The sequence below is a fragment of the Dermacentor silvarum genome, chromosome 11, assembly GCF_013339745.2.
Source record: "Dermacentor silvarum isolate Dsil-2018 chromosome 11, BIME_Dsil_1.4, whole genome shotgun sequence".
In the NCBI taxonomy this organism is placed as follows: domain Eukaryota; kingdom Metazoa; phylum Arthropoda; class Arachnida; order Ixodida; family Ixodidae; genus Dermacentor; species Dermacentor silvarum.
The window spans coordinates 92,014,633-92,258,425 of record NC_051164.1 but is presented as its reverse complement, the minus strand read 5'-3'; the positions used below and the strand labels follow the sequence as shown (position 1 = coordinate 92,258,425).

General features: G+C 46.7%; 4 protein-coding genes and 1 pseudogene across 7 annotated transcripts in view; 1 reads left to right on the top strand and 4 right to left on the bottom strand.

Annotated features, from left to right (window-relative positions):
- Nucleotides 1–318: 318 nt before the first annotated feature.
- Nucleotides 319–78,705, bottom strand: LOC119433164 (uncharacterized; annotated as a pseudogene).
- On the top strand, nt 39,434–43,579 carry LOC125941656 (transcriptional regulatory protein AlgP-like). Its single transcript, XM_049659437.1, has 2 exons — nt 39,434–41,135; nt 42,927–43,579. The coding sequence occupies exons 1-2, from the start codon at nt 40,171–40,173 to the stop codon at nt 43,027–43,029; spliced, it is 1,068 nt and encodes a 355-aa protein (XP_049515394.1). The 5' UTR covers nt 39,434–40,170; the 3' UTR covers nt 43,030–43,579.
- A 12,139-nt stretch (nt 78,706–90,844) lies between the features above and the next one.
- LOC119433495 (uncharacterized) lies at nt 90,845–160,332 on the bottom strand. The gene is made up of 16 exons (XM_049659436.1): nt 160,191–160,332; nt 142,189–142,289; nt 138,018–138,288; nt 136,387–136,662; nt 127,462–127,758; nt 124,788–125,036; nt 107,274–108,162; nt 106,211–106,372; nt 103,966–104,140; nt 103,086–103,234; nt 100,883–101,028; nt 100,715–100,808; nt 98,138–98,285; nt 97,165–97,465; nt 95,057–95,190; nt 90,845–94,523 (listed from the first exon to the last, which is right to left on the bottom strand). Exons 1-16 carry the CDS (start codon nt 160,258–160,260, stop codon nt 94,323–94,325), a joined length of 3,663 nt encoding a protein of 1,220 aa, XP_049515393.1. The 5' UTR covers nt 160,261–160,332; the 3' UTR covers nt 90,845–94,322.
- A 29,957-nt stretch (nt 160,333–190,289) lies between these two features.
- Nucleotides 190,290–200,310, bottom strand: LOC119432738 (uncharacterized). Its single transcript, XM_037699895.2, has 4 exons — nt 200,030–200,310; nt 195,282–195,454; nt 193,402–193,775; nt 190,290–192,594 (listed from the first exon to the last, which is right to left on the bottom strand). The coding sequence occupies exons 1-4, from the start codon at nt 200,308–200,310 to the stop codon at nt 190,666–190,668; spliced, it is 2,757 nt and encodes a 918-aa protein (XP_037555823.2). The 3' UTR covers nt 190,290–190,665.
- A 3,524-nt stretch (nt 200,311–203,834) lies between these two features.
- LOC119433494 (uncharacterized) overlaps nt 203,835–243,793 on the bottom strand; it is a 236,057-nt gene continuing 196,098 nt past the window's right edge. For 3 of the 4 annotated variants that reach the window (XM_049659433.1, XM_049659434.1, XM_037700730.2), the window contains 14 exons: nt 236,623–236,872; nt 235,120–235,410; nt 233,523–233,652; nt 230,643–230,830; nt 229,799–229,953; nt 225,466–225,705; nt 224,122–224,344; nt 220,300–220,668; nt 219,500–219,667; nt 218,164–218,349; nt 216,987–217,077; nt 214,900–214,972; nt 211,636–211,815; nt 203,835–210,335 (listed from right to left, as the gene is read on the bottom strand). In XM_049659433.1, coding sequence (XP_049515390.1) covers nt 208,869–210,335; nt 211,636–211,815; nt 214,900–214,972; nt 216,987–217,077; nt 218,164–218,349; nt 219,500–219,667; nt 220,300–220,668; nt 224,122–224,344; nt 225,466–225,705; nt 229,799–229,953; nt 230,643–230,830; nt 233,523–233,652; nt 235,120–235,410; nt 236,623–236,740 — 3,879 coding nt within the window. In that variant the 5' untranslated portion in view covers nt 236,741–236,872 and the 3' untranslated portion in view covers nt 203,835–208,868. Of the gene's footprint in view, nt 210,336–211,635; nt 211,816–214,899; nt 214,973–216,986; nt 217,078–218,163; nt 218,350–219,499; nt 219,668–220,299; nt 220,669–224,121; nt 224,345–225,465; nt 225,706–229,798; nt 229,954–230,642; nt 230,831–233,522; nt 233,653–235,119; nt 235,411–236,622; nt 236,873–243,575 lie in introns of all 4 variants that reach the window. The other variant, XM_049659435.1, reaches the window with a different exon arrangement.

Genomic DNA, 243,793 nt, shown 5'->3' with positions numbered 1-243,793 from the left:
CTACATCCCAAAGAAACAACAATAAAAATAAACAATAAAGTGAAGAATTCTCGATGCCTTTTCTCGACAACACTTTGCCAGAATATCGAAGAATTCGTCAACTACCCGTGGCTCCCAGAACGGTTAAACTGCTTGCAGCGCCAGATTTACCTCTATTAATCTTAGTAGGAACTTGCTTTATGCCTCAATCGGCATTGCGCAACATACGACAAGCTCACTCTTGGCATCGTCGGCGTAGGCGCTACGGAATTTCAAGCGGACCTCGCGGTTTAGTGCATTGCGATGGAATGACCCGTCAGCTCAAGCGCCCCTACCCGGTCACGCGTTCTTTACAGCACGCGCGAATGCATCGGCGTCGCAGTCCCTTTGCTTCGCCAGCACTTCCCACGACGTGTAACCCCCGCTGCGGAGCGTCGGTCTCGCGCTCATCGATTCTTTGGCTGGTCCAGAGTACTCGGCACTCAAGAGGTCGGCAGCCTCCTCCGCGCACTGACCCCACTCTGCGGCTGGTTCGTCGCGGTCACCGACACTACTACCACTCCCTTCAAGCGGCGCCAGCGCGGCGGCGTCGCAGCAACCCTCGGTAATGGACGATGACACTGCGACCGCTGGCCGTTTGGCAAGGGTTCTGGACTCTTCCCTCGCACTAGAGTCCGCACAGTCACGTGACGCCGCTGGGGCACCAACTTTGCAGTAAGCTGGCGCAGGCGCGTCACTCTTCACTTGCGGCGAGTCGCCGTGGTGTGACGCCCTCGACGGCTCTTGCGTCGCCTTCACGTAGGGCGGCACGCAGTGAACTCCCGGTAAGACGTCGCTGACGCCCCCTAGGGACGCGTCAATGTTCAGAATGGTGTAAGGGCCCAAGTGGTCTCGGCCTTCTGAAAGTTCGTTTTCAAGGACGCACGCGTCGAAGCCGACGTGAGTGTAGGGCTGTTCAGGCTGACTCTGACCAGCGGCGTTGTCTTTAAGGCACGGTACACTGGTACACTCCGCTTTTGCGAAAGCCTTCGGTGGGCTCTCGTGCGGCTTGCTCATCGACAGCAATGACGGAAGCGGGGTGTACCCAGAAGCCGTGTTTTCCGGTTTCTGTGGTGGTCCTTGACTAGAAGAGACAACGTGAAACGGATGTGCTGACGTGCACCCCAATTTGGCGTAAGGCTGCATGCGCCCTTCGTCACCGTCCTCGATGTCATTCTCGCCGACCTGGACGTAAGGGGATGCCGGAGCCGGACCTGGCACTTCCATAGGCACATCCCAGTCCGGGGGCTTTAAGGGCTCCGGTTCGTTTTCGTCGCCAGGGCTCGGTTTGCCGAGAAAGGCTGCGAATTTGCTGTAGCCGTTTTTCTCTGCTACTGAGGGTGCGGCGGCTCCAGACGGTGCACCGAATCCACTCAGGAACATCGAAGACAGCCTGGAGTAGTTACTCGACAAGGAAAGCGTTGGCACGTCCTCAGGGGCGTCCTGAAACGTGGAGAACTTGGAGTAGGCACCCTTTGAGTCTGGCCGTGGATCGTTCTGGGTGGTGGACACAAGGGAATAACCGGCTTCCGGCTGGCTCGTAGAGAAACTCTTATCAGGTACAGATCTTGTCTCAGCAGCGTCGGCTTCGTTGGCATCGCAGTGGTACAATTCGCCGATAAGACGGTCAAGTTCTGGACACTGCGGGCTGTCTTCGACTTTTTGGGCCTCACTTCGTACAATCTGGGTAAAAGAGAGAGAGAGAGAGAGAGAGAGAGAGAGGGAAATTGAGATAAATATGAAGTGAGATAAATATAAAGATAGGGGTAATTGGAGATCGCAGGGAGAGGCCTTCGTCCTGCAGTGGACATAAAATATAGGCTCATGATGATGATGATGATGATAAAGTGTTCTGTCACGTCTGTGATGCTAAGCCTCTCAGTAGCAACAACGTCACTAATGCAATGAGTAATGGGACAAAAGATAAGCGCAAGTAATCCGCCGGTTGTGGCCAAAAGTACATTTTTATGTGGGTATTCTCCAAACTGATTAGGTCAACACGGTTTTTGCTTAACGACATTGGGAGTGCTCTTCCGGGATTACACATCGGAATCGGTATAACGTAAGGATTCCTTTTGCTCTATTCTATTCATTTCTTACGTTCCGCCGCTCGGACCACTGACGAAGCGCGAAATTGAATAGCATCCAAATAGAATCGTTACATTATAAGGGGTACGTACTGACGTCATAGAGGCCGTCATCATCAGCCTATTTTTATGTCCATTGCAGGACGAAGGCCACTCTGCGATCTCCAATTACCCCTGTCTTGCGCTAGCTGATTCCAATTTCCAATTTCCACTTGCAAATTTCGTAATTTCATCATCCCACCTAGTTTTCTGCCGTTCTCGACTGCGCTTCCCTTCTCTTGGCACCCATTCTGTAACTCTAATGGTCCACCGGTTACCTGCCCTACGCATTACATGGCCTGCCCAGCTCTATTCTTCCTCTTAATGTCAACTAGAATATCGGCTATACCCGTTTGCTCTCTGATCCACACCGCTCCCATCCTGTCTCTTAACGTTAGGCCTAGCATTTTTCATTCCATCGCTTTTTGCGCGGTCCTTAACTGGTTCTCGAGATTCTTTGCTATCCTCCAAATTTCTGCCCCATATGTTAGCACCGGTAAAATGCAGTGATTGTATACTTTTCAACGACAGTGGTAAGCTCCCAGTCAGAATTTGGTAATGTCTGCCGTATGCACTCCAACCCAATTTTATTCTTCTATAAATTTCCTTCTCATGATCAGGGTCCCTTGTGAGTAATTGACCTAGATAAACGTACTCATGTACAGACTCAAGAGGCTGACTGGCGATCCTGAATTCTTGTTCCCTTGCCAAGCTATTGAACATTGCCTTCTGTATATTAATCTTCAGCCGTCATATTTTTGTACAACCAACACGGTGAAAAGCTGCCCTTTATCTCGATCCACTTTTCTCCAGCAGCACCGTCGAACAGGACAGTATGGCGTGCGCGACGTCACGTCATTACTTGCTATACCAGCCCTGGTCGCTGTGCTGTGCGCCCATTAGTGTCACGGTCTAGAAATGGAGGCGTGGGTATTTTTTGCCAAGTGGGGTAATGCATAATTACACCGGAACGCTCGTTCTGCGGTATGACCAACAGTAAACAACAGTGCACGACAGTTCTGTACGTACTTTTACATTATAAGCTCTGTTATTTCACTGCGGATTTATTTCTGTCAGCATGGACTGACTGCGTATTTTGCTCAAAGTCATTGTCTTGGATAAAGACGCCTCCTTTTATTATTATATTTTTCGAGTCTGCTATGTGCATGCTGCGATCCTCTGATAACTTTCGACCATCAGTACTTGCTTAGGCGCGTGCTGTACACGGAGTGATCCAAAACTAGCATCAAAAGTAAAAATTCAGGAGTAAGAAATATATGAAGAGTAGAGCACGATGTCGTTTTCTCGGATATGAACAGAGAGGCACGGAATCTTCTAATTATCGAGAAATCTTACAGACACGATAGCTAGATTTGGCATTCAGACATGGCACTTCAGTAGTGCCACTAGCGCTACAGCGCCGCCTCTCTGCGAAATATTCAACTGAAATTTTCCGACGTAAAAAAAAAAAAACTGTCTTTCTGTGCATTGCGGTGAAATCCACATCGTACTTTTGTCAATATTTGTTTGTTTTTCTTCTTTTTATTTTTTTTTTTATTTTACCTTTCGTAACACCGTACAGTATAGTGCTCTTTTGGGGGGCAGCAGTGGCAATAGTGCTTGGGCTCATATATTGTGAACTTCCGCTCTGCTTTCGCTGCTATATCAACAGAAGACATCGTCTTTGTGCCAAAAACCGAGTACAACCGACCCAGGATAATGAGCAGAGTAAATTCTATCACATGTAAGTCGAACTTACTTAATGGGGGCGTACGGCGTTTCATATCAGTGAACATCTTAAATACTTTTCAGCAGCGGCCGTGTGCCACGCACGACACATGATAAATGGTTCCGAGAGATCTATTTTTAACATCCTATCTCTCTATATAAATTAAGAAAAAAAAAGTGAAAGTTGTGCAAAGCTTCCACACCCACCTGTGGCAATCCATAGGGAGAATCTTGCTTCCTAACACATATTCTCGTAGGTTCGAGCGGACACTTTCGCTTTTCTTGATAGGTTCCTGCGAGAAGACGATTTGGGGGACTCGTGAAAAATGCGCCAAATTGATACAAAATGCGCCAAATGCGCCAAAATGTTACAACCATATCTGACCTTACCTTCGCGAAGTCTGCAGGGATGAGCACTTTGATGGAGGTGTTCTTGTACATCGAGATGTAGTCCGATATACTGCAAGGAAATAGCAAGTTTGCTTTGCCGATTTGCACTCTGCCGGCCTCCTGCGGACTGAAGCGACCGTAACTTTCGTGCCTTACCGTTTCCAGGAGAGAACGGCGACAACGGCCACCACCACCAGGACGACGTACAACACGATGAACGAAGTGCCGATGAAGGACGATGCTGCATAAAAAAAGTAAGCGCAGAAGATAAGGAAACGGTGAGTCTCGGTTACGGCACTGTATACAGGCACTAAATATTCGAGACTCGCCGTGGTGGCGTGTAGTGGCTACGACGTTACGCTACTAAGCCCGAGGTCGCGGGATCGAATCCCGGCCGGGGCGGCCGCATTTTGATGGGGGTGAAATGAAAGAACGCCCGTGTACCGTGCATTGGGTGCGCGTTAAAGCAACCCAGGTGGTCAAAAATTAACCCCGAGTCCCTCACTGCGGCGTGCCTCGTAATCAAATCGTGGTGTTGGCACGTGAAACCCCAGAATTGTTTTAATATCTGAGAGCATTGCAAACGCCAGAGCTGTTTAGACCTCTAAGAACATAACGGAACAATGTTACAGTTTTAGATTGTCCGTAAATATATTACAGTTCATGGTATGCCAATAAAGGTTGGAGGCAGGTACTGACGATCATAATCATGGTCACTAATAACGTCGACCTTGACTCGAGTGGTGACAAATAGACACCTACAGCGTGAGGCAATAAGATTTTACTACATCTATTGCAATATAGCATTCTACCTATCTCTAGCTTGTCAAGTTACATAACACTCCTGGCGACACCGGTCCATCTCTACTTTTCCCTATTTTTTTTTTTCTATCAAAATTCCAGTCGTCTCTTGCGGACCTCCACCGCTTTAACTCTCCTATGAGCTTTCAACTCCAGCGCTTCTGGAAGGTGGACGTTTTCCTCCAGTTCTAGCTATGTCGTCAGACGTATACCAGGGCGGCAGCAACAGCTACGATAGCGCCATCTTGTGGAGATTCGTTCAACAACACGCTAGATGCGTTTTTTGCGTTGCGTTGTTGTTGTAGCATGCAGAGGGGCAAACTTACGTAGGATCTCCTCAGGGAGTCATCTGAATGATGCTTACGTAAGCATTTCGTAGTAGCGAGGTGGTTTTGCGTGCTCACACCGAACACTGCTGGTAGTCCTAGCACACACTGCTCAGCGGCTGCGGTCGTCTTGGCGCCATTACGGTAAATGCGACGGCGCCATTACGGCGACACGAACTGCCGCGGAAGGCGGCGCAACGTGTACCGATGAGGCAAGCAAACTACTGCAGGTGGCGGCGCCAGGGTGCGCTGATGACGTTCCGATCCGAAGCCAGGGCTGCTCCACAGTTCTGGCTTTTACTAAAGGTGGGCCTAGTGCGCGCCCGATTGCCCACGTCACGTGGTCACAGAGAGACGCTCGTGCCGCTGCTCGCGCGTCCGGCGTCGTCTTCTTTCACAGCTGGCGAACTTGAAAGCGATCGTCTTACGCGGAGGACGGACACTTTTTCTCGTCGGGTAACCATAGAATTACTTACGCGTTTAAAAGAGCTACAACTCTTACGCTAGTGATTGTTGCTGCCGATGCCCCTGCAGCAGCAGATTGGTAGAACGAGGTCGTTGCGGTTGTGGTTCTGTACGTGTCCTCAGAGGTCGGGCGGCACGCGCGTCGGCTTTCAGCGCTCGCTGCCCCGATATTGGAGGGCTATGTTCAGTGTGGTAGCGGTAGTTAATATCGGAGCGAGAAAAGATGGCCCCACTTACGCTGTAGCGCATAAACGCGTCTTCGGCATCTTTTAAACTGTAACCCGTGTACGGACAAGCTAAAGAACTTTACTTTAGACTAAAAGAGGACATGCAATTCAGAAAGTACTACAAAAAACAACGAAGAACTTGTGAGTCGAAGTATGAAATGAGGTATTAAGAATGCTAAAATTACTATTAGGGCTAGCAAAAGCGAAATAAAAATAGTCAAGTCACACAAGCACCAATAAGAACATGCACATTTTTTTTTAAATTAGGCAGACGAAAGAGCCATGCACCGTTTATAACATTTATTTGTAATACCTGTACGCTGGTAGAGGCTGTTCCCCCACAAAAATTGATTTTTTTGTCTATACATATTCTACAGATATGCTAGAGACGATAATCTATTAAAAGCGCAATATGTACGCCCGAGCATGCCTGCATTATAAAAATGATGTATGTAGTCTATGAACAGCTTATAAACTACTATTGTGCCTTCCTGTGGAATTTCGATTTTGTCTATGTGTAATATGCAGAGATGTTAGAGAAAACTGCTCATAAACTGGATTGTCTACGGACCGACTTGTAGCTTATATGAAGTTGAGTTATTATAAAAAGGTGAAGGATATAGAACTAATATAACTAAAAGTGCCACGCACGTGCTGTCTTTTTTTTTTTCTACAACCTTTGGTTATACAGTCGAACCCGGATATATCGCATCTGAAGGGGATCACAATAAAGTTCGATATATGGATATTTCGAGGTATAAAATAAAATGTTTATACAGAAATTTTCAAGGGGATTTTACTGCTGTTCATTATACACAGTGATTCGTTATATTGGGGTTCGATATATCCGGGTTCGACTGTATTCCTTCGCCCCGCATCTTAATTGTAGCTAAGCCACTGGCAATACATACATTTTGCTTGAGTCTTGAAGATAAGAGGGCGATGATGAACCATTGATCCATCTTCAAGCATTGTCTTCACACTGGCTTGATACGTGGTGGCTGGCTTGAGATCAGACAGGCGCACCGTCTTTTCGGGGCCCACGGCGTGATCGAAACACTCCGTCGGATCAGCGTCTGCGAAAATAATAATGAACGCAACGCGGTTTTATCCTTAAAACCCAACTGCAACAAAACTTTACTGCAGCTATAGTGTTCGCATGGCGTGGGCTGTCCACACAGCAACATGCAGTGCAGCTGGCGACTGCTCCGCCCTACACAAGCAATGTAAGACTGCTCACAGTGCGATACTAAATTTGAAATACAGAAAACACGAGGAAAGCTTGTTTCTTTTGCCTCGTACCTTTCACCAGAAACGAAAGACTTCGGTGCCAGTTCCAGGGACGGCGTTACGTAATACAAGTGATTTGTCCTGAATTAGCCCATATCTCCAACTTCGTCAAAAAAAAAAAAAAAAAAAACATTGGTTTTAGCATGTTGGTCGGGTTCATACCCGAGTGCTATAAAACGGCGCTCCGCCTTTTATAGTATGTATGGTTATAGTATAGTTGTATAATAGTTGTAGTATAGTCATAGTATGTACGTTGCGCCGGGTAGTGCGGTTGAACTCTGATCGACAAAGTAGCGCAGGTGCGCCCACCTCCGTTCTGCATAATCAAACACGACATCACGGCACAAGACCTGTACATATGTTGCCTCATAGGTATACCTGAAGTACACATACTTCTTGACATAATGATAATATTATTTATTTATTTATTTATTTATTTATTTATTTATTTATTTATTTATTTATTTATTTATTTATTTATTCAAAATACCCCCAAAGGCCCTCATTATGAGGGTATTATGAGGGTATGTAGTGTAATGTTCTTGATGTAATCTAATGTAATTTGTATTCGTCTTCTTTTTCCCAGACAAAATCTCCTCGCACCGCCCAAAGTTTCCCGGAGTAGTATTTGATTGAGTGTGAAAATTTCATGCCAAAGTAGCGGTATTTCCTTTTGTTTTCGTTACAACAAAGAAACAGAAACAATGAAGCGCCGCATTGTAGACTTGACGACGGCTCCGCGAGGAGTTTTGGGGGGCCGATCGCTAAGATGTCGGGCCTCAATAAACGTACCCGTGCCATTGTGTCGGCTCGCGTCAGTTGCTGCTTCCCAGGACGTCTCGTTTCGTTGTGGCTCGTCCGGACCTTGGGTGGCACACACACGTACGACTCGGCCGGCGACAAGGCCGGAGCACTTTGTGAGGAAAGCAAACTGCACCGTCGTGTCCGTGATTTCATCGTAGTGCACGGCGTCTTGGCCTTCGAATAGGTTCTGGTACTCTGAAACACGCAAATAGATCACCTTGAACTGAAAAAGAAAATTCACGAAGAAAAAGATTCCCTCCATTAGCGAACGCATTCTAAACGGAAGTCACAGTAGCGGTGAAGTGTCTGACAGTGGTGTAGTGATGAGTTCGACGGAACGCGGTTTTAATAGGATAATATAATCATCAGTAGAACAGGTCACTGAACAATACAAAAAAAAAAGAAAGCCAGAAGTCATTTATGTATACAAAGCAAGTAATTGACGTTTTCTCGTTATATTTATATATATATTATTTGACGTTACTGGCATTAGATAGAAAAACATAAAACTTTGACAGTGTAAGTTAACCAGCAATATTTTGCAGCAGGTGGATTTCAACTATATTGACTTCGTTACAAGCACTGCGTAATGTACTGAGGAAAACGCAAAAATGACACTGTCATTGACTGAAAAGACCAAGACAATGAATTCACCAGAGCTAACATTAGTTAGTTTCGCCGCTGGTAAGAGCAAAGGGGGGAGGGGGGTCAGGCGGGCTGCGGGTTTTCGACGAAAAGAGCTCAGGTGTTTGGAAAACACTGCAGCGAATCAGTAATCGTGTTAGGATTTGTATACACGGATTCACGGAAGCAGCTGGGGACCCTAAGGCATGCATTGCGGATACTGGAAGTTTCTAAATTAATGCCAATCCACCTACCTAGCTGATCTGCTGATCTTGAAGGGCATTTGTTTACCCCGCGCCAGTTAATGAGAAGGTGTGCTGCACTGACAACCATTCCATTTTGACTATCAAAATATCTGCCAAGCGAAACAGGGTGGCATACCAAACCTTGTTGACACGCTCTTTCTTGTTACGTTTTCCCGGTTCTTACGCTGTGAAACGCCGATCCTGCTTAGTGCCCATAGGGTCATCTCTATTAGCTTCCCAGTTGTTACTTTAAAAAACTGATCCAGGCGCCCCACTGACGCGGCATCATCCGTCGGAGGCATCTTTGTGGATCGCCGCATGTTGCCGATGAACACAATCACTTCGCGTGTCTTGAATAGTGTGTATCATAGCTCCAGTTTAGTGAATTCTCAATGCTTTCTTGGCTTTATATGCAAGTTCAAAAAACATGAGAGCAGTTTTTTGCCTCATCTGTAGTACTGCCGCAATCGTTATCGCATGTTGCGTTTTTCCTGATAGTGCGTTCTTTTCTTGCGGTCTCCTAAGGAACGTTCCAAAGGTGTTCTTTTACACTACAGCCATTTTCTGTGCTAGCCGTATGTTTCGTTTCACCAGAACGCGTATAGCGTCTCCGTGGCACGTGCTTGCTGGGTGCAAGATGGGCCGTTTTAGACGTGCATCAAGAACGACCAATCAAGCAAATTGCAAGCACAATTGCATCTCGAGTTTTAATGGATTCGATTGTCTCACCTTTACTGCGAGGAACAACGCAGTCGATCCACACCAAGGGCGAAACGGCCTGCGCCGACCGAGTAGCGACGCCGTACCTGCACATCCCCGCGAATGCGCAGCCGACCGCAGTCATGGCGTCCCCGGCCGACGTCACTGTCGCCCAGGACACGTCCCCGGCGCAGGACTCCATGTCCTTGCTGTCCTGGCGGCACCAGAACAACGTGTAGTGGTGCACTTGGTCGGGCCTCCTCCTCTTCTCCCACTTGGCGAGCGAGAAGCGAGACCGCGAGTCTGTGTCTTCGCTGATGTAGGCGTGTTGCACCGGTGGCAGGACTGTGGGCAATGAGAAACATATAGAATCGCAACATTTTCCGTGCAGTATAAGCACGGCCGTATTAAATATCCTCAAAATCACCATCACCGTCATCAGCCTATTTAATGTGCACTGCAAAACGAAGGCCTCTTCCGGAGGTCTCCAGTTAGCCCTAGAGGTCTCTAGTTAGCCCTGTCTTGCGCCAGCTGACGCAATTTTATGCCTGCATATTTCCCGATTTCATCACGCTGCCTACTTCTCTGACGTCTTCGACTGCACTTCCCATCTGTTGGCACCAATTCTGTAACTCTAATAAAGCACCGGTTACTTCTGTCCCACGCATTACATGTTCTGCCCAACCCCATTTCATTCTCTTAGTCTCAACTAGAATATCGGCAACCCCCGTTTGCACTCTATATCAACACCACTGTCCTCTCGTCTCGTAACGTAACTCATAATTTTTCGTTAGATCGATCGTTGCGTGGTCTTTAGCTAAAATAGGCTCGGCTTTAGCTGAGACTGTACTCCTGGTCTTCCCTGATTACAAGACAGGAATCTATTAGCTGTAACCATAAAAAAATGAAACAGTGAATTACACCCGGGGCAATCCCTAAGCGTCATCCGAAACTGCGACGCTCACTCTATAATGCGCATGACGCGGTTTCTCTGACCTCCTGAGTTGTCATTATTTCTTCAATATTGTCAAAGGGGTCACACACAGGTAGAAAGGATAAGAGAATGTATTTACAAAATACTACAAGGCTGTCGAAACCGTATGTCGTCTTGTTTTGTCTCGTCTTCTTCGCGCTCCCAGGTACTGCTGCAATGTCGGTGCGTTCATACGCAAGCGCCTCTTAATATATTCATGATAACATTGCCAAAAGAAAACGATACTGGTGACTTTCCGATATTTAGCTCGCCGTATAAGCGGACAGATTGAAGGGGTCGTGTTCTATTTTCGCAAATTTCACTACTCGAACACATGTACTGTACTGTCAAGCCCCGTTTTAACGAACAGGCTAATGAGTAAAAAATTGTTTAGTTTCGATTGAGCGGTAAGCGCGGGAGAAATGTGGTAGCGTTACGTCGCACTGTTCGGGAGCTCACTCCTCGACACCACACCTCCTGCCTTTTCGAGGAGCGAAGTGCAACTAACGGTTGTCGTGCGGACGACAACCGTCAGTTGCACAACCGTGACCGACTGGCGTCTCACATTTCAAGCACATACACTTTTTTTTTTACTTTGACACTCCTAATGCTAATGCATCGAAACTCGCCTTAACGTAACAAACCTGTGTGACGCGTTCGTTATATACGGCTTTATCTCGAAAAACGAAACTATAGGCGTAGTAAGAAGTACTTTTTCGCCAGTGCCTCGAACTGTTTCTCAGCGCCACTGAGCCAAAATGGCGTTCTCGATGCGCGACAATGTGTAGACCTGCCCCGGGCCACGTCAGACAAGCGTCTTCGTAGCTTTGACAGTGAACTCCCCGAGTATTCAATGTCCAGTTCGTTATGAAAGAGTTATTTTACGTGAATATGGGTCAGTAAGTTCGATATATACGAGAATAGTTCGCTTTATCTGGGTTCGACTGCGTATATGTTACTGCTACTCTGTATCCCCGTTGTTTGCATTCGCTTCACGCGACCCCGCAGTGTACGGTGGTGTCGGTGGTCACTTACGCAGGTCGGCGCTGGGCACGAGCACGCGGACGCTCGTGTACGAGCGGCCCAGCTCGTTCTCCGAGTGCAGGTGGAAAGTGTAGCTCTCCACGCGGCTCAGGTTGAACAGGTCCGCGTAGGAGCGCTCGCCGGAAACCCTGTGCGTGCCGCACTCGCCGCTGCTGCTGCACCAGTGCAGCACGTAGCTCATGTGGTCGCCGTTCCACAGAAACTTGGGAACTCGCTGCACGCGGTGATGAGAAGACGGAGAGAAAGATGCGAGGGGAAAGTCGGCGTGCGTATGAAAGTACAGTCAAACCCGGATATATCGAATCTGAAGGGGATCGCAAGAAAGTTCGATATATACGTAATTCGATGTATAAAATACAAATTTTATCCAAAAATGTTCAAGGGGATTTTACCGCTATTCGTTATACACAATAATTCGTTATATGTGAGCTCGATACATCCGGGTTCGACTGTATTGCTATTGCTATTATTTGTTTAAGCACACTGTAAGCCTTTTTCCTGATCATGCAGGGGAGATAGAGAGTAGACTTTATTAAAGAAGGGGAAACGTTATTGGAGAGAAGCCCTCAGCCCAGGGCCCCCAATAGTGGCGCTTGCGACGTCCATTGGCCGGTGGCCCAGCTTGCGCCAGACTCACTGAGTACAAGTAATAGTCTTGGGAACAACACGAGTATGTATGTACATACATACATGCATGTATAAGAGCGAAAAAAAAGAAAGGGAAAACATAGGGCCAAATAGTTACAATGTTAAGAAGAGCATTCAACAAGGAAGTCAGCGCACACATCGCAACACGCGACGTATACACCTTGTCAGGCAAGCTATAAACAACATATTAAAGAAAAAACAGATGCATCATTATTTGCAGCATATCATGGGACAAGTGGAAGAACATAACTTTTCTGGGAACAACCGTAATTTTCGCTTAACGCTTGTGACGAACTCATCTGTGGTGTTAGCACTTACAACATCGCTTGGCATTCTATTCTACAACACGACAGTTGATTGAGAAAATGGGAGGTAATATATTCGCCCACCTATACTTATTGGGTAAGCCTCCGTTTATAACCTTCGCGTTCATATAAATGTTGCGGGAGCTAGCCGGAGCGTGAAACTGGCTCCTCGTATACATAGCCAACCGACAATAGCACGAAGGAAAACCTATACGGCTATCTCATAAAGAAAGCTTCGCATCAGAAAAAAAAAAAAAACATTCATTTTGGTCCGGCGATCCAACTCGGGACCAACGCCTTTCCGGGGCGGTCACTCTACGATCTCAGCTAACCAGGAGCCTAGTAGATCGCAGAGCGACGCCGGATGGATCGGCAACTCGAAGCAGGGAAACTGAACATGGCAAGTTAGTTCTGCGGAAATATGCAAAGTGGATCAATCTTTTTATGCGAAAAGCTGGCAGATTTCAAATAAAGCTAAGCGTGGAAGTGTACAGATTGGCAACTCTGCAAGGGAAGCTTATATCGAAGCTTATATTGCAGCGTACGTTTAAAGAAGTAACAGTCTCGTGATTATTGTTTTTGCACGGACAAGCTAGCTTTCAGATGGGATGATACGTGTATTTAGCCATGTGTGTTGCAGTTCTCATCTTGTGAATATTCGGTATCGGTATCTTGCTCAACCAGTGAATATGGACCGACATGATGAAACAAATCAATCCCACCGATTCTACCGTGTTGATATCATCCTCCGCCTTGCCTTAGGGAAGGCTGATTCTGGTGTAAGTAGGCGCGTCGGTGGCCAAACCAATGACGAATCACGAAAGGAAGTACAATTTTAATACAAGTATTGAAGGACCCTGGTAACATTCTTCAAACAATGATCCGATAGATCGGGATAGCCTCTCTCTCTTACTACAACAGTTTAGTGTGTACTTGGATTAAGATAACAGCCGCTATGAACTAGGCAGGAAGAGGCGTTACCTGATAGTAAAGTCGAACTTTCCGGCGGTCAGTTGAGGTCCTGGATGATGAAGCTGTTGTCAGTCACTTTAGGCAACACTGTTGGTCCTGAGCAGTAAATGCGCATTATTCTTAGTAATTATGTCTGTATCTAGCAATCATATTTCTCCGGCACGAAAGAAAACCGAGTTGCAGGGTTTATGTATTTACGTTTTGTAATGTCCTAATAGACTTCCCTTCGTTAACACAGCTGAAATAATTGTGACAACTTTTCTTGGCTATGAAACGAAAGCTACGATACAGGAGCTTCTGCACATGTATTCATACGCGATGTAGTCCGTGCAGCTTTGGCACCGCTTTCGGCGTCGATGTTTATGTGCAGGCAGACACAGTTAACTTGGCGTGAATATCTGAAGCTAATCGATGTTTACGGACTTCTCATATCTATCAAGTTCTGAACAGCGAGCAGCGGGCAGCCTGCGTCAAAGCCCGAAGCGGCCGTATAACCTCGACATCGGCGAGAACGGGCAACTGCATTTTCAGCTTGAAACGGCCTCTACAAAAATTGAATACTTCAGAAAATAACGAGCGAGCAGAGGTTACTAACGTTTCAGTAAACTTTTTTGTTATTGCCTCCTAGATTAAGACTTAAAATTAAGATAATCTGCCGAAGGCATCATTCAGTCAGCACATAAGATACAGGGCTAGGGTTAGAAATTAGAACAAAATTATAATTAAATATGGTTAAGAATGAGATGCGGGATCCTTTCTTAAGTCCTGTACCTGCAGGGTGAATTTAAATTACAGTTAAAAAATGGTGCACCATTTAGTAACTAGGTACCGCTAAATGTCCTTAGCTTCCAGACCATTCTCAATTCGAGCTTTTATGCCGCCTAGTGTGCCGTCTGCACTTATTAGCTAACAGGACTTACGTGTTTTGCCGGTCTTGCAGTAGCGACTGTGGCTGAAAGGGCTCCATACTTTGTCCCTAGCCTTGGCGAACTTCACCCTCACTGAGAAGTCATATTGGGTGTTCGGTATGAGATCCTCGACAGAGGCGACGTGCCTGTTGCGAACCTGTCGGAAAGAAAAGTTGGCCAGACGTCTGTGCGGCGCATCGTACGTTCTTGAAGCATTTACCTGAGTATTTACACGATTTTCCCGACTATAGTCATTTCTCGAGCGTCAAAAGTAGGTTTTATTCCTTTACAAACCCTATAAAAAATACTGGCGGGCATCACAGCGGCATGAATAACTTACTCTAAAGTCTACAATACTTGTTCCTACGAATCAGTTTCTCTGTCAGTATCTATAGAAGGTGGTGGATGCATAATGACGTCATACGCTGGCTCGAGGTGCTGTTCCGGACATCGACAAATTTTGCCATGTTGCCAAATCCTGCAATGACGGCGTTTTGAGCCAATCAGAGAGGCCGTAGCAGACTCCTGAGGCAATGATAGCTGAACATTTTGTGATATTTGAAAATATGGCAATAGTTAAAAATACGTCGTATTTTCACGATGTCCAGAATACCATCTTCACTCCCTTCCTGCAATCGCTATACGCCTACCACACGCGAGTGAGGCTAGAAGAAACGAGCGCAGTGTATAATTTTTTCTTCTTTTTAGTATTCGCTAGAATTTGCCTGAAGGCACAAAGAAGAAAAGAAAGTTAAATAAAAGCTTCTAACTCTGCATCGTGAAAGAACTGCATCAGTGTATTTGCGTACTTGTTGTCCATCACCCAAGGTTCACAGTTTTCAGGCAGGTCTGGTTTCAGTTCAGCCTCTCTTAATTTCTTCATGCTGATCGCCCGCGTTACAGGCCACATTCAAAGCTGTGCACCTGTTTATGTATTTAGTTATTACTTATTTTTGAGCATCTCGAGTCACAAGGCCAAAAGTGGACTTCTCGAGGCATCCTCGTCGTCGAAAAAGAGAGAGGAAGCGGATAAACGAAAGGCAGAGGGTTTAACGAGGACTGAACCCGGTTGGATACCCTGTACTGAGGAAAGGGAAAAGGGGGGGGGGGAGAGAATAAATGAAGAAAAGAAAGTCCACTGTGGATATCGCTGACATAGTAACAGTTCGCTGCTTTATCTCACATATGGACCCTCAGTCCGGATTACATACATTCACTCACTCCGGTAGCATTCACAAATCGCAGCAGCACTCTCCCGCATCGCGTGTGTGTACTCTGAAGTCTGTGCCTCAAAGCTGACCACATACCATCCTGTTTTTGCCAGAGGAATCGACGAGCACTCTGCGTTTCCTGAACAGGCAATCTCTATCATTATTCTTAGAAAAAATTGCTCCGAATGAAATCAGGGATGTGAGACTAAACACGAGAAGAAACGTTCTGCCACTGATGTTATCAGCGGGCGCGCCCTGAGCACACTGCGCAATATAACGCAGCTGGGCAACATCAAAGCCCGGTGTCGTCATACCTGAAGACGGCATCAGCACCGCCGGCGTAACCTATGATGTTGACATAAATATACAATACGCGGACCTCTCTACGCTTATAGGCCTGCTAATGAAGGTGTTGACATCGTGCACATTGGGCGTCTCAGTAATACGCGCTAGAGCACTGCACGGGCTCGGGCATACCCGAAAGCCCGGGCCCGGCCCGGCCGGGTAGGGCAGTTCTTTCACGGACTCGGGCCGGGCTCGGGCACGGCATGTGCTTTGTTACCCGGGACCGGGCCGGGCTCGGGTTTTTTGACGCGGGCCCGGGCCGGGCTCGGACTTTCTGGTGGTGTGCATGCAACGTGCGTCGAGTTATCCTCGCGCGTCTCAACTCTGAAAAACATGTTTTTTTTTTCGGTCTCGGGCCGGGTTCGGACCGGTTTCGAGCCGGGTTCGAGCCGGGCTTGGGCCGGGCTCGGGCCTAAGGTAAAGGGTGGTGGGCCGGGCCGGGCGGGTAACGCAGATTATTTCCGGGCCCGGGCCTGGCCCTGGTCTCGCCATAAATCTCTTGGTCGGGCTCGGGCGGGCAGCCCAACGTAAAAACGGGCCCGGGCTGAAAAAATCGGCCCGTGCAGTGCTCTAATACGCGCAGTGCCAAAGTTACATTTAAGGGTGACTGCATCCCCGCATATGTCAATGCCGGCCACTTCCGGCACACAGTTCGCTCATTTATTCCAAAACCACTTCAGTACCACAAGTGCCTAGAACTTGGACACGGGAAGGCCGTCTGTACTGGCTCAGTGGTGTGTGTGGCCGGTGTGCGGAGAAGCACACAAATGAGACTTAACCGTGCAACCATCTTTAAGTGCGCAAGCTGGCGGGGTTCTCACGACGCCACTTCCAAAAGAGTCCACAAATTAAGAATAAGTCCGCTATTCGCAAAGAAATGGGCAGAGAAAATTCGACGTACAGAGAAGCCACTGAAACTGTCCAGCGTCGCCACAGACGGTGTTCCAGATAGAGTACGGCGGTAGTGAGGACGTCGTATACGTACGCAGTACTTTCTACCCCTCCAGCGCCGCACGCATGTGAAGTTGAGAGCACATCGCAGACAGAAGCTAGCAAGGCTAACTATTCAGAAGAATGGTCTGCTCTCTCAAACTCGCAGATTGTCAAGGAGCCCCAGAGTGCTTGCCCCTACTCTGACATGAACTACACCTGCTGATGAGATACCATTTGCAGATCGACAAGTCGTATCCGTGCTGTGGTCATTACTTTACGTCATCCGTGTACTCTTAGCAACAGGCACACTACGTCTGCTCAAAGTGCGATGTATGTAGCAGATTCACTGAGTACAGTGTTGGCATCTCTTGAGTAGAAAATTTCTCCTCAAGCTACCGCTCAGTTTGTGCAGAGAAAATCCAAAAGTGGCCTCACCGATTGCCAGCACAGAAAGAAGATCGTGCGCTTCCCTCGGAGAACTGCCTGGTCGAACGAATATAAACATTTCCGCTCGCTTGACTTCGCGAATGTGTTGCGCTCTCCCTGATATTCTTGTACTTTCTCTTTCTCTTCATCTGTCATCCTCTCCTTTCCCCCTCCCCCAGCGCAGGGTAGCAAACCAGACATTGCGATATGGTTAGCCTCCCTTATTCTTCTTTATTTATTTATGAGCAACATCATCTTACCTAACATCATTGCTACACTACGTCAACAAATGTTTATCTGTGTCATCGCGTCACGATAATGGAGATTTTCAGTTTGTTCGCACACTTCTTTCCGTTTGCGGGTTACCGGAGGCGCGTAAACGTGAGCGGCAGGGTTGATGGCGTCACCTGGTGGCGCAGAGCTCAACCAAACAAAGACAGAGCTTTTATTGCAGGAACCAAGTGTATCCTGCTTCGTTGTTGGCGTAAATTTTCGGCAGTGGTGTAACCGTGAACACAATGCATTTTAAATTATTTTTTATAAGAACACTGATATGGAGCACAAAAACATGTTTATAAGGCATTGTGGTTAGACGAATCGTCAAAATGTGTCCCTACCAGCGTCCGTTAACCCGGTATTCCACACTCTAAGAACAGTTGCATGCACCCTTTGGGGTGCATTTTTGCCACACAACAATAATCGTCATCTGTCTTGCTTGCGTTTAATATATTGAAAACTCTGCACTTGCTACTTTCCTGTGTGTCACGCTGATAACGCTCTTGTCGTTCGTGACCGAGAAGTGCCGGGCGCACAGCGTTCAAGAAAGGAAAGCCACGCAAGTCAGATGACGATTATCGTTCTGTGGCAAAATTACGCCCCAAAGGGTGCAACTGTTTTTAGAGTGCACAAACGCCATTGCGTATACCGAAATACCGAACGCGCAAAGGCGCATTGCCGGTGATGCCAGGACCGGCTTTTCGAGACCAACTTTGGTAACAAACTAAGGTACGAGTGTTCCTTAACTTTCATAACCTTGCTAAGTGTCAAACGTGCGAGACGCGCGTGAGGCAGTCGTCGAAAATGTGCGTCAGTGCTGTATAAAGGGTATCCACAGTGACAAGGACTCGACAAAACTAGCCTAATGTCTAGAACTGGGTTGTCCTCCTGGTTGAAGTCCGCCGACTGCTGACGCTCTGACACTTGTACGTTAAGACACGCAACTCCAAAATACAAAATCGATAAAGACGAAGGAGAGAAGCGAAATTCCTCGGCTGCGGTATCTCTTCAGCTTACCGATTTCAAGATGTCCTCGCCGTTGTCCTGTTTTACGCGCACTTCATAGACGACGTCGGGAAACGTCGATATACGAGGCAAACCCGTCCAGTTCACACTGGCATTGAACGCCATGGCATTGCAATGGACGACTTTCGGAGGTTCAAGCACCACTGAAAAAAAAAAAAGCGCGCTTTTATTGACGCCACGCAGTCGTATACATCCGTCCTTGGGACACATTTTACAAAAAGTTTCTAGCCATGTTTTACTAAATGCCGGGTTGGTAGCAGCTTTAGTGTTAAAAATTCAAGGGTTTTAAGAAAATTCAAGGCCCCGATAAAGCAGTTTCAAGAATAAACGCACTGTGATGCCCGACAGTTGCAAAACAGACCACTGACTTAAAGGAACAAGCACCATTGTTTTTATAGCACACGGAATTAAAAAAAAGAGAGAAAAAAGGGAAAAGAAGTGATGCTAGTTTCTTAAGTCTTTAGCAAATAAACCGTCACAAGCCACCACAAGAAAGATGACTTTCTAGTCAAGACGCTAATCTGACTGGATTGGATTACATAATCCTTGTGGCCAATTACACACAAATAAAATACACTAAGCTTAGCTGAAAGCAAAATTCAAGGGTTTCAAGGATTTGGGGATTTCCAATCCTGAATATGGCATTCTCACAGTCTAGGGATTTTCGAGGATCGCTACAAACCCTGTAAAAGTCTACATAGCATCATAGACAGTGTATCCTCCTCCGTCCAAGCGTCTACTTTTGTGGACATTGGCTTTTATCCTTTATTTAGCACTAGCCCAGTAAACTTAAGCTAAACTATTCTGGTGTAACATGAAGCTGTAGATGCAAGCTCCACTATATGTCATGCTTTTAGTTATATCTTGGCACCTGTTTTCGTAAGAATTGATACTTTTTGTGTAACTCATACCGCTGCACTATCATATTGAAACGTAAGTGTTTAGCACATTTCAAATGCAACCCCAGATGACGCGGCAATCCAGGATAAACTACTTAGAAGGAACAGTGAAGACTATACGAACCGCCATGTGGTGTTATACCTGTTGCAAGTTTGTTTAGGCACGTAAATTATATTTTATTTGAACAAACTCCAGAAATTGACTCTTTGTCTACATGCATGGTAGTGCTGTCGTAAGCATGTAGCCGTGTCATCTGATCAAGCAAGAGCGTTTCTTTCTTTTTTTTTTTTCGCGCTCGCGAGAAATTGGCTGACAATGAAAACACACGGGTGGACCTTACTCGCGTGTGTACGACATATCTCACAAAAACGAAACTCAGCGATGAACGCTTGACTGTGTAAATGTGCAAGGTGTAAACTGTAAACTTCTCTCTTCCTTCTCCTCTTTCAATCCCTTCCCCCCCTTCCCCAGTGCAGGGTAGCCTACCGGGCTCAGCCTGGTTAACCTCTATGCCTTTCCCTTATGACTTTTCTCTCTCTCTCTCACACACCTCATTACAACGGTTACTAGATAAGCAAACAAAAGTAAACGACATTCTAAAGCAAAAGTTGACAGTCACTTAAGCATACATTAAAGAGCATGAAGGCGAAAGCCTGTGCGCTCACGAGAGATTCATTAAATTACTTGACATTCTCATTCGAATGCGTTGTTACTTCCCTATTACTTTTCTTCTCCCACCAAAGGTCGTGGGTTCGAGTGCCTGAATTAACTCAATCTTAATCAACTTTGCTTTAACACCACACGTCGTGGGTTCAACCCCCAATTTTTGTGCCACTGAATTTTGGTGCCATTGAATTTTCCGGACCTTCATTTTTCGACCCATGAGCCATCTAGGGCTGTCGCCTCAATAAGACCCACCATTGGCGAAGTGGTCCACAACGTATTCCCATTGCTTAGCGCCAAACATGTTGCTTCCTGAGACCTCGAAACGGAGGACCTCCTCTTCGATCCGGTAGATGAGCCTTCCCGATGTCTTCAGCTGACAGGTTAAATTCCGTGGCTCGATGCCCACCGATTTGTTGCACTCGATACGACTGAACACTGTTCTCGGCCTGTTGGTAGTAAACCAGAAAAAAAAGTAATAAAAAACTTTTTCACGGTTTATTCGTGCAGTGGCCCGTGTTCTTATTTTATCAGACCAGAAAAAATGATTGCATGCTTGGCGTTGCTTTATTTTCGTTCAAGTTTATCAGAAAGATTACACGTTTTGATCCGCGCCGTTTTTATTTTGTGGCGACCTTGCTGCCATGATTAGGCCAGGAAGAAAATTGTCGCGGAAGTAACGTGATCGTTATCTACCAGAACGCGATGGCAGTTTAGCGTTCACCAATTTGAGATCCTAAATCAAAATTATGCTTTATACGGTCGGTAGAGTTCCCAGCGTTCTCTCTTAATTTCGACAAACTTTATTCGAATCAGTCTAGCGATTGCCTAATGAGGACATTTCTGTGTTTCAAGTGTAAGTTCAATGTGAGTTGCAACACGAGAGTCCATTTGTGTGTGTGTGTGTGTGTGTGTGTGTGTGTGTGTGTGTGTGTGTGTGTGTGTGTGTGTGTGTGTGTGTGTGTGTGTGTGTGTGTGTGTGTGTGTGTGTGTGTGTGTGTGTGTGTGTGTAGGCACTGCCATGCTGCCATACAGTGCCCGTATGGCAGCAAGGCAGCGCCTACACAGAAAGATTGCTGAACATCGTTCCGATTACTGATAGCACCCTGCTTACTAGAACAATGGCACTTGTGATTTTTATTATTGAAAGAAATGATGGGTGTATGCCTTGTTGCACCTCATATCGGGCGCGATAGTACACCGAATTAATTGTCATTACTGCTCGTTAAGTGTGGACCATGCTTTACAACATGGCTCTTTTAAGGGCTGCGCTTCTATAAACAAATACAAAAAAGAAAGGAGATTCCCACCTTCCAATTAAAAATTGCATAAAATGCGAACCACTTCGTAAGCACTAAACGCGGCGGGACGTGCCTTTCTAACTTCTTAGCGTACAGCAGGAAAGAATGTTTACCCAACTCGCAGGCTGACGGTGTACCGCGTCTCGACCCGGTTGTCTGGAGTCTCCCAGGCACACTGGAATGTTTCAAAGTTGTCTCCCGAGCACTCAGGATCAGGAGGCATCTGCGGCAAGTCTGCAATGTCAAGAACAATTGAATACTTGCTTGCCATATATATATATATATATATATATATATATATATATATATATATAGAGAGAGAGAGAGAGAGAGAAATATGAGAAGCACAACTGCACGGTTGTTTTAGGTTTACTTACCCAACAGTTTCGGTCGGCGGACCGACCAAAACTGTTGGGTAAATAAACCTAAGATAACCGCGAAGTTGTGTTTCTCATCTTTCTAAATACGCTTGGTCCATTGTAAAATCAAGCTACTATATATATATATATATATATATATATTAATAAAGGTTCTCTCTCTCTCTCCTTCGGTCTCACTTAGTACACCAACAAGGTGCGACACCTGCAAGGCCGCTGGCAAGCTCCTCATCATATTAGCGTTCTGAGACGCCTTCAGCGCAGCGATAGACCCTTCTATCGATTTCAGTGCTGCACCTTAAGGTGAAGCTTATATATATATATATATATATATATATATATCATCAGCCTATATTTATGTCCACTGCAGGACGAAGGCCTCTCCCTGCGATCTCCAATTACCCCTATTTTGCGCTAGCGTATTCCAACTTGCGCCTGCGAATTTCCTAACCTCATCGTCCCACCTGACTTTCTGCCGTCCTCGACTGCGCTTCCCTTCTCTTGGTATCCATTCTGTAACCCTAATGGTCCACCGGTTATCCATCCTACGCATTACATGGCCTGCCCAGCTCCATTTCTTCCGCTTAATATCAACTAGAATATCGTCTACCCCCGTTTCTTCTCTGATCCACACCGCTCTCTTCCTGTCTCTTAACGTTACTCCTAAGATTTTTCGTTCCATCGCTCTTTGTGTGGTCCTTAACTTGTTCTCGAGCTTCTTTGTTGACCTCCAAGTTTCTGCCCCATATGTTAGCACCGGTAGAATGCAATGATTGTACACTTTTCTTTTCAACGACAGTGGTAAGCTCCCAGTCAGGATTTGGCAATGCCTGCCGTATGCACTCCAACCTAATTTTATTCTTCTGTAAATTTCTTTCTCATGTTCAGGGTCCCCTGTGAGTAATTGACCTAGATAAACATATTCCTTTACAGACTCTAGAGGCTGACTGGCGATCCTGAATTCTTGTTCCCTTGCCAGGCTATTGAACATTATCTTTGTCTTCTGCATATTCATCTTCAACCCAATTCTTGCACTTTCTCGACGAAGGTCCTCAATCATTTGTTGTAATTCCTCTCCATTGTTGCTCAATAGGACAATGTCATCTGCAAACCGAAGGTTGCTGACATATTCGCCGTCGATCCTCACTCCTAATCCTTCCCAGTCTAAGAGCTTGAATACTTCTTCTAAGCATGCAGTGAATAGCATAGGAGAGATTGTGTCTCCTTGCCTGACCCCTTTCTTGATAGGTATCTTTCTACTTTTCTTGTGGAGAACCAAGGTAGCTGTGGGATCCTTGTAGATATTTGCTAAGATATTCACGTATGCCTCCTCTACTCCTTGATTACGCAATGCCTCTATGACTGCTGGTATCAGCAGATATATACTTAGATGGGATCTTCGAAGGTGAAACTTCATGTGAAAGGAACATTGACGATGAGTGCAAAGTTAGGCCCATCGCAGTGGCTCAGGGGCTGTGCGCTTTGCCGCTGGGCCCGTGCCACCAGGCCCGTGCCAACCCCCCAATATTTCTGTGTATCACGATACCTGGCATAAAACTACGCGCGACAACAGCCGCGTGACCCCCCCCCCCCTTCTCTCTCTCTCTCTCTGCTCCCCCACGCCCTTGTCCCCCCACACCATGGAATAAAGTAGGAGAGGCCATGACGTCACGTTTTTGACACCGGAAGGGCAGCCATCTTGGTGTGTCATTTCCCTTTGCCTCTCCAATCAGCATGCCGGAGCCAATGGGCGAGAGCTTTGAACTTGCGCTGTGATGAGCTGCCGGAAGTGTGCGCTGCTGACGCGCGTCAGAAGAAAAAAAAAAAATCACCAGCCATTCCCTTGTCGAGAAAATGGCGATAAGCGAAGCTTGTCGTGTGTGTACCTGACCTTCGTGGTGATTTTCTTTCTTCCTCTTTCTCTTTCTTCTTTTCTCTTTCGTTCTTTCTCTCTGTCTTTTTTGTCCCTGGTATGTGCCATTGAGCTTGGACCCTTTCTGCACTATCGCCAGTATCGGCCCACTTTTCAACGCGACACCGCCGCCGCCGCCGCTGCCACCACCACCACCGCCGACACTTGTGAGCCTATAAAGCTTCGCTTAAAAGCTACGAAACATTTGTAACAGCTTTAGTGAAGCAGACGCGCTTCTGTGTTTTTGCGTGGCACGTTGAAGACGACGACGAAGACCGGCGCCGTGATTACGTGTTGCTGACTGACACTCGCCCTCACAGACCCCCATAACACTACATTATAGTTCGCACACCACACTTCAAAACACGGTTTGTCTCGCGAACTGAACGTGCTTCGACAAAGATCCACACTGATCTCACTTTTCGGATGCTCAGAGCAGCAGCGAAAGCTTCACGAGCCCGGTTGCTATGGCAACGAGGATGTTTGGCACACCAGTCCCAGAACTCATTCGCGAGAAACACCACGTGACTTCCGCCACACACTCTTAAAACTCATCCCGACTGGCTGCTCATCCACACTCGGCTGCTGTTGTTGCCGATTTCACTTCTTGCCTCTTGATCTGCACGCCTATTCGGGGATCTAACCAATGGGACAAACCCGTTATGGGGGATTTTTCTCTTTGGCCAAGGATGTTCACGTGCGCATTTGCAGATGCGCAGTGATCAAAGTTTTCCGTTCGGACACGTATGCAGTGCTACTTGCCCACTTGCATACAGCCAGGGGCCCAACTTGTCTGTTGGGGCACATACCTATTGGCCCAAGCTATTGGGTCACTTTCGCGTACTGAGCTCATGTACTAAGCTTAGGGTGGGCGCTAAAGAAACCCGATTATTAAAGGTAAACCGCAGCCCCTCGTAATTGGTGTGCGTCATATCTCAAGTTCCTTTGCGGCGTGGAACCCAGTCAGTAAATCAGTCATACACACTTGTGCTCCCAACGTACAGTTGTCGTAACTGCCGCTTCCATTGTGCTCCCGTTAACGGTCACTGACCCTCATTCAAGCCGCCGTCGATCGCCTAACATATCTCGAAAAAAAAAATTGTGCGCACTGATGGGCATTGTTACAAGCAGTACTCAGCGCACACGCATAACAGCCAGCGACACATGACGATCAGGTGAGGGGAGACGTCGACTGTAGAGTAAACAGAGCAACAAAAGGCGCTTTCTCTTGAAAAGATAGGTTTCATTCGATACGGATTACCGAGAAAGCGCTTTAAAAAGCTTGAGCCTTCGATCAATATCGGGCGTTCGTTCAATTGCGCTGGTTGTTTCCAATCGCCGAATGCGTAATCTTATCAAAGGGCGGATGATTCCTGGAACGCCAACAAGCATTGTGCCTCACGGTTGATTGTGCCACAATGCCTTCCTTCTCAAGCCCAAAGCAGCGAGGCCATTCGGAAAAATGCGAAGTGGCCACTTTGGCCAACTAAGCTGCACAATTTGTGATTACGTTGAAGTCTCGGAGAACTGTGTGTCGTGTTTCCTATATATCAACTGCAGCAGCTACTCTCAACTGCACATTTATTAAAATTTACAAGCTTCGTAGCAGCTGGTGTGGGGCAAAATTCAAGGGTCGTCAAGAGCCTTCAAGGCGCAGACAAAGCATATTCAAGGAATAAAGCATCATTGTACCCGACAATTCGGAAGCGAAACACTGCCTTAAACAACGACCAGACTTTTTCTTTATTATTGCACACAGAGCGCAACAAATTGTGCTCGCTGAGCCTCTTTCACATAAACCATCACCAGCCACCATCAGCAAAATGGCTACCTACCTCGAAGATGCTAATCGGATTGGATCGGATTAAATCGGATTGCATAATCGGAGTATCAGTCGTTGCGATTCTCTCACTCCAGTAATAGGGGGTATCGAGTTTATCATGTCTTATGTATGTTAATAATGCCTGCGAATTCTTCTAATAGGACTTTAGTGTCGACAATGGTGTGTGGCAACATGTTTTAGGCAGCACGTTTCGATTCGGCGCGAAGGAATAACGTCAGCATTAATCATCTTACTCGTGGGCATTCCTGTAGTTTCTTGGTTGGAGCTATTTTTGGAGTTTGTGGAGTTTCAGGATGAACTGATTTGGCATATACTGTGCGGTTGGAGTCGCTGGTGCTAAGGTTTCCAAGGTTATATTTTTCGTCTTTGTGAGTTTATGTGTGGTATAAGTGTCGTACAGCATTGGTTGTCATGGGAATCATTGGAAGCGAAAGTGTTGGAAATCTTCATTAGATGGCAATCGATTACCTTTCGTATGAAGATTATCTTATCGAACTGCCTCGAAATGGCGTCAGTGATGAGCTTCGCAGAAGCGTTAACACATCACACGTTGTATCGGGGTAGCCGTATCTATATTCTAATTTCTTTATTCTCACTCTGTGAAATATATTTCGCTTCAGTATAAAGAGAAAAGGCGTAGCCGACATATGTTGTGCCTTAACGGGATCCTGAACGACCTTGGGGCTTGGCGAAAAAACGCAGTCCGCGGATAGCATACGCTGCTGTGAAGATAATATATTAGCCAAATTTTGATAGTCGTGAGCGCCGCGTGGAGCTTACAAGAGGATCGCGAAGTCACATTTTTCTCAAACTCTGATTTCAAACGAGGCATTCTCCTCAACCGCTTCGAAGCTGCCGGCGGCTTGCATATGTCGTCATGTGCAAGATTCCCATAGACGGCTGCCATTGGCCGACAGCTGCCATCAAACAACCAAGAAGGGTGTTTGGATCGGTCCGCTTCTTTCTAGTGTGTAAATATGATGCAATAAATATGATGCAATGGGGATGTTTGCCTAGCAGCACTCGATCTAGAGTTTCAACGGTAGACCGAAACAAGTCAAAGGGAGCTATGGCGAAGCGGGCGAGCAAGCGTCACCTTGTCTTCTTCTTCCTTCACCAGCACCGTGGGCCACTGCCTTCAGTACAATATATATATATATATATATATATATATATATATATATATATATATATATATATATAGGGTGTTTCAGCGAACACTTTCAAAAATTCCTAAAGGTTGCCTGTGGCAGATAGCACAATTCTAGTTAATGAGCTGGTCTACTTGAAGAGGCGGACATTACTTGCAGAAGAAATTTAAATGAATAATCGAATAATTAACAAAAGTTCACTAATTAAGTTTTTAACTAATTACCTGATGGCCCATATTGCAATTTACAGATTGTAGCCGTGGAGTTCGCAAGGCGGATACACTTGGAACGAATTCTCGGGATGACACCAGTTTCGAGATATCAATTCCCGAACTTTGCGGAGAAATGCATTGGCGTTCCAGGTAGTATCTTAAGAAAACGTCGCTTTATGCTTGAAGCGCAAAATTAACTGGAACGAAGGTGGCCGAACACGCCATCCATAACAGAATTGCCGAGTATATCGAGACCAACGACCTTTTCCCTCACAACATGATAGGTTTCAGGCCAGGCCTCTCCACCCAGGACGCCATGAAGCTTATCAAGATCCAAATCCTGGAACGCTGCACTCGGTACACGAGAGCCATCCTTGGTTTGGACCTGGAGAAGGCCTTTGATAACATCCGTCACGAGTTCGTTCTCCACGCCATCTCCAAACTCGACCTGGGCTCGTCCTTCCATGCCTTCGTCAAGTCTTTCTTGATGAAACGATGCGCCGTCCTCAAGGCTGGAGATTTGGAATCAGAGAAAATGGAGCTGAGTGGAAGAGGCACCACCCAGGGGTCAGTCATCTCACCGCTCCTCTTCAACATCGCAATGGTCGACCTCTCGAGATACCTAAGCAAGATCCAGGGCATCGGTCACACGATCTACGCGGACGACATCACTGTCTGGTGCGCGGGAGGCAGTGACGGACAAGTCGAAGCCGCTCTCCAGGAAGCTGTCGACACTACAGAGCGCTTTCTAACGGACACGGAACTCCGGTGCTCCCCAAAGAAATCGGAACTCCTTCTCTACAGCCCCACTAGAAAGGGCCGCAAGCCACAGAACTGGAAACCCCCCACCGAAATCGACATTAATCTCTACATCAAGTGCGGAGATCCGATTCCCAAAGTCGCGTCCATTAGAATCTTGGGAATGACACTCGAAGGGGCGGGCACAAATAGCATCACCGTTCACAAACAAGCAAAGAAGACGGATAGCGTCATCGGTCTAATCAAACGGGTAGCTAACTGAAGGAGAGGCCTGAGTGAAGAGAATCTGATAAGGCTAGTCCACGCTTTCTTGTTATGCCATTTCACGTACGTAGCGGCCATGCACGTCTGGAAGAGGGCCGAGCGAGACAAGCTGAATGCCATGATAAGGAGGGGGATCAAGAGCGCGCTCGGACTACCAAACTACACACGCACCGACCGACTTCTGCAGTTGGGCATTCATAATACACTGGAAGAAATTGCAGAAGCACAAGAAAGGGCACAGATTCTCAGACTCTCCGGCACCACGGCGGGCAGACGACTCCCGGCTAAAGTCAAAGACTCCTACCAGGGCCTTCCGAAAGAGCAGAAAGACCACATCATCGTATCCCGCGCCCCGCGCAATATGCATCCCCAGCGCAACGTGGAAAGAAGGAAGGCCAGGGCCGTGGCGCTCCTACGCCGGGCGACAGAACTACCTGGCGGCAGCTGCTTCGTTGATGCGGCTCAATATGGCAACAGCAAAAATTTCGCAGTAGTGTCCATCAACCACAAAGCACGTCGTCATGTGCGGCCGAGCAAGTGGCCATTGCCTTGGCCCTCCTGGACGAGAAACATGCCAACATTTTCAGCGACTCCAGGGCAGCCATCCGCGCCTTCAGCGTTGGAGCCGTGTGTAAAGAAGCCTGTCGCATCCTCGACGGCAAAAGCATTGCCACCCACACTCTCACGTGGTTCCCCGCTCACATGGGATCCATCATGGGAGGCCCCACAAACCTCAACGAGTTGGCCCACTCCAAGGCGCGAGGTCTCGCTTTCCGCGACCATGGAGAACTCCCCGGCCGGCCAGGAGTGGTGGAGAACAGAGATCAACCGACAACATACAATGAAATTACGCAGCACTTTCATCTCGGCAGGAGAGACTTTCCCCTTCCTCACAAGAAGTTAAATAGAGCGCAGGCATGGATTCCCAGATTATTGCAAACAGGCTCTTATCCCAGCCCGGCTTTATTACACAAGCTTTATACCGACACTTATGCCAGTAGTTCTTGCAGGCACTGCAATGACTTCGCTAGCTTAGACCATATGCTCTGGCGTTGCCCCTCATTACGAGGCACGGAACAAATACATGAGGACAAGTGGCTCTCCGCTATCAAGAGCCCCGATGCCGGGGCGCAACTATGGGCTGTCCAGAGGGCCCACGATGCGGCGGTCGGGCATGGCCTGACTGTCCCAACGTGGGAGCGGCCCGCTGCGCGCTGAGTCGCGTACCTCAGGACGTTCATTAATGTTTTACATCCATCCATCCTGCTTATCGGTGTCGTAGCCGTTGGGTCTCGCTAATTTCGCTTAGTTTTGAACACACAGCTAGCCTTGATCCACATTTTGATTGTTTGATTTTTGTTGATGAAAATTTTGATTGTTGTGTTCAACGTCCCAGAACCGCACAGTGCGAACACCTTACGTGAAGCGCCCCGGAACAATTTCGACCACCCGGGGTTCTTTGACGTTTACTGAAAACGTGGTGCACCAGCGTATTGGCGTACCGCCCACACCAGGATGCGGCTGGCGCGACCGGGAAACGAATCACCACCTTTTTCTCGGAGCCGGCGCGACGCCGTATCCGCTGAGCCGCCGCGGCGTATAATGCCACCACGGATCGCTTTGCTGTCGTACTACTTCCAAATACGGTTACCGCGTCGCCTCGCATAAAACGAGAATGGCAGCTGCAAACTTGACAGCAGGGCAACTTTAATAGCCATTAACACTCATCCCGGTTCTCATTTTGTATTTACGTCTACGGCGCTGGAGGTGCCGTCTGTGACACAAGCCGCGAGGTGCCGTCAAGCACGCCATAAAACTGTATGCGTCGGACGATCCTGGCAAGCTGCCCTGTCGTTTCCTCGACCATAGTGATTGTGGAATATCTCTCTCACGACTCGCTCACAGGTGTGCACGGGATCGAGAGCTTACCTCGAAACCGGCGGCACCTTATCGCCGATACCTTGGCATTCAGGCGGGACGCCGCAAAGCGAAGGCCGATGTCACGGCATTTGTATCGATTTCCATGCGGGTAATGCGTGTCCATCACGCCACTGGCTTGACGAGGACGGCTCTCGCATCGAAGGGCACCGCTATCTTCTTTTTAAGCGAAGCTTTATAAGCTCACAAGTGTCGGTGGTGGTGGTGTCACACTGAAAAGTGGGCCGATCCTGGTAATAGTGCAGAAAGGGTACAAGCTCATTACCACATACCAGGGACAAAAAAGAGAGAAAGAGAGAGAAACAGTGAGAGAGAGCGAGAAAAAGAAAGAGAGAGAGAAAGAAAATCACCACGAAAGTCAGATACACACACGACAAGCTTCGCTTACCCCCATTTACTCGACAGAGGAAGGGCTGGTGATTTTTTCTTTTCTTTTTATGTTACCGACTCGTGACGTACGTATGCTTCCCGCGTGTGGTGATGCCACGATTACGAGCACGTCCAAGAAACTCAACACCTTGTTGCGTTCTGAGCAGCTGTCCTCCGCTATCCCAGCTCCATTGCGCACCGAAAGTTGCCACAGACTCACGTTGCGCGTATATAGGATCTAATTCAGATACTCCGGACTCTGTGCATGGAGATGACTAACAATGTTTTCCAACTGTACAGCCCTGAACGTGATGGGAAGGACGACGTTAGTGAGCATGACAGTAAAGCGAGCATACTCAGTCGGAGTCACGAAAGTATTTTAATGAAACAGCAGAAGAACGTTCAACTCAGCACTACAACGAGAAAATATCCGCGCTTAAAGCTTAAGATTTTCCAGAAGGCGATGTCTCGGTGCCCTAACTGACCGTCAATAGACACATTACAGACTTACAGTGTCTCCTTACTCGTTTGTCATTTTGTGTATTTTCAATATATAACTTGCAGTGTCCTGAAAGCGCGTTCGGTAAACCCTAAATGGTTTAACATTGTCCACAGTGGGCTTCGGGTGAGGAACTTCAGGAATTAGTGTCATCCGAATCTCGCATCAACCGTAATCTTATTACCGATATTGTACGGCAGAGACGTTTTAGGCACTAAAGCCCCAATATGGCTATTGGGGAAGCCGTAGTTGATGGCTGGATTCGGATTGAATCTGACCACCTGGAGTTCCGTGACGTGCACCCAAAGGTCGCTACATGGGCGTTCTTCCACTTCCACCTGAATTCTTCCGCTGCTACTGCAGCGTGGAGTCGAACCAGCGAACTTGTGCAAAGAAGGAGATCGCCACAACCATCGAGCCAGAAAGGTATACTCAATCTACAGACTATCTGTAAAGCGCCTGTGGGCATTGGCTGTAATTTTACCTCGTCTGACATTCTCTCATCCTTCGAAACCTTTACTCCGTCACACGGCGGCGAGTTGGTTCTTACAGTGGCCAACCTCGCTGCTTTTCCCTCTATTTTTTTTCTTCCCCTACGCCTTAGACACACTGACCCCCCTTCTTTCTTCTAATGTTTCCCTCTTGCCCGCGTGTAAGGTAGCCAACCGGGCTTGACCATGATTAACCTCCCTGCCTTTGTTTCACTCGTTCTCTCTCTCTCTCTTTATTGACTAATATATGTACAGTTTCTCTAAGCAATATGCTCAGCGATCTATGAACCACAGCCCACGAAAAAAAAAAAAAAGATTTGTGTAGACTTCATATAGCCAAAAGGACAAGTAGAGAACAAGATTCAATAATAATTCAGGTTGTATTTCTCTTTCAGCGATATATCTGTTCATATAGAGTTTTGGCCGAAATTCCTTTACATTTGCAAGCCGTATTGTTGTCAGAGTGAATTGTACGTACATTTCACACTTCCACCTTTTTATTATCTCTCGTTGTTATTCCATTGTACTTTTTTGACATAATGATTGATATAATAGCGTAGAAACGTGGGCTGGTTGCTGTAGAATAGTACATATTTCGAAAAAGCAGCGCTCGTCTTCCGAAATCTGAACCATGCCTGCTGCTTGCTTTTTGACATGCTACGCTGCCTGCGTCGTTAAGCTTCTGAACATACGTTGGTTGAGGAATCTTGTACTTACCCACACTATAGAACCTGTTAACTGTGGGTAAATGTAGTATGTACTACGTATGAATATGTCTATAAACCGAAGTGAAAGTGAACACTCACAGCCGACAACGAGGCCAGTGGCGTTGTACACCGACTCGCAAGCGTCTCCCCTGACAAGGCAGTAGTAAGTCCCCGCGTCGGTGTCCGTCACGTGAGGCCTCGTCCAGGTGACGCTCGTGGCGTTGTTCAGCCGCGTCTCCGATTTAGGGACCGGGTTATCGCGCGAACGCACGATTCCCATCTGGAAATTCTGATCCGAAGGCCACCTGATGAGCGTGCACGTCATCTCGAATTCTGACCCATTCTTGAGCGTCACGTCCCGCGAAGAAACTGCGAACAGAAAGGTAAACAGGCAAATATTTGAGTGGTCGTTGATGGCAAAGAAAGTTCTCAGAAGGCCACCTGATCATGGCCGTTAAGTTTTGCGGACGAAAAACAGTGTCCCACGCCGACCTTAGATGTCTAAGCAGGCCACCTCGCCCAACCAGTTTTCTACGGGAACCAACTCCGTGCATTGCAGTGTTGGCCACCAGGGCTCGTGTCAGCGACTCGGTAACGAGCGCCGATTGTGCGTTCTGGGAAGGGACGGTGGCTCGCCCATTGTGCACTGCTAATTTATCCAGCGAGTTTCCATTCAGTCGGCGTCACGCGTAGGGTGATTACAGGCGGACAATGGGGGGAGGAGGGGGGGGGGGAGGGCTTAATCTTCTGGTTGTCTATTCTTGTTGGTTGACGGCACTCGTACCTTTCGCTACACTGCACGCAATTGTTGAGACGAAGCGTGGCCTCCGAGATCGCAACGACGCGCCGATGCAATCTCTGAGGTCACGGATGGAGTTTAGGCAACTGCGGGGCACGTGATCGTTCAGGTAGCATGAGAATGGTGGATAGTGCATGGATCTGTCTAATATTCGTGCCCCTTGCGGCTTTAGACATTCTTGTGGCTTTGCTCATTTGCGTCTTTGTAAAATTCGAAGCCATTGTATTTTTATAAATGCATGGCGGCAATAAGATGTGTTCCAAGAAACAGAAAGCGTGGTGCGCTCATATCGTTGGCCACAGTGTTCTCAATTACCTGAGCAGTGTTGTTCAGGTTGCTCGCCTCGGATCCAACTTAAGTAACAGACCAGCATCCCGTGCTTCTTCATCGATTAGTTCAGTGTTTCGGTTATTAAATATTTTTTAGCCTTTTTTCGAAACTTTTAGCCTTTTTAACTTTTTTCGAAACACGCAAGCAGCTAGCATGTGGAATCGTAGGCTTCCTAACTTTTTATTTGATAATAGACGAGCAACGAGCACCAAACATAGGTTCTTCTGAATTCCCCAAGTGTTAAACAGTGAACGTGGACTTTTAAGCAGGTCTGCATGGACGGATAAACCGTGCAAACAGTTCCGTATAACGAAGACAACGAAAAAGGCGTCAAAAAGGATGCTTGGAACGAAAAAGACGCCCCAAGTTAGCGTAGAGCTATAATGTGTAATTATGGCGATAAGGCCAAATTTATACCCAGATTCAGGTTTAATTCGGCCTTATCGGAGATAGGCTGAATCAAACCCGCGGTAGTGAAGTCTAAAAATTCCGATCCCGAAGGTAGTCTAGTCTAAGCAACCACATTGTGCACTGCCCCGGACGGCCTTGTCTTTCTTCGGTGTCAACCGCTCTTGAGTCGCCTTTCCATTGGTTCATGGAGAGCTTGCGCGCAATGTGACCAGCAACGGTCATTACTAAACATGATCCTGCTCGAAGACCCCCAGCCAAGGGACACAATGATAGCATGCACCCTCAGGAACTTGAAAGCACTTCTCGAAGCGATCGAGTTATTCTTTAGCTGATAACAAACTCTTTTGCTTAAGAAAGCTTCACGTTGTTTCTAAAGAACACTTCTTACTGCCTCGGCGAGTGACACTCACGTCAGAACTTAGTCCACTGCGTATTAGGAATGGACCCGAAAAAAAAAAATAAACGACAAGTTTAGCTTCGGGTATAGGCAGTTGACAGCAAGGCGAATAGAAATGCTAGAATCGCCCAGAAAGGGCGCTGCTATAATTGTGGCTACGTCGGTGCGATGATAAGCTAGCGCTGACAGAGAGACATTGCGTAACGTTTCGCTGGCCGCCTTATCTATATGAAGCTGCTGGCTCCCAGCCTTTTATTGCGCAAAGAAAACTTCGTGCCTGGGGCGCTATCCCCCCTCACGAGTTCTCCTATTTCATTCATAAACAACGCGCCGTTATGGAACGTAAAAGTGCGCCCCGAATTAGCTTACCTTGGGGCTGTTGTTTAAATGGACACTGAAGGAAAATTTCAAGCCGAAGTTAGATCGACCGATTATTCGTCTAGTATTACACAGTTGCCTGCTCTGTGCCAATATATGTCTTTGTTGCGTAGAAAAATTGCCACCAAAGGTCCCCGGTGCTGCTCTTGAACTTGAATTGCCCGCGTCAAAACGGATGAGTTGACGTAATCTTCGCGTGAGGTTTGTCTGTCTCTCTGCCGCTTTTTGCGAATCAGCCAGTGCTGAAGTCCCCAGTCACCATATAGTCCAAAATAGGTGGCGCCACTCCAATGTATTATTTCTATAAATTTTCCCGCTTGCAAAATCTCTGTTCTCGCTACGAATTAAGATATCGTTAATACGAAAGCTCAATGTTTCAATATAGCTCGACTGAACAGGAAACATTAGCTTGGGGTAGATTTAGCTATATATGCGCACGGGAATGCGGAAATAATTTTTTTTGGCAACCACTGCACCGGATTTCATTAGCTTTGTTGCATTTAAAAAAAAAGGAAAGTTAAAAATCTAGTGACTGCAGCAGCGGATGTTTGATTTACGCCATCAATATTTTTATATAAAGTTTGTTAAAGATCCCATACTTTCAGAAAACCGACACTATCACTTCACAACTGGGTTACTCAGTAATGAAAAATGATATCAAAATACTGTAAAGTACACTTAATAATGCACCTGAAGCGAACAAAATTTATCTATTCTAGATCGCTATGAAATATGCTATTATTATGTGAGTGGGACTTTTGCAAAACCCTCATAAACATTGCAACGAATTCACGTAAGCGGTAAATAATATACCAAATTTGTCCATTTTAGGTGTCGTTTACGGAACTGCGGTGTCTGTTTTTCATTCAGAGTTACGGATATTTAAACTTCGTGTTTCTGTCGTTCACACCAATTTTCGACCACTTTCTAAAAAGTTACCACAAGCCTCAAATAAAAAATTACGCTTCCTACAGTCACTACAATTTAACTTTCTCTCTTGAATGCCACAAATTTCGTTCACATCAGTTCAGGGGTTGTCTCATTAAAGCATTTCTACGTTTTAAGTGTATTTAATAAGTTGCATCGAAGTAGGCTTCGAGTTTAAGCTACCTCTTAATATTTTCCTCAAGTGTCCCTTTAAGAAGTGAAAAAAAAAAAGCCACACCGCTTGCAGGATTCTTGTGCACAATATTTATTTATTTATTTATTTATTTATTTATTTATTTATTTATTTATTTATTTATTTATTTATTTATTTATTTATTTATTTATTTATTTATTTATTTATTTATTTATTTATTTATTTTAACGTCCCAAAACTGAGAGGGGCTTGAGGAACACCGTAGTGAAGGGCACGTCGGCCACTATCGGACTACATAAGTTCCTTTGATAAAAACAAAAACATGGAGGACGCTTAAGCTTCGCCTTTAAGGGTAGGATGCGATGGCATTAAAGATCCCTGACTGCTTCTTACGCTTCCCGGCAACTGCAGCTTATGTAACCGTAATGTTTACCGGAATACGGTGGCGGCGAACGCTATGCACGAATGCGAGCTTTCTAGTAGAAACGCGGCTCTTGCGTGGGCCGATCCCAAAGGTAGTGCACATCCGCGCCAAAAATCGCATCATTTTCAGGTTTCTGCTATTGTTTCGCGCATTTAATATTTCAATCTGAGAAGAGCGAGAGAGCAAGGAGAGGAAAGGCAGGGAGGTCAACCAGACGAGCGTCCGTTTGCTACCCTGCACTAGGGGTAAGAGAAAGGGAATAGAAAAAGGAAGAGAGAGAGAGAGAGAGTACTGAGTACACGTGGGACGATGTACAGGGACACTATAAGCGGTCTCTTAAACCGGCGCACTTCAAGTAGTGTACGGGTGCCCGAATCGCTTTTTGTGCCAGTGACGGGTGTAGTCACGGTCAGAGTATCTGTGACTCAGAGAACGGTCTCGAGTCCAGTTGATTTAAAGTTGTCCTGAGAGAGAGGCGTTGTACGTCGTAGCGAGGACAGGTACACAGTAGGTGCTCGATGGTTTCCTCGCACCTACAGGAGTCGCACATCGAGCTCTCGGCCATTCACATTCGATATGAGTAAGCATTCGTGAACGCCACTCCCAGCCACAGGCGGCACAGCAAGGTTGCTTCGCCGCGGGAAAGGCTAGATGGCAGTTGTAGCCGTAGCAAGGGGTCCAATGATACAATCGGCAATTGAAGGCGCTTGAACTCCAGAAAGCTTGTGAGTTTTTGCGTGCAAGCAGACGAAGTTCCCTGGAAGTGTCCATCCTCGACAAAGGTATTGGATGTGTCTGGGTGTCGTCGTGGGCAGACCGGGCAGCCCTGTCAGCAAAGTAGAAGATTTACCATAAAACGTATGCGCTGTTGTTTATTTGTTTTATGACATTTGTTTTTGGGCTGTCATTCTCAAAGTTAACGTTAACCTTAAGAGACAGGAAGAGAGCGGTGTGGATCAGAGAGCAAACGGGGATAGGCAATATCTTAATTGACATCAAGAGAACAGAAATGGAGCTGGGCAGGCCATGTAATGCGTAGGATGGATAACCGGTGGACCATTAGAACCAAGAATGGATACCAAGAGAAGGGAAGCGCAGTCGAGGACGGCAGAAAACTAGGTGGGGTGATGAAGTTCGGTATGAAGTTCGGAAATTTGCAGGCGCAAGTTGGAATCAGCTAGCGCAAGACAGGGGTAATTGAAGATCGCCGCCGCCGCCGCCGCCGCGCCGCCGCTGCTGCTGCTGCTGCTGCTGCTGCTGCTGCTGCTGATGATGATGATGATTCTCAAAATTGCGAGGAATAGCTTTGTCAAGAATGTAAATGTAAGACAAGGTATGAGCAACTTTAGAGATAGAATGGTGTGGGAATATAACCCGCGTATATCTCATGTCATATATGGCATACACATTTTCTCTAATGGACGACGCCGCGGACACCAACACCGGATTTTCTGCGACACAGGGCTCTTAACGCTGTCGCGTTAAATTTGTTACCTGGTGGAAAAATTGGCGTTGCGAGCTATTGGCAGACTTTGCCTCTATACATAGCAAGTAAAAAAAAAAAAAGAAAAGAAGAACTCTACATCGACAATAGAAGGCGCTTATTGCGGCATACAACGCCCGTTAGGAAAACTCGCATAGAGGGTGCCGCCGGATTTCCTCCTAGGTATAGTAATGTAAGAAAGTCTACACTGACGGGAGGCGTTCGTCGCGAAAGAAAGTACACGTGGCGACACTTCAGGCCCACCGTTTGCGAGGGCACCCAGGTTTCGTCATCGTCCTCGACGACAGCGGCGACGGACACTTTGGTCCTTGATGTCATTTCGATAGCAGGGATAAAAAAAAAACGCTACAAAGCTGGCGAGCCGACGATATCAAAATTTCTCGTGAGCGTTATTCCCACAGTGGCGTAAGGGACGTGTTTATCTCACGGCACTTCAAGAGAAGGAGAGAGGAAGGGGAATGGTAGAAAAAGCTTTTTCTCGGGAGCTTCTATCCAAATACATGGGAAAGCAGAACGCGACAGACTTCTCTGCCGAGCTCCAGCAAAAAATCGGTCCCTTGTGCGTGCGCCACGCAGTCATCCTCACGAAAATCGCGAGATGTCGATAATTTGCCGTTTTATGCCTGCGTAATGGTTAGGAAGGTAGGCATGATGATGTTAGAAGGTAGAAATAGGTAGGATGACGGAGGTTAGGTTAGGTTAAGAGGTAGGATTATGGATGCATTTGTTGCAATGAGGGCATTTAGGTATCATTTGTTTTATCACTCAGTAATTCTGTTTAAAAAAAAAAAACTGGCAGCCTGGACATTTACCATAAGGGTGGTAAACGTATAGTAGTGCTTCGGAGTGTCTCTTGCGTTCTAACTCAATCGGCGTCTACTGGCGACGACGTTCCTTGCGCGTTCCTGACGCTTTTTCGCAGCCGATTCCCGCCAACGTTCCCCGCTATCTGGCGCCGCGAAGGCTCACCTTTGGGCAGTGCCAAATGGCAAGGGCAGTGCCTTGTTATATGAGGCTCGAGCCGGTAGCCTAAGGACAAAAACATACCGGAGCAAATATTCGTTATTAGATGAGGCATGTGTACGCTGCAGCAAACATCCGGAGACCACTCAGCACATCCTAATGGAATGCGAAGGGATTCACCCAGTGAGATGGCAAGGGGATGGGCGTCTAATTCTTATCCGGATTCTTATCTAATGGCAGCCATTAAATCGTCATCGATCATCATCATTTGCACGTGTGTACAGGCGCATGCGCGCGATGAAAACGCAGCACTGACGACGCAGTTTCGCCACATACGCAATCACCGTGGCGTCGGATGTGCCTATGACACCTGGTAGCCCCCAGGATGCTGTTTACGCATGCGCAGCAGCAAAAGCCCTGCGTGCTTGCTGTCTCTGTCTTTCCTTAACCCGTCGAGCGAAACTGTAATTATAAAAGACTGCGCACACTTATGGACTTGTATTTGTAAATGTGCAACGAAGTCGCTGCTGCTTCTTAGAATGAACGTTTAACTTGCGTGTTATGACCAATTGCTCTGAAAGAGGCATCAACTGATTTTCTTTCTTTTTCGCTGCCCTTTCTACCAGTGTAGGACAACAAACCAGGTGCAATGCGCATGTGGTCAACAAGCAGCTAAATCTAAGTACACGAGCGTGTATGTGAATTTAGGTTCCACTTAAAAGTAGCCTTCGTGTCCTGGAATCGAACCTGCGACCTCGTGCTCAACAGCACAACGCCACAAACGCTGCGGGTTGAAGTTAGAAGAGCATTGTCGACATGATATTTTCACCTTCTCTCTCTCTCTCTCTCTTTCTCTCTGCGTTAAATAAAGAGGTTCAAACCCTCTAACACCTCCACCCCCCCCCTCCCCCCCCCTGAAAAACAAAAGCATGCTGGAAATCACTAGAACGCCCTATATAAAAGGCGATATCGAAAACGTGGCGGCCCTGGCGTGTTTCCTGCCCCAGCACTCGCTTCTGGCGCATGCAGCCAGCAAAAGCATAGCCTTTGAGATCTGTTTCTGCGACTCAATCAGAGCCGTCGGTAAGCCGTGGATTTGGGCACCATCGACTCGTATTTACTATTTGCAACTTTCACGGCCTATGGGTGGGGCAGCTGTACATCTATCATAGACGCGTGCGTCTAGCACAGCTGTGCATTTGTCATAGCTGTAGATATATCAAATATGCACTACAGGACTAGGTATGTCTGCTGCCAATAAAGTCGCAGTTTCGCCCGAAAGGGCGAAGTATCGATAGCGATAGCAAATAAGTAGACTAGCTATACGAAGTAAGAAGGATATTAGTTTTTATCGGCCGTATAAATTTGTAAACATTCGCTTACTAACTAAATTATGAAGCAAATGTCAAGCGCGCACTAGCAAACATGAACACATCTCACTCTATGACCGCGGGAACTCGCTGTCAAAACGCTGGAGATCATCAGATCATCAACATCATCAAGATCACTTAGTAGCAGCAAAACCGCTAATGCATCAGCTGTGTTGATGCTGACTGGTGTTTTCGATCTCTCGCTAGCTCGGCCGCGTGCGCGCGTGCCCACGCCCTGATCTGCACGGGGCTCCAGCTACCAGCCAGCCAGCCTTCGCTTCGCCCGTCTCGACGAACCACTATCGTCCAACGCAGTCATGAGCGACGAGCCAGCAAAGACCGATTCGAAGGTGTCCCACGCCGTTGAGGAAACCAAGAGCGTCAACCGTGCCACAACGGAACCGTCAAGCGAGCATGGCGCCACAGAACCTAGCGCCGAGCGTACCGCGAAGACAGCGTCCAGGGTATCGCACGGCGACGAGACGACGACCGGCGCAGGGCATCACGCGGTGGAGGCGGACGCCGAGATAAGTGCCGAGCGCGCTGCCAAGAAGTCGAGCGCCGAGCTCACGGGGTCCGAGACCCGCCCCAAGCACGCCGGAAGAAAGCCGAGCGCCGACGGCTCGGGCTCGAAGATGGGCGCCACGCGCGCCCGCAAGAAGTTGAGCGCCGGGAGTGCTGCATCGGAAATGAGAGACAAGCGCGCTGGCGGGAAGCCGAGCGCCGAGCGCCCTGGAACGGAACCGTCCGCCGAGCGTGCCGCAACCGAGACCACCGCCAGGCCAGCTGCGGAGGAGCCCAAAGCCGAGACCGCGGCACCTAGGCGCGAGTCCAAGGCGGGCGAGAGCCCCAACGTCGGCGCCGGGGCCGCGCCGCAGCTGCCTGCATCGTCCGACGGCGACGTTCCCGGGCGCAGAGGCAAGTTCATCGAGGTCGCCGCGTTCGCGACCGTGGTCGCCATCGTCATCATGATCGGCATCGCCATGTTCAACTCCGCGCATGGCCGCGTTCTCAAGGGAGCACGACAGCGCGCCGACGACGACCCACTGCAGACGGCCATTTACCGGCGCGGCCGCTCGTGGCACGGGTACGGACCGCAGCTCCTGGTTTGCACGCTCGGGGAACGTCGCCGTCTCGGTTCGCCGGAGTCGCTGCCGCCGGACGGCCTGTGCGACCTGGTCCTGTACGCGCACGTCCGGTCACTCGGCGCCGACTTCGACGACGGGGCGTCGGCTAACCTCCGAGCTCTGTGGACCCGCGCGAGCACGGCCGTCAAAACAAGGTTCGCCATTTTTGCCGGCTTCGCGCGTGCTGCCAAGAGTCTCCGCATCTCATGCAGACGCATATGTTGGTTTTACGCCCGATAGCTGCAGTATAAGCTTCGTAATCACACCTGGTTTAAGATACCAAGGGAACACTTCACGCTATGAGGGCTCCACGCGTAGGGGTTTAAGCGAGCCAGTGCATACCGCGTCCGCGATTGCACCCATGTGCGCTTGCGACTAGCAGCCGTTTGAAACGAACGAGAATTCGTAGGTTTAGCATGTTTAGACTCTAGTTGACGTTCGGACAGGTTGGTTGCATTCAGTTTGCACCACGTCGCGTTCAGCTCAATTCGACTAAGGTCACTTCCTCAATATGTAGATAACAGTAATTAAATTAATTTGCCGGGGGTAGTCTTCGTCTATGGGCCTGTCATCGGGTAAACTTCTTTTAATGCTTAGTTCTAGTTTTCAACCTAACTGCTTGGACAATTTCTTACTGTATAGGCACATCATGACATATCTCATTTGAACAATTTGTTTACATTCTTGCAATTTCGCTCACCAGGAACGTTTGTCCTCCGTAGTGGTTTCACGTTTACTAATGTGCAATCGCTCCATTCGTCGCTCCTCTAGAAGATTCGCATTGGTTCCTTTTATTGCAGGGCCATTTAATGTATATAGGTGTCTTTTGTAACAGCCCTCATTAATATACTGCCCTTGTTAGGCGTGTTCATAAATATTTAGATTGCAAAGAGACGAAAATACATTAAGGTGACCTTTGGCAGAAAGATATGCGTTCCATTCGCTTTCGTTGCGCAGATTCGGTTACTCATTCTCCGATTCCCTGTTGCCAGTCGACGAACAACAGCTAGGGGCGTTTGTCCGAAAGGCGGTCGACGACAAGAGGATCAGAGTCTTCGGCATGATCGACGCTAGCTGGCACGGGGACGCCAGAAACGTCTCGTACACAACGTTCGCAGCAGCGCTAAACGCGACGACGAGGCATCTGCCCAAGGACAAACGGGTGGCGCTGGTGTTCGGATTCCGCGTCCGTCCCAACACGAGCGCGCACGGCGTCGAGTTCTGGGAATCGCACGCCGCCATACTGGACCACGTCCACGTGCTCATCTACCAAGCGCACGTTGAACTGCCGCCGCAGAACGACAGCGCGAAAGGAGAGTGCGCGGTCAGATTCCCGTCGCCGAGGTTCGAGCAGGCGAAGGAGAGCGACCAGACGATGCAGGTGAATTGGTTGAGGTCGTATAAGCGTGGCAGTTCATATCGGAGCTCTTTCAGTCCCATACTCCGAGATCGGACATGCATCGCCTGATCTCGGAGGCAATGGTTAATGCATACCAGTTGTCAAATGTCACGTTTAGAATATGGGCACAGTGACTGGCGAAAACCATCGCCAGAGGGCGAGGGGTCGCGCCACCTAGAGACAACAAACTAAGTGCAAAGCGCCGCCAGTCCAAGCATCAAATCACGAAAAAATAAAGAGTAGTATTATTACTTCGCAGTAAGGGGCACCGGTTAAGCAGCATTGTAAACCAGCAATTTCTGACGTCATTGCCATTCAAACCATATTTAACGGTGGAGAGGCACCTGTGCATAAGAAGAACTTTCATCTTATCGCTCGTTGGTGGCGCGTCAATCAGGCAAGTTGTGCGCAGACTCTTGTAGTCGAGATGAAACAAATGTAAAGCGATATCCAAGCCAGAAAACCGCATTAGGAAATGAGACGTCAGTACTAATAACGTCCGTGTCGAGTCTCGACTTAAACTTTGGCGGAATGCTCGTCGCCGCAGGACGGCGTGGCGGCAATCGACACGGCGCTGCACTTCCGGCAGCACAATCTCACCACCGACATCTGCGTCTCGATCACGCTCAGCGGCCACCGGTTCTCAATGACAGACGCCGCCTCCGAGGGCAAGGAGCTGGACGCCACCTGCGTGAGCGCTTGGGCCGTCGAGTACGGCGACGTCTGTGCCATGGGCACGAGCAGCGTCGTCAGTGACGGCTACAACGTCACGCCCAGCGACGTCGCCGAACCGACTGTAAAGTTCGCCGGCGAAGGCGTGCTGGTCAATCGCAAGGAGGCCAAGTTGTTGGACGCGTTCGACGACGTCGGGACCCTGGCCGAGAAGCTGCGCACGGCCAAGCTGGCGCTGTCGCTGTCTGCGCAACCGCACTGGTCCTTCTGCCTGGCCGCCTTCAACGTGGAGCACGAGGACAGCGAGGGGGCGTGCGGGAACAACTTCGAGAGGCTAACCGTCGCCAGAAGCTTTCTGCACGGCGAGCTCCGGTGGCACGATGACTGACCGCCGTCTCTTCTCCCCCGACGGATATTATTAAAAACGACATTCGAAAACGTATTTTGCCTCGGAATGTGAGAGAGGCACGTCATTTTATCCGATTTGTATAGGAAATATTTGCACAGTGGTTTGTAATAACGGAAGACAATGAAGAAGAAATAAATATATTGATTTCTCTAAGATGTTGATGTCAACTGTCAACTACTGGACCGTAACAGCATCCAAGCTTCTGTAGCGTTCGGATTTTTCGTCGTTCCGTGGAATTTGCTTGAAACTTGTTGACGCCCACTGCTGCCACGAAGAACGGGCACCTGAACGCCGGCCAGTGACGAACAGAACGGAATGTAAAAGCTCGATTGTAGAATTTGATGGCACACTGTCTTACGTCAGAAGAGAGGGAAAATAGGAAAAAAGGTCGTCGTTTCGCCCGAAAGGCGAAGGCTACCTACGAAGTAAAAATAGTTTTATCGGCCGTGCAAATTTGTAAACATTCGCTTACCAACTAAAATAACAAGCATGGTGTCACGCGCGCACAAGAAAACATAACACATCTCGCTCGATGACTGCGCGCCCTCGCTGTCAAAACGCTGGAGTGAGAAAGCGCGGCGACAGCGAGCGAATTGATATTCGTACTGCGTCTCGCTTCAACGCGAACTAAGCGGTGAGAGCAGCGCGCGCGAAGCTATCAGCACACCGCGCACTCTGTCCCCATCGTAAGTAGCCCTCAAGACAGGGCCCAGGCGGCCGCGCCGTACGCAGCCGACACATCACGCGCGCGCCTCGACGGAGCAGAGCAGGCAAAAGGGTGCACCTGGTGCAGCCCTAGCGCACCAGGTGTGTGAGTGGAGAGGGTATCGCCGCGACGCCACATCACTCTCGCTCTCGGAAGCCTGTGTTATCCGCGCGTTCCTCATCGGCGCAAGCTCTCGCCTGCGTTCTAACTGCGGCTCGGTAAGGACAAATCAAAACGCGCCAAGCTTTGACTAAAGCGGTGACGTCAAAATGACCGCGGCTTACTCGGAAGCGTCCCCATAAGATTCTATGGCAGTCGAGCAAGCTAGCATGACGTCACGGTTCGAAGTGCACTGGCCTTGTGCTTTCTAAGAGGCGTTGACCAAGGCTTGGTCAACGCATTGAGACGCTTGGTCACCAAGCGTCTCAATGCGCTCGCTTGCGGGCCCGCGAGGAGTCCATATGGACATATGATGAAACCCTTCAACGATATTGTAAGAGACGCTCAGGCGGAGCAATTGCCGGCCTTGATCGCCAGGCTAAACCCGCCTGTTGCTACAATTCACCACCACCACCACCACCATAACTCGAAGGACCGCTCAACGGCGTTCAATTGGACATTAATGGATTGGCGGAGTTCAATTGGACATTGAGCCTTCACAACTCATAAGTGCTTAGATTTTTGTCCTCATTCGATCTTTGAGAACTCATTTAAAGCGAGTTGGGTCGTTCGCTATCGCGCCGGATATATTTGCGGATATATATTCAAAGATTATATGAAAGTACCCACGACATGGCATATATAACCCTTCTGTAATGACCAATCATGGGCGTCTCTGTTTAGCGTTAAAAATATAGTAACTTAATAGTAGTATAAAAATATAGTAACATATAGTAATAATGTCGGCTCACGTGTATCTTATAAGCGCACCAATTTAGCCATCCAGTATGTGCCAAAGGGGGTGTGCCCGTTCTTGGCCAATCCTTCAGAATTATTTGTCCCGCTATGACACAACAGTTACAGAAACCCTGAATGCTGCTTCATACGTGTTGCGCTTTTCTGTGCACAAACTTGTCATCACAATGATTTCCTCTACAAGCGTCATATATCACCGTCGTCCTTGTGACGTCACTCCTTATACGTCTTAAACGGTGCACACGCCTGACTTGGTGCTTGCATTTCGACATAGCCTGTGGCCGACGTAATGCATACACATAAAATTTGCATGACAATGAAGTTTTGATCTTTGTCACGTACATTTTAACATCTGCGTTCGATCCGCTTACATTTTTTTTTTCTTTTTCTCGACGATTTAGTATGCAAACTAATATCTGTTTTCTCGGAGTATCCCAGACTTTGCGACATTGGTAACGCGTCGATAGACGAGTCGGCGGCACTTTTTCCTGTGCCTGAAAACGCAGCAGTCGCCCGGTGTTACGAATACACCAGCTTCTGTTTTGATACACAGGAGGTTCACGCGTCATTATATTACGATGCCCTTGGCCCTGGCCTCCGAGATTGCCACCAGCGCAGCCCTTGGCTGCCACGACCGAGTGCAGCCGGAAGAAATGCGCGCAGCGCTAACGTTTATTTTGTCATGAGCAAAGGTCTCGTAACAAAGTATTGCTAAAGGTGCCAGCAAATTTCGCTCTCTGTCATGGCGTCACGGTTGACGTCCGGGCCAGCATTTCGAGGCGAACTTTAGTGTGAAATGAAAATAGAAGTATTTCTCAACCTTCATACTTGCTAAGGCTGTTCTTTCTTTATTGATACATTTAGATGCGAGGAGCAAGTGGTAGAGTTTCTACAACTTCAAAAAAAACTATATATATATATATATATATATATAGAGAGAGAGAGAGAGAACAGCCTTCTAAAGCGGTAAAAAATACCCGTTAACTATCAGAGGCGAAAACGTGCATGTTTAGTGTGTCACACTATATGTGTGTGCGAATAATCGAGATTTCAAATTCGAATCCGATAGTTCTTGATGTTCCTGAATACGTGATTCATTGCAAAGGCCGCAATTAACTGAACCACTTTGAACTTTGCGTAGACATAACCCGTAACGTGTCCCTCATTTCCACCAAATATAAACTTGGTGTAAAGTTCCCACGTGACACTGGAATGGCTTGCATTAGAATAAAATGCGACTCGTAGACTTGACCTTCGGTATTTCCGAATACTAAATTATTACTTTTTAGGCTATCGCACGCTTTACGATTACCAAAGCCCACAACAAGCAAGCATCCATTCAACTACAGGTGTTTAGTTGCATATCAAAGTCCTTGCTGATAAGTCAACTGAAACAGAAACGGTTTGTGTAAGTTTTAGGTGTTTCACACTATTTTCACTATTTCACATATTGGAAGCAGCAATTATACAAAAATTATGACGTGCTTCGAAGTAACATTAGCTCCGTTCATTACAGCTATGTTATATATCATTATCATCATCATCAGCCTATATTTATGTCCACTGCAGGACGAAGGCCTCTCCCTGCGATCTCCAATTACCCCTGTCTTGCGCTAGCTGACTCCAACTTGCGCCTGCAGATTTCCTAACTTCATCACCCCACCTAGTTTGCTGCCGTCCTCGACTGCACTTCCCTTCTCTTGGTATCCATTCTGTAACTCTAATGGTCCACCGGTTATCCATCCTACGCATTACATGGCCTGCCCAGCTCCATTTTTTCCTCTTCATGACAACTGGAATATCCGCTATCCCCGTTTGCTCTCTGATCTCCGCCGCTCTCTTCCTGTCTCTTAACGTTAGGCCTAACATTTTCGTTCCATCGCTCTTTGTGCGGTCCTTAACTTGTTCTCAAGATTCTTTGTCAACCTCCAGGTTTCTGCCCAATATGTTAGCACCGGTAGAATACAATGATATTATATACATACCACCGCAAAAGCCACGATCTTATTACGAGGCATGCCATAATGGAGCACTCCTGATTAATTTTGACACCCGGGGGTTATTTAAGTGTACCTAAACCTAAGTGCAGGAGCGCTTTTGCATATTCAGCAGCGCAACGCCATTTCCCACTAATCTACCGCCGCGGGTCAAAGCAATATACAAAATTAGGGAGTACGCTTCGGCATATCAGCTGCTGTGTTATCGTCTCACTCTTGGGACCATGCACTGAAGCGTAGCGTTATTCAATTGACAAGGTAGAAGGAAGTTCAGTGAGCGTTCTGATATGAGGCGTGCAGGTTTGCCGATAAACGTGTTCTCTCGCTGAAGACGCTTTATCTCTGCCCCAAGATATAAGAATAACAGTGAATCCATATTAGTTGGTGGCGTTGTAGCTGTGTCGCAAGAGACAGTTCGTCACCAGATGCAACTCAAAGTACGGGATGCATCAGGTGCTAAGGCTCCGCCACTTGAATCGTATTCGAGGTTTTTCGTGTTGCAAGTACACATCGACGCCAATGATACAGGGGTACGAGTAGCGAATTCTGAAACCGAATCAGATGCCAATCGAAAACTGATGGCAAGGAATCGAATGCGACTCCAATCATGCGAAAATGCTTTGTCATTGTAATGCGATTTCCGTTCGCCTCGCGAGATCCTTATTTAATCCTTCTACAATGTATCTAAAGATAAGGCAGCGGGCGACAACATAATTGACAACATCGCCAGTTATATCGAAATAAATAATGACGCAGAATCAAATAACGAACAGAAATATGATGCTACCGAATCTAATAATTTGCTAGAAGCTTTTATTTATTTTTTCAAAGGTACCTGTGAAGGCCCTCGGAGAGGGTTTTACATGGGGGTTGGTATTATATACAACACAGGAGTATTACAATACTTAGTAAACATTTTATGGTGAAATCGTAACACTAATGCAAACAGTGTGGATTAATCTTTAAAAATACTAAAGTACAATAAAAATTGGGACGCTTAAGCTTCGCCTTTAAGAGTGGAACGCGATAGCATTATCGGGCCCCGTTCGCATCGCATTTTTCTTTCAATGGGCTTCACTGCAGCACAGAACGTGGGAAAGCCAGCTTACAAAGACCAAGCTTACACCAATCCCCTCAAAGTCGGCTTCACTTTTAAAGAGAAATGCATTGCTGGGAAGACGTTTTTCCAGGGGCAATATAAGTCGTCTCATATTAAAATGTGAAGGCCCTAGCACCTTCTTTATTATTTTATTAATTGTTTGCTATTGCCCCGAGGCGCGCGCGTGTCCAAAACGCATTAGGCAGGCGAAGTCCCAATTTGGCCTGCCGTAGGGAGCCTACATGCAAGCGCTGCGCTTGCATGTAGGCTCCCTAGCCTGCCGCGGATGCGAGCGTCATCTGGATATGGCTTTCGCAAGTACCATCCCTCAGCGCGCCGATGTAGGTATGGTAGAAACACTGTAACGCTGTCGCGTTAAAACGTTTCCGATAGCTTAAAAAATGGGCTCCAATTCACGCTGTGAAGGTGGTTGGCCAGCGATGCTGTGGGATCACCTGATCCGATAGACCATTGTGACGTAGCCATGAACTGGGTCCTGCCGAGCATGAAGACGATGCCGTTGTGCAGACTGACGTGGCTGTTCGTTTCGTCGCTCATCGTATTCGCGCTGCTCTTCAGCGTCCTAACTGTGCGTGGCTTGCTTTGGGCAGGAACCGCTGCTTCCTGCCTAGCGCCTGAGCACGACGCCATTGTGCATGTTGACGTCGCTGTTACCGTCGCCGCTCATCGTGTTCACGCTGCTCTTCGGGAGTCCTAACTATGCGTGGCCTTTCCATAGCGCTATTACAACACAAATGAAATCAGTTCCTAGGCGGCTTGTTTTATATATGAAACTGTAGCGACGTCACACCCTGCTTCGTACGCGCGTATGCTACAGTTGCCGCTTCCCGGCAACTGCAGCTTATGCAACCATAACCTTGACCGGGAAACGCTTGCGGCTAACGTTATGCGCGAAAGCGAGCTTTCTGGGTCGTTATGCGCTATGTGGTAGACTGTTCTTTGTTGATTGAGCGGTGAGGGGGTGGGTATTTCAAGCGCGCCTTTGGCGATAGTATTGTAGGATCTCGCCGTAAGTGATCATGCGGTCCCTCGCCTGCGACTCGTGCAAGTTATCTGATGCGGGCACGAGGAACTTGGACTCGAGGGCTGATTGCCGCTCTCCGCCAAAAATGGCGTGAGAGTCCGGTGCACGAATTCTAGGGCGGTGCTGTGAGCGGCTAGTTGCCAGCGAGACCGGAGTGGCCAGGGGTCAAGATCAGCTGTACTGTGCGGTGCTGGTCGGTAGGGGTATGTTTAAGGATGCGAAGTGCTGGATGAGAAATGAAACCCTTGAGAAAATTGCGCACTGCTGTCTTCAAATCACTGATTGTCGAGTCTTCGAATCACTGCGTTATTTAAGACAAGTTGTGGCTGTGCAGTGTGTGACCTAGAATGTATTAGAGGGACGTTGACACTGTGTATGACTATGTAACGCCTTCGCAGACTGTGTCGCAGACAGACAGACAAAGAACTTTTATTCATGTCCTGAGGAACTGCGTTGGGACGCCCCCTCTCAGGGGGAGTCCGTAGCAGTCGCGGGCCGCTCCCACGCAGGGACCGAAAGACCGTGGCCCTCCGCCCTCTCGCAGGCCCTCTGGACAGCGCCCACAGAAACCGTTCTGTATACTGTGTTTTTTTTTTCTTTTTCTCTCATCTGTCACGCCCCTTTCCCCCTTCCCAGGTGCAGGGTAGCCAACCGTAGATATCCTCTAGTTAACCTCCCAGTCTTTCCTTTGCCTTTCGCTCTTTCTCTATCTCGTTATCGAATATATCGGGCAGCAAGGTATGCCCGAGAGTGCTTTCGGTAACTATTGGTAAATATATACAGCAGAAAGAACGTTGTTGTTTCTTTAATTTTTTTTATCTCTCATTGTTTCGCATTGAATAGCTGATATCCACGGAGGGCGTCACCTTGATTTTCATATCCATTTCCGACGTGCGACAGCTGACGTTTGAATCGCCATCGTTTCAGTTTTGGTCCCGCGTCACGGGATCTTCTTCTAAATTGGGTCGCAACGTTCGCTCGAATTTTATCAGCGACCTAGAAGCCGCGTTTTGACCGTGGTATGCTTACCTTCATCTGAGTATTATCTATGGAATGTTTCAGCACGTGGGGGCTTCGCAAGAAGTGCTTAAACATAGACTAAAGAGGAAATAGTTTCAACTGCATTAGTGCCTTGGTGAGCCAGAAAATTTGTTTGTTACGCAAGAACGAGACGGGTGACCACGCTGCGCTAAGGTTCCCGCACCAGGTCGCCGTGACGTCATGTATTTCTAATGACATATGCATGGCTCTATTTGTTCCATTGGTAAAGATCGACTGCATTATATTGTAAAAGAGTCATACACTGAATTTTGTAACTTTCAGGAACTTTTACTGGGCCAAAACCCCTGCGAAACACGAAAACATGCTTTGAAATTTCTGACGTCACACTGTTGTACCAGAGCTGGGATTTAGGCGCAAAATTGAAAAAAAAGGGCAAAGGTTGACTCTAATTTTCTCTTCTCATAATGAACCTATCACCACGAAACTAACGAAATTATAGTTTTGAACGAAAGCTTTTGAAAGTGTACATGTTAAATAGCTTGGAAAGTCCAAGTACTGGAACGTATATACTTCCTCTAAGGTACACTTTGTCACTGCTTATATTATTTTTATACACACTGACTCCGTCTCGCAATTAGTGACAGCCCTTATCACTGCAATTAATGCACATCAACCGCCGAGGTCGCGTTCCATTCGCTCAATGATTTATCGCTGTGCACTGTTCGTGGCCGGCGACGAGTTCTTTGCCAGCATTTCCAACATCGCCGTACTAAATCAATTTTACGAACGCTCGCCTTTGGCACTAATTGCCGAACAACGTCGACAAATGCGCATAGCCGAACAGGTGACGCCCATATATAGGCTACCTTGCCTCTGCTGTCGACACCGAGGCCCTATTTGTCAGTTCCAAACGAGCGCAGGTCAGGCCGAGTGTGCTTCACAAGGCCAATAGCCAACCGATAAAAATTCCGAGCACTTCCACTACTGTGAAGATGGAAGCCAGCGAAGCTGTGACTGATACCTAATGTGACATCGGATTACATGACGCATATATCTATGCATGACGCGTATTTCATATATGTTGCATTATTTTTCAGGTCGCGAGTACGAGAAGTGAGAGAGAGGTTTCTCGAGCTTTCGTATAGCGTTGCCTGCTATGTATGAAACGCAGTATAAGTAACCCGTTATCTGGAAATATTGCGCGCCGAAAGAACGTGGCCCGTGTGCTCCAGGTTCCAGAGAGTGTTCCACCCAGTTGGGTACAGGCTTTTGCATGGGAACTCGGCGCCAGCCAAGCGACCGCGACATAGTCAACACCTAAGAATACATCTCACAAGCTCAGAGAAATGCCAACATCAATGAAAGAACACGCACGCACGCACACGCCGCACTGTGACTGACCGCACTGTATAAATGTCGAGCTTGCTGCTGACACCTGAACGGCGGTCAGCAGTTGGGGGAGGGAGTAGGGGAGTAAAAAGACGGAGAGAGATGATAGCAGAGAGGATAGACTAATAGAAGGGAGCGGTTTGTATACATACATCAGAATGACTGGTTAAAGAACGGGCGTCAAGCTTGAATTATCTGCTTTCCTAACTTTCATCTTTCCGTGTGACCTTTTGTTTACCTCTTGTTCAGAGAAAGAGAGCGCGTATATTTATCCCGTCACGGGAGCCTACAAGCTTGCGTGCTTGTATGAGGCGCAAGCGAAGCTGTCAGCTAAAAATAAACGACCGTGCCTTGCATGCGTAATTCGCGGGAGCAAAAACACGCTTTCGTTGCCTTCATGTGACCGCTTTCCACGCTCCGCAACGAATGCGATGTAATCGTTCTCGCCAGACGGCGTACACCTGTTTCCGGCGGTATCGCGACTGCTAAGTTATACAGCGATTGTATGTGTTGGTTCGGCCATGGTCTAAGCAGCAATGCCACAGAACGAACAATGTTTTTGTATCCCGTCCTCGGCTGCTTTGATAGGGTGACGGCGTTTGACCTCGCAAATGGGCTCCGTATTAATTTAGGCCGCCCGGGGTTGTTCAGAGCGCACGCAAAGACATGTTATGCGAACGTTTCGCATTCGTCCCACCTGAAGGCGGCCGTAGCCGCATCCAGAATCGAACCGATGACCTAGCGTTCAGCAGCAGAACGCCGCGTCCCAGAGCCACCGCTTCGGGGTGCTACCATCATCATCATCGTTAGCATCATCATCATCATCATAATCGTCGTCGCCGCCGCTGTTATTTGTGTGACAGGCATCATCGTCGTCGTCATCATCATCATCATCAGCCTATTTTTATGTCCCACTGCAAGACGAAAGCATCTCCCAGCGATCTCCAATTACCCTTGTTCTGCGCTAGCTGACTGCAACTTGCGCCTGCAAAGTTCCTAATTTCGCGGCCCGCAGTCTTGCCCCTATAAAAACGGGGTGAAGATTTTTCCGGACCACAATAAATTTTACTACCTACCTACGTACCCCACCGAGTTTTCTGTCGTCCTCGACTGCGCTTCCCTTCGCTTGGCACCCATTCCACCGTTTATCTGCCATACGCAACATGTAACAGTAATCATATATAAATACCATACGGAGACAACGACACGCGGGCTATAGCAAATGTCTCCTCAAGAGAACACCACGCCCACCCATTTGAAGACGAGGGAACACAAAAATCGCAAAAAAAATAGACAGTTTCGCCCTAAAGGCGACGCACTGGCGGCGATAGCTGCACTTGAACACCTCCGACGTTGTTGTAAGTATACGCGGGTGCTAGTATACGTGGACGCGACATATACGCGGGTGGGCCAAAATTTCATCATCATCATCATCAGCCTATCTTTACCAAATTTTTTGCCAAAATTTACGGCACAGTTAGAACTAAGCTAGAACACGCCGTGTGCCAAGGGCCTGCGATGGCATCGGACAGGCGGCTGTGCGCCGCCCGTAAACAGCGACGCCACTGAAATTACGTCACGTTCAGATTGTGAGCACTGATATTGTCTCTTGCTTTTTAGTACGAACAGATTTAAGATAAAAGGCGCATGCGATGTGAAGGAAATGTTCCGGGACCTTTGTTTGCGCACTGCAAGTCAAAAAAAAAAAACACACATCAGGAATAATTCATTCAAGAACGCAAGACTAGTTTTGGCAACGTTGTCGCTTGCATAGTGTAGCATCTGGCCTTGCATATGCGGCATAAACATTTAGAGCATACATAAACTAAAACATATACGAAACATCACAGTGACATATTGGAGCGCCCACCAACGCCGCAGCGCGGAGCGCTATGGTCGGTGCTGTAAAGAAAGAGAAAAATAAAGAAGCGCAGCGCGTGCTCGGGGCGCAAGTTCGGCACGCGCAGTGTCGTTCCAAAAGCCAGCCATGCTGGTCGTCGCAGCCCCGTCGCTCGGCTCGCCGCCTTCGCCCTTCTGATCAGGGACGACGGCACGGCTCGTACAGCCGCCGTCACGTCCCTTCTACAATATAATTGGCCGTATAATTGTTATCGCAATAATAAGAGAAAGCGAAAAGGAAAAAGGCGATGAAAAAGAAAGGAAAATAGGAGGAAAGCATATCACAACCTCTCTCAGGTCAGCAACAACACCACGTACACAGCTCAAGCCCCACAGACGAGAGTCTATTAATAAAGTCCCGTGGTTCAGAAGAATTCTGTACTGCAGCTTTTTGAAGCCTCGTGTCGAGTTGAATGTCGACCTTTCGGAATTAAGGAATCATTGAGCGCCGTTCGAGAAAGGTCAAGTCGTTGTAAACTGCTCAGCAGCGCAGAGCGACAGCTGTTGGAAAGCTCGGCATTCCATGTCGGCTAGTGTTTGACCTTCTCGCTGCGGTGACCACAAGCCGGGCACGAAGGGCACGGCGCCGTCCTCGACGATGAAGCTGATGTGCTGCGTTTTGCGTACGCTACAAAATATCGTTTCCCAAATGCGCATGCTGAGATTGTCATCAAGAGTTCCGCAGGTTACGTACGCATTATGATTAGAAAGTATTACCTTGGCCGTTAACTTCTTGCCGCTGGAGGGATATTACCGCGGGTTACCGAAGCTGTATATGGCAGTAGCATAAAACCCTTAAGTCTTAGAAAAGTAGCGACAACTGCCGGCAGCGTCTCGTAGTTTGTGCCAAGAGAAATGTCTCTAAATTGAGTGCGCCTGATGCGCACGTTACATTAAGCGACCGATGTGATATTAAGCGGGAAATTTGTTTGTTCGGCGTCTCTTGCAAAGACGTTCGCTCCTTGCTGTCGCTTTCTCGATCTTTGCGTGAACAATCGGGGTTGGCCCGCCAGGTGCCGATCTATGTACCTTTGCGGTTGAGGAAGCCATATATGGGCGTTAGCTGATTGGTTGCGAATGCGTGGCTTGCTCCTGACCCACACCAGGGGACGCGGCGCGCTGAAGTTGTAGTCCATAATTGCCTTGGCGTATACATGAACGAACGAACGCTGAAGTTATAGTCCATAATTACCTCGGCGTATACATAAACGAAGGAAAGACTTACTCAAGCAACAACCGAGATAATCTGAAAATAAAGGGGAACGGAATGCAGCAGTAATGAAACATAGAGCACTTAGGGCCGCAATAAATAGGAGTAGATGCGCGGAATCTAGAACGTATCAATAGTACCAGCGCTAACGTTCGCAAATATCATTCTGTGCTTAAAATCCGATATCTTGTCGCGATTGGAAGTGAAACAAATTTCGGCAGGTTGGTTGGCTTTGGGAGCCCACGGGAAGACCACAAATCAAGCAGCGCAGAGTGACATGGGTTATTGAGCCTCTTTTGAAGTCACAGAATCGCACAGCGAAACTAGTTTTGAAGAAAGGCGCATGAACATGGCTGAAAATAAATGGGTGGCTGAAGGTGCACAAGTATCTGTACCTCAAAAGCATGGACACAGAAAGGAGGAAGATGTCAAGAAAGTTGGCAACCAAGTACAGGATAATTGAAAGTGTAGAGAGACAACCAGGAGTAATCAGAAAGAAAGGGAGAGAAATGGAGACCGTGAATTGGATGCAAAGAATGGAAACAAAAAAGACCATGGAGATTTACAGGAATGAGAAGAAATTAGAAGGGGAAATCTGTACGATAACACAAAGGCATTGCCTTGCTATTTGATGCTCGAGTTTGTTGCCAAAGGACAAAAACATACCGGAGCGAATACTCGCAACAAGATGAAGCATGTACATGCTGCAGCGAAAATCCGGTGACCACTCAGCACATCCTAATGGAATGCGAAGGTATTCACCCTGTGAGACCCGTAGGGTAACGTACACCTTCCAGACGTGGTTGGATTTAAAATGGACGGAAGCATCAACCGGTCAGCAGTCAAGATAAGCAAGATACGTTAAGAATATTGGTGAAAAAAAAAAGCAGGGAAGAGATTGATACGACCGGATCTGTTACGTGTATAGGTAGCGGTACAAGGTAGGTAGGTGATTTTTGAGGAAGAGAAAAAAAATGTCGAGGAGAGGTATACAAAAATCCTATAATGAAAAGCGTACTTGAATTACTCAAGCAGGCGAGGTCACTATTTGTCGCCGCCCTGGTTCAAAGGGGATGCCAATAAATCGTCGTCATCATCATCACCACCACCAATCGAGTAGCTCGGCGGCGAAGCCCTTCGGTGCTTTTCGAAGATCCAGGGAGCTTTCTATTGACAAATTTGGTTGCGGCACCCTGTGACATTTTCTCTAACTATAATTCGTTTGGAACGTTTTTCTACTGCGTGAGTGTTTTCGCCGAAGGAGAATCATAAAAGAACTGCATATTAACAGTTATGTCGCTACCAACACATCACACCAGGAGTTAAGTATATCATAGGTCACCATATGTAGTTTTAGCCGTGTTTGCTCTGTGGCTAAAGCGCGTGTCGCAAGCTGTCGCTACCGGCTTTGATTGCTGCCGCCTCTCCGGATAACAAGCTGGTCCACAAACGATAATACCACCGTGGGTAATACATCTACGAACAAACCCTCTATTGCGGGCTTTGCGTGGCTAGCTAGCGTAACAACATCGCGGCTCCACGACTGCCGCTTCGATCCGAATTCAGCCTTTTTACTTGCTCTTCGTAACATGGATGATAAAATCAGTTCTCGCTTAACTTGATATTTATTACAAGACAGTGTTGGCGACGTTTTGTCGTAAAGTCAGCTGTATGAGACTGTCAGGTCTAAAGAAGATGCCGCCGTTGCCACGAAAATGTTTTGATTTCTGTATACCGGATGTTGCCTCGTCACTTGATGTTAGCCCTCCGTTCGCCGTACGGAACACCTGTATAGAACGCTCGCCGAGGACAAGCGTACACCGTGACGGTGGCCGTCTTGCATGCGTCTACGTAAACAGCCCAAACGATTTACTAAAGCTGTCCAGTAACGACAAATGTGACGATGTAGGCTTGTTGTGACATCTTGATTGACTGAAGGCTGCTGACCGCAGGGAAACAGCAATAGGGACCTTGTGTGACGGGTTAACGCACGGCCAAACAGTGGTGTAGAGTACGACAGTACGGAGTACGACACCTTGATGACACGTTCATCCGGGTGCAGCGCGTTTGAGGTATCGAGGTATAAGCGCTCGTTCGTCGTGTAAATTGCAAGAGCTTGCGCGACCTCAAGAAGGCGGCTCGGCAGAAGGAGACGATATCTTTGCGGTGTGAGTGGGACTCCCGAGAGCAGAAAGGAGATGACGACGTGCGGACCTATATCGCTGCTGCGAGGCGAACCTGGCTTGTTTGTCGCCGGCTCTCCTTTGCCAAGTCCTCGGTGTTCACGTTATACGCAACAAGCATTCGTGGGGAAGCAGGACACCTCGCGACTGCGCCTTGAACGTCAACGCTTGTTTACCGTGTGCCTCGATCGCAGTAGGTACGTTTAAAGGAACCCGACAAAGTCTAGTCCCGTCGGCTTGTCGGGTCGAAATCCGGTCGTCAGCTTCACGTAAACGTAGCGAGTCGGGCCGAGCGAGCGCCGAGGCGAGATCGATTAACCCGAATGCAAAAGGCAGGTGGACTCGCCCATCACGCTTGGCAAGATGCGTGTAAACCTGGTCGGGTCGGGCTGCGTCAGCTCGATTTCTGACTCGACCCGTTCGGGTCGACTTCACGTAAACGAAGCTAGTGTCCCTCCCGTACAATATCCCATTTTTTTTTCTGGCGTGTATGAAGGAGACGCAATGAGAGAATTCGCAGGCGTAAGTTGGGGTGAGCTGGCGCATGAGAGCGGCAACCGGATATCGCTGAGAGACGCCTTCGTCTTGCAGTGTGCAGCTGCAACTGAAAAAGATCGCGCACGAGTGACCGATCACCCGATCAGATAAATTGCGGCACGCAACTGCTGTTGTTCCCCAGCACGCCGAAAGCGAGGGTGCCAGACACACCCCCTCTTTGAAACATGAATCATGTGGCACTTTAGATGCCAGTGTGCACGGGAACAAGAGCGCCGCGTACCACAATTTCCTTGCTCCGGTCATCGGTCACTTGTGCTAATACTTTTCCGTTCCAGCTGTACATACATACGTAGGCTGAGTATGTGATGAAGCTCCTAAACATTTATTTATACAACCTACAGGTATTTGTAGCACGTACGCACGCACACGCACACACACACGCACTCTCTCTCTCTCTAACAGAAAAAAAAAATACGGCAGAGCCCATTTCCCGAGGAGCGTCGACAGTAATGCGATTAATATTCAAGCAATGTAGCGAGACACTGCATTGCTGCAATCACGTTCGTGGTCACGTTTATTTAACATGCGTAGTCATTCTGAGACTTCCATTGCTTCGGCTCGCAAAGACAGAGTTAAAGCAAAATAGACAACACAGCGTACGGCTTTGACGCATTTGTTGTCCTTGTGCGCAAAGAGCGGATTTAGTCGTCATCCCTACGAGCAAGGGAAAAGTCACAAAATCACTAAGAAGTATGACTCATCGCTCGAAAAATAACAACGCATCAACCTTTCGCGGCGACACTTGACACGTAGATCTCTATAGCGCTACCGCCCGCCAGCGCGCTGGGATCGCGCCGACTGTAAACTGAAAGTTAGAGGCAAATATGCAGCGCGCATCTGCGCAGTTCTCTCAGATGTTGCCCCAGCAGACGGTCTCAAGTGACGCTTAATTCTGGCGTCAGCGATCCTTGTCGCGAAAACGAGAATTCGCACTTGAGGACTCATCCGTTGTTCCGCCGATCTTGCCTGACGTTCTCTATTGCGACGGAACCTTTGGTTAGTTATAGTTATGACGCGTAGAACGTATGTTACAATTAGTCATGATTGATGACGCTCAACCTGAACACGATCTGCACCGTTCCGCTGCGTCTTCGTGTTTGACTGTGCAACGCTTGGAAAACATTCGTTCGTATTTCTACGAGGATAGCGCTTTGCCCTGTTTCAGATATACGTAGCCTATCACCTCTGTTTGTAATTCTAAGCTCTGGTGATATATTGCCACCAGGTCACGAGGTGTGGCGAGCGCGAGCCAGCATTCAGGCAAGGAAAGAAGTTGTTTTGGGTCGGCCATCTTCTTGGCTAGTGCTCGTCTCTGCCGGTGGAGTACTTCTTGCTATGAAGGCCTTCTGTAGCACGTGGCAATATGCTAGCCTGTTGTGTCGAGAAGTAGCGCGTTGTGACTGAAAGTGAGCAGTCACGAGGAACGTAAGAAATAACAGATCCAAGTTCGACAGACGCAACCGACTCTACGCGATGGAGAGGTTCCGTGCAGTACGAAATAACGAAAGCATGAGATGGGTACTGCGCAATCGAAATGTACGCGATGTAATCTCTTTCGTAAGCAACCCCATTTACCACCTATATGCAAGAATATTTGTAAGAAAGAAGCAGGTCTCTGACCATATATAATCAAAACGAAATGACGTTTCGAGATCCGTACGGATCCCTTGTTCACAATTGAACGAATGATTAGCGATTTTTAGATTTTCAGTTAACTTTACGGATTACCGCATTGTTTAAGGATTACCGCGAAATTTATGGATTACCGGGTTACCGGAGCCGTTGACGGCAGTAGCAAAGCTGGTAGTGACATTTTGTGCCGTTTTGTCCAACTACAGTTCGTTTGAAACATTTTGGTGTCGCGCCACTGTTGCCGAAAAAAAAAATCACAGCATATCCACGAGGTGAATGATGATGATAGGGCGAAGCTCCGGAGGGATCCGAGCGAAAGAGAAAGCGCGCCAAGAGCGAGCACCTTTTGTTATAACACCCCCTAGCGATAACCCGTCGCACTGCATTGTAGCACGCCGCCGCCGCCTTCCGCGCTCTCCGCTCCGCAGCCTTGTCTTCCATCCGGCGACTCTGAGCGAAAGAGAAAGCGCGCCAAGAGCGAGCACCTTTTATTATAACACCCCTAGCGGTAACCCGTCGCACTACATTGTAGGTTTTCTCATCAACTATACGAAAAACTAGCGCCATCTAGTGACATTATATACACTTATATATAGAAAGATCGACACTTACGCCATCTAGTGAACACTTCATAAAACTACAGGTGGCTACATACTACATCGGAGGAAGGACAGACCCACGCCCTAAGGAGCTTCGCCCCTAAAAAGGATAAACCAACAGATATATTGCAAGTTAACCATTATGTCCCTACCAACGGCTTTACACCAGCAGTCAAGTAGAATACTTAAATCACTACAGTATTAGTTCGGCGTGCTGTCTAGTTATACACTGCGTCACCAGATGCCGCGACCAGCGTTGTTGTTGCCGTACACGTCTCCGGGAAACCGTTATACGTGATCTTCAAATCTACACTCCAGTGGTATGGCGCACTCTGAATAAAAAAAATGAGGATCTTAAAGGCTACGCTTTTGCTCACTGCATGCGGCGGAAGTGATTGAGGGAGACGGAAACACGTCATAGACGTCTGGTTTTGGACACCACCTATTTCGCAAACGGCATTACGTTTACGGACATACTAAAGTTATCTATCAGAAAGCTTTAGCTTGTCCGTAAACTTCTTATCCTTTGCGTATTGCCGGGTTGCCGGAGACGTATATGGCAGCAACAACGCCGTTAGCGACATCTGGTGACGAGGAATCTAACGAAAGTTCACGCAAAGGTAATACCCTGCAGTGCCACACATGTCCTATTAAGCCGCTCCTGCAAAGCGTTACAAGCACTAAATGACTGTTCTCTGTAGTCTGATCTCAAACTATGAGGAACGTGATGTATACTTGTCTTTTTTTTTAACTGCAAGTGACTTGACCTGTGTTTTGTTGCAAGCTGCTAAATGCCTGAAATATTTCACGTCGCCTATCGTAATCCTTCATTTCTTTAACAATTGAACTTTGCGCAGATTACCGGCGACGCATTGTACTAGATTTCCAACAATAGATTCCATGAAAAATCAATCAATGAGCAAGTTAAGTCCTACCTGCCCTGTATGTTCGAAGTTAAGTGTGTGAGCACTATTTCCCGCAGCTTGGAAGGCGTCATAGATAAGCGAGACAACAATTGTCTCAAAACAGCCTGACCAGCACACATCCCACGCCTCAGGGGTCTCGAGACCTTAATGAGAGATAAAGGAATGAAATGTTGCATTTCTGCAGTACTGCACAAGGTCTCGCTCATCGCTATCGTTATACCTAATACCTTGGAATGAATGAAAATGCATGCAGGCCAAAAGAAAACAGAAAGAAGAAATAACCAAAAACTGCCATCTTCTCAGAAGCAACAGGACGTCCCCGTTTTTCTATCTCGCCCCCGCATATCGCGGCCGGGGTTCAGCGACCGGTGCCACACGGCGGAGAGCGTCACGCGCAAGCGATAGGCCCTCCGAGACGCCGCACGTCAACAAGGGTTACCGCCCGACTGTCAAACCGTGCACAGCCTTATCGACTCGGTTGTTTGGCGATTACCGCGAAGGACCATGCTGAGCTGAGCGCCGCAGCTCTACACAAGCCTCCCGCGTGCGAGAGCACTCGGTAAGAAAGCGGCTTCACCGACAAGCAGCCTCGTCTGCAGACTCGTCTGCAGACATGTGTGCCCGCGTCATTGGACCGGAGAGACCAAAGTCGTAGGCGAAGCCTGATTTACTCCCTCAAAGCGCTCCTTCATTCGAGAGTTCAGTCAACAACGTATCTTGTGACCAAAGTGGTCAAGGCCCGCTCTAGGCTCACTGATTCACTTGCAAAAAGAGAGAGAGAGAAACAAGAGAGAGGGGGAGGGGGAGGGGCGAAGAAGCAGTGAACTCGAAAACTGAGTTAGTGCAGCGAAAATGGGCAGGACGTAAAGGAAAACACAGGCCACGTAGACTGCACCCGTATATTCGTCGTTTGTGTTCCTTTGTGTCCTGTCCATTTCCTTTGCAAGAAACTCAGTTTTCAAGAACAGTATGGTACCGTGCACGAATTCTTTCGGAAGCATTGAAAGCGATAGCAAGCTTTAGTTAGCGTTACGCCCGAACTCTTCGGACGGTGTTCTAACAATTCGCGGAGGCGGTATTGCAGCACGCGAGACAACTGCTTGTGCGTAGCAGGAACAGCGCCCTGGACGGTATACCAGGCATCTCAGGACGCTGCGCCTCCATGAGGAGCGCCGGCAGCGGTGTTACCGGTGTCGCACCTCCATGGTGGACGAGATGAAACCGACGGGAAACCGTCGGCATAGCCTATACCAAGCGGTGCGTGACACGTGATGGAGAAACAGTCGACAATTTTTGTCAAGGACAGAGCTATATGGCAAATACCTTTTAAACCTGCTGGAATTCCGCTGATCACCATTTCATGTAAACCACGTGAACATACGAATCGAGGAGAAGCGCGCCACACACCACATTCGGGAACAGAGTGACACGATACTCAGTGACTCCGCCACGTGACCCCGTCACGTGGCGGAGTCTGCCTTTGGGATCGGCCCAGTTCTGATTTTGATTACATCACCACCGAGATTAGTCGTTTGATATCACATTGTCATAATATTACAGTATGAGTAATAAAACATAATAGTAGTACATAATATTACAGTTCAACAATTAGCATTACATTGCAGTAGTCTCTTTCTTCGTTTTCTTTACTGTCTTGGATGGCAATTAAGCTGCCGTACTTTGATGTTGATGAGCCACAAAATACTCAGATGATGTCCTTCACCTTCGATCACTAGAGCTGGGCAGCCGCCGACGGTAGATGAGGATGCAAGCTCTGTGTCAGTTTTGGCAGTCGGTAGCATTTCTTGTCTTTGACAAGAAATGCTACCGAGGAGCTAGAATCTGGTCGCCCATGGTGGCCGATGACAACGTCGGCTGGCAAAGCTTTCATTACAGTAGGATGTTCTCCATCGCGGTGACATATGTGACTGAGCTGACATTGATACCATTGAGACATTGCACGAAATGTAACAGACGTCTCAGGACTGTCACATCTCGCAAAAAAATAGCAACGGGTGGGAGCTCTCGCAAACGACTCAAGTACTCCTGCACAATGCGACGCTTGTCGCCAAAGCGAGAAGTGAAGATGTCAATGGCGTTGGCGTGGCATTATCGAAGCCGCTGGCGCGCCGCTCAAAAGGTTTCGAGTGTAGTGAAATGTTGCGCCCTTTGTCGGACTTCCAATGACAAGTATTGCCGCCTTAAATGGTTCCCGGAAACCAGGCCACTGAGAATCCCCCCCCCCCCCCCCCCCGAATGTCCATAACTCTAGTGCCTAGGAGCTCGATCGATCTGTGCACATGGGGTTCGACACGGGGCTGAGTAGGATGCGTCGTTATATTCCGCAGTTACGAGGGAAGGCCGGTTCTGTCGGAGCGTGTGCATCTTCGGACTCCATCCCTGTTTCAAATTTGGCGCCAAGTCATCATCGGGTATGGTGGTTTCTAGCTCGTCGTTGAACTATAAGTGCGCGATGCTTTCTTGTTTTCCGTCGATCAGGCAGGAAATCGCTCTCACGTCCACAGATTTCTATGCTGACTTTGCGTTACCCGCCGTGGTGGGCGCTGTGGCTTTGGCCTTGTGCTGCTTTTAAGCGCGAGGGCGCGCGATCAAATCGCGGCCGCGGCGTCCGCATTTCGATGGGGCCGATATGCAATAATACCAGTGTATACCGTGCATTGGGTGCACGTTAAAGAATCACAGGTGTTCAAAATTAACCCGGAGCCATTCTCTATGGTTTGCCTCATAATCATATCGTGGTTTTAGCCACGTGAAACCCCAGAATCAAATTTAATTTTTTGACTATGCGCTTCATTGATCAGCCGTGTGTTCGCCACACGACGCGACGTTCGCTTTTCTATCAGCCGGCGCATCTTCGTCTTCCGGACTCGTATTAGCAGAGGCTGAGCTCATCTTCACGTACAATCGCCTGATTCTTTAACGGTAACGGGCGAGCGTCGAATGGCCGGCCGGTGAACGCCTTCTAACAGCGCGAAGCGAGGTAATCAGCAAGAGTAAGAGAGACCAGCAAGAGATCAACAAGTTCCTGCTGCCCTGGTCGCCTTTCGCCGTTAGAAGGCGCTCACCTGCCGGCTATTCGATGCTCGCGCGGTACTGTTAAAGAATCGGGCGATTGTACGTACGTCTGAAGCTTACAGTGTCGTCTTTCGGCATCGCTGTCTTGGCGGGCATTCGGCAACGTCCTCCGCTGTCCTTCCGATGTGCCTTCTTCCCGGCGAATGATCCTCGTAAGTTTCGGCCCCATAGTTCGTGGAACAAAATGTCGTTGCGTCGGGACATGAAGTATACTTACATCGTTTAAGCAGGTTGAGCAGTTCATGTTAGAAAAACAGTCCACGGTGGGCTTTGTGTCTTTCCTGTTGTTGTTGTTGTTGTTGTTGTTGACCTGAGTGGTGGCGCATACCCACAGTTTTTGTTTTTTTATGCATCGAACATGTGACTTATACCAACTAAAGTGGCACCAGCCAAAATTTGCGTGAACTATTCCAAGTTACAATCGAAATTAATTTTCAGGACTCCTATATAAGCGCTGTGGAAATGCGAAATCATCTGTTGAATTGACAGGAACAATACTGCAAGAATCACAAGTCAATAGTTGAAAAGTGCAATAAAGTTGAGAAACGGAATACAAATTGAACAGGGCGTTCGGTTGGACTCAATAAGGTATTCCTGGATCGCGGAGCGAACATCTCTGTGGTGGAATCCCACAGTCGAGACCCCAAACGAAAGAGTCCAGACCAAGTCTTCAAAGAGATAGTTCAGAGGTTCGTTTTCTTGCAACAAGATAGATGTGTTCTGTCTTGTATCTGCTGCGACTGAGCACGTGTATGATTACTCATCATACTTCTTCACTCTGACTTTTAGAACGAGAAGATATATTGAATGACGTAGGCTCAAGACGGACGTACGAAGAAAAAAATAAAGTAATATGTAAATAAGGTCGGATGGCGCTAACGCATTCTTCACGCGAAAGTTCCAAGTAAGCGCGCTGCACGTCTCAACAAACACATATCTCGCAGCAAGTAACAAGAGCAATTTCGAGTAGGCGCTTTGTACGTCACTGTTGGCCTCTTGACCTTTTTTTTTTTTCGTTTTGCACTTCCAATTGCCGATATCTGCAGCAGCCAAGCCCTTTGCCAAACATTTCTCAGAATATTCTGGAAGATTTTGCCAATGCGCCAGCTGCACGCTAAAATTCAGTAGATGGCAGCAGTCTCCCCACAAAAAGAGCAACTCAGCTTAGCTGTGTCACGCCGTAACCCTAGCCGCACGTGAGACCGTATTGTGCTTGCCAGTGCTACCCGGCTAGGCCTATACTAGCTAAGAGCAGTTTAATTTTGCGACCGGGCACAGGATAAGTCTTCTGAACATGCGAGTAACACGAAGCAGTGACGCGTTAGCGGACGGAATATAGTGCGCAGTACGCCTTAGAGCGCGAACACAGCATTTCGTGCTGTGTTTGTTGGAAGTAACATTCGCAGGTGCAAGCGAACAATCTCCTTTCGAGAAGTAAAAGTGTGAGTCATATTCGTTTGTGAAAGTTGCGCCTGATTGACGGCGGTGAAGTTAAGAGGCTCGCCTTTTTCTTCCTCCTTATCTTTCCTGTCCGGACTTAGGCGTTGGTCTCTAATAAAGCAACCCTTTAGCTTCTTGCTGCTGGTTTCGTCCAGCTTTTCTCAAATTTATATACGTACGGCCCCGTTAATAAGCTTCCCGCTATCCTTGAAGAAAACAAGCGGACGTCAGCGCCATCCAGTATAGACATGAGAAGAAGCCGAGCGCTAGACGAAGATGAATAATGAACACGAAGCAGACGCGCTCATTCATTGTCTTTACATGACTAAGAAGAAAATTTCCTTAAACACCGCCTCCACAGCTGGAAAGGCGACGTGCTAGAAGGCGAAGAAAGCGCGGACGCCACTTCAACCCAGTATGCACAGATGTTCAGCAGGTATTGGCCAATCTTGGCGGCTGTGTGTGGCTGAGATATGGAAGACTGGACAGCCAATTTATTGGCCGTAAGCTCAAATCCTCGTAGTACAGTGAGCATTTTTCTTTACCTGTTATCTTTTCACACACAAAAAAAATTGCGATTCCGGTGACGACACGACCGGGACAATAAACACCAACACGACAGGACCAACGTCAACACGACACGACATCAACACGACCAGGGCAATGAACCTATAACAGCTATTGTAAAAACCGAGTAAATATTATTCGGATTACAGTTGTATATCTACTTTCTCTTCTCCGGTTAATCTCTGCGTGATCAGATCGCACTACCAGGGCTGATACCTCTGAAGCGGTCACGTGCGCTTGCTCCCTTCTCATTCTCACCGAATTCACCTCTGCTTTTGGTCGCCTCTGTAAAACGCTTCGAAAATGGCCGGTGTAATTTCAGTTTCCACGGGTAACCTAGTGGTTGGAGCGAGCGTTTTTTTTTTTTTTTTTTTTTTTTTTTTTTTGTAACGTGTTTCAGAGCCCTGTCCTGCAGGACTTAACACATACGACTTGGTCCGACTTATAATCAAACCGTTCGTACGTTTTTTCTTTCTTTCTTTATTATTATTATTATTATTATTATTATTATTATTATTATTATTATTATTATTATTATTATTATTATTATTATTATTATTATTATTATTATTATTATTATTATTATTATTATTATTATTATTATTATTATTATTATTATTATTATTATTATTTGCACAACACACCGGGTCTCTCACTTGTGAACGGCAATGAACAATGGGATGACATTTAGAGGTCGCAGTCGCGCTCCGGTTCGTTTGTTTCAGGTAGACCGCGGCTGACGGCTTCGCCCGTGTTGCAAGATATGTCTGTTTTTCGCGGGGACAATAGAAGGACGCGTTTTCGAAAGAAACACGGGAAAAAGTCTCGAGTCCGAAAGGCTGCGAGAAATGTAATCAGTATTGAAGTGCGTGCGCCGTCTCTCAGCTGTCTTTCCGCCTCTGAACGCGTACTTTAAAGGGACACTAAAGAAAAAAAAACATTTTCTTCTCTATCGGTAAACTAATCTTCTACAGTATCAACAACACTACTCTTACCACGATAGGACGCCTGGTAAGCCCGAAAAAGCACAATAACAAAAGACGGGCGGCGACACCTCCGTGAAGTTCCCGCGCCAGCTCGCCCTGACGTCACAGATTTTGATAGCGTCTTGAAGCCCCTAGTTAATTCATTAGCGGTAAAGATATACACTAAATTGTGTTCTAAAGGAGCCAATAAATTGAACATGGCGAGTTTCGGGAACTTTTGCCGGGCCAACGCGGCCTAAATACGAAAAAAATATACATTGAAATTCGTGACGTCACAGTGACGTACCGGCAGTTGGGTATTCGGCGCGAAATTCAAGAAACTGAAACTCTGACCTTAATTCTCTCTTTTAATAATCAACCTATTATTTCGAAATTAACGGCAACAGAGTTTTAAAGAACGCTTTATACGTCTCCTGATTTAGTGTTTGTGTCCCTTTAGTGTTGTACCTGTCTTCTTGTCGTCCTCGTCTCCTTTGCGCTGTTTTTTTTTTTTCCTTTAGGTATGTCCCTTTAAGTAAATAAAGGGAAATGTAGAAGGTGAGTTCTCTCATCGAGGCATATAGTATATACACTGAGTCACCGTTGTTCATTGCTAAGAGCGGCAAGACGATTATGGCGCGCAGAGAAGTGCGCATCACCCGCCCGCTGCGCACAAAGCTTAACTTGAAGCGTCACGCTTCTCAGCATTCTTGGAAATCGCGCAGGCGGCAATGAAACGTTCAATGGTCATTCGTTTTATGTTTTTTTAACTAAAGTTCATTTGAGAAATTAGATTGTAGGTTTAACGTCACGAAAACGAATATTCAGTTAGAAGGGTCGCCGTAGTGTGACGCTCCGAATTAACCCCACAGAGGCCAGCGTATCATTTTGATACGCTCATTTCGAAACCCTTAGTGGCTTGGTGCCACTAGGGCATCGTCCTAGATGTCTGGTCATCTGGTCGAATCTGGCGTAGGACAGTTAAATGTACTTATTCATTTATATAAATATATCCGGAGCATCATGGTGACCAGTGGCCCCAGGGCAACATACATACGCAGTAGCGCATATCGGCCCACATGTTTAGACTGTACTATCTTCGGGATCGGCCCACGAAAAAAAAAAGGCTAGAAATGTACCGGATACGGACAAGTGGGGTTACCTCTCTAAGAAACACAGTGTTTTGAATAGTGCTTGTTTTATAGTTATGAACACGTCTGGTCGCGGACGTTGTATACTTGTACGCGTTATAGGAAACAGTAACCGATCACCATTACAATTACTTCTTTTGAAAAATGTAATTGATTACGGTTGCTAATTACAGCCCCACGAAAGTAAATGATCAAGTACTCAAAAAGGTAACTGGCTACTTTAACGCTAGTTTCCTTCCCAATTTTATTGACATTGTACTAATACATTGAACGGAATCAGCTGGCCTGGCTCTTTCAATGCGTCCTCTGGAGCCCTTCACACGTTATCTTCATTGGGAATTGCTACTCAAAATTTTATTCGGTAATCTTCCTTCTTTTTTCTTTCTTTTTTATATAAAGACATCTGCACATTATCTGTCTAGTGCAGCGCTTCATCGTTGAAGGGGCTAAGGGAAGGCACTCCCGACAGGGCCAGTGAAAAAAACTTTAAAATTGTCCGTAGTTGATTGCCTGGCATCAACTTACGAAGCGGTCATTGCTATCGAGCCATCAAAGCGCCGTTTCGATTTCTCGGTCAACATCTGATGGACTTCCTCTCGACGCCCTTCACTCGTTAGCCACTTAGACTTAAACGACTGATTGTAATGAACGCCCGCAAACGTTCACGCTACTTGAAAAGGGGGCCAAATATGTAATGCGGCTTAATACAATGCTGCATATTACACAGCCCTAGAAATCCTGTTATTGTGTTTATGATCACAAAAATGTGTATATACGTCACGTAACATCAAACATATAGATACGCTTGAGTTTAACAGCCAAAACCTTCTGTCCATATCAGAGACTGCGCTAAGCGATGGATAATTGAGCAGCACCTCTTAGCGCCTATACATGAAGGCCGCTTCTAAGCGCTTCAAGGAGCGATGATAGAAACTAAGGTAAATGCTCAGCGGTCGGACTTCCTCGAGAAGTGTGCAAATCTGCAAGCCTGCCACGTCCAGGTGATTCACGCGTAGCTGGGGGCTGCTGGTTGTGAGAACGAGGTAACCAATCTACTTCTGCCGCGCGATATAGCTAAACATGCGGATGAGTGTACCCTCCTGTGCAAGAGTAGTCGAATGCGATGTTCCCTTCAGGATGACGTACGACCATATTATAGAGTTCGCGCACGATATAGCTAAAAATGCGGGAGGCTGTACATGTTTTTATGCCTTTGGACTCTGTAGTTCCGGCCAAATTTAAGTGCGCAAACCTGCGTCGCCTGTCAGAGCTTCTTTCATCAAAAATTTAACTGGTTACATGATATTTGTTACCGAAAAAAAATGAAATTGGATTACAGCGAGCGTTACCGAGTAAAGAAAGTAATCTTGCAAAAATTACTAGAAAACGTAATTGATTACAAGTAATTAATTACGTGTAATTCGTTACGTAAAAGTCTGTTACCCAGATAGCTCAAAGCGGACTCCTAGATAGCTTGGCGGGAGGTCATTTTCGGTCATTTCGCCGCCACTAAAGACGTATTCAGCATGATGTACCCGATGGCTGGATAAGGACTGTGTATAGACAGGCTTCAAAACGTGACGTCACGAAGATATGCTGACACTGCCGTCAACATGCCGGCAAAAAAGGCAAAAAAAAAAAATGTAATGACGAGATATGCCCGTTTTGTCGGTGTACAATGTACTATATTAGTGCCTGTATATTTAGGGTTTCTGCCTGCCACGTATTTGATTGGCAGCAATACTGTTAGCACTATAATCACTATGCAACCCCACCGCTGTGGCTTTGTGGTTACGACGTTCCCCTGCTGAACATGAGCTCTCGGGTTCGATGCCCGTTCCTGACGGTCAAATTTCTAAGTACAGGCGTAACATTAAAGCTCCTGCGCCTTCGTCACGCTGCCAACACCATCGTGTGCCGCTAACACTTCTCCCTTTCTCTCTCTCTCTATATCGGCACAGACGCTTCAGCGGCTCACTTTGTTCCCGGAAGTGCAACTAGATTTATCAACTTCTCGCTCTACACGAATCTTCACTTCTGGAACAATGCGCACTGCGTCTTTGCCGACGCAGCGGGCGGTCTCGACGGCCTGCCCGTGTCGAAGATCACACAAGGCGTATTCGTGCAGCTGCGTTTGCGCAGCGGCCTACGTATCGCGTCTGTTATTACAGTCGCGCTCGGTCGTGTACAGATGCGACTCGAAGCACTATAATACCGGTGCTGCGATCGCACGGCTGCGTGGTTTGCATATGCCACACGAGATCTATTGGCAGCATGCAAACGACGCGCGGAGAGTTGCTGTAGAAGTCAGGCGTAGATTAGATTAGATAGATAGATAGATAGATAGATAGATAGATAGATAGATAGATAGATAGATAGATAGATAGATAGATAGATAGATAGATAGATAGATAGATAGATAGAAAGTAATATAGAAAACTGAGTCCGGGGACCTTAGCAGACGCTATTAAAATCCGTTATGTTACGGCAAGTCGGCGCAGCAAATGTCAAGCAGGTGTATAATAACACGTATTTCGTTCTTGCGTCTTTTCTGGTTTACTAAACTTCCTCTCACACTAATGCTCGAACTTGTGGTATTCTGGAAACGTAGGTTACTGATGGAGCAGAACTTACTCCCTACACATTCTTTAGTGTCCCTTTAACGCAGTAAAATGAAAGATGCAAGATAGGCTTTTGTGTGCTCAAAGAATGACGTCACGAAGTTTGTGGGACATAACGGCGGCGCATCCGGTAATACAGTTTGGGAGCGCGACCAATTGACCCACTTGCCTAACAAATTTTTATTATTTTTTCTTCCTACTGACGGGACTCAACGTCATATCGGAAGGCCGTGCATGCGTTACTGAGATTCAGATAGGTTGATTCAGATAGGTACTGAGATTCAGATAGGTTGATTCTGGAAATTCTGTTCTGTTGTGTGTGTGTGTGTGTGTGTGTGTGTGTGTGTGTGTGTGTGTGTGTGTGTGTGTGTGTGTGTGTGTGTGTGTGTGTGTGTGTGTGTGTGTGTGTGTGTGTGTGTGTGTGTGTGTGTGTGTCCAACGAAGGAACCCCAGGTGGTGCTGGGCCGGTCACTTCAATACAGGAAGTCTCCGCCCGACCAGCTCCGTAAAAGCATCCCTGAGGTTTCAAGAAACATATTAACTGCAATTAAGCTATAACTCGCACCTATGTATAAAAGCAAGCGCATTCAGGGAATAAATAGCGCCATGTCGTGGTCTTTTCGGCCAGCTGATCAATTCGTACTTAGCATCTGAGTCACCTGCCAGCGAATGGGGCAACGCCTGCTGCACTTGACAAGTATGATAATTTGAGGCGCTCAAACTTTCGTCTGCGAGGCGATATAACGCAGATATAATGACACCGGGAGCATATGATATCGCCAAGAACGCTGCTATGAGCGTGAGCCAGTCGTTCATTTCAATGCACTGAGAAAACAAATCGCTAAAAAATGTGGTCCTTGCGATATGAGTGTGAAAAGCAAGGTATCTTTGGAAAACACAGCTCCAGGCGCAGAGAAATGAAAAAGAAATGAGAAAGAGAAAGCACGGAGAGGAAAGGCAGGGAGGAATGAATCGTACAAGATACATATATACGATACGCAGAGTGTTTCGCTTAACTTAGGCCAAACATTAAAGATATGAAAATGCTGCGTAGCTGGACAAAACCAAGGTAATGTCGTTTGCCGTCGCTTGGAGATACTCAGGTTATTTTTTGCATTATAGTTAGACGAAAAGTGCGAATGAGAAAATTGTAGAGCAACGTGAAAAACTCCCGATATACCTTTCTGTTCCTCAATAACTGCTACATAAAAGTGTTTTTCCGAGCGCGAAAGATACCCGCGAATTACGCGCAAGGTGCCTCGAGCGGCCGGTCACGCGGCAATTTCGAATGTATTCGCGGGCTTTTTTAACGCTCTGAAAAACACTTTTATGTAGCACGTATTGGGCAGCGGAAAGCATTATCTTGATTCTTTCATGTTGCTCTAGAATTTTCTCATTGACACTTTTCCTCTAATTATAATAATTGAGAAGTTGATTAATAACCTAAGACTAATTATATAATTAGGCGGAATGCAAACAAAAAACAATCTGAGTATCTCAAAGCGACGGCAAACAACATTACCTTAGTTTTTTCCAGCCACGTAGCCATTTGCATATTTTTAATGTTTGGCCCAAGTTAAGTGAAACGCCCAGCCTATGGCCCCAGATGCACGGGAAACAATTCTAACGTGAGCATACCTTCATTATCACGCGCTGTTACTGTCTTTGTATTGGATGGCAAATGACGTTTCCTTGGAAATTGTATGGATTACCGTTGTTGGGCCAGAAATTCGCGGCAGCGGACTGTGTCCCCGCCCCGCCACAATATGCCGCCGTCGATTGCGACAACCCGTTCTGTCTTGACTCTCTGGCGCGGAGAAATGTTTCGCTCAGACGTATGTCAACGCGTCGCAGCATGGGCTTAAGATACTGCAGGCCGTCCAGAAACGAACACCCCGCCTATCTTAAGTGGAGCACCGACACGACATTTTCGGCTTTTCATTTTCTTGCCGAGGAGATGGCGGAAGGGCGTTATTGCGCGCTGCCGCGCTCAGTTCGACTTGGCAAGTGTCCCCGACGCTTTGACTGAACGTTTGCCACGCAATTCCAACCTGGCTAAATCTAGCCCGAGCATGTCGCGCGGCTCACTCGCAGGTTTAACGCGCTTATTTTTCGTTTGTGACTGCACGCCGAAGCGAAACGCGAACGCGGGAAAACAATCTAGACGGGCCTCGACTTAACTGTGATGTAAAAGCGCGCGTAACGGGGACCGTGTCAAAGACCTCTCCACTGCCAATGTTGACTCACGTGTAAAAGCACGCATGATGGGGACCGTATCAAAGATCTGTGTGTTGTGTGTTCTTTCTTCACCTGAAGACATAAAGAGACTGTTGCGAGAATTTCCTGTATCCCTTGAAAAAGGTCGCACCACACACACACACACGCACAAGCACACACGCACGCGCGCGTAATAGACACATTACCATCATTAGCTGACGTGCGTGTTTTTGACGCTGATACAATTTTCACCGCGCTGAGTTCACCCGTTGCAATTTAAATTAATTAAGCGTAAGGCAAGTTCTTTGTTCCTGTTCGCGATTCAGCCCACCGTGATAGTACAGATATACGGGCACATAAAATGGCTAACGCCCTAATTTTTATAGCTGTTAGGGTGGTGCCAATCGGGCGAACGTAGTCATTCACCTTAACGTAATTCGTTAATTAATGTTTTCGCTACAGCTAATTCGGCCGGGAAATTCGTACTTTCAACGTCATAGCTTGCACAGTGCAGTGTACCTTTACTGCTATTGCGCCTGGAGTCTGCCCCAGCGCCGAGCCGTGCAAATACTGCCGCCAGCAGGCGCGTGCTGCTAGTGGTGGTGGCCTATATAGCAGGCGGGGCTATAGACCGTTTTACGGAAGCGTTTAGGTGCCGCCATCTTGGGCTGTTAGCGCTGCTGTTTTCTGTCTTTAACAACAAAATGTACGTTCCTACCGTCGATCCGCAAGCATTGAAACAGTCGTATAAGCAGTTGTATGTTATTTCAACAAGCCCGAGAGGTGGTTCAGGGCCCCTTTAAACGTTGCCCGTGTAGGACCTTAGTGTAGGACGTTAAGTTTGACGCCATTCTTTTTGAAGTTGCTGCTGTACACACGCTTTCCTTAATTACATTAAACGCAGTGAGGAATATAGCTTCAATGGATGCAACAAGCTTGTTTGGCAATGGTAATGTCATAAAAAATGGTATTGCAGAGACTGGGACAACATAATGTCACTAAAACTGTAAGTTATGCAATGAGGGTGTTCGCCTAGCAGCACTTCATCTAGCTTTGCAACGGTAGGACTAAACAAGTCAGTGGGAACTATGGCGAGGCGGGCGAGCAATCGCTGCTTGTCTTCTTCTTCTACTTGGACAGTGCCTTCAGTACAGTTTAATGTAGAAATATTTCCAGATCACTAATTGCTTCATAAATGTGTTTAGTGCTGTGCAGACGTGTAGCCGGCCAACCGTGGGAGCGTGAGTACGCATTCAACGGCCGAATAAGTTGTGAGCACGCCCTACGCCGCGTACGTGACATTGAGTTTTAATGTCATTAGGTATGTCCACGTCTGGCAGTGCGCGAATGACATTAAACTTTAGGGCACTGAGCAGTTCGTGTCGTTCTAAAAGCCAAGCTTTCCTTTTTTGTACCCGTGTGGCACGGGTTGACACATCTTACAGAAGGACGACATTAGCGAGTGTAATGAGTTCTGATGAGCGTACGTACAGTACGTATTTCACTATTATCTCGAAGTACACGTCTCTTCGTGCGCATGGAGCGTTGACGGGTCGCAATTTGTGCCAGAAACCCGAGAGTATGTATAGCACTCGTATACTGTGGGGGAGGGGGGGGGGGAGGGTTAGACTGTGCAGCATAGTTTTTTTTTTTTTTTTTAAGCAAGTGGTGGGAGATAGCGTAATCTGTAGTCATTGAGCTGAATTATTCGAAGCGGCGGACATTACTCACACGATAAATCGAAACGCATAATCGACTAAGAAAGAACGCTGATCAACTTCCTTATTATATTAGAGCACATATTGCAATTTAGGAATTTTATCCGGTGAGTATGCAAAGCATATCCCTCTTGGAACGCATTCTAGTGATCACAGGGGTTTCGAGATGTGCGCCGTGAAACATGTGGTAAAAAATGCGCTGCTGTTCCATTTACTTCATTAACAAACCGCCATTTTATGCGTTAAAGCACAAAATTAACTGGGACTCCCATGTATTTCGTCGCAGAGTTTGGGAATGAATATCTCGAAACTGGTGGCGTCCTGAAAACTCGTAATAATAAAGTTCTAGGGCTGGAAACTTCTTGCCTCAATTTATTTCCCATTTGTCGTAATCTTCGTAAAAATATCCACGACACTAATACTATATCCGCACCGTGCAGTTAACATAACTTTTCACTTTCTTTTAAACGCAACAAATCTGCAACAAATTCAAGTCCTTCGGTGGTAGCCGAATAAATGAATTTCTGCGTTCGATAAATGTTTTAGCGAGAAGGGTATGAGCTATCACCACGACATCGATCCAGTGTCACCCATCAAACCGTACAACAAAAAATTCACGGCGCCAATCAATAACACTTTCTATCTTATCGTCATTGCGACAGCCACTCTTTTCTCAGTCACACCGTGCTTACACAACGATAGCGAAGGAATATCGTAAAGTCAAGTGCAGATTATCGCAATGGAATCGCTCGACGAGATGACGCCAAGTGCATTGTGCAAGTTAAGGTGTCACCTATCTTTCCATAGGCTAGCATCATGGCGTGCGGTGCGGTTCAGCGCCGATTCTCACTGACTGCGCAAGTTCGGACGCCTCTATTCATGTGACAATGTATTAGGTTCGTTGATTTATTCGAATTGAATAATTCATTCCGTGGTTAACGACATTAGCGTCCTCTAGCCCCACAGAGCCCAACGTATGCATTTATTACTGTATAGCATAGAGAATTAAAATACCTGAGGTACACTCAATTTTCACAACAGCAACGCGTGTACAACAAAACATAACAAAATGAAGATGAATTGAGCGCGGACTGTGGCCTTTCTTTCTCGTAATTACGTATTAACTAAGGTTATTAGCTTAATTATTACACATTTGGGTGACAATCAAATTAATTCTGGGGTTTTACGTGCCGAAACCATGACGTGATTATGAGGCACGCCGTACCGGAGTGTACTCGGCAATAATTTTGACCACCTTTGGTTCTTTACGAGCGTGTACGAGCGAACTTTTGCATTTCGTCCCCATCGAAATGCGGCCGATGCGGCCGGGATTCGATCTCGCGACCTCGGGCTTAGCAGAGCAATGTCAAAGCCACTGCGCCACCATGGCAGGTAGTTAGTTAACATAATCTACATTAATGATAGGAATTGTCTACGTCGCCGGCAGGCTAGGCTGCCGGCAAAATAGGCGCGACCCTGAAAAAACGGAAAGGAAAAAAAAAAAAAAAGCACGACCGACCCGTTAGGCACGTAACTTTCCTCGCAGCCTATTGTGCCGACTGTCGCCATAATAGACACTTCCTTAATTTGTAAGCTAATCAGTGATTATTGTAATCGTTCTTATACACGTAAATGCTCAGTAATGGCAAACTGATGCTAGGAAACTAACCCGCACTATTGATCCGTTCTTTCGTAATTAGCTTAGGTTGCAACACTCCTCACAGTCACTCAAACGGGTCTGGCTTCGAAGGATACCCGGCATTTGTCATCAAGCGGTCATATTACTTTAGTCGCACCGTAACCAAGACCGAAGATGGCATACTCATCTTACGACGCAGATATATATGTCTGACATACCAGCGCTCGTTCGCCTAGCCGTTAATGACAATATCATAAGCATCCGCCGTGGCGTATAAGTGGCTTTGGCATTGCGCTGCTAAGCCCGAGGACGCGGGGTCGAATCCCGGGCGCGGCGACCTCATTTCGATGAAAGCCAAATGCAAGAACGCCCGTGTACTGTGTATTGGGTGCATGTTAAGAGGCCCCCTGGTTGTCAAAATTAATCCGGATTCCCCCCTCTACGGCGTGCCTCATAATCAGATCGTGGTTTTGGCACATAAAACCCCAGATTGATTTTTTTTTGACGAAATCTAAACTTTAAATGCAATCCTGGCTACAGGTAAGTAATCATAATTAAGTCTGGGTTGTGACAGACGCTGTAGTGTACGGCTCTAGATTCGGATTGACCACTTGGAGCCCTTAAACCCGTGCCTAAACCAAATTAGACTTTCTCGCTTTTTTTCCCTCCATTTCTTTGTTTTATATAGCAAGTTTTCGTGGACGAGAAAAGTGGCTACCACCGGCGGCAAGTTGCATTTTTTTTCGGACGCTTTCATTTCCCTATAACTTACAATTTGCACACTTCGATTGAAACTACAAATAACTTCTTTTACGCTTTTTCTTGGCTACATTATCTATTGGCTTCATATCAGTTCGCGTGGGGAATGCCGGGCTTCGAAACCGCTATTTTCTGACCGCAGTTTCAAGCAAGCACGGCGTGCTATACATGACTTGATACCGTACGCACGTTTCTTTTTTTTTTTCTTTTTTTTTTGCCTCGCCAGGGAGTCGACCCCGCGACCTTATGCTCAGCAGCGGAATGTCAGAACAAGGGACGGTACCTGCCGCGGTAGCTCAGTGGGAATCTTCTATTTTGTTGTAGCGCAAGCTGAACTGTCGACAGGGACAACAGAAAGGCACATTTGACGTTGCGCTGACGAGCTCGAGGTCGCGATATTGACCAGGTGGTCAAAATTAGTTAGGAGCCCTCCACTACGGCGTGACTCATGATCAGCTCGTGGTTTTGGCACGTACGAAAACCCTCTTTTTTTAAATACTTTTTTCCCAAGTTCTTTTTATTATAGTTCTTTCTTTCACTCTTTTATATTTTATTATTATTATTTTTTTGCTAGGGACGATATAATGTAAGGATTCTTCTAGTTCCAGTCTTTTTGATTTCTTATCCGCGGCTCGCGGCCTGCCGGTCACGGTGATAACGCGCTCTCTGACAACTGACGAAGAGCGATAAGGAGTAGCATTGCAACAGAATCGTTACATCAAAGAGACCCAGTAACAGACCCAGAGCGCTGCAGCGTGTATAACTAACCAAGGGATTCCGCGTGCGCACGTGTGTATACAAGAGAGCGTGAGAGACGCGCTCACCTCCGTCGACGTCGCAGGGCGGCAGGCCAGTCGGCAATCCGTCGTCGGTGGTCGTTGGCACGGTCCCCGGAGCAACGACCAGCGAGACCGGCTCGAGCAGCACCAGTAGCTCCAGCAGGGCCGGAAACGCAGCAATGTGCCATGTGCGCCGGCCAGCGGAACGCCCGCACAGACGTCGACCGCTGCACGCCATCACCCACTCACTCGGCACAGACGCACACACACTACAGTAGTCGGCGTTGCTTCGCGTAATAATCCACGCTCATGGCTTTTACCCGGCGCTCCAACTGTGTTTCCCACGCACGGCTCTGCAAGCGTGCATCACCGAAACCGACCGCTCGCCGCAAAACTACTTCCCGGTTTGCACCTGCGCATCCAGGCGCAGCAAGGCGCGCGCCGCGATCGGCGACTCTCCTTAACGCCGCAGATTTTTCTTTAGTTTTTAAGTCCCTGGTGTCGAAGTCCACAGGTGCACCAGAGATGGAACGGTGACGACGACAGCATTCGCTCGCGCGGCGCCGACGAACGCACGCCGCGCGCGGCTGGTGGTGGTAGCTTTACTAGTGGTAGTATAGTAGTAGTAGTAGCAGCAGTGTACACACGATGTGCCGGCTTCGGAGGTCCTTCGTGCCACACGTCGCCGCTTCGTCTGCTGGCCCGTCCACTAACCTCGCCGTTAAAGAATGAACCAAAAAAAGGAAAAAAGAGAAAGGAGATAGCAAATGACGATTGGAGGCGTTGCGCCGCCCTCCCGGCTCTCTCGACGTCGAGAGATAATCTGGCCGTGCAGAGAGGGTTGCCCCTCTTGCCGACGAAGCTAAACGCACCGCGCGCCGCTTCGCGCACTTGGCGATTTGCCGCCTTGTCGCGGGTCGTCGTGAGCGCTGCAGGCTACGCTCGGCGCTATTATCTACGGCGGCGGGGCCGAGCAGCCGCAGGTCGCAGCCGCGTCCTCAGCTGCAGCCAGCGTACGTAGAGTCTGTACGCGACGCTGCACCCCGTCGCGTCATCTCAGGCGGCGTGGAACGACGTTCTCTTTCTCTCTCTCTCCCCCGCTCGCAGGAGAAGCTGCTGCTGCTACTGCTCTCGATGTTTCTGCGTCGGGCGCCGGGGAAAATGTCTCAACGGCGCGCGAACGAGTGATACATCGCTTGCTCCGTTTCATACACAGCAGGCAGCGCTGTACGAAGGCTGTAGAGATACTTCTCTCGCTGTTCGCATTCGCCACCGGAGAGTAGTGCGTCGTGTTTGAAAGACATAGACAGGCGCCATGCGATTCGATGCAACGCTAAGTCGCATACATTCACGTCTCAAAATGCGATGTATTCATTTTCGTGAAAGGCGTTGCATCTCCAAACCGGTTTAGCACCAAACGAGTGCAGTGACATGCTTCTGCGACCAGCGGCCAAAAGTGCACCGCGTTCCTTTCGCGACCAAAACATATAGTACCTCGCCTCAACGAATCTGCGCAAATAGTACACGATTTGACGTATAGCCTTATGTCCAGGAGTGGTGGTTGTATAATAGAGGTCACCGAAGTGACATAAATGTCCCGGTCACACCCACGGCGCGTCTGCGCGTCTATCGAGTTATCAGAGAGAGTGATATCGTTCACGCCAGTCGACTCAAGCCGTATTCCTCTTATTTCTGGGGTTTTACGTGCCAAAACCAGTTCCGATTAACCACTAGGCTATAGAGCCCACGCCTGCGGAGCATGCATTTATGCGAACCATAGGATTGCGTTCGAGCGTCGTCGTCTTCGTCCACAGCTGGCGCGTTCGTATGCTCGTGCTCTGCGAGGTGAAGAGGTTTTGCGCGCTATGGGAGCGAGAGAGAGACGCATTCACGGAGCGGGTCTCCTGGAACGCGATGCCGGCATTGGAACGCGGTGTCCGTGTTGCAAGCTGGGCTATGCAACGCGCAGTGACGGCCGTAAGTCCGAGACGCGCGAAAAGAAGTTATCATCATCATGAGTAATAAGATGAAAAGTTCGCGCGTACTTCCGGAAAATGCTTGGCTACGATCGCCCAGCTTCGCTGTTTCAAGCGTTGCGCGACCTCGTGCTCAGCAGCGCAACGCCTTAGGTAACTGAGCCACCGCGGCGTGTACAACTCGGCCACTGATACTGCGTCCTGACCAGACCCGCGTCAGCGAGCTTGCCCAGGGCTCGTGCCGCGAGACTTGAAAACCAAAGTACCTTATCGGAAAGTACAGACGAGACGAAGAGAAGGTGAAAGTTGTTCCGCGCCATAATGGCTACGTTTACGTCTACGCCTCTTATTCTCTCTTGGAAATATCCGTAAAAAGCACGTTTTTTTTTTTTTGTGTAAGAATATGAATTAGTCCGTAGAAAGCGTAACGGGATATATAACAACTGCATCGCAAAACGCGCTGAGTGAGGCTTATGTGACCGTGCTATACTTGCAACGCTGCCTGCAGTATCATGATACTGGTACAATATACTGAGCGCACAAGTATTTGAGGTACAGGTATGAGGAGCTGGAAGATCAACTGTATCCGATACTTGTCATTTCTATCTTACGATATTTTGATCCAACAGTTAATTCCTCATTATTGCTCCGCTATAGCGCCGCTGCAAGTTTGCAGGTGTTCACTTGTAAAATTTCTCCTCTCCCTCCAGCAGTTCCTTTCAAATTTCCTCTATTAACAAGTAACTTTTTTTTTCGACAATATAAACAGGCGTTATATTGCCATTCTGCGAGAGTCTATGGGGCCTGCCGGACTTTGCATGAGATCAACGCAGGTCCTCTGCGCAATCAGAGATTTTTTCCTCGCGTTTTTGGCCTTCTTTATAGGGTCCAATCGTAAAAAGGGTCCGCGTCCTATTTTACGGCGTACTCGTTTGCACATGTTGGCAATTGTCCCGCACAACGCTTCAGTGCATGATCTGCATATTAAGCAATGAATAAGTTGCGCGCGTTCTGCGGACGTATGTAAAATTTTTGATAAACAATACATCGCGCCATGCACTTTTGCTTTTTATGCGTCAGTAAAGGACAGTGAATGTATCGTAGGGCATCAAGCTATACTTAAAGCCGTGCAAACACTAGAAAGTTGAAAGAGCGAACTTGGTAATATGTACGTACCACCATCCCATTTTAAATGTGGTGTTCATACTTTGATTGTCGTCATCGTGAAAATGGCGTAATACGTTTGTACCAGTGTTCAAAATTCGCGTAAATATAGCTTGTGTTGAAGCAACATGCGCATCTGATCATGGTCTTGCAAAACGCGGATCTTGATTTGACTTTGCAGCCGTCAGACGAAGGAGCGGTAGATCAATCAATCAATCAATCAATCAATCAACTTTATTTCCTTTGGGTAGGAGGAGTACGGGACTAAAAGCTTGAGCAGCTTGACGAGGTCCCGACCATCTTGATGTAACGGCCGATAATGTTCCATTTAAAGAAAGCATCCGACTGTCATAAGCCGTGCTCGGCTCTTCGGTAAAAACTTTAAAAATTTATACTCGTAAATGGTGCGGGAGTATCGGCGATCTCCTGCATTTGACAACAAACTCATTTTTCGGATTCTAATGAGAGGGCATTGGGAAAACATGGAAAAATGTTGGCAATCTTTGAAAAACGTCGTCTCACGATGAAGAAGACGCTCAAATGTACACGGAGTTTGCCCGTAAATATTACGTTCGCGGACCTATGAACAGTGGCAGAGAAAACGGTGTTGAACCGAGGAAGGGGGTACAACGTAGTGGATAAGGGTGACGGAGAGGAAACGTGTTGTGGAACTACAGTAATACCCCGTCAACTCGAAGTAGTAAAAACTGGAAAAAATTTTGAGATAAGCGGAGTTTCGAGATAGCCGAATTCACGAAAGAAATTTTGGAGGACGCTTAAGCTTCGCCTTAAAGAATGGAACGCGATAGCATTCAAAGATCCCTGACAGTTTGCCAGGCTTCCCGGCGACTGCAGATTTCTCCTCGGCGCGGCGTTGCTCCATACGCTGGCTTACGCTGCCGAGGCGGCGAGCGCCATCTAGATCGCATTTTGGCAAGGTACACCGACCGGGGCGGGCCGCTGTATTAATGGTAGAAATGCAGGAAAGTGAGCTTGTATTTGAGTTTCCGCGTAACAGAATTATATTTTCTCGTATACTAAAATGACAGTCCGACGCTATCATACCTGTAGGTTGTGGTTAAGTCGTACTTGACGATTTTTATGACGAATTTCACTATGAGATATTTAATTATTTCACCAGCGCCTCTGCGCCACGCCGAGAGCCTGTGTGGTCGGGGTGGTTCGGGATGATTATTTTGGCCGCAGGCGCCGCACGCCGAGACCGACGCCGGATTTTCTGCGACACGGGGCCCTTAACGCTGTCGCGTTAATATAAGCATGACCACCGCGCAAAGCCAGCATGACGCCTTTCCAAGATGGCGCCGGTAACCGCCGACTTTGACAGAAGCTCAATGTACCAGGAGCGGTACTTTTAGTAGATCATTTTCGCGATATTATGTGCGATCCGGCAACCGACACGTCGGTCGTATATAGGCAACGGCGAACCTCGCACATATAAGCGCAAACGCAGATGCATGTTGACACGGTGTTCGAAACGGAGTTACGCTAAAAATCTCGCGAACGTGCTTGGTTCCCCGGAGTTATTAGATAGTCTTAATGAATTAATCAACTTCTCAAGTACTTTAATTAGATGAAAATTGTCAATGAGGAAATTGTAGAGCAACATCAGAAACTGCCGGTGCAGCTTTCTGTTGCTCAAAACGTGCTACATAAAAGTGTTTTTCCGAGCGTCAAAGAAACCCGCGAATACACGCAAAATTGCCGCGTGACTGGCCGCTCGAGGCACTTTTGCGTGTATTCGCGACCCAGGTGGGTCGAAATGAATACGGTGTCCTCCACTACGGCGTCCCGTATAATGAAATGTGCCACTTTCCAGATCTTAAACTATAATTTTTTTTTTTATAGGCGATGTCTTCGTTGGCGAAATTCCGCCACTTGCCCGTATCACCGACTGGGGCATATATCTCGGCCCCTGATACTGCGTCCTGACCATACCCTGACCAGGTATGTAGCCTCTGTTTCTAGCCTTATTCGTGGGCCGATCTAGTGCAGTCTAAAAATGGGACAAAAGTGATGATGATTGCTAACGATGATGATGATGAACCTTATAATTTATTCTGGGGGCCACGCTTAGGATGAAATGATAAGGATTTTGAAGATGATAACGATACGGTGATGGTGGTGATGATGACGATGATGCTACATCGACGACGACGACGATGCTGCTGATGATGATGATTGGGACAATGATGATGACAAAAGTTGAAAGGCGATTCAGCTTCTATATTCGACGTCAATCGAACGCTGTCACTCTAGCGCGGCTCTCGCAATACAATGTACGGTTCTTACATCCCATTCTCGCGTCCAATTTGCTGAGGAACACGTTGTCATTCAACGACTTCAATTAGACGTTGCCTTAAATTTTTTTGTTTAATCTTTAGCAGACGCTCATGAGCTACGTGTCCGTGTGGCCCTCGCCGTCAGGCATGCATGAAGCAAGCGTCCTTATCAAGCCGCGATCTTGCTAGTTTCCTGCTCACCCGACGGTGAAGCTTTATTCATCGTCACAACCCTTGAGAAACTTCTAACGCCCTTTTTTATTTAGAAACACCCTGTCTACGGCCACCTACTCTGGGCATGCCAAAGCAGTCACCCAAGAACGCCAAGAACTATTGCGCGACTCCAAATGATTGTCGGGGGATTGTAAACCAGGAAAAAGGTTACGCTATATGAAAGGGCGTGCTAGTAGAGCTACGATAGTTAAAGGAGCACGCGCTTGCCCCTATATAAGTAGGGGGGGGGGGGGGGGGGGTAGGAGGGCAGATATTTCACACGCGTGGCGTCATACGTATTTCTCAATCACTCGTTCTACGTTTCGCTCTGGGCTTTCTTTCGTATTCAATCACAATTTCGTATTCAATCCGCACATTAGGCCCCTTGGGCTCACCGTGATGTACTTTCCATTTTCCGGCAGCGCTCCAGTACAAGCGCACTTCGTAGGCACCGAGCCAATTGAGACGTGATATTCCGTGTACCGAGCCATAAAAGGGACAACGATTGTTTTGGACGTAGGAAACTACGACAGGCTTTAAAGCTGGGAACGTTTAAAGTGTCGCCGAATGATCCCATTTACGCGAACTACCTAACTAGACCCGTTGCTTCCAGGGGAGGGGGGAGAGGGACAGGTCACCAGTTAAATGGCGAAGTCTTTGCTAACAATGTTGCGGTGTATGAGAGTTACGCCGGCGTATTTATAAACGCTGCGGCAAATGGTCCAGAGTAGTACGCGAACAAGACTCAAACCCAGTCGACCTTCGTCGTCTTCTCTTTGCGTCATGGCGCAGACCACACGGTGCCAATGCACATTCAGATAAAACTGGACAGCCACATTTGATGCAACCGATTTCTATCGTGAGGGCTGAATGTAAAGGCTACAGGCGTTATCTGGGCGGGACAGTGCGACGGAGTCCCCGAAGATCAGGCGTTTTAACCAACGACAATAATTGAAACCTCTCTGTATTTACCGCATCAACAGAACAACTTATGCATGTCGCGCTTCACCGAGCGTCGGTGGAATAGAATGATAGAATGAAGTGAGCCCCAGGGCCTTCGCTTGGGCTTGGCGCTTGTGACGAGCTGCACGAAACTCCTGCATTATCTAAGAAGGAGTGTCTTGAAGCCAGGCTTGCTATTGTGTGGGCCCTATAAACCCACACGTTTGCCTTTTTCCCCATGACCATACAATGTCATCAAAATGCATTTAAAGCCTCTTTCTTCCAAACTCCACAGGCCCTTCTGTCATTACGAGCTGTGAACAAATAGTTTTTGGGCTGTAGCCCAATTAAAAAAAAAACAAAAAAAAAACATTCAAGTTATAGCTGTACCGTAGTGTGGCCGGTGCTTTGTTCTATGCATTTCACTTGCACAGCTATGCCCACTACGTTCAGAGTATTTACTGCGTTTTGAAAAGACTTGCTCGAAATGCTCACAAGGTGTTCTGTACAACACGGGTGACACTTCTGAATTAAAAAAACAAATATACAGATCCAACGCAACATGTTGAAATCTACCAACGTGGAGCGAAGCTTTAGTAAAGGGTAAATCAAATGCTTTACAACTAACGGCGGTGCTCAAAATGTTCTTTGCTTTCATCTTATGCAACGTGTAATCTCGCGTAATTTTTGTTTGTCCTCCACAAAGGTCGCAAATGTGTTATCACGAATTTTTTTACCTTTATGCACTACGCCGCTATCGGGCTATGCCCGAACGCAAACTCGAAGTCAGGCGTATGACTTGTACGCAGCGATCTCAGGAGGACGTAGGCGATGTGTGTTATATCACTTGTCGAAGGGTAGCAAACCGGAAACTCGCCTCTGGCCAACCTCCCTGCCTTTCCTCTTTCTCTCTCGCTTGACGAGGGTCGATGGACGAATACTGATGACAGGAGTGTGCACACCAAAGTACGACGCGCATCAAGCAACATTTAAGGATTCTTTACCTCTTGTGTCACAGTGAGAGATACCCATTCTGGAGGATTGGCCACGAACGGGCACAGGCACACAGTGGCACTTACAGATTGGTGGAATCAAAGAAAATTAAGTAAATGAAATAATTCGTAATATATAATGCACTTTTACATTAACAGGTCAGTGTACTTTAGAGATGCACGTTAGCCAACAATGTGTGTTCTGGTTTTGTGTGAGAATTTATTGTTTTGTTAGGCAGATCAGATATGCGCTTACTTGCACCACTTTGCGGGTCAGCATACAAGGGCGGTACAAGAGAGTTCGCTGTAACTTTCATTCGACGCTCACGCGACCTTGGTATACATATCCACGTACGTATCCGCCGGAGATACTGGCCGACCAAGCAGCTAGTAGCCACGCAAAACCACGAGAGGGTGGCCAAGGAAAGCTTAGTTCTAGCAATGGACATTCCGTCGCTCGCGCCGCTGTCCCCGGAACATTGTTTGCGCACTCCTGGTCGACGCAGTAGGCTGTGTTTACCATCGTCGTTAAAGCGGTGTCATTCTAGAACTCGTGGTCGAAGATGTCTTGAACAAATCGGTAGGATTATCTGTACCAATCGGGTGTATGGTGCACTTGAACACGTGAGCAGCGCAATAGATATCCGTCGTTCCTCGGCAAAAGCCTGGCTGCCCAATTTTCTCGACTTCTTCACGAACCGTGCTCCCGTAAGAACGTTCTCAACTCTTTTTCTTCTTCTGCCAGTGATGTTCCTCCATGCTAGAAACGCGAGCGCCACACATAACGCTTATCGTGTCTCATCGCGTCTTCGCCATTCGCCTGGTGAGTCATTTCGAAAGACTTTCTTGTGTCATATCTGTGCTCTTAGCCTTCCGTCTGTACTAAAGGGGCAAAAGTACACATGAACAAGCGAAGGTGGCGCATAAACTTTTCTAACGCGGTTTTCAGTGTTCGCAGCCTGATGCCAGGTTTCACGATTTAAAATGACCGTTGCGTTGTATCCCCACTCACATCTGAAACCTATGCTGCCTTTTGCCCGCGTCCTAATACAGTATACCAGAAAAAAATTGGCTGAGGCTTAACTCTTGTAAACCTAGTTATCACGAGCGAAACGTCTGTTTGGCTTTGTTTTGCAAAGACTACGCGCACAGTGTTTCATTATTGCACGCTTCCGCGCTTGGTAAGCTTCTCTATAACGTGCTAATCTGGCCTCCCTTTGCTCCGGTGTTTCAGCAGCCAACTGTGCCTTTGCTTGAGATTTTGCAGCCTGCGGTCTAGCTATATCTACTGGATGATTGGATTCAGCCTGTCGCTTGCGTTGAAGCGCATGCACAGGCGGCCCAGCTGGCGCGCCATCCATGGCGAGACTGAGCGACCAAGCGCCGGCGAAACAGCCGTTAAACATTCGCCTAGTCACGTGGTACCGCGGCGGCGATGCTCCGAGCGAGCGCAGCTGCGACGCCTCTCCGCAGCTGATAACGTGGCGTGACGTCACACCTGCCACACTTGCGCTCCGACGGCTCGCTCTCCGGCGGCTCAAGGTCATTGCGACGCGATGGATGACCTTACGAGACATGGCGTAGTAGAGCTTTCGCTCCAATAATTTCTGCACGTCTGGTAGAACTTCTCCACTTCGTATATGACGTCGAGTATTCCGATAACGCGATGCCGATCAGATTCTGAGAAAAGCAAGTTCAGAGAATGTAGTGTATATATATATATATATATATATATATATATATATTATGTGACGGGACATGCCTTAGATGATATTGTTCGGCATTATTTGTGTTCTTTAAGGCCTGTGTATTCCGTGCGTTCTTCGAAAGGCTTGATCCGTGATGCGTGTTTCTAAATAAATATTCCAGGAATCTCGCCGACCGTCTTCACGTACGAAAACATGTGCGTAAAAAGAAATCCACGCACTAGCATTTCTTTTTCGGAAGTCAGCTTCTCTTTGACGTCATATGTTTGTCGAGTTCGCTCACATTGGGGTAAGAATAGGTTAGCCTTTCGGTAATTGATATAGAAATAGTTCAAAGACCACGAGTCCGGGAACCAAGAGGGCGCATGGAACTCGTCGACGTCAAAGGGCGTTATAATCGTTCTTTCGACCATTCTGACGCTTGCTAAAATTAATAGCTCAAAAGAAGTTAAACAAAGATGCCTTCTTTCTACTGCTTTATTCGAAGGCAGTGTCCCCGAATGCGCAGCGGGTAGAACTGCACATGCGTGCACGTCGCTCCTTAACTACCAACGCATCTGAAAAGAAGCTCTATGGACTTTAGAACATGGCCTGGTCTTGCAGGGCGTCTTCGAGGAGGAAAAAAAAAAAACACTTTTCGCTGAGCGCTAGAAAAATGTGTCTGATTCATCCTAGTTGCCTTCTTTCCCTCCCCCTTTCTTTATGTTGGGCCCATGGTAACAAGAAGGCACGGTCATTCCAACTTTGTCGAAGGGCCCGTGATCTGCGCGACACAATGTCTGACAAAAGCTGATATGCCCTTGCCACATAGATTACAACCATACGCAAGAGAACATGAAATAAAGCCGCGTTAAGCTTAGGATAAATTCATCGTTATGAATGCATGGTAGAAATTTACAAGTTAAACTGAAAATGGTAATGAAGTCGGCAGGGGAAACAACTTACTGCAAGCGGCTCTCACATCTGCCGCATTATGCGCGCGTTGTTCTCGCCAAGCTAAACGTCGCGGCTCTCCTAAACACTTCCAGGGCTTATCGTGTAAACAAACATCCAAGAATGCGGGCTTAATTGGTACAGCACTGCATACGCAACGCGGAAGTTGTGGGTTCAACTCCTACCATGGGCAAGTTATCTTTACACCCACTTTAATTTCTGTTAGGTGATTACTTATACATTTTGATTAAACGTAACAATAGAATTTTTTGCGCGCTTTGTCTGGCTTTCAGTGCCCTCGCTTTGGTTCAGGGTCCCGGGGCAGTACTTTGGCGGCTACAATAACCAGAAATAAAAGGCCTAGCGAAACACGAAACGTCATTTAATGAATAAACTATCAATTCAGACGACTCGGAACAGCGTCAGGCCAATGGTTCAGACACAGGCAGCTATCCCGTACCTTATCCGCCATGGTGGCTCAGCGGCTATGGTGTTGCGCTGCTAAGCACGAGGTCGCGGGATCGAATCCCGGTCGCCGCCGTCGCATTTCTATGGGGGCTATATGCAAAAATGCCCGTGTCCCGAGCATTGGGGGCACGTTAAAGATAACCAGGTGGTCAAAATTAATCAAGAGTCCCTACCTATACGACGTGCCTCCCAATCATATCGCGGTTTTGGCACGTAAAGCCCCAGAATTAAATTTATAGCATTCGTCGGTCCTTTCACTCCGCGAAGATGGATGATAAGTGAAGCTTATCACAACAAGTGGAGGGTATACGTACCCGTTCACAGTGCTGAACGCAGGCAGTTTTTACTTGATTAAATATTTCTTACACGTACCTCAAACTTTAAATTCACCAAGGTCTTCTCCACTAGTAGCGTAATGTTCATTCAACACTTCCAAGGCATTGTGTCGCTGTTCGTCGGAGCGGATCACACAGATGAGGGACAAGTTGTCGAACCAAAAACGCATGCGTTCGATGTTTCGAGTTTGCTCGCCGGCGTGGTTAGCAGCATCCGCCCGCCACTGCCGCTTACGATTCTTCAAAATGCAATTGCTTCAAAATTAAATCTGTCCGTCACGTAAGACAATGAATGGCTCATACCCCCTTAAGCAATGGTTCATACCCCCGTAAACGCGGCCTCCCCATTACGGCGACAGAAGTCGTTGGCGCCTTCGGTAGAAGTCGTCGGCACGTGCTGTCCATGACATGTTGACGTGCAATCGCCCATCCCGACAAGCTTCGCTGTCTGTTTTCGTCATATAATCTTAACCAACGCCTCCTAGAAAGCACAAGCAAGGCCTGTGCACTTCGATACATGACGTCATCCTACCTTGCCCAACTGCCACAGAATCTGATGTGGATGCTCCCGCGCAAGCCGCTGTGATTTTGACGTCACCGCTGCCGGCACGCCGCGCTTGACAGTCTTGGAAGCATCGTGTGATGATGCAAGGCTTGAAACGCCGGGCTTGAAGCATCGTGTGAACATAGCAAAAGTGGAATATGAAATGCAGATACTGTAGTTATAACATGGACCCCATTCCATTCTCACCCGCAACTTGCCCAGGAAGACTTTGTCTTTCATCGACTTGAACTGGGGGTTGAATTGTTTTTTTAACTTTATTCGTTTGTGAACACTTCGCTGAAAACTTTAACCGCCGCGGCCTATTTAGAAGGATTGCCAGGATGTAAGAGACATATAGCACTGATGTTGGTTCTCTTTTAGTATACAAGCTTTTATATAGTTTTGTGTATACACATGTCGTATACATCGCGTTCTTGTATATATATATATATATATATATATATATATATATATATATATATATATATTGTTAATTCTTGTGCCAGCAGTCAAACCCGAATCTGATGAACCTGGATAAAGCGAATTCTTATTATCTATGTGGAGCACGCGAAGTTTACTGACCGATACGTACTCGTGTAAAATAACACCCTCGCAAGGAACTGGACACTGGCTGTATAGAACTCGGGGCGTCCGAGACCTCCTCCAAGTGGACTGGAGGAGGTCTAACTGCACTAACATGATACGGGTGTGTCGGATAAAGTGCAATAGCGTACTTGATCTGTGTCAGTAACACCAATCAAGTACGTTATCGCACAGAAGTTGCTTATCTCACTACATTATTTCATAGTCACTCATCCTACTATCTGTAATTTGTTGTGATTTATCCCCTCCCCTTTACCCGAGTGATTAGTAGATTAGTGATTCGTATTCGTGGGTCTAATTTGAAATTATTCTTTCATTAGCCATTGGCAAGTGACTTCGTCTTTGAAACGTAGCCGATTGTTGCGAGTTCGAAATTTACCTGGTGACAGCATTTCAGCTTCATTCGTCTGTTTTAACGAGGACAATCGCAGTTGGGACAGCGTCACAGCTTGCTACTCATACCTGCGTCAAGATTCTAACTTTTGCAGCATCACGCATGAATCACGCCGACAATTAGTCTGTGCTGAAGTCTTCGGCAATCGTGCTTCGATTTATCTAGGAGGCCTTGAGGTGCCTTTTTTAAAGCTTGAATTCTGCCAAATGTTTGCATAATGAGTACGCGGATCAGAAGCGTGGTTGTCGATTGTTTGTTTGCGCTCGTGGTGGTGGGGACTCGAATCGACTGCTGAGACTCGATGAGCCGAAACTCTTGTTGCATCTTCAGCGAGCTGTTTCCACAATGTTGAACTTTCAGTGTTTAGTTACCTTTTGTAATGTTGGCCGCACGCCGACGACCATACTTGAGCAATCGAGCTTATATTTATCTCGGAGGCTTCAAGAACAAGCATTCTTATAAGTTTGCAATCTGCTAAAAGTTTGCACAGTGATTCAGGGAACGACAAGTGCCTTTGTCGAATGTGGGTAGAGAACTATAGGCTGCATGCTCGACAAGCTTAATTTCTCCTTACGGTTTCAGCTTTTTGCCAAGCATGGACCTTTCACTGTTTATTACCCTAGGTAAAATCCCTCGAGGCCCACAAACGTGCCCGCCTATACACAGAAATATGGTGACGAAGAAGATGCTCAGAGACTAAGATCTTATCCACGGCATTTATTCGGTTACATCAACAAAATGTCACAGCGCTTGCGTAAAAGTGAAGACTCAAGACGGGCTGAGCTTTAACTACGCGCACAGCAAGGCAAAACGTTTGATGTTCGTATATATTATCTTCGATTAAAACATTGCACTGGCCGCTACAAAATGAAGCATGCTGTAGCACATAATCTAGGACACACTCTGGGCAATTTCCGGTTGCAATTACGAGCGATAGCGTGATAAAGCAAAACACGTGAAAAAGCGCTAGCCCTTGCAGTGCAACGTTGATAACGGACATCATTCACCGCTAACCTGGTCACGTGGTTATGGGAAGGTAATAAGTGAGATATTTCGATACCGAGATTTATGGCCTGTCACCGGTGAGTATTCTAGCCCTTATCTAGTGTACAACGAAATTCGGTCGAGAAACGCCAAATAACGTCTGGTCTGTTATAGCGATTCTATTTCAATGCTATTCTTTTACGTCCTTAGTAGTTCAACAGTGGTATGAGCTGCGCTCTGCTTACGTTATCTCCGTGATTGGCCGCTCATGAACGGTAGATGCTGAGAAAGGCATCGAATCGCGTTACGGCATCCCTACGTTATACCGATCCTGGTTACTCCCACCGATCTACATCACAGGTTTGTAAATATAGGGATGAATGCGCGTAAATTAATGATGAGCGACCAACCGCGCGTTCCTCCTAATTACATACTGTCCAGAGCCAACTGCTTCAAGCTCTTCATGGGGCGTGCGCAGTGCTTCTTTCCGTTGTCACCTCTATTAAAATTGTCATCAGTTCGCCTTGAAGCGCGCTGATAAAGTGCCTTCAGAGGTCGCCGCGGTGTGAGTGCATCGCTCGCATAAGGTATTTACAGAACAGAAGTAAGCCAAGGCGCATAAGTTGCTTCGTCAGTTTCTTTGAAAATCCAGCTCGATAGAAATTGATTTGACAATACGCAGGGAAAATATCAATGCACGTATTGAGAGACGGCACTAATTGTGTTTAAGACATCGGTGAAAAACAAATCGAAATGCTGTCGCCGTACTCAGTTTTGCTTCGCATGGCACATTGTGCTCTTCGCGTTTCCAACGGGCAAGACGTATTCACAAGAGTGTGACATTCCAGGCCATCTCAAGAGGTCACGAAGCAGACGGACTCAATTAAGGATGTCAAAATATGCAGAAGGCCATAATTATTTTAAGAAAAAAAATACCTGATGTATAAAAACAGCGACTTGTTAGAAGCCAGCCAACGCCCGGCTCTTAGTACGCAGAACTGGGAAACATATTGCCAGCGGTGAGAAAAAGAGAGAGAGAGAGAGAACCGGCTGAGAGTGCGGAAAACGTCTTGAAGACGACAAACATAACTATCTTGAGATGTCTCGAAAATGGGAGTTGTTGGACTCCACAATTTCTGTCGCATATGGAAATATTTCGCATGTAGGCTACGCACCAGCTTTATCTCTCCCCCTCTTAACGCAACTTAGATAGCAAGCTAAACTGAATAAATGTCAAGGACGGAATAAACGCACGTGCTATTTGAACGAGCTATCTTATCGCGTGTAGAAACAACGCACGCATGCATAATCAGAGGCTGTGTCGTCCGAACGTTATGTCTGCCCCTCACGCCCGCATTCCCATCTCGTTCTATTTATCCAGTCACGAGACGCTTTCACGAGTGCCCACACGTTGTCGAGATCCTTCTGCGCCGCAAGTTTAACATAAGAAGTGAGACAGCCAGGATAATATCAACAACCAGCGCTCAAACTTCGCGCGTCGACAGCAGCGCCGTAACACACAGCCTAGCAAGTGGAGGAAATATTTTTCAGTAGCCCATGGGGGGAAGGGGGGGGGGGGGGGGGGTCTTGTGGCAGGTGTGGCCATCTTCCAACCTGATTGGGCGCCAGCGTGCTTGAGCGTAGGAGCGCGTGCGCTCCTTCGCACACGTGTGTTATCGCGCAAAATAGAGCTTCAGAAATAGAGTTTGATATGTCCCGAAAATGGGAGATGTTGGACTCAACACTTCAGTCGCATATGCGTCATGCGCAATACCCTGGCCCCTAGATATTGCGTACGCTAGCCGGTTGCGTCCCCTAAACTAAAACTCTCTAATGTGGTGCCATTTTTGTTGCATCCGTACCGGAGGGTGTAAGCCTATTTCAGTGTACGCAACTGCTGTAACGCCTCCGTACCAGCGCTGGCTCCCCATAGACGTGGTACCGAAGCGCTGCCGTCAATTCCTTTCCTCTGGTAACTGTCACTAGCATAGCAAATGGAAGACGAGTGGAAGTACAGCTTCGGACACTAAGCGCGCTTATACGGCTTGGCAAAAAATAGAAGAAGTCGCCAGAGTCCCACCTACATGCCAAGCCACCGGGACGCTTCTTTTAACGGAAGAGAAAGATTGAGTACGTGTGTGTCGTGGGGGCATTCGTTATCCCTTGTTGTATGACAGATTTCAGTGCATTTGTGTTCCAATTCCAGTGGTTGTCACTCGCACATATTTTTGCAGCGGTTGTTTGTGCTCGGTATCTTAGCCAAGCAACAGACAGTTCAAAAGAGAACATGAACACTACAGAAATCAAGCAAACTTAAGTTTTGCACGCGAATTGAATAGCCAGAAGGCAGCTGTGCACAGTCTTATCCGAGGTGCGATAATACAGTCATGTGACATTGACGGCGCCTTACTACACAAAAGCTTCACCGCTGGCTTCACTTGCACGTTTAACTTATACTTCTATAACACATTTTTCCCGAAGCAGACAAACACAAGGGAATAAAACTATCGTCGGGAACAATATGTGTTTATCTCCTCTCTTCCCGCACACTGCGATATCTGTGGAAAGACGACAGTGGCTTAACCGCCGATAGCCACGAGAGAGTTCAATAGACTTTCACAGGAGTGGTTTGGAATGCAATGATATAAGGTATATCTTCACGGCACAGTTATTCACTTACGAAAAATCAGGAATATTCAAATAATGGGATGACGGATCTACTTTGATAATGGAGCACTGATAAAATGCTTCGGAGTATTTCTTTAGTGTGATTCGATCAATAAACGTAATTTTATTTTGTATTGCTAGCGTCTGAACAAAACAGAGCAAAAACAAAGTGCGTGATTTTTATGCAACACCGTGTGAAGCAAGCTGAACTTGTGCAGAGAGAACCGTGTCACAGTCTTCCATCTGTGATAGTTTTTTTTAGCCTGTTGTATATATACTTATATTACTTTGTACAAAATAAGCACGTCAGTTAACAATAAAAGCAAGGGCGACTGAAATTCCCTTAATATACATACACTTCGTTACTTTTTTCTGTGATATTTTGCGCGCTGCAGAGGAAACCAGTTCTCCGAGAACACAATCCCGCATTGTTCGTTTTCGACTTCGTTCCTTCGTCGCTCGGTTGGGTCGGATTAAGCTGTCAAGCTCACGCAGCTCGTTCACACCGGTCAAATGCCGTCGACGCCTATCAGTCAAAGTCGCCCTTCAGTTTGCCGACGTGCGACACGGTCAGGCTTCGCAGAGACCGGGACCTCTCGAACAGCGAAGGGTCCGTGTAAATCGGTTCGCTCGGGTCTTCGAACTTGGAGACCGGAGGAGCCGGCTGGAACTGGGACACGTACATGCTGCACGGACTGGGCGAAGTCAGTCCGGCCTGGGCCTCCTTCACCTTTGGGCGGAAAGGAAGAAAAACAACAAAATACGTCTTGTGGGTGTCATACCAACATGATTTTACAAAATTTGCGGTGATTGCGCAGGCAATCGAAAATGACACGTGACGTCTCGCTTCACGGCACACCCTTATAGGCCGATGCCTTTAGCAGGCGTGCAGTCAGCGTCACTTTCTCCTGTTAGCTTTGTGATATACATTTTTTTTTCTTAGTAAGGACGGAATCAACGTGGCAAGAGGCAAGATGGATGAAACGGTAGTACTTACTGGCGGGGCTCTATTCTTCTGTAGTCACAGCCATACGATGTTACAGATAATAAAGCCAAAGAAAGCAGTAAGGGGGAGGTTAATTGTTATGTTCTATTTAAAATGCTTGCTCTTGCGCAGCAGCAACCCACCACACGTTGATCAACTCGGTGTCGCGGGGCAAGATGCTCAACAGGCCATGTCAGTGCTCATTCAAGCATAACTGTGAATCTCACGCCCAAGGCCAAAGGGTCTTATTCGGGAGGACTGGCAGAGGGAGCATTTACCTGTAGCTTGACCCTTCGGACGTAGAACGTGGCTCCCATGGCAACCCCCACGAGCGCGCAGATGAGGATGGCGAGTACCACCACCAGGGCGTAGTAGCCGGACTGGGCGACGCACACTGTCGGCTTCTTGTAGACTATCGAGAGAATGGTAAAAAAAAAAAAATCACAGCATATCCACGGGGTGAATGATGATGAGTGGGCGAAGCTCCGGAGGGAATCATCGGATCTCCCGCTTAAGGGGACGCTAGCACAAACGCGTTAGAAACGTGCAGTACTCTCTAGTAAGGGGGAGCGGCCACAGCGTCTTACGCAGCCATTTACACATGCCGGAACGTGCACCGCGTTTGCCGACGCCATCACATGACTGCTGAGAGAGTATACCCCCCGTATTCATAAACGCTCCTCGACTTGAACTTGACTTGCCACCGCTTTGGGCAGCGCGTTCGAAACGCGTTGAAGGTAAGGCGGAGAGGCCACAGCGTCTTACACCAGCTTCTTACACGGGCCGTAACGCGCTAGCACAAACGCGTTAGAAATGCGCTAGAAACGCGGCCTTTCGTTAATGTTGGGTATTTATTGCCATCGTGGTGCGTGTGTCCATGTCCGCTTCGTGGCGTAGTGGGCTAACGCCGCGCGCTCGGAAGCGAGGGGTCCCTGGTTCGATTCCGCGCTACGGACACAACTTCGGAATTTTTTTCTCATTTTTCTCAGACTGGTTACACACTACTGGTTACACACTACTACTACGACGACGGGGACGGAACGGGTGCCGCTATAAGGAGCTTCGCCCCTAAAAAAAAATCAAGGTATAGAAAGGCACGGAGCTGGATCGTCGATAATCTTGTTTTTCAAGTCGTCGGACTATTCGCCCTCGCGCTGCCAACAGCTCAGGTGGTTAACTCGGCGTAGGCAGACCAACTCAAAACTGTGTCGCCTGCGAATTGGCTTGAGGTTGCTATTTGGGCCTGTTGTGTGCCATTAGAACCCGTAACGTTGCGCGTGAAAGACACGGACAAAAGCAAGGAACGAAGATACACACACAGCGCAATGTGTATGTTTTATGGGGGCGGACTTCTCGCTGAGGCAAACAGTGCGTAACAAATAGAGGCCGTCTCAAAAAAAAAAAGAAAAAGAAAGGAGAACAACACAGAAGCAGTGTACGGCGGTTTTTCTCGGATAGAATACTTCGCAGTTGACGAACTTCTCGTGGTCCGACGCATCGAACCCTGGACCTTCACCTTTCCTATGCGATCGTTCTACCGCAGCCTGAGTTAACCAGGAGCCCAGCAGATTGCAGGGCGAGGTCGACTTAATGGCCCCTTCCTCCGAAATTTTATCTTTCCGTGCCCATGTCCTACGGCGCTGAGTAATGCTGTTTTATTTTTGTTCTTGAAATCTATTGAGATGAATGCGAAAAACCGCATGAACGTAGATTTAGAACCCCAGGTGGTCAAAATTAATCTGGAGGCACGCCACTACGGCGTACCTCAACCTCTTAACCAGATCGTGGTATTCACACGTGAAGCTCAGAATGTGATTTTTTAAAACAAAGTGTTCTTTTAATTGACGTTACTTCGAAATCCGCGACGTCACACTGACGTAACGGCGCTGTGGTTTCGGCGCGAAATAAAAAAATATATGTTTCAGAAGTGCTCTGTTGAGGGCTATAGTTGTTTAATACAGAACAAGTAACGTAAACTGCGAAAAAAAAAAACAAAAACAAATACAAACAAGAAAGGGTGGAAAGGAAAATAGGACCCAACGCAAAAAAGAAAAAAAAAAAAACTGCGCTCACATCCTGTCTTCTTGCCCCCCCCCCCCCCCCCCCCCTTTTTTTTTTCTTGTATATTACGCAGTATGCGTTACTTGTCATTAAAAAAAATAATACATGGTCCTTCATTTTCTCTTCGAATGTCACCGCGGAATTACTGAAAGTAGAGTGTTGAAGATTATTTTATCGGTATAAACTGATTTAGTGCTTCAAAAGCGAGTTAGAGATTAAAGGACCGCTTGAGAGTGTCCCTTCAACTAAGCACGATGGCGGCACTCTAGCTCCTTACGTAAAATTACGTAAATTACGTAAATGGCACATATCGCCTAAGACTTACGTGCGGACGGGCCGTCGTGCGGAATGTCGGCACGCGAGAGATACACGTGCAGCAGCTCGTGCACCTCCTCGGCTTCCTCTTCGCTCGAGTTTGTGGCCTTGGTGGCGTTCTTCGCGGGCTTCGGCGACTGGCCTACGCCGTCAGTCGCGACTGCTGCCGCCGCCGCCGCCTTGGTGGTGTTGCTCATCTTCATCGTGGGCAGAGCGACGGCAGCCGGCGCACTGGGCTGTTGGGGCACGGCACGCTTCCGGCGGCCCCACGAAGGGAACGTGCCGGGCCGGCCACGGTCGCTGCAAATCACCTGGCGAAGGTACGATATGCGTTGTCTTTAATTCACCGTTCCGTGGCCTTACAGGCGAAAAAAAAAAAAAAACCTGCTATTAGGCAGTTTTACATTTCGCGTTCGCATATAGTTATGGTGAGCAAACCACCGGGCTTACAGAACAACGCAGAAAATATGTACGAAAGAACCCCAAATGAGCACAAAAGAACGCAAGCCACTCCTTTTGGGTACTCAAAGGTTCCTTTGAGTACCCAAACCCATTTGCATACGCAAAATCTAAAACTCCCTGTTGGGCGGCATCGCAGCACGAAATAATGGGATAATTTCAAGACAGAGAACTTGTACAGAGCCATAAAAGTGAAAATCTCATGCAGATAATTCAACCTTGTTCGCTAATTCCTGCCGCCACCCCCCCCCCCCCCTTCCGATCCCCTGCCCAAAGAATATAAATCAACATCTCCCGATGACATCAGACCTTCTCAGTTTCGCCATCTTGTCTGATGTGATTGGCTCACAGGGTCGCTATGCCGTCTCTGATTGGCCCAAGCGTCGACACATAGTGGATTTCGACAACATGGCGGAATCGGGCAGTGTCTGGAATTTCCTGCTTGTGCAATGAGTAGATTTCTTGTGTATTTCGGCACCACGCGCGGCCAAGCATAACAAATAAGGGAATCGTGAAAATCTTACCGGCTCGCAAGGGCCGCGACATGTCCGCACTGTCGCCTGGAAGACGAGCAGGTTTGAGTCCGGTATCTTGAAGGCGTAGAACTCGGCCTCCAGCGCACCGTCTGGAGCCTTGTGAAGCTCGGGAAACACGTACAAGTCGACGGGGCAACTGCGAGAAAGCCAGCCGTTGCAACCAATGAAGACATACACTCACGTATGCCATAGAACGTCCCTCCTTTCGACACCCCACCTCGACTGAAGAAAGTAGACGGCAGCGCCGCCATTCGACAGAAGTGGTCACTGCGCTTCATTTGCACCACATTGCAATGCTTAAGAACAGTAGCGTCTCATTCAGCCGAGGGGCGGCGCTGTACTCAGCTGGGTGGATTGGAACATGTTTTATTAGATTGCGAAAATATATGCCCAGCTGTCGGTTTAGGCTCCTCTGGCCTCCTTAAAGCCCTTGCTTTCTGGGATAGCAGGGGGAAAGTAAACATATCTGCAGTAGAGATTAGTAAAAGGCAATCGATTTTTAGGTTTGCCTAAAGGTTTTAGGTTTTAGGAGGTTTGGTAGCAGAAAAGTAGGGAGACCACAAACAACGGAGGCGTACAAAAACAATGTTCCCGATAGTGGTTCAGAAAGTTTGATGCTGAGAATATTTCTCAGTGTGTGTGTTTCTTTTTTGTTTGTTTTGTTTTTAAAATATAGGTAGTACATTAGGCACAATAATAAATAGAGCTTGGTGGCGCGACCCACCGCCCCGCTTCAAAGGGGAGGATCATAGCATCCATCCATCCATCCATCCATCCATCCATCCATCCATCCATCCATCCATCCATCCATCCGTCCGTCCGTCCGTCCGTCCGTCCGTGGAGTGAAGTGGAGGAAGAGCTTCAAGTCCAGGATGTTTTGAGAGTACAGGGGGTATAGAGACGCGAGTGTATACTGTATGCTACGCGCCATTGAACAAAGTGAGCAACAAAAGCGATGCTGCCTTTGAAGCGAACTTGCTATACTTTACGAAGTGGTGAACTCGGACGCAGTGGAAAGCTTTTAAAAGCGGATAGCTTTCTCTGGCTCTTGCGCCCGCTTTCTTGGCCGGCAGCCGGACTTTTTGAGCCTATGCAAAGGGAAGAGTTATCGGGCAACCAAATTGCACGCGCCTTCTTTGAGAAGCACGTGCTCTCGTGCGAGATTTTTGCGGCATCTCAAGATTAACACGCCATGGTCGGTAGTGGCTGTGTGTCGCGTGTCTTCGCCGCCTCGGCTGGCGATTGCAGGGAGCGTTCGTCGCCCCAATTCCGCAGCACTTCTATTTCCGAGATGCGCCGTTTTGTCGATTTGCCGGCTCACCGCAGCTTCGCCTACGGACCGACTGCCACAGTGCGTGGGATCTGCGTGATTTTCAAGCGAATGGTCGGAGGAGTATCTGACCTCCGCGGAGTAAACGAGAGGAGAACAAAGCGCAGGTGCGCGGCCGTTGCCGGGTCATCGACGTCACGCTGACGTCATTTCGTTGTCGTCATGCCGGCGTCGTCGCGCTGTCATCATCTCTGTCGTCGTGACGCCAATATCGTCATGTCGTCGGGGTTGTCGTTGTCTCGCTGTCATGATGCCGTCCCACTGTCATGACATCTCTGCGATAAATTGGGCCAGCATCGCAATAACACCGGTAATCGATGTCATCTACACCTCCGAAGTAAGGCCAGTTTGTCCATTTTATTTCTGCGGTCCGCACAAATGTTCGCTTACTTTGACAATCGTCGTCTGTATCGTTACTGCAACAATTTTCTTCCTTTCTCTCTCTCTCTCTTCCTCTCTTTCTTTCTCTTTCTCTTTCTTTCTTTCTTTACATCGGCAGCATTCCGTACATGGAGAACACTCTACGCAAAACGCTCGGAAATTTTCATCGGCAAAATGGTTGTTCATTGAGTTCCCGGTGCAATATTTCTCTACGCGTTATCAAGAGTGTCAAACGCACGGCGTTTCCGACTTTACCCTCCTTAAATTGCCAGATCCACAAAAATGTTTGCCACTATTATTTTGACTAATTTTCTTTCAAACGTTTTGCAACTTGGTTTGATGTCACTACGAAATAAAGGAAAAGATAAATCTACAAAACAACAAAAAAGGCCAATCACGTCATAATTTCTCCCTTGCCAGTTCAATGACTAAAGACGTTGGGTTCTGTTGCTTATTGGTTTAACTCCCGAAGTCCCCTTCGTGAAAAATGTATAAAATTTTCTTTTCTTTTTCTTACTTGGCCTATTGCCTGTATGTCATGTTCTCATTCAAAAAATAATTGTATGGATTGAATCTTTCATTTAATGCAAACATTGCGTAAGAAAACGGCCGGTAATATTTTAAAGTAAATATTAATATACAATAATATTCTCTACACTTATGACACGAGCACAAGGACTGGTACTTTGGCAATATCGATGCAAACTGTTAGGACGAGTCCAGCTCGGGCCTGCGAGATTAGGTAACACAGTGAATCGCTGAGCCAAGCACGCAAATCATTGCTGTCATATATTAGCGTCGATGAAGAGCAAAGAAATGTGCAGTTGAGACTACCACACCACCCATGTACGTACCCTCTGGAATCGATGAGATGAACCTGTCTTCCGGAGTAGGGGTCCTTGGCAATCACGTTGGCGGCAAAGATGTCGCTGTAGAAATCGAATTGGTCTGCGAAGATAGCGTGAGAGAGCGCGTTTTAAACTCACAGTACGTCGGTCGCGTGCCTCTTGAGCTGCACTTACACTTTCCCCTTGCCTCTAGCCTGAATGTCAGCAAGTCCCCTACGGCGATGGTGGTTGTTGGAGTGCCACGGTACAGGATGCGCAGCTGGACGTTCGAGGTCAGGATGTTCTGGGCCGGTAGATGCTCTATCTGCGTCGGGTACCGACTGCGGCCGATTTGACAGAAAACGAGGTATTATGATAGTTATTAGGTTTTCGAACATAAAGCGATCACAGAGAAGAGAAAGAAAAGAACTGCCTGGCAACTGCCATCAGAAAGGGTACAACGCCTGATTGCTGTAATTCAAAGAAGGTCCGTATAACACGAATAGTGAACGAACAATAGGAGAGAAAGTGAAGATAATGAGGTGGACAGTGGTTGAAGACGAGCAGAGAGAGAAAAAAAGGAGGGAGGGGAGAGAACGTGCTCGTGCAACGGTGCTTTTGCGCCACTAGTTCACTTTAACCTACTTTTATGGACGTCGTACTTTCTTGCTAATGCTAGGTATAGTATTCGTGGTTGATAACTGTACAAGATGACGCGTTAAACCTCCCGACCGCGCTAGCAATTTCGTGTAACGCCTTGGAAATTCCGCTATCAATCACTTTTCGCGCACATACCGTTTTGACAAAGAACGTGCGGTGTGCAGCTAGCAGTGCCTTCTTGCCGAGAGTTAATTTAACGTGGCGTAATTGACGTGGAACGCTATACTGGTAGGTAGCATTTAGTTTGGATAAGCTTAGAAAATGTCATGACCGCGTGCGCGCGGGCACTTTCATGCGCCGTGAAAATTCCGCAATGTGATCACGCCGTTAGCGCCAATGAAAAAATAAATTCATGAATCATTCCACTGTGTGAAGGTGGATGACCATGCGAAGCTGTTTAGCGCACCACACAGATGCGACACAGAATTCTGAACAAAGGTATTGAACAGATTCGCGAAGTTTCGAAAAATTCGCCATTGTGAAGGCGTAAACGTTGCGCTTTTTACCGCGAAGCTGTCTATGGCTAGACCATGGCGTCAACGCGGGAAAACTGTCATAATCAGCAATGGTTCGAGCGTCGTCGTCATCTTCCACAGCTGGCTCGTTGGTGCCCCTCGCGCAACCGCGCGAACGCGTTCGTGCCATTGCTCACGCGTTCGTCATCGTCGTCGTCGTCTTCCTCAGCTGACTCCGTTGCCGCTCATCATTCCAGCGTAAAGTTTCATTTCCCTTCTTCTGTCATCGTAATGGGGAGGCCGCGTTTACGGGGCTATGAGCCATTGCTTAAGGGGGTACGAGCCATTCATTGTGTTACGTGAACAGATTTAATAACATGCAGAGGCGATACGCGAATGTGTGTGCGTACCTGTCGTCACGATGAACACCGATCAGGACAATAAATCTGTTCTATACCTTTGCACAAAACTCTGTGTCGCATCTGTGTGGTGCGCTAAACAGCTTCGCGTGGTCATCCACCTTCACACAGTGGAATGAATGATTCATGAATTTATTTCTTTTTCTGCGAAATTGTAACTGCAAAAATTGTCCTTTTGCTAGTGGTTCTAAGTTCTTCTCAGTCAAAAATGCATTAGGCCTCACAGTAACGTGGCGTAATTAGCACAAGTTGCTATACAAGAGGACCGCTGAATCTTCATTGGGGCAAACGCCACTGCTGCTGATTTTTTTTTTTTTCTGCGAGATTTGTTTTCGGGACACAAACCGCGAAGGCGCCCGCGCAAGTTTTTGAGGCAATGTATTTCTTAGCGAGTCAACCCCTCTTTTCGTATCAGGTATGTGTGTTTCTAGCCACCTTCGTGGGCTGATGCCCAAGATGGTGCAGTCTAAAATGCGGGCCGATCCCGAAGACCGTGTAGCCTACAGCCGCTCCGCCGATATCGGCATTCTAAAAATGTGGACATGTACCGCAGATACTGCAGTCAAACATTTTTCACATTCCGATCCTACTCCATCCTACGCCATCCTACTCCCCTCAAGCGACGGGTGACGCGATGTTGTGTAGTGTGCAGCGACTCCAACCAATTATCACCCCTAACTCGCTCATGAAATCATTGTCTTTGATCGACGTGAACTAGACGTTGAAGTACCTCTCAACTTGTTCTGCTTAGTCGTCTGGTAATCAAGCACTAAGTTGTGACTTTAACGAGTTCCGTGTGCTTTGAACAATACCTATACGCCCGTAATCTCAGAAGCACTTTCTCACGAAGAACACGGCACTTACCCGTCCGTCCTTGTGTCCAGGTAGTTAGAAGTCACAACCGCTTCGCCAGGTCCCGAGAAGTAGCACGTGAGATTGTATTTCTTGTCCCTGCTTGTCTGCACGTAGTCGTTGAACTGGACCACGACGATGTTAGTCATCACGTCGCCATACTGCAAAAATATGATAAATGGCGATGTAAAGGAAATGATGTCGTTTAGCTGACCGAACGTGAACTGGATAAATACAAAGAAACACGCCGCTCTACTTTCGGCAGTTGCGATCAATTGGTATAGAGGCATTGGGTCTTGACAGACTTGCCAGAAATGAGGTGTGTTCTAAGTCTTAGTTTTACAATGTTCACTTCTATAGTGATGCAAAAATGGAGCGCCCGAATCCCGCCAGTATCCGACGGAAAATTGAGTACACTCTGGTTGGTTGTTTCAACCGGTTTAGGTTTGATGTTTACGGTCTGCCAAAGAGAAAATGAGTAGCCAGCATCACACGTGATGCCAAATTCTCCTGCACACATGGCGTAACATCTTACTGTTCAGCGCGAGCAAACACCGGACCAAACTACAGAACTTCCCTGCTAGAAATGCTTCCGACCCGTTCCGTTGGACGATTACCTTTTAAGTTGTGTCGTTTGTTCATTATAAATATATATCTTAAATGGAAAATGAGGCATCAACACAATCGTAGCAATTGCAACGAAGGAAACCCATACGGGTTCCTCGAAAACCGTATTATCTATACATTGGCTAATGTAGGCTACATTCGAACCGGATATCCCAAGACGCAGTTCAATAGCTGACGCTGCCCCCGTTTCCTTATATGACACGCGCAGCAGTGGTGGAAGATGCACAATTATACCACGTTTATTAACAGTAATCTTGCAGCTTACCTGCTGGGTGCCGCATCGGGGAAACCCATTGGCCCGGCTTATCCTGAGCACGTTGACGCTTCCTCCGTTCCCGTCGTAGAAGCACGAGTCGTAGAAGCCGTACGTGTAGATCCGGCCGTAGAAGCCGTCCACGGTTCTCAGAGTAAACTCCATCCCATCCGGCGTGCACGTCTGGCTTACTGCGATTCGGAATGGTGGTGGTAACAACTTTATTAAAATTCTGCTCGCGCAAGGTCTGCCAGGCCCGAGTCCTAGGATGGCCCCTCTCGAGGAGCGACCCTTTCGGCCCAGGCGACAAGGGCTTGCTGTCGTCTTTCATCTGGCGTTCTAAGCTGCTCCTCCCACATCTGTTGTGATGGAGCTGGCAGGAGCGATTTGGAAGGGGGTAAACCCCCGCACCCCCAAAGAATGTGATTTTGGGTAGCCAATGTTTGAATTGTGCAGTTTTGACATATTGGGTTCCATTGCCCGTTGGTAATTATGGCCAGCCAATGTGGGCTGGGGAACGAACTAGTTTGGATTCGACGCAGGATCGAGGCTTGTGCTCGCGTGAGGCTTGCGTTTGGAGGCGGATAGATTCGCCTGTTCTCCATGTAGTAGTTTGTTATTTCGTGGTATGCCGTCGGTGCCTCATCCAGAGGATCCGATCGTCTGAGGGGCACACCTCCCGGTTGATTAGACCTCGGGCTACCTAGTGCGCCTCCTCATTCCCTTGATTCCCCAAATGGGCAGCGACCCATACGAGCTCAATAGCCTTTTCGCTTGTGAAGTCCCGCAAGACTCGCGCCGCGCAGACGCTTATGCTGCCTCTCGAAAAATTAGCGATTGTCCTTTTGGAGTCGCATATGATGGTTTGATTCGTCTCTAAGAGTCCCTTGCGTATAGAACAAGATAGGTCGGATACACCACAAAGTGGTAAAACATTCACTGCTCAAACCTATAGCTTAGAAATATCATCGCAAAAGGTCAGTTCATCTGAGGTGCTATTCTTGGGCGATCATTTTCGGAGGTCCTTTCACTTCCGCGAGACTAGCGCCAGGCGCGTCGGCGTCTCTGAGCGACAGCGTTCCTGGCACGCTGTGTCTTAGCACAGTTGGCACAGTGCAAGGGCGCTGTGGCTCACAGACGCCGAACGCGTCCGGCGCTAGTCTCGTGAAATCTCGTAAAGTGATTGCCCAAGAATACCGCCCTGCCGTGGTGGACACCTCAATACAAACCAACATCTTCTGTGTGTGTCCATCTCTTCCCCTCGTCTTCTGACCTCCACCCGCCCCACTTCCCACCACCACCACTTCCTGATCGGGGGTGGTCGACCGCAGCTTCACAGCTTCAGGATGAGCAATGCCTGGCGAATCACATCGACGAGCCACAGGGTATAGAGCCAAGGAGTAAACGTAATGTTCCCCTGTAGACTTATAGCTCTCCAAACAATGTTAACAGCAGATCTTCGTACATATGACCCTGAGCATCACCAAAAATTCTGGAGCACAAAATAGCGTACTTATACGTTCTCTCTACATCTCGCTTAAAACCGTATTGCACTCAAAGGCGTTGGTTTAGGGGCTGTGATTTTGAGAAAGACTTTTGGAAAGCCGATGACAGTATAACTATTACAGAGTTATATGTACACTGTTCAACTAAAACAAAATTTGCATAGATGCGCTAGCCAGTTAGACTCGCTTAATTGATGCGAAAGCGTCAAATGGCCCATTGAGCGAAAAAGCCGGCGTCTGTCGTCTGTAAAGCAAAACGGCAGGAAAATTCCCATTGCCAGCGACGCCACGTCACAAGCGCGCCTCGACGAAGCAAAGCAGCCGAAAGGCACCACCTGTCATCAATGGACCGCTCAGCGGTGTTCAATTGGACATTCGCATTCACAACTCATAAGAAGCACTTAACTTAGGTGTCATCAGCATTTTCTTTGCCTGACCTCACGTGATTTCGCGTGTTTGAAACAACTGTTATCTCTCCGTACAGATCGAGCTTTGTGTCACAGGTTTCAGGATGAAGCCTGAGCATCTAGGCATATTTTTTAGGGCATCCCGATGTCACTGTTCAGCCGAAGGTAATATTTTAGCCTTGAAACAACTAGCTTTTATTCTGTAATTAGCTTAGCATTTACATTAGTCGACCAATTTCATTAATCTGCTGAGCGGACTGCAACTAGTTCAGCTCCCTTTCGGAGGTGAACAGCAGGTGTACTGCTTTTTTTGTGGATCGACTATTGAGACTTATATGGAGACACTTGCCGTCCAAGCAGTCGCCTCCCGCACCACCAGGGCCGTGTCCGAGGTCGTCGCGTTCGTAGTAGTCAAACTGCGTGCTCTGGTCGAAGTGGGACGGGTTGCTGAGTTGCAGCTGTCGGGAGTCGTAGTCGCTGAGCTCACAGTTGTCCGGGAAGAATGCCCTGAAACATGTACAGCGACGCAGTGCGAAGGAGGAATGTAGTGCAGGTATACAGGCAGAGCAGTGTTTCCTAGCGTCAAATATATCGAAAGTCCCTGCTTAGTTTCGGCGCTGTGAAGTAACCGTCGTGGGTCACCATGGCTCAACTTATGAGGAGAGGAGCAGGGGCCCAACAAGTTCCTTCCAACTATTTTCGTGTTCTCGCCCATAGTGGTTCCTCTGCTTTTTAGATGCTAGGAAATCCCAATTCGTTTGCCAACACCGAGGCCAAACCGTCAAATGGTTCACGTAACTCACAAGATGTAGCCCTCGCTTATCTTAAAAGCTTGAGTCCAAAAGCGCTTTGATTGAATAAAATTCAATGCGTTTTGACGGTTTTGTTGCGGAGCAAAAGCGAAGTTCTGCACACCGTAATCCTCGGTTCATCCTGTCGGCCCAAACATCTACAACTTTGGTCGCTTCCTAAACAGTTGCACTTTATTAAATGTGTGCTAATCCTAGGGCCATCTGTTTTCGCCCATAGGGGGAGTTGCTTTCACGGAGACGTTATATTTCCTGTCATGTATCGGCTTTTACACCGAATTGAAAAACGCATATCGTCATCATAACCAGCCCACTTCGAGACATTCTTAGAGAGACGTGCACTACCCAAGTCCAAAGGGACTGCTTGCAACTCCCTCAACCTGCTTGCCTTTCATTTATCTTTCTATTTGTCCCTTTTTGCAGGAGAGGTTGCTTGCCGAACATTTCATTTCATTTTTGAAACCAGTGAATTATGTTGTCGATTATTATTGGGTACAAGAAGAGAAAACGTGTTCCATCGTGCTGCACGAAAGCTCTCAAAATGAAGTTAAAGATGGAACAGGCAAGTACTTCCATTGAAGATGAGTCCTGGTCCTTACCTGAAGTTGAAGGACTTGCAGTGAATGTCCTGAGCTTCGGAGCAGGCCTGCTCGCACTCTTCGAGCCGCTCGGTGCGGACCACCCGCCTCACGTAGAAGCTCTTGAGCCTCGTCCCGTAGCCGACGCGCCGGAACACGGCCGACGAGAACTTACACTTCTCCGCCAAGCCAGGCGGAAGCGGCGGCGCGAACGGTGGCGGCGGCGGGCCTACCGCTCCCCCCACGGGAGGGAGCGGTTGGTGGGGCACGTGGGGAGGCGGGGGAGGCGGCGGGTGGGCGGGAAACGTCCCTGCACCTCCGTGGATCGGCGGCACCACGCCACCCGCTGCCGCGGGAGCTCCGCCGGGAGCTCCACCATAGGGACTGGCGCCGTAGCCGCCGCTCCCGTAACCGCCTCCCGAAAACCCTCCGGCGACGGAAGTGCCGCCGTAACCACCGCTGCCGCTGCTCCAAGACCCGCTTCCGTAGCCGCCGTAGCTACCCGTGGAGTAGACTCCGGAACCGTAGCCTCCCGAGGACGCCCCGTAGCCACCACTCGACGAACCGATCGAGGAACCGCGGCCCGGGAGTGGGTGATAGCTGGTCGGAGGCCAGCGGCCGTGGGGATAGCTGGGCGGGTCGTAGCCGCCGCCACCAGCTCCGGGTACGCCGGGCGACGGGTAGCCCCGGTGGGTACCGTGTATGCCGTGCCAGCCGTGGTGGTAGCCGCCCGGGCCGCCGGAGCCTACGTGGCCACCGAAGCCAGGAGACGGCGGCGGAGGACCGTAGCCGCCGCCTCCTGTGCCGAAACCAGGAACGGCGCCTCCCGCTACACCAACGCCGCCGGCCGCGCCCCCTCCGCTGAGTCCAGGTCCGTAGCCGTGGCCTCCGGCGTGGCCGGCGCTCCGGTCTGCTGGCGAAATGAACGCAACACACGAATGAACGCGTTGAAGGAGCTAATCGCAAGATTAGTAGCGCCCAGGAGGCGTTATACCTCATCGCGTCCAACGCAGGATGCTGGTGGTGTGTACAATCACTTCAAATTATTGTGGTACATCACCATATTCCGAGAACAAAGGATGAGCTGGCGACTCCTATCCTGAAGATAACTGCCTGTACATGTGTGACTCCAATTCGGAGAGTGCTCTGGAGTTCCGCGACGGAGGAAGCTCACTACTATTCGGCCGCAAGCAGAGTGAATGTTCACCGTGGTGATTACGAAAACAATGCTCGAAAAATGCAGTAAAATCCTCCACACGTGCTTTCGAGCACTTGTTATTGCTGTTAGAGTGTATCTTGCTGCACAAGCCACGTTTAGACGAGTAATCTAGTCGTTCGCCTTATCTCTAAACTCTGCCTTAATTATAATCTGGATATCGGTATTTTACACTTTTGAAGTTTAACTGTGGAACGGTGGATCAAGAAACAAACGCGGTATCTACGAGTTCGCAGCAACGTACTTTTCTGACGGTGCCTCGCTTTAAGTTTGGGGAAGAGCACAGTATTCAGTTCCCTGAAACGTTCAGTGCGACTATAGGGGAAACGAGGCTTAATGGCGTTCATGATTTTAGTATAACGCCAGAAGGTCTTCTTCGGGGGTGAGTAGGCAGTATTTACTAAATTGGGATAGTGACCAAAAGGCAGCGCAAATACAAAAAACAACGCAACGCAAACCAGTGCGTGTGCGTGGGCTCTTTCCTGGTATGTCCCATTTTGCGCCAGGGCTTTAACGTTATCAACCAGAATAAGCCGTGTATTTCATCACTATGCAGTAGCGCCAACCGAAAGCATGGATTTACCTATAGCAGTTCGCACATCGTTTTAAAAACATCTAAAGAGTATCGTTAGGTTAGGATGTATCAGCAAGTTACGCTACTGCATGCAATATCAAAATGGCAACCGCCAGCGGATGCGTCTTAAGCAGGAAAAGACGCAATAACCCAAAACGTGTGGCGTCGCTGCCTCAAGGTTCCCGTACAAGCTCGCCATCGCTGTACAAATTTAGATGATGATGATATGTGGTATTTAATGGCACAAGGGCGAGGTCTGGCCATAGAGCGCCATACAAGGTATTCTCACGAATTTCGAGGGCGTTTGCTCGTGTCTCTAGGCTATTTAATTGTTTAAAGGTAGAGGAGTGTTAAATTGCATTCTGAACGAATTAATGACGCAAACTTAGAAGCTTCGAGAACATGTTGCGCGCCAGAACGGTGCGAATACGAGAAAATAGTTCGCAATCTGTGACGTCATACTTACGCACCGGCGCGCCACGTTTCGGCGAGTTGTTTTATAGGAAATGGTCATTCATGGTCTCTATGCGAAAAATCAATCTTTTCCCATTAAGATACTAAAAACTGATAGTTGAAAAAAATATTATGACAGTCTGAAATGCTTTCCTATATTGCTCTTATGTGTCCTTTGAAGCCTGTGCTCCAATTATTTGCTTGTCGAAAAATCTGCAGCGATGGTTCAGTGGCGGTAGAGTTCAGCTGCTAAGCACGTGCGATGTCCTGGGTTCGATTACTGGTCGTAATTATTCCGAGACCCGACGCGGTAGCTTAGTGGCTACGAGGTTGCCCGGCTGAGCTAATCGTTGTGGATTCTACCTCGGTCGCAGTGGCCGCATTTCAATGGGCGTTAAAGAAAATAAAAATAAAAAAACCGCTCATGTATTTAGAGTTAGGTGCACGTTAAAGAACCCTAGCCGGTCAGAATTAACTACTACGTACGGCTTCCTCGCAGTCCGTGCGTGGCCTTGATACGTCCAACTCCATAATTTTGACTTGACGAGATTTTGGTTCTCGAGAACGTATGACGTAACAGCTTACAATAAACTTGCATCTGTCGTCCGTGGCCGTAAGCGACTCCGCGTCAACGCTCCCAGGGCTAGATGCAGCGTACATGCCCACATATGCAAGAAAGTGAACGGTGAGATCGATAGCCGTCACCGTAGCTCAATAGCTCAATTGTCGGAGTATCGCACGCGTAATGCGGAGGATGTGGGTTCCTATCCCACCCGCGGCAAATTATATCTTCGTGCACTGTCATTTTCCTTTAATCTAGCATTTCTACACCTGAATTAAAGAATCACAGTTAATTTTCTTATGTTTCCCCTGACTTCATTGTTTGTTGATTTCGTGTGGCCGCAACTAAAGAAAAAATGATCGAGAAAAGAAAGAGACAAAGCTACAAAGAATTCTGCACACGGTAATTCAGAATCAGAAGGGAGAGAGAGGGGGGGAAACATGATTAATGAAAGGCAGGGAGGTTAACCAGGACTGAGCCCGGTTGGCTACCCCACACTGGGGGAAGGGAATCAGAAGTGTTTGCTAACGATACCGCACGCTATATTAAACAAGTGTGCTATACTCGTGGACATCTTTCAGCGCCAATAAATGGAACAACACCAGTACCGGAGAATTCGGCGCATGTGTCACTGGGCCACGCAGTCCGGCAGCTTTTGACAGCGCTCTCTTTCTTCGATTTCTCAAGGAAGCTATTGTGAGTCAACGTAGCTTTCTATACGCGACGGTTTCGCATTTGCCGAATAGCTCGAGAGGAAAGCGAAAACGTGAAGTTCGAACTACAGAAAGAGTGGTGTATATTTTTACTTCTTTTTTTTTCATATACAGGTACTGTAGTAAATATGGTGTTTGTGTTTTGTATTCCTCAGCGTAAAGAAACACCGGTACTTGATTGAGAGTGTGGATGTAGTAGAATTGGGAAGGTCATGCATTGCGTAGGCCAGATAACCGGTGGTCTATCAGAGTCACAGAATGGGTGCCAACTCGCTGTTGAGGACGGCAGAGAACTATAGGTAGTGTAATGAAATTAGAAAAATTTGCAGGCATGACTTGGAATGGTCTGGCGCCAGGTAGGGGGCTGATTTGAGATCGCTGGGGTAGTTCCTTCGTCCTGCAGCGGATATAAATAGGCCGATAATGATGACGAAAATCTATAAATACTCAAGGATTTCTTTATTTCGCCCCTGCCGAAATGTGAGAGGTTTCGCGAATCGAACCGGCAGCCTCGAGCTCGGCAGTGCAGGGCGCCAAGGCCATCTCAGCCGTGCACCAATGCCGATTGTCTTTTTTTCTTTTTTTGACAGAGCGCGCATCATCATTACCACACCCGTCCGCGACAACGGATTTCACGGCGTTTCAAACATCAAATTCAAGCGCAACAGCGCATCTCTGTCGGCTCCGTGGTGACCCATCTCGTAGCTATACCATAAACAACACCTTGAGTGTTGCAAATTGTAACACGTCCGGCGCGATTCCTGGAGATCTTGCGCAGTTTGCGGTGAGCCTCGTAATTTTGTGCATAGTTCGAGAATAAACCTTCTGCTCCCTTTGCCGACAGATTACAATAGAAAATTCCGCGATGGGCTCGTTGCGGCGGCGCTGCGTTCTCGCACCACGAGCCCTGAGAAGCGTGGCCTGAGTATATGCACCTATGCCGAAATCCCGCCGAAATTGCTGCGCACGTGGAAAGGGCGCAGTTGAGATGGAAATGCCGTAATCGCTTGCGACAATGCACGGTAAGTAAGAAGAGAAAGATCAAACGTGCGGCAAACGGCAAGTTGCAGGTGGCTGCTGACGCAGTAGAAGGTTTCGCCAGCGGAAGAACGCAAGAACGAAATATGTGTGGATGTATTACCAGCTGTACTGAAAGCCACATGTGCAAACGGCACTTGTATAGCTCCTTTTCGCGTTTTTTTTTTTTTTTATTGCGAAGCATGTCTTGGCGAACATTTGCCACTTTGACATTATCTATCTATCTATCTATCTATCTATCTATCTATCTATCTATCTATCTATCTATCTATCTATCTATCTATCTATCTATCTAGCCGTCTACGTCTTGGTGCTCTCATGGTCGTTTCGTTAACTCGGTAGGTATCAAAATTGGCATAGCATGACAAGAGTGTACGATGAAAATAAATGATAGGTCATAACATGAATATCATGACATGTGTGTCATTTAGGTCATGAAACTACCGCCTACGTTTTGATGCTCTCATGGTCGTTTCGTTGGTGGGTACCAAAATTGGCATAGCATGACAAGAGTGTCTGATGAACATAAATGATAGGTCATGACATAAATGTCATGACATGTGTATCATGTAGGTCATGAAACTACCGCCTACGTTTTTATGCTGTCATGGTCGTTTCGTTGGTGGGTACCAAAATTGGCATAGCATGACAAGAGTGTCTGATGAACATAAATGATAGGTCATGACATAAATGTCATGACATCTGTTTCATGTAGGTCATCAAACAGCCGCCTACGTCTTGGTGCTCTCATGGTCGTTCAGTTAACTTGGTAGGCTCCCCTCACACTGCTTCGCATAACATCGATTCCCACAGGGCGTGGGATCTGCCGGCTTTTTTTTTCTTTTCTTTTTACAGTGAAGCTGTATATGGCTAGGGTTCCATCTATATTTCGTGTTTGTGCGTCAACAATAACAAGGTGATCGTGGCCTGATCATAGAGATAGTGCGGCGGAGGTGAAACAGGCTTCAAGCATTCCGCCCCTAATAATAGTTATAATAATAATAAGTGAAACAAATAAATCGAGATGTATTGTTTCAAGTCGATGGGTACAATGCAATCGTTTGTGAATAGCACATGCATGGGCTCACGACCAGGAAGCACTGCCATATACGGAGAGGACAAAAATTGGAGGACGCTTAAGCTTCGCCTTTAAGAGAGGAACGCGATAGCATTCAAAGATCCCTGAATGCTTGTGAGGCTTTCCTGGAACTGCAGCTTTCTTTTTTTCCACGTTCGCCTCTGCGCGCCGCAGGTGGTATGGTAGAAATGCTGGAAAAGGGGTTTGTGCTTGAGTTTCCTCGTTACAGAACTATGTTTTCTTGTACAATCAAATTACAATCCGACGCTATCGCGTCTGTAGGTTGTGGTTAAGTCGTACTTTACGATTTTTCTGACGAATTTTTTTTAGAAATTCAATTAGTTCATTAACGCCTCTGCGCCTCGCGGAGGGCCTGTTTCATCGGAGAGCCAAAAATTGGAGGACGCTTAATTGCTTCGGAGCAACACTTCTAGCCACCATAGCTTCGGCTTTAAGAGTGGAACGCGATATCGTTATCGGGACCCGTTCGCATCGCATTTTTCTTTACGAGTAGGCTTCACTGCAACCCGCAACGTGGGAAAGCCAGCTTACAAAGACCAAGCTTACAACAAGGAGGTTTAAAATAATATTTTTATTTAAAACCTCCTTGGCTTACACCGATCCCCTTAAAGTCGGCTTCACTTTTAAACACCAATGCATTGCTGGGAAGAAATTTTTACAGCAGCAGTATAAGCCGTCCTATATCAAAAATTTGGGAGGACGCTTAAGCTTCGCTTTTAAAAGTGGAACGCGATAGCACTCAAAGATCCCTGACTGCTTCTCACGCTTCCCGACAACTGCAGCTTAAGCAACCGTAATGGTTACCGGGAAACACTGGCGCTATGCACGCTATGAACGCTATGCACGAAGGCGAGCTTTCTGGTAGAAACGCGGCCTCTTGCGTGGGGCGCGTCACAGCCACGCCAAAAAAAGTTGCATAATTTTTAGGTTTCCGTTTTTGTTTCGTACTTTTTATATTTCAGTCTGAGAAGATTTAACATAAAGGGCATGCGCTGTGGGTATTTTGTTTCATCACATTTGTTTGTGGATTGTCATTCTCAAAATTCCGAGGAATAGCTTTGCCAAGAATGCAAAACAAGGTATGAGCAAAACTAATTATAAAATTGTGTGGCATGCCTAAATATATTTGGAGGGCCTGCGTGGTTGGGGATGATTAACAGCGCTTACTTTTAGGCTTCCCACGCTGCCGTGGAGGCGAGCGCCATCTGGATGTGTCTTTCGCAAGTGACCTACCCGAGCGCACCGCTGTTAATATCGTAGAAATGCTGCAAAGGGGGTTTGTGTTTCAGTTTCCTCGTAACGGAATTATGTTTTCTCGTACATTCAAATTACAATACAACGCTGTCATGTCTGTAGGTTGTAGTTAAGTCATACTTTACGATTTTTCTGACTAATTTTACTTTGAGAAATTCAATTTTGTTCGCTAACGCATCTGCGCCACGTGGAGGGGGCCTGTGTGGTTGGGGTGCTTCGGGCTGATGTGGTTCGGCATGATTATTTCCGCCAGACGCCGCTGCTTAACGCCGAAGCCGACGCCGACGCCGGATTTTCTGCGACACGGGGCCCTTAACTTTATCGCGTTAAAACTCTCTATTAGCGTTCCTGTGGAGCTGTTGCGTACCGCATGGCGGCGGCGCATACGCACTGGCCTCAGCGGAACGGAAAGTAAGCGTCAAACTAAAAATGTGTCTTTCTGAGGGCGCTGGCAAATGTCGACAGCAGACTTTCTAACACTGTGACAGGCCGACACATTCTACAAACCCTTTCTATCACTCCGGCACCCGTCACCAAGACTAAATACACCATTCCACATCACATACACTAGAACCTCTACATCCCTCCACTTCCTAAAAAAAAAAAAAAAACATGCACCCTGTGCACCACAAACAGCGCAGAAGGCAGCGAGCAAAGGCTCTCCAAAAACAATTCTCCTCCTCAAAAGATGTGCTCGATGTTGATGCCGCCGATTATGGGAACAGGAATCAGTATGCAATATCAGTCAACTCTGACGGCCAGGTTGCTGCCGCCGCCTCCATTCCTGGCTCTTCCTCGGAGGAGGCAGAGGAGGCAGCCATAGCCCTGGCCCTCACAATCCTAAAGTCATCGGTTATCGTTAGCTACTCAAAAACAGCCATACATAACTTCGGAGCAGGCAGGGTCTCTTAGCCAACCCTTTCCTTACTTTTGACCCCTCCTCTGCATCAAACTGTAGCAATAATCTGTACTCCTGCGCATGCGGGCCTTGCCTGAAACGAGGCTGCTCATGCCAGTGCCCGAGGATTTACGGTCCGGGCGCGAGCATCAGATGTGTCGGACCTCGCTACGGAGGAGGCACCGTTTACAGCGCGGGATAGGCTTATTAGCTACCGCGACATCTGCACACACTACCGATTAGAGCGTTTGACCTTTCCGCCGCTCATGCGCAAATCCCCGCGCAGCTGTGAAGTTCTGTGGCGACAGCTGCAGACTCGCAGCTTTACCTCCCCTTACCTCCTCCACCGCATTCATCCCTCCATTTACCTTTCTCCCTCTTGTAAATTCTGCGTCTCTCCCAGAGCAGACTTAACCCGCGTCATGTGGCACCCCCCCCCCCTTCCCTGTTTACTCAAACAATTCATATCTAGTGAGGAGCAGTGGGAGGCTGCCTTGCGCAGCTCGAGGCCCTACCTTCAGGAGGCCATCCTGAAGTGGGCTGAGATAGTAGAGGAGGCCTACTTCAAGAAGTTCCTCCCCCCTCCCCTCTATCCCATTGCCCCCTTTCCTTGCAAGAGGGATAAATAAAGTTTTTCATCAATTCATTCGACGGTTTTCCCATTGGCCTCAACTCGTGCACCGTCGAGGTGCGTAGGGGCCTTAGAGGTGCGTAGGGGCCTTAGAGGCGCGTAGGGGCCTTAAAGGTGTGTCGGGAGCCTATATGCAACGCTGTTTGAATGTAGGCTCCCTAGAAGTACGACGCCTGCAACGCCGCTCGTGGCGCTCCTCATCCGCGCCAGCGTTCTGAGACGCCTTCATCGCCAAGCTAAACCAATTGGCTAAACCTAAACTGCCAGCATTTTTTTTTTATGCCGGCTTAGTACATTTCTGTATTTGTAGTATGTGTGCGCGTATTTATGGGGAAATGTGTACCTTTAATTTCTCAACTGTGTATTTGGATATCCGGCTCTAGTGTAGCCTATACCTTCGCATTTGTCAGCGAAGCAACAACAAAAGCGCACAGAGGAACAGCTCTGCAGGCCTTTGTCATCTCTTTCCGAGAATGCCATGACGACGGCGACGACGACAGACGTCGACAGGCGGCGAGCGGTTTGTTTACGGAAGAGGCGCGCGATTGTTGCACTTGTCTGGCAGAAAACATTTTGCAAGCGGCTGGCATTGGCGATTCCGACAATCGTGCGGCGCGTCGAAGATCGAAAATAACGTGGGAGGCATAGAGAATACCGGCTTTAAGAATACGGGAAAGATCGAGGGCCTCCCTTTAAAGGCAGGCTAGAGAGAAACGTTAAACCAGCTAAGAGTGATAAAACTTACACTCATGAAGACTGGTAAATTGATGGAGACAAAGGGAATGATAAGCTTCGCCGTAAGAGGTTCATTACTAAAAGATCAAGTTCTCTTTTCTTCATTTTTTTTCTTTTTTGTTTTCCTGGTTCTCTCTGATTTGTATACATACGTGTTTGTAAATGGATGTCTTTCATATTTCTTTTTCTTTTTTTTTTTCGAGTGTGCGCTCACTGTCTTCTGTTGCCTTAGATGGGTTTATAAGTCGGTCAAGTTGCCTGCGAGCAATGTATGCCTAGAACCCCACCACAGAATTATTTTGAACTCTGTGGGAAATAAAGTCAATCATTCATTCAAAGCCCAGCGCCGTTACGTCAGAATGACATTACGAGTTTTAAATATAAATTTTTCCTTCGTTTTTGAAATAAAGTTTCTTGTCTAAATAAGTGCGCGAGTGGCTGGCTACGGTAAAGGAGGCGTGACGTGTAAACCAAAACAAGACAGCGAAAAAGAAAAACTTCCACACACAGGGGGTCACAAACCTTATATACCAAGCATCGAAGCGCAAAAAAAAAGAAAAAAAAAATAGTGCGTATTTTAAACATACACACGGCATATTAAATGTGATTGAATTAGGCAACTTGGGGCATATTCCCGGCGCCATACATTTACGTCTTCGACCTTCGACGAGTTAACGGCTATTGGGTATAAAGATATGCAGATGGGACACCGATAAAAAAATCCACATCAAGGCAAAGCACTTGGAAGCGCGCCGCGAGTAACACTTTATGAACGCAAGCGTAGCTGAGTCTCAGCTCGTGTGACACAATATGGCGGCGCCAGCGGGGTTGTCTCCACCCTGGACGGCGGCGCTGGGCATCGAGGCACCCTATTACGGAAGAGGCGCGCGATTGTTGCACTTGTCTGGCAGAAAACATTTTGCAAGCGGCTGGCATTGGCGATTCCGACAATCGTGCGGCGCGTCGAAGATCGAAAATAACGTGGGAGGCATAGAGAATACCAGCTTTATGAATACGGGAAAGATCAAGGGCCTCCCTTTAAAGGCAGGCTAGAGAGAAACGTTAAACCAGCTAAGAGTGATAAAACTTACACTCATGAAGACTGGTAAATTGATGGAGACGAAGGGAATGATAAGCTTCGCCGTAATAGGTTCATTACTAAAAGATCAAGCTCTCTTTTCTTCATTTTTTTTTCTTTTTTGTTTCGCTGGTTCTCTCTGATTTGTATACATACGTGTTTGTAAACGGATGTCTTTCTTTTTTCTTTTTCTTTTTTTTTTTTCGAGTGTGCGCTCACTGTCTTCTGTTGCCTTAGATGGGTTTATAAGTCGGTCAAGTTGCCTGCGAGCAATGTATGCCTAGAACCCCACCACATAATTATTTTGAACTCTGTGGTAAATAAAGTCAATCATGTCAATCATGTCAATTAGTCAATCAAATAAAGTCAATCAAGCCCAGCGCCGTTACGTCAGAATGACATTACGAGTTTTAAATATAAATTTTTCCTTCGTTTTTGGGTTGATGTGCCGCAGTAAAAGTTGTCGAGACAGCGAGAATTTGGCTCATTTAGAATTCAGCGTACTTCATACTTACTACTATAAATTACTTTCTCTCTTCTTGGCATAATAAAAAGGAAAAATTGACATCTTAGGGCACGAATGCGGCGCCGGCTACTGCTTGTATCATGAAAAGATATTTTTTTTTATATACATAAGGTTGCTAAACTCTTTGGTATTCTTGTGAAAATATAACTAGACGCGAAAGGACGCGGTATACTTCAAAGCGGCACCGCTACCCGTTTTTTGTTCTCGCGTCTTTTCAGGCTTATCAACCCAACCCTCACGGTAAATGTGCTTTCTCTTTATTTCACTTCCTTTCTTTCTTCGTTTTGTGTGTGTTGTGTGTGCGTGCGTGTATAAGGGTAACCTACCAATAAGGATAAACTTTAGTTTTCCCTTTGGTGCCTCTTCAACGCGCCCTGAGTGCCTCACGTTCTTAAAGGACGTGCTTAAATTTGGTGGAGTTTGTTCAAGCTTGCAGTATTCGTAATCGCGCACTTTAACCTCCACTCAAATCTAGTAGATACAGCCGAGTTCTTTTTTAAGTGGAAAGATACTTAGAAAGCTTTCGTGGCAGATAGCCCAGTTCTGTTGCGTCCGCTTGAAGAGGCGGACGTTACTTGAACAATCAACAGCTGTGTGGTGTTAGCTTATTAACAAAACTTTGGACTATGGGCAATCATGCATTGTCAGTTAGGACGATATTTGCACCACGACCACTTACTGGCTTGAAAGGACAGCTTTCACTGCAGTAACAATATATATATATATATATATATATATATATATATATATATATATATATATAATATTATATGTGTGTGTGTTTGAAATACTCTGGACGATTTTATGCGGTGACTGGCTTTCTATGCTGATGTGTCGTCCTTTTCTTTTTTTTTTTTTTTGCTTTCTTTCACTTTTGCGTGTTTGCTCGCGTTAAAAGTGACCTTTTTATTATCATTTTATGTATCCGTTTATTTTTAAAGCAATTTATTTTTATTGCATAGAAGTGGCATAGAGCAGCCGGAGGCGTAGTGTTGAAACTTTCTACATTTGGACCGCATTTAACTCTACCTACCTAAACATCACTAACAACTTTAGGACCTCTAATACCAATTGCAGAATTGAAGCTCAGCATTAACGAAGTCGTATCTATTAGCCGAAATCCTGTGGTTATAGCCTCAGTTTCGAAAAATATCTCTTCAAAAATCTGGCAAAATGCAGTGATGTTACATTTAACGCTCGAGCGCAATGTATAGAACAGTCAAATCGCAAACCTGAGGGAGCCAATTTGCCACACCTGCGAAGTAGCTCGAGAGAAATCACAAGCACAATCGAACCCTGTGAAACGGCTTTAAACGGCCAAAAAGTCAACAGATCTGCAAAGATCAATTTTCCCTTTATTTGTCCGTCTTATTTTGACATGAATATATAACGACGCAACCTTTTGTACAACCCCGCGAAAATATATTGCTGCACATGGCGAAACACTTGGAATGATTCATAGTCTCAAGACGTTTCCCGACGTCACCGAGTGTAGCTAGACTGCTAAAACATATAGCGTGAAAGGTCGGCGTAATTTCTTTTGACATTAGGCTAGTAATGTACCCGTATATCTCCTATCATCGTTTCCCGAACTACCTGCCAATGGCCGATCTGTCAGCCTGCAATCAGGCCCGAGACTCACTCGCCTTGTGGATTGTAATTTTTGCTAGTTAGATATACGTTCACATTACTAACCATAAACATTAAAGCCAGCATGTGTATACGTCGGTTCACGTATTTTTTTTTTTAATGCCAAAGAATCACAGTTGGAATTTTTCTGTTGCTGTCTCTAAACCTGTCTAACGTTTGCGCCGCCGGGCACTTACATGTCGTGCTGTGATTGTACGCATATTGATTTTGAAATTAGAACGCACCTTCGAGTCAACGTCGAAGCCATGTTTGGTAACTATAGCCAGCGCAAGTCAATATAGCGAATTTGAGATATAATGTTGCATTATTCGCTTCATGGGACCTGTAACAGATACGATATACATTCAGCCATTGTTTGTAAATGGCTTTGTTCTTCATTGGAATGGGTGGCACGCCTGTGTGCAAATCTTGTGGAAACGAAGACTATTAAACGCCTTTGTGCATTTGTCCTCGGTACGAAGTTCAATGTGAACTTCTCCGGACAGCATTTATCCAGTTGTACTCAAGATCGTTTTCGGAAGCGAGGATCTTTGAACCGTAGCCGTGTGCATCTTGCAGCATAGTACGCTTACGTATTGCCCTTTTTTGCGAAATACCGCGTTACAAGCAACGTGGAGGGTAGTTGGTCGCGCCATCTTTCGAGTCTTTGTCAAACCACAACGCATTAGACGCATTTTTGTCTTGCATGAGTGCTCTTGCCAAAGAAAGATTTAAAATAATGCAGAAGATCTAACGTGTTAGAATCTATATATAGCGACGTTTTGCGTGGGTGCATAGAGAATTGGGGAAACATGAGTACACGCACGCACACACGCCCGCACACACAGCCCACCACATGCGCACACACGCCCGCACACACATGCGCACACACAACACACACACACACACAATAGCGCGGGCGCACAGAAATTATACCAGGCCCTTTTTTTTTTTTTTGTTAAGCAGAGTTCCCGAGTACTAACGAGTACGACGAATGCCTTGAACGCATCATGGTTTCAGAGGCCGCATACGTACGTAACGCAATTCAAATCCATTCTATCGGCAAGAAGCGTTTACTTCCTCATTGCCGTGCAGCCGTGGATGCGCGAAGGCGAGCTTTCTGGTTCTTTTTTTTTCTCAGCAACATTTAACTCTGACAGTGCGGTATTTTTTTTCGCTAATATTTATTGATCTCCTCTGTCTCTCGGTAAGACGTTGATCTCGCGACAGGTTCGCAATTTTTTTCACGGGCGTACGACTGTATCTAATCAGGCAACAATTGAAAAGTGTCCCCACTTCTCTTCGCGATTGTCGCGTCCATGTAACGGCCACCCACCGCGACGCAGTGATACGGCAGTGTCCGCCCGTCGTGTCGCTTTTCGCCACCGACTGAATATCGCGCGTGTGTGGCATGCGTCTCTACGCCGCAAGCACGGCGTGCAAGATGCAAAGCTGCATGTACTTGCTGCGAGAACTGGTGCGGCTCTGATCGAGCATACTGTGCCGGAAACGTTGTGTTACACGTCCCTCCTAGTAAAAGAAGAAAAATGACACAAAAGTACCTGCCACATGTAATAGATTGCTAACGGCGTGTTTACGCAAGCAGGTGACTGCAGTATAGTTATAGTCATTGCTATAAATGATTTTTCCTGCTTTGGTTCCACACAGAGGCACAATATCTCCGCCATCATCAACAGTGCCCTTGGTGTCTGTGCTTAACGGCGCTCTGGCATACACTACACTAATACGTCTGCGCTATCTTTCGATTGACAACTTTCTTGTGGAAAGTTGCGGTCGGGGTCAAGCGAGAAGACACTTCGGACGCGCTTTCACCGTCCACCGCATCTCCCGCAGGCGTGGCGTGCCCACGTCAACGATCAACCTGGATGTTGCCACCAGTGAGAATAAGTGAAAGCCGCCGGCTCAGTGAAGGCCCCTACAGATGACAGGAGTCAGAACCGTTGAGAACCCAGGTTCTGTGAGAAGCCAGAGCGGGAGCCGCAGAAGCGTGGAGGCAGCGGTCAGGGTGGCACGGAAAGACAGACGTGCACAGTTTGATAACAGCCGTCGAGCTCTGCGGCGCAAACCACAGGCTCACTGGATGGTATTTCAAGCGCTTTGTGGTGGTGAAGTCATGCACCAAAGCTTACGAAAAAAAAAAAAAAGGCAGAAAAGAAACAAGCTGCCAGGTTCGTGCTTGCGCAAAGTCCAGGAATTGAAAATAGCGTAAAAGGTATGCGCCGGAATCAGAAATGCGCAGATGGGGGTTGCAGTGCGTTGCAGTGAAGTGCTCAAGCGGCAGCAGAGCGGTGAGTTCGCACTGATGCTTAGAAATGTAGCTAAGCAGTTTGTACGTATGGGCGAGGACAATTGGTTGCATAGCTTGTGAAAGCTCGTGTCGCGCGTAGGAACCGGGAACAACAAATAAGTAGAACATGAAAGCGAACGTGTTTCTTCACTATTTGCTATCCCCCGTCGGCTGTGCTTAATGCAATTAAGCTTTCGCAGATTGCAAAAAGTCTCACATGGTTTACCTGTACAATCTCACGAATTGACGTTCTCTGACACTACTCTCGAAGTGCAATTTTTTAATTTCTTTTTATTGCGTTAGTTTGCCGTACAACATCAAACCAGGTGCACATGATTGAGAATTCCATAAAGTCTAAGATTAACTGATCGTAGCCTCATTAGCGAAGAATAACTTGAACCGGCAGTTTGCGATAACCCTATTTGCCATTCATTCTGTGTAGTGGCTTGAGAGGTAATTACTTTTAAACGTAGCGATTCAGTGAGAAATGCGCTTCGCAATAAATTCGCCAAATTTTTTTGTAAGTCTATGAACATCATGTACGGGAGCATCTCTAAAAAGCTTTTACGCCTCGATTATGCGCCTAAATAAAAACCTACGGTGCATAAGCTTAGGTAAATTACACGTTCACTGCGCTTATTTTGCTGGTAAGATCCTTTTCTTTAAGGGTCGCAGCCAAGATAGTTTATACAATAAGATTACGACACGAAAATTTTGCGCTACTGTGGTGACTGAGCCTGCATGATTTTCGAAGGCTTCCTGGCTGTTCAATCAAAACTTTCATGCAGCCGATTCCATTATATCTTACATTTGCTATATGGAAACGGTAAGTCACCCAGACTCTAAATGATACCATTCAACGCTTTTCAGAGACACCAAGATGAAAACAAAAGTTTTGGAATATCCGAACATTTTATCCAGGGTGGATAAACTCATGTCAGAACACGTGGACTTAGCGACGCACGTAGTTCCGAGATATAGCTCATGATAAGGGGGAAATTTTCATCTAACTTTCTCGGCCGGAATCCATGACTCTGCGAGCGCTTCTTCAATCTGCTTTCCTGTAGCTTATATGCACCGTAAACTACCAACCACGGTGGAATTTCTTCCCTCACAAGAGTTCTACTGTCTTTCTCCGTATTCCTTGCCTTCTACACATTTTTTTTTTCTTTTTAGATGTGCAAGTGGATACCATAGATAGTTTTGCAAGTGTAAACCACGTTCGCAAGAAACCAGTACGGGTTTCACCAGTAAGCCTTTACAGAAATAATTACAATCGACAAACAGCAGAGATAGCGCCCGTCTTTGTTTCCAGCTACTATTTTCGGCACTGCGCTAAAGCATCGCAATCCTAATGCATCTAGTTGCAAACATTCGCTAAGGATATATGCGTACGCTGCTTGCGTCACGAAAGACTGCATAAACTGTGCGTGTACTATCGTTTATTTACTTAGCGTCTATAATGGAGCTGTCTATTGTGATCAATATCATGCAGCGTAATAAGAAAGCGGTATATACTCGTATATAGAGAGAATGCTGTTTAATATATTGCAGACAATTGCTGGTGTATATGTGGCCTACACGCTACTCTGCTTAGGGAAGAAGATTGGGGACAGAAAGACCCCAGGAGGAGGAGGGCGATAAGGCGCTAAATATGCTGGACAGGGAACGCGAATTACGCACTCACGCTGTTCAGAGTCACATTCTTTTTAGTGCGGTTCAAATGTTTCGTAATTCAAATAACCAACCCACACAATCACAGTGCTCAATGCTTCTTGTTTACACTGCGAGCTAACCGTATACCTGTGCTTAATGGCCCAGATCTTTGTCTTACCACTGACTTCAGATCAGTATTATTTCGTCACACAATGACCATGAACTTTCAAGATAGTATACAGCAATCCTTTCTATCTTTTTTTCTAGGCTTTTCTAACCGAGCCGTCTTCATACCATGACACCTTTTTTCCGCCACAAACATTCGATGCATGCATAAGTCCTGATGCAGCATAACGTTTCTGCAGTAGTATTTAATTTTTCCGTTCCAGTTTCATTTCGTCGTGCTAAGCTTGAAGATCTAGAAAAAGCTGTATCGGCTGCGCGTAATCGGCTCGGCATTACTAACCGGCGGTTTGTTTTCAACTTTAACGGCCTTTTTTTTATGTTGTAAACAGCAGGAGAATGCATTAAAGCACAAATACACAATCAGTCATTGACGTATGCCATAGCAGTATTCGCCGTTCCTTTGAACTACTGCTGCGTGACTGATACGAAACCTTATATAGATGCGAATCTGTATTACATTGCGACCTTTATCGTTTTTGGAACACCATAAGATAGACCTTTATGCGCAGTTATTTTTTCTTTCCAGCCCTTTCCCGACTTTAGACGAACTGCGCCTTGTGTGTGCATGTTACTAATCTGGACACTTGTTTTCATTTCTCTTCTGTATCTCTAGTTTCCTTTGTGTAAAGTAGCAAACTGAGCAGTCTAGTTATTCTCCGTGCTATTCCCCTCCACCCTCTCTCTCTCTCTCTTCAAACGACAATAAAAAAAGTCTACTCCACTCTGATGCATTGCATTATGTGTGAGACATTATGCGTATTATTTACGCATGTATGTGTAACCTGTATATCTGTATATCTCTAACCACGTATATATTTCTGTCGTTTACAGTTTACAAGCTACACAATTTCGGAATAGCGGGCTCTTCAGTAGTCAAAACTTCCCACCCTGTCGCGCAGTTAACGAACGACACCAACATACACGAGGTCACTACAGCGCCAAACCATCCAGTGAGCCTGCGGCCGTGCGTCGTACTTACACCACTTGAACTCGTAAAAGTCGTAGTGGTCGTCGTCGATCAGGTTCGGCCTGGGCTGGCCGTCGTAGGAGCTGAAGCGGCACATTTGGTAGCGCGACGAGTACTCGACCGAGCGACAGTCCCTGGAGTAGCGCCGCATGCACTCGTCCAGGCACTCGTGGAACGAGTACGCCTTCACCTCCACCTGGTGCGAGCCGTCCAGCCGCTTGCGCCGGTAGCACTCGAACGTGGCGTTGTTGAGCAGCACGTCTACGCAAGAAGAGCCCACAGTTGGCGCGCGCATTCGCTAACACACACGCACTCACGTTGGAGACACGCTCCGAAGGCGCAAGGGTAGCGAAGGCAAGGCTGCTTCCCAGCGAAGGGGTCATGGCGTGGAATCGAAAGATGCCAGTGGAAGAAATGACGCAGCGAAGAATGCGAAATGCGAGAGTGCAGCGAAGTGAAATAGAAGCCGCTGTAAAGTTTGCAAGCAAATTAAAGCAATGCGCCTGCGCAGGAGTCCGCTTTTCTTTGAGTCAAACCGCAGTAAGGACAGAACAAGCTGCGAGTCGTCCCGGAGTGTGCGCTGGTAGCACTCGAACGTGGTGCAGCTGAGAGCCACGTCTAAGCAGGGAAAGCCGAGATGCTGCGCGCACTCCGTAACCATCACGAAGCACTGCGCTACATGTCGCAACATGTACCGAGGGCACAAATGTAGCAAAAAGGCTGGACTGGATGGACATCTCCGTTCCTTCCGTAAGACTGCCTTTCAGAGAAGGTCATTCACAGAGAAGGTAATGATGTGAAACAAAAATAACTACTGCGTGGGTAGAGACTTGAAATGCGCAGCTGCTTGCTGTTTAAGCAACGCCCCCACAGGGAAGCACCTGCTTCTTCAAGGGCAAACGTCAGTGAAGGATGGAAGGCAGATGTATCCGACGCACCAGCGAAGCTGTCTTTCAGAGTAGGCTCTATTAGAAGAACGCCACATGAAATGGAAATTTGAAGAATTCTAAAGCCGTCAAACGAGTGCAGAAGAGTGAAATACGTAGAGCTGAAAAGCTGTAGAAGCAACGCGCTCAGCAAGGCGTTTGCTTATGTGGAAGACAGCGGTGCAGCGCCAGGAAGCAAAGCCATCTTCGATCTCGTATAGTTTTTTAACCTCCACTGCTCACAATCGAAAGACTGGAGCGGGAAATTACGAAGTCACTCCCTGTATTCCCTGTGTTTTATTGACCCCGTTGTTCACACCGGAATCAATCATCGCTCAGGTCTCTCTCCAGTTCATCTCCACCCTTTTCTTGCCGCAGCAGTATTTGAGAAACAAACGGAGTGGTACACATAGTTTCGGTTCTTACGACAGTCTTATTGAAGCACTGACGTAATTTTTGTTATTATCATCACCATCACATCCATGTGCACTTCTGCACAAAGGCCGGCCACAGCGGCCACCATTTGATGGGGGCTAAATGCGACAAACGCCCTTGTCCCGTGCATTGGGGTCACGTTAAAGACCCCCTGGTGGCCAAAATTAATCCGCAGTCCCCCACTATATACGGCGTGCCTCATAATCAAATCGTGGTTTTGGCGCGTAAAATTCCAGAATTCAATTCACCACAAAGGCCTCTCACAGCGATCTTCAGCAACACATATCTTGCGCCAGCTGACTCCGTCACATTCACGCCGATGTCGTAATCTCATCGCACCAACTAACGCTCTGCCACTCTGAAGTGCGCCTTTTTCCCCTTTGGCACCCGTTCTGTTATTCTAATCAATTAACGAATATCTGCTTTACGTATTATGTGAGCTGCACAACTCCATTTCGTTCTCGTAGTCTTAACTAGTATATCAGCGACCCACGTTTCGTCACTTATTCAAACTACCATCTTCCTGTTCGCTTCACGCTAAGCCTATCATTATCGCCTTCCATCGCTCATGCTTGCGTGTTTCCTCGCTTCCTCTCAAGTTTCTTCCTTATCCTCGAAATTTTGGTCTCATTGGTGCACTCCCTTTGTCGCGCTGTATTCGATGCAAAGACAATCAATGGCAGAGCATTTCTTGCATTTTGCCAGTCAAGCTTTGACGGATGGTCTAAAGGCTGTCGTCAAATTCCCGCATGAACGTGCTCTGGATTTGAGATATGTAGAGGCTTTGCTGTTCGTGAACCTTAACCACCCCCTTCGTCCCTTATAACCAACATTTTTCTCTTTTTCTACATTTACTTTACTGAGGCTTACCTCTCAGTTTGAACGCGGTGAGGAAAAAGGTGAGTGCGTGTGCGCGAGCACAGCGCTTGTATTGTTTCGATATCGCCTTCGTCTTCCTCGACACCACGCTGTTAGTTTTAACCTCAAACCAGCGCAAACTTGCCCACTTCTCTATCTCTCAGGTTTCCCACCATAATCTATCTATCTATCTATCTATCCATCTATCTATCTATCTATCTATCTATCTATCCATCTATCTATCTATTTGTATATCCCTCTATCTATTTGTCTATCTATCTGTATATCTATAGCCTGTCTGTCTTCTGTCTGTCTGTTCCTTCCTTCCTTCCTTCCCTCCTTCCTTCCCTCTCTCCCTCCCTCCATCCCGTGGGGGTCAATGCGGAATCTTTGATTAGCTCTGCGCAATAGTTTCGCGACGGCAGTTAAGACAGGGGCTGCCGCTCCGAGAGCGGGTCTCGGCTTACCGCGCTCGGAGCTCCCGCACAGCACCCGGTAGAGGTCGCCCGTGCTGCTCTTGAGCGGCTTGTGGCCCTCGCTGCCTTCGCCGTAGCCCAGCGGGTCCTCGTCGTAGAGCGTGCACGTGCGCGCCTTGTCGTCGAACAGGAACGAGCGGCAGAAGTAGCCCCGCTCCGACAGGCTGCGCGTGCAGTAGTTTGAGCACTCCTGCAGGTCACGCGTGGAGACCACCTCGCGCTCGAAGGCCCCGTCCAGCTCCTTGCCGGCCTCCAGGATGAACGCCGTCGTGGTGCACAGCTGAGAGCCTGTGCGACAACATGGTATCGGTCCGCCATCTCGTACTCTACGCAACTGAACAGCACATTGCAAGATGGCCCCCTTTAGTCACGAATTACAATAGACTATCAATAAATGTACCAAATTTGCGTAACTTTATTCCAAAGCACCGTGGACTGCATAAAAAGCAAGCCAAGGTGGTAGATTAGTGCTTTGTGCATTCTCTAGTGAGTTATCGCAGTTACAGAGTCATTAAACATTTACTTATTGTGCCGTCTGTCAGGCTGCGTGTTTATATATATATATATATATATATATATATATATATATATATAAAGAAATAAACTCCGGGCTCACGGCCATGTAGAAGTTAATTATTGTCTGCAAGCAGTACCAGACAAGAAAAACTGCTTTTTTTTTGTCATTTCTGATAGAACGCGGCATGTCAAACGTCCAGTTAAATATTGCAGTATTTTAAGCGAGTGGTTGTCTAGAGATACGCTGCACTCTGAAGTGAAATAGAGCCACATTAAGTAAGCTGACTGTCCGTGGTTTTTTTCCTTGCTACCATTAGGCAGAAATAGCAAAAATAGTTGCGTACTCAAATGTGTGCACCTTTATCGAAGGCGATATACCTCTAAAAACGTTCAGAGCCCTTCCACTATGTGACGATGGAAGATCAGCGAAGCTGTTGGTTTTGTTTAACTACATATTAATTTTTTTTTAATTTGGTGGTTATGTTAAATGGTTGAAAAGACACATCACATAACTTCGTTGCTTACTTTTGTCTTGTTTTTTTTTTATTTCCATTTACTTGGTCACCATATTGATCATTGCCTTATGGTCGCTGTGGTAAACTGCAATTGGTTGCACGTCGATTCTAGACACATTTTTGATAAATGTGAGATCAGTGCACCATCTGTTGCGTGCTGTTTTTGGCACATCCAATTCATTGCAATACTTTAAGCCTAAACGTTCCAACATGAACGACGAGTTCCACCTTCCGTCGGGTCTGCTGATGTCAACGTTAAAGTCCCCCACGACGACGATGGATGTGTTGTAGAGAGACACCCAACTGAATGCGTCAGTGAGAAAGACTTTGATCTCTCTCTTTGAAGTTGCGGGAGGGATGTATACCGCAGCAACTACTGCTGCGCCATCTTCTAGCCTAGCGGCACAAACGTGCGCACAATCCGAGACGGTGGCATCATTTACGACTGGCACATCGTACGGAGTGGCACTCATCCACTTCGTCTTTGCACAGATGGCGACTCCACCCGCCCGGGACTCGACGCTCTTGTTGCGTGTCAATCTCGTGTGTCCATTCACAGACAAGGTAGTTAAAGGGCGCGTTACAGGTCCCCGACCCCACAGGGGTATGTGCCATTGAGCTTGGACCCTTTCTGCACAATCACCAGGATCGGCCCACATGATGATTTGTTTTTGTCAACATCTCGGACACATTTTTTTTTCCAGATCCTAGCTATAGACAGCTTCGTTGTAAAACCACAGAAAAAGCAGAACATTTTTAGTTCTTTTAAAATTTGTTTGAACAGGAACGACTAATAATCATCCATTGACATTTCTTTCATGTCATCCGGAAAATACGATTTTCCTCGTCTTAAACGAAATTGTCACAATGTAAAGTGAAATTGCTGTGAACATGCGGTATGACTAACGTTACGTGTGCAAATGAGTAGAATCAGCGGAAAAAAAAACGAAGAAAGAAAGAAAATCCGCAAGCCGGAGCTAATTTCAAGACAGGAAAGTTCAGTGTCCACCTGAACGTAGCACAAAGAGCTCTGCAAAATGTTGCATTGTCTCACGCTCCATCAACGGCTAATATCTTGGTCAACCTGCGCCGTACCGGAAAGGCGAGGGTTCAGTGCTTGAGCCCACGCGGACGGGCGGAATTTCTCTCGGAGTTCTCATTTTATTGTGTAACTCGTGATGTGAGTACAGTGCCGTCTACTGCTGTGTAGAGCGCGCCGAGCGGCCGGCTTTGCTCTGCAGGGCGACACCTTGGCGCAGTTGCTGGGTCCGAGCATAGTGTGCCCAGGAGCATGCGCGGCCTAATAGACATGTATAACTGCTTCTGACGAGTGCCGACGTTGAAAAGCGCCTTTGTTTACCCAAATCTGCACTCAGTCTGAGGGCACTTGCGGCACGGAAACTGCCCTACAATGAAGCGTATGGGCTGATAACACGCGCCGGCCTTCAGCAATAAATGAAGCGCGTTCGCGCACTGTTCGAGATAACAAAGGCGCTCACGAACATCACTTCTGGTTAAATGCAACACGCGCAAGTTTGCATGTTTATTCGGCCGCGCATGCTCCAGGGCACGCTATTTCGGACCCAGCAATCGCCGCCAGGTGCCGCCCGCGGAGGAAAGACGGCCGTTCGCCCGCACTACACAGCAGTGGACGGCACTGTACGTATAGACTACCTTCTCACCTTGTGCAAATTCTGCCGTACGTTGTTATCGAAGACAATTAGGCTCGTTTAAACATTCAGTTCACCGACTAGAGCCGTCCTCAAACTTGCTACAAGTTTACGCGGCAGATCCTTCGAACTGCACCTCATTCTTGGACTTCGAAGCAACGCTGCTACTGCTTTGAGTGCAACAAAATCACTGTTAGTCTCCCTATGGGACACTGGGCTGAACCACGTCGTTTAATTGCCTGTTACCTTGCGCGCACCGTTTGTGTGTGTGTACGATGTAATAATGCGTGTCATTTTATACGTGACCCTTATAGGCACCGTGCATTGCAGTTTGAGCGCGATCTATGCGCCACTACAAGTGAAGCTTTGGGACGGCCAGTGTCAAAAGCAGCAAAACTGGAGAGACGCTATATACATTCGCCGTGATACTTTCGATCGCTTATCACGAAAGAAGACTGTCCGAGTTGTGAAAATATCAAAGTGTGCATGCTCTGCATATGATAGCACGCGTTCGCAATCGATATGAGCAGCGGGAACAATTGTGAGCTTGATATCGTCAAGCACAGGGCATACCTCTCAAATGAGCGACGATAAGGAAGCCGTTGTCGTTCGGAATGGCGTATTATTTTCATTCGCCTCTCTAGCGGCCGGCGTTGGCAATACTGGGGCGAAACATGAAATGTCGTAGCGCCATCTGAACAGTGAATGGTGCCCATGGACAGGCAAACATCACCCATTCAAGGACGTCTCACTCTTTAGAGTTGCGGAGTAGAAGCCGCTAGTCGTCATAGCGGAGGCCAGATGCAGAGATGTTTACTACTCTCCTCAACTGTGTTCAGCATCATTGACGGTGACAGAAGTACTTGTACCATGGCCACATGCCTCACAAGCCCATCAAGCGATACGTGCTGCAGTTCCCGAAGTCGACAGACCTCAGTGAGCGACTGTAGCTTCAATCAGCTACTCCGGACAAAGCAACACCCTCATTGTTTTATTCGTTTTCTTGTTTAGAGCGATAGCTCTACTACTCCAGGTACAAATCCAGAAAACGCCTGGTTCCGTAAATCTGACCTTCCAACTCAGCCAAGGTCAGAGTTGGACTTAGCCTGCCTAATGCGTTTTGGACACGCGCACGCCTCGGGGCAACAGCAAACATTTAATAAAATAATGAAAATAGGTCCTATGGGCCTTCATATTTTGATATAAGACAGCTTATATTGCCCCTGGAAAAATGTCTTCCCAGCAATGAATTTGTGTTTAAAAGTGAAGCCGACTTCAAGGGGATCGGTGTAAGCTTGGTCTTTGTAAGCTGGCTTTCCTAAATGTGTTGTTGTAGTGAAGCCTACTCATAAAGAAAAATGCGATGCGAACGGGAATGCTATCGCGTTTCAGTTTTATAGGCGAAGCTTAAGCGTCCTCATTTTTATTGCGATAGCAATTATATGGTCACTCCAGGCGCATTTCTGCCGTCGCCGTGAGGTTCCGTATAAAGTCCACGGGCGATAACATCGTCGCCGCGCGCCGCATGCTATATGTGCGAGTGAATGCGTGCGAGGGTGAGCCGGCGATCGCGGCTCACCGCGCACGCAAGAGCGAGAAACGGGAAGGAAGCGCGCCGTCTTGCAGTAGCGCACAACGCTCCAGAAGGAGGGTAGGCAGGTGGGGGGGGAGGGGGGTTACTCGGCGCGGGAGGGGGGGGGGGGGGTTACTCCACTACAGCGTTTTGACAGCTCGTTTCCGCGGCCATCGAGTGAGACACGTTAATGTTTGCTTGTGCGCGCGTGACACCATGCTTGTTAATTCAGTTAGTGTGCCTATGTTTACAAGCTTATACGGCTGATAAAACTACTATCCTAACTTGGTATAGATGTCCACTAGTTTTCTATCGCAATCGAAGCTTCGCCTTTCGGGCGAAACTGCGACTGTTTTTTTCCCCCTGGAATGCGCTCATTTCGGTTCGTCTGAAAACTCCACGTACGTCAAGAAAAAATCCAGCAGCTTCTCCCAATTCGAAGGTGACAGACGGCGCACACATGTCATCGCTGCAGTTGTTGATCCAGACGGCGCAGAACAGCGTGCTGAAATGGCAGCTGCTGCACTGCTCCGGTCGACATTTACGTTGGTGAGGAAAAGAGCGTGCACGGTATCCCCACGCTGCTCCATATAGCATGCGGAAACTATCGTTTGTTCCCGGTCGACGCGATGGCTGGAAGACACCTGTATGCGAGTCGCTTGTAAGGCGGTACAAATAATAATGCTCCGGAAATCGCAGGCGCCTGTGCACATTTTGCGGACTTGGCACCCGACACAATGATTCAGAAGCGCCCTTCACTGACATTTTAGAGCTCAACCGCGATATGCATCATCGAAGACCTTTTTTGATATCAAGGGCGTGCAACGTCAATCATGCTTCTCCCAGTGGTCTAGAAATGGAAGCGATGTGCTGATTTGATAGCCAGTGAGATAGATAGATAGATAGATAGATAGATAGATAGATAGATAGATAGATAGATAGATAGATAGATAGATAGATAGATAGATAGATAGATAGATAGATAGATAATTGTTGATTGATGTTAATTAAAACTGATTCATTCTTTTATTTATAAAAGCTTATTTGTCCGAGCCATCGGCGCTCATACCGCGTCGTCATGGCATGCTTTGGGTGTATTTCTCTTAATGTGCCATATGATATAGTATGATATAGTATAACCGGCGCCTTCACACGCAGCCTTGCAGCGGACAAAGCACACAGCCCGATGCGCAACCTTTCACGCCATCTGCCATTTTGCCTTGTTATTTCGCCGCGGAGAATGACGTCCTCTAAGCGATGGCAGTGTTTGTATTTGAGGACTAGTCTGCTTCTGACTTTAGTTTTATCTTTCTTTAATCCCCCCCCCCCCCCCTATTACTCCTGTGAAAGGCGGTGTCATTTAAAGCACTTCTCGTGGATATTGCGCCTTTTGCACGGAGGAACAGCCGGAGAGATAAGTTAGAAATGAAAACAATTCGTGGCGTCCTGACCGATGGTTGTTTATCTACAGAAACAGATGTATCGGCTTGCGTTCGACGGCGTTTGTAGCAAACTTCAACCGTTCTAGCAATACGTTTCCTCTTTTTACTCCTTTCCATTTTCTTCCTTTCCGCAAACGTTTGATGTACATAGTTATTCCCCTAAATGGCAATCACCTTTAGACCACGTCTAACTGCAGCTTTTCCACCGTCCCCCTTTTTCAACGCTGTAGAACTTTAGATGAAATGAACGTTCATTCGTTATTGAATTTCTAGTCTAGATTATACTCGACAAAGGTCTATCATGCAACTTCAGTCAGTCTGCAACCTGAAATGCTCTTCCAATTCGCCACTCTAGTGATGTTCCTACGCAAACATCCGATGAGTGGAATCACCTTGCTGTGCGTACTACTAACATTTGTAATATGCACATTTAAATATATATATATATATATATATATATATATATATATATATTATAAGGTGGCTATATGCTGAAGCCATTTAGCTGTATTCTGCCTGGTACTGCCTATTTTTGGTTATTTTTGCACAAACTCTAACACCTCCCCTCTCAAATGTCTTTTGGCCCTGAGGATATAGTAAACTGCTGGCTCACCGAAATGTTTTGCCAATGATTCCGTCAATATATATTAAATATTTAGAGTGCAAGTGGCTGCGGAAGCAATGTCAGTAGGCGCAGGTGGGTCGAAATGAGTCAGAGAGAGAGAGAGAGAAATACTTTATTCGTTAGAGTGGGGAGCTAGTTGATCGGCTCCTCAGGAAGGCCAGTCAGAGGCTACCAACCACAAGCGACCTGATGCAAATATACGCGATTGTACCCTTGCGAGAGAGGAAAATTCTGACATGTTCTTGCACTCCAGTGTTCCCTCTTTCAGCGGACCCCTCTGTACGTGCGTGTACAAGTCTGTGCGCGCGTGCGTGCCGAATGTGATCATTTCGGTGCTAGAGTCCCTGCTATCTATACAGTGCAGGGTACAGAGAACTCCGGGGCTGCGATCGTTTGACTTCCAAGGGAACGACGAGTTGTTACGCGGATTTTTTCTGATGCTCGTGCTTATGGCTTCAGACGTTCTTATGGCACTAGTTAGCACGCGTTATATTTCTAGACGTCCATCGCATTTGTCTAAATGCATGAAGCCACTGAAGTTTCTGCGCACACGCCTGATGCAATTATGACCGTTGCAATTATAACGCAATAATATGTAGAAAATGATTTATTTTGCAAGGTGGCAAAGTAGTTTGAAGTGAGAAGGACGAAGCGTAGGCAAATCTGTGTACTATGCCCATCATTTTCATGCTGGTTGAACCGCCGTATACTTACAGCTGCCGTAGAAACCAGTACTAGAGTTCCCTCTAGTAACTTTAGTTGAAAACTCCATGGCGCCAACGTGGCCTTCGAGATTCCGCGCGGAGCTTTTGATAATAAAATCTGCGCGCGTGATCTCGGACGCCGTGCCGCCAGCCAACCCGGAATTAGCTTACGGCAGGGCCTCTCGAGGGCAGCACATGTGCTTTATAATCAGTTCTTCCAACGCCGGAAAAACTACGGTGAGGAAATAGGTAATTTTATCCAAGTCTAAGAAAAAATGCACTAAGAAAGTGCTGCTGCGACACCACAACAATATATACGTGGAACTGCTACCGTGAAGGCGTTTTGATTTCAGTAACCGCAAATTATTATCGCATGGCTATGCGAAGTATGACTTACGACCGTACTGCAGCGCAGTGAACGCATCGCGCCAAGCAAACTACAGGCTGTGGATGACCTCGGCTGGTTAACGAACCACTGATATGGAACCACTATTAACACTGTGCTGTAATTAAAACTGCGTTGGATTTCTATGTACTTTGAAGAAAAGTTTGATCTGCAATCGGTGAAACAAACGTACGCTGCAACTCCGAACTAAGTGGTAATGCAGATCTCGGGCAGAAGCGGACAGATACACACCTACAGCCAAGCACGAGAAGGCGGTCTTGGCGCTGAGCAGCTTACTGTGCGCGTGTATGCTAAAATTTACCGGGGACGGCCCATAGACAGATAAACCATGACAGAGTCTCAGTGGTTACGTGTTTTGGCGAGTTCTATTGCGATAGCAATTATATAGAGACTTCAGGCGCATTTCTGTCCTCGCCTTTGTCGTCACCGTGAGGTGCCATATAAAGTCCAAGGGCGATAAAATTGTCCCTGCACGCCTTATGCTGTATGTGCGAGTGAAAGCGTGCCAGGGTGAGCAGGTGATTGCGGCTCAACCTCGCGCACGCAAGGGAGGAAAGCGGGAAGGAAGCGCACCGTCTTCCGTCGCGCGCAACGCTCTGGGAGGAGGGGAGGGAGGGGGGCGTTCTACTCCGAGCGGCCCGGACCGCTGTATATTGAAAGTCATCTGTGACGGGGACCCAGTCCGCCGTGTGCTGTGTTTTCGCGGCTTAGTTCGCGTTGGTGCGAAACGCAGCACGAAGGTCAATTCGCTCGGTCCTGCTGCCTGCCGCGCTTCCTCACTCCAGCGTTTTGACAGCGAGTTTCCGCGGTCACCAAGTGAGTGTGCTCATGTTTGCTTGCGCGCGCATGACACCATGCTTGTTAATTTAGTTATTATGCCTATGTTTACAAGTTTATACGGCCGATAAATCTACTAACCTTACTTCGTATAGCTGTCCACTAATTTGCTGTCGCAATCGATGCTTAGCCTTTCGGGAGAACTTGCGACTTTTTTGCATCGAAGAAAGAAAATATGGTCGCTATCTGCGCGCTTTACTGCAAATTACGCGTAAGCGTGGTGGTACTATACGCAAGTACAAGAAAAAAGTATTCCTTACCTTTTACATTGGTGTCGTCAAGTGGCGCACGGCTTTGACGCTATTACATTATTGAATAAAGGTCGGGCGCCCATCCTCCGGGCAATTCCAAAAAAGAAAGGTTCCGTGTTAATCTTGTTTTGCGCGAAGATATAAGTATAGATTTCTTGAAATGTTCCTCTGTGAATATGGGCTTCGAGCAAGGTTGTGTTCTTAGCCGAACAACTTGCACTGCGACATTGTTTCAGCTTGAGTCCAGTACAGCGCGATCCACAATCAGATCGTGGTTTTGGCACTTAGGACCCCAGAATTTTTTTTAAATTTTACTTTTGTCGTCGCTCCAACGTCACCTGAAAGCGTACACAACGAGCAGGAAAGCGCGCACTCACTCGGCAAGCAGAGGTTTTCCATGTACTCGGCATTGGAGTCCGGCTTGAAGCCCTTGGGGTTCATGTACCGGGTCTCCGGGCTAAGCCGGCACTGCTGCCCCGCGCGGTCGTAGGTGGCCGACCGGCACACCAGGCTCGCTTCGGAGAGGCACTTGTCCTCGCATTCGGTGCGGTTCGTCGCATACACCTCCTTGTCGCCGACGCCATCCATCCGGTAGCCGGGGCTCCGGTCGAACACGTACAGCCGGCTAGAGCACTCGGTGATCACTTTGCTGGCTGCGGGAAGCGCATTCGAACCAGGGTTTCTTTTGAAAGAACAATGGCGTATCCGGGACAAATACTACACCATTCACCCCTTCAATCATTGAGTCTTTCATTCATTATCATCAGAAGCAGCAGCATCTTTATGTCCACTGCAGTACGGAGGCCTGTCTATTTCTCTCATCTATCGCATCCATTTCGCCCTCCCCTGGTACAGGGATGCCAACTGGCGATAATCTCTGGTTTACCTCGCTATTTTTCCTTTGCCTTTCTGTATCTCTCTCTCTCTCTCTCCCAGCGATCTCTAATCACCCCTGTCTTGCGCCAGCTGACCCCATTCTTACGCCTACAAATTTCCTAATTTTATCGCAACACCTAATCCTCTCCAACACCTAATTGTATCACAACACCTATTCCTAAAATGAAAATTTCACGAAAGTGGTTGTTCGCGGCCGAGAAATACAGTGGACCGCGAGCTGGAAACCCACTAGAATTAGCAAAATAGTGGAACACGCCGAGGGACAATTAAAATATTGAAGAACTATCGGCAATACCGGTAAATATTAGTTACATGCTAATTAATTGACTACTTTACTAAGTTACTAATTAATTGACTTCGCAAAACGAAAGAAATACCACAGACTATATAGGCCACGCGATTCTCAACACAGCTGATTTGGTTTGTGCCTCCTAGCACACTCCGTCGTTTTTAAGACATCGGTTAGTTTTAGCTGGGACACCCTGTATGTATATATATCGTGAAGATACGCTGTGTACGTTCTGTAAGCGCGATTTACATGTGTCAATAGGAATCGTTTTATATGTTACGTACTGTTCAAAAACTCTTGTAAGGTGTCTTATGTTTATGTTACATTACTTGAACTTTCTTCGTGTTTTTCTTTCTTTTTTTCTTTGCATGCTTTCTTCAAAAAGGCTGACTGCGCTGTCCTGAGCTCTTGTTTTCTAATTTGACGTTTTACGTTGGATTCATATCTAGCCTTTAGCTAAGGATGCTGCTTTTTTCTTTTCTTTTTGTATTTAAATTGGGTATACCCAGACAGCAATACATTGATTGATTGATTGATTGATTGATTGATTGATTGATTTGTGGTATTTAGTGGCGCAAAGGCCAGGTATGGCCAAAGAGTGCCATCCAAGTGGTCATGCGGTTTCAATGACTTTTGAACGAGACGGATAGATGAATTGCAATTAGGTAGACGTTACTTGGCTGTAAAGGGGTCTAAAAATCAATCGCCGTAAATTGCGTAAAATAGATGCGTATTAAAATAATTAGCATGCGAGTGTTACGCCCACTCATGTTAATACAGTGCATTCAATCCGATAACGAAAGCAGTTGTGATGGCGCTCACAGGAGAGGCAGACTTCGTTGAAGTGCCAGGCGTTGTTCTGGCGCACGAGCGTCTCTCCTCCGTCGGGCGACGCCCTGTCGTAGTAGAGGTAGCACACGGACTCCTCGAACTCCACGGGAGCCGAGCCGGCGGACTGCGCCGGAGTCGGTGGTCTCCGGCGTCCGGGCATGAAGTCGAACGACAGGCACTGAGCCACGGCCGTCGTCCGGTCTTCTTGGCAGCGACGGACGCACTCCTCCAACACCTTGATTGGCTGCTCGGCGCGGGTGATCTGCGCGAAAGGACCGATGGCCGAGGTCGTCCGGTTCACTCGGTACAAGCAGTTAGTGAGCTTGGAATTCGGTAAAATCGTAAGATAAAAATTGAAAATATTCTCGATATTTGGGATCGAACATTAACCTCGTGACTACGAGACAAGGGCTTTAATATATATGTATACTGCACCAGTTTCGAGATATTAATTTTCAATGTGTCCGGCGAAATTCAGTGGCGTTCCAGTTACTTCGTTTACGAAAACGCTGTTTTATGCATTGAATCACAAAAGTAACTGGAACACCAATGCATTTCGTCGGACACGTTGAAACATTAATATCTCGAGACTGGTGCAGTCCAGATAATTCATTCCATGTCAGGGAGCCTACATGCAACGCTATTTTCCTACTCACCGGCTATAATTTGTAGATTTAAATGTGTGCTGTAAAATAATTAAATAAAATGTTAGAGTATTTACGTTGGTTATTTATTAGGTATTTTGATTTCTCGTATAAGTAATGGCCGCCTCATCGAGTAATTTAGATCGAGCATTAGAACTGTGCTATCGGGCACAGGCGATATTTTTTAATTTGGTGCAATTTAAAAAAACGCTCTGTATATATGGTACTCACAATGATGACTATAAAAAGAGTCTTGTCATATAGTTTTTTTTTTTAATATACATTATATGATGTTTACGAGATGTTGACGTCTTTGATTGGAGTCGGGTACTCCTTTTTACTTAGAAATAGATCTACTGAAGGCCACAGGAATTAAAAACTCGCATGAAAAACACGCTCAAATCAAAGTCAACTCATAGAAATACGGAAAACACACTTAAAGTCAAGGTACATAAATAAGTGAAGCGCGCTCCGTCTTAAAGTCAAGTAACGAAATTACACTTCAGACAGCTCGCAAGAAGTGTCACACAAAAAACACTGAAACGCATATTTCAGTCACATAAGTACACAACCGCCGGAGCACATAAATAAGCATGGACTAAAGTTCTCCCCGTTCAGAAAGTGGTTATTAACTTGGCACACTAAACGTAGCATCCGAAAAAATCCCTTTCGTGATTGAAATTAAACCCGAAAAATCTGGAGGACGCTTAAGCTTCGCCTTTAAGAGTGGAACGCGATAGCATTCAAAGATCCCTGGCTGCTCATCAGGCTTTTTTTTTTTTATCGTCTACTAAAATTACAGACCGACGCTGTCACGTCTGTAAGCCGCACTTTACGATTTTTCTGGCGGATTTTACTTCGAGAAATTCAATTTTTGTACACCAACGCCATGCGCCACGCGAAGGGCCTGCCCGGTCGGGGTGGTTCGGGATGATGTAGTTCGGCATGATTATTTCCGCCAACGACGCCAGCGCTTACGCCGACGCTGGATTTTCTGCGACACGGGGCCCTTAACGCTGTCCCGTTAAAACACAGAGACGTTTCGGGAGGTTTCTTGATCACACTGATCATGAATATATCCTAAACGTTTCCGCGTGCGTGTGAGTAGTCGCTATATACAAGACGCGGTCGACCTGACCTATAGTTGCACGGAGAAAGGTAACGCTAGCTCTTTCAGCTTCCCACCCTTACGTCTCAAGAAAATGACAGTTACTTTCATTATGAAATATCAGAAAGGCAACGCTCTCGAACGCTACGCATTCGCCACCGCAGCCGCCAATGCGAATTGGCCATTACTCGTTTCCTCTAAACATTCATCTTGCTATGTGAAAACACCGCCGAGAATGACCGCAGCAGTTGGATCGATGGAAGCAATTACTTCTGTTCAGAACGTCGACACGGGACCAAGGCTGCTGCCCCTGTGCCTTGTACGGCCAACTTCGGGTGTTCGTGCAATCAGAGTGGTAATCTGGGCTAATCATGTTTTTTGACAAACTGTCAGATTCAGGACTCTAGAACGTGAAAGGCTACATTTCTGGCGCAAGCAATTTCGTGCCAACGTAATTAAGCGCACTCTTTTTCATTCTTTCTTTTTCCTTGAGCGTGAACTGTCAACGTAAAACCAACGTCAGGGTGAAATTATTCCTTTCTTTCCTTCTTTCTTTCCTCCTTTTATTATTTTTTTTTATTTCAGACATTACCCGCAGCTCCTTTGTTGGCATTATTGCGGGGGGCACAAACATTCATAAAATAAATCCGCAGTCTTGCGGCCAACCAAATCTGGTGGCAACAAATTCCATGCGGAAATCGTTTTGGGGAAAAATGAATTTTTGAACAGATCGGTCCTGGGGGTGTATGGCCGAACTTCAAATTTGTGATCCAAACGGGAGGACTGATAATGCGCCGGTCGTAGATAATCTGAAGCATTGATTCCCGTTTGCTTGTTATAAATTGAATAAAAAAACTTAAGTCTAAGATTACGTCTTCGCTCTTTTAAAGATTGCCACTTAAGGTCTCTTTTCATGTCTCTAGAACTTTCGTACCGATCACACTTCCCCAGAACAAATCTGGCTGCAGTAGACTGAATACGTTCAAGTGCACCAATATGTACCTTGTGAAACGGGTCCCACACAGGACAGGCATATTCCAGTATAGGTCTCACATAGGCATGGTATGCGGTCTGTTTAACTTCTTTAGTCACATGTTTAAGGTGTCGTTGTAGAAAGCCAAGGGCTTTTCCTGCCCTGCTAACAACAGAAGGGCAGGAAAAGCCCTTTCTCTTTAAGCATTGCATCACAAACAGACATCATCAAACGGAAAAGCAATATATTACGTATACTGCGTGGAGAAGTGTTGATTGACTGTCGAGTGACGGCGTGGGGGAGCAACTTTTAAATGAATACGGCAATGGACAGCAATAATTCACCTAGCTGACCATAATTTTTCTCTTCCTCTCCAAATAACTGAACACTGTAAGATTCTTTGGTTGCTTACAAGAACATATTTCGTGCTTGATCCATGCAAAATAGTTTATGAGCTTGCAATATGACCACTCTGTTTGCAAGCGAAAAAAATAACAAAAGACGAAAAAATAAATGAAATAGGCAGCATGTTTAGATTCCGCTAATTATTGTATTTCCCAGTTCGTTTTGTTTATATAGCATCTTGAATACGTTTAAACGCAATGATATATACACCACTGAAACCGCAGTGCAAAAGTTTCACTTTTTTTTTATGTCTGAGTGCGTTCCGTGCAGATTATACGGAATAGGGAGATGTGCAAAATTCTGCAAGTGCGCTTCTCCACACGTCTCGTTTGACCAACAGAAGATGGCGGAAGTCGCCCTATAGAAGCGGAAATGAAGCAGGATAGTACGAGCCGGTACCACCATCCTTGCCATCATCCCTTCCTTGCGGCATCCTCGCTATTGCCAAGCCTACACTCGGCTCAACAGGACCGCGAGCAGGAGGAAGTTGGCCATCTTTTTGTAAGGCAACCGGACAGTGTGGAAAAGCCTACTTCCAGTATTTCCCACATGCGCACAAGAGACCGAATTCCCAAGGCTTCTCTTTCGTGCTTGTTCTTTGCCATTGCCCGCGGTCGCCTTCGCTATAGTTACGTCCAGCGTCAGGATTGGTTGAAATTTTCTCTGACGAGCACCTCTAAGCGTTAAAGCTTCTTGTGAATACGGGGCGAGATTCATGAATCCCCCATGAGTGTGGTACGGAGACCATATCGCGTTGTTGGAGTGCGTGCAGAAAGTTTCACTGGGGGAAATGTGACGCTGTAATATCTTCAACGCAATTGAGAGCTTTAGGTTAGGGGACGCAAGCGTTGGGGGGACGCAAATCGCCGGGCGTATACAAAAGAACCAAGACCGAACACAAAAGAGCCACAAATGGCCCACAGTGGAGTTTGTGGCCCCCAACACTTGGCTGCGGCTTGCGTCCCCTAACCTAAAACTCTCTAATATTGTTCACGCCTTCCAGCAGCGCTGTGTTCGAGGGTTAGTACTCACCAGTTCGACGCGTTGCCGTCCGCCGCCGAAGCCGGCGCTGAGCTTGTAGTCGGAGATTTTTTCGTAGACTAGCTTCCCGACCCCATTGTTGCAACTTTGAGCTAGGCGTGGAAACAAAAAAACAAAAAATACAGGCGAGTGTTGGGCACTTAACTACGTGCTGTGACCATAATAAAACAGTAAGCATAACCAAATTGAGCGTCATTAATTCATTCGTTGTTTACTTACTCAGCAAAATATTATGTACAGCGTTGGGGATCCATGAGGACAATAGAAGTGACAGGACAGCGCCGTGTGTGTCCTGTTACTTTTTTTGTCCGTGTATTGTTGTCCACAACGCGTTACTTCTACTGCTCGTAATGTATTACCAGCAATCCCCGATTGCTGCGTTAATGAAGTTTAGTTAATTATTTCATACTGTCCGCCCTACTAGGGCTTTTAAAGAAAATGAAATGTTGTACATTTCCCCTAGTGCAGGGTAGCAAACCGGACGTGCGTCCGGTTAACCTCCCTTCCTCTCCTCTCTTTCTCTCTCTGTACAACATAATACTTTCCTACTGAGCAAAAATCACTCATTAAGAGCAAGTATGACTATAGGAAAGAAAAAAAATATTTTTTATATGAAAAACACACATACACACAGAGAGAAGGAAATAGAGAAGGAGCAGGCTAGCAACTTCAACCGAGAGGGGCACAAAGCCTGCCTACTCTTTAGGAAGGAGGATATAGAAAAGGAAGTTCAAGATAAGAAGACGGGAAGTAAAAAAGAAAGAAACAGTAAGATGGCAGCTCACAAAGACGAAAGTTAAGCAAGGCACAGAGTGAGCAAGTAGGAACCGAACATGTGCGCAGGAACAGAAAGACAGAAAATAATGACGCACAAAAAACACACCCATAACACGGACATAGAATAAATAAAAGAAAGTGTGTAACTAAGAAGGTGAAGGTGACATTACAAAAAGGGGGGAGGGGGGAGGAGGAGGCTTAGGTGTTAGGACGCCGGAAAAAATTTTTTTTAAATTTCGATGACATCATCTTATGAGAAATAGGTGCAGGTTGGGAGCAAGCAAAATTAAGAATGTTGTTGCAAAATCTCTCAAAGTCCTGGCTGCGCTGCCCTGCAAAGCGCTGTTATTTCTCGTTTAGCGTTCTGTACTCCTGTTGTCTTTCATTTCCCCTTATATCATATCCTCCGCCAACGTAGTTAATAGGCTACGCAGGTTTGGCTGCTGAGGAAGAGATCGAGCGTTGCATTCCCGGCCGCGGCCACCGCATTCCAGTGGAAGCTGGATGCAAAAGAACACTCTAAAGGAGCTTTGTGTGTGGACTCCAAATGACTCCACGTGATCAATAGTATTCCAGGGAGCCCCCGACTGCGACGTGTCATAGCCGCTGTAGCTTTGTTTAGATGAACTCCAAGCGATAGGGTCCAGTCATAAGTAGGGCTGATCGAGACATGCCACGGTGTCAAAATAATCAGGAGTCCCCACTACGGCGCGCCTCATATACATGTCGTGTTCTTGGCATCCATCTCGTTCATGGTGTTATTCTTTCTTTCTCTCTTTCTTTCTTTCGTTCGTTTGTTTCGTCACATTACGTAAAGAAGGCAGGAAGAACGACGATTGAAATGTGGTTCTGGCGCAGCAAAATTAAATGGAAAGAAGAAGGGAGAGAAAGAGCGCCAACTTGCAACTGAATTTATGACATAGAAACACCCATATTTTATTGACCCTTTTCGCGGCGCTCCCGTGGGCGCTGCCATGTTTGATCACGTGGTGACGCGTCCATTGCTTGCCTCTGCCGCCTCCGTTGCCTCCGCGTTTACAATGCAAGCGCGTGACGCCGGCGCGGCGCAGCAAACCTCTGTTTCGACGCGTATCGTAGACGGTGACTGCGTGCACGACACGAAGCTTTGGCCACAGCTTTAGAGAACATGTAAGTGCTTTCAAAGCTCATTACGCCTTGCCCAAACAGCGCGAGCAGTGTATACATACGGTACTTGTACTACAAGCAGGGCTAGAAATGTATTCCAAGCTGTCCAAACTTTCCGCTTATGAATTAAATCGGGACCAGTGTGCTATTCGTTATTTATTTGGCAAACATTTTTAAACAGCGGCTTGTCATATTTCTGACTCAGTAAACTTCCTCGGTGCGGCCACTATCTGATTGCTTATTTTCAGCGTAATCACTCGCGGGTATGCTCTGCTGCGATAAATCTGCTCTTGCTGCGCACAAAGCTTGGAATGTAAATGTTCTGTGCTTTGTGGTAGCTCGTAGCAAAGACGTATTATCGCTAGTCCCTCGCTTACTCTGCGGACTGTCACGAAACATTCAGCTTCCAACATATTCGTGTCTTGTCGGTGTAGTCGCCGTCACTCATGCTTCGGCACATTGATTCAAGTGTGCGCCTATTCACTCACACGTTGGCGATAGGGTGAGCGTAAGTTTTCGTGCGGGTAAGTGCGGATGTGTGTAGATAACGTACGGGAAACTTACTATACCAGTAAGTGACACTACTTTATTTTGTAACGCGCGGTACTCACTCCCAAGTGCCGACATTCCGGAGTTGAAGTCTATTCTTTGGAGGGTAGCTATACAGCGCAGGTGAATTAATTATATTTTTTTTATCCTTGAAGAAAGCCGTGCATCGCGAAGGGCGGCAACACGGGCAGTCCTTAAGTAGCAGCAGCGACACAGGTTGATTCCATTCATTAATAATATGTGAATCACTATTTTTGCAGCGAACTAGCGCGCACACGTCTTCCCTTTATCGTTACACATTTTGCAGTATGAATTGGGCACAGTACATTAGCGCACAACCAGTTGCATTTTCGACAGCTTATCGCACAGTAGGAGGGCAGACGCACTAATGGTTTCGTATTCGTGCGCATTCGCTGAGGCAACGTATGGCGCGCCGCCGAATGCGCCATCTCGTTCCTCTAGAGCAAACTGCCCCGCGAAAAGGGTCAATACAATCAGGGTTGACATGCGCACGACCATCAAGTGCACTACACGTGTGACTAAATAAATAAATAAATAAATAAATAAATAAATAAATAAATAAATAAATAAATAAATAAATAAATAAATAAATAAATAAATCAGTGTTATCTCCGTGCAAACCAACCAGACATGCCATCAAGACCAAAAAATACAATTCACCATAGTGAATCTAAAAATTGGTACTCGCAACCATCAAGTACCCACTTGGTGGTTGTGCGCATGTCAGTCCTGTTCATATAAAATATGGCTGTTTTTACGTAATAAATTCAGTTGCAAGTTGGCGCTCGTTCTGTCCCTTCTTTCCACTTCGTTTTGCTGCGCCAGAACCACATTTCAAGCACGAATCAACTAGCCTAACGTGCCATTCTGCTAAAGGAGGAGGATGTTTTTGTCGCGACACGGTGATTGTTTTCGTAATTTATTTACTTTCCTGGCCAGCTGGCCATTTCGCCACACACTTTCCCCATGCCTCCCAGAGCGCTATTTTGCGCCGACGACAGGTTGAAAGCCGCTCCACGCCTCCCCCTGCACGGCCCCTTCAATCCCACTCGACTGCGCACGTTCTTTCGCTGCCGCCGGCAATTGTCATGGAAAGCAGAATGTTTCCCGCCGACACGATCATTCAACTCAGGGTCAACTAACGGCCGATGGGACGACCAGATAGTCCGTCGTACTTTTGCACACAGTATTAACTGCGCTGCTGGCCAGGCAATGTTGTCTGCTGCTGCATGTCAGTCTTCCTCTCTGTCTATTCCTTTTGTTATTCTTTTGTTTTTTTCTAAGTGTTTTTTAACATGTAAATCACGTTTCCGTGCAATCGCTTAGATAGAGAGGAGATGAAAGAATTCCTCGTTTTGGAGAGGCACCCTTGTTTCTGGTTCAAGGTAACCGAGGTACGCCAGGCTGGGTTAGGAGGCGAGGCAACACTTTCTGTTGTCACCTGTTGCCACACTGGCTATGCGACGTTGATTTGTTTTTGACAATCTCTCATTGTTAACTCCGCGAAGACGTACAGACGGTCCTGCAGGCTTTCTTCTCGTTTCCGGGAACTCACGTTCCACTGTGATATTCCGTGCTTGTGAACTCAGCATCCGTGAACAAAGAAAAAAAAAAGGGAAAAAAGCGTGATCCTTTTCACTGTCAGCGCTTAGAAGAATTCTGCTGGTAATAATTAGTTCAGCCTGTTTGCAAACGTATCCCCTTTCACTGAATACCCAAACACTCGGTTAATTTCCTTCCCTTCCTTTGTATTTAGTTATTTGGTATTTGTCTTTCTTAAATAAACAACCAATTACTGTTACGAAGAAACACTCCTGCACGCCAATCTGGTGCCGCCATCTTGTGACGCTTAGGTCAACTAGACTACACAACTATAGTTTCGACCATGTTTAACCATCTGCTGGTGCAAAGGTGTTGGCCAGCAACGTTCATCGCATATTGGATTTATAGATTTTTTTTCTTTCTACGAGAACAGTGACGGAACAGCGAAAAAAAAATTGACGCGTTGCGTTTCAACAAAGCGTCACACGACAGCGTTTAACATTGCTGGTGCTGCGTTGACGCGACCAGTGTTGCGTAAAGCATGTGTGTGTGTGTGTGTGTGTGTGTGTGTGTGTGTGTGTGTGTGTGTGTGTGTGTGTGTGTGTGTGTGTGTGTGTGTGTGTGTGTGTGTGTGTGTGTGTGTGTGTGTGTGTGTGTGTGAATGACATGACTCGACCATGGTACCTCCATCTCCTTTGCAAAGGGATTGATTGCAAGGAGGAATGTCGCTTCTTTGTAAAAAAATTCACCGACGCCATAGCCAGTTGTTTTCAATGTTTGTGGTAAATAGCGAAAGGCATCGAAGCAGTAAGCTTAATTCATCCGAAACTGTGCAATATAAGCTTCGCACTAATTACTTCACTTCATCAAAAAGTAACGTTTACCGAACGGCGTGAAAGCTCTGTCTCCGCACTGCGCGAGATTGCGCAACTAGGGTTGTGCTCCCTGCCTTCCTGCACTATTTCGCGTTCCTTGCTTAGAATGTCGCGCTGACGGCATCTGCGAATGACCGTGTGGTTCCGTGTCCTCAAGGCTCCAACCAATCGCAGCACATCCCTCCCTCCTTCTCATCTTGCGTAGTTTCCTACTTGCTAGCACACCGCGTGCTCTCAGTTTATGCTTGCTCTCGCTATTGTCAAGTATAGCGTTGAACACTTCTCGATGTTGTTACGCGCTCTTGTCTAACGTTGTGTCGTTGTGGTTACATCTTGGCTTGCGCCAATCGCCTTCAACCATACCAGCAGTGCGCGAAGAGCCGGGCATCTTTTGTAGACGTGAACACGTCCCAGACGCGAGCCTGAATTAGCCAGGAACACCTCATTGTCGAGTCTTGCGGAGCTGTTGTAGCGACGCCTAGCGAACTAAACGTGAACGAAGGAAACGCAGCACAAGGTTGAGTGGACGTGGCGCGTACTCAAGAATGGCTACTCCTCAGCTCCCAAGTAGAAACCAATTTCTCTGGCCACGCCTGTCTCATTGTCATAGACAAAAAGAGAGAGAGAGAGAGAAACCTCTTGGCATAGGAAGCGAATTTCACGGGTTATAAAACCTCTAAAGTTTAAGTCTACTAAGCATTTAGTTTGTTGCTAAACCCCATGGGGTTGGGTATATCATCCCGAAGCAACATTTGAGCTATGAGAGTGACAGACCCGGTAGAGTGGGGTCTAGGACTAATCTTGACCGCCCGGGATTATTCAGTATCTTCCTTAACGATCTTTTCCATCGGTATCTTCAGATCCGCTCCAGCAGTGGCTCAAATGTCGTGTAAGGCAGCAACTAGCATTTGTTATACGAGTCTATGCCGATTCTGATATGTATAATAACGGCTGGTCATCACCGTTAGAGCACATGCACTTGTACTCAAGGTACAGCCGAATGCTCTCTTACTCTACATTGAAGCACTGCTGGACCGCTCACCAATGACCAGTCGAAGAAGCCGTAAATTTGACTATACTGACGTACTTGCGTTCTGCCCTCATCGGCCGCCGCCGACAGTGAGTCGAACCAGCGACCTGACACTATGCACTGTAAAACGACCGCCATTTACTCAGTGGCATTGACACCTCTCCTATATAGAGCACTGCCTTCCGGCACGGACAGCACAATTCGAAATGCAGCTCTCGGGACTCAATTTGTCAGTAATTACGCGCTAACCTGTGACTGTCAGTAGTAGTTCGCGGGTGCGCACTGCCAACTCTGAGGTGGCGGCGGCAGGCCGCGCCTGGTCCCGCGCGGTGGTACGGGGTAGCGCGTATAACGGTTAACCGTGCACGCTTAATTGCCCCCTCCGCGCTTCCGGGCTGAGGACGCGCCCGCTGCCGGTCGCTTCCTGAATAGAGCGTCCCGCCGCTCCGGACGTCCGGCCAGCGGAGTCACCTCCCTCCCTCCCCCTTTCTCCACAAGCCACACAGCGTTCGCAGTACCCCCCCCCCCCCCCCTCCTTTCACGTCGCTCTCTGTGGACACTGGCTGCGGCATTTCGTAAGTGCATTGGTGCCTGCAACGCGCCGAGTTCTTTTTTCTATGCGAACGAGCACTGGCGTGCGAGCGGTGTGTGTGTACGTGTGTGTGCGCCCAGTGTAGCGTCTTTTCAGTCCTTTCGGCCCCGACTGCAGCCAGCGGTATCTTTTTTAAACCCGTCGTTTTTTTTGTCTGTTTATTCGATCGCGGGAGCGGAAATAAAGAAAATGCCCTTTTTTGTCATCGCCCGGTCCGCGGGCGACCCCCCGCTTTGAAGCGCACCTCTTTCGACACTTTTTATCTTTTTGAGTGCGGCTGCGCGTGTGTGGAATGTCTGAAAATTTTGTCCCTGCCGTTGAATGACGTGGAGGGTCGAGAAGAAAAAAAGATAACAGCACAGTGGCGCTGCACAGCCTCGCTGGCTTCCGCCGTTGCTAGAAACAGCAGCAACTCCATGCGGGGCACGGTCGTTGAGCTGCATGCGCACGCGTAAGCTTTCTCCGGCAGCTTTGAAGGGAAACAGGGGCTGCGATACGGCGCTGGGAGTACGAGTGCCCGACCAACACCCATGGCACACATCGTTTCCCCACCCTTCTCCCATGTTCGTGCGCTGCCAAGTCGCTTCTGGTTTCTCAGATTTATACAGGTCTTAATGAGGCTATGCGCGTGTCCGTGGGTATAATGTGCCGTTTGTGTGCTCGTCGCCTGTGTACATCATATTTCTTGCAATCGGATGCCAATCGAATAGCCAGTGTCACTTACATCTGTTGCGGCGGATGTGGCGCATTTGTGTTTTTTAACGCTGGCGTCACGTAGTACGTGAACTTTTACGAGCAGAGAGCTGTCCAATAAACCTTGGTATGCTTGCTACCTGAAGGCATCAAACCTGCCGGAGTCAACACCCTGGCTATGTAATGAAGGAGAAGAGAGAGAGAGCAAAAAAAAAATGTGGTTGATCCCTCTTATATAGGAATCGGTATAGAACACGAAAGTGAAACGTGTCTTCACAGAAGTAGTGTAATGTTTATTGCACATTGATATATAATGTCTATTGGTGTTTTGTGGCTAAAGCGCCCTTAGGCGTTGATGCACCCACGCTGACGCCTGGTGGCACGTCTCCTCCATCACGACTACCAACGTCGATGACCATGAGCAACCGTCGTGCATATGGAAGCTGCACTACGCTGCACACGCTAGCACAACGCGAAAGACGAAGCACGTAACTGACACACTAATACAACGCGCAAGACAAAGCACGTAACTGAATCGTCACCGAGTCAAATCAGCGCGTACAGCGCGTCGTAATTGCAGCCTCCGCGATCAACTTCAGAAACATTTTCAGAGCTAATTGCGGAGACCACGCTCCGCTGTGCTCCCAACGCTACCAACGCCACCTAGGTGGCGTTGGTAGTGCTTCTTGATGCCAGCGTCCCTTCGAATGCTGGCATCGAGGCGTCGTAGTGCTGAGACCACCGAAGCGTTCACTGTCGGTGCGCGTTAGTGTCATAATGCAGTACTTCTCTTTTCTGCTCGTAGGCGGCGGCACCGCCCCGAGCAAGAGCGCGGGTACACGGAGGAGTGTTAGATATATAAGGCGCGTCTGTGTAGCTCTCTGCAAATGCGTTTGTGGCGCAATGGGTTAAACGCTCGGCGATCTATCGTCGCGGACGGAGAGGTCGTGGGTTCGATTTCCAAATTTTGCATGTTTGTGGAACTTTTTCTTCTGGTTTCTTTCTTTGTATTATGTTCGTGTATGTTCGTGTGACGTATTTCCGTGACGGAAATACGTCAGTGAAGTCTTGGTGGACCCCGGCATAAAACACCTTCGTGTTAAAAAAGAAAGAAACAGAGGGCGGGGGAGGCAGTGGGCGAAATCTATCCACCTATCGTCTGTCTGTCTGATCTAATCAAGTGTAATCTGTGCTGAGCTTAGCCCTAATAACGCACATGTGGTTCCGTGATTTGTTTTGTCTATGAGGTGCAGTATGTTAGAGTAAGTTACATTTTAAGCCTGAAATGCTACATCGGCACCAATGCATGCGGTTTCAGAGGCGAAATGCATAATCCAAGGAAAATGATGGTTAATTCAGTGATAATCTAAGGGAAAATGAAGAGGATACTAATTAGTATCTGTAATATCCGACGCAAGTCATGAGGTTGTTGAGTGGGCAGTTGTGAACGCACGCGGTACTAGGACCATGCGCCAGTGTAGTACATATGACATCATCAGTGATGAGGATCGTGTATCCGCTTGCCAATATTTTAAAGCAAGCTTTCTTCGCATCTTCCTTTGAATTTCCCACTGCTGCTAATGTGGTCGTCACGCCTGTCGTCGTCAGACCATTGTCATCACTGCAGGCTGGTTGCAGTCTCCACGATTGGCCGGTACCGGACATAGGGGAAAAAAAAAACACCGGAACCAGTGCGAATTAAGGCTGCTTGCGGTGGTAGGTAATGCACGTAAGCGTGGACGGGAGCTCCAACACCAACACGCCGTCGTTGCAATGCTGTCGTCGCCATTTCATAGCCTTCATGTCATTATGATCACACCTTCGTTGTCATGTCATCGTTATGCTTCAGTCGCTTTCACTCGGTCACTTACTGCGTTGCCATGTCGCTGCCATCGTGCCGCCATCTTCGAGCCGTCATCGTCTTTCTATTGTCGTGATTCCTTCGTCGTCGTCCGTGGCTTGTGCATGATCGAGCGCAACGACATTCTGTTGAGGGAGGTAGTTCCCAGTAAAAATGTCCAACTGGGTCTTGTGGTCTCTACTTGCAAATAGTCGCTAAGCAGGAACAGTGGTCTTCGCAAACACCAATGAAAGCTTCGCTTAAACCGACTCCCACAGCGCGTGGGATAAGCAATTTTTTTTCTTTTCCTGTTCATGAACAAGATGCATATCCTAGTTCCAGCAGATATTGTTCTTTAGGAGACGATTTGTGCAGAGGAGGCATTCGTATGCAAGTTTTTTACAAAAGTGCAACGACGGGTGAAATCCAGAGAAAACGTTTGTTTGGGAGAAAGATTCGGACTCCATGTGTATACAACAGTGGTCGAACAGTGTCAGTCTGGAAGCAACGTTACAAAAAGGAGGCTTGTCTTAGTCAAGGCGTTGTAGAAGACAAGGCGTCTCGGTCTTGTCGATAAAGGCCCCTGTAAGACGACAACACCTTCAAAACCAGCGGCAATGCTTTGACAAGATGACCTTTTTCTTTTCTTTTCTTTATTTTCTTGTCAGGGCACCGACGAAGGTGAGACGTGGTTGTTCTGTCGATAAAGGCTCCTGCAATACGAAGACGTCGTCTAAGCATGGAAGCAACGTCTCGACAGAAGGACTCAATGCCAGGGTACATTTGTTTTATTGATAAAAGCTCCTACAAGACGAAGACACCTTCGAAGCATGTAGGTAACGTTTATACAGGAGGACCTCTCTTCACTGGGCTCCTGACAAAGACAAGGCGTCTTTGTTTTCTCGATAAAGGCTACTATAAGACGAAAACGCATCCGAAGTCTGGAGGTAACGTTTCCGCAAGAGGACTTATCTTCGCCAGGGCCCTGTAGAAGGAGGGGGGGGACAATGCATCTTCGTATAGTCTTTGTCAACACCCTGAAGACGACAAGTCTCGTAAAACAGTGCTCCAGGCCGACGATTCATTTCGCCTATGAGAAACACGGAGAACGTGCTTGCGATAGGTAATATATTCATAGCTTAGTCCTGTACCCGCGCCTAGCAATCACATACGACGTGGTTTGTGGCAAACTAGTTTTCAGTGGTCGAGAAAATGGGCACAAAGCCCTTCAACCATGTGGACCAAAACAGTGTTCACGGGGCTTCTAACATATTCGACTAACAGCGACCCTCCATGTGCCCTCGTCTATATCACGCGGGCTCCATAAATGATTTCCTCGTAAAAAATATAATGAGAGATAAATGTGATTTGATTTTATAGCGCTTTTGTTGCTGATTTCATACAATGTGACTTATTTGCAATGCTATTGTGGCTTGATTTACTTATTTTCATGTAATAGGGAAGTATTAAAACGAAGCTTTCCTTCGACTTTACCGCTGCTGCTGCTGCTGCTGGCTGTTGTTTTGCCGAACAGGTCTTGCTGAATGCGTGGATAATACTGAAAGTAATTTCGTCGTCGTACCCTTGACATCCCTGCTGGCTATAGTCTTGCACGAATGGCCGGTATTGGACACATTGCAAACAAACACCGGATATGGTGCGAATAACGGCGGCGGCCCACGGTGGCAGGTGAGGCACGTAAGCGCGGACGTGAGCTTCAAGTCCAACACGCCGTTGTTGTCCTGCCGACGTGCACCATTCCATCGTTGCAATTTTATCTCCTTTATCTCATTGTCCTTCGTTTTCTTCTCATCATCATCCTTCTCCTTTGACTCTGCAGTACGGTCCGTGCACGTCTCCGTACCCCCACCCTCTCGCTCTGTCTCCCTTCCTTCTCTCCCCTTCTCCCTTCCCCCAGCGTAGCGTAGCCAACCGTACTCCTGACTGGTTAACATCCCTGCCTTCCTTATATCATCCTGCTGCCGTTTTCACTCTGTCGCTGTCACTGCTTTGTCACATCCTTGTCATCACGCCGCCACCTTCGAGTCACCACCGTCATACCGTCATCGACGTTCTGTCGTCCTCTTTCTCTTGTCATCATGCCATTTACGTCATCGCGACGTGATAACAGAGTGGCCGTCACGGTCGTTCCGTCGTCGTTATTTTGTCGTAGCGATTCAACTGTCGTCATATCGTTGTCGTCAGGCAATGGTCGTCATTCCAGCTCCGTCATTTCCTTCGTCACATATTTGTTGTCATGCGGCGTCGTCGTCACATCATCGGCTTCACTCCAGCATCGACATCACGACAGCATCGACAGCATACATATATTTGGTCATCATATTTTCTCTTCCGCTTCACCACAAAGAATGAATCGTTAAATGGTTAAAATACTATAACACGTCTCGAGACGATACAGAACGTCGCGGCAAAAAAAAAAAAAAAAAAAAACGAAAAAAAAAAAACGCTGTTTCCGCAAACGTGCTCCTTGGACAGTCAATCTAAAACAAAAACCACAAAAAAAAGGAAATGAAACGAAATTGGCACGTCCTAAATTTCTTTTTACTTTGTGCGCAAGTCCATAAAGCACCGACAATATAATTGAAAGTGTCAGTAATGAGAAAAATGCAACCAATGATGGGGTTTAGGCTGTCGACAGCAGGTTTTAGCCTAGTAGACAAACCGGATGATCTGGACGACAAAGCTGATTTGATTTTAATCATTGGCTGCCGAAATAAATCCGTGAAACGGTACAATCCTGACATGTTGGCTCCCTCCTAAATACATCTATAATGCATATTACACCACCCGTTATGTTTTAAAGATGCGAGAAATACTGTAATACGAAGATCTGAATTTTGAGAGCGTACGATATCTTTAGGAGTTACATCATAAGAAAGGTGTACTGGGTTGATTTTTCTGTGTAACAGATCATTGCAAGTGCATACCGTTATCTTGACAGTGCAGTATACAGTGGAGACGAAAAAAGATCCAAAAGAACTTGTAAAGATAACAAAGAAGACCGGTTGCTTTAGCTTCCACACGATACTACGAATCTGAGCAGTTTGTCCCGAAAAGCTTAATTTATCGACCCTTCATTCTCCAAGGCTGTTTACGGCTCTCATTGAACATAATATAGAAATCGGGCGAGGGAAACTTCGTGTGGCGTTGTTAAATAAAGTGTTTCATATCGGTCAATGCAAAAGAAAATCTATTGTATCTATCCTTATTTTCTTCTTATTACCTTTCTGCCTTCCGCTTTCCCCAGTGTAGTGTAGGAAACCGGGTATTCCGTTCTGGTTAACCTCCCGGCCTTTCTCCTTTCATCTCTCTCTCCTCCTCCTCTCTCTGTTCACGCTTAAAAGTTTTCATGGCGTGAATGCAGCAAAAACACTGAAGTGCTGAAAGAAGTGTTTAGCAAAAAGCGGTAACCCCTCCGCCCCCTTAAAGAACACTACTGTTGGTGTAACACGCCCGGATGGATTTAAGGGGTCCCTGCGACACTTTTTGAACACTGTAAAAGACAACGTTAGAGATCTGTAGGCCCCTCAGTAACGAATTATGATTTAGTGTTCTTAAGGCCTGCAAATCTAAACATTTTTTTTTTCCTGGAAATACGATGCAAACTTTGAAGAAAAATGTTTAGACCTGTACCATGAATATTTCCTTCACTTCAGTCCAGCCTTCATCATTACAAAAGTAATTCATTATTAAAGTTAACCTTTTATAGGCGATGCGCTATATCATGAAAAGAACTGAAACCGTTGTTACGACTAGATGCACCGGTTATTAGTGGGTTGAGGACTTTCTGATGCAAGAAAGAGCACGTGTTAAGTTCAGTGATACAGAGCAACTCGTCACAATTCTTGTCAAACTTAACGGTACACCTCCTAAATTACCTTTGTTTTCCAGTACTCTCTGTACTAAAGTGACCTATGACGTTGTTTATTGTTAGCAGTGGGCTACGTTTAGTTTCAGCGCCACGTTCAAGATTTTTTAAATGTCATCACTAGTCCGACCATTCATACGTACGTTGCGTCTCGATATGAAGACACCGTGACTGAAACGGGTAGATAATGCTGCTGTGAATTTGTGAGCCAAATTTTATTGCCTTGCATGTAGCACGGGGCCACGATATCGCATCGCTCACCCACGATCGCTCTCTCTCTCTCACTCTCTCTCCTGCTGCTTTCTAGGCCCCTGTGACGTCATAGGCCTAGCCTATGACATCATAGACCCGTGCGACATCTTATGGACGCAAGCCATTAGGCGATCGTTCATGATCATGAGTACTCCTGAGCGAAAGCTTGCTTATTATTTATTTATTTATTTATTTATTTATTTATTTATTTATTTATTTATTTATTTATTTATTTATTTCTGCTCTCAGGCACTCATAAGACGCCCACCTTGAAGGGTTGCCAAAAATGCACCACGGACAGAAGAAAAAGTAAAAAAAAAGCAACAATAAGCAAGGCATTGCTATCGACGCCACCCCAGCCGAATGGAAACGTTGTTCTGAGGGATAATGCGGGAAAGTACGCGTTGCGCTTTTTATTAAAAATTATGGGGTTTTGCGAGCCAATACCACGATCTGACTATATGAGGCACGCCGTAGTTGGGGACTCCGGAATATGCGCTTTTTCAATCTCGGTTTTTATTGAGGCCTTATTAAAAAAAAACTATTTCGGGAATCTAGTCACGTAACACATAGCGCTCATTCCAGTGTGCAGGTCTGAAAGAAAATTTAAAGAAATGTTTCAGGGTACTTTTAACCAAAACCTGAACAATTGAGGCCCGCCTGACATGACAAACATTTGCTGCAATGCATTGAATATTTGGTTATTGCTATTCAATATTCGGCGTCAGCTCTTAGCATCTCAAGTATAGTACTAGTAGTAAATTAAGAACGAGTCGCGTATTGAAACGAAGTGAACAGCAAGATAGTAAATGTTCTGAGACACGAGCAACCAATATTTCACTAAGGCTAGTTTTTGTAGACTAAATAAACACTTGAGCAAGTCAAGCTTTTAAATAAATCAATCAATAAATAAAAAGAACATGGCGCAACCGAAGAACGCGAAACTAAGAGCACATTTCACCAACTGGTATGGTACGCTTTTTATTGGTCATTTGTTGTGAGGATGTGTTCTTTGTCATTTATGCTTCTTTGACCGTTAGCCTGAAGCGCTTCTTTAAGCACTTGGTGCCTCGTCTGAAGTGCCAAAAAGCTACAATATTAAACATGATTTATTCGTTGATGTCTGGGATAAAGGGAAACGTATTATTATGACTGGAGAGGGAAAGCCTAGCTAAAGGTCTTGCATGCTACTATGGGTGCAATATATGAAGAGGTATATAAAGGAAATTGAGTGAGAGAAAATTACGACAGCAGAGACCACAGACACGCAGCGCGCGATACGCACTAGAGGAATAATTTACGAAGTCTTATTGAGGCCTGTATCACGCAGCAATGCTAGAATCCCCCGCTGTTTTGCATATCTGCTACTGTCCTATAAAGTGCGATGTCGTTTAGATATCCCTAACACAACCCTAACACAACTTTTTACAGCGAAGCCGTATACCTCTACCAGCCAAGGAAGTTTTCGTGTCGTTGGCGTAAGCAAAAAACGCCAGGCCGAAAATTGAATACGAACAGCATATCTCGTTTGAAATCAGGCATACAGTATACAGCTCATCACTCGTTCTCAAAAGAAAAACCACAAAACAAGCATCAAAACCACATGATGGATGATAAGGCGCGTGTGTGGGAACAGCCTCCGATGCGTTCCGGTAAAGATTAGGTTTTAAAAAAATTTAATTGTGGGGTTTTACGTGCCAAAACCAGTTCTGATTATGAGGCACGCCGTAGTGGGGGACTCCGGAAATTTGGACCACCTGGGGTTCTTTAACGTGCACCTAAATCTAAGTACACGGGTGTTTTCGCATTTCACCCCCATCGAAATGCGGCCGCCGTGGCCGGGATTTGATCCCGCGACCTCGTGCTCAGCAGCCCAACACCATAGCCACTGAGCAACCACGGCGGGTTAAAAGATTAGGTTTGCAGCTGCTTCGAAAGGAGTTGACGTCATTCAAAACCCTCGTTTGAAGTGCAAACCGTATAATGTATGCTGATGACGTCTGCGAATAATGGGAAACACGTTCCTTCTCCCGTGTCTGTTTCCCGGTAAAGATTACGGTTGCGTAAGCTACTCCGAGTGGAAAAGTATCCAACAGCCTAGAAATCATGTAGTGACGTCACCACGGTCTAGCAACTCATTCAGTGCATTCCAGGCTACCATGGGTAGACCACGCAAAGTAATGACACCAGAAGAACAGCGTGAATATAATGTCGTTGTGAAGTAATAAAGGGTGTGGTAAAGTACATTTCACTTGCCTCTGGTTTCACTCTTTGTAGAGCCACGTGTGTTATTTCAAGTAGCGTCACAGTGGGTAATCGTTGTGGGTGTCGTTTACGGCTTCGCTGTCCAACCACCTCCACAGCGTGGATTGGAGCCACAGTTGTGTTTTTTTTTTAACTGGGACAAGCAGCCTCCGTAATTGATTACTGTCATGAAACCTTAGATATTACAGACTGATAATCTCGGGATGACCGGATAGCAGGCTTCTTTGACTATGGCAAGTGTCATTGCACTATCTGCATGAACCTGTTCCTGTAACAGCGGACGCCAAATTGCCCAAGCCTAATTGAGATGGCACAAAAGATAGGAACACGTTATACGTCTAGATAGCAAAAAAAGTCCGTTTTTCAATGAGCAGCGTGTGACCGCGACCAAACTTAGGTGCCGATTTGGATTTTTATATTTTCATATATATTTCTTTTATTGCATGATTTTCTCGTCGCGAAGCGCCTCTAAGTTCCAGTTCTGAGATCATTTCAGTTCAATTCTGGCGTCTTTCAATTTTATTACTATTACTCATTATATCTCGATTTCTGAAAAAAAAAAGAAAGAAAGAAACCTTCCGTTGTGGCGTAGTGGCTATTGGCGTTGCTCTGCTAATCCCGAGGGCGCGGGATCGAATCCCGGCCACGGCGGACGCATTTCGATGAGGGCGAAATACAAGAAGGCCTCTGTACCGTGCATTGGGTGCACGTTAAAAAACCACAGGTGGTCAAAATTAATCTGCAGTCCACCAATAAAGCGTGCCTCATAGTCATATCGTGGTTTTGACCGCTAAAACCCCAGAATTATTTTTTCTTTAAAAAAACATTCTTAAGCGCAGCCAGTACAAAATTTACTGTCACTCGTGAAACAGATTGCTCCAAGGAAGGCATTGCTATACTATGTGGCATCGTCATAAATGAAGCAATGCGAAAGGGTCGCATGAAGATGGTGACCTGAAGGGTCCGACAATGAGCGAACAGGAGAAAAGCGTCAGTCTAGACAGAGACAGAAAGGGAAGGAAAGACAAGGAGGTTAGCCAGCTTAAGTACCGGCTGGCTATCCTGTGCTGGGGAAGGGGGTAAAGGGAATGTAAGGTGATAGAAGCAACAAATAAAAAATTAAGTGAGAAAAATTCGCACAATAACGCGACCCTTCAAACATTCAAAGTCGGTCGCACAATTCACAAGCCAATAAGAACTTCAGCAAAGCCCTCAAGACCTTGAGTGCCGCAACCCGCCTGGACCAGTGTCCTAGAACTTTTTCCTCGGTGAAGGGGCGACCGCCCAGTTCTTCGAGCGCAGTCGCGCGCACTTTTCTTGCTCCATCGAAACGGGGACAGTCACAGAGGAGGTGCCAACGTTTCGACGAGGGGTCTCGTCTTCCTCAGGGCGAAGGTGTCAGGGCGAAGTCTTCAATGCAAGGAAGTGCGGGCGTAGAACTGACTTAGCCCGGACGAAGACAAGTCCACTTGTCGAAACGTTGGCTCCATGCTGAGCTTCCCTCGTTTGCTCGCTGTCGATTTATCTTCATAGATTGTCTTGTACCCGATTAAACGATTTCCTGTGGATTTACGCTTGTAAATAGTTTTTTTTTCCCGGCAACACTTATGTTCGCCGATGTTATGACCTAGCAATGGCACCTGATTGTTTTTATTCCACCTCCTTTGGTTAACTGAGAGGATGCTCCTCTGATTCATGCGCATCTGGAACAAAAGGTCAATTAAGGAAAAAAAGCGTCAATTAGTGACGCTTTTTTTTTTGTAGAACATTAACTCCTAGCATGGTTCACTTACCGCTCTAACCGAAAAGATCTATACGAACCCATGTCATATTCCGAGAGCGGTCGTTAATGCTCAGTTTAACCACCTGCACGTAGCAGGACCTGTCCACCCAACACTCTCGACTCATTCAACCTCACGTTACATTGTGACGTTGACGAACAGGCTGACTGGGTGCTAGCGTAAATTTAGTTAATTATTTAGCTAAACTCAGTCGTTATTCCGGCTATTGTAGTGGCGTGTTACGCCAACTGCAGTTGCGAATATTTCCCTTGACACCGTATCCAAGCACTGCGTTCTTCTCTTTGTACTGAGCTTCAGCCTTACCGTTTCTTACGAGCAACTTGTAAAACATTTCGAGAGCGTAATTGTAAACAAAAGCTTTAGGAAACCGTGTTTGAGCCTTCTCGTTTGTAACAATGGCCATAGAATTCTCACCGAAATAGATTTTTGCCGCTTTTGTAACGTGTATAAAATACCTTGGCTTATTGCCAGCGAACGAACGTTATCTTACTACAGTACGTCGGCGGCAATTTTGGTTTACGAAGAGCTGAACCAATAATACGGACTCTCCCAGAGCGTTAGCGGCAAATTTGTTGCCTAGAATACATCCGAACCAGGGTTACTGATTACGTGGCCTTACCGGGAGTTGTAGGGCACCAGGGCGCAATGAACGTTGACGGTATCGACAGTAAGCCGCTCATGAAAGGAGGAAGCGAAGAGAAAACTGCCTGCCGCACTCACCTTCGGTCAAAATCCTTAGCGCCGCGAGAAAGGAGACCAGGGGCACCATGGTGGACCAGCTATAGACCATCTTGGGCCGAAGCACCGTCTACGAGCAAAAAGCGTCCGTCATCCCCGGCACCGGGCTGTTCACATCAGCCCGCCACAGGGCACACCAACAACGGCACAGTCATTGAGTAAGTCAGTCAGTCGGCGGGTTACACAGCAAGGGAACGTGCTCAGCGACCATCAGCAATCATGCACCGTCCTTACTTGGCCCGCCGTAGGAAGACGACCGCGCGCGCGCGCGCAGTGGCTCACTCGCGGCAGAGTCGCGACTTCCGGCGTGGCCATTGGCCCGTTGCGCAAAGCGCGCTCTCTGACGTCACGGGACGCTGCCCGCTGGGCCAATGGCGGCCCGCTCGGCGGCGGCCGGCGGCATTCAAATGTGGGACTTCCGGTGGCCAGGTCGCACCGCTCTTCCCGGATCTTTCCGGGAAGCTTCGATGGACCGACTGTCCCTGCGGCCACGGTTCAGCGGCTGACGGCTCTTTTCATGTGGTGGCACGCCTTTTGTGGCGTGCGCACGCCAATCTACTGTTCGATATATTGTTCCACTGCGAACACACCCAGTCGCTGAGTTTCAACTTTTGTGTACTCCGTTTCTTCTCTCTCTCTTTCTTTTTTTTATCTCTATCCTATATTATTTTCATTTTGTTACAGAACTTATCACGCGCTGAAGCATGGCTGTGCAGCACTCGTTCTTTCTGAATCCGTGTGACTACCGTGGGCTACGTGTCACGTCATCTCTCTGTGGCAGCGTTCAATAGCAGTACAATCAAGCCATACACGTTTCGAACCGACCCCAATTACTATGAGTTGCATTTTTATGCGTTTGAATTGGAACGAGCGAGGTAGTGACGCTGGTGCTCGTACATTAAAATAAATGATGTAACTTAAGAGAGCAGCGTCATTGCTTGATACAACCAGCAGGGATGATGGTAATGGAGTTCCTAGAAAACATATCGGTACGTACGCGTCCCGAAACTTGTCCCACTCCGCTCAAACCCAGCTGAGTTCGAAAGCTGAACCATTTCCTCTGGGAAATTCGCAAATCCAGAATAGTGGTTTGCGAATTTTACCTGCCATAGTGGAGCAACACATACAGAAGACACTCACTTTGACTCCAACGTTTCTGCTGTTATGGAATTTCTATTTCGCTTTCATATTTGTTGAACGTTGTAATTATTGTAGCTGTTCATAGTTCTAGAGAAGTTAAATATTATGCCGAAAATGAATGCAGTTTAAGTAACAGTCATAAGCGTCTTGAACGGAAAACTATATCGAGTGCAAGAAGAAACAAGAGCACCTCCACCAACAGTTTCCACATAGAACGATCATCCAAAGCCTGTAAAGAGGGCAACGGTCATCCAGGGATACATCCATGCATAACAATTAAGTGTGGCAGCTGCTGTTTTTCACAGTAGCTGCAATTACGTATTAAAAGAAAAAAGTTCAAAGTAATACTTAATAACTGTTTGCTTAAGTCATTAGAACGCGATTACAAGCACTGATAAAGCTCCAGCATCTACGAGAAAACAAACGGCAGTACACTGAACTCCCAATGCGTTTCAAAACGTTTCAAATTTCATTCATGCACGATGTTTGGTGAGTTCTTATATATTTCTTCATCGTTTTGTATGCCCTTAATGGCATCACTACAGAGATCACTCTTCGTACCTGACCACAGTGATCCTTGAGGAAACCTATTCAAGGCCAACTGAAGTGAAATATTGGAACGCATAAAAAGCCTAGCTTAAGATACTTCAGATATAGAGGACCTTCCGTGCAAAATGTAGCGTCTGAAATACGATCAGAAGTGTCACGAAAAACAAACAGCAACAGACGTTTCTGGTACTGAAACGAAAAAAAAAAAAAAAACACTGCCATTATCGCACACCGGAAGTGACGTATGACCTAGAACGCGCAGCTCCTCGGCATGGCTTTCAAGATATGCCGGTGCCTGCGGCTGCCATCGGCGCGCTGAAAGAATCTCGAAGGTGGCGTGCAGGGACTTGCGTCATAGCGACAACCACCAGGTGCACGCGTTGCCTGCTTAGGTGCTTTTTAAAGGGTGCTAACAAAGAAAGTGTACAATTACTAGCTCTTTGGTTTGTCCAGATTGCTTCAGTGGTATATACTACTTATTTATATCAAATTTAGCCAAAGTTGCTGTTGGCCTACGGTTAGAGCTACGGTTAGATCCATCATAATCGTAGCGACTGCCCCTAGCTGAGAACCGTCTACAGGCAGGACCGCATTTTGTAAAGATTACTTTCATGCGAACCATTCTGCCGAGCGGCCAACGCCAAAAAAACAAAAGCCAGAGGCGCGACTTCGCCTGAGTTAATGACGAGGGCCAACATAAAAAAAAAAATTACTAAAATATGCAGGCTCTGGACCTGAATTTATTGGCTGTTTTTACAATATTAATCAGAGGCTTCATATTATATCAGCAGCACTGACAGAGTAGGGCAGCAGAAAACTAAGAAAAATTGACTAGAGCAGCATAAACGAGAACAATACATGCGACAGCACGGGAATTTTCTGTGAGTGCCAGTTCTGTCTTTATTGTCCGGGTACCTCCTCTGTTTTCCGTTTCCTTAGAAGTTAGAACTGTTCTTTTGTTTCAGAACGTTACGTGGTTGATCAGATGGTCAAAACGTCGCAATGTCCTTCTCCAACGTGTCCACGTACTGTGTCGTATCCTCTATAGGAAATGAAACCAAAACTGGCTGTAGAGAAGCTATTACATTAAATTAATTGCGGCGTTCTAAGGCGCCGCAATTAATTTTTTTTTCGTTGGACTATATTTCGTTGGGTTTAGAGCAAGGTATCGAACTGTAACTGTACCGAAAACCGTAATAAACAAATTTTTACGCGATCCGGAACTAAACAAGACCGTTACGATTTCTTTCGCTAGAGCGAAACGGAAAAAAAAATAAAGGTTTTTGGTTCAGTTTGGCCACATTACCTAGTACTTTTCATTGATGCGTTGCCTGAATTTGTAGCAAAACTAAGCTATCTCATTTTAATATGTGCTATATGAATCCATGCTACGTGATATACAGTTGTGCGCTTTAGGTACAGGAGCCTTCGTCAGTTGCGATTCACGTTTAGCTACTGCACCTTCCTTGACATGCTATTAATAAAAAAAACTGAATAATTCAAATCAAATCCATGCGATGATTATAGAAGCGGTGTCACCGTTATTACGGTTTTCAATTTGTCGCGTCGTTAGGCAGGCATGTAATACACTTGAAATACACTTGGAGGCTTGAAATTAGTGACCGCAAAATACTTCTTCGTTAAGAAGCACTTCCTTGCTGGGCGGTCGCTTGATCCCCCTAGTTGTTGTTGTTGTCGTTTTTTTTTTTTTTAACTGGAGCAGATGCAATAGAAATGACGTATTGTTTCCGATGTGCGCTTCCACAACATACGTATTTAAGACGAAGCTTTACTTGTCTACTATTCTTGGTTGTTGATAATGTTTATTTGCATGTACGGCCTCCTCTCTATATATTTGGGGACCGTCTGGGGAAAAAAGGGCGAGGAAAGAGGAACTGAGGCAAGGCAAGTTAAAATTTCATGGACCAAGACGTCCACCATAGTTATTCTATGAGAAAGTCTAGAATTTCTCATCTGTGCTGTGGCTCCCCTCCTTAGAAACTTGCAGGAGGAATGGTTGAGGGTAGCCTGCTTATAATCTTGCATCACTGCTGGGGAAAGGCTGTGTACTCCCATACCAGGGTGTAAACATCGGTATGCTATCCGGTCATGATCATCACCATCATCCTATTTTTATGTTCACTGCTGAACGAAGGCCTCTCTCAGCGATCTCCAATTACTCCTGTCTTGAACTAGCTAATTCCAACTTGCACTTGCAAATTTCCTGATTTCACCACCCCACCTAATTTGCTACCGTCCTCGACTGCGCTTGGCCCTTCCTTTGGCATCCAGTCTGTAACTCTATTGGGCCGGTATTTTGCAGCGATGCCTTATGACTTATTCTATACTAGTCTTATCATCCACCGCTCACGGCCGGCTGATCCCGTTGATAACGCGAGCGGACCGTCGCTCTGACCACTGACAAAGCGCGATAAGCGCGAAAAGGCATTAGCACCGGAAAGGCATCGCTACAAAATACCGGCCATGGTCCACCGGTTGGTTACCTGCCCTACGCATTACATTGCCTACTCAACTACATTTTTATCCCATAATGATATTAAATAGAATATCGGCTATCCCCGTTTGCTCTCTGATCCACACCGCTCTCATCCTGTCTCTTAACGTTACATTTAACATTTTTCGTGCCATCAAACATTGCATGGTCCTTAACTTGTTCTCGAGCTTCTTTGTTAACCTCCAAATTTCTGTCCCATATGTTAGCACCGGTAGAATGCAATGATTGCACACTTTTCTTTTCAATGACAGTGGTAAGCTCCCAGTCAGAATTCGGTAATGTCTGCCGTATCCGCTCCAATCCATATTTATTATTTTGTAAATTTCTTTCTCATGATCAGGCTCCCCTGTGAGCCACTGAACTAGATAACCCTACCCCTGCACAGACTCTATAGAGGCTGGCTGGTGATCATGAAATCTTGTTCCTTTGCCAGGCTCCTTTGTCGGTTGCATATTAATCATTAACCCTACTCTTACATTTTCTCACTTAAGGTATCCGGTTATACTCTATGTGGCTGGTCTACCGGGACCAGTAGGATTTTCAATGTCGCCTTGGTTTCTGCCTTTGCTTTTCAACTAAGTTTTTAGTGATCACATTATTCCTCTTGATCTGATGTGACCTCTGATGCTGACAGTGTGAGTAACATAAATCATAATGTGGAATCAGTGCTTTCTGCAGTTGGATCGTTTGTTTTCGAGCCCTTTGGTAGTCTATATCCCTGATTAAACCGGCTTCTATAGTATTGAATGTTGACCGAAAAAATAGTGTCAGTTAGCACACCTGTATTCTATGCAATAAAACAATAAACTATGACAAAATGGTGCTCTGATAATTTTGACTCTTATTAATATCTAAAACACATACATAATTTTATAGAAGGTGCGTTATTCAACGGCTTCTTTGAATTTCCTTTAGTTCCTATATTTAGCGTGTGCCTTTCCTGGGCTACGGGGTGTGCTCAGACTTTTATTTCAGATAATTTCGACTAATAAATTTGTGCAAATAAGCACACCTCTGTTCTGCGTAATAGAGCTATAAAACACGACATAACTTCTGTTAGCCCAATGTCGGTTTGTATGTATCTCTAAAGCTCACAGACATCTTAATGATTTTTAGCGGCTTCCTTGATTTTCCTCAATTTCGTATATTTAGACTACCCATCCTTGGCACATTGTGTTTATGCCATTAGTCATGGACCCCTTCGCCATTGCTCCAGAATGGGTGTGTGTCACTTTGACACAAGGAGTATAGGATATTCAATGTATTTGCCTGCGCATGTGTTGTACGTATCTGTTGTTACACCTCTCATCACCACTTTTTCCTCGACATACATCGCCTTACTCCTTGTGACATCGCTGAGTCGACGATAAACAGAATTGTACGCGTCAAATTTGATTTATATCATTTATTGAACCACCTCACGAACACTTCACTAATCACAGATATTCCAACATTTGCGTTGGATCCGCATAACTTTGTTTGTATCTATGGGTGGCCTGGGGATGAGCACTTGTACCAGTTTCTAATCTCTCTGTACGTCTAAAGAGCATCGTGGAGTTTTTGTACAACATAAGTTTATGCCGTTTTACTATATTTTTCGTTAGTCATGCAAAAGAACATGAACCGGTTCAAAACCGTTCTTCTTTTGCTGCGGATTTGAACCAGAACTGAAGCTTTATCGCTGAACTGGAATGAAAACGGGAGCAGAAACGTTTCGGTTCGGCGCTCTGGCTTAGAGGTCTGGGACTTTCATTTGACGGCTAAATTAAAAAAAGAAAAACGAATAGACGAAAATATCATGTCAGCACCCCATTAAAATAAAAAGTTACTATTTAATTTTTAAATTACGCGATGAGTATAATATATTTCTTCAAAGATAGAACACATTAGCATGAGTACAGGGGGTCGCCAGTGAGAATACGCAATGACATTCCTGCCTTTGGGCAACGGACGAGAGCAGTTGTTCGGGGAGGTCTGCGTGACTTTCTCGGCTGCACATCGTATAGAGCGAGCAGCAACCGTGGTAACACGGAGACGAATAAACACTGCCATGTATGCGAATACAGTATTTCTGTAGATTTGTTTGTGGTTCTGTGTTCACGAGACGCCTCACGGGACCGCATAACTATGGGCAGAATTGTTGCGGTATTGCGTTGATAACATCTCCTGTCATGACACCGTGATGAACTCAGTGCGACCAGGTTCACTCTGGAAAAAGCAACCTGATGCTCTGCCCAGCTACGACCGCGATGCGCGAAGGTAGAGCCCTCTGGCGACGCGTTCTGAACACGGCGGCGCTTTTTAATAGCCTCCGAGCTCAGGTGACGCGCCGGAGGCAATGTCCGGTTCCCCTCGCCACCGCTGTGTTTAGGACAAGCCACCTGATGGCGCTACTATAGCATATATGGTAACTCTAGAGCGAAGTAGAGCAAGAGAGAAAAGCAGGTAAGGAGGAGGGTACTGCACTGTCCGTTGGTGACGATCAGCGCGACGGGAAGCAAACCTCGGTACTACAGGATTAGCTCGGTTACGTCGTGCTGCCAATTCACAGCTATTCCGCTACAGCAGAGTGCGGGATGTTCTGCATGCTTCGTATCCGCCACCGAATCTTTTGGTACAGGTGTGCGAATATTCGCAACTTTAAAATAACGAATCGAATACTCACTTTTCGTAATTACGAATATTCCTCGAATAACTTACGAATGTATCAAAAAGCCAACTTTGTGTTAATCTCGCGTAAAATTGGTGCAAACGTACGATAAACGTAATAACCAACGTAGTGAAGCAGGCTACATCGCTCTCCGAAGAGAGCGTGCATGCGTCACTCTGCATGCGAACAAACTACTTACTATTTGTTGCCAATGCTCTATTTGTGCTTTTAGTAAACAACGCTTCATAACGTGCAATGGAGTCACAAAACCTTGCTAGTGTTCTGAATACTAGGATGTGAACGTCCTCTTACATCAGTTTGGAAACGGACGCGTTCATTATTCGAAAACTATTAGAAAAACATTCGATTAGACTCTGTTCTGGCACTAATCGATTCTTAATGTTCTGTCTCAAAAATTGCTATTCGCAACCCACTGTACCCTAACCCAATACAAAAGAGTAATCATTTTTCTTGGCCACCAGTCAGCCAATTGTGATCACGTTTGTTTGTTTGTTCTTTCTTTCTTTCTTTCTTTCTTTCTTCTTTCTTTCTTTCTTTCTTTCTTTCATTCATTCATTCATTCATTCATTCATTTACCTTCTTTTTGTGACGCATTAACTTTACAACTCTGCAAATCGACAATGGCAAGCGATATCGGAGTATTGTGAAATAAAATGGACCAGACGGGATGGTCCATTATGAGAGATTTAATATGTTATACTGAGGGTTCTGCGTTTTCTGGACTTATTTTGTCGCAAAGTCTTAGTCAATCTTGAGTATTTGCTCTGAGCGTTCTTCTAAGGGGCCGGTAATACGAAATAAAGAGTTTTTTTTTTTTTTTTTTTTTTCCTTTCTGGCATTACTCACCTTTCAGTTTTTCCTGTACACCAAAAACAACTTTTCAGAAGAAGAAAACAACACGAACAGACAATAAGCCGCGGGAACGTTATTTACAGCAAACATTTACTCCTGCAGAAAGAATTATCGCCGTTCCAAAATTTACTGTAACTTGATATACGTACATATTTACCAATGTTAAGATCGGCCATTGTGGCCGTCTCTTTTCGGCGGCGGTGGTGGTCGCGTTGTTGTTGTTGTTGTTGTTGTTGTTGTTGTTGTTGTTGTTGTTGTTGTTGTTGTTGTTGTTGTTGTTGTTGTTGTTGTTGTTGTTGTTGTTGTTGTTGTTGTTGTTGTTGTTGTTGTTGTTGTTGTTGTTGTTGAAGAGTCATTATCACGGCAGCGCGAAAGGGATGACAACACAGATAAAAGAAGCACACAGGACAACTGTTATTTCAGCGCTTGTCCTGCGTGCTTCACTCTTCTGTGTGTTGCCGTCCCTTTTGCGTTGAAGCGATAATGAACTTGAACCAACTGGCTCAATTTCATACCCTATTACTATAGGGTAAGTGTTGTTGAAAGGCGAAATTACATGTTAGAATGAAAGCAATAAGAGCAAGTCCTCTCGGAGGCTGTTAAGGACTTTACAGGCCTTCTCTTCTCGTCTATAAGGTCAAGCATGCTAGTCGACGTCCGAGCAGGGGTCGTTCGGGGTGCGTCATTCCATCGGCTTAGCGCCGCCTGCAGGCAGGCGCACGGCAAGGAGATTGTGCCCATAATGGAATAAAGAGTAAACCCAGATTCCAGCTCCTTGATTACTTAGGGCATTTCGTTTGAATTTTTTTTTAGGGAAACTGACTTTGATGAGCGGGTTGCGCGATGACTTTGTAGTCACGACAAACGCCTTCAGCTTGTGACAGTTTTTTTTTTTTTTTCGCGAATGTATTCAGTGCATGGTACCGTCAACAATTGATGACCTCGAAATTCGAAGTCTTTCAGATAAACCCGAATCGTCAATCCTTATACCAACGAAGTATGTAAGAGTGGCCGAACAGGAAGGTCGCTGGAGCAAACGTTTTGACGAGATGTCTTCATGAGGGTATCAACTGCAAAAGCAGTTTAATGTCTCCATGTCTTCCTGTGAATTTCCGTCTTGGTGGGATAGTTTTGTCTGCCTTATTTGGGAAATTATTTTGTTTGGCACATGCTGAATGGGTTAGACGGTATCTTTTGGCGTTTTCTTTTTTCTTTTTTTTTTTTTATTTAGATCTTAATGCTTTCACAAGTTGCCGGAAATGAGAAAATGTAAGAAAATTTTGACTCGTCATGCTTATGACTCTGTAACTCGCCAATAAAAAAAAAAGAGAGGGTAACTCTGTGAGCTGGATCATTTGGGACGTCCAAACCGGACAAAAATTGAATATGGGAATAGCACTGTCGTGCAGCGCGCGTAAACAATGTGGCAGTCTTAAAGTATCACATGTCTCCTCTGTAGAATCTCTCAGAAATACAATTTACAGGATTGTGCTGTCAGTTTGTGGTACGAATTTACGGCTTTGTGAACTTGGCGCTTTTTTTTTTTTTAATTGTGGACCTTCGGCAATTTTTGTAAAATAATTGCTCGGGTTCCAGCAGCTAGTAATACACCCTTCAAATCGGTTCAGCAGCGTTTCGCGTGTATATTCACAGGGCACTAAAGAAGAAAATAAATATTCGAGCTTAAGTTTATACAATACCAAAACAGCCGATCATTACGTGGGAGGAGACTCAGTAAGTCAGAAAAGCCGAAAACATGAAAAAGTGGTGGCGACCCCTTCCGTGAAGATCCCGCACCAGCCAGCCGTGACGTCATGGACTTCGACAGCCTTTGCTAGTGCCTAGATAAGGCTTTTATCGCTAAAGATGGAATCAATAGTAATCTAAAACAGCCAAAGACTGAACTAAACAAGTTTCTGGAACTTTCTCCCCTTTGAGCAATAACGGCCCCAATAATATATATATAAAGACGCTTTGAAATTCGTGACGTCACATTGACGTACCGGCGCTTGTTTCTGCGCGAAATTCAAAATTTTGCTCTTCTAATCAGCAACCTATCAACGTGAAATTCGTGAATATATAACGAGAATTATTCACCCGTCTAAAATGATTTAGTGTTTCTTTTAAGTCTCTCTTTCAGCTGCACGCATAGCAGTGCCTGATACGACCAGTATACTTGTCGAAATTTGTCAATGAATAGATCGAAGACGTCATACGGCTGACAAAAAAAAAACTGCGATGCGTTCGTCTCTGCAGGACCCTTCGGTAACAAAATGGCGTACTAAAAGTAATAGTATGTTTATTCTTTAGGAACAAAAATGCTACTGTCTTTTCACACATCCACCGGTGGCTGATGATTTGATCCACTAAGGCCCAACGAAGAAACTTACGAGTGAGATCAGTATTGATTTTGGTACCCAATGACCTTTTTACATCAAAACTCTATTGTGAGCGTTTTATGAATTGTGGTTTATTCTTTCAAAAGTTGCGATAGCACACTTTATTAAGTACGCAGACCCTTTGAGGGAGCAAAACCAAATGCAGCTCCTCCAAGGTATGTTTCGTCACGGATTTTTATGTTTTTCGTTAAAACAAACAAAGGTAACAACAAATAGCCAAATCAGACTTACACAAGCACCCTTATTTTTCTGGTGGCAAAATTAGTATTTTAGTGGTAATTAGTATTTGTTAGAGCGTAACTTGGAATCTGCTAGTGCAAGACTAGGGGTTATCGGAGGTCGCTGTGAGAGGCCTTCGTCCTGCAGTGTACATAAATATAGGCCGATGATGATTCTTTGTTAAAGAGGCCTGTGTTCTTTTCTGTCCAAGTGTTTATGGAATATGACTAAGAAAGGTAATAGGGAACGGCTTTGGGGTTCATTTACGACACGCAAGAAGTGCTGATATTTTAATTGGTACAGCTGAAGACGTGATACTTTATAGTGGAAGCAGGCACACAATAAAACACTCAGCATGTCGCTCATTGGTGGTTGAAACACTCAACATGCCTGGTAGTCTCTTCTGCAATGACAGTCAATTTCTCCCATTACATTCATGTTGCATGATTTGCTTGGTGACATTCACAAAAACAGAGATTTACGGAAGAATTTTCGGGCCTATAATGAGATAGGACCGGCACTCGTTCTACCTAGTGGTTGCTGAACTTGTATTACAGATGGCTCATTATCGTTTAGCAGAAGAACATACATCGCCTTTGTCGTGTTTTCGTCCAACTTACTTTACAATTTGTAGTAAGATCATCTATAAATGATATCCCTTTATCAAAAATCTTCAGAATATATCCAAATTCAAAATTTGTATAACTATATTTACTGTAACGTTGCTCGCTATTTTATTGACTGTGAAGGCATCATCATCATCGTCATCGTTATCGGAGGCAAGAGAAAGAGCTGAGGGAATAATAACAATGTTTATTTGATATTTCTTCTCTCTGTATACTTGAGATATGCCCTAACATTTTCCTAATCAGCAGAAGACAAGAGAGACAGAGAGGAACGACATTGCCGGAATAGACCTAAGCAAACGAAAACAATCATTATATGTGCTTTGATAACAAGCAAGGCTTTCCAGCACGCACAAAAGTACGGCGTATTTTACAAAGTACTCCTGCATTCATTTTTATGCGACCCTATAAAGACTGCATAATGTTTACAACGTCATGACTTAATCAAATACGCCGTTTCTTATACAGCTTACACACGAAAACCAGCTTAAGAAACGAATACGAAGTATTGTGAAAATAATTTGAAGTTTGAGTTGTCCTCAAGTATAAAGCTTTCCCTTAATGCCCTTGAACTACCTATCCTTGCAATAACGTTGTTACAGTAAGAAATATGGCAAAGCAGCGATATACGCACTGCAGAAACGTACGCATTTGGACTGGTTAGTTCATGATTTGAGTGCAGTGTTTCATGGCTTGATTTACACAGTGTTTTGAATGGTGATGCCGGAGATGAGATGGCACGATGGGACAGCGCGTGCGTTAATTGAAACCTTGACTAATTCGGAGCGCGAACGTCTGAGACACAAGACAGGACACAGCGCTACTTGCAACTGAAAGTTTATTCGAAAGATTAGAGACTACAAACACCCGACATGTCCTACGTCATCATCAAACGTCATCAAAAAAAAAAAGCACGTAAAAACGAAGAATATTATTCGGTGTTAGCACGCCAAAAAACTGCCACGTGTAAGTCGCATCTAGAAAAGTCACATCTTGTGTCCCAGTCGTTCGCGCTCCGAATTAGCCATGCTTCGATACCAACTAGCCCATTTATCGCCTTTGATCAATCAAAACCAACTGCATCAATATTATTAATGCAGTACTCAAGGTATTTAGCGCACTGAAAATGGAGCCCCGTTATTAATCAATTCACACTGCAAGTAAGCCACAAATGCTCTAATAGCGATTAGCGATTGAACCCTCTGAATTCAAGTCAGCCAAAAGAACTAAAAGTGTTTCCCCTATGACGCAATTTCCTTGCTCAAGTTACCCGCTTGATACCCTTGCGCAACATCAAAACCTCATCTGATCGTTCACAATACGTTTCAGCAAATGTAAGTGAAATCTGCAAGTCCCAGCAAAGGAAACGGGATTATTTTCCTAAACGCTTAGTTCTGCGCAAGACCGATTTCAATGCCATCGCCTCAACGAGTAAAACAGTTGTATTATTCAAAATGTGCACATTCACCTATTTTTCTTGAATGTGATCCTAAGTAATAAGAACAGGTTGATTGATCAATGCACCGTCTTAAATACTGGCGGTTACTGCGGTTGAAACGTTATTTGACCTTCGTCTGCGTTAAACGCATTGTTGCTGTCTGTACAAGCAAACCTTGAAAAATCTACATATCTATTCTGCCACCAGCACGCGAGATTTTACGAAGCAAAAACGTTGCCCACCTGCAACGTCGGATGTGAGGCACATGCGCACAACTTCAAATCCCATCATTAGTCGCCATCCACGCTCTTTCGAGAGTTAGTACATTCTTTGTTACGCGGGCTTCCTGTTGCAATGCACTCATAAAATCCTGGATATTAACTGATACCATTCTTTTTTTTTTTTCATTCAATAACACTTTTCAAGTCGCTGGTGATACGTTAGTAGCAATTACTTGCTTCGCGAAATTGCGATGACAGTAACCCCCCCCCCCCCCCCCCTACATTTTTTTTCTTCAAGCACCGTAATATCGTTTCCTCTCGTTTCCTACAGGTGGCAGCACAGTCCCGGCAACGTTGACGTGGAGCCAGTGCGTACCGCGCCGCTCTGACGTCACGAAACAAGAGAAAGAGGAGGAAGTTGCTGGCTCACTCTACCAGGATAAAGGTAGTTGGAAAGGGCGCGCGCAATAGCGTCGCTTTTCGCGCACACACAACAGACTTCCTGCATTAAGGTTTCGGAGTACGCACCAGAACGTGGCGCCACCTGTCGGAAGCCTTGCGACTCGTACAACCACGTTCACAAGTGTGAACACAAAGCACAGAGTACAACAAGAAAGAGAATAGAGACGAGGCTCCCTAATGTTGCCCGTGAAAATAACTTCACCGTTCTCAGGGCTGCACTGCAGTGAAGTTGATGTGCGGAGCAATGATGGGGACAGAGAGACGGAGCAAGTGGCAAGATAACTAATGTGGCTATTTATTTATTTATTTATTTATTTATTTATTTATTTATTTATTTATTTATTTATTTATTTATTTATTTATTTATTGAGAACGCTGATAACAAATATTTGAAATGTGAAATTGTTGCAGCAGCGAAAAAAAAAAATAGGGCCACACGAGAACCTAAGAGTTCTATTTCGTGCTTCGCCAATGGTTAGGGAGCACCACTCCGCCCATGTTATCTTCAACATCGCGTGGTCATGAGCGCGTATATGAGTGGTGTAGAATCTAGCGAGATTGATCATAACATTTAACTGGCCAAGGGAGTTCGATTTATTTAGCTCTAATAAAACTGGATTCACTCTGGTCACATGTAAAACAACTTCATCGTAACCATCGCAAGCAGCTAAAGACCGTTGCTTTAAACTTAAGCGTGAATTTAAACTATAAATCAGATTTTTACCCATGGTTGCAGCTTCTACGCTGAGAACGAAACATTGCTTTATCTTGACATCAACCGTACTAACGTTTCTTGCACCTATGTGCACTTATGCAGTTCCTGTCTAAAAACTCGCCATGAATGAAATTAATAAGATTTTGATTTTATATACTTATTTTCCTTGCATACCTAAGGTTATACAGCAGTATTATTGCAATAAACACGGACAACATAAAATTTCGGGAGAAGTGGGACATTGGCGATTATTTTCAGTGTTAAATCTCTCCCATATTGCATGTTTTCATTCTGCTGTATTTCATTCCAAGCAACGAAAATATATGATTAACGCCTACTAAAAAGTATCCTTTTCATTAATAATTCATTCAATCATTCATTCATTTTACGCGAATTAAGGAATGTTTTGTAGCTGCTCTGATAAAAATCAACCTTGTATGGCTTTTACTTGTGCACCAACTTGTGTCCTCGACAGTGAATTTAAAATAGCGTCAGCTAAACATCTTCTTCAGCAAAAGAAAGTTGCGCATACACGCCACCAATACTCGATTCCTTTTCACTATTTTTTTTTAATTGAACATTTTGGGCTAGGCACCTGGTAGGCTTACAGGATGCATGTAGTCCTCTAAAAAAGGAACGAAGATTTCTACACGGACGATACGAACTGCATACTTTTCCTAGCCACATGAAGCTTCCAGCATCTTTTGTTTCCTCAATTACTTCACCACATAATTATTTCTTTTAGGGCCAATAATCCGAACATGTGTTTAGCGCACATTTGAAAACAAGTTTCAGTTGTTTGCGGCGCGCTATCTTCGGCGTAGCTTTTTTTTTTTCTGCTTTTAAAGGAATACTGACAGAAAATGTTTTTTTTTTTTTATTGGTTTTCTGGATAGCTGTCGGCCCAGTAACCACGCTATTCAGCCTCACTTCCCCAAGAGCTCAGGAAGTAATCAATTACATTACCTTTTAATGCGACCAGTTGAAGACGCGCTCCAAGGTCAGCGTGTCTTCGGACGTGAAAGAGGAGGCTCGTTACGTCATCAAAACCTGTTCTGGCAGTTTCGTGGCACTAGACACCTCTGACGCGTACACACGCACATTGTGGTCGTGCTGCCAAAAGACGAGCACTCGACAGGACAAAAGGGGAGCGCGTGTCCCACTGAGTTTTAAAAAAAAAGTCGCAGTTTCGCCCTAAAGGCGAAGCATCGATTGCGATAGCAAATTAGTAGAGATCTATACGAAGCAAGGATAGTAGTTTAATGGGCCGTATAAAATTGTGAACATTCGCTTACTAACTAAATAGACAAGCACGGTGTCGCGCGCGCCCAGGTAAATATGAACACATCTCGCTCGATGACCCGGAAATTTTTCGCTGTGAAAACGCCAGAGTGAGAAAGCGCGCCAGCAGCAACGGGCAAATTGACTTTCGCGTCAATTTTCGCGACAGCCGGTCGAAGCGTGACGCAGTATTAGAGAAGGCGAAGAAGACGCGTTTAACGACAGCCAATATTGGCTACCCAGGAAAGACTTTTCTCTATGTGAATGGGCACCTATGCCCGCAGGTAAAAAAAGCTACTTTGACAAACTGTTGCGCGCAGGAAAGAAGTCGAATGGAGATTTGCCTGGTCGAAGGGTGGCAAAATTTTTGCGCGAAAGGATGAGAAGTCGCGAGTGCTTCAGATAACAAGTGAAAGCGATCTAGAAAAGATCGTCTAAACTCGTTTCTTGAGTTTCATCTTAACAAAAATGAAAACAATATGGCTACAGATTCTCTAACGCCATACGAGTTGTGTCTATCGCTGTCCGGAAAGGAACGCCACATTTCGTTCCTTCATGTCAATGCACAATCAGCCAGAAACAAGGAAGACGATATGACGATACTGCTTGAATTGTTTGAATTCTCTTTTGACGTCATCATGGTTACCGAAACCTGGTATCGCCATGAGTATGAAGTTCTTCGTATACCTAGTTATGCTACTTATTTCTTGAACCGGGGTGATAAGATTGGTGGTGGGGTTATGCTTTTAGTAAAAGATCTCTTTCAGTGTGAAATAGTTGAGCTTTTTTTTTATGATTACTGACGATTACGAGGTGTTGACGGTGAAATGTAGTTCGGAAATTTTTTTTTCTGTGATATACCGTCCTCCTAAATGCAACGTGTCTACCTTTCTTATGTTTTTCCACACTCTCCTGTCGTGGGCCAATGAAAATGATTACCACCTTACTATCGGTGGAGATCTAAATATTGACATGCTCACTGCCAGCCCCAAGTGTCTTGAACTTTCAGATATCTTGAAATCTAACGCATTTACAAATGTTATAAAAGAACCTACTCGATTCCATGCTCATTCCTGCACACTTATTGACGTCATTATAACAAATAACATAAATGCACCTATTTGTGCTGGTGTCCTTAAAACACATATTAGTGGCCATCTACCTGTATACGTAATTTTAAGCCAAAAGAAATTTAAATCGAAGGATTCAAAGCCACCACCTCCAAAATTCCGGTACATATGCCCAAGCACTATTGATATGTTTACTGCATGTATAAAATGGTAAATGATAAAATGGGACGCCGTTTTCCGTGAAACCGATGCAGACACAGCGTACAATGCCTTTATTGAAACTTTCATAGTAGCCTATAACAAGTGCTTTCCAGTCAAAACAAAGAAAAGCGGCCACGCAAGGCCAGGAAACCTTGGATTACTTGAGAGTGCCTTCAAGCTATAAAATTTTAAAAAGTCACTTTACGAGCGCTTTTTTAAAATCTAGGGACAAAAAAGACTTTCAGACATTTAGAAAACACAAAAACACTATAAATTCTCTCTTAAGAAAAACCAAACTTGATTATTTCAGTAACCTGTTTGACCCTGAAAAAAAAACATAACATCTGAAGCCGTCTATCGAAACTTTTGGTCGGGCTCGGGCGGGCAGCTCAACGTAAAAACGGGCCCGGGCTGAAAAAATCGGCCCGTGCATGTGCTCTAATTTGGAATACCGACAGCAAAAAGTTTAAATAAATGGTTACGCGTCTAACTTTAAAGAGTTATCAAATGGCGTTCCTCAAGGTAGTATTCTGGGTCCGCTATTTTTCAATATTTATGTAAATGATTTGGTGAACATAGATAATAGTACAACGTTCATTATTTATGCAGACGATACAAGCTTGTTTTTTAGGGACTGCGATTTGCATAAACTTGTGCACAAAGCAAACGATGTCTTGAAATCACTGAACACATGGAGCATAAGAAATTCGTTAATTGTAAACACTTCCAAAACAAAATCAGTACTCCTTCGTCCCAAAAATAAGCCCGTAAACTGCGATTTGACCCTAACGATTGGCCCGGAAACAATTAAAATTGAACCTATAGTGATAACACTGGGAGTGATTTTTCACGAAAATATGTTATGGAACAATCAGGTTGAGCTTGTTTCTCTAAGTAGTAGTAGTAGTAGTAGTAGTAGTAGTAGTAGTAGTAGTAGTAGTAGCAGTAGTAGCAGCAGCAGTAGTAGTAGTAGTAGTAGTAGTAGTAGTAGTAGTAGTAGTTGTAGTAGAAGTAGTAGACAAGCACGTAGTAGTAGTAGACAAGCACTTTCTCGTGTCGTAGGTGTCCTATTACGTCTGCGCTTTCTCTTGCCGCAAAGGATCAAACTTCTTCTATATAATTCTCTATTCTTATTTACACTAACTTATTGCTATCTAGTATGGGGCACCACAACGGAAAATAACTTAGGCAGAATATATAGACTACAGAAAAAAGCTGTACGCATAATTACGGGCGTTCCACGCGATGCACACCTAAACCCATTTTTGAAGATATAAACTTACTACCAATGCCTGACATTTACAATTCAATTTTACTTACGATATATCGTACTTGCAGAAAAAATCATGATTCTTTTCTCACAGACTCATATAGGGTCTATTGCGTGGAGGATCTCAATCAACCGCTGCCGAAGGAAGCGCCTGATATTTACTCTTCTTGATGTTTCCGCTATTATGAAGTCGCGCTAGTGACGATAATTCGGACTAATCTGAATATACAGAGCAATTCAAAGCGAAAGTATGCGTAGTTTTAACAAAGAGGCTATGCTAGCTACGCAGAACACGCCAGTGGAGTTCGTCTTTGTGTCATCTCCCGCCTCTGAATGCGAAATGACCGCACTGAGCAACGATGATTTGATTTGATGATGATAAGTATAATAAAATGTTATGGAAAAGCGCACACCATTATCTCAAAATTTCAAAAGGTAATTAACACAATTGTAAGTATGTATTCGTCGACATTTTCCCTAAATTTGTGACCGCCAAAGCGCATAAACCACCTCGGCAAGCAGCATTTGCGTAGCTGGCGCAGCCTTTTAATTAAAATTGCAAGGCCCTGTACTTGCGGGGAAATACTGCGCGCCTAGTGTTTAGTATTGCGTAATTCTAGCGCCACTAATTGCCATAAGAATCGTATTTTATTGCTCTTTCTTTTTTGTGTTTCTGGTTTCCTAAATTTGCATTGGTGTCTGCGAGCCACCGTGAAACAGACGCAAAATTCGACCCATATTTGTTACAAAAGGGGGGATTGTCCCCATTTAACGTTCGATTGCCTCTCGTCTTCTGCGTTCTTGAGGTGCAGGATTCGTCTTTAGCTGCGTAACTATAGATTTCAGGAGCCATCGGTACCAAGTTATAAGTTGTTCGACGCAATTTTGTGATTACGTCATCGTGAAATGCGTTGTCAGGGGCCTACTTCACCGCGAGTGTGCCCCGGCGAGCAGACGGGCCTTTGCGCGTGCTAGCATTGCGGCTATTGACATGGAACTCTGCGCTACGGTGATCGATTTGCGGATTGCTTTAGTTGGTTGTGCGACAACTAACGGAATAACTGCCTCTAAGTAATCAGTTATACTTAGAATGCTAGTGTGGTGCAAACAAGACGGCACGAGAAGTACACGGTGAACACACAGACACCGTGTCGTGCCTATGTTTCACGTCAACTTCCCGTGTCCTCCTTGTCGGCGATAATGTTCTAAAGGCTGTCATCAAATTCTTGCACGAGATCGGTGCAGATTTGAGACTTTGAAGAGTCTTTGCTGTTTAAGTTCACTCACCACCATCTTCACCTTCCTGAACGCCTCTCTCTCTCCCTTTTTTCACTCGTCTCCCTTCCCCAAGGCTGATTAGCAGGTTACAACTGATTCAGACCGACCTCTCAGTTTTTCTATCATAATAAATATATATCTCTCTCTTTCGCGTCCTCGTATTGTTTGCGCTATACTAGTATTCCAAGACGGCAAACCAAAAGGCCCGCATTGTGACACTAGTTGTCGTAGGTTTTCCTTTTATGCATCAAGGGTTATTCTTCTTTCCGCATCGAATTCTACTTTATGAGATTCTGGACCTTGCTTGGCTGCAGTATTGTCTTCCATCAGGATACACCTCAGCAGCAAGGCCTTCATTCCCCTTGTGGTGCCTGCAACAGCCTCAGGTGCGCGTAAGTATTCCGGGTGTAAAGAAGGCCAATCACCCAAAAATAGCTCTGAAACAAATGACGCTGCTATAATGAATGAGACCTACGGGGACCGAATACACATGTATACCGATGGTTCGGTCTCATCTACCAGCTCTTCAGGTGCCGTTGTCGTTCCGGCTACGAAAACCCCAAATTCAAACGGTCACACGTGACAACATCAATGGCGGCAGAGCTTGCTGCCCTGCGTGCTGCTGTAAAATACCTCCTGCAAGAGACACCTCAAAATAGGTCATCTCTTGCGATTCTAAGGCAGCACTTCAGAGCCTGCATTTTGCCCTTTATCACAGGACGCATGAGCAGTTGGCATATGAAATAAGACCACCATCAAGCTATCGCTAAAGGGCATGAAATTATATTTCAGTCGCTACCTCGACATACCAGTATTGCTGGTAATGACCTCGCCGACGAAGCCGCCCGGTCTGCTCATCTGGAAGGCCAACCAGTCCCAATCCCCTTATCCAGGACCGACGCTGCAGGAAAGCTTCATTTCGTGACTAAACCTATGACACAAATTATTGGTCTTCTCTTAACCTCCCGAAGTGTCATCTTCACAAAATTGACCCATCCTTAAAGCTACAAGTTCCAGCAAACGTTTACTGCTCTGAGGCGATAGTATTGTGCCGCCTCTGGCTCGGGGCGGCTCGCGGTGGCATTTACCTACTCGTTCCGCATTGGAATGGGGGATCGCCCATGTGCGACTCTTGTGGAACTATAGAAACGATTTAACACATCTTAGGTCTCTGTCCCCAGTACGACGTCGATCGTGAAGATCTCCGGACAGCATTGAACCGGCTCGAATCTAGACCATTTTCGATCCTTGTACCGTGGCCGTATGCGTCGACGGCACAGAAAGCCACGAAAGCGTTGTTACAATACCTCATGTCGACACGTCTTGGTAACCGTGTGTAGACTCGGTGCGCAGCTTCAAATGTGCGCGAAAATGTGCTCTCTCTATCTTCTTTCTCTCTCTTTTCATCCCTATACCCCCTTCCCACCGTGTAGGGTAGCAAACCGGACGTGCGTCTGGTTAACCTCCCTGCCTTTCCTCTCTTCTATCTCTCTCTCTCTGTCTTGCAAAGACACTCAGTCCAAACTGTTTCATTACGTATACCTTACCGGGTATATTTGATGTGCGAAACACGCAAGACGCTTTATACCAATGAAAAAATAATAATGCATCGAAACACAATCTCGCCTTCCTTGGTTTCGTTGCCGTATAGTGGGAAAAAAGTTTTAGCTTTTCAGCCAGTGAATGCTTCGAAGTAAAAAAAAAAGTGTTTATACGTACCGTTAGTAACGCTAACGCGTACACGTAGAACATTAGTACTTATTAGCAATTATAAGAACTTAAATAACTCAAGCCGAACTCATTAGAACAAGTTTCGTGTTGAGCATTGTCTCGCTTCGTAATAAGTTTGGGAATTTTGTACGGCCGGAAAAGGCAAATTATCTGCGAAAGCAAACAGTTCTTGTTTAACGTTTCTACTATTTGGAAGTTTTATTTAGTTTCTTCTTTTACATCGTATTACTTTTTTTCGTGATTTTGGCTAGAGATACCAGTGTGATAGTATGTCGTTATGTCACCATGCCAACCACCGTCACTATTATCATCTATAAGCTGCGAGTAGAGCCGTCGTTCTTCATAACGTTCTTTCCTTTGATCCTGTCTTATCAAGTTGTGTTGATGAGCAGCAACCGTCCGCTTGCTTAGGCATAGTCTGGAAGCACTGCCTGCGCTGTGCCTCCCGCAGCTACATTCTAGGGCATGCCATTAAGCCGCCGTTAATTTAGCTGCTTACACAGTGCTTTGCAGCCGCTCAGATATATAAAGAAATAATAATAACGAGCAGACAACTGCGAGTAGGAAGCCGTTGCGATCGCTATCATGCTTGCAATGGAGTCGGTGGCCATTTTTAGACACCGAAACGCCAAGCGCACGAGCACGCGTATGCGCTCGCACACACCCGCATACGACTTTCACTCCGCAAAAAAAAAATATGTGACCTCTCCGTGCGCGCTGTGTCCAGTTCGTCGCTTTGGCGGGGTCTCCTCTGCATGAGAATAGAGCTGTCCAAGCCGGCGGGGAACCGTATGACAACGACGACGCAGCAGGAGCCGTCTTTTCACCCTTTTTATTTCTAGTTGTGCTTTGGTTTCTTTCTGCGCGATGAAAACCGCCACCCCTCCCTCCTCCCTCAGCTTCCATCTTCTGACTGTTCTTCCTTTCTCGTATTCGTTTCGTTCAGTCGTCCTCTCTTATTGCCCCGCGCCACCGGTAAAGTTCCGGTAGCAACGTTCTCACACGCCGCTCTCACCTATATGCGAAGCAAACTGCAGCGCTGCCTCTTCCCTCGCACTATACGCATACCCCTCCCCTCACCAGCGGGGCCTTTCCTCGACGTCCGTCATGCCGTCTCGTTTCCACATGAAAACGACCACAGCCGGCGGTTGTCCGGTTGTCACGCCGGCGGCAACAAACGCCGTGCTTCCCTTTCGCGTTCGCGGCGCGCCGACCTGTTCGTGCCCGCTGCCCGGTCATATCGCGGCCGCAGAGTCGACACCGACGTGACCGGTGTGATATCTCTAATCGTACGGGCGTCCGGCATTTAAAGTCTATTGCAATAGCAACTATATGGACAATCCAGGGGTATTTCCGTCGTTGCCGTCGGTGTCGCCGTGATGTTCCGTATAAAGTCCAAGCGCCATAACTTCGTGGCCGCGCGCCGTATGCTGTGTGCGCAAGTGAAAGCGTGCTAGGGTGAGCCGACGGTGGTGGCTCAATCTCGCGCGCGCAAGGGAAGAAGCGCACCGTCTTCCATAGTGCGCAAGCCACCGGGGAACTTGGGGTGGTTCTAATTGTGAGGCGGCTGCGTATGGCGCGTCTGAGCGCGGTCGCGCGGGCCCTATCTTGAAAGCAATCTGTGATGAGTAGAGTCTAGATGCGCCGAGGGCTGATAGCTTTGTGTGCGCTGTCTTCTCGCCGTTTAGTTCGCGCTGAAGCGAGAGGCAGCACGAAGGTCAATTCGCTCTCTGCTGCTGCCGCGCTTCCTCACGCCAGCATAATGAAAGCGAGTGCATGGCCGCGGTCATTGAGTGAGATGTGTTCATGTTTGCTTGTGCGCGCGTGACACCGTGCTTGTTAATTTTGTTAGTAAGCGAATTTTTATAAATGTATACACGGCCGATAAAACTAGTATCTTTACTTCGTATAGCTGTCTAATAATTTGCTATCGCAATCGATGCTTCGCCTTCCCGGCGAAACGGCGACATTTCTTTTGTTTTGTTTTTTCAGTGTTTGTAGTTCTATAGTTTCCCTCGGCACCTCTACTTAGTCAGACAACTGACGCTGCGTCATAGTTAGGGAAACGTAAAAACCACAATTGTGTGATATACCATCAAGGAAGCGAATTCTCGAACACCGTACGCCTGGCGCAACATTGTGGTCGTAATAACGGGGACGCCGTTCCGACGACTAACCGTAAGGGCATAGCGTCGTGTGACACGGCGCTTATGGGCGATGTAGCCTCTAAATTTTAAGCCATAAGCCTTTGATATAAATTTCAGATCAAGTTATAAGAACAAGTTTTGCTTCTTAATGCACGCTTATCGCGGCGTGTGCACAGCAAGTATAAGAGTTTATTCAGAGGAATAGCCCATGGCAGTCTTCCGCAGTCTTCCCACTATACGGTGTGCCTCATAATCATATCGTGGTTCTGGCACCTAAAATTCCAGAATTTAATTTTTAACCCATCAATCTATCAATCAATGATTCACTCAATCAACCAATGTCCAGAGTCGGGCACATTTGGGGAAGTGCGTGGATTTCTGCGGGATACACGCAAGGCCTAAAGTATCATTTTTGCTACGCTGAGCTTGATACCACAAAATTGTGTTTTTTGAGTGTGGGGAACTTAACGAAAAGGCAATAGTGACGTTTCTTTAAACGCTTGATCGAGTGTTAAGATGCAGATAATTCAGCAAACCAATTAAAAATACATAACTGAATATTAATTGTATATTACTCTGAAAAACGTTTCACTTGTTTTTTTTTGTTTTTTTTTTTTTTGTAAGAATGCACTCTCCAGATCCAAAAATGAAGTGAACATGTTTTAATTTTTCCTAGTATGGAATGTTGCTTGGTCTATGTGGCGTTAAGCTCCCTGCCGTCTGTGATTGCTGATGGTGACTTATAAAAGCCACGACAAAGAGTGTACATATGCTGTTACAATGTCTTCAACCGTATAAGCGGAGTTACGAAGCGCGACCACCTATTCCTTTTCAACTCTGTTTTGTGCAATGAGTACCTGCGTTAATTAAGCATTTCAACTCCTTTCACGCGGCGAGATTTACCACCATACCGCAATTTCGCTCTCATTAGCCCCTTAGATTGCCAGAAGGGCTCAAGAAAGGCTTGGTTGGTGCTTGACGTTGAGACAGCGCAGTAAACTGCAAGAGACACGAGACTCACACGAGAGAAATAACTCATTTCTTTCCGTTCCTTCAAATGAGACCCATGATGTAATGGCCGTAAGTAATGAGAGTGGCTTGTTGGGCTAGTTGGTCCATGATTATACTACGAGAATGCCAGCAAAATTTGACAAAGGAAAAAATGGAGAGGCAGACATAAATAGACAGCCACCGCTTTGTCGCTTTGTCTATATGTGCGCCTCTCGATTTCTTTCTTTTTTCAAGTTTTGCTGGCATTCCCCTAGTATGGCCGTAAGTAAGAGCGGATGGAAAGAACCGAGTGGTACCTGTCCAGGCGTAGCAAGTATTTAAGAAATAAAGTAAAATTCATCACCCTCCGGCAATAGACTCAGATTGGGAACGGGCAATTTCAGTGCGCAAATTCTTAAGACACCGGAAGAAGACGTCATCTCGTACATGGTTTGGTTGCAGGTTGTGTGCAAATGATCAATCTTGTCTGAGCTAACGCGGTAGCGTAAGTTTCCGTCACAATGTTGCCGTCTCGACTCGAAACAAGGTTGCGAGGCGAGCTACCGCACAACGCATTAAAGACAGAGAAGGACGGAGAGGGACTCGATCCCGGATGGCAGAAAGAGAGAGTTGCATCCACGCACCGCCACCGCGACAGAGGCAAAGTGAAAACCGCACCCGCACAGTATACAGGCGCAAGGCTGACGCCGGGCATGGGGGTCGTTTGAATAGCCGCGAGCGTGCGAGCGCGTGCTCTCTCGCGCGCGTTTTGATATAGAGCCTGATTATGGAAGGACGCGACTGACCCACATAGCTCTTCCTCTTGTGGAACGTACGCGGCGCCCGGCAAGGGAGAACAAAACCAACAAAAATCAAAACGAGACACCTTCGCACAGTGTCCGACCAGGGATATGTTGCCTTCCCTCTCGCATCGCTCGCGGTTCCGAGCAAAGGCTGGACACATTGCGCGCGCGGCGCGCGCGAGGTTCCGCTAGTAGGCACAGATTCCAAAAAAGTAAAAGAGCTGCTGACCTCGCATTTCTTTCAAAACCCGGTCCCTGTATATGAAAAGGTATGTGAGAACATCATTCGCACACACAAAAGCGATCCTCTTTGAACTGTGGAACAGCGACAAACGAAATAAGAATCAAACGTCCGACAGCGAAAGGGTTATAGTGCTCAAAGGGTGGCCGACCCGTTGTGTCAAGACGATGACCTTGGGAGGAGCGCCGCGGGCGTGCGCTAATTGGGACGTGGACGTACGTGACTTGCCCGAAGCGACATTTTAGGAGCTTCCCTGCGTTGATCTTACAAATTGAGCTTGGCTTTGGACATTAGAAAGCCTTGAATTAGCCGCGTTTAGCCTTCAGACGGTACAGCCTTCCGCGTCCTGCTGTTTATGGCATTTTGCTCCCGTTAGATAACGGTGTGCGAATGCCTGGCGCCAGTGGGCTACAGCCACTGGATAGAAATAAAGTGACATCGACTGAAGATATCTAAATGAGTTTTCTGTTTTTCTTTCAAGTCGTTTTTTTTTTTGCTTTTTTTATGGCCGATTTGAATCGTGCGACACTGTCTTAGGTGCTTCTGCGAGTGACAGTACCTGCCGTCTATGTATGGTAGTCTGGTCCTAAGGTCATATGTCTGGTCATATGGTCTGGTCATACCACACCCGGTGCTTCAAAGCCCGGTGTAGTGGAGAGCGCTGTCCTTCTCGGTCTGTGGGCTTTTGTAGCAAATAATGCACTTTGGCGAGCCTGCAGCTGGCTCGTGTCGTGTCCTTCTGTTGCCCGGAACTCCTGAAACACGTACCCTTTCAATCCTTACATATTTCCCTGGATTCTGCTGGTCGCCTCCCTGTCAACGATGACTTCTCTATCCACTGTAGAAGCGAAGCACTTATCTTCCGTCTTCACTGTTCTGCTGTTTAAAGTTATGTCTTTCTTCAAGTGACTTTCCATATTTCCGACCATCTACGTACGTACTCCGATTAGCCTCTGTGGATTGTCTAATCTGTTTCTTTTGAAGCTCCTGTAAATAACTATCTGTACTTCAGTAATTATAGTTGCAAGGGCAGTGTTTTCCTCGATGATATTCCCAATACTTTCTAAGGTATAGCATTCCGTCAGAGCATACATCAATGTGTTTAGCATGAAAGGGCATAGGATCGAAAAACTCCATCAATCCCACTGTCACCTCGAAGCTTCCAATATCGCTGCGGTATCTGCGAACTCGCATCCTTGTTTCCTTATGAGTACATATCTTTAATCAGCCGGAGGTAGCTGTTTGGGTAGCTCCGTTCCATAAAGCTGTTGCGTTCTTCTCACGTATGTACAGTTATAAGCTTCCTTCAAATAAATCGTGACTACTAATTCATCTGCTGATATGGTATCCTACACTTCTCCCTTATCTAAGGCCGAAGATTGCATCTGTAGTAGACTTCCCCGTCACGTGTCTAAATTGCTGGGGATTGGGGATTTCTGTCAGGTCCCTGTATTCTCTTCAGGACCAGTTGTAAGAGCCTCATCATGGGATGTGGCAATCTCAACCCTTCTGTAGTTGTTGTGGTCCTTAACGTTGCTATGCATTGTAGAAGGACACAGTTGTGATAGTCCGCCATTCAATCCGGATCTGTTTCTGCCCGTGAATCTTAGTAGCTCCCACAATATACGGTGGCACCTTTTTCTCCCCTACAGTGCTGCCGCAACCTCACTTCACCCAACGTCATGTTCAAGTCGTCGTTGCAGTTTTGTCTTTGCTGCCGCTATTGGTCGCAAGCGAAATGATAGGATCATGGACAGTAGGCCAGCGATCGGGGACGCACATTAAGCAATCCACCCTCGTGGTGTCTTTGTTCATTCTCCATGTTGAATAGTTGCCACCGAAATAATGTACAACAAAATCGTGTTATCTGTTCCCGCACATTTTATCATGTCCGCCACTGGTAGGAAAGCTGAGAAACGAAATTTACCATTTTGCTTCCAATCTCTTCAATAACTGGAGGTATTCATCATGCGGAAAGTACCGCGACAAGCTTGTACTTAGACAGCAATGAGGACCTCTAAACCAACTTTTCTGAGTGCGTCTGTCCGTTCGTTACTCCGACAGGCCATCTTCTCATCCTCAGATTCACCCTCACCATGCGGCAAAGGAAAAAAAAAACGAAATTGTTCGCCTATGACCGCCACTAGATACCGAACTCATGCGCCTGTGGTCATGAAAAGTTGGGAGTAGGGTTTCGCCAGACTGTATAGTGCAACAAGTTTCAAACTTTTTTTGTAGTCCGACCATGTCGCGATTCACAGCAAGAAATGCACTGCAGTTGCCTGGCAAACACGGCTACCAATACAGATAAAGGTCTACAACAGAACGAAAACCACGGCTAAAACAGAACCGCCTTTATGTTTATGACAGTGCAACAGAAGACAAAAGAAAAGAATGTGCGACGGAGCTGTCAGGTATTATAAAAAGCAAATCTGGTTTATTGATTGTTATTCAACAGAAAAAGAAAATGAGAAGGCCGGGCATTTGGCCGTTCCGACTGGTGCTCAGGACATTTGCTCAAAAAGTCCGGACTGTCTCGCTAAATTCAGAGCGTTTGGCAACCCTAGTTGGGAGCCGAAACCGCTGACCACTGAGCAATGAACATTCGTGCCTCGTCATTCCAGTAGAGCGGCAAGTTGGGCTAGTTGGTGGATGTTCATCTTGTAAAAGGGGGATATTGCGCTACGAAAACACGGACAGAAGTATAACTGGACAGGACGTAATTCCGGCAGGCTTTTGTGCGTAATGCAGACTCCGAGAGCGGTGGCGTCTGTGCATGCATCTCGGAGGCCACATGAGGCAATACTGAAGAGGACGAAGACGACGTTGCACACACACACACACACACACACACACACACACACACACACACACACACACACACACACACACACACACACACACACACACACACACACACACACACACACACACACACACACACACACACACACACACACACACACACACACACACACACACACACACACACACACACACACACACACACACACAAAAAAAAAAAAGATGGTTTTTGAAAAGATGTCATATGTAAAAGGCAACAACAAGATGGCTGTGTACGTTGTGAGAGCTGTTGCGGCTGTCACCGTTAATAAGTTCACAGCCGGAGCCAGTCGCTGAAGTCTGATAATTTCTTCTTTTTACAGCGAAGCTGTTAGGCTATAGTTGGTCGGGATTTTTCGTGGTGTGCTCACCCCCAAAAACGGCAGCTTGAAAAGGAGTTTGTGTTTGAGTTTCCGCGTAACAGAGTTATGTTTTCTCGTTATATTCGAATTGCAATCAGATGGTATCATGTCTGTAGATTCTGTGCAAGTCGTACTTTACGAATTTTCTGACACATTTTACTTTGAGAAAATCAGTTAGTTGAATAAGACACTTGCGCTATGCGGAGGGCCTACAAGAATGAGGATGTATGCTGTGTTAACGGTACCGCCGCATGCGTAACCTATGGCCGCGGGCCACTCAGACAGACCCTAAGTGGATTTCTTTCTGGTGTATTTCCGTGAAAGAACGCGAAAAATTCCCTGTGTTCAATCGCAAATATTGTGTTCCCTTTCGTACGCAGGTGCATCGCGTACACGCGGCGCCTTGGCGCGCTTCCGAGCGAGCTACACGGGGACGCACGGGCGCAGGCAGCAACGCTCAGCCGGCAACAGCAGCCGACATTCCCCATTCGCCACCGGCAACAATGCACAGCGTGTGCCCGCGAACGCTTCCGAACGGTATCGACACGCACGCATCGCGTCCAGGGTCGCGGCGGCGTGACCGGTCGCGAGCGTCAGCGTTGAAGGCAGGATGAGGCTCTTTATTCGAGCCCAAACTGGGGGAGTCACGGCACGCCGGTCGACTGACTGCACGGTGGCTTTTCGGTTGTGAACTGCGCGACCTACTTTTCAAGAGCCGGCGTGTATACCGCACTGTGGACTTTCGCGCTCTCGCGTCGTATACCGCGATGTGCGCGACCTCCCACGTTTTAACATACGAGTATATGCGCCGGCCACGCGCGAGCTTGTCTCCTTTGGTATGACGTGCATGCCACCTAAACCGCGCGCATCTTCCTGAAACAAATTAAGCGCTCGGAAAACCGAACTTTGTCTCCAAACAACTGGGCAGACGGAGCGTATGCAGTGAGATCGTTCACGTGTATAAAAATAATGTACTTTGATTTGATATTTTAAGAATTGCAGAAGCTCCTGGTTTCACTGGAAGTCGCTTCACGGAAGGCATCCACCACCCTTAGACCCAGGGACTGCAGCGTTTTCGTTGCACTTACCCACGCAAAACGCAAACAATTTCTTTTGGTAGCTTTGTCTTCTTTCGAAGGGCGGAGTTCAGAAGGTAAAGCTCGCAGTGTATCAAAGCGACTAATGTCGCATCACGCTGTTATTCTGTCTAATTATACCCATTGTTTAGAGGAACACGGACGTACACACAGACATCTTTTAAGCATAGAAGCCATTTCTCCATCCAAACTGAAGATATCGAGAGGTCTGTCCCATTGCGTTTCGAAGCACCAGAATGGGAGCACGGCGAAGTTCTGGAGCAAGAAGTGCACTGAATGGACCCACACCAGCAATCTATCTCTCTCTCTCTCTTCTGTGGCCACGATTTGTCCAGAACGTTGAACAGTATTGCTCCCTATAGCTACAGGTTTGATCCAAAACATCACAACCTACCTCAGAAGCTGAGACGTCTCACACGAAGAACAGTGTGCGTTGCCCGAGGCAGTGTCCACCCGGCGTTCAGAGCGCTATCGTTCGTCCCCTCGTGCGCTCAGAATCCCGCTCACGCGGAGAGGTGACCTGTCATGGCATTCCTTCACCACGGGGTTCACATTAAGTGGAGCTCTTGCGTCAGGACGCGGCATTTACCCCCATCCGCTAAAAGCTTTCTCCCTCTGCCTGCTCTTCCACCGTCACCAGGACGTGACGTCTGGCGGGACGTCACATCCGGAAGGGCGCGTCCAGCGCCGCTAGCCCATCCGCGTCCGATCTGCATCCGCTCTTTGACCGATATACACAATTGTGTGCCGCGCCGACGCGATGACGCGCAGGCACCATACCGCACTGGCCGACACAATAAGAGTCGTGGAATTTGCGTGAAAGAACCGTTGTCAGGAAGCTAGTTCTTCACCGTGTGACAAACTAATGGTGGTGTCAATGGTTGGTCCGGTCTATAGAGACACTGTCCTGGTCAATGGTGACGCTTGTCGCCCAACGCGGATGCCTTTCAAAGCCGGAGCTGTTCAACTGTGGTCGTGTGCACGCCCATTCGCCTCATGACACAGAAGACCTTGCCTCTAACGGCAATGGAATCTTCTCAGCGTATATGCTTTGTGTGCCAATTCTCGAAAAGCTCAATTACGAGTGAGAACTTGATTAACTTTTCTCTAGCCGGCCCTGGAAGCTACGCGTGCGCGCTTTTGACAGCGTCCGGACTCAACCAATTCATAATGTCCAATGCCAGCAGTGTATTAAAGAATAACCAAACAACAAGGCTAGTGCTCGAGCGTTAACGATCTGTTATATGTTATAGCATAACTATAACGCGCCACGACGTGCAATGATTTCCATCGCGGAGTTCATTTAATGTTTCGGTTCACAGCTCTAGTATGCGATCAGTGTCGTTGGCGTGGCACCTGGCAATCCCGCATCGCCGACCGTTTCCCCAGTTCTTCCGGACACTTGTACGCTTCCCAAAACTCTGGCAGTGAGCGCACGGACATCTCGCACCTGTGGCGCATGCGCAGTAGGGACGGTGTCGGCTCTAGCAGAGGATGGCTGCAGAACTGAACGCAGAACACCTGGAAAAAGTTCCTGTCGAACGAGACGAGACCTGATTCTTCGATGTCATAACAATGATGTTTCCGTTGCTTGTACGCTTGATAGGCAAGGCGAAGCGACTTGACCTGCCTAAAGAGCTCGACAGCTTGGGTCTCCGAAACGAAGCTCACTCTGTCTTGAATAAACGGCGAGCAAATGTGGGTGTCTGTAAGTTCGTGCGGCAGTGCGACGAGCAGCTCCCGCACGAAGCGAGCAAGTAGAATCGCGTAGTTAGAGACTTTCCTGGATATATCCGAAGAAAATTGTGGTACAGAAAGGAAGTTCTGGCTGCCTATCACAATGGCGCGGAGTTTCTCGATGTAGCTGAAAGAGCCGATCCACTGCATGCGAGCCAGCATGCGTGAGTTTGGTGGCCACCTGGACTTGTTCAGAGCACGTTCCCTTGCCTCCTGACGTGTTGCGATGAACATATTTTCGATGTAACTTTGCGTGTGTTCCGCGTCACTCTCTACAAGAAAATCACCGACGTTCACAGGCTCGACGAATACGACGTCTATGTTATTAAGCTGTTCGCGTATTCTTTCTTTGGCAGAGGCATCAATCGTGGCACTGTCGTTCAAGCAGTCCATTAGGTACTCCCTGGATTCTTCGAGCAGTTCCGACACCGTCGTGTTGTGCACGTGCTCTCGCAGGGCCGTCGCTTCCAGATTAGCGTAGTGCATGGGAAACAGCCTGCTAAGCACCTCGGTGCACGACACATGTACCCAACCAACTCTCTGCTCTACCTCGGCGTAGCGCTCGTAGAATTCGTAGCGTATCGCTTGCGAAGTGACCAGGACAAGAAGGTACATGGACAAGACTGCAGAATCCGTTCTCACCACTGCCGAAAAGGCGTCGCGAATTCTGCCGATACTCTCGATAACTACTTTCGTTGCAAGCGACACCTCGCTGTCCAAGGAGAAGGCCCGGTTTACAGATGACGCCCACATTTCGTGTGGTACTCCTTCCATGTCAAGTTGCTCCAGAGGCAGCGTCGTTTCAACTTTGCTAGCCATCTTGGTGGCCTCGTGAACCGTTCCGTCTAGCTTGACCAGCTCGCGAAGGAGTTCGTAGCGGGCTGCAGCAGCTTTATCGAAGGCGACAACCATGGTTTCGAAGTAGGAGTAGAGCTTGTCGAGGCTGTACACGGCAGCCGATATGTTGCGCACAACTTTTCCCACTGTCATACGCAGTGGCATCGAGCGGGCTTCAAAGGTCAAGGCGAAGAACGAGTGAAGCCTGTAGAGCAGCGAAAACTCAACCAGCCGGGGCAGCATACCGGCTAGAGTCGAGTTTCTCCAGGTCTCTAGTCGGACGTTGAGAGCGCGCAGCACTTCGTCGGCGACCGAGTCCAGCGACTTGCGCGCGGCGAAGTGCTCGACGCAGCCGTTGTAGACTGAGGCCATGGAGGCGATCACGGTGTCTTGTCCAACTTTCTGCGTGAACCATGGCAAAGAGCGTTGTAACAGATGCACGAAGCACGCCAAAGTACCAGCATTAAGAACCGCACGAATAGCCTGCTGAACATTGATACTACCAGAACGATATACTGCTGAAGGCTGGCAAAGGAGTTGGCTTTGTGTAGGCATTCTGACACTCGCATTTTCGCATTCACGACTGTGGGACATAGTGAACGGAGGCACGAAAGAGTGGGAGTGAAAGAAGCAATAAGGAAAAGGTAGTGAAGTTAGCCAAGCATGAAATGATTTTATTAGGCGAAGCAGCTGATTTTATTAAAAATTTACCATTTTCTATATTTAAAAAAAATGAATAGACGCGTCCATTTTGGTGGGGTCGGTCCTATGTTTTCAGTTTGTTACCAATGCGGAGTATTAAACACAGCTGGCAAGCCGCTCGGTATTTTGTTTTGTGCCAGCGCTTCTTTCCTCAAAAATTGATGAACCTGTTCTCGTCCGATATCCTTTCTCTCTCTCTCTCTCTCTCTCTCTCTCTCTCTGTGTGTGTTTCTTTTATTTTTTTTTTTTATGATTTGCCGCAAGGCGTATGAAGTTTTTCTAAACATGAACAAAATGGGCATAAAATAAACGCATGTAGCGATGTGTGATGCAGGTACTGCGGCAATGAATTATCACATTTGTTTTGCACCTGCTACTCGATACCCGTATCCGTCTAGAGCACACCAGCGCCGTATTTGGCTGCGCGAATGCTTGTCACGAGCACTGCAAATCAATCGACAAGGACTGCGACTAGGGACTGAGTTAAGGCAAACCATATCGCTTACTTGGGTCGAAGCGGATTCGATACGGGGTCACGAAACTAGAAAATTTGAAAGTGTGGGCCGATATCAGCTTGCCAACTTGACATTTCATTATAATTAAAAACTGAGCTAGTTGGAACGCATTCATCTTGTGGTTCGTGCAGCGCTCACCAGAAACCACACCAAATATTCATTTGTCGATCCAAGAGAACATAAAATAGAATGATGATGATGATTTAAAAAGAAAATGATGATGACAATGGATCTAGCTGCAACCTTCCTGTATTCTCGTTTTGAAGCATCACCCTTATACCTCTTTGCTGAGCAATTCGAGCAGGTAGGCGACCGTGGCAGCCTTCGCGTAGACGCGCTGGTCGTCCACGAAAGACGAGAAGCGGTCCGGCGCTCCTGTCCAGCTGCCACACACGTAGTCGTAGAAGTCGACGCACGGCTCGAACTGCGCGCTCACCAGGTCGCGCATCTCGGAGTCGATGAGTGCGCAGCCTTCGGAATGACACGTGGCGACGTAGCGAGTCGCCCTGCGCCGCGCCGCCCACGACTTGGCGAAGGTCGACGCGGAAAGCAGCACCGCGGCTGCGCAGAGTGCAACCACGGCGGGACACCTGTACTGGACGGTTCCCGTTCCTTTGCCGACATCACTCGGGACGTCATGGCGTTCGGACTCCGCTGGATAAGAAAAATTTAAGGGGCTCCCTACGTGGATGAACGCGAAAGCATTGCGACCACGTCAGCAGAAGCGCAGCCACGTCCGACGGCACCACTGACGGAGTCACGTGACTCGAGCGGCCACGTCAGCAGAATTAAGCGCCGCGACGTGACCAACGGTGTTCGTCACAAGGTGCGCACAACGCAAGGTCGTGGGTTGGACTCCTACCAAAGGTCCTGGGTTCGAGTGCTATAATTAACGCTATATCTTATTTAAGTGTGTCTTAATTACCTTCGCCTTAACACCGAAGGTCGTGGGTTCGACTCCCAGCAAATGACGAGGGTTCGTAGCCTTTTCGGACATCGCGGTCACGTCAACGCCGACAACTACGCCGGACTTTCCACCTAAAGCCATATAATGCTTTCGCATTAAAAGTGTGGTGGACCGTGGAAGCGGCGACGCTGACTCTGATGGCCGCTCTCTCTTTCAGTATATCGAAGAGTTGCTATAACATTTGATTAGTAACTTAGTGTCACGTCATGTTGCTGAACTCTTAGTAATGAGCAGATAGGAACATTTCATTGCACAGCGTTAGAAGATATTAACTCCGGCAGCGTTGGTGGCTTTCGGTATAGCTTACGTGAGGTTATTGGCCAGCTGCCTGCTCGCAAGTTCACGTACGTACTAAGTGGCGCCTGCGATTAAAAAGGTGTTCCACATCCACTGCACTGTCCACTATTTGCTCTGGCTAACATTACCAGGGTCAGATACTCTACACGTATACGCAAATATCCAACAATGTGGACGTGAGAGGAGCAGTCGCCGAAGAACGTCCCACGCTCAATGCGGAGGATGTGGGTTCGGCTCCCACCGACGACAAGCTGTTCTTTCGTCCACTTTCACTACGCTTTACTTTATGAATTCTAGATTGTAATTAAAATAGAAACTAATTTCCTCTATGCTTTCATTGGCCTTATTGTCTATTGACTTCATATTGTTCAACCTCGTAGCGTATACTGGGCGCGTGTTGGCATTATATATTATCATCAGCCTGTATTTATGTCCACTGCAGGATGAAGGCCTCTCCCTGCGATCTCCAATTACCCCTGTCTTTCGCTAGCCGATTCCAACTTGCACCTGCAGATTTCCTAAATTCATCACACCACCTAGTTTTCTGCCGTCCGCGACTGCACTTCCCTTCTCTTGGTATCCATTCTCTAACTCTAATAGTCCACCGGTTATTCATCCTCCGCATTACATGGCCTGCCCAGCTCCATTTTTTCTCTTAATGTCGTATAATCTGTCTCTGTGTGTGTGTGTGTGTGTGTGTGTGTGTGTGTGTGTGTGTGTGTGTGTGTGTGTGTGTGTGTGTGTGTGTGTGTGTGTGTGTGTGTGTGTGTGTGTGTGTGTGTGTGTGTGTGTGTGTGTGTGTGTGTTACACCTACACTGCAGGGAGATTACTCTCTCGCTAGTTTGGCTCTGGGTCACGGTTCAATGGCCATTGCTGTTGCTCCGTGTCCACTCACGTTTAGCTGGAGCCGACTGGACCTGTACAGCGTGAGTGGCGTCTTCGGGCTTGAGCTCCGCTGATGCGGCCACGTCGCTTACCTCCAAGATGACCGGCAGGCTCTTGCTCTTAGCTCTGAGCAACAGGCGCGTACCGTAGCCTCTGCCGGGAGGCTCTGAGAAACGCCTTCTCCTGCCGGTGAATTCGGAGCGGGAAAACTCAGTTCAGTTATGCCGTAAAATATTTTTTTAAGCGAAGCTTTATAGGCTCACAAGTGTCGGCGGTGGTGGTGGCGGCGGCGGTGTCACGCTGAAAAGTGGGCCGATGCTGGCCATAGTGCAGAAAGGGTCCAAGCTCAATGGCACATACTAGGGACAGTAAAGAAAGAGGGAAAGAGAGAGAGGAAAAGGAAGAAAGAGAGGAAGAAACAGAAAGAAAGAGAGAGACAGAAACAGAAAGAAAGAGAGAGACAGAAACAGAAAGAAATAGAGAGAATAAGAAAGATTGCGTGAGAGAAGGAGAGAGAGATAAAAGAGAGACAGAAAGAGAGAAGAGAAAGAAGAGAGAGAGAAACAAAGAAACAGACATAGAGAGAAAGAGAGAAGGAAAGAGAGAGAGAGAAACAAAGAGAAAAGAATCACGAAGGTCAGATACACACACGGCAAGCTTAATTCGCTTACCCCCATTTTTTCGGCAGTGGACGGGCTGGTGAATTTTTTTTTTTTTTTGAACAGCAAATAAAAAAAAATTAGGGGCAGCTTCACACTAAGTGGTGCGAAGATTGGGCAAACGGCGAAGCTGGTGGCCCTTCCCTAGCTTTAACTTTGCTTTTCTTTCCTTAACTTGGTTTGGCTTGGCTGGTTCTTAGATAAACTTCTCTAACTGCAGACCATTCTGGGTGACGAGGCCGGCGCGAAATGCAGCATGTCGCATCTCGACGCCGGCTACAGCCGGGGCACGCCGACGAACGCCGGATACGTCGGCCGCGCCTAGCGCTGTGGCGAGGGTAACCTGGGAAAAATTGGTAACCTCGCCTAGTGATGACGTCACGTGCGTTGCATAGCAACGCCGCGCACCAGCTGTGCGAGGCGTTGCTAGGCGACTCGCGGTGACGTCATCGCCACTACGCGGCCTCACCAAGAGCTTAAACAGCTCCGCAGTTAAAAAAGAGCATTCGCTCAAACACTCAGTAGACACACACCAAGAACGGCGCCAGCTAAGAGCAAGCCTTTACTGGCCCGCAATGTTTCTATGTGGAATCCGAGTTCCTTCTTCGTTAACCCTGTAATCCCAAATACAGTTTCACATCAAGCAAAATTAGAACTCCGAGTCACTGTCATTGTTTCTATAGCTTTTCTTTGCTGACCCCACCCATCTTCCTGAACCTTCTTATACTTATTTGGCCTCGGAGCTGTTCCAACGTGAAATAAGTTGGGTACGGGCGTTCTGCCTCTTATATACACATCAACAAAAGGTGTGACCTAGGCGAATAATGAACTAAATAAATAAACACGCGTTCTCGTCGGCCAAGCAGAGGAAGAGTAGCCCGATATAGACCAGTGGAGTTCACCATTAGTTCGAGCTAATTTACGAAGAATGAAAGACGAAGGAAGAAAAAGCCGGCAGATCCCACGCCCTATGGGAATCGATGTTATGCGAAGCAGTGTGCGGGGAGCCTACCAAGTTAACGAAACGACCATGAGAGCACCAAGACGTAGGCGGCTGTTTCATGACCTAAATGACACGCATGTCATCACAGTTATGTCATGAGTCCTCAGGAGTCCCTTTAGTTACGACTAAGAGACCTTCAGGCAAAAAGCCTTAGTCATGCTCATGACTATGACTTCGACCATCAACCTTTAGCCTTTTCCTTCACTTAGTATCACATCCGAACCCATTCGATTGGTTTTTTAGTGTTAATCTTTTTTCGCTGAGTCATTGTCATTTTTGCTGAGTCATGGTCATGACTATGGCTTCTACCATCATCCTTTAGTGTTTCCTTATCTTAGGACCCACGTCAGAACCTATTTCAGTGGTTTTTCAGTGTTAATCTTTTTTGCTGAGTCGTTGTCATTTTTGCTGAGTCATGCTCATCACTATGGCTTCAACCAATCCTTTAGTGTTTCCTTCACTTAGTACCCACGTCCGAACCCATTTCAATGGTTCTTGAGTGATGTTTTTTCGCTGGGTCACTGTCATTTTAGGCGGCTGTTTCATGACCTACATGACACGTATGGCATGATATTCATGTCATCACATATCATTTATGTTCGCCATACACTGTTGTCATACTATGCCAATTTGGGTACCTACCAAGTTAACGAAAGGACCACGAGAGCACCAAGACGTAGGCAGCTGCTTCATGACCTATACATGACACACATGTCATGATATTCATGCCATGACCTATGATTTATGTTCATCATACACTCTTGTCGTACTATGGCAATTTTTGGTAAATACCAAGTTAATGAAACGACCATGAGAGCACCAAGACGTAGGTTGCTAGATAGACACTATCAAAGTGGCAAATGTTCGCCACTTCGCATTTAAAAAACAAGAAAGGAAGTCAAAGAGACACTAAATAGAAAAGTTGTTTGAGATATATAAGTAAATTACACTTCCAGAATATCAATACAGCCATTTTTTATGTTGAGAAGAAGCTTTCTAAGCGAGAAAAAATAAACACAACAACAACAAACCGGTGGCCATGCTGGTGGCGACGCTGCCTTGAAGTTTCCGCACCAGCTCGCCTTGACGTCATAGATTTTTACGCCGTCATCTCTAGCCTACTTAATTTTTTGTATCGGTAAAATATTGACTACATTGTGTTCTGATAGAGCAAAAGACTGTATTCAGCAAGTTTGAAAAGCTTCTCACCATCAACATCATCAGCCTATATTTATGTCTACTGCAGCACGAAGGCCTCTCCCTGCGATCTCCAATTACCCCTGTCTTGCGCTAGCTGATTCCAACATGCGCCTGCAAGTTTCCTAACTTCATCACCATACCAAGTTTTCTGCCGTCCTCGACTGCGCTTCCCTTCTCTCGGTATCCATTCTGTAACTCTAATGGTGCACCGGTTATCCATCCTACGCATTACGTAGCCTGCCCAGCTCCATTTTTTTTTCTCTTAATGTCAGCTAGAATATCGGCTATCCCCGTTTGCTCTCTGATCTACACCGCTCTCTTCCCGTCTCTTAACGTTAGGCCTAACATTTTTCGTTCCATCGCTCTTTGTGCGGTCCTTAACTTGCTTCTAATGAGCTTCTAATGAGCTAAGACGACCCAAATATGCAAAAAATTGTAATCCGTGACGTCACACTGACATACCGGCACTGCAATTTCGGCGCGAAATCCGAAAAAAAAAAAGTTCGGCGTTGATTTTCTCTTCTAATAAGCAACCTACCATCGCCAAATTAACGAAAATATAGCTTTGAAATATTACTTTATTTGTCTAAACTGCTTTGGTGTTTCTCCTTAGTGTCCCTTTAATAAAGGACGAGGTTGAAGAACGAATAAAGCAGGCAATAAGGAAAAAAAGAAAAGAGAACAAAGTAAGTATAGCAGTAGCGCACCCAGGATCTCTGCCAGGGGGGAAGGGGGGGGGGGGGGTTGACAGTTTGCCAATACCATCTAAACAGCACTAATTTCGATTTCTGCACGGGAAATTGTCAAAAAAAAAATGCGCTTTTTGCGAGTGTGCAGACGATTGCGCGTCTTACATCTTAGTTGCAGTACTCAAATGCGTAAGGAAAGAAAAGGGGTTAAACAAAAGAGGGGGGGGGGTTACGTCGGCCTCAGGGGGGGGGGGGTTCCAACCCTCGAATCCCCCCCCCCCCCCGGTCGGTGCGCCACTGAAGTATAGCAAGGAAGAAAGAAGGAAGCAACAAAGAAGGAAGGAATAAAGAAGGAAGGAATAAAGGAACAGTTAAATGAGTTCTTGACACATGTTTTCGATGTTGTAGAATCTTACTAGAAGAACCGCAGGGTTGCCATATATATATATAGTAAACGTCTCTCTCTCTCTACCACACGCTTCGTGCACGTAAAAGAACGATACTTAGCAAGCAAAATTGTACATAAACACTTGTAAGATAATTTGACACGAAAGTCGGTCTCCGAATGCGGACCCGGCATCATCACGTCATGACACTGCATAAAATCTGCTCACGTAGAAAAAAGGCCAGATATGATGTTGTTGCTCACGAAAATAATAATAATACGCAAGAGTTTGCGCGCTTCTAGTGGCGGCGCTCGCGCGTCGCAGCCGTAGCAATGGCGGAAACGGAGCGAGCAAATGTATCGTTACGTAATGACGCACCCACTCCATGGGTACCGAAAGCGAATCTATACTCGAAAAAAAAAGAAGAAAGTTTGCACCCCTTGGAGCGTAGCTTGTCCCCAAACAATAATTGTCATCCGTCTTGATTACGTTTCCTTCCTTGAAAACTGTGCACTCGCTACTTTCCTGTGAAGAATGCTATAGCATGCTAATAACGTGCACGCCGTTCTTGATCAGCAAGTACAGGGCACGCAGCGTTAAAAAAAAAAAAAAAGGCAAGTACGCAAGCTTCATGATGATTATTCTTTGGGGACAAGACAGATAAGCCGCAAACGATGTAAGCTTTTCTTAGAGTGTAGTTCCTGCAGAAAGAACTACTATAGTAAATTATTTGGGGAGTTCCGCCTCTTGCCAGTATTTATTTCGAGGGAACGAATGAAGAAGGAAGGAAGCGAAGCAAATGCACTGAGAGCGCTCGTCACCTCCTACGTGAATCCCGCGCGCCTTTCCCGCTGGCCGACGTGATGCCCAGGCGGGCGCACGCCATCGACGAAGAACGCCAGCTGGTGGTCTCGGAGGGGGCTGTGGCTGTGGTGAGCGACTTGGTTCCTCGGCGAAGCTGGCACAGCAGCAGGCTGCGGTCATCGCCTTCGTCCCAGCCTCTCGATCCATTCCACGGGCAGAGCGCGGATCGCGCCCGGAGTCCGTCGCGACTGACTGGAATCTCACCGCGTGCCGCAGCGCCGTCTTCACTGGCCTCCATAGAGTTGCTCTTTCAGGGCTATCCAAAATCAAGAAGGGGGCTGACAGGTGGATTAGCACACTGCGGTATAAAGGCTGTGAACAGGGAGAAGGTGCCCCAGAAAGACTGGCCAACGTTTTGATAGGAGGGCTTATCTTCATCAAAGACGGCCTTGTCGCAGGTTAGCTTTAACAGGTTAGTAGAGTGACGTCACGTGCGGTCGTTGTCGGTGGCGGCTGGCTGTAATTGGAGAGACCAGACGTGACGTCGCTCTACTAACCTGTTAAAACTAACCTGCTAAAACTAACCTGCCGAGGCTGACAAGGCCGCCTTTGACGAAGATAGGTCCGAGCTCCTATCGAAACGTTGGCCAGCCTTTCTGGGCACCCTTATGCCTGTTCACAGCCTTTATACCGTGCACAGTCTTTCAGGGCTACACATTCACGGCACGTACAGGCACCGTCAGAATGAACAATAGCACAAAAAACAGATTTCTAGCGGCCGGTTTAACTTGTACAAATTGTTTGCACACTGTTCTGGAAAGAATGCTCATTAAGCTGTAAATTCAAGGCAGCCCATCCAGAAATCACAAGCACCCCCTGAAGTAGAATCGAAAAAAGCGCTTAAGGCGTGTTCTGGTTACGTATGACAGTGGCTCTGGGTCGCGAGGATGTGCGGAAACTAGCTGTCAGCAGCGGTTGAACAAGGGATGCAACCGTGATGAAGTCAAGTGCCCTTGTAGAAACGTTGACTCTAGACTCGTACATCCCTTGTTCAACTATTGTTAATTCCGTAGCCCAGGACTCCCTTAGGCTAAGAGCTAGAAGCGTCCCTTGTTTCTCCACTGCCGATCTCTTCTCAGTCACCAAACACCAATCCTCTTGTGAACCTGTATCCTGTTTCGATGTCAGCCTCTTTGGTGCAAGAAAAGTTGTGCAGAGACTCCAGCCTGTTCCCGTGCGCAGTGTATTCTAAACTATTGCGTTTAAGGACGAGGTTGCAGGGTGCTGTCCTTGTAACTGTTGCCCCGACAGCGATGCGGCGTGTACCCAAAGGTGGTGGTACCAAGGGACCTCCTTGGATGACACTGACGAGCATTCGCCTGGGAATCGCGAAGCAACTCATTTCTCACAGCTTACCTGGTTAGTCTTGTTTTGCTGTGTCCTTGACGATGATGATGGCCTCAAAGACAGTGACGCATACCCACTAACAGGGATTGTTCGAGAATCGGACGGCGCAGGCAAAATGCATTATTAGGTTTTAAAAGCTGAGTAAACGCAACCAAGAAGAAAATGGTGTGAGCTGTCAGACGCGGATGAAATAACGTGTGCGCCTAAATTTGAGAGATAGAGAGAGAGAGAAAAAAAAAAGTAGCAGTGTCGCCTGAAAGGCGCAAAGCATCGATTGCGATAGCAAATTAGTAGAGAGCTATAAGAAGCAAGGACAGTAGTTTAATTGGCCGTATAAAGTTGTAAACATTCGCTTACTAACTAAATAGACAAGCACGGTGTCATGCGCGCACAGGTAAACATGAACACATCTCGCTCGATGACCGTGGAAACTCGCTGTGAAAAGGCCGGAGGGAGAAAGCGCGCCATCAGCAGCGGGCAAATTGACCTTCGTGCTATCTCTCGTATCGCTTCAACCCGAACTAAACGTCGAAAGCAGAGCGCATACGAAACTATCGGCACTCGGCGCATGCACTTTGTCGCAATCGCAGATCGCTTCGAAGATACGGCGCGGCCGCGCTCTGAGTGAGCAGCAGCCGAGGAGCAGAACTAGAGTTGGTTCTTTATTCTATGGCCTCGCCCCCGTGCCTCGCGCGCGCGAAAGACGACAGCGCACTTCCGTACTGCCTTCCTCCCTCGCGTTCGCTACATTGAGCCGCGCTTGCCGGCACTCCTCGTACGCTTTCACTCGCACACAGAGCGTACGGCGCGCGGCGATTTTATCGCCGTTGGACTAATATGGAACCTCACGGCGACGGCGACGACAACGGCAGAAATGCGCTTGGACTGTCCACATAATAGCTACCGCAATAAAGCGAGTCACTGATCTACGCATGTCCACTTAGTATGAGCCTTGCAACTAGCATAAGGTCCGTGAAGTTTGCCCGACATCAGTGGCAAAATGCAATTATTAGTATTACTTTTTTGCATTGTTGACTTCATGGTACAGCTTAGAGTGCGCTTTGCCGCACTAATTTAAGAACTTACTGTAAAGGAACCAAATACCGATCAAAGCATATCTCCAGGCCTTTCGCTGTGCCAAAACGTCTCAATTGCGAAAAAAAAAAAAAAAAAACTCGTAGTTCGTGACAATGGCGGTCTACACTGGTCTAGTAATGCTCTTCGGTGCCCCCTCCCCAAGTTTCATAGGCACGAGCGAAGCAGTTTGCTCTAGAGAGAGCTTTCGGCGGTGCGCCCGGTGTCATAGTAACGGCAACCCGTTTCAAAGGGAAAGGCGGCACTTTATCATTATCGCATACTGCCTCAGCGATTTGATTACCCCTTCTGCCCTGCTAATGTGCGATCAGCTGTCGGAAATCCGACCATGCTCGCCGAAACACTGTGCTCCATTCACAGTGAAAACTGTGGAACGGTAACGGTCTTGCATCAGTTAGCTAGTTAGTCAAAGTGAGTTAAGGCGCAAAAAAGCCATGAGGACACTAGAAGACACTGAAATTGGACACACAGAGTGCTCTAGCATCCTCGTGGCATAACTTTTGCACCTTACTCGCTTCAGCAAGATGAACCAACATGACGCTGTCGCAACCATCGTGACCCTTGAGTGCACTTCTGCGGTACGGTGAACCCGCACAGCAATGATTTGCCGAAGGTTCCGTTCTTGACACCATCAAATTCCGCCATATTGTCAAATTCGCGATCTTGCCAGCTCGAATTGACCCACAGGCATAGGTCGGCATGACACACTCAACCAGTACACCGACCCGACTCGTATACTCTCCACAGGCGAGAGATAAGAGCACTAGTGAGTGACATGGGGTTGGAGTGCACATGAGTATGAATAGGAGTGAACGCCAGTTACATGGGTAGGAACGGCAGTCGAGTACGAGTGCACTTAAGTGTGGTTGTGAGCGACTGTCGTCAAGTGTACCGAGTGGATGCGAGTACACGTATGTGAGGAAGTGCGAGCAGACGAGTATGAGCATCAGTGGGTGCCAGTACGTGTGAATGGAAGCGACTATGAACGCGAGTGAATGTTGGCCCAAGAGGGCACGAACACAAACGTGAGTGAGTGCCGACAAGTGTGAGCGAGTATGTAGCCCTGAAAAATATTGCCGTGTACGATCGAGTATCCACTTATTCTGCCGACCTATGCCTGCAGGGCCACCAGGGCTTCTCTGATTGGCCAAAACGGCACCATTGCAGAGTTCAACAATATGGAGGCATTTTGCAATGTCCAGAAAAGCACCCCTGCTTTCAGGGTACGCCATTTACACGAGCACCGTCGCATGCACGTGCAAGATTGCAGCTGACTCAAGTTGACGCCGCTGCTGCAGACAAAATACACACACATACATGGACGCATGTAACAGGTTTTTATTATCATTTTTCTCAAATACTAGGCAAATGTGCCAGGCACCTGTCGCAAGGTTCTTTATATCTCTGCGTTTCCGTGAGCCGTCTCTACCGGCAGACACAGCGTTATATTATGCCATACACAACATGATATTACACACACACACACACACTCACAACAAACACACAAGACGCATGAAACGGTTGCGAGCCCTTGTCGACGAAAGCCCAACATCATAAAGAAGTTAATCATCTGGCATTATCGGACAGGTTAGGGAAGGAATAAAAAAATTAAAAAAAACAAGGTTGGTTGTGGGGTTGAGAAAACAGGTGAAAACAAACAATAGTAGCTCTGTAAGGGAAGACCCCCGTCGTCTCAGACTCGTGTGGTTTTGTACTTTCGTTGACGATGTTTCAACACATGTGCCGCCACTCGGGGCAGTAAAACAATCAAGCGCAGGTGTCGCAGAGCTGACGTGTGGCCCCTTCGCTGCAAGTATGTAGGCAGCAAAACTAGCCTGCAAGTGGTAATACCGTCGTTGCAGCCCAAACACGATGTTGATGCTCGGACTGAAGAAAAAAGGAAAAGGAAATGCCCCGTGAATGTGGTCCTGACGTCAACCAGGTCCTGTGTCCAAAGCTCCCGAGGCAGCATCAAGTGCAAGCAAGCTTGGTCCAGGTAATGAGCGACTGCGCAAGACTTTTTTGCTTCAGATGGAGGCACTGGCTACGGAACTAACTCTGTCTGAGGATAAGCATAACATTCATGCCCCCAGGGTTTAGATTGCACTGCTTTTTGTGATCCGGCACAATCAAATGGCAAACTTCCCACATTCAGCACGGAAATTGTCACAACATTCCCGAATTGTAAAACAAATAATAATGTCGACGGCATTCTGCTTTGTACACACATAAAGCTGCTGGCTTGGCAGCTATTAACGGGCTTAATAGCAAATGGCAACCAGCATGAGTGATAACAGACACAGACGCTGTCACAACTTTTAAAAGCACAAGGCTCATGTCATGCGCTGCTAAATGATAGATTGAGTGCAACAATGGTAATAATTGGCAGCGTTTGAAATCCAAATCAAGTTATAGGGCTCAACATTTCAAAAGCATTTTGATGTGCACCTAAATTTAAGCACAGGAGCGTTTTATCATTCCACCCACATCAAAATACTGCCACCGTTGCCAAGAACCGAACCTGTTCTCAATGTTCTCTAAAGCATTTTTTTTTTTGCACTTTGATTCCGCTACAACTGACACGGTTGGGACGCAGACCCACAGTGCCTGACATGAGACATGTGCCCTTCAAGGCTTCAAGAAGCCACAACTTGGTCGTCGCAAATGATCTCGCAATAAAATATTGAGGACGCAATGCGTCGTCACACCAAGCTTTAGTATTCAATTGTTCTGGCCTGTAAAAGGCCACGATTGTTCTTATAACAAGACATAATGCCTCACCACAAATGCCTAGAGCACACGAAACACACAACTCGACAAGTGTCCTTTCCACTGCTGTCAGCGACACTTAGCACCAATAGCCAACACAGCGGTGCAGGTGCTGACAAAGCATCAAGCACCTTTCTACAGTGATCAGCAGCACAGCTGATAAAGAGCCGAGCACCAGATATGCAAATGGGTTATTCACAGATGGATGTTTATGAGAAAGAATTGATGTGATAACTGCCGAGAACAGCAGCTTGGGAGAACTTGCGCTAATATAACCTTTATGAAGTGACACCAGGAGAAAGAGAATTACTGAAGCAGGCCAGACTCGTAGATTACTTATACAGAACTCTGCATTTCTTTGGCAAAAAGATTGCTCATTAGCGAAATTCGTTCACACAATTCACTGTGTAAACTGCAATATCGGTGATGTCGTAACGAACCGAAACTTATATAACAAGTGCAATAAGAATAAAGGATATAGGAAAAATAAACGCGAGTTTTCTATGTAATTTTTTTTTTATATACCAAGGAAACGTACTTGGCACATTAGAAAATGAAGCAACTTCGAAAAACAGGAGTCGGCATCACTTTTAGATTTCAGAAGCTGCTCCAACTGATGTCACATATTTTAGTGAAAATCAACTGATGCAACTTAACTTTAGAATAACGACAGACTTTGTTCAATATCAAAAGAAGAATATAAAAAAATATAAAGATAACACTGAAAACAATTCATTTTTCTATGGAAAAGAATCTAAAACCACAGAACATCGAGATCTGCAGTGTCTTCCCCATTGTTGTTTCTGTGCAAAAGAAATGGAGAAGTTGATTTTCGATATTGATTTTATGGGCAGTAATCTTGTTTTTTTTAGTGAGACACCTAGGGAGTTTTGAAGGAGTAATGCACGAGTCTAGCTAGGTTCACAGTTTGCTTTAGAATAAAAGGATATATTGAGTAGAGTACAACATGATGCTTCGGGCATAGAATTTAATGCAAGGATTACTAGAAGGATATCTGGCACCAGTATCAAGGCAGCATCAATTACTGCTGCTCAACCAGCTTGTGTGTGATACGCCAAATTTCTTCCAAGACAACTTGTAACAGAGTTAGCTACAAACATTCTTGCAGGTTGTCGTAGTAACGTAGAAGCTAAATAAACTATCATCTCATGTTCTTCATTGGGCAATAATGCAATTAACTCACCATCTAACCACCAATGTGTGAATTTCTGCGGAAATCCCGAGAGATTGTTTAGGGAGTATGACAAATTACCTATGCCAAACATTCGTGCTATGGCATTGACCAGATCCTGTGGCACGTACACACTAAGTGTCTGATAAAGCGAATAGGCTCTCTAACTTATAACAAAACAAACCTATAAGAGGCCAAAAGTGCTGTTCATAGCTAACTGATTTACTACATTACAGCCACCGTTTATTGATTGATCGACTGTGCTTAAGGTAGTAAAGCAACACCGGGGATATGATAAAGGCTAAACTAAAAGGCTTCGACTGCTCTAAGGCCTTTAAAAAGCACTGACACTTAAGTACGTCAAGCGCTTGCACATTCATTCTCCATTAAAGGGGCCCTGAACCACCCTTCGGGCTTGGTAAAATAACATAGTCCTCGGGTAGCATACACTGTTGTGAACATCTCAGCCAAGTTCTGCTGTCGTACGCGGTCCGTGGAGCTCGCAAGCGGAACGTGAAGTCACCTTTTTCTCAAACACTCTCGTTTCAAAAGACCCTATCATCCTCGCTCTTTTCTGTGCTTTATTTCGTAATAAAGCACACTCCAATACACGGCTGCTATTGGTCGCTGTGGTCGGCTACACCGTGGCCGCCGCGAGGTGCCACCACGAGTCCAGTGCGCATTGCGGCTCACTGAGGACAACCACGTTTAGCTTATGTTTAGTGCTTCGTAGGCACCAAAATCAGAAGTCCAAAATGAAATTTGAACTGCATGCCACGGTGACGCTTCCGAGGCGGAGCGTTGTGGCCTTGCCCCACTCCACCGTAGCCTTCGCAGTGCAAGTCATTGAAGAAGAAAGGGGAGCACAGCGGAGGCCGTGTTTGATTGCCGATAACTCCGCTTCTGCTGAACGCATTGAAGTACTTTTTGCAGCTAAGTGATTATGAAATAGCCTGTTTTCACTTCAAATGTTTTTCGACTTCGATAAAAAGTGGTTCAGGGCCCTTTTAAAACACAGCTGTTGAAGTCAGGAATAAATCCTATAAAACTGAGCTGAGTCACCATCTCACCCACGCCGGCTGAATAACTGCAATGCCAGAAAACTTCTACTAAAGTTTGCATTAAAACTCTGTGGTATGAGGTAACCCTTAGAAACTCGCAGAGAAGTCTTCCAACTTCTGAATGATGCCACACTCTAACCATCATGACATTTTCCAAGTTCACATAAAAAAAAGCGGGGCATTCACCCGCAAGAATGCAAACATTTTCTTCAAAATCCATGGGTGCTCCACTGTACAGCTTGAGAGGTTTTCTGGGCAACGCACTGTAGCAAAACATATTGCACAATAACAATGAACACTGCAAAGAATTTAAACCACGCCAAAGAAGGGAGAACATAATAGACAAGTTTCACGAGCTCCACGCCTGTACACTTCTTTTGAAAAGTTCAAGAAGGAAAGAAACTTTTGTACAAACCTAAAATGTCGCCATAGCTTGTGACATTAAATGTAGAGCATGAAAAAAAAAATGTACAAGCTCAGCAAAACGTAAAAAAAGGGGACACAGGCTATCCTTGTGTTTGGCACAACTAAAGAGCTCTCCTCTACTAGGCAAGTCATAAGAGTGACTACCAAGTTTCATTTTTTCTTTGCCCCAACACAAACAATGACCTAAGCAACACTTTCTGCATTCAAACAAACTTTGTCCACTGCAGTATGCAGGCCTGGAGACACACTTCGGCAACAACTGGATTGCCTCCAGAAATGCAAAAATTGCGCACGGCAGATTGGTAGACAAAACTGTGATGCACACTTCTGAACGAAAAGGCCAACATAAGCCGCCTTTTTTCCCTTCTCGCACATGCATGAGGTGAGCTCACCAGGCTGGTTGTGATGGTGAATGACTATGACAATGAGCTGACACGAGCCCTCGAAGCGATTTTCCTTCCTTCCATGTCGTCAAAACATCCTTGTCCCTGAATAGCTATAATATTTAACGAAAATGCTTCGCGTCTCTTCCCCACCACAGCTCAAAACTGTGCTTAAATGTCATTGCTGTCCTGAGAGGCGAGCTTGCAACGTTAAAAAGCACTCCCGCTCATGACTAGAGTGTCAGATATAAAGAACCACCCCATACGTTTCCCCTGAGAGGGTTACCAGGCTGTCACAGAGGGCGGACGATATATGACAGGTGTAAAAACCAGAGAGAGAGAGGCAAAGACAATCCAACAAGGCAAGTTACCGGCACGCCCCCAGGACCTTCTGGTGGCGGCGGCCGCGACAGCGTAACGAGAAACACCTTCGCACACAGCAGCCGCAAGATCTGCAAGCTGCCAGCAGCAGCCCTAAATCAGCATCCAAAACTTCAGGCCTTCCTAAAGGCCTTCACACGAATCACACCGAGCAGTCCACCTGAGAGGATGACTCAGGTTTGACACCTGGTACAAAGCTGACCGCCGAAGTCCTTGAATTGACGGCATCTACTGTAGTGGGCAGCATAACGTAACCGTTTGTCTTTGCTGCCGATGTTGGCGGAGGTAGTGCACTGTCATCCACATCTACCTCGCTGTCTCCGGGTGCAGAACGCCCCCAGTCGAAAGCAGCCACATGCGTCACATAGTCCCCGGCTGCTCCTTGAGTTTCACCTGGAGACACTGAAGGCAGAGGAACATATCCGTTGGATGCAATCCGTGGCTCACTTGTCAGGTCGAGCGGAGGTGGCTTTGTCGCGGGCACAACAGTGGCAGCTACATATCCAGGTGTCTGTCCCGCTGTGCGCTGTGGTGACTGATGAGCTTCCACAAGTTCATCAGCACCGGGCCCAGAGGCACTTGAAAACGAAAAGTCCTCGAGTGAAGCGTTGTTACTGTTGTCGTCCCCAACAATGGCCATGTCGTCAGACGAAGAGTCAATGTCGCGGAAGTTTTCGTGGGGAATGGACTCTTCAGCAGGCACTGTCGTTGTGGGCGGTGCAGCCTGGTGGACCCCAACTACATCCTGAAGTGGCACATATCCCGACGTATCTGGCCTGGTCAATGGTTTCGGAGGCTGGATGCTGAACTTGGAGTATCCTTGTCCCGACTGTGGCTCGACCGCGGTCGGCTGGGTCTTCATGGCTTGCCCCACAGTGACGTATCCGCTGGGTGGTGGCTTCGGAAAGAATGGCAAAGGCGTGCTCTTCAGGTTTGGCAGCAATCTTGGCTGCTCCAGAGCCAGTCCGACAGTGACGTCCGTGCTGGGAAACACGTGACCCGGTTGTTGGCGAAGTGCGAGCTGGGAGTAGGGAAGTGCTGGTGGCCCATCTTGCCTCCTGGTGTTGGGAGAGGACCTACATGCAGTGTAAGGTGCCACCGACACATCCTCGCTGCTTCTTGCCAACCCAAACTTGCTATATGGCGGGAGGGGTTCCACGGGTTCTGGAACATTCTCAGGTCCCTCGAACAGCGATGGCTCACTTGTAGCCAGAGCCTGACTCTGCAGTAATGGTGCCTGCGTATCCGGGGTCGCCCCAAGTTTGCTGTAGGATGGCTGTGACGAGTCCGAAGATGGAATCACAATGGGAGGTGTCACTTCAGTGTCGAGTCCAGAATCCTGGCTCTCGCGAACCCTGTCTTCATCGAGCTTGGGAAGATTGGGCCGGCACCGCGCGAGCGGAGTGTGGTTTCCACCAAGAAGGAGACAGTCGGGGGAGGGAGGTGCTGCCGGGTCACTCTCGGCACCGGAGTCGCATGACGAGGTGGCACCCGTGCGCGCCGTGCTGGCGGACACGACGCTGTCCTGGCCGTTAGTGCTGCCACCGCTGCTGTCACCACTGGGGTTGCGGCCAAAGGTGTCTGCACGCCGAGTCTTTTTGTACAGCAACTGGAACAAATAGTTTACCATGAATTGAGAACTGCATGCTGTTTATTTGAAGTGGGTTTGCGCGTACACTCCTGTGTAATGCGTTTCCAAGCCCCCTTACTGTACTGTAAAATTTCCAGGGCTCCTCAACCTCCCGAAATTGGTAATACCAACAGGACCCTATCAACAATTCTCGACACTCGTAAAGTGGCTTTAAAACTTTTATCAAACACTATTACTCAATCCTTGATAACCCAAGCTCAGATAAATCAAACAGCATCTTGTAAAGCTTTAACTATACTGAACACATCCGTGCTGTGGTTACTCACCACCGCTACATTTACATAATCTACTTCTAGCAATGTGACGCAGGATGCGGGAACATGCTAAAATGGTGGCATAATCAACGGGAACATAATACATGAGTCAGTGGGCTGTTTAAGTTGAGACCGCGAAAATGTAACAACGAACTATCAATGCGATTCTACTGTACAGCTAGACTGTAGTAGCCTCGTGACGAAGTGGAAACATGATAATGTTGACGTGGCCAAAGCAAACAAATGAAAGATATCACAAGGAAATGTGATGCGCCAGGCAAGATTGCAGGGCAGTACGTGTGCACACTGTTTACCTTTCATCTTCAACAGCACCACTTACGATACGGACAAACAAAAAATTGCCCGAGGTTTAACTCTTGTAAACGTAGTTATCACGAGCGAAGGGTCTGTTTGGCTTGGTTTTGCAACGACTATGCACACAGTGTTTCATTAATGCATGCTTCTGCGCTTGGTAAGCTTCTCTATAACGTGCTAATCTGGCCTCCGGAGCTTTACTACGGTGTTTCGGAAGCCAACTTTGCCTTTGCTTGAGATTTCGCAGCCTGCTGTCTAGCTTTGTCTACTGGATGATTGGATTTAGCCCCTGTCACTTGCGCTGAAGTGCACGCACAGCCGGCCCAGTGGCGCACCATCCATGGTGAAACTGAGCGAACAAGCGCCGGCGAAGCAGCCATTAAACCCTCGGCAAGTCACTAGTATCACAGCGGCGAAGCTCCGAGCAACGCAGCTGCAACGCCTCTCCGCAGCGGATCAAGTTGTGTGACGTTACACCTGCCACACTTCTGGAGAGGCGGCTTCGTGCTCTGGCAGCTCAAGGTCATTGTGACGCAATGAATGACCTTGCGAGTGATTGTGTAATAAAGCTTTCGCTCTAGGAGAACACAACACGTCTGTGTTTTTGTGCTTGTCATCGTTGTAAGTGGTGCTATTGATGAAGATCTCTACCAACTTGCCGAATTTGAAATCCTTATAACAGTGTTTACCTCTTCAGTTGAAGAGCTGCTGCCCTGAGAACGCCCCGAGTCATGACGTTTCTTAGGACCAGCGTTGTCAGCGGCAGAAAAGCAGCCCATCCGGCCATAGGCAATGTGCGGACTCCGGTTGCTTTCGCTTGTCTTCCCGGCAGAACCATTCTTGCTGTTCTTGTAGCTGTGCATCTGGTTCTGCGGCACAGACAGATGCGGAATAAATGTACAGTTTAACACGGATTTAATGAACAGGCTTATTATGCTAAAACAATAACCTGACATATCAGGTAATTTGATACCATGTAGGCATGTAGTCGGCCAGTCTTTTGCTGTTGACAAGGTGTTTCACGTGACTTTGACTGTGGCATTACTCACAGGCATCTCCCCCGTGTGACCCATTGCACTAGCCATCAGTGAAGTGCATTGTTGATACCAGATTTGTGTCCTTGCCATCCCCTCCATCCCCACACTAGAGTGTACTAGAATGGGGGAGTGGGTCCGTTGTTGAAATTACGGTGGCGCTGCCGTCACCTTATCCTGAAGCTCCGGCCAATAAACGTTGGCTCCGGCTGTTTCGGCAGCGCCCATTGGCTGAGGTGAGCTCACGAGCTGAGTAGCTGTTGTCTGCTCGATGTGGCTCGACGCACCGTCGTTGTTGCTTCGTTTGCATTCTTTCTGTCGCTATTTTTCCATTTTATTTACTACAGATCGGCGGGGAATAATATCAGTTTTGCCGCGATCGAGTATCAAAACTAGATGCCACAGGTGAAATGTACGTCAAAGCTTCATGCAGCTGCGGTAGGGTCTCCAACGCAAGAAGCGTCTGGCCGGCGCATGGGGCTGCTCATTCAGACGAAGACAATGGTGGCGCCACCAACTTTTCAATCAAAAGAGCCTCAGCGAGGACCCTGCGAGGGACCCACTCCCCCAGTCTAGTACACTCTACCCATACACTGCCAGATATGCCTTGGTCAGCAGCCACACAGCATGCATTTAGCAAGTATCACACTACGAAAGCTTCCATGCAGTTGCACCAACGCTAATACACATGTGCAGTGAAATTTGTTCCAACTGTACAAGCATATTGCCTCCAATGTTTATGGTAGTGACAACATGTACGAAAATGTCAGTGAAATTCGAGAGATAAAAACCTGGATGCTCTCCAGGCATTCCAAAGTTCACTGTGGCATCCGAGATTGTTAGGAAAGTCCCATTGGCCCAACTTTGACTCTACGCTAAAAGTTGGGACACTGCCCAGTACGGTGAGATATCTCATAGATATTTGGTCATGAACAACATCGCCGTCATTTACTCGTCACCCATACCCTTGCTCTCATTGGCAAAGAAGTGACACTGAGCTTTGCAAAATTTGGGCACATAGCTAAAAGCAAGTTGACTTGGCACAAAATATTGATCATTTTGTTGCTGAGTTGCCTTTACAACACCAAAGCTCCTGACAAACAGTACCTTCCGTTAAAATGGCACAGTCTTTAACAAAAGTACTACAGTATAGACCACTTATAACGTAACCACTTATAGTGTACGACCGGATATATAATATGGTCTTTTCAGACTCCCGTTAATTCAGACTCCCGCTTATAGTGCAGTTGCGGGAGACGAAATACCAGTTACAATGTGGCTGCCGGGAAGTTTGGCAGTCAAGCGAGACATCGAAAGCTCCCCTCAAGACGCAGATATCATCATCATCAGCAGCCTATATTTATGTCCACTGCAGGACAAAGGCCTCTCCCTGCGATCTTCAATTACCCCTGTCTTGCGCTAGCCGATTCCAACTTGCGCCTGCAAATTTCCCAACTTTATCACCCCACCTAGTTTTCTGCCGTCCTTGACTGCGCTTCCCTTCTCTTGGTATCCATTCTGTAACTCTAATGGTCCACCAGTTATCCATCCTACGCATTACATGGCGTGCCCAGCTCCATTTTTGTTGCTTAATGTCAACTAGAATATCGGCAATCCCCGTTTGTTCTCTGATCCACACTACTCTCTTCCTGTCCCTTAACGTTAGGCCCAAAATTTTTCGTTCCATTGCTCTTTGTGCGGTCCTTAACTGCACCGGTAGAATGCAAAGATTGTACACTTTTCTTTTCAACGACAGTGGTAAGCTCCCAGTCAGGCGCAGATATACTCCGCCGTAAAGCGTGCGCTTCGAGCTCCGCAATGTCACGGTGGCAAACAGCCGGTGTCTATACTCCAATGACACGACGCAACCAGCGTGTCTGCCGCTGTGGGGCGCGTTCCAATGTTGCTGGCATGTGAATAGCTCCGTTCCTATTTTTCGACCGCTGCGCCTAGCCGCGCTGGCCACGCATACCAGCATTCCTCACCCGGAACAGGCACAATGACGCAATGGCAAAAACGCGCGGAAGTGCGTCCGCCACCGCGGCTCTCTGCACATTAACAACCATGGTGTCACGCACAAGCAAACATGAACACATCTCATTCGACAACTGCAGAAACTCGCAGTCAAAACGCTATAGTGAGGAGGAACCGCGGCAGCAGCAGCAAGCGAATTGACTTTCATGCTGCGTCTCACATCAACGCGAACTAAGCTGCGAAAACACAGCGCACGGCGGACTGCGCACCCGTCGCAGATGGCTTTCAAAATACAGCAGCCCTGGCGGGCGCGTGCGGCCGCCCGGACGGAAGACGGCGCTTCCTTCCTGCTTACCTCCTTTGTGTGTGTGAGATTGAGCCAGCGATCGCCGACTCACATTCGCACGCTTTCACTCGCACATACAGCATACGGCACGCGGCGACAATTTTATCGCCCTTGGACTTTATGCCGAACCTCAAGGCGATAGCGAAGGCAACGGCAGAAATGTGCCTGGAGTGTCCATATAATTGCTATCGCAATAAAATCCTTGTTTTGGTTATAGTGCGGTACCGTTTATAGTGCGGATATTCGCAACTTTGGCGACTTACATTATAAGTGGTCTACACTGCACATAAAATGGCCTAACTCAAAATGAAGGGGTGAAAATTCCAACTTGACTAATGATATAGTAGCATTTCATGCGGTAATTTATGGATGCCACACTGGCAATGAAAAGCACTAAATTATCCTTTTTCCATTGTCCACAAATTAGTGAGCAGCAGTACAGCCATGCATTAGCATCAATTTTCACAAATTCACTTCTGCTGCCTGAAAACGGTTTTTTCATGCCTTCATGATAAGTATTTCAGATGAGATGATCATTTTACATGACTCCATTAGATTCATATATGACATTCTGTGTCCGTAAAATATTACAAACTCACTGCTTCCGAAGAATCCAGGCCATCAGGAAGCTGAATCTTGATCTCTTTAATCATGTCAACTTTCTTCTTCATCCTACGGAAGATAAACAAAGCAAATTAGTCCCGAATATTCGTATTTAGCTATGAACGTAAGCTTACAAAATCCACACAACGATTCGAAATGTTGCTATCACTTAAACCATAAATACCCATCATGAGGACAAGGGCCAGAATAAAGCAAAATTTTGTTCCAATGCTATTCCTTTTCGCACTTTGCCACCGCTCGTGAACGGTGGATAACGAGAAAACAAATAGAAATGAGCGAAAAAAATTGTCACGTTATACAGTTGTCGAATGATAATTTGGTCTCGACAGTGACTGCCAAAAGTTGGCATAATCAGGATTTCAAAATACCAGATTCGCCAGAAAATAAGTGACTTTATTCCACAGTTGGCCAAAATGGTGTGCTTCATTCTCAGATCGACACTTTCGGGGATACCTTCAATTTTGGTTACTAGCATAAGCTTCATCGGCATCTACAAGTGATGGCATTCCTGGCACAGTGCCAAGGACACTGACAGAAGGCTGTCGGCCATCGACACACATAGGGTGCCAATCACAGGAAATATCACAAAAGTGAAAGCATCTTCGAAAATGATAGTCTGAGTACATGGGCAAAATTACTAGTTGACGCATTGCTGCCTGCACATGTGCTTGCCTTTGGTCTGGACAGCCCGCGGCCGCAATTTTGTAGCTATATGTTTTTATGCAGCTCCTTTTCACGCTTTTTGTGCTTAGTCATTCAGTGGTCAGAGCAACACTCTGCCCAAGTTATCAACGGGATCAGCCGGCGATTAACGGCTGATGATAAGAGTGACATAGAATCAAGCAGACAGCGCTCACTACAATATTGTGGTGCCTATTTCAACCATGGTCATGCAAGGTGGAGCAGGTGCCACTTATGTGCCAGCCTGCGTCTGCTTAGACCGTTTTGTTCCACGGACGTACCCGAGAGGCGGTCGTACGAGGCGGGTCGGCGTAAAATTGCGTCGTATAATCGAAGTTATTAATACATTATTTCTATAGGGGTTTTGCCGGGACCAAGCCAATTTGTCGTAAAATGTGGGTCGTCGCATAACTGGGGGTCGAGGTTCCACTGTATTGCTATTCTTACTTGACATGGTGGGCAAATTAGTCCGAGTTCGAATTATCACACGGTGCACTGTGCCCGAATTGTCGGTTGGCAACTAGCACCTACTTCACTTCACTGGAATGGTCTGCAACGATGTTTCTATTCGCCACTGAGCGAAGCACTCGTCTCCTACAGTCCCAGCTTTATGATTCTGGCACATCTAGTGGCCTTCCGAGTAAACTAATTATGTTCTGCAGTGCTCTTTTAAATTATGTACACTATAATGATTTTCTCGTTTACATTACTAAATTAAAGAACATTAGCTCCATCGAATGTCTCAAAAACTTCACTTCTCCCTTAAAAAACTACGGAGTTGAAATCCACCAACAGGAGGAATATGCCCTAATGGGCACTTTGTGAACACACAATGTTTTTTTGTGCACTCTGCAGGAGATAGTAAGGCAAGTTCCTGAACTTTTGTTTCGGTATAATGTGACACATGCATGAAAAAAGTGGTGGAAGCTATGTGGAAAGCAGCTCTTCACACTGTCCAAGCAAATGAACAATATTGGCTAATTATCGGACGTGTGACAACACAGCAACGCCTCAAGAGCAATGTTTCACCAACTGCTTTCACGCATTCCCTCATATCAACCATTCCCCCTCTGTAATGTCATTTTACCTTGAGGGTTCTCGAAAATAAACAAGTATAAAGTAATCCAAGTAACTGGCTAATCCAAGCGTGGCGAATCACAGGAAGATCAAGGCCTGAATTGATAAGCAGTGAATGAACAATAGAAGGCGCAGGGTGAAGCCAACATATCGACTTACCTTCATCAGGGCAACGTTACCCTGGTGAAGAAAGACCCTTGTTGGAACATTGCGTCCCGCCTGGGACTTCCCTTCTTCACCCACTACTTTCAACTGGCTAGCGCCAGTGCAAATAAGAGAATGCCATGAAGGCTAAAAATCTCACCATCGTGCTAGCAGGTAGAGCACAAAGACGAGGACGGTCAGGCCAACAGCTCCACCTACAGCACATCCCACCACAAGAGGAATGTCCGCCCCTGAAGACGTGGATACAAACACAATAATGTAGTCACGAGCAACACCATCACTGGCAAAAGCAATCTTACTACAACATAAACCGACACTGCTTTAGATTACCCTAAGCAACATCTGTCACCAGCAAACGCAATCTTACTACAGCAGTAACTGATGCTGCTTTACATGTGTATGCTAGCAGATGCAAAGCATTAACAAGTTGTTTCCCATAAGATTTGACTACTTAAGAAAGCTCATCATGTAAAGGAACTTCTATTCGCAAGGTTCTTGTACAAAGGCCCCGCTTTCAGGAATATGTGAATCTATGTTGCGGAATAGCCAGCTTGTAAACACTGGCACTAAATATAAGTCGGGGCAGATTTATGCGTCAGTCTAGGAGAAGGTGGCATAAAAAATTTCTGGGCCATTTTACAGCCATTCGGGCACAGGAATACAGTAAAACCCCGGTGATACAATCACGGCTGGTACGAATTTTGGTTTGATACGAATTCGTAACATTCCCCGGCCGAAATACATTGCTCTTAATACGAAAAAAAATCGGCTGTTACAAACGCACTACCGCGCCGCTGCGGATCATATGAACGCGTGAGCAACAGCGACGGCAGCGGCCGAGCCAGCGAAGTGACCGGCACAGACAAGCCGGCACAGCGGGATGAAGAACACGACACAGGCGCTGTGTCGTGTTCTTCTTTGCCTGTGTCCTTGTCTATTGTGCGCTGTTATTTTCCTAAGCAGCTGAGCTTGACATTTCTCTGTAGTCTTTGAAGCCTTTTTCGGATGCAAACTACGCTCACTCACATCAGTAAAAAAAAAAAAAGAGAAAAAAAAACTTTGCCCTCGATGCCTTGGCCCTTGCATCTGCTAGGCAATACGTACTGCGCACTAACTTACTGAAGTGTCAGTGTTTATGGCACAATGTCTAAGAAAAGAAACACAAACAGAATGAGTGTCAATTGGCGCTCTTTCTGTTTGTTTCTTTCTTTCATTCTTAGACTGCGCCACGAATATTGACAGCTATGCACCAACTAGCCCAACACCACACTTTGCTAACTTAATGAAGCATCGCTGCAAATAATGAAACACTGTACCAGAGCCTTCGGTCTTGGCACATTGCGCTGGGCTGTCGTCGGTGAGCTTCCCATTAGATGAGGCCCTTACGACGGCTCTGTAGACTGTGTTGGCAGACAGTCCTTTCAGGACTTGCTCTTCATCATCTCGGTCCGTAATGTTGTAAACTCTGCAGGTCTTGGAATCGTATTTGCTGTACAGACACCCTGATGAGAAAAGAAAGTGAACGCACAGTCAAGAAATATATTTCTGGTTCAAAAACATGGTACAAGGGCTTTTAATATTTGGCACTAGATGCAACCTGTTACATGCTGGTTAGGCTTGAAGTCGATTGCCTTCAGTCGACTTGTGTAAACCACAAGCAAATAAAATAAATAAAATGGTGGCTCAAAGACTGAGTGGAAATATGTAAATAAATTAACTTTACTAATAAGTGAACATGAAGAAAATGATTTTATTCAAACACCACTGAACCGAAACAAATATTTTTAAATAGAAACAAATATTTCACGCACCAATATTACACCTTTCATGGATGATGCGACATAACACTCATGGTGGATCCTACAGCTACCAAACATAAAATAAAACAATTTTTTTTTTTTGAAATCAAATGTTTTACATTGTTGGGCGCCTAGGAAGGAGTTTTCTTTGTCCAAGTCATTTTAGAAGGAGAAAAGGTGGGGTATGCTCTGAAAATGTGTGCAACATTTGGGGAGCAGGTGAACATTCAGGAGGAACAAGCAGCCTATGAGCTGTGTGCTTGAGTCACTTACATGAATGATTAATGTTTCTGTATTTAGTTCCCAAGCTGAAGTTTCTTGTTTATTTAACGCAATATGTAAGATGACAGTGGGAGGGATTGATGCCTGGGGTAGCGCATGCTTCCTGTGCTGCTTTAGTGGTTTCCTGCGTGTTTGTAAAACACTCGGTTGTTGGAGAATGTATGTCTCACTTTCTCCTGTTTGACCGCAGTTGCTACTATGATAAATCATAGGGCCAAATGGACAAAGAAAGAGACGACATACAAGCACTCGCGTGCGACATGCCTCTTTCTGTTCATCTGTGTCTCTGTTCTGCAATATATCTTAGTGTAGAATCAACAAAGCCACCACAATTATACCCCCCTTGATTTACAAGCCTTCTCTCTACAATGAACTGGTACCAACCCACTCAGACCACCGCTCTTCGGAAAACCTATAAGCTAGGAATTTGAGACAACGTATTATCCTTTCATCACAGCTACCACAATGTTCAAAGATACATGCAACTCAAGAATTTATTATGCAAGCATCAACCTCTTGTCTTCAGTTGATGCCAATGGGTGACAAGACAAATGTTTGTAAAGAGGCTCACCAGCGGAGTCTTGTAGCGCCATCTTTTGGTACCGTGGCAACACTGCACAAGCTTCAATCTGGTAGCTGTTCACGTACGACTTGAGTGCACTGCACTCAAGTTGCCAGTGCATAAGCAGTGAATGGGCACTGTCTTTCTCCAATGTCACTTGCGTGATCTTCTCAAGCTCTACAAGGAACATGGAACGGAAAATATTAGACCACACTGTGAAAGAAAGAGTTCTAGCATGACAGCACATTCCCCCTTGCTATTGAGACTTGCATCATCGTCATCAGGCCATTGTCCATTGCATAAGCAAAAGCACATCCCCAAGATCTCCAACTATTCCTGTCCTGTGGCAGGCAAAACTCCTCCATGATTGCAAGTTTCCTAGGGTCATCACTCTCTCTACCTCTGCTGCCCTCAACTGCATATCCCTTTCCTATCGAACCAACCCCATTTGTCTACTGGACCACCAGTAATCCTCTTCCACAGATTACATGGCCTGCGAAACTTCACTTCATATTAATCTCAATTGAAATGTAGCCACCTGAATTTGATGCCTAACACATGTCGCCCTTTCACCTGCACATTCAATACTTAACTGAATACAGCACGAGAGAGTGAGTGTGAAAAAGGAGTAAGTTTCGTTACGGCCATATTGCGAAAGTAAACATGTCCAATAAAAACATAGCTGTTGATTTTAAGTATATGTTAGTACCATATACTCATGAGCTACGGCAGTGAGGATAAGGAATCAGCACAGGACCAGAATGTGCTTTACTACAGTTATCTTGTTATATTTGTGCTGCTGGACTCACCTTTGTACACTGGAATGACACATGTCGTCCAGTGCATCTCCGAGGCCTTGTCGACGGTCTGTGCCGCGACTGCAAACTGGTACACATTGCCTGGGTCGAGGTTGAGCACTATGGAGGACGTGTTGAGTTCCGTCTTCCGCCACTCGAGAGATTCGTTGCAGCTGTAAGAGCGCGGCAACATCCGCGGGCACCAGAACACCGTGTAGCTCACGGGTCCTAGTGGCTCCAAGCTATCTGCGTGCTCTTCCTCAGCCGATGAAGAAGTCGAGGAGGTCAGGATGGGCACTCGAGCAGACGGTGCACGCCACGAAACCACGTAACTCCCAGAGCCATGGGCGACAACCTTTATGTCCTGAGGTGCATTCATCACTGGAAAAACTAATTACACCTGGTATTGCAAGGTGCAGTGCAATGTGTCTCGCAGAAGCACTCAGCCAGCAGGTCAACCTCTTCCTGGTACGCTAAGTTGCTAGTGCTGAAAGCTTGTGCAGTGTGTACAATAGCGAACAAAGGCACTGCAAATTCCAGCAGCAACAATGCAAGTCTGATATAAAGCCTGAAAACTTAACACCAACACCAAGGCAGACAGACCACTAGATTCTTTGCATGCAGAGAGACACTAAAAAGAAAAGTGCAGCTTGAGCTGCACTAGTAGTACAATCTTTCAATACCCTTCAACAATACCAACAAAGCCACTCTTACCGTGACAGCAGGATTAATAAGCCAGAAAAGGCACAAGAACCAAAGACAAATGGTGATGTTGCTGTGAAGTTCACACAATAGCTCGCCATAACGACATGAGTTTTGATGGCGTCTGCTTGGGGGACTTAGTCAATAAGTCAATCAGTAAAGACTGAACTTGGCAAGTTTTGAGAACATTTATTGCGCTACAGTCAAACCTCTATATATCGAACCCAGATATATATAATTATTGCGTATATCAAACACTTTCCATATCACCATGAAAATTGCATGCATTTATAATTTTTTATTTCGAACAGGGTCAGACGTAAAATGGATATATCGAACTCCGCCACCCCAGACCACATGGGCTCTGTTGATAGGTGGCCAGCTTTTCTGCAACACCCTCGAAGGTAGCAGTGGCGCGATGGGCATTCCCGACTGCTGCGCACTATAGTTGCATACATTGATAGCGCCGAGGGCACCGTTTGAACGTAGCGGCGTACGCACGCAATGGCTTGGCTAGTTTGACAACGTAAACGATGCATTCCATTTGCCGCACTGACTCCTCCTCGGTGCCGCTGCTAGTGCTAAGCCAGTCAATGTTGTCGTGTATTCGTGTGACCGGAGTTAGGCCTGTCGTGGTGTGGTTGGTGTTGTGATGGTGGCAAACGCGAAAAAGCGGACGTCCCTGACATTCGCCGTGAAATTGGAAGTCATCCAGAGCATTGAGAATGGTGAAAAGAAGTCCAGTGTCGCCGAAGCTTTCGACATACCAAGAATCACTCTGAGTACACTACTGAAAAACAAGAGTCACAAAAAAATGGCCAAGGCAGAACAAAACCAGCACTCATGCGCCCGGCGTGTGCGCAAAGCTGCCTTTGAAGATGTTGATAAGTCACTGCACAAATGGTTCATCGATGCAAGGGCCCGGAATATTCCTTTATCGGGATCAATGCTACAACAGAAGGCATAGAACTTTGCATTCATTCTCGGCGCCGAGAACTTCAATGCAAGTAGCGGTTGGCTGCAACGTTTAAGGCCCGCTTTAACATTGTCGGGAAGACAGTCTCGAGGGTAAGTGAGGACGCCAATGGCGGAGAGATCAAGAAGTGGCTTGAACAAGAGTGGCCCCAGGTTCTCACAGTATGAGCCGAACCAGATATTTAATGCGGATGAAACAGGCCTTTTCTGGCAAATGCTTCCGCGACAAATGCTCGACACCCACGAGGGACAAGTGCCACGGCATCAAGCAAGGCAAGGCTCGCATAACAGTTCTGCCAATATGAACGGAAGCACAAAGCTACGGCCACTTGTCATAGGCAAGTTTCAAACCCCCGAGGTGCATGCGTAACTGCCCCAGTACTCCGATGACATATGCCTGGAATAAGAAGTAGTGAATGACTCGGGATATATTCCAAAAATGGTTGAAGGCATGGAACTCCGAGCTGGCTCGTCAGGGCCGGAAGGTATGCCTCATCGTTGATAATTGCACGGCGCACCACACCGATGTCCAGCTGAGCAATATTGAAATGAAGTTCTTGTAGCCGAACACCACGTCAAAGCTTCAGCCATTGGACCAGGGCATTATTCGCACTTTCAAGTCCATTTATAACTGTCGGCTGATCGACATTTTGCTTGTGAAGCTCCAGATGGGCCAAGAGCTAAAGATAGACCTTCTGGGTGCCATTCAAATGCTGAAAGCCTCTTGGGACAACGTCAAGCAGTCGACAATAGTTAACTGCTTTCGACATGCGGGTTTCGTTGGCCGCACTGAAGAAGCTTCCGAGGAAGCAACCAAAGAGGCAGGATCAGACGATACAGAGGAAGAATGCTAGCTCGAAGAAACCTGAGCACGTTGGAGCGCTTTGTCGTTGTGGCGCAATAGAAGGCACCGGCCTATCGCTTGTCACAATTGGTTCATTGATTGATTTGTACTAGCTTTCGACACGTTTTCTAGCTGATTTTATATATAGAATTCCGGCTATATCAAACTATTTCCTTTCGCGGTCACGGCGCTATTTCATATATCGAGGTTTGACTGTATGACAGCCACCCTCCCAGAAAAAAAACAAAGAAGATGCTTTAAACTTCGTTGAAGTCACAATGATGCATCGGCGGTGCAATTTAGGCACAAGATTTTTTTTGACAATTGAAGTTCAGCCTTCATTTTTTTTTTCTCACCTCAATCAACCTCTTGCAGCGAAATTAGCCGAAATACAGTTATGAAAGACCACTTCACCAGTCTAAACTAATTTAGTGTTTCTCTATACTGTCTAACTTAAACCATCACTGACTGTTAACAGCCAGTGAGACTGTTCAGTCAGATATACAGATATGCAGTTGGCGAAATGCCAACTTCATATCTAGGTGCCATGCCAATGACTCTACATTTGCCACATACACCTGACGTCTCCTATACCCGACACATCATCAGCACCACCAAGAGCAAGCCACACCACTTCTTGGCACTTCAGCCATCACTCAATAACTGCATGTACTGCAGAAATTAGGCAAATTTTGGTGCCTTTCTTTCAACTGTTTCTTTATCTTTATTTATTAATTTTTATTATCTGCTTTCAGGAGCAAAGCAGTATTCAGTGTCCAATAGATATTCTTGGATTGTATAGTGCAGTCATGTATGCAGTGCACTTTTTCTCGATTTACATTGTGGTCGAGCGTTGAAGTTTATTTCTCGCAGAGAAAAAGGCTCAGAACAAAAAAGCACACACCAAAAAGCTCCACACTTGAAGGAAGCTCAAGTCACCTAACAAGCCCGACTGCAACTTAACTTCTTGATTCATGTTACCAGCGACACAGAAACGAGGCACAAAGAGAACACGTAGAAACCACCAACGCTGCACTACAACTATTTCTCATATATTGGGTTCCATTCTTCCTGCCTTTCTATGCGTCAATCCTTCCATCAGTCTGGTTAGCCTCAGAACCGTCATAACTTGCAATGCACGGGCGTAAAGCTTCATCCTCAACTACCACCTCATTCTACCAGAAGTGTAGTTGTAGCGCTGCGTTTGTTGTTTGTCCGAGACCTCTTTCTGTCTTGTTTCTATTGCACTGGTAACATAGATCAAGATTCTTGCAACCAACTAGCTCGTTTAACAGAACTACTTAAGAACTTACATTCGTCATACTTGTCCACCTGGAGGCTGGAGTGAACACGAGAAAACCCGATCTCGTTCAGCGACCACAGCTGAATGTTGTAGCGCGAGTTGCGGAACAGGCCGTCGAACATGACGGTGGGCATCTCCACTGTCTTGTTCTCGCAGCTTTCTTCTGGCACGTCCTCACAGCACTTGATGAAGTACTGGAGAGTGGCCCCGCCCCACTTCTTCTTGGGGAGTGCCTGCATTCAGCCATCAACAGTACAACCATAAAGCACAGCTCACGTAGCCTGGACAGCAGTGAGTTAGTGCACAGCATTGAGAATACCCAGGAAAAACAACAGAGAATGCTAAGCTAAACGTTGGTTCGGCCTGTTTGGTAATCCATAGGATTTTTTGTGCGCAGAATATGACTAGACGACAAAATGCAGGACAGGCACAAGTGCTAACTTGCACTTGTGTTTGTTTATTTCGTCATCTGTCATATTCTGCACTAATGATGGAAGTGATACATAGTACTACGTAGCACACTAAACAAACACTAGTGCCTTATGCATCCATCTTGCTTACAGTTTTTCTGTCCGTGTGTTTTACTGAAATAGTTGACTGGGTTGGGCAGGAATAATGTAGACTTTGATGTAACCCATTTTTTAACATACTAAAATATAACAACCGGTAACGCAAGAGTGGAATTCAAGACACAGTTCTTTAGGTAATGGTAACATTTGCAACCATGCAACCGAGGTAACTTGTGCCACAAACAACTAGATATTTGCGTACTGTGAAACGAAACTTGCAGCAATGTCTCATCAAATCTGAAGACTGTGACCACAGACCATGTGTTTCCAATAAGAAAACTGGTTGCATTTTTGATGGGCAGTGAAAACAAAATTGCCCAAGCGGCTTATTACTGCGGTCCCCGATTGAGTTAATTCAGCAGAAAGACTGACAGGAAGCTTACTCACGCAAGTGAACACTTGTGCTGTAATTAGTACTTGTTTTAAAATGTGAAGGACACTCCATTGCTTCACAATAATCTTCCGCAGGTATAAAAGCTACAAGGCATGCTCTCACGCTTAAGACTGAGCAGATGATGGCACTTCGATGCAGATAGACACATGGTGTACCATCGAGAACAACTGAAATATACCAATCGATTAAGGATAACGAGGACACATTCCTCCGCTTCTGCGTTTGCGAATACATGTAACGACAGCATGACTTCGGCTTGTACACTTAATGTGACGCCTATGCCATGTTTGGTGACCAGATAAGCAGGTGTTGTAGGTGTTGCTGTTCATTAGTAATGTATACCTTCATACCTGAAAATAAAAGCATTAACAAATAAGAAAGCCACACTCACCGCAAAGTTAAGCATGACGGTCCGCCTGTTCTGATAATTCTGCACCTTGAAGCCGCTCCTCGATATTCGAGGTGGTGCTTCAGGCACGTCCTTCAATGTCGTCTGAGAGAGCAAAACGTCATTGGTCCAGAACTCGTCCTGCACTGCCTTAGATGCCCTTCCCCGGAGCCGAAAGGTGTACTCAGTGAATGGGTGCAGGTTTTGTATCATGTGCGACGTCTTGTTGAACACCTCCACAGTCTGGTGAAAGATGAGAATCACGAGGCACGAAATACATTTTCAGAAATGAAACAATTAGAACTACAGCAAGCATGATATGATGAGAAAGGTTTCATGCATTCACACTCATTACACTTGAATTAACAAACGAGCATTAAGTGATTTATTTAGCACAATGTTCATTACTTCCGAGGCTACTGTACAGTGTACAGTCTCAAGCCAACATCATGTAGTCGGTTATCACCACAGCAACCATTTTCTCTAAGGTTCTCACAGTCACTTCTCCAATATTCTCATCTGAGGGCATTTGCTGGTTCTCTTAACATGCAACGTATAACTACTCGACTCTAAAATGATCTTAACAGTCACTAAACTACCATGTGTGTGTGTGTGTGTTTTCTTCAGTAAAATGCACGTGAAGAAAATGTCGCCATCTTCTCTGGTGCTTCACGTAACAATAAGTGAGTATGAATTCCATCAAGTATGCCGCTAAGAGGCACTGCCCTTGTTACGCTAAATGAAATTATCAACAGCTGCTGAAAAAGTTCTTGAAAGGTGCCGCAAAGAATCCAAAGACAAAATCGGCAAACATGAGCGTGTGCCAACGTCTGACTGGAACAGATATTTTTCACATGTCAGAAGGAGTCTGACCCATTACTGCCTAATAAATTTTCACCTTCATACTTCAATGTGGTACCTCTGCAGACCAAAAGTAACATACCACTTATGCAGAAGCAATAAGTGGCAAGTGGCTGCACAAACTTAAAAGAAAAAAATAAGGGGGGGGGGGGGACACTGCAATTGTTCCCGGACTTGGCTAGCTGCCTGCGCAGCGTAACTCTTGCCAGCTGGCATGGATGACAAAAAGTACACAGCTTAGACGGACTCTTTGAAAATGACGAACATTTACCCACTTCAACTACTCTTCTTGCCACCACTTGTGCAAAGACAAACGGCCATTGTTCTGTCATGAGAGGTTTGAACAAAGGGCAAAACAACTAGGGAGTAAACAGGCAAGTGTTAAAAAAAAACAAAAAAAAGACCTCAGACAAAGCAAAGGGAGGGGTAAATACAGCTAAGAAGGTAGGAAAGAATGGAAAACATGCAGGCCTCTTTAGCACAGAGGGTCTCCACTCTATTCCGCTAATTATGTGCAGTAGTACTACGAAGGCAGAGCTTGCAACCGAGCTTCACAGAATTATTCAGCTTCATGACGTATAATTCATTATCAAGAGTTATGTGCTAGTGTTCCAGATCTGGCTTTGCCCATACATTCTGAGACATTTCGGCACAGCCCCACAAAATGTAGTCAGGAGCAAAAGTTTACAGGACACTGGTTCCACAGAGAAATGTGACTTTCACCTCTGTTAAGGCATAGCGCTCCTATTTTAATGGATCGCTGTGTAGACTGCAAAGGCAACAAGTAGCCGTCAAGTAGCCAACCAACAAGTATCTGAACAAGTAGCCGTCACCAGATATCGCGTCAAAGATGTCTCCGCTTATTTTCATCTCAATAAAATAGATGCGAGGGGAAGTTTGCATACTAAAACATTTAACTCAAGACTAAGTGCCCAGGTTTCATGGGAAATCAAATTTTTCGCGTGTCCCATAAACTTTTGCGGCCAATTGTATCTCTTGAGGTTTGTAGATCTTTTTCTATCCACAGTAAGACCATGCATTTCAATTGCTGCCTCCAAGAAAGATTTTGATTACCGTCATATGACTTATGGCATTGCATTCACAATGATAGGCACGGATTCCTGCTATTATATTTGTTATGTTGTTGTCACAACGCCATTTTCCCATACTGACCCAAGCTGACGTCGAGTGCAAGTACTATATTTATATTTTGTGCCCCTGTGCTAAGTAATGGAAACATCATGCGATTCAAGCAACCAATTAGCTTCAACCCCATGAATTAACTACTGCGTCAATCAATTCACCATATATACTCGCATAATGAACATACTTTTTTCCCCAAAAGTTCAAACCAAAGTTTGGGGGTGCGTTTATTATGCGGGGTGAATTTTACGTGAACATTTTCGAAACAGCAAAAATTTTCAAGTAAGACGGTAATGATTTGAAAAATGCATTAGATAACTTCTTTTGCAGTAAAAATGCACATATACTATTTGCAAACCGTAACAGCATTGTTATTGCACATCACTCTGCATCAGAGCTACCAGACCTGTCGTCCTGGGCTGCTATCTTGTAAGCCTATGCTCGGTTTCGGCTTTTCAAACGCGTACAAGCTACCGGCCCTGGTCACTGGCCGCTTCATCCACATCAAGGATCCACAACAGGTCGTCCTTGCAGCCGCTTCCGGCCGTCTGTCGTTATAGCAAGCATCACGTTGAAGCGCTGCTTTTCAGCACCTGTTGTTTTGACAACAACCACGCTACGCACATCTTTTTCCTCGACCGTCCTGCTCATCGGCATGTCAAAGTTGATCGGTGTCTGATCAGTGTTTCCGTTTTGTGAGCAGATAAACTCTCTGTCCCGCAGCAGGTGTATAACTCGACTTGGGGCCCATCGCACACACCAAACCAGAGGCAGGCTCAAAATCGAGCAACCTACACGCAAATTTGACACTATTCCCAACTAGGCTGACTATGCCGACCAAGTGCCGTCCGCACGTCCACTTAACTCTCCCGTGCGCTGCGCCCCCGCGCCTGGCTATGCATTGCGTGCGCTCTCTGTACTATTACGTCAAAGTAAAGTCCGTAAACTGCGTAAAGTAACTGTTGCAGATAGCCAGCTAGGTTTTTTTTTTTCTCTCTAGAGTCTGCGAGGTGCCTTTGTGCCAGTACTGGTGGCAAGGTTGTGATGAGAACAGGCTGAGCGTTATCACGGTCGCTCTTTCCGTCAGGCCCCAAGCTACCGTGATAATATGCAGCCTGTTCTTACCGCTAGTACTCACTTGTCATGGCTTTGTCATCAGCTTCTCAGTCATCAAACCAACCGCCCCTGTCAGCGTGCCACCATGGCATGTTTGCCGCTAGCGTGGATGTGTAGCCTACAGAAGTTAGCTGCAGAATTATGTTAACGTGATCTCGGCATTTCTCACGTGGCATCATTATTAAGTATTTCCAACACTGCGACAGGCATTGAGATTAAGTGTTCTTGCTTTAAACAAATGTGCGAGAGTAAAGGATTCTAGTCTCTCCAGAAAACTACAGCACGGCCGTTCGGTCACGGGACTGCGGAGTAGCAAAGTTTGGGGTGCGTTCTTTTCTCGGCCTACTTTTGAGAACATCGTGCACAAAAATGGCTAAAATACAAGAACATACTTTGAAGCCTTACTTGCACATCAAAGAAAGGTAGATGCACTAATAGTTAATCTCCGAGACCTACTTGAGTACCTCTAACATCCATGAACTTATTTTTAACGGCAACTTTTTGTGGAAGACATCCACCCTTGCTTCGCTACATTTTAATCCATTCTATATCTAAGCAGTAACTATTTCAATTATTTGTGTATTTCTTTAGTTTGCTGTTGTTTCTGTTTTACCCTAGTGAGAAGAAGTAACTGTCACCAGATATGGCGTCAAAGAATTTTAAGGCGAAAGACTTTAACGGCTCATACACGCGGCATCCGACCGTCCGTCTGTCCGTGCCCTGAAACGGTGCCAGCTGTGGCCTCTCCCCCTCACACTCTCTCAGCAATCACGTGATGGCACAGCGGCGCACGCGGCAATGCTCCTTCGTCAGACGTCTCGTTGCAGCAGTCGAGTTAGTCAGATGGCTTCCATGCGGCCTGGTGATGATTCCACGGCAAGCGGTTCGGAGAAGCGCCCCAAGAATGTGGATTCCCCCGATACCAAACGCCAGAAGAAGAATGAGTGAATGCGCATGCGGCGGTAGTCAGTCGAATGGGCACACACTTTGGAATTTACAAAGTGTCCTTCAATTTTTTTTTTGTCTCAATAAAATACAAGTGAGGGAAGTTTGGTAATCACTTTCTATATCAGCAGCCAACATTTTTTACCACTTTACTACTAACTACAAATAGATTTCAGGAAAAAGAATTAACAGAAAATTTCTTCTCGTGCAGGCACATTTATTGCCGCTTGTTAACGTCCCTTTAAAATGAGAAAAAGAAATGAATATGTACCTTCCAGTCGGACTCGTATTGAGACTGGTAGTGGATCTCGTAGATGACAAGCAGCTTCGGATTCTCTCTCTGCTCGATGCTAGCGTTCCAGCTAAGTGTGATACTCCGCTTGGACACCGCGCTGCACTTGAATTCAGTTGGCTCGGAAATTTTCACTGCAAACACACAACAAAAAAGACTATGCTCAGAACATAATATTGACAAAATTGACAAGACATATTTAGATTAACCTATGCTTTTTCCAATATTTCTTTATATTCGTGTTCGTATGTTAATGTTTGTCTTAGTAGGGTCCCATAAAGTTGGCGCATTTCTGAGGGATACATCCTATTGCCTATGACAAGTCAAATCTTTACAGTGTAAAACCTCGTTTTTCATGCACATTTTATACAGCCATAACTCGCAACCATAAAGTCGCACGACATGAACATATCTTTGTTATGTCCAATATTACTTGTAAGCACACATACTGATATCAGTAAAAAAATTTGCAAACAAAGAGGTACTTTGTTATTTACAGTGGAATCTCGGTGATCCAATTCTGCATAATACATTTTTTGGGATAATACATTTTTTTCTTGTCCCGATAATACGATTTGGTTGTATAATACATTGGTTGATATGATTTTCAGATGATACTCTTTATTTTCCGGCTCCTGTGAAGATCGTATTAATGAGATTCCACTGTACAATAATTCGTTATTTATGTCCATGTTCGTTATACCGAGATTCGATCATGGTACACTGCATGTCGTACGTAGGGAGTTGTGGCCAAAGCAGTGAAACAGAGAAACCAACAAAATATATGCCCACTCTTGGGAGCAGAATACTGGGAAATTCTCACCTATTTTTAGATGCTCTATAGTGTAGGTGAAATTTCTCACACCGAGAGCATTTGTCCCATTCATAATCAAGCGAAAAATAGTGGTCTCCTTGCGAAGCGCCGGATTGGACCCCACAGTCCACGCGCACCAAGAGCCATTTCCAGAGTGTCCTGCCTCTGGGCACAACCGATAAAAGCCCTTGTGCATCCTGCGCAAGAAATGTAAAGCATGTCATGTCAACTCAGTGTTCACACTACTGTCGTCCAAAAACAACAGCTTATATGTCTCACCCATGCCACTCTTGCTACAAAATCTAGTGTAGCCATATAATTTGATATTCATAAAGTTTTTAAAGGAGTACTTGCACATATTTCCAAAGCTGTAAAAACCCTACTGCCACTTTTTTACATAAAAGGCCAACACTACAGACCTGCCAACCTTAAAATATGAAAAATACTGCAAAGTGAAAAAATACTAAAATTTAATGAGGTATACTAAAATGTGTTTAACTGCTCAACATGATTGTTTATATATAAGCGACTGTATTTTTGATCTTTTGAAATAAATTTTGCTCTAAACCAGACACAAACAAAAAATTGTAATATTATCGGTATCAATAACACAATCATGAAGAAGCCATAAAACTTGGGCATTTTAAGATAAACTTGCACATGTTGGCAGGCATAAAAGTACGAAGGTTGGGAAACAAAATATCGTAATTTGATACAATGTCATTCTCAAAATGCCAGACCTGGCGCCGTCGACATTATCCCGACATCTTGACACACAGTAATTTTGCGAACGTTGTGAAGCAATAAAGCCACGTATAACGATGTTTCTTGTGAAAAAAGAAAAAAATGCAACCAAGAGCGCTGCCAAGTTTCTCCTGGCTGTGCTCACACATAACAGACGCAGCGAACACAGGAATGAAGCAAGTCAGTGTATTATGACATCATGATGTACCCACCTACTAAGTACTGAAACAAACTTGTCCAAAAGAACAAGTATATCAGAGCACGGCTCGCGCTCGCTTCCTACGGCCAACGCATCGGAGCTAGTTCTTGCCTATCGCCGCTGCTTGGTGGGGGGCGCTGCGACCTCACCCTGCTCAGCTGTTCCCAGCCGATCTGTGCAGCGCGCGCAACGCTGGAATATGGGGTCGGGCGCGCTTCTTACCTCTTCCGTGCATTCAAGAACAAGTCGCCTAATTGTAGAGGACGCGTAAACGGTTCATCTAGGCTTCTTATAAATGCATGCAGTGTAGCCGTATTAATACATCGAGCTTCTTTAAATTCACTGGTGAACATGGAGGTACATGCGCCGGGAGAACAGCTCTCCGCCATCAAACGCATATGCATTTTGAGAAATGAAAATAAATATTTATTGCTCGTATGCACTTATACCTCTGTCACACGGCACATGTAATGTCATTTGCAGTAAATGGCATTCGCAATTGATGGCAATGTTTATTGGCAGGCTGCTATAATAACGAGACCTTGCAAATCGTGCTTCTCATTTACATATTTTCACTATATTGTTAGCAATACAATGGTAAACATTGGATGGTTATTTGAAAATATATTACGCCTTGTTTTAACTTATCAATCTTGTAATTTTTTGCCAAGCCCCTCCCCTGTTGTCGAGATTACACAAGTCGCGCGTGAATGAGTTCGGGAAGTATGGTTGCCATACTTTCAGGCGAAAACTCTTGCGGACACAGTAGCTCACAAATGTGTCTTATTCACAATTACAATCTAAAGTGTTTCCTTGGTGGCTTGTGTACATAGGCCGAAGGCTTATCGTTTTCGTCAGTCAGTTGGTTTGAGTGATTAACAAGGAGTATTCTCAGAAACTTCTCGGCAATTAGATTTGCGGATCGTATCGCATGGCTGTCGTCAACACCTTCAGGGCAGCTCAAGATGGGAGCGCGTTGTACATAGGGCTGGACTGCTCTTCCTGCGTGGCAGGTGTTTGGAGGCTTTATCAAAAAAAAACCCCACTATCTTGCCCAAAAGCACTAGAAACTCAGGCTAGAAACTAATTGCTTGGGAACTGGTGAAAAGAAACACCGGGTGTTTCCCCGGAACGGGACTTGCAATACGGAACAAAGCAATACACCATCACACAGCAATTATATACCAATGTGCAATGAACGGCGCCAAGTCTTGGCTGTGGCCGCGTGTACTAAAGGCTGTACGGCCGTCTTCAGGAGCCCACAAATTACTGCATACTGAACAACACTGACAGAGCACCGAATAAAATGCACGGGAAAACGATTGTGCGAGCGCGAAGGCAAGCGCATGCACACGGAGCAGGGGAGGAAGGGTCAGGGTCGCAGCGCCCCTACCGCCGACGGGTAGTGAAACGTGCTGAGAAACTCTCCCATGGTTTCCCCGACAGGTGAGAAGGCCGTAAGAAGCGAGCATGTGTGCCAGTCGAGCCCAGCCGTGATTAGAGTAAATTAATTAGAGTAAAATATTATGGGTGCTGCAATGCTTGCCACTGTTCTTTGCAGGATTCAGAGGGTTTGCCTTTTATTTACTGCAGAAAAGTTAGAAGTCTCAAATTTCCTGTCAGTACTCTTTAAATTTAAGACAAACTGCAACAAAATTTCACTTTGGATAAATTGGCTATAAGCGAGTAGTATTCACTACAGAAACAATGTTGGCAAAGCTACAGGGTTGGTAATTTTATACTTTTCTTATTAGCAGATTATTCAAAAGCCAACATAATGGACATCAAAAGCCAATATTTCAAAAGGAGGTTGCAACAAGACGAAGGCTTTGAAAAAAATTGCAGGCATTTCCAGAACTATTTTGAACTCTGAATCAACCTCTATAATGTCTCCCGAGCAGGTGTAACGGTCTCCACCGCAAGAAGCATACACAGCAACAACTCACCGCGTGTACGCAAACATCTCTCCCAGCTTGTATTCAGTCTTGACACTGTTCGGTGGTGGCTCCCAGTAGCAGGTAAGGTTTTTGTAGTAATAACTGATGCACCGGAAGTTTTCAACGGGAAGTGGGGGCTCTGTGGAAAAAAAAAAAAAGAACAGAGAAAAATGAAGTCAATGGTGAGGTCATTTAATTACTTGCAGCTTCAATCAAAACTACACATCGTATCTTAGAGATTTGTCAGAATGGAGCGTTAAATTTCGCCTGCCCTAATAATGCTCAAGAGGCCCGACAAGTTTGGAGAATGGAGGAAAGTGAAGCAAAAAACACAGAAGGTCCAATCCAAATGTTGGAACCAATGTGAAGTGAAGCTTTTATAAATTGCTCATTTAATGCAATACAAATAATGTGATGCATACAATTGTCTTTATTTTCGTTCTATGCAACATGTAATCTCATGCAACATTTAAATTTATGCGCAACACTACTCATAAGCTATGCTGAAATTAAATGTCAATTCAGCCAAATCCATTCCCTGACACGTTGGTGCAGCCGTGTCACAAGGGTGAAGGCAATGTATGATGCCTGTCGATGGAAAAATGCCAAGGAGAGGTGCATGCGCAGAGAGAAGTATTGTAAACACTCGCACATAATGAAGTTGGATCTTTTTTCTTTTAATTTGACATTCATAACTCCAGTATCGCATTATATTCAGGTACCAAGGACTTTTCACATTATTCCGTGCACTTAGTCACACAGTTTTGGTTTTGAAACCTGGTGAAAAGCAGCAGGCACATATTGCCACCATCATCAGGCGCTGTGATGGAAGCGGCAACCCAAGCACCTGTGCCTGCTGTGCTGAACCGTCTGCCAAGGCCTGCGTACCGCGTACCAACACCGCATACCAACATGCGTACTGGCCAGTGACCACACTACCCATCATCCTGTTTCCCTGTTGCCAGTTGCACAATGACAGCATTATGGAGACAGCAAGTGGAGAGTACTTAAGCTGCCAAAACTACCATGGCGCGACAGTTCGGAGTGACCGAAGACTTTCGTCTTCGAGTGACCGCTGGGGCTGACGACAACAAAAAAGAAGGCCTTCTTGCATGCACCGCGAAGCTACCAAGGTCCAAAAAAGGATCAAGTTACCAGGCTTCCAAGAAAGGAGCCTTCCTAGAAATTGGGAAGACAATGGAAGCCTACGCCTACAAAAGCAGCAATGCTCTCTGCATCTAGCAGTAAACACTACTACAGGCATCTTGCTGCTACTGCAGCAAAATGCAATGGGGACTGCTATTCTGAAATAGTAATGCTCATAATGATATACTAACGACACTTGCCGCACTTTACATGATGATGCATGTATGACAATAACGGAGTTTAAGAAACAATGTCCCCAAGCAGCTTTTAGAATCAAAAAACATAAACTCCTTTGTATTTCTTTTGCACGCTCTTTGTACAAATATAAGAAATTCAAAAAAGTCAAGTATCATGAGCCAAGCTTCAACGTTAGCATATTCTCCTTAAACCCCAAACTTAAACCATTCCCTGCCCAGAGAGCAGTATGAAAACTGATGTGCTCAGGCGATGTGGAACCTACCTCCTATGGTGACCTGCGTGGCGCAGACGTGGAAAACCTTGTCAGTGGCCACGCGGATGTTGCAGTTGTAGTTGCCCGTGTCCGAATACTCCGAGTGCTCCTTCCGCAACGCCACCCACATGTCGCCCACCGACAGCAGCTCGCTAGGCACCTTGGTGTCGTTGAACTTTATCTCCAGGTGGCTGCCATTCACCAAGTACCGCCTGCTCGAGATGCTGAACTCTGGAGTCTGGAGGGTGCAGTTGAGCACCAGAGGGTCGCCCACTTTCAGGCTGAAGTCCTTGGGCATGTCTGCACACAGAAGCACAAGTGCTCAGGAAGGTGCATGGATTTTACACAGCAGTGCGGTTGATTGACACAGGTTGTGTTTAACTAAAAGATTGCAACATCAAAGTTTGAGGCAACATTTGCATCACATCATTAGAGTCATGATACTGCACTGACAGCCTGCAAGGAAGAAATTAGGAGGAAAAGAACAGTACGATAATACAATGACACGCACAATCTTCCTGCACCCATCTTGTTACAGACTGGCAGATGCTCGCTATCACTTTAGACTTCGCCTGCACTTTCCTCAATGGTTAAGATTGTGTGAGATTATCTACGTTGCGTCCTCTTTGCTGATGTATGTGGGGACTGCGTCCTCCGAAATACCACTTAATGCTAACAGCTAGTACTGGTACAGGCCTTAGAGTAGTGTTGCCTGTATCTGAAAAACATCCTTCTATTCCCTAAAAACGTTTGTGGACAGTTGTAGCCTAATATGCAAACACAATTGAACATCGGCATTATGAAGCTTGACCAAAACATTTTTGCCACCTTCCTAATATTAGTTCAATTGAAAACCGTTTAGACTTTACTGTGCTAGCAAAGTATTCTTCATAGGAGTTTTGCCTTGAAGTGTCCGGACATAACGAAAAAGACTAAATCAGTTAAGATTGATAACGTACTGTTCCAAACCTATATTTTCATTAATATTGTGGCAATAGGTTGATCATTAAAAGAATAAAATGAAGGTGAAAGTTTCATTTTCAATAAGTTCATGTGGATACACAACATCAGTGCAACGTCATGTATTTTAAATTATTTTTTTTTTCTTTTCAAAGTTGGGCAATTGTGGCTCTGTAAAAACTTGCAAAGTTCTGTGTTTGGTTCGTTCAATGGCGTCCATCTCTGCCGTCAAAACCCACAACATTACAGCGAGCTGGTTTGGGAACTTCAAGGTGTGTGTGTCACCTGCCTTTCGGTGTCTTTTTTGGCTTATCGAGCAGACTTTCACTGTAATAGTGACTTTTTTTATATTTAAGAAGCACAACTTACTAATACAGTTAAAATTATCTTTCTCTTTAGTTTCCCTTAACTGAACCAGCAAAAGCTCTCCAATGAGTACTGAAAAAATGGCAAGCACTATGCTCAAGAACCCCGTTCATTCTCCATGCTCCACAGAGCCAGGCAGCTACATTGCATGCTTTTTAGAATCGTAGACAGCATAGACAATCTTACCTCCAGAAATCGGAGAGAACACCGACTTGCAGAGCGACGTGTGGGCACCTGGAAACACGCACAGCAGGAGCAGAAGCCTGGCACCACTCGCCAGGTGCCGCCATTGCCTCCCGTCCATGACAGAGCGGTGTGCACGTCCCCTCGGTTGGTTACAAATGCTGCTACAGCAAGGTCCGTGAAATCATGCGCCCGGCGTGACAACTGGTGTGCTGCCCTTTTCAGTCAGCAAGCATGGTTGTTCAGCAATGCTCTGTAAGAAGGTTTAAAGTGACATAAGTAAGAATCACCAGTCAGCGTTTTGCCTAGCAGCAAAGTAAGCTTGTGTTTATTGCAGTGGTTTTGTGCCCCCGATCTGCACAGCAGGTCATGACCAAAAATTAAAACTTATGGCGTTGGCAAAGGAATGTAAGATAAAGATACAAAACCTTTTAAATATACAAAGATATTTACACAGTGCTAAAACTGACAGAAAATCCAAGATTATCTTGAAACATTGTCCACATATAGCCATTTACGAAACAGCAACTGCTCAGGAAAGTTCCCATGTCGCACATCATCTAAAATTATGCACCAAAGGGCCACAAAGCAAGATCCCCCCACCTACACAATCCCAAAACAAATGGCTGACTAAGGAGAAAAATTTGCAACAATACTCATTGGTTCCATACTTGCTTCCCAGGAAAAGCTCTCAATTCCTGCTGCATCTAAAAACGCTCCAAAAGGTAGCAGGCCCAGACCGAGCTAGTGAAACACTCACCCAATCTTAAAATTGGCAGTTAATCCAAAAGAATTTAGAAGAGTAGTCCACAGCTTCCTGTTTACAAACACCAGCTGCCGAGGAAGTGCAGTGCATCCCGTCCACCAGCACATGTGGCCCACACTCACACGGAAGCCAAGGTCGACTAACAGGACCTGGCAATTTGCTCTCGCAGGGGTGAACAACATGGCACGGAATGTAGAAAGCCGAGACGAGGGGCCTCATCCTTTGCACCCTTCCACAGCGAACATATTCCTTTGGGCCGCGCCAAGGGGAAGGCCGTGGCCTTGCAAATCCAAAGAGAAACGCCCCTTCCCGCTCGCCACATCTCGCCCTAGCTTCCCTCGCCAACAACAGCCTCCTCCTCTCAGAACCAGTTACACCTGGCCACGGCACGCCGAACACCTTGGCTAGGTTACAAATGCAAACAGCAGCAAGCCTTTCCCTTCTCTCTCTCATGAAGCAGAGCCATTTGCTCTCCAGCCTTTTTCGCTGGCACGGCACAAGATTTACAAGGACACACTGCACCCTCCGGACGAAGTAGTAGCTCCTGGTCATCATATCTTGGGCTGCTCCTTCCTCACGCCCTCTCTCTCTCTCTCTCTAAGCGTGATTGCATGCAATCAGACTGAGAGGTGCACATGTGTGTAATGATTGCTGGCTCGCTGCTGCCCCCCTTCAGTCCTCTCTGTCGTGTAACCAACCCGGAAAACACAGCCCTGCCTGACATGTAACCACCCGAAATCATCCACCTTGCATATCTCCTCACAGATGCAGCGTGCGCAAATGACACAACACAGCCTTCGGGTGATGCAGGTTTTGGGTGCAGGGCACGAAGAGGTTGGCCCTGCTTCTCGAAGCAGCGTGGTCGGTGGAAAGCAACAACACTTAAGACACTTGCTCTATCACAACGTGAAACATTCACAATATTCACTATAAGACAAGAAGTACTGGCGCAAAGACAAGCCACCTATCACAAATTATTCAGTAGGCCTAATGGTGAAGACTTCTGATAAAATGAAAGAAAATACAGCCTCAGAGCAGCAGGCATTCATTCCTAGGACACTTGGAGATATAGTTACACCACCACAAGCATATCTGGCCAAGGAGAAAGCAGAAACTATGTCACAATTTTAAGACAAAAGTTCAGAATCTTAAAGAGAAGTCAACTGATGCAGTTTTTACACCTGCACATTGTTAATTGTGTGTCAACAATTTTTTTTCTAAGCTACCTGCCGTTTCCTGCTGACATATCACGCAAGCTTATTAGCTACCTGCTGCAGATTTCCTCCACGACGACGATGCACAATACAAACATGACCTTGCTAAAAAAGAAAATGCCTGAACAGTGGATGCTCCCAAACAATGAAAAGCCCTTCAACTTGGAGATTCTTTTTCGGTGAGTAGCCTCGTGGGAGGGGACGTTCAACCCTGTTGACAGACACGAGGCTTTTGAAGTCAGTGCCAAACACCACGATCAGAAAGAGAGAAGAAGGGAGGGATCGAGGGAAAGCCCTGCCGCCTGCCTTGATGAGCTCAAAATAAGTTGAGCCCCTCTCCGACCCAAAGAAGAAGCAATGGCTCACTCGCACGGGAGACAGAGGAGAAGCTTCTGCGGCAACGCCCAGCGGAATTCTTAAGAAGTAAACACAGACCACTGTGACGGGGCCTCGGTTGATAGCTTAGATAAGCAGGTCCCGCTCACCACACAATGGAAGCAGGCAAGCATCAAACAAACACACTTTGCGTAGTGTGGCGTGCAATGATGATCTGGCCATCTCCCTGGAATAGGTTGACCTAGCCTCGCTATGTGAACTGGCTCTTAAGAGTTAGTGCTTCTGCACTAAATCTCAGTCAAGCGAGTGAATGCCTGTACTTCCTGCCACTCCTCAAGAAAACAGCTCCTATATTTGTTTTCTTGGCTGCCTCTGAGCTTGAAAAGTAGCATCTCTGCAGGCAAGCTGATGTTGCCCACTATGCCCCCATGAAACTGCTAACAAATTCAGAGTAAGAAGAAAAAAAAAGAAAGACGAGATGCAGCGATCGTAAAAGAAATGCAGCAAGAAAAACACCTGCCAAGTTATAAGCCTCACCCAAAGTGCGAGGTCCCCAGTGTCGCATATTTGAGGTCTTCCTAGTCGAATAAAAAATGTTTTTGCGTGAGGACTAGAAGGAAAGAGAAAAGTGGAAAGAAATGGATACAAGCAACGTGGGTAGAAACACTAGTTGATGTAACATGCCTCGGTGCAGCCACTCTATGTTTCCGAACACACACCACACGCTCACTTTGAATTGCAAATGCAACAGGAATGCAAGCGATGTGCAAGAGAGTTGTAAAGCATTCGTGGCTGCAACGCCTGCTCTGTGCCATTGGTTACGCAAGATGCTGATTTGCATCATTTGATGCTGGTGTGGTGGGGTACAGCAGCTATGCTGATAAACACAGTGACCTGTTGCAAAAGATGCTGATTTACATTATTACATCTAGTTACGCCTAATCAGTAGCAACAGCAAAATAACAACTAGGTGACTTGTAGTAGGTGACTAAAAGAGATGTGGAGGCAGACAAAGCATGGCAGATGAAGGCCTGCTGCTTTTAACTAAACTATCCTGTCAGTATGAATGCAGTACACAACAATCAAAAAAGGCTATGCAAGAAGGTGCCACCAGTTTGCTTGATGTCCTTGAGCAACGAAGGCACCAGAGATACCATCTTCAAATCATTTGACAATAGAACCAATTTGTGCAAAAATAGGCATGTAAAAACAATGTCTGCCCTCGAAATGTCTGCAGAAGTTGGCTGAGAAGTGGTAGTGTGATTAGCTCCTAGCCATGGGTGCAAGCCATTAATACCGCAAGAAAAAAGCTCACAATGTTCTTGTTATTCGAATATATGGTGCATATTTACCGTATTTACGCATCTTAAAGTATAACTAGAAATGAAATATCTTCCTTCGAGTGACAATGCTGCCTACTCCTAGCAGTAGAGACTGCCTATTCTAAAAATGCTAGGAAAGCGATGCCGTGTAATGTAACTATTCACAACATTCTTCACTAAACCAGCCCACAGGAAAAAAAAGAAAAAGATATCTTAGAAGAGTGTTCAGATTCACACCTTCTCGCCCGCTTTCGCACGAAAGCTGCCCTCTTGGCTGATGGAGGCTCCCATACCCTCAAATCAAGGCACCCCAGCATGTAGCGTCTGCGTTTGCTCCAGAACGGCTGATAAATGCAAACCTTCAGCAAGGACCAAACAACAACGAAAAAAAAAAAAAAAAAAAAAAAAAGGTGGGGGCAAAGTAAAATGTCGAGCACTACGTACTACAGAGTGCACACACTCGCGCGAGCTAGTGGGAGAAGCGAACAAGATAGGGGGTCCTCGGAAGACGACGACGAAGGGTGTGCTACGCCACCAGAGGGCGGGGGCGCAAAAATCCCGTATGCCTAAGAGCACTACGCCCCCGTCCCTACATCCAACGAATGGCGGAGGAGGATAGAAGAGAAAGGACAGCCTGTGAAGTGCGCCGCCGTCTGCTTATCGGCGTCGCCATCCATCACCGCGGGGGGCTCGACCGGCGGTCCGGAAACGACGAAGCCGGGGCCCCCCTTTCCCGGCACCTCGGCGAGCCTTATGCTGGTGGTGGTGGCTCGCGAATAACATAGAAGAAGCGCGCAAGTCTTTTTTTTTTTTTTTTCCTCGCCCTGCCAGTTCCATGCAGACCAATTTGACCCAGCTAATTTCGGGCAATAGCGCCATCGAAAACGAGAAAGAACAGAGGGGCATTAGAAGAACACACTGTCACCCTAAAGCCTCACAGCGACCAGCAACTTGCGTGCCGAAAGCGGCAAGACTCGTCCTTGCGGACGATAACGGACGACCCCGTTTCGAAACATTCCATCAAAAGACGGGAGTTTCCCCACTGCTGCCGCAAAGGATGCCAGTAGCGGCGCGGCGGTCCCTGCGCAAAGTTTCAGGAAAGTGTATTCTCGCCAGCCAGTTCCTCCGCGTGGGACGTTGTATCACAGGAACGGACAAAAGCAAGGGAAGCATCTCACGGAACAGATTAAGGTTTTCTTGAGTCGAACGGCGCTGGCTACGCGACGGTACGCGCCGCGGGAGCGATGCACGCAACTACCCATGGGGCAAGAGGCACCCCGGGTGCACCGGGACGAACGACGGACCGCTTTGCAAGCTTCATTTCCCGTCGTCTGACGCGCAGGAACCCCCCGGGCGATCCCTGGCGTGGCGTCGCCCAACACCCTCGACTGCAGCGAGGACGGTGTGGATGGCGGGATGGAGTGCTCGATGGAGGGCGCGGAATTTGAAGACCAACGAGGGGATGACGGAAAGGAGAGATGCCGGCTGTGGACGCACGCCCTCCGACATCCAACGCGCGCCGCTCGACCTCGGAGGCTGTGCGATTTCAGAGGCAAGCGAGCGATGTCTGTACCGTATACTCACTCACTGACGCGCAGTGCTCCGTAGTAAAAAGCGCTCGCGAGACTACCAGCTGCCGGTGTAACAGCCGGCTAGCGCACGTGGCTAACGACCAGCACGTCCCGGTAGTCGCGGTGCGGCAAGACGGAACGGTAATGCCGTACCGCATGCCGAACTTTCCTTAGCGTAACGTGCCACTGCTAAACACTCTAATAACCCCACCATCAGAGTCCATAGTCGGATATATATTCACTGCGGCGTCACTACTGCAAGGTATTGACCATATACTGGTAGTCCATGTAGCCGAATAAACAACTATACGGTTCGAAGCGTGTAGTAATAGCCAGCTGGCCCATTGCAGTTGTGGTACAACTGCTAGAATAGGTTACTTTGAGCATGTCACGCGCGAGTATCCAAATGGTGCCAAGAAGTGACGGGACAGCGCTTTGTCCCGTACACTCATGCGCTCACCACTCTTCGGAAGGTTTACACGCTCTCCTGTGCAGAGTTATAGCAGGATAGAGCATGCTGCATCAGGCCAACCTCCCAGCATACTTGGAGGAAAAAAAAAAAAATTCTGTCCATAGTGTTGCAAACTCAAGCGCAGTGGTTAGAAAGCCCGTAGTTTCGCTTCTATTACGCGCCGCTTTCCACACCTGACGGTCCGAACCACCTCTTTCGCTCGCGAACGCTCATTCTTTTTTCAGGTACTAAATGATTTTGGTACTGAAATAATTCTTGGGCAGCGCACATAAAAACGAAACACGAGAAAGAATACAGGACAAGTTGGGCAGTTGTTAGACCAGCGCTTGTCCTGTATTATTTCTCGTGTTTCGGCTTTTATCTGCGCTGTCAAAGAATGGATAAACAGCAACCGTTCAGGGTTGAAACTATCAATCGTTGAGAAGCGAAATCCGTTTACGGAAGTTATCAGATGCCACCCCTGCATCACTTCGGAAATCGATTTAGGAGAGAGTCCGTGAACGATCTTGATTAGGACGACGAATCCTATTTGCAGTTTTTTTTTTTTTCAAAATCGTTCGTTATCCGTTCAGTAATGATGTCCATGACGCGCCTCGCATCATCATCATCAGCAGCAGCAACCTATATTTATGTCCACTGCAGGACGAAGGCCTCTCCCTTGCATATCGGGCCTCAAATCAGTTACAGAATATCGCCGACTCATGTTTCCTCCTACAATATTAGGCATTCTTCGCAAAGCCGTTGCGAAGGCCGTCAGAACAACAGAATATGTGTATAGTGAACCTTCACGCTAAGTGTTAGCCCGCGGACAAAGGCTAGTGGCAGATAAAGAGGTAACACAAAACAACCAAAAAAAACACGTTGCCGCATTCTATAGGCGCGCGTGATAGTATAAGGCTAGCTGCGCGTCAAATCGCAGGTAGAATCATATTCTGCACTAGGCATTTAAAAGTCCGTGCTCTTTCTGTCTTCCTGCTCACCTGAAAGCCGAAGAGCAACATGATTGATTGCTCGATTGATTGATGTTAACGTTCAAAAGCAATGCTGGAGCTATGAGAGGGGCCCTAGTGGAGGACTCCGCACTAAATTTGACCGCCTGGATTTCTTTAGCGTGCACCCAAAGGACGGTACACGGGCGCTTCTGCATTTCACCCCCATCGAAGCGCGGCCGCCGCGGTTGGGAATCGAAACAGCGACCTCGTGCTCAGCAGCAGACAGTCTACCCCGGGAGCGGGTAGCAACATGCATGAAAAAAACCACTCGGCAACCACTCACGTCGCAATCTTCGGTGCTCGAACACGGCGTAGGAACAGTCGCTGACCACTACTACACGGTCGGAAGGGCAGAAGGACAACACTCTCCGCAAAAGTAGGCGCAGCAGAGTAATTCCGCCAGCAGCTCGCAAAGCCAGTCCTGCTGCGCACCCACACGCAGGCTCCTTCCTTAGTGACTGGCACTCGAATGAAGGAACACAAGGCCCTCGCGGACGCCGC

Excerpts from the sequence above, each read along its gene's own strand:
- LOC125941656 (XM_049659437.1), top strand. The coding sequence starts at position 40,171 with ATGAGCGACGAGCCAGCAAAGACCGATTCGAAGGTGTCCCACGCCGTT. Across the intron at positions 41,136-42,926 it reads AGCACGGCCGTCAAAACAAG|GACGGCGTGGCGGCAATCGA; the intron begins GTTCGCCATTTT and ends TCGTCGCCGCAG.
- LOC119433495 (XM_049659436.1), bottom strand. The coding sequence starts at position 160,260 with ATGGTCTATAGCTGGTCCACCATGGTGCCCCTGGTCTCCTTTCTCGCG. Across the intron at positions 142,290-160,190 it reads GCTAAGGATTTTGACCGAAG|CTCAAAGTTGCAACAATGGG; the intron begins GTGAGTGCGGCA and ends TTCCACGCCTAG. Across the intron at positions 104,141-106,210 it reads GGCGACTGCTTGGACGGCAA|CCAGACGTGCACGCCGGATG; the intron begins GTGTCTCCATAT and ends AATCGCAGTAAG.
- LOC119432738 (XM_037699895.2), bottom strand. The coding sequence starts at position 200,310 with ATGGAGGCCAGTGAAGACGGCGCTGCGGCACGCGGTGAGATTCCAGTC. Across the intron at positions 195,455-200,029 it reads GCGCGGGATTCACGTAGGAG|GAGAAGGCGTTTCTCAGAGC; the intron begins GTGACGAGCGCT and ends ATTCACCGGCAG. Across the intron at positions 193,776-195,281 it reads CCAGTCGGCTCCAGCTAAAC|CGGAGTCCGAACGCCATGAC; the intron begins GTGAGTGGACAC and ends TTTCTTATCCAG.